Here is a 288,358-nt window from a genome sequence, read left to right on the forward strand (position 1 = left end):
AAAAGCCATATATGACAAACCCACAGCCAACATCATACTCAATGGATAAAAACTAACACCATTTCCCCTAAGAACAGGAACAAGACAGGGATGCCCATTCTCACCACTCCTGTTCGACATAGTACTAAAGGTATTAGCCATTGCAATTAGACAAGAAGAAGAAATAAAAGGCATCAAAATTGGAAAAGAAGTAGTAAAACTGTCCTTATTTGTACATGACATGATATTATATATAAAAAACCTTAAAGACTCCATCAAAAAAACTATTAGACTTAAGAAATGAATTTGGCAATGTAGCAGGATACAAAATTAATGCCAAGAAATCTATGGCATTTCTATACACCAATAGTGAACTTACAGAAAGAGAGACTAAAAAAACAATCCCATTTACCATCGCACCAAAAAAATTAAGCTACCTAGGAATAAACTTAACTAAAGAGGTAAAAGACCTCTTCTCAGAAAACTACAGGACGTTGAAAAACGAGATAGCGGAAGACATAAACAGATGGAAGAACATACCATGTTCTTGGATTGGTAGAATCAACATCATTAAAATGTCCATACTACCCAAAGCAATCTATAAATTCAACACACTTCCCATTAAAATACCAACGGCATATTTCACAGACCTAGAACAAACTCTCCAAAAATTCATTTGGAATAAAAAAAGAGCCCGAATAGCTGCAGCGATCCTGAGAAAGAACAAAGTAGGTGGGATCTCAATACCAGATATCAAGCTGTATTACAAAGCCACTGTTCTCAAAATTGCCTGGAACTGGCACAAGAACAGACATATAGATCAATGGAATAGAATAGAGAGCCCAGAAATCGGCCTGAACCAATATGCTCAATTAATATTTGACAAAGGAGACAAGAACTTACAATGGAGTCAAGATAGTCTCTTTAATAAATGGTGTTGGGAAAATTGGACAGATACATGCAAGAAAATGAAACTAGACCACCAACTTACACCATACACAAAAATAAAGTCAAAATGGATAAAGGACTTAAATGTACGAAGGGAAATCATAAAAATACTAGAAGAATCCAAAGGCAACAAAATCTCAGACATATGCCGAAGCAATTTCTTCACCAATACAGCTCCTAGGGCATTGGAAACTAAAGAGAAAATAAACAAATGGGACTACATCAAAACAAAAAGCTTCTGCACAGCAAAAGAAACCATCAACAAAACAACAAGAAAGCCCACTGCATGGGAGAACATATTTGCCAATGTTATCACCGATAAGGATTTAATCTCCAACATTTATAGGGAACTCATACAACTTAACAAAAGGAAGATAAACAATCCAATCAAAAACTGGGCAAAGGACCTAAATAGACATTTTTCAAAAGAGGACATTCAGAAAGCCAAGAGACATATGAAAACATGCTCAAAGTCACTAATCATCCGAGAAATGCAAATCAAAACAATAATGAGGTACCATCTCACACCTGTCAGACTGGCTATCATCAACAAATCAACAAACAAGTGCTGGAGAGGATGTGGAGAAAAAGGAACACTCGTGCACTGCTGGTGGGAATGCAGACTGGTGCAGCCACTATGGAAGACAGTATGGAGTTTCCTCAAAAAACTAAAAATGGAACTCCCATTTGACCCCGTGATCCCACTTCTAGGAATATATCCCAAGAAACCAGAAACACCGATCAGAAAGGATATATGCACCTCTATGTTCATAGCAGCACAATTCACCATAGCTAAGATCTGGAAACAGCCTAAGTGCCCATCAGTAGATGAATGGATTAGAAAACTGTGGTACATCCACACGATGGAATACTATGCTGCTGTAAAAAAGAAGGAATTCTTACCATTTGCAACAGCATGGATGGAACTGGAGAGCATTATGCGAAGTGAAATAAGCCAGTCAATGAAGGAAAAATACCACATGATCTCACTCATTTATGGATAATAAAGACCATTATAAACTTATGAACAAAAATAGATACAGAGGCAGAGCAGCCTCGAACAGACTGTCAAACTACAGCGGGAAGGCCAGGGAGGGTTGGGGGGCAGGAGGGGAGGGTAAGAGATCAACCAAAGGACTTGTATGCATGCATATAAGCATAACCAATGGCATAAGACACTGGGGGGTAAGGGAGGCCAGGGGACTGTCAAGGGCAGGGGGAAAAAGGAGACATATGTAATACTCTTTGTAATACTTTAAGCAATAAAACAATAAATAATAATAATAATAATAATAATAATAATAATAATAATAATAAAATAAAACCGAGGTCACCCTGCTTCAAGGTCTACACTCCAGCCCACCTCCAGGTAAACACTATGCCAATTTCTATCTACTGGTAATTTTAAGAGTTGTCCAGATGACTCTAAAGGGCGGACCCCGGTGTGTATCAGAATCACCCATCCGGAGGCCTTGTGAAAATAGCTGAGCCTCACCCCTAGGCTTTCTAATTCAGTAGATCTGGGGTGGAGCCCCAAAATTTGCATTTCTAACAAGTTTCCCAGGTGCTGCTGGTGCTGCTTGTCCGTCTTCTTCACTCTGTATCTTAAATAATGCCTTTGTATCTTAAATAATGTTTTTAAAAATATATTTTTATTGATTTCAGAGAGGAAGGGAGAGGGAGAGAGATAGAAACATCAATAATGAGAAAGAATCATTGATCGGCTGCCTCCTGCACGCCCCACACTGGGGATCGAGCTCGCAAACCCAGGCATGTGCCCTGACCGGGAAATCAACCCGTGATCTCCTGGTTCAAAGGTTGATGCTCAACCACTGAGCCATGCTGGCCAGGCTTAAATAATGTTGTTGTTTTTTAAAATATATTTTATGGATTTTTTTACAGAGAGGAAGGGAGAGGGAGAGTTAGAAACATCGATGAGAGAGAAACATTGATCAGCTGCCTCCTGCATACCCCCCACTGGGGATGTGCCCACAACCAAGGTACATACCCTTTACTGGAATCGAACCTGGGACCCTTGAGTCCGCAGGCCGACGCTCTATCCACTGAGCCAAACCGGTTAGGGCTTAAATAATGTTTTTTAAGGACAGAACTAACTCAGTAGGCAATCAGTATCTGTGTGATTTCTTGTGCAGCTAGCCCAGGGGTGGGCAAACTTTTTGACTCGAGGGCCACAATGGGTTCTTAAACTGGGCCAGAGGGCCGGAACAAAAGCATGGATGGAGTGTTTGTGTGAACTAATATAAATTCAAAGTAAACATCATTACATAAAAGGGTACAGTCTTTTTTTTTTTTAGTTTTATTCATTTCAAACAGGCCGGATCCGGCCCGCGGGCCGTAGTTTGCCCACGGCTGAGCTAGCCGTAGTCATAGAAAAAAGACAGGTGCCTGATAGAACTGGAATTTTCTTAACTGCTTTTGGACACCATCCAAACCCAGCCTGGCACCCTTGGACACACAGGAAAATGTTATTTTTTATCATTTCCTGTCAAATGTCCAGCTTGCTCCACTGGTAAATGATGAAGGTCAGGGTGAATCCTGGTTCCTGGCCCTCTCTGCCTGGTTAACTTTCCAGCTCAATTTCCCTCCCAGCAGAGAGAGAGTCTGGGAATTGGAGCCCCTATGAGCTATAGACAAGGAAAATTCCTCCTAGTTGGAAAGCACTGTAACCTAATCTTAGAGTGATATTCCATCACTTTTGCCATATTCTTTTTTTTTTACTTTTGCCATATTCTATTCATTAGAATCAAGTCACACTCAAGGGGAGGGGATTAGCCCTAGCTAGGTAGCTCAGTTAAGTACAGCATTGTCCTGATACACCAATGTTACAGGTTCAATCTCCCGTTAGGGCACATACCAGAAGCAACCAACGACTGCATAAATAAGTGGAACAAATCTCTCTCTCTCAAATCAATAAATACACTTAAAAAAAAAAAAAAAAAAAAAGGAGGGATCCAGCCACTGTGGCTCAGTGGTTGAGCATCGACCTATGAACCAGGAGGTCCCGGTTCAATTCCCAGTCAGAGCACATGTCCGGGTTGTGGGCTCAATCCCCAGTGTGGGGCATGCAGGGGGGGGGGGGGCAGATGGTCAGTGACTCTCTCTCTTCGATGGACTCTCCCTCTTCGATGTTTCTCTCCCTCCCTCTCTGAAATCAATAAAAATACATTTTTTTAAAAAAAGAGAGAGGAGGGGATTAGAAAAGAATGTGACTACCAAGAGGCAAGGAACATTGGGAATTAATGTAGAAGCTGCCTAGCATGCCACATTTTGCACACAGAGCTAAGAACTGCAAAATCCATCCTATATAATAAAAGCCTAATATGTTAAGTGTCAGGTCATCCATTCAACCAATCAAAGCATAATATGCTAATGATATGCTAAGGTCACTCAACTGCTCACTATGATGTGCACTGACCACCAGGGAGCAGTCAACCAGTCGCTATGACATGCACTGACCACTAGAAGGCAGACACTCCAACTGGTAGGTTAACTTGCTGCTGGGGTCTGGCCAATCAGGACTGAGCGAGAAGGGCCAGACATGCCCTGGAGCCCTCCTGCTGTCCCTCCCCAGCTGGCCAACCTCCCGCATCCCTTCCTGGCCCCAATAGTGCACCGGTGGGGTCCCTCGGCCTGGCCTGCACCCTCTCGCAATCCAGGATACCTTGGGGGATGTCAGAGAGCCAGTTTTGGCCCCATCCCGCAGGCATAAAAGGCTAATATGCAAATCGACCGAACAGTGAAATGACCAGTCGCTATGATGCGCACTGACCACCAGGGGGCTGATGCTCAACGCAGGAGCTGCCTCCTGGTGGTCAGTACACTCCCACAGGGGGAGCACTGCTCAGCCAGAAGCTGGGCTCACAGCTGACAAGCGCAGCAGCAGTGGCAGGAGCCTCTCCTGCCTCCGTGGCAGTGCTAAGGATGTCCGACTGCTGGCATAGGCCCGCTGGACTAAGCCATCAGTTGGACATCCCCTGAGGGCTCCCAGACTGCAAGCGGGTGCAGGCCGGGCTGAGGGGCCCCCCACTGAGTGCACAAATTTTGTGCATCAGGCCTCTAGTTTTATAATAAAAGCAACTACTGTTATTAAGTCTTTAAGTGCCAGAGGTTTACATATATTGTTGCATACAGTTCTTACAACAACCCTATGAATTAAGTACAATTAGCATTATCCCATTTTTCTATTAGAAAATAGGCACAAAGAAGTTATGTAACTTTTCCAAGTCACCCTGCTAGTAAATGCCAGAGCCAGGAACACTGACTAATATTTGCACAGGACTTGAGAATTACAAACCAGTTTCTTTTATCCTCCCAAACTGTGCGTTAGAGATCCTAAGTTACCTTTCTACCCATAAGAAAACTAAACCTTGGAAATAAAAATGATAGATTATTTTGTGAGTATTTGCCACATTCTAGCCATCTTTTTAGTGATTTACATTCATTGCCTGACTTTACACTACTGCTAAACTACCAGGCGCTACTATTTAGAGATTTAGGATAAAAAATTATTTAAACAATCCAGTGCTCCTGTAGGGATGGTTTCTTTAGCATCTTCTTTATGTTAGGCGCATCTCACCCAAACTCTTTTGCATCAAGAGTTATTAAGAGCTTGGGATTTGGCATCAGATAATGTATTGCTTGGCCAAATAATATTAGGCTGAGGCCTTTTCTCTGACCTCAGCTGAGTTCAATCACTGGCCAGCTTTTCCAATAATAATCAGCAAATTAGAAGATTTTCACTTGGGAGAACTTCTCAACCTAGGTTTTCATTTGCTTAATTAGGGACTCAGCATATGGAAGATTTAAAAGGGGGAAGGGAGGCAGGAGAAAAAAAACACGCAATTATTTTAAATGGATCTAAAAAGAAAGAGAACTCAATTTTTTCACTTTTTCTAGATTTTAAAAAAAGCCCTAGTGGCAGCACCCTATGGTTAAATTTAATAAGCTTGACATTAAATTGCCAACTCCAGCCCTAACCGGTTTGGCTGTGGACAGAGCGTCGGCCTGCGGACTGGAGGGTCCCGGGTTCGATTCCGGTCAGGGGCATGTGCCTGGGTTGCGGGCACATCCCCAGTGGGGGGCGTGCAGGAAGCAGCTGACTGATGCTTCTCTCTCATCGATGTTTCTAGCTCTCTATCCTTCTTTCTTCCTCTCTGTAAAAAAATCAATAAAATAGCCGAAACTGGTTTGGCTCAGTGGCTAGAGCATCGGCCTGCGGACTGAAAGGTCCCAGGTTTGATTCCGGTCAAGGGCATGTACCTGGGTTGCAGGCACATCCCCAGTAGGAGATGTGCAGGAGGCAGCTGATCGATGTTTCTCTCTCATCGATGTTTCTAACTATCTCTCTCCCTTCCTCTCTGTAAAAAATCAATAAAATATATTTTTAAAAAATCAATAAAATATATATTTTTTAAAAAATTGCCAACTCCAATAATCATTCTATTTTGCTAATATCATTGGTGGCCATTAAGTGATTGTCCATTTGGTAGTTTTTTTCTGAGCATCTTTATTGAGATTTCATGCCATATGTATGCATGTATATATATATATATATATATTTGTTAAAACATATTTCTTTATTGATTACGGAGGGAGAAATAAACATCGATGAGAGAGTATTATTGATTGGCTGCCTCCTGCACGCCCCCTACTGGAGATTGAGCCTACAACTCAGGCATGTGCCCTTGGCTGGAATCGAACCTGGGACCCTTCAGTCAGCAGGCTAATGCTCTATCCACTGAGCCAAGTTGGCTAGGGCCATGTCAGATATTTTTCGTACTGAATTTTTGCAGCCATCCAGTGAGATTTTTTATGAGTTCCATTTTACAGGTAAGAAAACTGAGGCAAGGAAAAATTACATGATTTTCCAAGGTCACACAGTTGGGAAGTGATTGTTCCTCAGGATGGGATGCCAAATATACCTTAGGCCATAAACAGGTGAGGCACACACTTTTCTTCCTGAAGAGTCATGTTAGTAGACTCATGAGTAAAAACCAGAGGGGGTCAGCTCTAAGAGGAGTTACTTGAGTGAAATTCTTGTGAGTCACACAAAGTTACTTTTTATGTTAACACTATAGATAGTGCTCATTCCATATTATTAGTTTATTGTTGCCCTTGAACATTTTTTAAAAAAATTGTGATAAAAATACACACAATCGCCCTGACCGGTTTGGCTCAGTGGACAGAGCGTCGGCCTGCGGACTGAAAAGGTCCCAGGTTAGATTCCAGTCAAGGGCATGTACCTCGGTTGCAGGCACATCCCCAGTATAGGGTGTACAGGAAGCAGCTGATCAGTGATTCTCTCATCGATGTTTCTAACTCTATCCCTCTCCCTCTGTAAAAAAAAAAAAAAAAAAAAAATCACTTTTTTTCTTAAAAAAAAGTTACTATTTTAACCTGTAGTCCAGTGAGTTGTTATGCAACCAATTTCCTGAACTTTCTGGTAAAACTGAAACTCTACCCATTGAAGTCTCCATTTTCTCATTCCATCCCCACTCCTGGGGCAACCACCTATTTTTAACTTCGTTTCTAGGAGTTTGACTACTCTAGGTATCTCATAAGTGGAATCATACTTTCTTTTGTGACTGGCTGACTTTAAGGATATCTTTAAAACTATCCAAGTCTTAGCACGGAATCATACTTTGGAATATATATATAAAATGTGACAATAACCCCCCCACACACAAAAAAAACCTCATGCTATTACTTTCCAGTGGTTCTCAAACTTCCTAATGCCGCGACTCTTTAATAGTTCATGTTGTGGTGACCCCCAATTTCATTGTTACAACGCGAACATAATTAAAGCATAGTGATTAATCACAAAAACAATATTTTCCAATTGTCTTAGGCGACCCACAGGCTGAGAACAACTGCTTTACACACACACACACCCTATAGTTCTGGCTATCTCCAATGTTCCCCACCATTGTATAAGTTTTGCCTTTTCCAGAATGTCACAGTAATGAGTATGCAAGCATTTGAGACTGGCTTCCTCCCTCAGGATAATGTGTTTGCAATGTATCAAGTTGTCCCATGTAGCCAGTTCATTCCTATATACAGATGAAGACAGCCATTACTAATTGAACGCTTAACCCAGGGGTGGGCAAACTTTTTGACTCGAGGGCCACAATGGGTTCTTAAACTGGACCGGAGGGCCGGAACAAAAGCATGGATAGAGTGTTTGTGTGAACTAATCTGAGATCTCATTTGATCCTCACAGTATAAGAGTAAGGGAATCTCATACCCACTTTATACTAAAAACTTAAATGCCTGCATAAATAAATGTACAGGTGTGGGATTTGCCTCCTAACACTGTGTTTAAAGTCTGTAGAGATTTGGTCACTACCCTTGTTCAGTGTTTCTTAATCCCCAGTGACCAAATCCAAGAGCATTTTGATTTAAAAAACTTTTTATTTTCCTTCTCCAGATAGGAAGCCTACAAAATTTATTATGTTTTATCAGGAAAATACAGGGTCAGTCTTCCCCAAGAGGCCTTGTATTTCAAACTCCATGGGCCAGAAACTAGAAAAAAAGAGAGATTACAAACAGTAGTTAATTCTGAAGTGCTACTTATGTGGGATTTAGGAGTATCTGATTAAAACTCTAGGAATCAGATGGAACAGACATACAATTACCGACGATTCCTATCTCTTGAGATGACCTGTCTCTTCTGCACCTCAATGAAGTCTATATTGTAACTATGTCAAAATGTTCAACCTCAGAGACATGCAATACATGGCAAAAACTGCAGACAGCAAACATTTTATATTTAATGAGTGATCATTGATAAAGGGGGTGTCACTGTTTGAAAATGGGGACAGGAGGCAGACATTTTTGTCTTAAAAGACCTAGTAGTACCAATAGGTCAATAGTCTTCTGAGGACTTTATGCTCCACTCTTGTTTTATATGCCCAACTTGAAACTGGGTCCCCAGGTTAGTCCCAAGTGAGCAAACTTAACACTCCTCTACACTGAGCACATTTAATAGTCATTTCATTAGGGGGCTGATACCATTTGCAGAAACCTTACCTGCTACTGGACAGACTGAACCAAGCCAAGGAGAAGATCCAACTATAATCAATCTTTCTGACCAATGGCACACAGGGTTCCTGACCTGCATGAAGTTAAAAGATGAAGCAAATATAAATGACCTGGATATGCAGCGGGAAAAACAAAAAACACTCCATAGAACCTAATCCCCACTTAAAAAAACCACACCCACATATAGAAAGTAGTCTGGAAAACTGGGCTGTAAGTTCTCGGGCCAATGCATCAGACAAAAACTGGCAAATAGTTTAGTTAGATCAACAGGGTCGATCTGATGGGGAAAAAAGTTATGTCATCAGCTGCAATGGCCATAGTTGAGCCACAGAAAAGAGCAAAGGGGATAGCGGTAGCCATTCAAAAGGAAAGCAGTTACTACCTCCTCCATTCTGCGAATTCTATGTCTATTCAGCCATGTGAGCAGGGGCATTTAGGAGAAATGTCACGTCACTTCAATCATTTCCCCACGCCTGGATTTATCTTGATCCACTCAAAGTCTGCTTTCTGCCAACAGTAAACCTGGGGAAAAACATGGACCATGAGGGCCACCAACCAACTAAATGCCCAAGGAAGCGGGGGATTAAAGAGCTGCTCAAACTGGCATATCAGATAAAACTGGCTTAGAGAAGCTGTATCACCACGGTCGATCTGCCGGGGAAAAAAGTTCAGTCATCATATATGCCAGTAGCAAGCTCTGGGACTCCACAGAAAGCCCCGAACCAGGAATAAGATTTTGTTGGTTTACTTCTGCACTTAAGAAATTCATGCAATATTTGAGCACGTGCCCCATTTGTTGGAAATAAGAAAACAGCAGCTAAGATAAACATACCTTCTGAACTTATTATTTGGTACAGGCCTGTGTGGCTGGAAAGAGCTGGCTTTTGTGCACAGGGTTTTGACCAAGTGTCATGTCAGGATGTTACATTTTAATGCAAGGTGCTATCACTAAAAACCTGGGAACATCAAGGTTTAAGAAAAACATGTTCCGAAGAAGTCCTGCCCTTAGGGGCGTCAATCCTGGACTCAAGAGTTAAGCACATGGGAATTGGTGGCCGGTTGATTCCTGGTCAGGGAACATGCTCAGGTTGCAGACTCAATCCTCACTAGGGGGCGTGCAGGAGGCAGCCAACTTCCCCCTCTCAAAAATCAATAAACATTTAAAAAAATAATCCCTCACGGTTAGCTTGTTACCCAAATACCATCATTATGGGCTGTTCTTGTGTTTCTGCATTTAGCCTTTGTTCAATCCTAGAGATTTGTCATCTCATTTAACTCAAACTCAACGATTTTCAACCGGTATGCCCAAGGAATTTCTAAGATAGGTTCCATTCCGTCAAGGTCACATGCCCGGGTTGCAGGCTTGACCCCCAGTAGGGGGCGTGCAGGAAGCAACCGATCAATGAGTCTCTCATCACTGATGTTTCTATCTCTCTATCCTGCTCCCTTCCTCTGATATCGGTTAAAAAAAAAAAAAAAAAGACAAGAGCAAAAAACAATAGCTGTCCTGTGTGACTGAATCAAAATTACATCTATTTTGTTAAAATAACAAAAAATATTTTTTGATGTGCCGCAAAATTTTAAGAACTAGTTTATGTGTGCCACCAAGATAAAAAAAAGCTTGAAAATCGCTGCACTAATGTATAAAGCTGAAAAACTGCCAATCTCAATCCACCGAGATTTTGCTTCCCTGGCATACCTTTGGCTCAAACGCAAATGCTCTAGAGCAGTGGTTCTCATCCTTCCTAATGCAGTTCCTCATGTTGTGGTGACCCCCAACCATAAAATTATTTTCGTTGCTACTTCCTAACTGTAATTTTGCTACTGTTACGAATTGTAATGTAAGTATCTGATATGCAGGATGTATTTTCATTGTTACAAATTGAACATAATTAAAGCATAGTGATTAATTACAAAGACAATATGTAATTATGTGTTTTCCGATGGTCTTAGGCGACCCCTGTGAAAGGGTCTTTCGACCCCCAAAGGAGGGACCGCGACCCACAGGTTGAGAACCGCTGCTCTAGAGTTTTGTTACCGCAACTTAAATCTGTTTCTTCAGCAACACAGGTCTTATAATTAGATTTTTAGGATTATAAAAAAGCATTCAGAGCCCTTTAAAGAATACCTAATACACGCTGAGTACAAATTAGCTTTGGTTAATTCATTTCCCAGTTCCGCTAGCAAAGGAAGCAGCTCCCGAGAGCACGTGGTTCCTCCAGCAGGCCAGGGGACAAATGCTTACCCCAGGGGTCAGGAGGCCAAAGGTTCTCGATGTCTACACGGGGTTCCTTTGGAGACTGCGCAACGACCCTTTCCTTCAAGATCCATTCTGTACCTCTGGATCACGCTAACCTGCGAGACAACAGAGAAAGGGCATCAGTCGCCATCTTCCCACAGAGAAAAAGAACATGGCCGGGCCTCTTGAGGCCGGTGTATCAGAACCAACTGGCAAATATTCAAAGACATCAACATGGTCGATTAGATGGGGAAAAAAGTAAAGTCATCATTTTCACCAGCCAAGGAATCCTCAGTTCCGTGCGTGGGTCTTTCCAGCTCTAAGTGATCTCACCCACGGCCATAGGCCTATTAGGATCAGGGCAAGAAGGAGCCACGAGCAGGGGAGATGGAAAGGGGAAGGGAGGAACGGAGATATCGAAGGGAAAAGAGTAGATCTCAACTCACCACACACAGTAATAACCCCGAATTCCCGAGGCGGGATGACATCGGATGAGGATGACGCATGAGACCAAAGCTGCTGGATAGAAGGCGAGGTGGATGCAAAAGAACGTACCAGTCTGGGAATCTCTCTTATATAACCAGAGGGGGCTTTTTTGCGCCTGCGCACTGGCGCCGATGTGCTTCCGGTTCCCGGCGCAGCATGGGAAATGTAGTCTCCGACTATACCTAATGGTAGTCCAGGCCGCTCTAGCTCCGCCCTCTTCCCCATACACATTGGACCGCCCGGGCTCTTACGCCTCGCCGCCATGTCGCGCCTCAAGCGCATTGAGAAGCCGCTGGGTTCCCCCCTTTTTCGCGGCCGGCTGAGGCTTTCAAAGGCCTGGTGCACTGTTAACCCGCCCCCCGCCGTGTCCTCCCCTCAGCCGCGCCCGGCCCAGGCGCGGCGGGGAGCTGAGGCGACGCCTGCCCGCCCCTGCTGTGCCTGAGGGCGGGGGAGCGGGCAGTGCCAGAGCCGCTCCTCCTCCTTCTCCTGGTCCTCGCGTCAGCCCGCCCGGCCTCCCCCTTCCTCCACCCCGTGTTTGTGAGGAAAGGAAACCGAAAGCGCAGCGCCGGGCGGAGTCGCAGACCTGCCAGGGTCAGCACCAGACCGCGGCGGCGGCGGCGGCGGCGAGAGGACGCGCTGTAGCGGGTGAGTGACCCCTGACCCGCGACCCGCGGCGCCCGCCTGGGCCACCCCGCCGCCGCCTCAGACCCTGGCGCCCCCGTTTCCCTTCTCAGCACCTGTCACTTCCCTGATCCCCCTTCCTCGCCGCCCCTGTCACTTCCATCACCCTCCTCAGCGCCCCCATCTTCCACCTCAGAGTCCCTGTCCCTTCTCCTCAGCTTCCCCGTCACCTCCATCCCCCGCCTCAGCCCCACGTTGGCCCCCCAGTCACCTCCTCTGCCCCCAGCGCCTCCATTAACCACCCAGTGCCCTCCGTCACCGCCTCCCACCCCCATCTCTGCCTACCACCCCCTTCATCTTCCTCAGGCATCACCATGTCTGCCCCCCATCCTCCACCAAGCACCCTCCACATCTGTACACCCCACCCCTGTTTCCAGGTCCCCCAGCACTTCAGCAGGCACCCCCAACTGAGCTCAGCCCCCTTCTTCCTGAGGCCCCATACTCGCCCACCTCGCCTGCCACTCCCTGCTTCAGCCCTGCCATGGCACCTTCCTCAGCCACCACACAGCCCCGGCTCTCCCTGACCCCATAGTCCCACCAGGACGAGGTGGGCCCCGGTGGCCCTGGAGACACCAGCACCCCCACCAGCACCCCCAGCACCCCCAAGCCCCGCTCTGGCCCCTTGTTTCAGCCTCTTTCACCCGCCCTGGCGTTGACCCTTCTATCAGTTGGTCCCTGTACCAGCTTGGCCATCACTGAGTCCCTTCTTCCTGCCCTTGAGGCCTGGACTCCCAAAGAAACCCACTGTGGTCTGCCTTTCTCCTAGCATTTCCTATTTCTGCCTGCTCCTCTCTCTCCCTGCCTTTCTTTTTTTCTCTTTTCTTTCATTTCTTTTATCCCAGAAAATTTCTGAGTTTCCATTTTAGTTTTTCTTTTTCCAACAAGAGGAAGAAAGCATTGTCCCCTCAGACAACTTTTTTAAAATGGAAAGTAAACTCTAAATATTGAACCTGCGTCACGAGAGCCAGGTTTGATGTGATGAAGCAGGAGATCACCAAAACTATTGCCAGCAGTTAGGAAAGGGACTCCTGTTGTTGCTGAGGATAAAAGCGACTCCTCGTAGAATAATGCCAAACCTGTCCACAGTTTTCAACCATGAATGTTTAAAAACTCAGGAAGAAAAAGACCGGCTCCAAAATCCCCTTGCTGAGGACCCTGAGCCACCAACTTTTTCCCTGGCCCCACCCCGCAGGATGTGCGTGATTGTGCTGAGAAGTTGCCTTAAACGGGCTTCCTCTTCCTCGTATAGGACCGCTCTTAAAAATTATCGCGGTAGTAGAGGAGGAGAAAAGTCCTGCAGATTTTTCTAGCTGGTGGAGGAAACATTCCACAGATGGAAACTTATCTTTTTCTTTCTTTTGATCCAGTTTGGCTGCATTCCAAAGAGTAGGGTAAGGGTTTACTGCTCTGTACTTACTTACAAACTGTAGAGAACTGTAAGCTATAGAATGCTGCTATGTAACATAAATGCTGAATAGTGTGAGACATACGTGGTTTTTGGCTTAACAAAAATACACTTCTGTCTGTCCTGGCAACAAGTATTTATCTGCTTTATAGAAGAGGAAATTGAAACCTAGCAACTGATTAAGTAATTGGGCCAAAGGCATAAACCAAACAGTAGTTTTGAATGGGAATTAACGACACTTCCTCTCCCTTAGAAAAGTACAGGGATAAAGAGAAGGGGTGGGGGTAATTTGAGCCTTTGAAATCATCTAAATTGTGAATTTAATGTTTTCATATCATAACTGGGTGTTTACAGAGTTGAACACTGTGTCCATGATTAAACTCTGTGTTTAGCCCGAGCTGGTTTGGCTCAGTGTATAGAGCGTCGCCCCAAGGACTGAAAGGTCCCAGGTTCAGTTCCCATCTGGAAGGCAACCTATAGATGTGTTTCTCTCTTTGTCTCTCCCCCTCCCTTCCACTCTCTCTAAAAACCAATGGAAAAATATCCTCAGGAGAGGATTAACAACAACAAACATAATGTGTTTAACTCTTAATTAACAAATCATTACAATGTAGAGACAGAAGGATTGGTTTAATGCTGTTCTGGGTTTTTCTGCTAGATGCTGTGTTTCAAGGGCACTAATTTCTCTTAACCTGTACAGATTTCCAGGTAACTTAAAGGAACGTGAATGCGGAGGAATTCAAGTGATTCAGTCATGGAGGACAGAAGACCTTGTCCGGATGTCAGGCCCAGGAATCCCCATACCAACCACAGAGGTGAGCAACGTTTTCTAATTAATGGGAAGGAAACTTGAGTTCTCTATGAATGAGCAGCAGGCCCACCTAAGATTGATTGTATCTCTCAAGTAAAGAATGGCTTATTTCTTAGCTACAGTATGATTGACTCTGAAAAACAAAATAGCCTTCCCCTTTCCGTAAGAGAGCTAATGAATGGGTGCACTTCAAAGATAGTGGTGAGTGTCAGAAGCGGGAATAACACTGGTTTAGAGCAGCACTGTCCAGTAGAAACATAATAGAAGCCAAAAATGTAATTTAAAAATTTTCAATCTCTCCCTCTCCCCTCCTCTCTGAAATCAATAAAAATATATTTTAAAAGAAAAACAGGAAATCCATTTTTAAAATTTAATACTAATTTAATAAAATTTAGTGATTTAGTACTTGTCTTATTTAAGCCAATATATTCAAATATCATTTTAGTATAATTGAATATATTTTTATTATCATGGTACTTTAATAATTTTAATGTTTTTATTTACCTCCCATATATTCAAGTATTATCATTTTAAGGTTTTATCAATATAAAAAATTTTAATGACATATTTAACTCTTTTTGGTATTAAGTCTTCAAAATCCCATTTATTATTTTACACATCTTAATTCAGACTAGCCACATTTAAGATGCATAATAGCCATACATAGCTAGTGATTATGAATTTGATAGCATGTGTCTGGAGCCTTAGCCACCAAAGCGAAGTTAGTTCCAAAAGCATTACTCTACCTCAATGGTGGTTCTATTTGCTCAGAACTTTCTAAAACAAAACAACCAAATGAATTTTGCTTTTCGCTAAACTTGTAATATGTCATCTGAGCTTAGCTGTGGAACAAATGAGGAAGAACTATAGAATTTTATTTTATGAGTGGTATGAATATTGAAATAATGAAAAACGGTACAATTTTCTGTTCTAGTTTTCTAATCAGATCAAAATATTAAAAGTGGGACTTTCTTCTGATATCCTGGAAGTTTGAAATCATAATTATAAAAATTTAGAGTTTAGTGGTATACAGTATTTATATTTTACCAAATATTCTTTTGTTTCACATTAAAATTTTCTCTATAAAGTGCAAAATAAGAAAAAGTACATAAATGGATTTTGCATCTGATGTCATTAAGTGGAACTATCATTTTGAATATAATGTGCATTTGAAATTTTTATAGTATTTTTTATCATCAAATTATTGTATACAGTCTAATTTTTTGTTTGTTTTTAAAATCTCCAAGTCATTCTGCTAAGTTGGATCAACTCCAGAATCAGTTTTAGAGAAAAGGAAAGTGAAAAAAACTGGACATGGGTATGTGGGCCAAGGTCACTTATGAGATGTGTGGCAGATCAAGGGAGACAAGTTAAGCTTCATCCACTGGGTGATGTTAGCTTTCCCACGTATACTGGGTGTGTCACCTCCCTCCCCACTCTCTCTTTTCTGAGAGTTGGTAATAGGTAAATACTTTGTAAATGAACTTGTGCTGGAGAAAGGAGGAAAACTTGAGTTTCATTTTTTAGTTTCCTTTACTGTCTATTAGTTAGCTCAAAAACATCTTAGTAAGGAAAGTCCCATCTTCCTCTTTTCTATCTGATGCTGGGCAAAGTTTAAGAAACATTTCCTTTTATAACTTCATCTCCTTTGATGCCTGTGTTGCCTATAGTATAATTATTTCATGGCAGAACCAGTGGCTCTAAAAACCAATAGAGTAGGCCAACTGAAAATTATTACTAGTGTTACTAGTTATAATTAACATTAATAAGAGCTTTTTATATAACAGGTACTACACTATACTAAGCATCTTGAACATTTAATCTTTACAACAACCCAGATACTGAAGCTTAGAGAAATTATGCAACTTGATAATATAGTGAGGAAGTACCCAGGTAAAGATTTGAACCAGGTCCATTTGGCTCTGAAACTCATGTGCTGACTATTGTTTGGTACTGGCAAGAAACTAGAAACAATGAGCTGATCTTTTTGATGCTCTGAAATAATCCCAATTTGTAAAGATTAAATTATATACTGCATACATTTATTTTTTAGCATGTATTAGGCAGTCAACAAATGTTTATTCCTTTTCCCTTTTGCACCCTGTGGAAAAAAACAATATTTTTATAATATATACAGCAACATAATAACTGTTTTTACATTCAGCACATGACTTATTTCTCTCCAAATAAAACCAAAGCTCCTTGGATGTTTGGGAAAATAAGAACATGTGCATTGTTGTCCTACAACAATTTCCTCGCACCTTTATTTTTATGCTTAACTACTATTCCCATTGTGTTTAGGGCCTATGGATGGTGAATTACCACCAAGAGCTAGAAATCAGGCCAATAATCCACCAGCCAATGCTCTCAGAGGAGGAGCCAACCAACTGGGAAGGCATCCTAGGGCCAACAACCAACTTGGTCCTTATTGGCAAAGAGAAGAGCTTAGGTTTGCGGCCATGGGAAGGAACCCACATCCAGAAAGGAGGAACCGTAGGGGACGTGCCAATGATGAACCTAGAGGCCAAAGACATGGTCAGGAGAATGACGCCAGACAGAGAAATGGCAGTCAGGAGGAAAGGAACCGCAGACCACCATGGTCTGATGAAAACTTCCAGCAGTGGCGAGTCCCTCACCAGAAGCCTACAGAACAGCCACAGCAGGTGAAGAAACTGGGCTATAAGTTCCTAGAAAGTCTTCTGCAGAAAGACCCTTCTGAGGTGGTCATCACACTTGCCACAAGTTTAGGACTGAAGGAGCTTCTGTCTCATTCTTTTATGAAACCCAACTTCCTTGAGCTCATTTGTCAGGTTCTTCGGAAGGCTTGCAGTTCCAGAATGGATCGCCAGAGTATTCTCCATGTCCTGGGCATATTGAAGAATTCAAAATTCCTCAAAGTCTGCCTGCCAGCTTATGTGGTAGGGATGATCACTGAACCCATCCCTGACATTCGAAACCAGTATCCAGAACACATTAGCAACATTATCTCCCTCATCCAGGACCTCATAAGTGTCTTCCCTGCCAGTTCTGTGCAGGAAACTTCCATGCTCATTTCCCTCCTGCCAGCTTCTCTTAATGCTCTGAGAGCCTCTGGTGTTGACATAGAAGAAGAGACTGAGAAGAACCTGGAAAAGGTACAGGCCATCATCCAACATTTGCAGGAAAAGAGGCGAGAGGACACTTTAAGAGAAGATACCTACACTTTAGTACAGCCCAAGGCAGAAGACAATGTTGATAGCTACCGGACCATGCCCATTTACCCTACATACAATGAGGTGCACTTGGATGAGAAACCATTCCTTCGCCCCAACATCATTTCTGGAAAATATGAGAGCACTGCTGTCTATCTGGATACTCACTTCCGACTACTTCGAGAAGATTTTGTCAGGCCCCTACGAGAAGGCATTTTGGAACTTCTCCAAAGCTTTGAAGACCAAGGCCTGAGGAAGAGAAAGTTTGATGACATTCGAATCTACTTTGATACCAGGATTATCAGCCCTGTATGTGCATCATCAGGCATTGTCTATAAGGTACAGTTTGACACAAAACCACTAAAGTTTGTTCGCTGGCAGAATTCCAAGCGATTGCTCTATGGGTCCTTGGTGTGCATGTCCAAGGACAATTTTGAGACATTTCTTTTTGCCACAGTGTCTAACCGGGAGCAGGAGGATCTCTACCAAGGATTTGTCCAGCTCTCCTTCAATGAGCAGAGCCAACAGCTGCTAGCAGAGGTCCAGCCCTCTGACTCTTTCCTAATGGTGGAGACAACCGCATATTTTGAGGCCTATAGGCATGTCCTGGAAGGACTCCAGGAGATCCAACAGGAAGATGTCCCCTTCCAGAGAAACATTGTGGAATGTGACTCTCATGTGAAGGAGCCAAGGTACTTGCTAATGGGAGGCAGATACGATTTCACTCCCTTAATAAAGACTCCCTCAGACACCGGGGAAGCCCTGAGGAATGCTGAGGGCTTGAGATATCTCAGAGTTAATGTCTTAGACCCTAGACAATGGCCCTCCAAAGAAGCCCTGAAGCTGGATGACTCCCAGATGGAAGCTTTGCAGTTTGCTCTCACAAGGGAACTGGCTATTATTCAAGGACCTCCTGGAACAGGTAAGAGAATTTTTCAGAGCACATGTCATCTACCTTAGGAGATAGGGAAGGAAGGCTTGACTTTAGGTTTCTAGAATGTCTTGGTTAGAAACGTTCCCATGAGTGGATGAAGGGGATAAATGGTGATAGAAGGAGATTTGATTTGGGATGGTGAATGCAAAATACAGTATACTTATAATGAATTATAAAATTGTACACCGGGAACCTACATAATTTTATTAACCAATGTCACATCAATAACTTCAATTAAAGAAAAAAAAGAAATGTTCTCATGAAATGGACATCAAATTTGTTTATAAAATTACTGCTTGTTATGGTGATTTTCCAGTGGGGACCCATTGGCATTCATAGTAATAAACCCAAATTGCAAGATTAGAAAAGACTGTTAGGGGTCAAACTTCAGAAGATACATTACCTCTGCTTCATCAAAGGCTATATTAATTTGTTTGATTTCTAATTAAATATCAAGTACAGCAGGTCTTCGTATAATGTTATTTCATTCAACATCATTTTGTTGTTTATTTATTTTAAATATATTTTATTGATTTTTTTACAGAGATGAAGGGAAAGAGATAGAGAGTTAGAAACATCGATGAGAGAGAAACATCGATCAGCTGCCTCCTGCACACCTCCTACTGGGGATGTGCCCACAACCAAGGTACATGCCCTTGACCGGAATCGAACCTGGGACCCTTGAGTCTGACGCTCTATCCACTGAGCCAAACCAGTTACGGCTATTTATTTATTTTAAAAAATATATTTTTCAGAGAGGAAGGGAAAGTGAGAGAAATATCAGTGATGAGGTCAACACTCAGCTACTATATATCCTAGTGACCCGGTGCATGGATTCATGCACATTGAAAAGAAATTAATTAGAAGATGGCTGGTGGGACTGGGTGAGACGGGCCAGACATGCCCTGGAGCCAACCTCCCACACTCCCTTCACAGCATCTGTGGAGTGAGCGGGGTCCCTCCGGCAGGTGGGGTCCCTCGGCCTGGCCTGCAGGGATCAGGCCAAAACTGGCTCTCTGACATTTCCCAAGGGGTCCCAGAGTGCAAGAGGGCACTCTGCAAAGTTGCTGTCCTATAGGGTGTGGAATGCAAACGCAAGTATGCAGTAAACCAGATTCGGGCCAACAGTACCCCAGCAACAACATAACCATGGCCAAAGGTGGAATCACATGGCCCTGCAGGAATCAGGCTCCCTCCTCTCTGGTTACAGGGTGTCTCACCCGAGAACCACCACTGCCAAGTCACTGCAGCTTGACAGTTCCTGCATCAAGCATCTGCCCCCTGGTGGTCAGTGTGAGTCATAGCAACCAGCCAGATGGTCAGACACTTAGCGTATTAGCCTTTATATATACAGATGTCAGCCAAGCTGTTATAACATTGATGAGGGAAAAAATTGATTCCCAGCCAGGGCCACTGTGGAGTTTGCATAGTCTCCCCATGTCTGTGGGTTTTCTTCAGGGACTCCATATTTCTCCCACATCCCAGAGATGTACACTTGAGATGAAGTGGCATGTCTGCATTGTCCCAGTCCGAGTGAGTGTGTGTGAGTGTGCCCTATAATGGAAGGGCTTCCTGTCCAAGGTGAGTTCCATCTTGCACCCTGAGCTGCCAGGATTGGCTCCAGCTACCCCTGGCCCTGAACTGGAATCAATGGGTTGGAGAATAATTCTCTTACTAATTTTTTAAAAACCTTTATTTTTTATTTTAATATGTTTTATTGATTTTTTTTACAGAGAGGAAGGGAGAAGGAGAGTTAGAAACATCGATGAGAGAGAATGAGAAAGAGAAACATCGATCAGCTGCCTCCTGCACACCCCCTACTGGGGATGTGCCTGCAACCAAAGTACATGCCCTTGACCAGAATTGAACCTGGAACCCTTCAGTCTGCAAGCTGACGCTCTATCCACGAGCCAAACTGGTTAGGGCTCTTACTAATTTTTATTAATCTTTCTTAAATATATGTGTAGCTCACATTTCAATGTTTAATAATAGGAGTATTTTGGGTCTTTATTTAGAAGTTGGTGTTGTTTTTCTGATCAAAATTAATGCCATAGAAACTTATTCTTGTTTTTATCAGTTAGCCTATGGGAAAATTGGTTTTGTTATATGTTATTTCACTTAAAGACTCAGTTTCTAAGAACCTATCAACAAGTGAAGACTTAACTGTACATAATAATGGCCTATGTGCCAAGTACTGTTTCACATCCATTATATATGTTAACTCATTCAACATCATTTTGTTATTATTTTTATTTACTTTTATTTATTTTTTTTTATTTTTTTTGCTTTCAGAGAGGAAGGGAGAGGGAAAGAGATAAGAAACATCAATGATGAGAGAGAATCGTTGATCAGCTGCCTCCTCACAATAACTCAGTGAGGCAGAAACCATTCCATTTTACAGATGAAAAGCTAAGGCAAAGAAAGCTTGAATAATTTGTTGAAGCTCACACAGATAGTGACAGACCTAGAATTTGATGTCAGGCATTTTGGTTCTAGAGTCATGGTTCTCATGAAAATATACCTCCCTATACCCTTTTCCCCTACTAATCCTACTCTGGCTTGATAACTACTATTAGTAGTTTAATGTGTATCTTTCCATTATTGGTCTATAATCTATACCAGTGATAGTGAACCTATGACACATGAACTCATTTTTTTGGTTGATTTTTCTTTGTTAAATGGCATTTAAATATATAAATCTTTGTTTTACTATGGTTGCAAATATAAAAAAATTTCTATATGTGACACGGCACCAGAGTTAAGTTAGGGTTTTTCAAAATGCTGACATGCCAAGCTCAAAAGGTTCGCCATCACTGATTACATCAGTGCTGCGATAAGTATCCATGTGTCTATATCTGTGTGTTCGTCTTTTGGTACTCTGTTTATTATTTCTGTAATTTTTTCCCCTAAAGTGGGAATTCACATTAAAAGTTATACTAGGTATTGCTAAATTACCCTCCCAAAAGGATATACAAAAACAACACACACAAAAAAAAACAGTGATAAATTAAAATTTATCACTTTAAAAAACAGTGATAAATTAATAGAAACTCATGATAAAAAAGTAATGTAAAAGAAGGAAAGGTCTTTCTAATAAGAAACACTATATAATGAAAAATATGCATAATTAAAGTGTTGTTTTGAGGATTTAAAAAAACAAGTATCAGTTTGTACTCTCACCAAGATTGAATTAATGTTCCATTTCCTTACATCCTTTTTTGCTGATCAGCAGTTTTTGCTCATCTGTGAGGTTAAAAATTTGGCACATTATTAATTGTAATCTTATGTTTTAATTAAAAAATGATTCAAACGTTTTAAAAAATCCCTGTCCTCCTACCACCTTGCCCATTCCCTTCTATAAAGTAAACAATGTTATCTTCCTGTGTATCCTTCCAAAGATATTCTTATGAATATTCAAGCAAACGCATACTTATATTTATTTCCCTCCACTTTTTTTGTTGTTGTTAATCCTCACTCAAGGATATTTGTTCCATTGATTTTTTTAGAGCGAGTTGCGGGGGGGGGGGGGGGGGGGGCAGGGAGACAGAGAAACGTGGACAAGAGAGAGAGACATTGATTGGTTGCCTCCTGCACGCACCCCTACTGGAGCTGGGGAACCTGCAACCCATGGCCTTTACCGGAAATTGAACCCTCAGACCACTGAGCAACCGGCCAGGTCTATATGTTTTCTTGATACCATGTTTTTCTCATTTCCCACATTTATGATTTTACATTTGTTTGTATGAGGTCTCAAGGGTCTGAGAAAATAATAGCCATGGCTGTTGTACTCTATTTTATTTTTTTCTCCAATTCAATGCCTGCCACTGTTAGGCATTCAGTACATATTATTAGAATGGGGTGGGGTTTCAGAGAGGAAGAAAAAATTGTTACTTATCATGCTATACTGAAACCTTTGATTTTCTTGTATCTCTTCCTCCTCTGAGTTTTTTGAGGACAATGGCTGCTTCCTCTACTTGACACTATGTAAAAATTTAGCTGTTTGTAGACTTAATTAACTATTGGACATTTGCTGATAAACCCACAACTGTAACTCCATTGTTGATTTCTGGTTTTCCCTCCTATTACAAAGGGAAGTCCACTGTGGTATATTAAAAGCATTTCTAAATAATTTGCCACATGAGATTGGAAACAAATTATATGTCCATCAATAGGGAACTGGCTAAAAATTATCTTGCAGCTGTGAGAAACAAAAAGAGGGAGGATTCTTGTTATGTGTTGATAGAGAACTACCTCCAAGATTAAATGAAAGACGTAGAACAGTGATAATAGTCTGCTACTATTTGTATTAAAAAAAAAGAAAGGGGGAAGGCTGGAAAATAACTCTATTCATATTTGTTTATATATGCATCGAATGACAAGAAACTGGTAACATTGGTTGCTTTTAGGAGGAAGTGGGTAGCTGGGGGATGGAAGAACAAGAGGGCTTTTTATAATATGCTCATTTGTGCTTCTTGGATTTTAAGCCATCTCAGTTTATTACCTTAAATAAAATAATAATAATAACGATTTTTTAAAATTAACTACTCCTTTTAGTAAGTCTCCAAGTTTTCTAATTTTCCTTTTTTCTTATTTTCTAGGCAAAACCTATGTGGGTTTAAAAATTGTTCAAGCCCTTCTTACCAATGAGAATGTTTGGCAAATTAGCCTCCAGAAGTTCCCCATCTTGGTTGTGTGTTATACTAATCATGCTTTGGATCAGTTTTTGGAAGGTAATGTCTCTGCAAAATTGGTCTCTATCAAAACATTTATCGTTGAACCATTAGCAACTTTAGTAGCTTTCTATTGCTCTTTGAATAAAGTCCACAGTACTAACCATGTGTGTCATCTGCTCCAGCCTGACTCTGAATCTCATCTCCTACCTCTTCCCATTGTTTTCAATGCCTTGAATCCCTCAGCTTCTTCCTCGGTCCGTTTTGTTCCCCTTGCTTAGAATGCATTTTTTCTCTTTACCTCTCTCTCCGTCTTAATCCCATCCAGCCTGGCTGGCTCAATATTCATTCTTCAGTTTCACCTTAAATCTCTCTTCAGGTGCACTTTAATATTGCCCCAAGCCAAGGTTAAGTTTCCTTTTGTATTTTTTCTTCAGAGATTTAGCACATACCTAACCATTTATTTATTTATTTATTTTTAATATATTTTATTGATTTTTTTTTACAGAGAGGAAGAGAGAGGGATAGAGAGAAACATCGATGAGAGAGAGACATCGATCAGCTGCCTCCTGCACACCTCCTACTGGGGATGTGCCTGCAACCAAGGTACATGCCCTTGACCAGAATTGAACCTGGGACCTTTCAGTCTTCAGACCGATGCCCCATCCACTGAGCCAAACCAGCCAGGGCCCTAACCATTTATTTTTATGTGGCTCTACCCTAGACTGTAAACATCGTGAGGGCTGGTCCTATTTCTTGCTATATTCACAGATCCTGGCACAATCTAGGCACTGAAAAAAATACTAACTGCATTAATGAATGAATAAGTATGTTTTTCCTTTTGTTTAGAATATTATTTTCTGAATTCTCCTGTATCTTCCTTTCACCTAAATTAAATCTTCCTTATTCTTTCTTTTTATTTTTATGTTTTTATTTCAGAGAGGAAGGGAGAGGGAGAGAGAGATAGAATCATCAATGATGAGAGAGAGTCATTGATCGGCTGCCTCCTGCATGCCCCACACTGAGGATTGAGCCCGCAACCTGGGCATGTGCCCTGACCAGGAATCCAACTGTGACCTCCTGGTTCATAGGTCAGTGCTCAACCACTGGGTCACACCAGCCAGGCAAATCTTCCTTATTCTTGGATTCTCAGTTTAAATATTAGATCCTCAAGAATTAGATCCCTACCTCATCCAAACTAGGTAAGGTCCCCTGTTACGTATGTACACATCATATATTTATAGTAACTACCGTATTTTCACTATAGTGATAAGTGGTTTAATGTGTATATTGTCTCTCAGACTGTGAGACATGATAACAAATTAGAAATGGAGTCTGTGTTTTCACTGCTATATATATCTTCAGAACCTAGCATATGTCTGATGCATAGTAAGCAAGCAGTAAATATATGTAGGGTGAATTATAGAGAACATTTACTAAGAGCTTACTTTATGCCAGTCCCTGTATAGGAGCTATAAAGATATTCTTTAGTTTGTACAGATTAGCCTTATAAAGGAAGTATTACTGTTTTCAAATCACAGATGAAGAAACTGAGGCTCAAGTTAAGTAACTTGCCCCAGGTTACATAGTAATAAATTGTGGAGCCAATAAGTTGAGTTCTCAATTGTCTGATTCTAAAGCCTGTGCTTGCTTCTTTTTTTTTTTTAATAGATCTTTTATTGATTTTTTACAGAGAGGAAGGGAGAGGGATAGAGAGTTAGAAACATCGATCAGCTGCCTCCTGCACACCTCCTATTAAGGATGTGCTGGCAACCAAGGTATATGCCCTTGACCAGAATCGAACCCAGGACCCCTCAGTCCGCAGGCCAACACTCTATCCACCGAGCCAAACAGGTTAGGGCTAAAGCCTGTGCTCTTAAGCACCACACTTTACTGCTGTGCAGATCATATAATCTCTGGGGCCATCTTGCTCATTAATGGGGTAGATTTCCTGTAAGCACCAGTTTGTTCCCTAATAGACCAGCTGACACAACACCCCAAACACTTACCTTTCTCATTGGAGAGAATCCAGCATAACTTCTCTCAACTCTACTGTGCTTCACCATTCTCCACAGGTATCTATAAGTGTCAGAAGCCCAGTATCGTGCGGGTAGGTGGAAGGAGCAGCAGTGACATCTTGAAGCAGTTTACGCTGAGGGAGCTGAGGAACAAGCGGGAATTCCGCCGAAATCTCCCCATGCATCTCCGGAGGGCCTACATGAGTGTAAGTCCCAGCTGTGGATATTGGAGGTAGCTCAAAGGGGAACTAAACAAGATAGCATTGGCTTTCTGGGTAGACAGTCCAAAGCAGATAGAGGCTCCACAAAGCTGTGAAGGACCCAAGTTTATTCCAGCATTACCTTCTGCTAATTCTGTGGTGTGACCTTAACCCTTATAATCCGAGGTGGAGACAAGGCAATAAAGGGAATGCTGCCCCCTCCCAACTCCTGCAGGGCTTCATGCTGATTCCCCCAAACTACCCACAGCACTTCTACTTACAGCCTATTAACCATCTTCTAGCTGGTCAGCCACGCGCCCAGCTAAAACTCTGAGTTTTTACTGAGGGGGGAAAAAAGAAGTCTCTCACAGTATCCTTGGCCTATATTTCTAATGTATTTGTTTCCTTACTGATTGGTAGGAGTCTTTTAGACCAGCGGTTGCCAACCTTTGGTCCGCGGACCACTGGTTGGCGACCGCTGTTTTAGACAATTTAGATACTAAACCTTTTGTTTTAAGACCACAGAATAGTTATTCTCTCTTCTTGCTGTTCCTGTGTTAGCTTTGTTTTCCCTCAAGGCAGGGACTGAGTTTGGGGGATGATACTTCCTCTTCATTTCTTTACCACTGTTCTTGGCAGATCATGACACAAATGAAGGAGTCAGAACAAGAGCTGCATATAGGGGCCCGGACTCTGGAGTGCACCATGCGTGGCGTATTACGGGAACAGTACCTGGAGAAGTACATTTCCTCTGAGCACTGGAAAAGCCTGATGAGTGGACCCACACAGGTAGAGGTCATCTTGGGGAGTACAAGCATCTGTCTTGACTCAGTACTTGGAAGGAGCCTTCAGCAGAAGCAGCAGTCCAAAGCATTAGCTGTTTGATAATCTGATGCTGCCATGTTAGAAGTTCCGTTTCATGAGGAAAGACAGCTGAGTATACTAGTCAAGAACAAGACTGTGGAGCTAGCATTCTGGGTTGGAATCCTGGTTTTGCTCTGAGCAAGGTTCTTGATTTTTTTCTGTGCCTGTTTGCTCAGTTATAAAGTGGGGATAATAATATCAAATTGAACCATATGAAATTGCCATTTTGTAAATTTGGCTTGCAAAAGTGGAGTTTCTTACAGGATTTTTATTTAGATAAACAAGTTAATACTTGTAAACCTCTTAATGAGTGTGCTATAAATGCTTGTTAAATGAAATATCATAACAAGACAACCTAGCCCATGTAGAGAGCCTGGGGTCAGCAGACTTCAGTCACACAGACTGATTATGTGGCTTGGTCTCAGATAAGGATAGTAATGTCTGCCTTCAAAAATGTTATGTGAAGTAGCTAACACAGTCTGTGTACAGTGGCTGGCCAGGAATCTAGGGAGATGGTGCTTCTACTAGTATTATTAATGGGTTGGTGGATTTCAGGGTTACAAACCCAAAAGCCTAAAGGGGTCCATTAGGTACTAAAAAATGACTGAAGCAGGTTAGATGTGAGGCATTGGGAAGTAGAGAGGATTGTGGCAAACTGGAAAAGGGGTGGCAGCAACCCATTTCCAGCCCATTTGTTGCCATTTAGGAATACAGCCTTGTTGCTGCCATAGCTCCTGATTTTGTCAAGAGAGGCAGGATTTTTTTTTTAATCACATATATGAGGGTTTATTCCAGTATTGCTGGCAGTATGGGAAAGTAGCAGGTCATCCACAAAAATCTGCTCTGCAGCCCCCCACAAGCCAGCTGCTTATATAGGGTAGGTCAAGGATTACATGGGGAAATAGGGATTATAGGAATGGGGAAGTAGGCAATGTGGGGTGGGACTCCATTGTTTGAGCAAGAAGATTCTTAATCACCGAAACTGGTTTGGCTCAGTGGATAGAGCGTCGGCCTGCGGACTGAAGGGTCCCGGGTTCGATTCCGGTCAAGGGCATGTACCTGGGTTGCAGGCACTTCCCCAGTGGGGGATGTGCAGGAGGCAGCTGATCGATGTTTCTCTCTCATCGATGTTTCTGACTCTCTGTCTCTCTCCCTTCCTCTCTGTAAAAAATCAATAAAATATATATATTAAAAAAAAAGAAGATTCTTAATCTTTCCATGATAATAGGCAGTTCTGGAATGAGAATGGACCAAATTCCAAAGTTGACTTCCAGGTCCTAGGGACGTACAACTCCCTGCCAGGTCAGAATATCCTTTCTTTTGCAACAGCATGGATGGACCTGGAGAGTATTATGCTAATAATAATAATAAGTGAAATAAGCCAGTCTAGAGGCAGGAAATTTTTATTTTTAAAATTCTATGCAAGTCATAGTAAATGATCCAGTTGCCAATTTGCAGCCTCTGAATTTTAAGGAAATTACTTTCTATCCATCAAGGAGAACTTTACTTCACACTGGTTGTCATCGAATTCTCATGACTGGTCGTTCTTCCTTCCTCAGGATAGTGAATGGGTTTGCTTCCAAGGCTGGAAGCATTCCATGATGCTGGAGTGGCTGGGTCTGGGTGTCGTTTCTTTCACCCAAAGTGTTGCTCCAGCGGGACCTGAAAATACAGGTAAGTGTGTGTCTACCTAGAATCACATCGTAAGGTGGAATTTGGTAAAGAACAGAAGAGCAGAACTTGGAAGTAATACCTAGGATATGTAAAGAGCTTTAATTAATCAGAAAAGAGAAAGAATAGCTTAGTAGGAAAATAGATAAAACACTTTGAACAGGCACATCACAAAATAGGAGGAAATCCTAATAGTAAACATATGAGAGTTGCTCATTAGAAACTAGAGAAATTAAAACCACAATGAAGTACTATTATGCCACCAGATTGGAAAAAATTTTAAAGCTGTATATAACCACGCAGATAAGAATGTGAAGCAGTGGGAGCTCTGATATACTGCTAGTGGGGATAGTAGTCGGTATACCACTTTATGATACTGGAAAAACAAAGAACTCAAGTGTCTATCCACATTTGTACAGTGGATGCTGCTGATCAATTATAGTCTGTTCAGATAGTGAAATACTGTACAATACTGAAAAGGAATTAGAGAATATAAGGCAACATATGAATCTCAAAAACATGCTGAATGAAAAAGGCAAGGGAAAAGATACAATATGATTTCCGATAGTGCTCAAAAAAGTCAAGACTAGACAATGTTATAGAGGTGTATATATACATTATATGGGGTGGGGCAAAAGTATATTTATAGTTGTGAGTACACAAAACAGTTTATTTCTGTATTTATGAATTATTGTATTACTTTCTGTATGAACAACTGTAAACCCACTTTTGCCCCTCCCTGTATGTGGCAAAGATTTTTCTTGTTAACACTCACCTGAGGATATGTTTTCCGTTGCTTGTCAGAGAGAGTAGAAGGGATGTAGGGAAGGGGACAGAGAGAAACATTGATATGGTTGCCTCCTGCACGTGCCTCACAACGGGTGGGGAGGAAACCCACAATCCAGGTATGTGCCCTTGACTAGGAATCAAACCTGTGACCCTTTAGTGTGCAAGTTGATGCTCTAACCACTGAGCAAACCAGCCAGGGCTAAAGATATCATTTAAAGGGGAAAATGAGTATTATAAAATTGTAACAGCCCTGGCTGGTTTGGCTCAGTGGATAGTGTTGGCCTGCGGACTGAAGGGTCCCGGTTCAATTCCAGTCAAGGGCACATACCTGGGTGGCGGGCTCACTCCCCAATAGTGGGCGTGCAGGAGGCAGCCAATCAATGATTCTCTCTCATCCTTGGTTTCTTATCTCTCTCTCTCTCTCCCTCTCCCTTCCTCTCTGAAATCAATAAAAATATATTTTTAAAAAATTGTAACAAAAAAGTATGTAAAGAAACCTAAGTCTTCATCTCCTCTCATTCCTCCCAGTGTCCCTCCCTAGAGGTAACCACTTAAATCCCTTTGAGAATGTCTTCATCCATTTAAACTCTTGTTGGTGCCCTCTTTCATCCTTTGGCTCCAAGAGGTCTTCATCCTTGTCCTGCCTGTTTTTCTCTCTTAGCCCAGGCAGAAGGGGATGAGGAGGAGGAGGAAGGAGAAGAGGAGGGTTCTCTGATTGAGATTGCAGAGGAGGCTGACCTGATTCAAGCAGACCGGGTGATTGAGGAGGAAGAGGTGGCGAGACCCCGGCGGCGGAAGAAGGAAGAGAATGGGGCGGTCCAGGAATTGGCTAAATTGCTTCTGGCCACGAGGATAGAAAACAGTGGCCCTGGGACAGCAGCTGGGCAGGAGCAAGCTGCAGGAGAGTGGGAGGTAAACTCACTTCCCTTAAAGTCCTCACCATGGGAAATGGGAGTTCAGTTATTACTGCCTGGCAGGTGGGGGTTAGACTCTCCTGAAATCGGCCTGAGAACATCTGTTCTGATCAGAAAGGCAGCCCCTTTTTTCCACCCACTTTTATTGCAGTGTATTCACCTCATCCTCACAATTAGCTGAATTTACCCCTTTTACAACCATACCCTAGTACAGGATACGTCTAATTCCCACGAATATAAAGAGTATGGCCCTTCAGAGGGGCCCTGGCAAGAAATACCAATTTAAACAGTCAAGTGCTTTCCTTGAACTTCCAGAAAAAATGCAGCACATGTGGGTCAGATCAAATACTTTTATGGTCTTAGTATTTGATGCTTCCATGGGTGTTATCTTCTACAAACTAGAAACTACAAACAAGTCTGAACATGCATTAAGATTTTAGCGGACTTAAGTAAGATGGAATGAAACAAGCCATACAGGGATGGAATACTTCACCCTGGAACCTGATATTTCTCTTACAGCCAGAATAGTGTGAACACCCAGAAACCCACACACGGACTCTCCCTCTGCTCTTTCCTGTGGTCGAACCCGGGTCCTCAACATTTAGCATGCGTTACTGTGACAGTGGAGGACTGGGTATTCAAAATAACATTTTCTGAAACCCACTGTTGGTTTAAAGGATTTTCGGGGGTAACTTTGGATGCAATTTTCACTGGTCTGATGGCTTTGAACCTGATCGCTTAGTTCAGTTCAACATCACTGTATATGATGGGTGGAGTCATCATCCCAGTACTTTGAAATGTGGATTGGGCATCTCTCTGCCATGTGGCCTCAGGAGTTTGTTTGGTTTTGAAGTGGGACAAGGTCCATAATATTGTGACATTTGTCTCGCATGCCAGAGTCACATCCATGGGAGAGCACTTTCTCCTAAATGGTGCCTTTAACCCACTGCTTACAGGCACTATCATGATAAGTACAGGAGGCTCTGTATAGTTTTTAACAAGAAAAACTCATCTCCACTACTATAATGACACAACTTTTAGGAATGAGAAACAAACTGGTCAAAAGATGTTCAGTGAAACTAGTGCCAGCACTATTCTAAGTGCTTTCCATGTGTTACTCCTTTAGTCAATCCAACAACCCTGCGACCCTATTTTATAGAAGCGATGCTGAGGCTCATAGAGGTTCAGTAACTTACTCTAAGTCCAGCAACTAATAAGAGGTAGATGGGGCTTTGAATCCAGGCACCCTGGTCCCAGAGTCCTCATCTAGCCACTCAGCAATGGAATATCTGTTGAGAGAGTGTGAGACACTTAAAGAAGTTAATTAGAGGAGGCAGCCCCTTTTTTTATGTGCTGTGACCCACACCTATGGCTTAGAACAGGGCCCACCTCTGCTGAGATGGTGACTCTGGCTGGTATTGATGTCTATAGACCCAGCGTAGCCAGAAAAAGAAAATGAAGAAGAAAATGAAGTATGAGCTTCGCAAACTGAACACCATGACTGAGGCTGAGGCCAATGAAATCCAGGATGTTTGGCAGCTGGACCTGAATTCTCGCTGGCAGCTTTATAGGTACTGTGCCCAACTCTCACCTCCCCCAGCCACCCATGTATTTCCCCAGGAGGTTCCTTTTCTTTCCTAGAATATAACGCCCCCCAGATCTTCAACAATGTTAATTAATGATAGATTGAGCCGCCCCACTGAGCTGAATGCTGGAGATGCAGCCATGAGATAAAAGACACTTGACTCTACCTCCTCATGGAGTTTAGAGTCTATCCAAGGATACAAATTAGTTAATTCCACAAAAAGTTCAAATGGGCATAAACACTTAAAGAAAAGAGCCAGGGGTGCTAATAATATTATGTGGGATCTGGGCTGGTCTTAGGTTTTCAAGAAAGTGACATTGGAGGCAAGATCTGAAAGAGGAGTAGGTATTTATAAGGCCAATGGGGAAGTGGGAGCAGATGAGATTTTGGGGACCTCATGGGTAAAGGTCTTGAGACGGGAGGGAACATCTGTTTGAGAAATTGAAAAAGACAGCCAGTATGGCTGTGGCTTGCAGAAAGAAATGGAAAGTCAAGTCAAAGAGGTGGACGGAGGCCTGACAATGCATGCCTCATAGGGCTAAGGTGAGGAGCAAGGCTTTTATCTATTGGAAGATTTTTTTCTTTTTTAGTTAACCCTCACTTGATACTTTGCTTTTTTTTTTTTTTTTTTTTGGAGAGAGAGTGGAAAGGAGGGGAGAGACAAGGAGAGAGAAACATCAGTGTGAAAGAGACACATCAATTGGTTGCCTCCCGCTTATGCCCCAACCAGGGCCAGGGATCAGCCTGCAACCGAGGCACATGCCCTTGACAGGGACCGGACCCAGGACCCTTCCCGCTATATCCTCTGAGCCAAACTGGCTAGGGCCCCATTGGAAGATTTTACAGCAGAGTAGTGACATGATCTGTTTTACTTGTAAAAGAAGACTGGAGAATTGGGGAGGGGAGAAGACTCAGCTAAGGATGGGGTAGGAAGAATTTGGAGAAATAATTCTTGAAACTTTTGAAGTCCCTTACTCTATTCCCAATATTTAACCTCTGTTCTTTAACTCCTGACTAAATACATGTCTCTACACATCTTTCTGTTGGGCATTTTAGACGCTTGGGCCCATGCACATCTGGGTCTCTCCTTTCTTTCTCTCTATGGCCTGCCTGTAAGCTCCTCAGTGGTCTAGGTTCCACTTCTAACACAGGGCACACTAAAGGGAGTTACTCCACCTTCTCAAAGAGTATGCAGCTCCCTCTACCTGTTTCTTCATATTCTTCAGGCTGTGGCTACAGAAGTACCAGGCTGACACCCGCCGAAAGATCCTCAACTATGAGCACCACTACCGCACATCAGCAGAGAGAATGGCTGAGCTGAGACTCCAGGAAGACCTGCACATTCTGAAAGATGCCCAGGTCATAGGAATGACAACCACAGGTAAGAGAACTTGAGGAAATTTACCTGCTCCAGCCATTCCCTCCTGGTGCCAAGCTTCTGTCAGATAATCTACGGCAGGTAAAGGAAGCTTCTCTAGTAGGTTAGAAGAAAATACCATGAAAAGCTATTGAAAGCAAGCACACTGTATTTAAGGAACTGAGTGTGAAATTCACCTACTTGCTCCTGTTGCGTTTAGAATCCCAGCAATGACCAACGTGGGTATAATGCGCTGGTGACCATCCAGCAGCACTTGTTCTCTCATACAGTAGCCACCACAGCCCTGGATGAATGTGAGGGCTCAGTTGTCACAGACCCAGAAACCCAGTGGCCTGGTGGGTCCAGTACATCATCTCAGAGGAGCCTCTTTTTTCTCTTGAACAGGTGCTGCCAAATATCGCCAGATTCTGCAGAAGGTAGAGCCTCGGATTGTCATTGTGGAAGAGGCTGCTGAAGTCCTTGAGGCCCACACCATTGCCACGTTGAGCAAAGCTTGCCAGCACCTCATTCTGATTGGGGACCACCAGCAGGTAGGGCAGTGGAATCAATCAGGAAGACACGCTGGCCTCTGCTTCACCGGTTCTCAAGCCTCTTAATGGCTTTCTGCGATTCTTCTTCTCCTTACCTCTCATGTTCAATCTAGAGTAGGTACTGTTAGATTTGTGGTATAGTCTAGAGCAGCGGTTCTGAACCTGTGGGTCGCGACCCCTTTGGGGGTCGAACAACCCTTTCACAGGGGTCGCCTAAGACCACTGGCAAACACATATATAATTACATATTGTTTTTGTGATTAATCACTGTGCTTTAATTATGTTCAATTTGTAACAATGAAAATATATCCTGCATATCAGATAATTTCATTATGATTCATAACAGTAGCAAAATTACAGTTATGAAGTAGCAACGAAAATAATTTCATGGTTGGGGGTCACCACAACATGAGGAACTGTATTAAAGGGTCGCGGCATTAGGAAGATTGAGAACCACTGTTCTAGAGGTTCCATTTCATCTGTTCCCTCTGCTATTTATCCATCATGGCCTTTTTTTTTTTTTTTTTTTTTTTCAGCGGGGAAGGGAGAGAGAGAGATAGAAGCATCAATGATGAGAGAGAATCATTGATCGGCTGCCTCCTGCATGCCCTACACTGGGGATCGAGCCCGCAACCCAGGCATGTGCCCTTGACCAGAATCGAACCTGGGACCCTCAGTCCGCAGGCCGACGCTCTATCCACTGAGCCAAACCAGCTAGGGCAATCATCATGGCCTTTTAAGTGGACTATTGTAATACCATATTTCCTGTCCCCCTGCTTCCATTTTTGCCACCCTCTAACCCATTCTTAATAAAGCTGCTGTGAATTTTTTTTTTAAAGTAAATCAGATCATGTCACTCCCAGCTCAAAACTCTCCTGTGGTTTCTCATTACATTTAATATAAAAATCAAGCTTCTTAAAGTGGCCTACAGTATTCTCAGGGTTCAGCCTGCTTCTCCGACTTCACCTTATATCACCATCTCATTGTGTACCCACCCCCTATCTGCTCCCTCTCATGGCTTGCTTTTCGAATGAGTGGCAACCTCTTCCATTCTGACATCAACTCAAATGTCACTGTACAGAGAGGCCTAGCTAAAGAGCCTGTAACCCTCGGCACTTTGTCCTTCGTGGCCCTGGTCACTCTTTATCCTTAGCCTGCCAGCACCTAGAGCAGTGCCTGGCACATAGAAGGCATTTAAAAAACATTTGATGGGTGGGTGGGTGGATGGATAGATGGATGAAATAAGTTTTCAGTAGAGAATTCTCAGCTATGTTTCTTTTTTCAGCTGCGCCCCAGTGCCAATGTGTATGATCTGGCCAAGAATTTCAACCTTGAAGTGTCCCTCTTTGAACGGCTGGTGAAAGTAAACATTCCCTTTGTCCGTCTGAATTACCAGGTGAGAAGCCGGGCCTCTGTTATTATGAATTGTCTAGGAGAAGGCTCCTGGAAGCCTTCCAACAGCCAGTAAGAAAGTTCTCATAAAAATAAAACTGCTTTAGTGATGAAATGACTCTCAAACTTACTTTGTTTTCTGTTTTAAGTATCGCAATCGCAAAATCAACCCATGTTGAGTGTGTGTTGGATGAAGGAGCTGTTTACATTCTGCTCTTTTCTCCCTATTATTATTTTCAAATGTTGCTTCCCCTGATTTTCCACCAGTAACCTAGTCTTTAGAAAACTGCATTTATTCTCTGCCCATGTCCTAATGATATACATGTCTTGTTTCAGCACCGCATGCGCCCTGAAATTGCCCGACTTTTGACACCCCACATTTACCAGGATCTAGAGAATCATCCCTCTGTTCTCAAATATGAGAAGATTAAGGTGAGTCTATCCTACCTAATCTGCTGCTGTCAGCGACCTAGGAGGCTATATTTTCCTCAGATTGAATAAGGACTTTTAGAAGGGAATAGAGCCAGCTTTATAAAAAGCTGGTTTTTAAAAGGAGGAATATTATAGAATTGGAGAATACAGACCTGGGTTTTGAATCATAGCTCTGCCAGTTCGTAGTTGTGTAACATTTTAGCAAGTTATATACCAATTCTGAATATTAGGGTATTCTGTACAAGGAGAATGACTGCTGCCTTATTACATTTTTGGATTGAAGGAGAGAAGATATATAAAGCAATCAGCATACTAGAGTGCTCATAAATAATCTGTCTCATCTTCTTCATCATAGCTGCTGCTTATTCCCTAAACTATAATGGTTGGATTGTGTGTGGCCATTATAAATATTAATATCAAATAAGTATCTTGAAAACTAAAATTAGGCATAAATTCTTTATCCATTTCACTGTCAATACCCCCAAAACAGAGCACATGGTGACTACAGGATTAAAGATTGTGGTACCGCCCTAACCGGTTTGGCTCAGTGGATGGAGCGTCGGCCTGGGGACTGAAGGGTCCCAGGTTCGATTCCGGTCAAGGGCATGTACCTTGGCTGCGGGCACATCCCCAGTGGGGGGTATGCAGGAGGCAGCTGATTGATGTTTCTCGCTCATCGATGTTTCTAACTCTCTATCCCTCTTCCTTACTCTCTGTAAAAAATCAATAAAATATATATTTTTTTAAAAAAGATAGTGGTACCGAGTATACAAAAGGCTCTCAAGGTCTCTCGAACAGGGTCAATAGCCAACGAATGTGAAAATAGAAAGAGAAAACTGCTATGTGAGAACTTTCTAACATGTCACTTTTTCTCCTTTCCAGGGGGTCGCTTCTAACCTTTTCTTTATAGAACACAACTTTCCTGAACAGGAAATCCAAGAAGGCAAAAGCCACCAAAACCAGCACGAGGCTCACTTTGTGGTGGAGCTGTGCAAGTACTTCCTGTGCCAGGAATACCTGCCCTCCCAGATTACCATCCTCACCACTTACACTGGGCAGCTGTTCTGTCTGCGCAAACTCATGCCAGCTAAGACATTTGCTGGTGTCAAGGTCCACGTGGTGGACAAATACCAAGGGGAAGAGAACGACATCATCATCCTCTCACTAGTGCGGAGCAACCAGGAGGGCAAGGTAGGTTTTCTCCAGATACCCAACCGCATCTGTGTGGCCCTGTCCCGCGCCAAGAAGGGGATGTACTGTATTGGAAACATGCAGATGATGGCCAAAGTACCTTTGTGGAGCAAGATCATCCATACCCTTCGAGAGAACAATGAAATAGGCCAAGCACTCCAGCTGTGCTGCCAGAACCACCCCGATACCCACACTTTAGTATCCAAAGCTTCTGACTTCCAAAAAGTTCCAGAAGGAGGCTGTAGTCTCCCCTGTGAGTTCCGACTGGGCTGTGGACATGTCTGCACCCGTGCCTGCCACCCCTATGACTCCTTGCACAAGGAGTTCCAGTGTATGAAGCCATGCCAGAAGGTCATCTGCCAAGACGGGCATCGATGCCCCCTTGTTTGCTTCCAAGAATGTCAGCCTTGTCAAGTGAAGGTGCCCAAAATCATTCTTCGGTGTGGCCATGAACAAATGGTCCCTTGTTCCATGCCTGAGTCAGAATTCTGCTGCCAAGAGCCTTGCCCCAAAGTTCTGAAATGTGGGCACAGATGCAGCCACCCATGTGGTGAACTTTGTGTGCAGTTGTGTTCAGAAATGGTCACCGTGAAACTCAAGTGTGGGCACAATCAACAGGTGAAGTGTGGTAATGTAGAAGACCTCAAGTATGGCCTACCAGTCAAGTGCACCACCAAGTGTGGCACCATCTTGGATTGTGGGCATCCTTGCCCTGGCTCTTGCCACAACTGCTTTGAAGGCCGCTTTCATGAGCGCTGTCAGAAGGCCTGCAAGCGACTGCTCATCTGTTCACACAAGTGCCAGGAGCCATGCATTGGCGAGTGCCCACCCTGCCAGCGGACCTGTCAGAACCGCTGTGTCCACAGCCAGTGCAAGAAGAAATGTGGGGAACTGTGTAGCCCCTGCGTGGAACCCTGTGTTTGGCGCTGCCAGCATTACAAGTGCACCAAGCTCTGCTCTGAGCCCTGCAACCGACCCCCATGCTACGTGCCTTGCACTAAGCTGCTGGCTTGTGGCCACCCCTGCATTGGTTTGTGTGGAGAGCCGTGTCCTACAAAGTGCCGTGTCTGCCACCAGGAGGAAGTCACCCAAATTTTCTTTGGCTCTGAGGATGAGCCTGATGCCCGCTTTGTGCAACTGGAAGACTGCAGCCACATATTTGAGGTTCAAGCCCTGGATCGCTACATGGATGAGCATAAGGATGATGAAGTTGCCATCAGATTGAAGGTCTGCCCTATGTGCCAGGTACCCATTCGCAAAAACCTGAGGTATGGAACCAGCATCAAACAGCGGCTGGAAGAGATTGAAATAGTCAAAGAAAAGATCCAGGGCTCAGCAGGGGAAATTGCAATCAGCCGGGAACGACTTCAGGCCCTGCTAGAGAGGAAGAGCCTCCTTCAGCATCTGCTTCCCGAAGACTTCCTGATGTTGATGGAGAAGCTAGCCCAGAAAAATCTGTCAGTGAAGGACTTGGGCCTTGTTGAGAATTACATCAGCTTCTATGACCACTTGGCTGGACTGTTGGATTCCCTGAAAAAGGTGCATTCCTCAGAACAAAGAAAAGTGAGGACTCGACTAGACCAGGTCCATGAGTGGCTAGCCAAGAAGCGTTTGAGCTTCACAAGCCAGGAATTGGATGACCTCCAAAGTGAAATCCAGAGGCTCACATACCTGGTGAACCTCCTGACCCGCTGCAAGATGGCAGAGGGGAGAGTGAGCAGTACTGTAGCAGAAGAGATCTGGAGTGTCCGCAAGATCCTTGAGGGAACATGTAAGTTCACCCAGGATGATGAACAGCTTGTGCAGAAAAAAATGGAAGCTCTCAAAGCCACCCTTCCCTGCTCTGGCCTAGGCATCTCAGAGAAAGAGCGTGTACAGATCGTCAAAGCCATCGGTTTACCTCGTGGCCACTGGTTCAAGTGTCCCAATGGCCACATCTATGCGATTGGCGATTGTGGGGGAGCCATGCAGAGGGGCATGTGTCCTGAATGTAAGGAAGTGATTGGGGGCATAAATCATACTCTGGAAAGGAGTAACCAGCTTGCTTCTGAGATGGATGGAGCCGAGCATGCTGCTTGGTCTGACACGGCCAACAACCTGATGAACTTTGAGGAGATCCAGAGGATGATGTAGGAAGATGGCCTTTTGCCCTGGCCACTCTGAGGCTAGGATTAGCTATGAAGAAACTGAAGTTTGTATTTTATTTTCCTTTTCTTTTAGCACCTACTTAAGGATCCACTTTTAGGGCTTGCCCCCATTTTTATCTACATTAATCCCTGCGCTAGAGCAAGCACTTTACCTCCAGAACTGAGAGCAAATTTAACACTTGTCTCTTTCTCTCCTGCAAGTTAGTGGACTCCCTGGAGCATATTTGGGGCTTCCACTAGGGCTACATAGTGGCCTCTCTGGCTCCCGACTTGGTCAGATGTTTTTCCTGCAGTGTTCCAGGGGCACAGAGTGTACGCTCAGTGAAGCAGACTCATTCTAAGTGCCAGGCCTTAACTTGCAGACTAACTCTCATTCTAATAAACAGAGGCCCAGAGGAGTTCTTTATGAACTTCTTATTCTTTCAAGGAGCACAAGAATCCCTCCTGCCCTTCTCAGGCCCCCTCACTGCAGGAGTTGGAGGCATGCGATAAGACAAAGACTTTACTGGCTAATGCTGACCCAGTTACATATTCACTGAGTTGGAAAAGTGTGACTACCCACAGCTGGAGGCTTATTCAAGCAGCCCAGGCTAACTAAGGAGTGATCCCTTTCCTATGACTTGCACTTTGGGATGGTGGAGGTTTCTTTGCCCGAACCAGGAAAGTTTCAGTAGCAGTGCTGGTTCCCCAGGGTCCACAGTGTAACTAAGTTCACATTTGGTACCAGCACCTATCCAAAGTGTGGCCCTTCATCCCAACATCTATTGCAGCTTTTGCCTGAGCAGGGTTAGCATGCCAGCAGCTTCTGCAGGCCCCAGACCCATGTCAGAAACCAGCCCCCCAGGCTTGCCCTGTGCATACATAGTCCCTCAGTCTAGTGTTCCTTAGAACTGACACTTAGGCATCTCAGGTCTTTCTACATCTCTTTCCTATGTATGCATTTCCTTTTTTGTCTTTACTATGCACTTTAGCCTATAATTCTAATTAATAAAAACAATTGCAAGAGATCAGTGGTCTGTTTGTCCTCAACTGTTAGAAGCAGCTCAGGTGGCTTGAGACAGAGAAGATGGGAATAGAGGCACTTTTGTTTATGTGGTTTTGGGTTTTGATGTAGCTAGGATTCATTTCTTTTTTTTTTTCTTTTTTTTTTATTGATTTTTTACAGAGAGGAAGGGAGAGAGATAGAGAGTCAGAAACATAGATGAGAGAGAAACATCGATCAGCTGCCTCCTGCACGTCTCCCACTAGGGATGTGCCCGCAACCCAGGTACATGCCCTTGACCGGAATCGAACCTGGGACCCTTCAGTCCGCAAGCCGACGCTCTATCCACTGAGCCAAACCGGTTTTGGCCATTTTTTTTTTTTTTTTTAACTTGTGGCAAAAAAGTTTTTCAACCTCTACAAGTGTGTGTGTGTGTGTGTGTGTGTGTGGAGTTTCCCTTTCCAGAGTTAAGTTTCATAAGTCCTCCCAGAGATAATCTATGTATATGCAATATGTAGCCCTTAAGAAAAGTGCAGTTCTGCACTTCAGACTTTTTTTGCCTAATGATCTAACTTGGGGATCTTTCTATAAACACATACAGTGAGTCTGAACCACATTTTATCATGAAGGTGTGCCATTAATTGAAATAGAACCCTCTGTTGGCAACGGTTAGGTGCAGCCCAAATGAGTAGCTCTTAGCACATTCTTCAGTGGTGAGGGTATATACTACTTAGGTAATATAATTATTTAGCTGGCGGGAGGTGGGGGGGAGATCTCTATGTACTCCTTGAAATTGTATGATATAAACTATAAATAATTTTCTCAAGATATACCCCCTAGCTTTCATCTAATTCTCAAAGGGACCTGTGATTCAGAAAAGGATGAGAACCACCATTCTATGGGTAAAAACTTTTTTTGCAACAAGGAGCAAATTTATCTAGAGACTCCTGTCCTCTTGGAGCTTCCATCTCCAGTAGCACCTCCACACTATAGCAAGTAAGAATTTAGGTAGAGCCTGGTTTCAAAAACCTGAATTCCCAACTGTGCAGTGGAAAGTGACTCAGTCTCTCCAAGCCTGTTTCTTATCTGCAAAATGGGGATAATAGTACCTGCCTCAGAGGGGTGTAGTAAATTAAATTGCTCAGTCCACAGAATGTCTGGTATAGTTTGTGGTAAATGACAGCTTTTAGTTCTAGGACATAATTGAAGAGAACTAATAAGAATTTCCTCCACATCTAACTTCTCTACAGGCACAAAGATGCATTCCAATGTATGTGGCAGTGCCAAGCTAGCGCACTGGGAGCAGTGTGCTATTGAGGGAAGAAACAGGAATAAAATTTACAATTAGATCAGTTTCTTTCCCCTGCCCACCAAATACTTTTCCATTCGGGGTGTGTGTGTGTGTGTGTGTGTGTGTGTGTATATACATTTTTATTTATTGTCTAAAGTTTTACATATGTCTTTTTCCCCAATTGACCACCCCAACCCCCTCAGCCATTCCCACCCCAGGCAAGCCCCCACCACCCCAGTGTCTCGGTATATTCTTTATGTTCAAACTAATCAGCAAGAGGAAGCCTTGGCTGACTGACTCTTTCTTTCTTAGTGTACAAATGACACAGACTTTTTAAAGTTTTAAGAATTTTTTTTACAAATGGAGAAAAGATCAAACCAGGATGACTTCCCATAAGGAAGGGATCGAAGGGCCATCCCATGAACTTCTTCAGGCCACCAAGGCTACTTCCTCCTCTTGTACCTATTAAGAAAACCAGAAGGGATCATGGAAAGAGACTAGACTTTGGATGGTGAGCAAAAATACAATATACAGAAAATGTATCATAGAATGGTATCCTAAAACATCATTAACCAATGCTACCTCTAATACATTTAAATTTTAAAAAATCAGAGTAAAGGACCAACCCCTCGAAGGCCAGAAAGAGGAAGGAGGAGCTCCTTTCCCATGAAAGGTTTCTTCTCTAATCCCAAATAGTTGTAACCTTTGGTCCTCCAAAACTGCAAACATTACCTGGATTTAGATTTAAAGTTTCCTCCTCGTCTCTGGTGTGACAAGCCTAACTGTTTCCTTTCTTCAAAAGAGGGGCTGTAGGTGAGAGAGAAGACATGATGCTGAAATGGCAAACTGTTGGAAAAGCGGGTGGTCTCACCCCCACTGCACCCAGCTCCCACACATAGCAGCAGGATCAACACATGCATCATTTTCAGGTCCTGAGGTTCTCAGCCTGTGTGTGTTTCTACCTGATAATATGGGTTTGTGCAAGTCAGAGTCCAGCTTTAAAATAAAACTGGAAGAGGCTCTACCCTTCCTTCTCATCCTATATAATAAAGAGGTAATATGCAAATTGACTGTCACATCCTTGCACAAGATGGACACCCACATGGGGTCACAAGATGGCCAGCAGGAGAGGGCAGTTGGGGGAGACCGGGCCTGCAGGGGAGGGCAGTTAGGGGCGACCAGGCTAGCAGGGGAGGGAAGTTGGGGGCAATTGGGCCAGCAGGTGAGGATAGTTGGGGGCGATCGGGCTGGCAGGGGAGTAGTTAGGCATCAATCAGGCTGGCAGGGGAGTGGTTACGGGGTGACCAGACTGGCAGGCAGAAGCGGTTAGGGCCAATCAGGCAGGCAGGCAGGCGAGCAGTTGGGAGCTAGCAGTCCCAGATTGTGAGGGATGTACCAGATTGGAGAGGGTGCAGACTGGGCTGAGGGAGAAAGGTGTATATAATAAAACTACTTGGGAAGCGTAAATCTAACCCCATCCCAACCCAGGCCTGGGGAATTCGGAAGAGGAGGGATGAACAACACATTCCCAAGAGCAAACCAAGGATCCTTTGGGGTTCTATTTATCACTCTCCTGAGAAGCTCTATTTCTGAACCAAAAATGTGCCACTTTATCGCCAAGGCAAAAGAGCTTCCACACCTCTTTCTTCATGTTCTCACCCTGGGAAGTCAGACAGAAGCCCCTGAAATCTACACTAATAAAAGAGAAAAATGGTAATTGGCGTACGACGCTACCCTTTTCATTGGCTAATCAGGGCTATATGCAAATTAACTGCCAACTAAGATTGGCAGTTAACTGCCAACAAGATGGCGGTTAATTTGCATATGTAGGCACAATGCAGGGAGGCGAAAGGGAAAGCAGGAAGAAGCCCCCTGCCACTGACAGTGATCGGAAACCCAGGGGGGAGCTAAGAGCTGGGGGGAAGGACAAAGGCGGCCCTGGGGCCGCCTTTGCCCTGCCCCCCAGCCATGATCGGAGAATCAGGTGCCTTTGCCGCCCTGGCCAGTGATAGCAGGAAGTAGGGGTGGAGCCAGCGATGGGAGCTGGGCACGGTCGAAGCTGGCAGTCCCGGGAGCTAGGGGGTCCCTTGCCTGGGCCTAAAGCGAAGCCCACAATCGCAGGGCCGCTGCAGCTGTGGGTCCCCGCTGCCCGGGCCGGACGCCTAGGCCAGAGGCATTAGGCCTGGGCAGGGGTGGAGCCTGCAACTGTGGGGAGCTGGGGGTCCCCTGCCCAGGCCTGACACCTCTGCTGGAGGCCTCAGGCCTGGTCAAGGGGCCGATCCGGTGATTGGTGATTGGAGGGTGATGAGGGTCAACTCCTCTGGCCGAGGCATCAGGGCTGGGTGGGGGGCGGAGCCGGGGATTGGGGGGATATGATGGTCCCCTTGCCCAGGCCTGAAGCCTGGGTCAGAGGCGTCAGGCTTGGGCGGGGGGTGGAGCAAGCGATCAGAGGGAGATGGGGGTCCCCTGCCCAGGCATGATTCCTGGGCCAGAGGCCTCAGGCCTGGGCGGGGGCCAGAGCCAGTGATTGGGGGGAGATGGGGATCCCCTGTCCAAGCCTGACACCTCTGGCGGAGGCGTCAGGCCTGGGCAAGGGGCCGATCAGGTGATCGGAGGGTGATGGGGGCCTACGCCTCTGGCCGAGGCATCAGGCCTGGGCAAGGGGCAGAGCCAGCCATTGGAGGGGTCTGGGGGGGTCCCCTGCCCAGGCCTGATGCCTGGGCCAGAGGCATCAGGCCTGGGCTGGGGGCAGAACCAGTGATAGGGGAAAATGAGGGTCCCCTGCCCAGGCCTGATGCCTCTGTCAGAGGCGTCAGGCCTGGGCAAGGGGCGATCCTGCGATTGGAGGGTGATGGGGGTCAACGCCTGAGGGCTCCCAGTATGTGAGAGGGAGCAGGCTGGGCTGAGGGACACTCCCCCCCCCCGCCCCCACACACACACACCCAGTGCACGAATTTCGTGCACCGGGCCCCTAGTATATATTATAAAGCTATAGGTATATGAGAAGTGGGAGTGGGGAAGGAGAGAGAGCTTTCATCAAAATACCAAGAGCTCCATGATGACTTAAAACCCTACCCAGCTCGATACTGTTTCAGGGCCTTCTTGCTCGTGTTGGTGAGTTCTTCATCAAATACAGATTTCTTCACCTGCTTTTGCTTCTTGGCTGTGCAGAGAGAGAATGGGTTAGATATGTCCTCTTAAACCCAGGCTCCTAAATTCCCTTAAGCTCAGGGTAATGGTCCCAAGTTCAGTGGATGCTCTGGACTAATGATTTATTGACATGAAGGTGAAACATCAGATCCTGGCAGAAAAGGGATAAGGAATCAGAAGTACCAGGTGTGAAGGAAGCACTCCAAAGAATATTTATGTAGTCCAAAGTGAAATGGGCCAAAGACCACCTTCACTTCATTTGACCCTGACCTGCTCCTCCATGTGGTAACTGGTAAGGACTTAGGCTCCAGATTCCTAAAGGCCTGGTTTCAAATCCTAGGTATTCCCACTAACCACAGGTCACTGCACCACTTGGAGCCAATAAAGGTATAGCTGTATACACTAGTATATATTCATTACTCAAGAAATGTGGGCTCTTATCACCATCCCTCTAATATTCTCCCTGACTATAAGCACAGGTTACAGGGAGAACCTTCTTTCCAGCCCCGGTAGGCTCCCCATATGCCTACCAGGGCCTCTTGCTGGCTCCTCCTCAGGCATTGCTCGCGCTCGCTTGGCTCTGCGATTCCTTTTGGCCAGCCGCTCAGCAAACATCTGTGCCTTGAGGATTTCGAATTGGGACCTCTCCTCTGCCTAGAGAGACGGTGACATGTGAGTATGGAACAGTTTTATTTTAAAGCTGGATTCAAGAGGATGACATGTGAGTCAGGCAGCCCTGACTCATTGCACTGTGCAGGGACCCAACTCCAAAGGGGAGGCCACTCACTGTCATCTCCCCTTTATTCTTGGCGTCCTTCATAAACTTCTTCCTCTTCTTCTTTCCTCTTAAGGCCAAGTCAAACTCCTGTAGAGCCTTAGCAACTGGGATGAGAAGAGAGCATGAGATTTCAAGTAGTTTTATAACTTCCTTTAAACTTACAGCCAGGCTGGTATGGCTCGGTGGTTGAGTGTCAATCTATGAACTAGAAGGTCATGGTTGTGGGCTCCATCCCCAGGAGGGGGCGTGCAGGAGGTAGGCGATCAATGATTCTTTCTCATCATTGATGTTTCTATCCCTCTCCCCGTACCTTCCTCTCACTGAAATCAAAACATTTAAAAAAAAAAAAACTTATATTAACAAGTACACAGATTTTAAATTGGTACACAAGGGCTTAAAATGAGAATCATCAATCACTCACTTTCTTGGTGATGACCCCATCTCACTAAATAGCATGCTTGTTCCACTATTTCTCAATTCATCCATTTGAGACTTCCATTATCTACCTACCTCAGGGGTCCTCAAACTTTTTAAACAGGGGGCCAGTTCACTGTCCCTCAGACTGTTGGAGGGCCGGACTATAGTTTAAAAAAAAATATGAACAAATTCCTATGCACACTGCACATATCTTATTTTGAAGAAAAAAAACAAAACGGGAACAAATACAATATTTGTATTTGCATGTAGCCCGCGGGCCGTAGTTTGAGGACCCCTGATCTACCTCTTGATGTGAAAGATAAGAATTTAGTTCACTTATGTCCCTGAATAATTATAACTCTACTAGAGGCCCGGTGCATGGATTCGTGCACTGGCGGGGTCCCTCGGCCTGGCCTGCGGCGATCAGTGGACCTCTGCACTGCCACAGCCTGGCCTTACCCACCAGCTTGTCGGGCTCCAGTCCACTGTCCACGTCAATCCTGCACAGCACGAAGTAGTGTGCAAAGCGGCAGGCGGCTGGGGAGGAGCCTGAGCCCAGGCGGGGCACCGCTCCTGCTCATCCTGCCCCCGCTGTGCCTGCCGCCACCGCAGCTCAGGTGCACAGGGAGAGTGTCCGCAGGGGAGGCTTGTGCTGCCACAGCTGGGCTCGCCAGTAGCACTTCCACTGTGGGAGTGCACTGACCACCGGGGGCAGCTCCTGTGTTGAGATCTGCCCCCTGGTGGTCAGTGCACATTGTAGCTACTGGCCGGTAGGCCGATCATCCGGTCGCTTAGGCTTTTATATATATAGATTTAAAAATATATATATATTTTATTGATTTTAGAGAGGAAGGGAGAAGGAGAAATAGAAACATCAATGATGAGAGAGAATCACTGATTGGCTGCCTCCTGCATACCCTCTACTGGGGATCGAGCCCGCAACCCAGGCATGTGCCCTTGGCCAGAATCAAACCTGGGACCCTTCAGTCCGCAGGCCAACACTATATCCATTGAGCCAAACCAACTAGGGCAATATATAGATTTTTAACAAAATTTAACATAGATACACCCTAATTTTCTGTCCCATCATATATAGGCAGTCTTTCTTAAATTGCTGATATAATCTTTTTGGAAGGTAATTTTGCAATCCCTAAAAAAATAATAAATACATATAACCTCTGACCTACAATTCTACTTTAAGGACTTTATCCACAAATCAAATATATTTGCTTAATTGTGCAAAGGAATCTGGACAAAGTTATTCACTACATGAATTGTTAATAATAGCAAATGATTAGAAACAACCCCAATGTCCCTCAACAGGGACTAATTAAATAAATTATAATCAACCCATTTGATGGAAGATCACACAGCCATATTTAAAAAGAAAAGGTAGCTATCCATATGCTTATATAAAATCATCTCCAAGCTATAAAATTGAAAAAAGCAAGGTGTAGAACAATGTAAATTCATTTGTGATTGTTAAAAATAGAGAAAGGCAGGGAATATCTAAAAATATTTTCCTGCCTCTTGTGACAAAATATGTAACATAAAATTTGCCATTTTGTCCTGGCTGGTTTGCTCAGAGGTTAGAGCATCAGCCCATGCACCAAAGCATTGCAGATTTGATACCTGGTCAAGGGCACATACCTCAGTTACAGGTTAAATCCCAGGTCCCAGTTGTGATGCATGAGGGAGGCAACCAGTCGATGTGTCTCTCTCATATCCATGTCTCTCTCTCTCTCTCTCTCTCTCTCTCTCTCTCTCTCTCTCTCTCTCTCTCTTCTCTCTTCCCCTCCTCCCTCCCTTCCACTCTCTCTAAGGATCAATGGAAAAAATATCCTCGGGTAAGGATTTTAAAAAAATGTACCATTTTCATTCTTAAGTGTACAATTTAGTAGCACCAATTATATTCACAATATTGTACAACAATCACCATTTTCTGTTTCTACAACTTTTTCATCATCCCAAACAGAAGCTCTGTAACCATTAATAACTCCCTCACACACTAGCCAGTTTGGTTCAGTGGACAGAGTGTCTGCCTATGGACCAAAGGGTCCCAGGTTCGATTCCAGTCAAGGGCAAGTACCTGGGTTGCAGGCTCCTCCCTGCAGGGCCTGGGCTTGTGCAGGAGGCAACCAGTCGATGTGTTTCTCTCACATCAATTTCTCTCCTTCCCTTTCTCTAAAATTCAATGGAAAAATATCCTCGGGTGAGGATTAAAAATTAAAATAAATAAGTAAATAACTGCCCTAGCCGGTTTTGCTCAGTGGATAGAGCATCAGCCTGTGGACTGAAGGGTCTCAAGTTCGATTCCAGTCAAGGGCACATGCCCGAGTTGCGAGCTGGATCCCCAGTGTGGGGCGTGCAGGAGGCAGCTGATCAATGATTCTCTCCCATCATTAATGTTTCCATCTTTCTTGCCCTCTCCTTTCCTCTCTGAAATCAATAAAAATATATTATATAAAAAACAAAAAAGACTGCTTAAGAAAAACTCCCTCCCCTACCCCCTAGTAATCTCTATTCTACTTTCTGTGTCTATGACTTTGCATGATTAGGTACTTCATATAAGCAGAATCATAAATATTTGTCCTTTTGTGTCTGGATTAGTTCACTCAACAGGTTTTCAATATTCATCCTTAACAATATGCACCAGAACTTAATTATTGATGAAGACTATTCCATGGTATGTATACACACTTTGTGTCTCCATTCATCTGTTGATGGACATGGGTTGCTTCCACCCTTTGACTACAGTGAGTACTGCTTCAATGAACTCTGGCATGTAAGTATCCATTTGAGTCCCTATTTTCAGTTCTTTGGGGTTAGATCAAGGAGTGGAATTGCTGGGTCCTATGAATTCTATGTTTAGCTTCTGAGGAACCTCCCGACATACTTTTTTCCTTCTTCCTCTCTTCTTTGGTCTGGAACCAGCTCCTCTCAGGCTCGTGGTTCTGTGCCTCCTTCCCCTTTTCCAGGAGCCGCTTTGCTGTGTTGATCTGGGGGGGACAGCAAAAGAGTACCTGCCATGGAACCTACATCTGACAATATATAATGTAGCAGTCGCAGGAAGCCATTGCCGAAAATGCTTGGGACTCTGATGATCTGTTTGCAGACAAAGGATTTCAGAGGGTCTAATGCGGTGTGCTTACCGAGTGACCCTGGGAACCAGAGCCCTCCTCACCTGGGCTTCCGACTGTTGCATCTCTTTCTCCTCAGCCTCCAGCTGCAGAACTGCATATATATCTTTCTCCATTTTCTCAATTTTGTCCCGAAATTTCAAGATGACATCTTGAGGGAACAGAACAAAAATTTTTTTTAAATAAGAGTGAAGCCTATGTAGCTGATGAAAGGAAAGTAGGTATGTATGTAGTGACTTAGAAAATTGTGGTTTTTTGTGTGTGACTTCTCTGCTTAACAGCCCTCCAACCCTGCCTGAAGGTTTCCTGTTGCTTTTAAAATAAGCTCTAAGCTTCTAAGCATGGCCCCTGCCGACCTCTCTGGCCTTCTACTCCACCTTGCTCACCGTGCCTCGGACCCTCTGGCCTTTCTTCCCTTTTACTCGCACTCCCAAGTTTGCTCCCGCCTCAGAGGCCTTGCCCTGGTGTTCTCTGCTTGGCACACTCTGTCCCCGGACCACTTAGGGCCACCTCATTCTTGTCGTCCAGGACTCGTCTCAAATGCCACCTGCTCAGAGGCTTTCCTAAAGTAGGCACCTCTCCTCCTGCAGTTCTAAATCACATCTTCTATTAGCTTTTTTATGTCTTTCCCCACCATAGGATCAGCTGTTTTGTTTCCTGCTGTATCCCCAAAACCTAGAATAGAATAAATAGCACCAGGCATATACAGTAGTACTCAATAATTATTTGCTGGCTGAATGAATTAAATGGAAAAAAATAGACATATATGAAAGGAAAAAAGGATATGTATCTAAATACTAGCAGTGGTGAGTTCCTTAACATACAATTACATTTTAGCTCTTATTTTATTTACTAAGTCCCAACACTGAATACTTATTATTTTTATAACTGAAAAAAAAAATGTTTAAAAAGGATGTGCTTTAAAAGACTCCTTTGAATGAGAACATAAAGAATGAAAGATATCCAAAAGAATGAATGCTGATCTCCTCACCTTTTGCCCCTCAAGGACTAGGGGACAGGAGGGAATCAATGGGGATTTTGCCCTAAGAGAGAACTTTCTTCCCAAAGGATGTAAAATACCTATGAATAAGGCACTTGAGGCATAAGTCTATCATGAGTCTCCTTTACACACAAAGACTGAAGCCCAGAGAGGAGAGGTAAGACCTGCCCAGAGTTACTCAGCAAGATTCAAACTTGGCTCCTGACTGCAAAGCTCCTGCTCTCACCCATTATCTTCTGCCCCTGCCTCACCTATCCAAACTGCCCTGAGCTGCTGCAGTGGTGTCTGCTCACCTTGGGGAAGTATCCGGGCCTTCACAGGAGCTTTGGCAGCCTTCACAATCTCCTTCAACATCTTCCGCTCTTCTTCTCCCACCAGGGAGACCGAACGCCCAGCCTTGCCAGCACGTGCTGTTCTTCCCACCCGGTGGACGTAATGCTTGATGGTATTGGGCATCGTGAAGTTGATTACCTGGAAGGTCAAAGCTGACCATCATTCATATGTGGGAGTTGGGAAACAGTTGGAACACAAGGAGGCAAAAGGACTCCCACCCAAAGTTCAAGGAAGATGGAGCCTGTTCACCGTTATTTTTGTTTTGTTTTGTGTTTGTGTGTGTGTGTGTGTGTTTGAATTTTTTAATCCTCACTCAAAAATATATTGCCATTGACTTTTCAGAGAGAGTGGAAGTGAGGGGGAGAGACACAGAGAGAAACATTGATGTGAGAGAGACACATCGACTGGTTGCCTCCTGCACTTGCCCCAACCAGGCTGGGGATTGAGCCTGCAACCAAGGTACATGCCCTTGACCAGAATTGAACCTACAGCCCTTCAGTCTGCAGGTTGACACTCTACCCACTAAGCCAAACCAGCCAGGGCCTGCTCACCGTTTTAACCCCCTCGATGTCAAGTCCACGGGCTGCCACATCTGTGGCCACAAGAATGTCAATCTGTTCATCCTTAAAGCGCCTGGAAATAGCCACAAAGAGATGTTTATTCAGATTCCCATCCTCAATACTGCTATGCAGGATCCTGAGCCAGCAGAAAGAACACAATTCCATTTGGAGTCAAGCAGCAGAGTACAGACTATCACAGTGGGGACAGAGCCTAAGTGTCAGCCCATCCACATTTACACTCCCCCTTAAACAATCCATAAAGTGGAGCAAATGTCATTTTGTGTATATCCCCTTACACAGTAATTCCTATACATATGGAAGTTTGGGAACCACAGAGCTATCCTATATAGGAAGTAGCATATGCAAATGTCTCAGCATTCAAAATAGCTTTTCTTTAGAAAGCCACTCTCAGCCATCTATGATGAATAGGGATAGGTGGGAGAGCTCTAAAGGGTTCCTCCTTGCCCCCCAAGCGGACTCCATTCTGTGAGAATTAAATGAATCACACGGAAAAGCACACAGCACAGGCCTGGCAAAGTAAATGGTCAAGAAATGGAGACAAACTTTGATTCCAAATTTCCTTCCATGAGACTCGGGTTTGTCCACTGCTCTGGAGCAGCTGTAGACAAAAACGTATGCCAAAGTATGCTGAACCGTCCCGAGTCAGAATCTCTTTCCATGGCCCACTCAGCAGCTCCCATACACAAGCCCTGGGGCATGAGTTACCTCTTCTGTGAGACTATGGAGTTAGTTCTGAGTGTATCTAAGACATGACCTTCCAGGGAAACTGTGCTACCTGCGTCCCTGCTAGTATTCCAACACAGCTTCTGGGTGGTATTTTCCCTCGTATGAGTTAGAGAGCCTCTCTGACCTGCCCAAGAATGGTGGATAGGAGCCAACCCTAACCCCAAGTTTACCGGAGGGATTCCAGCCGCTGCGTCTGTGACAGGTTGCCGTGGAGCTCGCCCACCTGCAGTCCCATGAGACCCAAGAGGATGTGCATGCGGTGGGCCTGCTTCTTGGTCTGGGTGAACAGCATCACATGGTCGGTGAAGGTCCTTGTCAACAGAGCTGGCAGGGAGAGAAGAGTGAACCAGCAGCCATCTCCGAAACATGCTCCCTCCTCGCCTGCGAAGTAGTGCTCTGCCTGGCATCAGGGAGACAGACAGGCGAGGTTCCTACCCGTGCGAAGCTCAAATTCCAGGGCTGAGACAGAAAAGCGAGTCCTGCCCTTGAGAAAGTGAAGGGAGGATGGGGAGGTAGCTTCAGCACTGGTTCCTCTCAAGCTGAATGACAAGGCAGGATCATCCATGAGAAGATTAGGAGGAAGACTCCAGGCAGAGGAGAGAGCAAACGTAAAGGCCCCAAGGAGGACAAGCTTGTGGGTTTGAGAAAGCTAAAGCAGGTGAGTGTGGCCGAGTGCCAGGCAACAAGGCCGGAGCAAAGGCAACAAAGCAGGCAGGGGCCAGACCCAGAGGGCTTGCAGAACTCGCTAGGGAGCGTGGATTTTAGTCTAAGAGCAATGGAAGACACCAGCGGGCTTTAAATAAGGAAGTAATAGGCAAGTGCTCATTTGTAAACATCATTTTACATGATCTGTAGGTGGAGAGTGGATTACCAAGGGATAAGGGAGGAAAAACATATCGAAAGTGATGGAGTGAAGGAATGGCAGCACCACACACTGGATTAGGGGAGGCTGGATGGAGGAGGCTCCAGTATGGCACTCCTGAGGTCATGGGAGTCGAGCACCCCACCTGCCCAGTCCCACCCTGGGCTTGCACCTGCCACAATGGCTTCCCGGTCCCCTTCCCGATTTGGCCGGATCCGGATGAACTCCTGTCGCAGGAAGGGGGCCACATCCGTGTTGCTGTTCACAAATATCCGGACAGGGTTCTTCAGAGAGACAGAAGCCAGATCTTTGACCTGCCAGGCACAAAGATAGGGATGCTCACCAGCCTACCACGGGGCAGAAAGGGGGGGTACCCACCCCCAGCCCAGACCAGGGTTCTCTGAACTGTCTTCTCCACACACCCCACCGAGGAGATCCCCCACAGCCCACCTCATCCGTCATTGTGGCCGAGAAGAGCATAGTCTGGCGGTGATGGGAACACATTCGGATGATCTCCTTCATCTGCTCCTCAAAGTACTCGTCCAGCATCCTGGTGAGCAGGGAAGGGGAGGAATCAAGAGAAATGGACTAAGCTCGCTTCCGTCGAGAGACAGAAAACATCAGACGCCATATTTTGATGTTGTCATTGGTTTTGCTTCAGGTGCCTTTATTTACTTATTTTATTAGTATTAACAAGATTCACTAAGAATTATCATTTGGCCACATTTGCTTAATCTATTTTTTTTTTTCCTGGCTGAACTATTTGCAAGTAAGTTGTAGATATCAGGACACTTTATGCCTAAAATTTCAGCACACATTTCTTAAGAACAATGACCTTCTATGTAATCACAATGTCATTATTATACCCATGAAAGTATAGTCCATATCCAAATTTTCCTAGCTGTTCCCAAATATCATTTTGTAGCTGTCTTGTTATTTAGTCTAGAAACCAAAGTTCCTATGTTGCATTTGGTTGGCAAGTCTCTTTAGTCTCCCTTAATCTAGAAGAATCCTCTCAGCCTATTCCACACTCTGTATTTGTCTATTTCCCAGGGACTGTATTCAGTAAATCATTGCAGAAAGAATGTGTAGGGGTGCGGATGTGCACCTCACTCCCAGTCCATCAAGAGATAAAGATCATCAGTTTTAACACTTGGTTAAGGAGATGTCTGCCAGGTTTTGCCACTGATAAAGGAAACTTTTTCTCTTTGTAGGTAATAGTAATCTGTGAGATTACCTTGACTTCAGGTTTTTTTCAACTGATGCAGTTCTTTACAGTACTTCTCCCTCCAGGTCAGGCTCAGTTGAGAATCAGATATTACATTTATTTGTCATGTCTCCTTAGACACTTCAATCTAAAACTTCCATATCCTTTCCCAGTCTTTTAAGATGCTGACGTGTTTGAAGAATACAATTTCCTTCCCCTTTAAAACCTGAATCAGATCATGTTCCCTTGCCTGAGAACAATCTCCTTTACTTCCTTCAGGCCTCAAGAATGGTTCATTTGCTCTATCAGTCAGTCAATTATTCAACACTCACTGAGCATCTACTGGATTCCAGATGTAGCACTGGGATGCGGCAGCAAGCAACACCAAGCCGGCCCTTTATGAAATGATGTGCTAGAGGAGAGGTGGGACACAACCACCACACCAGCATTCAGGTAACCATAAGGGAGGTAGGTCAGAGAGGCTAGCGAGACCTCAGAGATTGGAGATCGTAAGGCAGGAAGGGGAGGATGAGGTGGGGGCAGGACCTTTTCTCAGATAAGTGACAACTGGAGCAGAAACCCGAGGAAAAAGAAAGTCATTCCAAGCTGATGAAACAGCAAATGCAGAAACCCCAAAGTGGGCAAGTGCTGACAGGATTTATGGATGTTTTGTGCGGTGTGAAAATGAGGAGACACAAATGACGTTAAGAATTTTGGCCAGTCCCTGACCGGTTTGGCTCAGTGGATAGAGCGTCGGCCTGCAGACTGAGGGGTCCCGGGTTCGATTCCGGTCAAGGGCATGTACTTTGGTTGCGGGCATATACCCAGTGGGGGGGTGTGCCTGAGGCAGCTGATCGATGTTGTTTCTCTCTCATCGATGTTTCTAGCTCTCTATCCCTCTCCCTTTCTCTCTGTAAAAAATCAATAAAAATTTTTTTTTAAAAAAATAATTTTGGCCAGAACAACAAATAGGACTACATTGCTGATCATGAGATGGGAAGAGAGACGAGGGGCATACAGATCAGAGCTTGGTTAAAGACCTGTTCAGTTGGAGATGCTGCAATTTGAGAGTAAACTTGAACAGGCTTTAGGGTTTTCTGTTGCCTCCTTCCCCTACCCCACCTCCTTCATTAGTCTAGGATCATTAAGACTTTATTCTGTTCAGTTATGGAGGAAAGAGGTGAGCAGATGGGACACATATGAGAGGAAGGAAGGAGGGAAAGAGGGAGAAGGAGGGATGGAGTGAGCCCCACATCACACTAAGAGAGGCTGTTTGTGGAGTCCTCACTATGCACTGGCACTTATCCCAACTTACTCCTTGAATCCTCAACACCACAAGATTGGTGCTGTTCTTATCTCCCACTTACAAACAGGGAAAGGTTTTGCTTTGATAATCTAAAAGACGTCCCCAAATCTCAGGAAGTGGCAGAGCCAGGATTTGATCTACCGTCCCTTTCAACCAGCACTTTACAGAAGGAGAAAGAGAGCAGAATAATCTGGGCTAAGGATGGACACAGGCACAAACGTGAGCAGCTGAACTGGTGAGAGCCATCCTATATAATAAAAGCCTAATATGCAAATCGACCAAACAATGGAACAACCAGTCACTAGGATGCTCACTGACCACCAGGGGGCAGACACTCAACACAGGAGCTGCCCCCAGGCCACAGGCCCCAGGTCAGCCAACACAGGTACCAGCGGGGGCCCGCCAATCGCCACACTGGTCAGCCCGCAAATTGAGGCAACTGGTGACAGCAGCAGGGGGCGGGGACAACGAGCAGGCCAAGCCAGGCCAGCCAAGGTGGGTGCCAGCAGAGCGTCCCCGACTGCCCCACAGATCGGCCCTGATCGCTGACCAGGCCTAGGGACCCTATCCGTGCATGAATTTCATGCACCAGCCTCTACTGTAGAATAATCCAGGGTGGCAAGTTCCTATCCAGGGCTGTGGCCCATGGGATCCCAGGTGAGTACCTGTCGGCCTCATCCAGGATGAGCACCTCAATGCTACTCAGGTGGAAGGAAGGGCAGTTGTGGAGGTGATCGATGAGCCGGCCTGGGGTGGCAATGAGGATGTCAGGCGCTGCCCGAAGAGCAGCTTCCTGAGACTTCACGTCCAGACCACCTGCGAAGAAAAAAGCCCCACCAGGCAGCCAGTTCAGTCATTCACCACTACTGACTGAGCCCTGCCACCTGCCAGGTCTCATGCCAGATGCAGAAGAAACAGCAGAGAATACAACTGACAAATGCCCCACATGTGTGGCTTTTACAATCTGTTTGGAGAGACAGATTTTTTAACTACAACTCTGTTAAATGCAAAAAATCAAAAAAGATGATGACACAAAGGAACTTCAGATCCAGGCATCTAAGGATTAAGAGAAGCAGCATGGCATACGGGGGGTAAAATGAAGGTTAGAAAACAGTATCATATAACATCATCAGAAAAATTCTGGGGGAGAACCAAGATGGCGGCATAGGTTAACGCTGGAGTTTGCTGCTTTGAACAACTACTTCAAAAGTGAAACCAAAAAACGGAAGGGACATCACCCAGAACCACAGGAACGCTGGCTGAGTGGAAGTCCTACAACTAGGAGGAAAGAGAAACGCACACGGACACTCAGAGGAGGCGCAGTGCTGAAGTCAAATTCTGAGGTGCGGAGTGCGCGGAGCGGGCTGGCGGCGGAGGGCACATTTGGCGTTTTCAATAGGGAGGGAATCGCAGACTCTGAGCTCCAGATCCGGGCGAGTCTTTAGGGACCCAGACTCAAACGGGAGAAGCGGGACTGTCTGGCTTCGGTCAGAGCGAGTGCAGCTTTCTCTCCCAGCTTTGCAGCGGGTGCTGGGACTCAGAGAGGCAGAGCCCCTGGGGACAGGACTGAGAGCCGCCATAACTGCTCTCTCTGGCCCACCCTGTTGATCCTGTGCGACCCGCCCCGCCCAAGCCCTGCATAGAGGCATTTGCTGGATAGCCTCAGGCAAAGGCTAGATAGCACCTCCCTAGAGTACAGAAGTTCTCTCACTGCTGACACAGCTGATTCTCAGCCACTTGGCCTGGAGGTCAAACCCTCCCTGGAATTAGCCACAACAATCAAGATTTAACTATAAGACTGCGAACAAAGACCACTAGGGGGTGCACCAAGGAAACATAACAAAATGCGGAGACAAAGAAACAGGACAAAATTGTCAATGGAAGAAATAGAGTTCAGAACCACACTTTTAAGGTCTCTCAAGAACTGTTTAGAAGCTGCCGATAAACTTAATGAGATCTACACGAAAACTAATAAGACCCTCGATCTTATATTGGGGAACCAACTAGAAATTAAGCATACACGGACTGAAATAACGAATATTATACAGACTCCCGACAGCAGACCAGAGGAGCGCAAGAATCAAGTCAATGATTTGAAATGCGAGGAAGCAAAAAACATCAAACCGGAAAAGCAAAATGAAAAAAGAATCCAAAAATGCGAGGATAGTGTAAGGAGCCTGTGGGACAGCTTCAAGCGTACCAACATCAGAATTATAGGGGTGCCAGAAGATGAGAGAGAGCAAGATATTGAAAACCTATTTGAAGAAATAATGACAGAAAACTTCCCCCACCTGGTAAAAGAAATGGACTTACAGGTCCAAGAAGTGCGGAGAACCCCAAACGAAAGGAATCCAAAGAGGACCACACCAAGACACATCATAATTAAAATGCCAAGAGCAAAAGATAAAGAGAGAATCTTAAAAACAGCAAGAGAAAGAAACTCAGTTACCTACAAGGGAATACCCATACGACTGTCAGCTGATTTCTCAACAGAAACTTTGCAGGCCAGAAGGGAGTGGCAAGAAATATTCAAAGTGATGAATACCAAGAACCTACAACCAAGATTACTTTATCCAGCAAAGCTATCATTCAGAATTGAAGGTCAGATAAAGAGCTTCACAGATAAGGAAAATCTAAAGGAGTTCATCACCACCAAACCAGGATTATATGAAATGCTGAAAGGTTTCCTTTAAGAAGAGGAAGAGGAAGAAAAAGGTAAAGATACAAATTATGAACAACAAATATGCATCTATCAACAAGTGAATCTAAGAATCAAGTGAATAAATAATCTGATGAACAGAATGAACTGTTGATTATAATAGAATCAGGGACATAGAAAGGGAATGGACTGACTATTCTTGGGGGGGAAAGGGGTGTGGGAGATGTGGGAAGAGACTGGACAAAAATCGTGCACCTATGGATGAGGACAGTGGGTGGGGAGTGAGGGCGGAGGGTGGGGCGGGAACTGGGAGGAGGGGAGTTATGGGGGGGAAAAAAAGAGGAACAAATGTAATAATCTGAACAATAAAGATTTAATTAAAAAAAAAAAAAAAAAAAAAAAGAAAAATTCTGCCCCAAACAATATTTGATTCGTTATTCATGGAAAGCAGAAATTGTATCGTAAACTTATTTAGTACCAAGAAAAAATTTTCCCCATAATTTTAAAATTTCATTCTGCAAGACTGGTTAAGTCTCGAACAAACCCTCTCCCCACCTCCCACTACCTACTATAAAAACACATTGTCCACTATTTAAGTGGATTCAATCACATAAAGGCTTTCTTGGCATCCGTCAACCTCAGAGGGTGGGGCGAATCCATCCTCCACTATGTCACGGTCTCTCGGGGCTGGCAGCCTTCGGCCAGATACTCACCCACAGCTAGGCAGGTGGTAATGTTGCAGAACTGGGCCAGCTGCTTGGTGACCGAGTGTACCTGGATGCCCAGTTCTCGGGTGGGAACCAGCACGAGCACGCGGGTTACTGGAGCCTGGCGGGGTTTGTAGATTAGACGCTCCAAGACGGGCAGTGCGAAGGCAGCAGTTTTACCTGGAGACAAGGGCAGGAAGAAAGCAAAGAGAAGAGGTTCAGTCCCTTCAAGGTTTACGTTTTCGCCTGAGCACAGAAATATGTGCGATAGTTATGGGTCACAGGTTGCAGGGGGTCTAGTGAAGGTCCTCCTCGTTTAATTCAATCAGGGTATCGCCCTGACTATGACCGCCTGTCTCTTCCACGACAGGCCTCTTCATAGGAGGAAAGTTTTTGTAAAACGGATGCTCAATGCAATATTGTATATTAGTGCAGTTAATTATATAGTAAAAAACAGTCATGTAATAAGATACTATGCAACCATTTTGAAAAAGCAAAGAGTTTTTAAAGAAATAGGAAAATATACAATAAGTTATTTGTGTTATATTTTTTTTATTGATTTTTAGAGAGAGGAAAAGAAAGAAAGAGAGAGAAACATTGATATGAGAGTGAAACATTGATCTGCTGCCTCTTGCACACCCCCTACTGGGGATCTAGCCCACAACCCAGGCATGTGCCCTTGACCAGGAATCAAACTGGAAACCCCTTTGACGATGCCCAGCCAGGGCTATAGTAAGTTTTTTTTCCTAAGGGAGCTACTAAACAAAATATGTAATGTTATTGCATTAAAAATTATATTTGTGGCACTGACCAGTGTCCTCTGTAGTTAGAATGTCAGCCTGCACACTAATGGGGCATATGTGGGAGGCAACCAATCAATGTGTTGCTCTCACTTTGGTGTTTCTCTCTCTCTCTCTGTCTCTTTCTCTTTCCCTCAGGTGAGGGTTAACAAAAATCAAATTTATATCTATGTATTTACCAAAGTGGCCTTTTGGTCAGTCAACTTAGAGCCTGTTCTAGGTTGAACCTCCTCCTTCTGCCTCCCCCCTCCCCAAGTCCCTATCCTTTTTACCTGTCCCAGTGGCTGCACAGGCACAGATGTCCTTCCCCAGCAGTCCCACAGGTATGCACGCCTTCTGGATCGGGGTGGGCTGCTTAAAGTTCATGGCTGTAATGGCCTGAAGGAAAAAGAGAGTTAGACAGAGGGGTAGGGAGAGTCTCAGCATGAAACAAACAAGGCATGTTTCCAAACAAGTGGTATCTTAGTCCATTCCAGTCATTCAATCCACAGCATTTATTGTACCTCTTGTGTGTGAGGCACTGTTCTAGGCACTTGAGAATATAACAGTAAACAAAAGAAACAAAAACTTTGCCCTCAGGAATCTTATAATCTGACTAGTGGCCTGGTGCATGAAATTCGTGCACATTAAAAGGCAATCAGAGGAAATATTTTAATATTGCTATTTGCCCTTTCTCTATAATAGAAGTGTCAGAGATAAAAGAAAATTAGTAAAATGTATATGAAAATCTCCTTCCTGTCAGAGTCTGGGGCGCGCCGCAGGACCCAGAGTCAAGTCCCCGCCCACCCGCGCACGCCTCGAAATCTCTCAAGACCCAGACCCGGCCGGCCCCACCCCCGACAAGCCCCACTGGGTGGGGGGGCGCAGCCTCAGGTCCCCAGCCCAGTGCCAGGGCAGGGGGGTGCAGCCTCAGGTCCCTTGGCCCTGGAGCAAGGACACGAGGGCATGATGACCATTTGCATATTAGCTCTTTATTATATAGGATAGAAAAAACAGAACAAAACAAACACATGTCATATGGAGATAAATGCTATGGAGAAAGGTGGCTGGGGAAGGCAGGGGGGAGGGAATGAGTGCAATTTACAGAGTATTGTCAGGGAAGGTCTCATTGAGCAGTGGTTACTGAGTGGAACCCTGAAAGAGGCAAGGAGCAATGAAAACAGATTTGTGAAAGAATCTTCCTGGCAGGATGAAGAGCCAGTGCAAAGGCCCCGAGGACGAAGATGCATGACCTGTTTGAAGACCAGCGAGGAAGACAGTATGGCCAGAGCAGAAAGAGTGCCAAGAGACAGCATCATAGGGGCCCAGAAGGGGCTGGGCCTTATAGGCCAAGATGAACTTTCCCTTGAAGAGGGTTGCCTGGCAGCCGTGTGGATAAGAGAGTTTAGGGAAGCAAAGAGCCCAGCTTAGGAAGCCGAGTCACAGGATGACTACACAGTTGTAAAAAGAAGCCACTACCTTCAGAAGAGGGCGGGAAAGGTTCATGTCCTGGAATGAGAGGTTTTCATCATACTGAGATGCATCTTCAAAAAATCCTCCTGCTTCCTACACCAGAAAACCAAGAACAGAATGAGAATTCAGCAAAAAAAAAAAAAGGCAAAGAAAACAAACTGACCTTAAAATCCTTTTAGGATGCAAAAACAAGCTGCATACTGTTTTCCAAGCCCACACTCACTTGTCCTTTCTTCTTTTTCTTCTTCCGCTCCTTTACTTTGAGTGTGTCTATGGAGAAAAATATAGCTGATAATCAGGGCTTTTCCCTACTGAGCATTTACAATCTGCTAGATACTGTCCTAAGTGCTTTCTGTGGACAGCTTGCTTCAGAGTGTGGCTGTCATTAGCCTTATTTCAAAGATGAGGTCATTGTGAGGCAGTGTAGACAGGAAACAAACTCACCAAGTTCCAGAGACCAGGTTCTCAACCTCTATGCTATACTATGATGCTTTAGCTCTCATTTCTGCAAGAAATATTTATGGAGTAGCCATTACGTGGTTGGACCCATCTGATGAGTGATGTGGGGGCCACAGCACCCCAACAAGTTCGAGTCAGAGGAGCTGGCAGCTGTGTGAGGCTGGAGATGAGGAAAAGAGTAAATTCTGCCTACTAGGTGCAACCCTAACAAAATCCCAAGAAAAAAGGGAAGCTTACAGAAAGGAGTTCAACATGGAGATGTTAAATTTAACTGCATGAAAGAGCACAGCAAATCCTACAAGTAAAGGCGGACACTTTCCAATGTCCTGTTCCTGTTTCTGACAGCAACAGGGTGTCGCCTACCTGCTTTGGTGAGGATATTCTCATCGGCTGAGGAGTAGTCGGTCTCTGAGTCTCCATCTCCTGAGCCTTCCTCGTCTTGCCCTTCAGGGTCTTCCTGCTCCTCCGGTTCAGAGCCCTCCTTTGCCTCTTTCTCCTTCTCTGTCTTCCCAGACTTGGCTTCTTTGTCCTGGGAGGAAAAACAATTATAATGAAGTCAGGCAACTACAAACTTCAGGAAGTCCAGAACCTACGCACAGCACCATTCTGCTACGAGGATTTTTAATGAATATTAACAGTGGACACACGGAGAAGCCTGCCTGCACCAGCGCACTTCCACGGAGGCTTGGAGAGAAACAGTGGGGAGGTGTCGAGGCTACAGCTGTGGGCTTAACTGCGAAGAGAAGTAACTGCTTTGCTTTCTCACCTCTGTTTTCCTTTTCTTTCGAACTTTCTCAATCTTCTCATCTAATGTAGTGGCTGCCCTCTGCAGATAAAAATACAGAGATGAAAAGAATATACATATGGGAAAGAGACGAAGCAAGGTTTCTCTCAGGGTCCGATCTCAGATATTAATATACAAAAAGGCTGTCTGTCCTTAGATACATTAATCAATCCATAGATTGTTCATAGCCCAAAACATTAAATAAGTGGTCTACTCATGAAAAACTTTAAATTACCTGGAACCAGTAAGAACATTCACATTTTAGAAGGTGTTTACTATTCAGAATAATACAATTACTAAGAGATGTCACATTATATCTGAATATTACTCAGAAAAACTTACCAATCAGACATAAATTAGCCTATTAATTAAAATGTTGAACTCTGGCCGAAAACGGTTTGGCTCAGCGGATGGAGCGTCGGCCTGCAGACTGAAGGGTCCCAGGTTCGATTCTGGTCAAGGGCATGTACCTGGGTTGCGGGCACATCCCCAGTAGGAGATGTGCAGGAGGCAGCTGATCGATGTTTCTCTCTCATCGATGTTTCTAACTATCTCTCTCCCTTTCTCTCTGTAAAAAATCAATAAAATATATATTTTTTTAAAAATGTTGAACTCTGAGCTAATTCAGGTAATGCTGGATAGTAATAAAACTTTAGAAAGGGTAAGTAATGGCAGGCCCTCTTTATGCTCAAAGCTCCCTAAACTGCTATGGCACTACAGTTAACTGTGTAATTATTTGTCTAGTTATTTTCTACACTGATAGACTGTAAGCTTTATAAGGCGCAGTCTTTAATTTCATTGGATCCATATGAATAGAAAAAACAAAACAAAAACCAAACACCTCAAGAGGACCTTGAAAAGGCAATGCTGTTTTATTTCAATCAGAACGAGGACAGCAGAGCCCGATTAAACTGCTCTGATGCCCTAACCGGTTTGGCTCAGTGGACAGAGCCTCGGCCTGCGGACTCAAGGGTCCCAGGTTCGATTCCGGTCAAGGGCATGTACCTTGGTTGCGGGCACATCCCCAGTAGGGAGTGTGCAGGAGGCGGCTGATCTATGTTTCTGACTCTCTCTATCCCTCTCCCTTCCTGTCTGTAAAAAAATCAATAAAAAACAAACAAACAAACAAAAAAAACTGCTCTGAGCAGGCAATATTTCTCTTTGAAGTGCATGAAATATAAAATAATTTTCATGCATCTTCTAGCTTGTTAACCAAACTCAAAGAGAAGCATGAGATCTTGGCAAATAAGCAGATGACAAGGACATTTGTGGGACCTTTAGCTATGCTGTGTGGGGACCAGGGACCCTAAACATGAGGCCACATGAGATTACCTGGCAAGTGAGAGAGAATGACAGTATCTATGGAACAGAGTCTAGCTATTAAAATATCGCTACCAAGGGCACCTGCTAGATTGTTCTTTGTTATAAAGGTTTCTTTCTAATATTCAAAACAAGGAGTGAACACCTAAAAACGAGACCATTTTTAACACAGCTCTGTCCATTTTTTTTAAAGGCAAGTAATTTATGGTATATGTAATGCTTGGTATTTCTAGACTATTAAATGGTATTATCATGTTTCCTCGAAGACTTTTCCACCCCACATTTTAATGTCTATAAAGTCAAGAAAGAAGGGTCTATCTTATTATATATACTGAAGTTAGTTTGAGAACACCAACCCCTCCTCCAGGAAAAGCTGTTATGGACATTTTAAGGAAGGCAATAAAATACTATTGATACTTTAAAATATTGTCTGGCGATCAATGAATGTGTTTGTAACGAAAGTCTGCAAAAAATTCATTTGCAACATTTGGCACTTGCTTGGTTTTAATTAAGAATGTGGGTAATTTATCATCACTTCCTATCCCACCAAAATTACACCACAGACCTAGCTGGTTTGGCTCAGTGGATAGAGCATCCGCCTGGAGACTGAAGGGTCCCAGGTTCAATTCCAGTCAAGGCACATGTCTGGGCTCAGTCCCAGTAGGGGGCGTGCAGGAGGCAGCCAAGAAATGATTCCCTCTCATCATTGATGTTTTTATCTCCCTCTCCCTCTCCCTTCCTCCCTGAAATCAATAAAAACAACAACAACAAAACAACAACTATACCACATAGTTCCAAAAAAGTTCCAATATCTGCTGCATGTAAGCAGATGGCAGTGAGCTCAGGGTAGAACTCTTAACAGCCGGACTGCCTATCAGTACCTTCTTCTTGAGCTGGCTCATAACATCGGCCATGGCCCAGCTGCCATCGTACATTCCCTCCTTCTCAGTGAAAATGAAGTCAGGGTTGAAATCAGCGCTGCGGTTCTTCTGCAAGGCTTTCTGCTTTCTGCCCAGCACAATGGGCCCCTGAGAAGAGGAAGAAAAAGTGTGACTATGGGACTGCGATGAGAGAACACTAGAAAAGGAAGAAGAAAATGGGAGTACCCAACAAGAGAGAAATCTACAAAGCTTTGGAGCAGTTGAATTTTGTGGCGGCCATAGGACGCCCCAATGGAGGTGTCAGCAGACAGATAGATGAGGTCGCAGGGGGGAAACACCCCGGCTGGAACTCTGAAGGGCGAGCACTCTTTCATGACACTGATCCCTTTCTAACTGTTCATGGCTATGTCCCACATGCTCAACAGTACGTGTAACAAATGTAAGTATTGACTGAATACTGTCATCGCGAACGAATGCATGACCGCAGCTCCTTGAGCAGAAACCAGGGCTTGTTTCGCCTCTGGATCCCTATTACACGGCCTGGATGAAGTATCCGTCCGGCGAGTGGGTACCGAGCTCGCCAAGGCGACACGGAATGGCACGGCACCGTGCGGCGGCGAGGAAACGCTAGTGACGAGCAAACTGAGGAAGAGCTGGGGGTCCCGGTGAGACCCTTCGCTGAAGGACACATGCCGGGTTGGCTGGGGAATGCTGAGGATTTGGGAACAGAACCGAGGAATCAGAGGGAAGGGAACCGAGTCAAGGAAACCTGACCGTCCGCCGCTGCGCCCCGACCCCCGATCGGCTCATACCTACCTCCTCCTCCTCGTCTCCGGAGTCAGACTCGGGCTCCACAGGCACCTCGTCATCCTCGCCGATGGTCCCGATGAAACCCAGCTCGTCCAGCATGCTGCCGCCGCGGTCACTGTCGGAAACCAGCCCACGGCACGCGACAGCCCGAACTTTTCCGCGACCGTCCCCTCGTCACTGTTACGTCACTTCCGTTCTGAAGAAGCCCTCGACTAACCACGGCGCCCGTAGACTGCGCATGCGCTAGTGTGGGGCGTGGCTTCTAGTGACACAATCAAGGGGCGGGCTTTGCCTCCGTCAAATTCCATTGTCTCGGAGCTCAAAAAGCAGACAGAGTGCGAGGGGCGAGAAAGTCTAACGAGGTGCGTGGATAAGCTCTGTATGTGTATATTTATGTACATAAAACTGGAAGATAATACAATAAACGGTTAGCAGCGATTTTCTCTGGGCGGTAGAATTACAAGTGATTTTTATTTTCTTAGACTTTCCACAATAAACGTTTTCATAAAAAAGAAATAAAAATAGCTAACACTTATAGAATGTTTACTATGTGCCAAATACTGCTAAGTTCTTTTACATGTATTAATTAGTTTAATCCTCACAGTAACCCTCACAGAAGTAAAATGACTATCACCTTTTTACAGATGGGAACACTGAGGCACAGAGGGGTCGGAAGGTCACAGAGACAGTTAATAACAGAGCCAAGACAATAATCTAGGCAGGGGCGCCAGGGTCATTAAGAAAGTGGGGCGCAGGCTTTCTAGAAACTTCTCTCATTTCTGCTTGTGGAAATATTACTCTTAAATGCAGCTTGTGATTACTTCCTCTAGACAACTTTCCCTAAACATCACCTCCTATATGAAGCCCTCTTGCATTGCCCATCCTCCTTCATAGACGTTTGCTCCTTCCATATCAACACTTTCTACTTGCAACAGAGTTGTAGTTGTACAACAAAGTATGTTCAATTGTCTTTTTTTACCCATTTAATGAAATTAACAGTGTTGTGTAATCATCACTAAAGCTTTTTATGGGCTCAAACAGAAACTCTGCACCCATTAAGCAATAACTTCCCATTCTCTCTCCCTAGTCGGCAACTTCTGCTCTACTTACTGTCTCTATGAATTTGCCTATTCTAAATATTTCGTATATGTTGCAATATACAACATTAGTCCTTTTGTATTTGGCTTATTTCACTTAGCATACTGCTTTCAAGGATCATCCATATGGAAGCATGTATCAGGACTTCATTATAGCTGAATAATGTTTTGTTGTAGGTCTATACCATATTTTGTTTATTCATTTTTCTGTTGATGAACATTTGGGTTGTTTCCACCTTTTGGCTATTGTGAATACTGCTGCAATGAACATCGACACACAAGGATATATTTGATTCCTTCTTTTCAATTCCTTTGGTATATGCCTAAGAGTGAAATTGCTGGGAAAGATGAAAATTCTACGTTTACCTTTTTGAAGAATCATCAAACTGTTTTCCACAATGGCTGCACCATTTTACATTCCCATTAGTAAGGTATTAAGGTTCCAATTTCTTCACATCCTTGCCAACACTTGTTACTTTCCTTTTTTAAAAAAAAAATTATAGCCTCAGATCTCTTTTAATGGTGGTTATGATGGTGGCAAGTTTCATACCCTGGTTTTAGATGCAGTCTTGTGAATAAGGAACATCTACTGCCACTTTATTGAGTGTTATTTCCTAGATCAGTGATTTTCAACTTTTTTCATCTCATGGCACACATAAACTAATTACTAAAATTCTGTGGCACACCAAAAAATGTATTTTGGCCAATCTGACAAAAAAAAGGTATAATTTTGACTTATTTACAAAAAATAGGAGTAGTTACCTACCCTTTTTGCTCCAAAGTGACTTTTTTAAAAAAGTTAGGTGCCTATACTTGTATATAATGATTTCTGGTACCAAGAATTAACCAATCAGATACAACCTTATAATGGGATGTGACCAATAAGAAGCAACTCTATTATATGACTTATATATTTATGGTTCAAGACATGGCATTCAAAAAAAAAGAAAAAGACATGGCATTCACATCAGACAGCTATTGTTGTGTTGGCTGTTGTCATTTTTTATTTTTATTTATTTATTTATTTTGGCTGTTGCCATTTTTTAAAAATATTTTTTTATTAAAAAATATATGTAGCCCGGCCGGCATGGTTCAGTGATTGAGTGTAGACCTATGAACCAGGAGGTCACAGGTCCGTTCATGTCAGGAAATCGCCAGGTTTCGGGCTCAATCTCCAGTGTAGGGTGTGCAGGAAGCAGCCGATCAATGATTCTCTCTCATCATTGATGTTTCTATTTCTCTCTCCCTCTCCCTTCCTCTCTGAAATCAATAAAAATATATTTAAATATATATATTTTTGTTATTGCCCTGACCAGTGTTCTCAGTGGTTAGAGCATCAGCCTGTACATGGAAGGGTTTCGGGTTAATTCCTGGTCAAGAGCATGTACCTGGGTTGCAGATTCGATCCCCAGCCCCAGTTGGGGTGCTTGCGGGAGGCAACCAATCTATGTCTCTCATATAGATGTATGTCTCTCTCTCTCTCTCTCTCTTGCTCTCGCTCTCTCTCTCGCTCTGTCTCTCCCTCCCCCAGCCCCACCCCCTCACCCCCGCCCCATCTTCCCTTCCATGCTCTCTAAAAATCAATGGAAAAAATATCCTCCCGTGAGGATTAACAAAATATTTTTTAATTGATTTTTTTAGTGAGAGAGGAAGGGAGAAAGAGAAAGTAACATAAACTTGAGAGTGAAACATCTATTGGCTGCTTCCTGCATGCCCCTTACCAGGGATCGAGCCTGCAATCTGGCCATGTGCCCTGACCGGCATTTGAACTAGCAACCTTTTTAAAAGATATATATATATATATATATATATATATATATATATATATATATATATATATATATATATATATGTATATATATATATTTAAATATTAATAGGAAGCTTTTAAAATATATATACATATATATATAGATATATGTAGATATATATATATAGATATTATTGATTTTACAGAGAGGATGGGAGAGGAATAGAGACTTAGAAACATCGATCAGCTGCCTCCTGCACACCCCCTACTGGGGATTGAGTCTGGAACCAAGGTACATGCCCTTGATCAGAATCGAACCCGGGACCCTTCAATCCACAGGCCGACACTCTAACCACTGAGCCAAACCAGTTAGAACCACACTGGTACTTTTGTTAAAATACAATAAAATGTGGCAATATCGTTTTGCTAGAAAACTTTCTGAGAACTTATTTTCAATTTCTGTACTTATATTGTGCTGAGCAGGTAATAAACAGTTTACAAAGGGGCACTAGTTACAGTCCAAAAATAGTTAAAAGGGACTTCTCCATCATGGTCATAAGGAATTAGGGATTCTTTCCATCTTTTATGGTTTCCTTCTTTCCATTTAAGTTCTCGGTCCATTATGACTCTTTTCCTGGTATAAGATAGGAGGTATGTATTTAACTTTGTGTTGTTGTTTTTTTATGCCAGAGGCTACATAATTGTCTCAAACCATTTATTGAATAAAATCCACCTTATTTTCACCAATTTGAAATGCCACCTTTATTGAATACTAAATGCCTACATGTGTTTTGTTCTATTTGGGAATTTTTCTTGTCTTCCACTGGTTTGTGGAATTAGGCACTAGCACCTAACAGTTTTAATTAGTAAGGTTTTATAGTATGTTGCCTACTTGGTCAGGCATTTTCAGAAATATTTTCTGGTTAATTTTTCCATAAAAATTTTAGACATGGTTCATCTAACTCCAAAATAAAATTCTGTTTGTGTTTTTATTGGGATCTTATCAAACATCTATCTTAATGATGCAGAGTCTTGCTAGGCAAGAACATAGTTTATGTTTCTATTTTTTCAAGTCTTTTTTCTGTGTTCTTCTGTAGAATTAAAATTTTTTCTTCACATAGATTGTGCATCGTTACAATAAAGTTTATTCCTAGGAAATTTTCATTGCCTTATAAATGAGGTCTTCCATTATATCTTTTTTTATTCATTATACCTTCTAATTGTTGTCACCCTAAGATTCTGAAATAGTTTTAAGGGAACAGTCTACCACAAATAATCTTGAGGATTACTCATCTAGACTAGCAAATAGTTCTCAACCTTGTTTTCCCTTGTAACACATAGTATAAGTGACCTTGACATACACTAATCCCGTGGTCGGCAAACTGCGGCTCCAGAGCCACATGCGGCTCTTTGGCCCCTTGATTGTGGCTCTTCCTGAGCCTTGGGAGTACCCTAATTAAGTTAATAACAATTTACCTACCTATATAGTTTAAGTTTAAAAAATTTGGCTCTCAAAAGAAATTTCAATCGTTGTACTGTTGATATTTGGCTCTGTTGACTAATGAGTTTGCCAACCACTGCTAATCAATCTGACAGGTGTTTCTTGTTTTTTAGGGACTCCAACAAAGATAACAGAGGCTGTGATTCATCAACAGTTAATGGAAATTTGTGTGTATCAGGCACTGTATTAGGGGCCAGAGACATGATGGTGACTAAGATAGTCTGAGTGTATGCCCTCCTGGAAGTTGATCATATAGTCCTAGCCAAACAGAGCAAATTCAGCAAATAATTGAATAATTATAAGGTTGCAAAGTTGTGCTAAGGGGCTATGAGAGTGGAACAGAAGTAATTTGTCAGGTGTTAACATCCACTAACAGCAATACCCAAGGCTTCAATTACCTCCCAAATGATACTCACATGTTGTGTATCCAGCCCTGCCTTTCCTCTGAGTTCCAGACCTGCCATTTCCTCTCCCCCATCAGAAGGTAGAGTCTAATTCCCCTACCATCGGATCTGGACAGGCTTGTGTCTTGCTTGTAGCCCATAAACCACAGCTGACATGGCTCTATGTGACGTCCAAGACTGAGTCACATAAGGCAATGCAATGAGGCTCTGCCTTGCTCTTTGTTTTTTTATTTTATTTTTTTATTTTTTTTATTGCTTAAAGTATTACAAAGGGTATTACATATGTGTCTATTTGCCTTGCTCTTTGGCATACTCACTCTTGAAGCCTTCTGCTGCCATTCCACTGCAGCTTAAGTATTGGTGAACTATCCTAATTAACAATTAGAGGGCCCTGAGGCTGCCATGCTGTGAGGAAGCTCAAAGTAGCCCTTGCAGAGACCACATGGATAGGCCCAAAGGCACCCAGTCAGTGCCCAGGGGCTCTATTCCCTCCGCCTCCCCCCCCCCCCCCCCCCCCCCGTGGTCCAGCTCCATATTAGAGATGCCAAGTTAGAAGAACCCAGCCAAACTCTTTCTGAATTCCTAACCCACATCTATGAGAGATAATTAAATGATGGCTGTTCTTTTAAGCCGCTAAATTTGGGAGTGATTCATTTTGTAGCAATAGTAACTGGAACCTGGGCCACATGCTGTCCTGCCACAGGGTTTTGTACATGCTTTCCACCCTACTTGGACTGGTTAGAACACTTCCCATATCACTTTTGCCTGGTTACCTCCTGCATTTCCTTTAAATCTTTGCTACATCTACCATGCTTCAGGATGCTAATAAAGGCCCCCATAATACTATGTACCTTTCCTTCCTGTGTTTATCACATTTACATTTGGAGATTCTTTGTCTTCCTGGTGAGTCTTCAGCTCCATAAACCATCCTTAGTCCATGCAGTTACACAGTAGGCCAGGCATTGCAAACTTAAATGTCAACACAAAGAGGAGTGTAACTAAATGAGAGACGTGGGCAGGTTAGGGTCTGTGGTGACATGAAAAGAATATGTCTATCTTCAGGGAGCAGCTGCCACTCACAGGCTCTGTGCAGCCAAATCTGCCTCATTTTCAAAGAGATGATATAAACCCAGATGATTATGTAAGTGTTAGAGTGATAGCAACTAATTAAAACTAAAAACACAGAAGAAAAAGAAAAAAAAATCTAAAGATTTAATAGTCCTTGTTTTTGAAAATGACTCTGAATTTTCATTTTGTATAACCAAAGAATAGTAATTAGAGGCATAGGTTAGCCATAGGGCTGGCTGGGGTTCAGAAGTGGGTCACTTAGATTTGTTTTTCTCTGTTTGTACCTAGAGACTGTCAGCCATATTCTCTTCCAAGGGCATGAAGACTTTTTGATTCTTGCCAAATAATAAAAAGAAGTATTTATTTTTCTTTAGGAAGAAGACAGAAGTAAAAAACTGTGACAATGAAGTTACACTAAATTCTGCGTGTTCCTTCCGAGAAGATAAATCATATGTGTTTGTAACAAGGAATGGGAACATGCAAAGCTCATAAAAGCCCTGCGAGAAGTTGATTTTTATCTAAAAATTATAGTTATTTACTGTATCTATTAAAAATAGGGGGAAAAAAGTGAGCTATCAAAAATAAAAAAGTGGGCTATCAGCCATGAAAAGACATGGAGGAAACTTAAATGCATATTACTAAGTGAAAGAAGCCAATCTTAAAGAACTATACTAGCCTGTTCCAACTATGTATATAACATTTTGGAAAAGGCAAAACTATGGAGACAGTAAGATCAGTGGTTGGGGGGAGGGAGGAGAGCAGAGTGCTGTAAGGGATGCCTGACCCGTGGAATGACAGGTGATTAGTCACTAATAGGATTGGATAGTAGCCTGGGTTGCTCAGAGCATCACACTTAGGACATCACAACACTAAGGAGAGATATTTCACTCTTCAGATGGGGAAGACGAGACAGGGTATCAAGCTCTACAAATTCTTAAGGTCTCTGGGTAAGATAGGAAATGGTTGTTTCTAATCATTTAACGAGGAAACAGAGGTCCAACTGTACTGAGGTCCAAGTTATAAAAATAAAATCCAAAGCCTGTATTTGAAAGAAAAAAAAATAGAGCGACCACCCCCTCAATGTATAGAATAAGGGAAGAAATTTAAGATCGGAAGTCAAAAGCCCATCACCTGAACCCTCATGGATGATAGTAAAATGGGCCAGAACACCACCTTCTACCTTTACACCTTTGAAGAGATTGTATGATTGTACAGGGACCCCAGCTTTGGGTTTAGGGAAACACCTCCATGTCTGCTCCTTTACTTACGTGAGCTATGGAATCAGACTGCTTGGAAGTTAGAAAGAGAAATAATTCGCCTTCAGCAGAGGGCTGGACAATATTTGATTGTTGTTTAGTACTGTCATGGATGGGCACTCAGGGACAGTTAAAGTCCTTGGACTGTTATTGGTGTCCTGAGATTCAGTTTCATTGAATTTACAAAGTCCTGGTCCAGGACAGGAGTCCTCGGTAGCTCGGGAAAAGTCCCAAAGCATTGTTTGGAGGGACCCCTTCCGCCACAGGGCCTCATATTATGAATTTATACAAATTAAACTATATTGCTTTGGAAAGATTGAACAACAGTTGGATGAAGAGAGAAGCAGAGACCAGCATGGCTCAGTGGTCGAGCGTTGACCTATGACTCGGGAGGTCACGTTTTGGCTCCTGGTCAGGGCACTTGCCTGGGTTGCTGGCTGGATTCCGGAAAGTGGAATTCCATCAGTGATCCTCTCTCATCGTTGATGTTTCTCTCTCTCCCTCTCCCTTCCTCTCTGGGGAAAAAAAAAAAAAATCAAAGAGAGAAAATAAACTTTTTAAAGAGTAAGGAAGCAGGAGGAGGCCTGGGCATCTGCAGTCCTTCAGTTTCCTGGACCCCTCGCAATGCTGCGTTATTCTTTATTGTGTGATTCTAGAGGTCCAAGATTCCCCACCCCAAACCCCAACCTGCCATATAAGATGGCTGCTAAAATACATTTAGTTTATCTAGAATTGGGTGAGAGAAATAGGACCTGGCACTTCTTGCCTTTTAATTCACTATAAAAGTTATTGATTTTATTTTTGTGTTTTACCCCCTACTAGAACTTAAGCTCCATGAGGGCAGGAATTGTTGTCTTTCTCTTTACCACCATACTGTACTGTCAGCTCTTTGCATACAGCAGGCATTTAATAAACATTTACGGAAGGAGGAATTGAGGGATGGAGGAAAAGAAGGAACCGAGTGGGGAGAAGGACTGAGAGGAAAACCGGAAGAAAGAACACGGTGAGGAAAAAGAAAGGCTCCGCCCTGCTTCTCGAGAGCAGCCCAGACCCAGCTCCCAGCCGAACTACAACTCCCAGGAGGTCCCGAGCGCCTAGGGCGGGACTAGGCGGCTCAAGCAAGACCAGGCCCCAGCCCGCTAGGCTGCCGGCGTGCCTTGCGAGCGCAGGCACTGCCGCAGAGCCCGCTGGGATTTGTGGTCCGGACCTCTGACGGGGGTGGGGCCGAGAGGGAGGCGGGCTGGAGCTGGGGGGCGGGCATAGGCCCCTCCCCCGTCACTTCCTGCCGGGCTGCGGGCGCCGGAGCGGCTCCTCAGCGTTTGCGCCGGCGGTGGCCGCGTCAGATTCGGCTCCCCCTTCCTCTCACCACCCCCCGGCCCGGCGGCGCCCGCCTCCTCCGCGGCCACTCCGCCTCTTCCCTCCCGCCGTCCCTTCCTTCTCTCCCTCCTTCCTTCCTTCTTCCCCTCCTCGCCGCCGCCGCCCAGGACCGCCGGTCGGGGGACAAGCTCCAGGCAGCAGCCAGGTGAGGCGGCCGGGGCCTGACGGGGCCCGCGCCGGGGCTGCGCCGCCGGGAGGTGGGCGGCGAGTGGGGGCCTAGGCCTCGGCGGGACCGCGCGCCCCGCCTCCTTCCCGGGGCCTCTCCCAGCCTGCGGGACCTTCCCGGAGAGGAGGATCCTCCCGCGCCCCCCGCGTCGGGGTGCCCGGCGGCCTGGACCCGGGTCGCTGCCAGTTCCTCCGCCCCTTGTTGGGGCCAGAAACAGGTGCCACGCCGCCTCCCCTCCTTCCTCGCGCGCGGAGTGCGGAGGCTCTTCCCGGGCCAGGGGCGCAGGGTCCCCGCGTCAAGCCCCTGAGGGCCGAGCACCCGAGAGAACCCAGCCGGGTGGGTAGCAGCACCGCTACCGACCCGTGGTCAGGAGCACCGCTCAGGTGTCGGACGCTGGTGTGAGTCCCACCTGTGCCTTTTTAGGCAAATCACTGAAACTCCCGGTGTCTTAGTTGGAAAAGGGGCTATGAGGTCCCTGCCGCTTCAGGTGGTTAAGGTTCGGTGAACTGGGGCGTATAAAGCGCTTATCGAAGTGCCAGACCCACAGCGTGTCCCAATAAAGCATCTGCATAATTTATTAGCGTGACATGCAGCCATAACTTCGTGGGCAGCGTGGACAGAAGTTGGCCCACCTCCCCGCGTGGGTCTCCTTGGAGGCAGAGATGTTCAGCGTGCCCGCTTGCAGCGCCGATTTATTTATTTGGGGCGTTAATACCTGGAAGGAGTGTACGTTTAATTGGGACACCCTGTCAGCAGGCAGTCTGTAAAAGGTGCTGTTATTTCCACCTCCGCAGCCGAGCCAACTGCAAGATTTTCCCCGGCTCCCAGTTTTCCTGCCGTCATCAGGCTGCTTGTTGTCATTCCGTTCCTGGGAAAGTTGCTGGCAGAAGCTTTCCTTGAGTTCGGCAAACGTTTTTGGAGCTCTGGCTGTGTTGCAGGCTCTGGAGGGGGTGGGGTGGGGGGGGATGTACGAAGCTGGAAAATGCCCTTTCTTGCGCTATTATCTCTAACTTCTAACTTTTTTTTTTTTTTTTTCGCTGCAGCTGTGCTTTTTATTCCCTCGTCCCTGTTGGCCGACTTTCCTTTTAAGCCCTTGCCCCACCTCCGTGTCGCAGTATTGCTTATGTGGAAGTTTTCTTCTGTTCCGGGGAAGATGTGTGCTTCAGTCTGTTCTGCCCCTGTTCTTTGGCTGTGGGGACATTTTTAAGGTCGCTCTTGCGTTCTGCCTGTAGCTGTAATTGTTTAGACGGTGATGGGAAGAGAGTTAAACCAGACTTTTTGGTTGATTTTTGGGGCTCTCAAGAATCGGTGTGCTCGCCCAATGTAAATTACATTGCTGCTTGTTGAAGTAAAAACTAAAAATACGGCTGGATTTCACAGGGAGCAGTTTCAGTCATCCTGGTGACAGGTGGGATTTATAAAACGGCAACTCTAAGAAATACCGAGTTTCTCAATTCTGTGCTTAGTTGTTTAGGTGTACCTTTCATTAAGGAAATGCAACTCCTGGAGGTTCACATTTACAAAAGACTAAGACGTGTGTGTGTTCTAGTCAGTGATCCTCCTGTACATTGGATTATTTTAGGTAGATTTCCCTACTGAACTTAAAACTTTTAATTGACACCCATCTCTCAGTAACACACGATGCAAAGTGGCCTCTCTGTTTTTGACTTTTTCTTAGAATTTTCTGACATACTCTTACCATCATCTCTAGTTTAAAATCTTTGTTTGGATAACTCTTTAAAAGCACCCAGATAACTATACAAGCAAAAGAAGACATAACAATGTCTTCTGCCATATCACAAATTGTAATGCTTGGGAAATGTTTTAATATTGCAGTAGGTAACCTAATTTAAAAAAAAAACAACCTTTTTATTATGGAAAACATAACAAAACTCAAGTAGTATAGTGAATCTCCATATATTGGTCACCTAGCTTTGACAGTTGTTAAATTATAGCCCGTCCAATCTTGTATCGTATAGTACACCCTCCCCCAAACTAGGTTATTTTGAAATAAATCCTAAACATAATTTTACCAGATTGCCCCAGACTCTTAATCTGTCACAAAATTTACTTTTAGTAGAATCACAGTTCTTATTTTGTTTGTTGGGCTTCTCTTCTTTATACGTGATTACTATACAGCAGGAAAAAAAAAATTAGCAACCAAATTAGCTCTTGATTCAGTGCTTACCTCCTCCTTTCAAAGTTATATCCAAAATACTTCTTTGCTTCTTTGTGTACAAAAGCAACAATTCTTGAGCTATTATTAATGATTGTAATTGAAAAGTAATCAGAAATACAGATATCCCTAATCCTGTTTTGGTGGAGAGACTTACCTGTTAAATCACTTTTAATGGAGAATAGCTTTGTGTCAAAGTTAAACAGTTAATAATTCATAATAACTTTAAAAAATTTTTTACAGTTTTTATGTAAATACGCTGCTATTACCTTAGGTTAAGAATTAAGCAAAGGATATTTGATTTCAAAACTGTTGTAGAATTATTTTCCAAAGACCCCACCTTCCCATCTGCTGTATTTATAAACCAATTTAGTAAGTATGGGCGAAACCGGTTTAGCTCAGTGGATAGAGCGTCGGCCTGCGGACTGAAAGGTCCCAGGTTCGATACCGGTCAGGGGCATGTACCTGGGTTGCGGGCACATCCCCGGTAGGAGATGTGCAGGAGGCAGCTGATCGATGTTTCTCTCTCATTGATGTTTCTAGTTCTCTATCTCTCTCCCTTCCTCTCTGTAAAAAATCAATAAAATAAAATTAAAAAAATTTAGTAAGTATGAATTCATAGCATAGATATTCATGTTTTTCTTTCTTGCTTAAAGGAAGGCTCTCCTAGAATGAAAGTTGACAGGAATATTGTTTGTCATTATTACTTAGTTTTCACATTTCTGGTCATGAACAGTTTCCAGCTTTTAGACCTATAGCATTGTTATTTCAGTTATGTAGGTTTATTTTTGAACTTGATCAGGTATGGCAAAAATGTATGTTGTGTTTCAGATATTACAACCTGAGAGATGGGGAGGGACATACATACCTCTTAAAATTAACTTAGGGGGAAAATCTAATTTGGTGTCTAAGAAAGGACACAAATGTACTTTATTTTAAAAATGCTTAGGCCCTAGCCAGTTTGGCTCAGTAGATAGGGCGTTGACCTGCAGCCTGAAGGGTCCTGTGTTCGATTCCAGTCAAAGGCACATGCCCGGGTTGCGGGCTCCATTCCCATAGGGACTGCAGAGGCAGCCGATGGATGACTCTCATCATTGATATTTCTATCTTTCTCTCCCTCTCCCTTCCTCTCTGAAATCAATAAACATATATTTAAAAAATTTTAAAAAATGCTTAGTACTTCCTAGTTGGCTTAAAGTAAAACTTTTATGTTTTTGGGAATTGTTATCATAAATACTGTGCAGTTTATTCAGTCTCTCATTGTTCTCCTTTAAAATTAAGCCAGAAAGCTCATTTATATGCAGATTATCTTAAGTTTAAAAATGAGCATGACTCAGAATTCCCTCCCCTCCTCCAATTCTGAAGTCCAACCATTAACATTATTCTGGGTGTAATCATTAAACCTGGGAATATCCTGTGCTGCTTCATCCAGAGTCTTTCCCCCATAAAACAGTGAAGAAGTATTTAACCTAGAGGTACAGAGTGGGTCTCAGCTTACAGGGCAACTTTCTCTGATGCCCTTTTACTGGATGGAGTGAGAGTGAAACTTACTGGTATAAATAAAGATGAAACTTTCATGAAAAAGGTATCTTTTTGTGAGATGTCATAGGGCCTTGTTTTTATTAGCCTCCAAACTGGATCATATTTCACATGCAGCTTAGCGACACAGAATTGCTCAATTTGGGGAAATGTAAACTCCTCCCCTCAAATGAGAGCTTTTGGCCTTGCTCTCCTTTTGGATTTTGGAGCCTTCAGAAGTTTTTAGAGAATTTTATGACAGATTTTGTTCTCCACTAGACCTATGACAGGTTATTTTAAATTAACTTGTGGTGGTGGAGACCTTTGTGGTTAATATGCTTCTGGTACAGTTTTCTACTTGAACTTTTCCTTACGTAAAACTTTATCAAAATTAAGACTATATAGCATTTATGCTATCCTAAAAAATATAATTTACAAGTTAGAGATTGAACTATGAGAAGACATCGTTGCTATGTTTATTTTTACTGAATATTTCATTATGAAAAATTACAAATATATAACAAAGTTTAAAGAATTTTAATGTCACCTCTTATATCTATCACTTACTCTGTGCCATTAACATTTTACTACCCTTGCTTTATCACCTCTCCTACTTGTCCTCTTTTATTTTATTTTTTTATTATTATTATTTTTTAATATATTTTATTGATTTTTTACAGAGAGGAAGGGAGAGAGATAGAGAGTCAGAAACATCGATGAGAGAGAAACATCGATCAGCCGCCTCCTGCACATCCCCCACTGGGGATGTGCCCGCAACCCAGGTACATGCCCATGACCGGAATCGAACCTGGGACCTTTCAGTCCGCAGGCCGACGCTCTATCCACTGAGCCAAACCGGTTTCGGCTGGCCTTCTCTTTTAAATGTTTTTTTTTTTAAATTGATTTCAGAGAGAGGAAGGGAGCAGGAGAGAGAGAGAGAGAAATATCAGTGATGAGAGAGAATCATTGATCTGCCTACTGCATACCCTCCCATGGGGATCCAGCCCACAACCCAGAATCAAACTGTGACCTCTTGGTTCCTGGGTCAATGCTCAACCATTGAGCTTAATGGCTGGGTCAGGACTCTGCCTTTTTTCTTTTTTAAAAACTATATATTTTTATTTATTTCAGAGAGGAAGGGGTGGAGAGAGAGAGAAACATCAATGATGAGAGAGAATCACTGATTGGCTGCCTCCTGTACATCCCCTACTGGGGACCTAGCCTGCAACCCAGGCATGTGCCCTTGACCAGAATTGAACCCATGACCCTTCAGTCAACTCGCTATCTGCTGAGTTAAACCAGCTAGGGCCAGAACTCTTTGCTTTTTATTTTTATTTTTATTTTTTATTTTTTTAAATATATTTCATTGATTTTTTTACAGAGAGGAAGGAAGAGGGACAGAGAGTGAGAAACATCGATCAGCCGCCTCCACACACTCCCCACCGGGGATGTGCCTGCAACCAAGGCACCAGCCCCTGACCGGAATCGAACCCGGGACCCTTGAGTCCGCAGGCCAACGCTCCATCCACTAAGCCAAACCGGCCAGGGCTCTTTGCTTTTTTAGAGGAAATTGTCTAATGAACCAAGATGTGCTTATCGATAAATTAAGTATTAAAAGCTTGAATAATGTTGACGAAATCCTATGTTTTTACCTATTATGGATAGGATTATAATATATAGCTGTGTTTATTTTATTCATTTATTTTTTAGCTGTGTTGATTTTAAATACCACCAGGTGCACAGTTTGCATATCTGTTTTGCTCACAACTTAATGTTCTGAACTACCTTACCAAAGAACATAATTATTTTTAAAAAAACAAAATTGTGAAATTATTATAAATAGCTTAATTTATTTTAAAAATATCTACGTTCCCATCGTAGTGAATAAGTTTGATGTAAAAGTGATTTATGTCGCCCTAACCGGTTTGGCTCAGTGAATTGAGTGTCGGCCTGCGGACTGAAAGATCCCAGGTTCTATTCCGGTCAAGGGCATGTACCTTGGTTGTGGGCACATCCCCAGTATGAGGTGTGCAGGAGGCAGCTGATCGAAGTTTCTCTCTCATCGATGTTTCTAATTCTCTATCCCTTTCCCTTTCTCTCTGTAAAAAATCAATAAAATATATATTTTTTTTAAAAAAGTGATTTATGTCACCAGGAAAGTGGAGGTAGAAGCAAATTATATGCAGACTTAATTGTTTCCCAGAATTACACACATTCATTTATTTGTTAAAAAAGTATATTCAGTGTGCTCCTTCAAAATATATTTAGTGAAAGCAAGAGTAGGGAAATATATCCAAGAAAGTATTTGCTTTCAATTAAAAATTAGTTTTTTAAATATTACATCTGTGGCTCACCTGCTTCTGTTTAATATGGAATCTGATTTGGGAGCGAAGTGTGATGATGGCTTTGTGAGTTTATAACAGTAATGGAAGCAAAACAGGCCATTTTATTATGATACAGAGGTCATAATTGTCCTAGATGTTTGTTTTTGTTATGTCTACGAGAGGAAAAACTAAGAAAATCTATTTAAGTGCCCTAGGGTCTTTTCTCCAAATCAAATTGTCCCTCTCTTTGTTGTAGCTTTTAGAACTGGTTGCCCAGTGAGTAGGTTGATTTTAGTCAACATGTTTTCTCTTTCCATTTATTGTGTAATTTTATAAGTGATATGTACCTATAAGTTTATATTTATAGATGTTTATGTGACTGAGCACAGGATTAGTGAATTTGCTGGCTAATATTTGTTGTTCTTTCTTACCATGCACCAGGTTAAAATTATCAGGTGAAGGTTATTTGATGCAGGAAAGGAATCTGAAAGGTCAGATTGAATTTATCTAATAATATAAAAGCTGCTGTTTATCCAGCTCTTACTTTGTGCCAAGAGTTGAAGTTGTATGTTGTGTGAGAGACACATCGATTGGTTGCCTCCCTCATGTACCCCAAAGTGGGTTGGGTAGGGAACCAGCTACTGAGTTATGTGCCCTTGACTGGGAATCAGGGAATCGAACCTGAGACTCTTCAGTGTGCAGGCTGATGCTAGACATTGCGCAGCACTGGCCAGGGCTACAGTTTATTTTTGTTTGTTGTGATAGATTGCTGCAGTCAAATTAAACTAAAATTTTTAAGCTGATTCAAAGGTTTGGGGAGTACTTAGTAAATGGGGTGGAGGATGTTGCGGTAACCTTTTGTGTTGAAGGAGGCTTTACTCTAAATTATTGCTATAATCCTTCATGAAGTTTGTTAAAAAATGATTTATTAACTATATACACCAGGTTGTTGCTAAGAACATTAGTGGGGTTTTTTTGTTGTTGTTTTTTTTGAACATTAGTGTTTTTTAAAATACATATTTTTTTTTATTTCAGAGAGGAAGGGAGAGGGAGAGAGAAAAATATCAGTGATGAGAGAGAGTCATCTATTACTTGCCTCCTGCACACCCCACATTGGGGATTGAGCCTGCAACCTGGGCATGTGCCCTTGACTGGAACCGAACCTGGGACCCTTCAGTCTGCAGGCTGATACTTTATCCACAGAGCCAAACCAGCTAGGGCAGAAAATTAATTTCTTTAGAATTATAGAATTCTGCTTAATTGGAAGTGAGTTAAATAAGCTTCTAGTTAACTTTACAGGGTTAGGTGGTTGCTCTTTTTGCTTCCCAGCCATTTCTGACATCCATTTCCTGGCTGATGGTATTAGGAATACTTACTGTAATGTTCTGTTTGGTGTGGAACTGCATCCTGAACAATTTCTTTGAATCAGTGATCTTCTGACTAAGAAGCCTCTTTGGTTGTCCACCCAGGTAGTAGTCATCTCTTATGGCTAGCCTTAAAAGGCTAGATCAATGAAATTAAATCTGCTTTTGGATTGGGGTTTTAGTGAGAGATGGTATATGAGTTTCCATTCTGTGTTTAACCTTAACTCAGGCAACTCTGTCATTATATGTCTATAATGACATATGAATGTCTCCAGTTAATCATGAAAAGGTGTTGGAAATATGTTTATTTTGGGGATGAATTGAGCAGATAACTTAAATTGTTACTGTAATGGCTCCCCTCATGCATGAGCTTTATGATCTAACTAGAGGCCTGGTGCAGGAAATTTGTGCATGGGGGGGCGTGTGTCCTTCAGCCCAGCCTGCACCCTCTCCAATCTGGGGCCCCTCGAGGGATGTCTGACTGCCCGTTTAGGCCCAATCCACTGGGATCGGGCCTAAACGGGCAGTCGGACATCCCTCTCACAATACAGGACTGCTGGCTCCCAACCACTCACCTGTCTGCCTGATTGCCTCTAATCACTTCTGCCTGCCAGCCAGCCTGATCAACACCTAACTGCTCCCCTGCCAGTCTGATTGATGCCTAACTGCCTTCCCCTGCTGGCCTGGTTGCCCCTAACTGCCCTCCCCTGCCGGCCTGGTCACCTCCAACTGCCCTCCTCTGCCAGCCCGGTCACCCCTAACTGCCCTCCCTTGCAGGCCTGATCGACTCCAACTGCCCTCCCTTGCAGGCCTGGTCCCTCCCACCTGCCCTCCCCTGCTGGCCATCTTGTGGCAGCCATCTTGTGTGTTGGAGTGATGGTCAACTTGCATATTACCTCTTCATTAGATAGGATTAGATTTTGTCTGATTCTCATGTTTTTGCTTTTTTGTTTTTTATTAATCCTCAGCCGAGGATATTTTTTCATTGATTTTTAGAGAGAGTGGAAGGAAGAGGGAGAGACAGAGAGAAACATCGATGTGAGAGAGATACATCGATTGGTTGTCTCCTGCATACACCCCGACCGGGGCTGGAGAACCTGTAACCAAGGTATGTGCCCTTGACCGGAATCAAACATGGGACCCTTCAGTCCGCAGGCTGACGCTCTGTCCACTGAGCCAAACACATTTTTGCTTCTTTGAAGTTCATGCTTTAGATAGATTAAAATTAACTGAGGCATGAATTTTCTACCTTTGTAGATTCCTCCCTGATAGAAATAGGGCCATTGTCTGCTGGTGCCATTGTGATTTTGTACAAAATGCTAGGCAATCCTTTCCTCTGTCAGAAAGAAGATAATTTACATGTAATAATAAGTCTGATTATGCTTGGATGCTTATGATCTTTGTTGCACAATTTAACCAACCTGCGCATTAAGGCTCCATGACCCTTTACCTAGATGACAGTCAAATATACTTAAGTCAATAAGTTTTATTCTGGTTTGTGAAAGAGTGAACCTTTACAGTCTGGAACATTTAGACTAGCTACTAATTTCCCTTTTAACTGAGAATTTATCAATATAAGCACCAAACATGAAAAAAAGAATAAAGTAAAAAATATTTTTTTTGGAAGGATGAGGTTCTTTTAAGTTTGCTACATTTTTTTTCTTAGTGTGCTTTGAATGTGATTATCATTTTATGTATTATTTACTGTATACCCTAAAAAGTGATGTTTAACAGCTAACTTTGGTATGACATGTCAGTTTATAACATTTACATTACGAGTCATTCACTCAAGATTCATATGATTATTGTTTTATTAATCATGAAATTGGTGGAGTTAATATCATTTAAATCATTAAAAGGTTGAGGCCTACAAGAGTAACTTGGTCAGGATTTATTCATCTGAGTGCCAGAGTTTGGGACCCAAAACCTCAGACCCCCAATCAAGAGCTTTATCCACCATACCCAGGCAACCATGTGCTAGCTGGTTGGCCCTTATCCTAAATCAGCATTTTGTAGCCAAGAGATTTTTTACATTCTCTTGTGTCTTCTTTAGTTATGAGGTGATGTGTATTATAAATGATTTGTTACTGCTAATTAAAATGCCACTGTGAATTATTTACTTAAATTTGTGTTGGGTTCAAGGTTATTCCTATACAAATGTGAAGTTTACAAAGACAGAGACTATATCTTATTTGTGTGCTCCTCTTTCGTCAATGTCTAGAATAGTGCCTACAAATAGTAGGTGTTCAATAATTATTTATGGAATGAAAAAAGCAATGAAATTTTTAAATTAAATACATTTTAATTCATTTCAGAGAGGAAGGGAGATGGAGAAAGAAATAGAAACATCAATGATGAAAGAGAATCATTGATTGGCTGCCTCCTGCACGTCCCCTACTGGGGACGAGCCTGCAACCTAGGCATGTGCCCTTCCTTGACCGGAATCAAACCCAGGACCCTTCAGTCCAAAGGCTGACACTATCCACTGAGCAAACCGGCTAGGGCTAAAGCAATTAATTTAATTCATGCGCTTGGATTCTAGTATATTTCTTGAGTGGGAAAGAAAGGGAATTGTGTTTAACCCACAGTCTTTCTTCTCTGCTGCTGTTTGGAGTAAGTGCTGTATGCATATATTGGTAATAAGCATGATGGTTTTGGATTATCATTTGAAAATAGTTGGAGGATTTTAAAAAATGTTTTCTTATGGAAGTGTGAATGTGTATATGAATGTCAGCCATCACTTGTGTTGTGTAACGATGTTTGGAATCCAAATGGTTGCAGACTGTTATATTTCTCCTCTCTCCTTTTTACTTTGCTTTGAGTGGTTGGCGGTTGTTTCTTACTATTTTCCTTATGTCTGACTTTAGCAGCTCCATTTTTCCCAGTCTAATTATTTAACTTCTGTTTTGGGCTAGAAACCTAGATAATCAAATCTACCATAATTGTTCATTATAGATGGGTTTGAATGGAGGAAAGCCCCATTGGTAAAAGGCATGGACTCAATTAGGTGAGTCTTAGACATCTGTTTGTGCTGCTCAGAGGCCTTTTCCACTTTTTTAAAAAAATATATTTTAATTGATTTTTACAGAGAGGAAGGGAGAGGGATAGAGAGTTAGAAACATCGATGAGAGAGAAACATCGATCAGCTGCCTCCTGCACACTCCCCACTGGGGATGTGCCTGCAACCAAGGTACATGCCCTTGACCGGAATCGAACCTGGGACCCTTGAGTCCTTAGGCCGACGCTCTATCCACTGAGCCAAACTGGTTAGGGCCCTTTTCCACTTTTCATTCATGTTAGTTTTTGATTGGGTGAGATTATGGAACAAATGGTTCTAGATTAGAAAGTTGTTAGTATACTACAAAAAGAAGAGCTTGAGCTATTAAAATATTGTAGAGCTAATCAAGAGCACTTGATTTTATTTCTAAAATCATTTGGTCAGTAAACAGCTATTTTTTGTTTATTAAGTCACAGTAGCAGTGAGAAATTGAAATGAGCAAAATTATGTTCTAAAAATGCAAAAAGCACGATACAACAAGAGGATATAACCCTGATAAACATATATGCACCCAATGTAGGAGCACCCAAATACATAAACTCCTGGAAGATAGCAAGGGAGAGATCGACAACAATACAATTATAGTAGGGGACTTTAATACACCACTGACATCACTGGATAAATCCTCTAGACAAAAAATCAGCAAAGAAACAGCAATCAGAAATGACTCACTAGATCAGATGGACTTAATAGACATCTTCAGAACATTTCACCCCAAAGCCGCAGAATATACATTCTTCTCAAGTGCACATGGGACATTTTTTTTTTAATATTTTTTATTGATTTTTTTACAGAGAGGAAGGGAGAGGGATAGAGAGTTAGAAACATCTATGAGAGAGAAACATCGACCAGCTGCCTCCTACACACCCCCTACTGGGGATGTGCCCGCAACCAAGGTACATGCCCTTGACCGGAATCGAACCTGGGACCCTTCAGTCCGCAGGCCGACACTCTATCCACTGAGCCAAACCAGTTTTGGCGTCACATGGGACATTTTCAAAAATAGACCACATATTGGGTCACAAATAAAGTCTCCCCAAATTCAAGAAGATTGAAATCATACCAAGTATCTTCTCAGACCACAATGCAGTAATCTACACTAATAAAAGAGAAAAATGGTAATTGGCGTACGACGATACCCTTTTCATTGGCTAATCAGGGCTATATGCAAATTAACTGCCAACAAGATGGCGGTTAATTTGCATATGTAGGCACAATGCAGGGAGGCGAAAGGGAAAGCAGGAAGAAGCCCCCTGCCACTGACAGTGATCGGAAACCCAGGGGGGAGCTAAGAGCTGGGGGGCTGGGGCCACCTTTGCCCTGCCCCCCAGCCATGATCGGAGAATCAGGCGCCTTTGCCGCCCTGGCCAGTGATAGCAGGAAGTAGGGGTGGAGCCAGCGATGGGAGCTGGACACGGTCGAAGCTGGCAGTCCCAGGAGCTAGGGGTCCCTTGCCTGGGCCTAAAGCGGAGCCCACAATCGCGGGGCCACTGCAGCTGTGGGTCCCCGCTGCCCGGGCCGGACGCCTCAGCTAGAGGCATCCTGCAGTGGCAGGGGCAGAGCCCGCGCGATCGCGGCGCCCCTGCTGCCACTGCAGGTCCCCGCTGCCCGGGCCGGACGCCTAGGCCAGAGGCGTTAGGCCTGGGCAGGGGCGGAGCCTGCAACCGCGGGGAGCTGGGGGTCCCCTGCCCAGGCTGGACACCTCTGCCGGAGGCCTCAGGCCTGGTCAAGGGGCCGATCCGGTGATTGGTGATCGGAGGGTGATGAGGGTCAACTCCTGTGGCCGAGGCATCAGGCCTGGGCGAGGGCTGATCCGGGGATTGGGGGGATATGATGGTCCCCTTGCCCAGGCCTGAAGCCTGGGTCAGAGGCATCAGGCTTGGGCGGGGGGTGGAGCAAGCGATCAGAGGGAGATGGGGGTCCCCTGCCCAGGCATGATTCCTGGGCCAGAGGCCTCAGGCCTGGGCGGGGGCCAGAGCCAGTGATCGGGGGGAGATGGGGGTCCCCTGTCCAAGCCTGACACATCTGGCGGAGGCGTCAGGCCTGGGCAAGGGGCCGATCAGGTGATCAGAGGGTGATGGGGGTCTACACCTCTGGCTGAGGCATCAGGCCTGGGCAAGGGGCAGAGCCAGCAATCGGAGGGGTCTGGGGGTCCCTTGCCCAGGCCTGATGCCTGGGCCAGAGGCATCAGGCCTGGGCTGGGGGCAGAACCAGTGATGGGGGGAAATGAGGCCTGGGCAAGGGGCCGATCCTGCGATTGGAGGGTGATGGGGGTCAACGCCTGAGGGCTCCCAGTATGTGAGAGGGGGCAGCCTGGGCTGAGGGACGCTCCCCCCCACACACACCCAGTGCACGAATTTCGTGCACCGGGCCCCTAGTATTAGAAATAAACTACAATAAAAACAATCCAAAACACTCAAACACTTGAAAGCTGAATAGCATGTTATTAAATATTGATTGGGTTACCAATGAGATCAAAGAAGAAATTAAAAACATCCTGGAAACTAATGACAATGAAAACACAACAATCCAAAACCTATGGGACACAATGAAAGCAGTCCTGAGAGGGAAGTTTATAGCTCTACAGGCCTACCTCAAAAAACAAGAAAAAATGGTAGTAAATCATCTAACTCTACATCTCAAAGAACTAGAAAGAGAGCAACAAGAAAAACCCAGAGTGAGCAGAAGGAAGGAGATTATAAAGATCAGAGCAGAAATAAATGGCATAAAAATGCAAAAAGCATCTCAAAGTGAGAAATTCTTTTTTTTAAAAAAAATATATATTTTATTGATTTTTTACAGAGAGGAAGGGAGAGGGATAGAGAGTTAGAAACATCAATGAGAGAGAAACATCCATCAGCTGCCTCCTGCACGCCCCCTACTGGGGATGTGCCCGCAACCAAGGTACATGCCCTTGACCGGAATCAAACCTGGGACCATTCAGTCCGCAGGCCGACGCTCTATCCACTGAGCCAAACCAGTTAGGGCAAAGTGAGAAATTCTATTTGCTACCAACTCCTGCCATTTAAAAGGTGGGAAAACTCTAGATAAAGCAGACCTGAGAGTTTGAGAATTAAACTCTTATGTCACTTAAAATCCTAAAGAAGGATTATGATTTGGATTTACTAGATATAATGTGCTTTTTTGTATTTTGCAATTTAAACTAAGAGTATTTATGTGTAAGATACCATTTTGTAAAATTTCCTATCTAAATTGTATTTGCACACCAAGCACATGGACTTAATAGACATTTAAGGACATTTATAAATAAAATACTAGTAGTTAAGCAGTTTAAAAATCAGGCTTGTGTGATTAGGCAATATATGATGTCCAGTTCCTTCTTTAAAAAAGTAAATCTTAGTTATTCAAAGCTCTCTTATCAGAAAGTAATTGAGACCAAAAAGGATATTTCTACTGTATCCTATGTTCATGTTTATGCAGTCGTGCCTTTTGTAGACCCGAGTGTGCCAATCCAGGACATCATGTTTTTGGAAACTTCCCTACTTGGAAGTTTTAGATTTCCCCCAAACTTTAGCCATTTATATATATTCATTTTCAGAAAAAGATATCCTCTGTAAATTATTATTTCTTATTTTCCAGGGGTTTTCTAACCACATAACCTCTCAGACCTGAACCACAACAACATTGTTCCTGGAGCACCTCTTTTTAAGGTACACATAATTTGGCTCTATAATTTCAGGCCTGTTCATAATTCATAATATTTTTAAAATTTTCAGTGACTAATGTGGAAAATGACATTTACTTCTGGCTATAATATTAGAGAAACAGAAGAGATTTTATACAGTTTGAATTTCTTTTTATTCTTGAGATTTTAATTAGAAGGCAATTAAATGCAGGGGAAATTGTTGGCAAGATGTAAAACCCGCTAGCTGGCATTGCCATATACTTTAAATGTAGAGATGTAAAAATTGACTACTGAAGTCATTAACATTATTCGTCAAATAAGTGTCTTGTTTATAGAAACTTTTGTAGTTTGCCTTTGATGTCTCAGATTGTTTATGTTAAACTTGTTTTTCAAACCTGTGGAACTAATTCAGCTTTGTTTTCTATCATGAGATAGGGTTAGGATTCAAATTCTGTTTACCACTGGCTGTGATCATTTAGACCAAAAAAGTTTTGTAAGAGTGCTCCTAGGATTTTACAATCTTTTATCTGCAAAATACACTACTTTGTGTTTTTTTAGCACTTTCTAAGAATTGAAAGCACATCATCATATATCTCTGAGGTGGCGGTAGTGGACAAATTAATCCAACATCCTTTGGAATGAGGAAATTGAAGCATCAGGAAATTAGAGAACTTGTACAAAGCTCAGTGAATGGATTTACACTCATCATACTGACTTTGTATAATGCCCCCCCCACCCCCCCAAGAACTGAATAACACCACACCTTCAGGGTTTTAGCTCTCAGATTGCTAGGACTGAGGCTTTGTCAAATACTCGATTACAAAGTGATTTGGGGAAACTGAGGCTTTGGGCAGCGGCTTGCCAAAAGTTGGATGCGTAATTGCTATCTGAATTGGGAGTAAAACTGAAAGCCACAACTCAGTCTGATTTAATTTAAAATTGTTGGTTGCTACTTAGCAGCAAGGCTGGTTTCTTAGAAACTGGGTCTTGGCACTGGTCTGTTTTGCATGAAGATGATGGTAAATGCAGTCATGTTTGTTTCTAGGTAGATGGCACATGGTTACAGACTACAATTTCCCTTTTCTAAAAGGAAAAGCCAGTTAACTATTATGTTGAACCAAGCTCCTTATTTGAGAATATGTCGCAAGGTACTTCTTAAAAATCTCTAGCATATTATAGATATTCATTTTGGTTGGTTTAAAACATTTTTCTATGTTTCTATACGTTTAGATTTTAAAAACACCCCCAGTTTATAAAAATAATGTGTTTGAGTTTAGTTATTTTTAAGAATTTATCTAGGGAAGAGAGGGGAGCTTGATAAGGTTTTAGAGCTAAAAAAGAAAGTAAGATTTGCAGCTTGTTAGGTTGCAGAGGCAATTTGTTTTTCTTTAGTACACAGTATGGTGTGATGGTTGTTCTAGGATGAACATTTAATAATGAATTCTCTTTTAGGAAGTGTTTCTTTAAATGGACCACCCAATGGTTACATTTGTGTGGAAAGAAAATCCTCCCTTGCCCAGTTGGCATTGGGCCAACTGTAAGACAGGGGCCACATTCAGTCACTTGTATTGGATGCAAAGGTCTTGAACAGCCTGGATTATTTCCAGGCATTATTTTTGGCTGATTTTATTGTCTTCTAGGTGATTGTGTCTCATCAGGGTTACTTTTCCTGTGTCTTCCTCTTGAGTACCAAGTACATAATGGTCTTTTTTTCCCTCTCTCTTTCTTTTAAGTAGTTTGGTCTTATTTCTTTTAAAGAACCTTTTAGTATTGTGATTTGACATATGGGCCTGCTATTGGACATTATTTGCTTGACGTTGTCTCTTTGGAAATGATTTTTTATGATGGTAGTGATTGTCATGTTTCTATACTTGTGGGTGCCCTGTCTGTAGATGTTTGGATAATTATTGGAGTCAATGAATTGCTGTTTTCCAGGGGCAGGGAATGGTAGGTGCTGGGGGCGTGGGGGTGGGGCGTAAAGTTGGGAGTAAGTTTACTTGCAGAAAACATACAAGCACATTACAACTAGAAAGATGTATCAGAAAAATATCTTGGAAATAAAGGTATTTTAGGCGTATTTCAAGGTTATTGTAGGAAAAGTGGTTTCTTCCTTAACTTTTCCATGTTGTTTACAAAGTTTCTCTGAGAATGGAGCTTCTCAAAAATTAAAAGAGAACAGATGAATAGATTTACAGTTGGCTGCTTAAACATCTCTTCTGCAATGATTCTCTCTCATCATTGATGTTTCTATCTCTTTCTCCCTCTCCCTTCCTCTCTGAAATCAGTAAAAACATATTTAAAAAAAAAAAATCTCTTCTGTATCTTTGAGGAAAACTAACAAATTGATTCTATCACTGGAGAAGGTACAATCTGACATATAAGGGTTCACATGTAGCAGATGCTTAATAAATTTCTGTTGAATATTGAATGAGTATATCCTAAACTTGCTATTGATACTCCAAGTGCTTTATCATGGCAAGGAACTGGAGTACTTCTTTGTATCTGTGTTTTCCATACCACACAAGATTTAATAAAGGAGTTCAGTGGGGAGATATGTAGTGAAATGTTTGTGGCTATCTTAAAATCTTGTCTAGAATAAGGATGACTTCTTTCTTTTTTCTTTTTTAAACACATCTTGTTTGGAGACATCACTTATTATAATGGCCAATGATGTGTTGATTACACAAAAGTACAGATACTTCATTATAAATTATAAGTTAATCCAGTTAAAAATTAGATATTAAAAACGATGTTGTTCTATATTTGTTAAAGCAGTTATGTCACACTACAATGATTTAACAATGTTAGTTGAGAGTGAATAAGACTAAACCATTATTGTAGATAGTTCTGTAAACTGTTTCTAGAAGGGTCTGCCTTGTGTATTAAATCATTCACATTGTACTCAGTATAGCCTAGTCTTGGTAGATTCACTGCTTAGTGAAGAATATGCATTTTGTGTCTGATCACTTTTTAGCACATCATGGATTATTTTAAAAATGCTATTGTAATGTTTAATGTGCTCCTGTTCCTCTTCCCACAACGCATTAAAAAGTACTTGGCACTTGTAAAATGGAAGCTGCCAGCCAAGGTGAGACTCTGTTTTTATGAAAAGATTTTTGTATCACCAAGCCAAAGTTAGGACCCAGGAGGGGTTGAGCAGGGGACAGGGCCAAGGAGGACAGGCTTGGAATTAGGAGTCTTTTCAAAAGACGTACCCATAATTCTGTTATATCACCCCTCTTTGTGGTATAGTGCTGATATATGCTTCATAAATTCTGGATTTAAGAATAAAATAAACGTGTTTTCCTGAGTTGGTGTCTAAAACTCTTCATATAGGAAAAGACCAAATTGTTGAATATTGAATGGAGGCAGGAGGCAGGGAAATAGTTTAACAGTCAAAAGGTATTTTCAGTGCTGGGAAAAACTGAGGAGTCTTTGTGTTTCAACCTTTTCAACCTAATTTTACTGTGTGTAAAATACTGATGTTCTACAAGAAAACTCCAACGAAGTATTTTAATCTCTCGAGTCCCTAATCTATATGGTGGAAAACAATTCTTAAAGATAGATTAAAAAGAAAAAACAAGTTTTCAGTTAAGGATTTAATCTTCAGGACAGAGTACTGTTGAGCACCAAGTTCTAAATTTATACAGTCGTAATATATCCAAATTCCATGTTTCCCCTGAAGGCTGCTATGAGCTATATAAACAGCAATAGTCAAAAGCTTTATTTGTTCTTTGAATTATGTGGGTAAACAATATATTTTTCCTCATTTATAACTATGATAGCTGCCAGGCTTCTCTTTAGGAGAGGAGCATTTGTTTGGGTAAAATATTAGCATCAGTTTTTTAGAGCCTTTGAGGTGAAAAGGGGATTTTCTTTTTCTGTATTAGAAAATATATAAGCAACAGATTGTCAAACTGCAGCGGGAAGGCCGGGGAGGGTTGGGGGGCAGGAGGTAGGGGGCTAAGAGATCAACTAAAGGACTTGTATGCATGCATATAAGCATAACCAATGGACATAAGACACTGGGGGATAGGGGAGGCTAGGGGACTGTCTAGGGCGGGGGGGAAAAATGGACACATATGTAATACCCTTTGTAATACTTTAAGCAATAAAAAAAAAGAAAAAGAAAATATATAAGCTACTTGTTATATTAGTGTAAGATTTTATTTTGTGGATTAGTATATGTATACTTGAAACAACATCCTTGATCCCTCTACCCACTAGATACCAGTAGGTCCCCACGTTCCCCAGTTGTTACATCCAAATAATGTCTCCAGATACTGTCACATGTACCCCTCTTTAGAACCACTGCTTTAGATTCTCTTTTCAGGCCTGAAGACACATAGAAGTGTTAAATTAGCAAATGACTAAAAATTCATTAGCGAATGAGTACTGTTTTTTGGATTTTTGTGTTGGAAGTTAAAAATTTGTAAAGTACACAGCCTTATTAGGAGAGTAAAATTTTTTTTATTATGTTTTGAACTACTTGTTTTCAACCAGTTGTTATAAAGACATAATTTCAGGTGAACTTGAGCTTAACATTTTTGGGACATTTTACTTAAAAGTTTGTTCCCTTTCTCAACTTCTAGAAAATCTATGTATTTTTGTCTGTGATGGAAATGCTGGCAGTGGGCCTGCTGTAGATAGCATTCGCCAAAATAGATCCTTTTGGGCCCCTCCCTTTCTAAATTTAAGTCATTCATTCAAGTCTCAGACTTTCAGGAGTTACCCAGAGCAGAGTTGGAGAGCAGAGTTGGATTGCTCCTTCTGGGGTATGGGTAGACTCTGAAGCAAACACTTGCTTTTGGCTACTTTTTAAAAAATATATATTTTTATTGATTTCAGAGAGGAAGGGAGAGGGAGAGAGAAGTAGAAACATCTATATATATAAAACCCTAAGCACTGAGGTGCACTGACCACCAGGGGGCAGACGTTCAATGCAGGAGCTGCCCCCTGGTGGTGAGCGCTCCCACAGCTGGCGCGCTGCAGAAGCCAGGCTCACGACTGGCGAGCGCAGCTGCAGTGGTGTGAGCCTCTCCTGCCTCGCCCCTCTGGACAGTGTGCGGCAGTCACAGTGGGGCCAGGATGAGCGGGAGTGGTGCCCTGCCTGGGCTCGGGCTCCTCCCAGGCCGCCTGCCACTTTGTGCACTACTACATCCCTCGAGGGATGTAGACTGCCGGTTTCAGTCCGATCCCCGCAGGAGATCTGGCCGAAACCAGCAGTCCAACATCCTCCGAGGGGTCCCCTATTGCGAGAGGTCGCAGGCCAGGCTGAGGGACCCCACCGGTATATGAATCCATGCATCGGGCCTCTAGTCAGTGATAAGAGAGTCTTGGTTGGCTGCTTCCTGCATGTACCCTACTGGGCATGTGCCCTTGACTGGAATCGAACCCAGGACCCTTCAGTCTGCAGGCTGACACTCTATCCACTGAGCCAAACCAGCTATGGCATTTTGGCTATTTTTTGGCCTGTGACCTGTAGGTAGTGTCCTGATGTGTTGTGAGTATACTATAAATGACCTTTCTTTTTCTAGAAAAATGCCCTCAAGACAGTTTAGAAAGAGAGGGAGAGGAAGGAGGTGAATAAGAGAGGGAGGAGGAAGATTGAGAGAGAAATATATTTTGGCAACTGAAGGAAATAAAAACAATGAAACAATGGTTCTGGACTTGTTTCTTGACACTGGCAGCTTGTCTGCTAAGATCATTATCTAGATCCTCAGTGGAACTGCTATTTGGTTCTGATTCCAAAAGTAAACAAGAAATAACTGCAATATTGGGCAATATTGTTGAATAGGGTACTGTTTATGCCTCTGTGATCCAAAGTCATATTGTAGCTGAGGTTTTGGATTTGGTTTGGTTTGGTTTGGTTGAGGTTTGCAGTTCTTTTTGCTCTCAGCAAGAGAGAATATGCCAGGAATCCTCAAGTAACTTAATTGTTCTGGTCATTCATCTCTTTCTAGAGGTCTAGCTTTCATTAAAAATCATTTTTGAGACTTTGGAAAAAAAAAGAGATGAACAATTACTCTTTAATAAAACTTCTCATTTGTTTGCTGGTTCGTGTTTTCTGTTCTATGTTGCTACTGGTTATTTTTTTGAGTACTTTTGCCTTCAGTATTTTCAGCTTTTTGAATGGTGGTCATGAAAATGAGCGGAACTGTCCTTATTTTGGACTTGTGGAGAAATCAGTGTATTTAGAAAGAATGCCTTTGAAGTTTAGACGATACAGTCAGCAATCTCCTCTGCTTCCCTAGGAGGCTTTACCAGCCCCAGCAATAAAATTGCCAGTCTGAAATCTGTTCCTTTCTTCTTCTTCATCTCTATTTTTGCTTTTAGTTGTACAAATCCATAGAATGTTCTCTGCTATTCAGATTTCTCAGGATCAAGCATTGATGTGAGTGCAACTGTTTTCTTTGGGGTCTATAACAGACCATCTCAAAACAAAACTCTTAGGAAAACAAATTGATCTTTTATCATCATAAAAAGAAACAGCAGAAGTGAGAATTCTTCTCTTTCTTCAGTCAATCTAAAGGAAAACTCTAAAGGTGCCAATCTGAGCACGTTGCCTTTAAATGGAAGCAGTATTTACATTCACCTATTAATGGTGTTACAACCAGTTTGCTTTCAGCTTCCTAGAATTTTGAGGCCAGAACTTTTACTATATTCCATATAGTATGGAAAAACCTCTCCATATTTTAACATTTTTATATATATATATATATTTAATATATTTTATTGATTTTTTACAGAGAGGAAGGGAGAGAGATAGAGAGTTAGAAACATCGATGAGAGAGAAACATCGATCAGCTGCCTCCTGCACACCTCCCACTGGGGATATGCCCGCAACCCAGGTACATGCCCCTGACCGGAATCGAACCTGGGACCTTTCAGTCCGCAGGCTGACGCTCTATCCACTGAGCCAAACCGGTTTCGGCAACATTTTTATATTTTTAATATAAGTTGTAATTTATAATTCTTAATAGTCACCAATAAATATTATGATACCCTATTGATTTTCTTCATAAAATGAACATGCAGAGCATAAGGGTATTGTAAGTAATTTAAAAACACTGAGAAAGTCACAAAACCAGGAACCTTCTTGTATACCAAGGAGAAACAGTTCTAATACATGGACATAGCTACATGCTAAATTGGGCTATTTTCATACTTGAGAAGGTGACACCAGTTGTGACTGAACATTGGCAATTACATTTCTCCTCTATAATTTACCTTTTTATTTTCTTTCCCTTACAACTTTTAGGTAGAACTTTAGACTTCATAGCACTGAATTAACCTGCACTGAAAGCTGTTTACCTGCAGTTGTTCACTTTTGTTGAAAGTGACCATGTCTCAAGTTCAAGTGCAAGTTCAGAACCCATCTGCTGCTCTCTCAGGGAGCCAAATACTGAACAAGAACCAGTCTCTTCTCTCACAGCCTTTGATGAGTATTCCTTCTTCTACTAGCTCTCTGCCCTCTGAAAATGCAGGTAGACCTATTCAAAACTCTGCTTTACCCTCTGCATCTATTACACCCACCATTGCAGCTGCAGGTAAGCAAGCGTATGAATCCAAGTGTCTTCCGTTTCAAATGTGTTCTCAGCCTGTTTTTTGATCTGAGTAGATTGCAGAGCTAGGGAGCTCTCATATTTACCTTTAAGAAGAAGAAAATATTACTGCCCAAGCTTTTTTATCTAAGATATAAAACACTTGGTTGTGCATTGGGTTGAATGGAGGCCTTGGTTGACAGACTATTTCAAAGTGTAAAAAAAGAGAATTGAAAACTAAACTATAATGTCTAGTCTGTTGTAAAGTGGTGGCTGGCAGAGAGAATTGAACAGTAAATTCCACTTTGGATAGTCATTGTTGTATGGGAAAATTCTGCTTTTAAAATTATTTCCCAGAACTGACAAAGAACTCTTGTAAGCCCCTTTTTGTATGTCTCTAAGAATTTATCCCAAGCAAGGGGGCAGTCATCTTTACTGGCAAGCAGAAGAGTGCATTGGCATTTGTTAATTTTTATTTTTAATAAGTTTAAGTTGAGATTCCAGAGGTAGTTTAGAAATCCTAGTGAGGACCAATTAGAGATTAAGCGAAGAAGCAGAGATTTATAAAAAGAAAATAAGTTTAGAGGCACTGAAATTTGATTATTAGGAAACTAAAAATGTGCTCATTGATTAGAAAAGAAACACCTGAATAAAAAAACCAAAAAACTAAAAACAATATTCTCTCTCTCACTCCCTAAAGTGGCAAAACCAAGTAAGTGGAGTGTGAGCATGGTGTCTCCATGCCAGAGTCACCTTGTAACAAGTGCCTTTCTACCCCTTACACCTGATAATTTCCTTTGCATTTCATTATTTTATTTCCTTTACTTTGTAAATCTATTCTTAGAGTGTTAGCTTGTGCTACTCTGAGCTGCATGGCTCTAGACTTCGTTGGACTGGCTCACCAGATAGCATTCTTGACTTGTCCTAGAGATTCATTTTTACCCACATTTGCCATTTGAGTCCGGCTTAAAAGGCAATGGCATCAACTATTTCAGTTCGCTGTGATTTATTGCTTTTTCTTCTAATGTGTCTTATATCTGCATTCTATTGACTTTGTAAAGCTCCTGCCCACTGAGGCCATTTTATTTAACTTAATATAATTTTCAAAATTAGCTAAGATCTGAGGATGACAGCCTCTGGAGATCAGATTAGGGGACACCCTGGAATGAGAAGTTAAGTGTGTGGAAAATGACAGTTATTGTTTGAGAAATGGTGTTGGCATGTTGCGTGTTGTGAAATAACGACTAGAATACAGCTGACAGCTGTTGCCGTAACCAGTGTATGTCTGCTCAAAAGACCTCCTTGTTACTCTCTTGGTTAGTTATAATAGCTGTGCTTCATCTGATTTCAGATCTTGCTTGCCTGCCATGGTTTAGTTATTCCCCTGACTTCTTATTCTCTTTCTTTTGAAGACACCCTCTCCCAGGTGAGCTGGCCTCAACTGGTTCAGAAAAGTTTCCAGCTGTCTTCAGACATGTGCCCCCATTGTGGTTTGCAGTTTTGCATTACTGCCACTCTAAATCCTTAGACCTTCAGTTTGTTTTCCCTCTTTTTCATATCCATAGGAGAGCAGCAGTCTATATACTTGACTTCAATGCTCTTACGTTATTTTTCAGTTCCTTCTAGCATGGCACACCCCAAAGAGAAAACCCCAATGTGTCTTGTGAATGAGTTAGCCCGTTTCAACAAGATTCAGCCTGAGTATAAGCTTTTGCGTGAGCAAGGTCCAGCTCACTGTAAGGTAAATATTGTTCATGCTGCTTGTGCATTTATAACCCATCAGGAATGTTTTCTCTCTTTTTTTATACTGTTGCGAGTGGTGCTGTGATTCAAAATACGTATTTTCAAACTGCTGTGGTTGTCTTAAAGAGATTGAAAAGATACAGATTTTGGCAAGTTGCTTCTTTTTTCATCCTTGTAGAATGGGTCAAATAAAAGATATATTTCTGTTTAGGACATTTTGCTTTTAAAGCTCCAATTAGTATATTCTCAACCACCTGCAAATGATTTCCTGTGAGTTTTCCAGGCTCTCGCCCTCCTGGCTACAGCCTACCTCTGGCTTCTTTCCTGCTCGTTTACAAGCATACCTTAGACTGGGCAGGGAGAGGGGTGAGCTGAAAATCAGTTTCGCCACTTATTAGCCATCAAGTAAAAAGTTTGAAGATGAGAGGTAGGAATCGGTCTCAAAGTATTTTCGAATTGTCTCTGGTGTCAGTTATCCTTGTCATTCCCCTTATCTTAGAGAATGAATAATGACTATAATGTAAATGTTTACTATTTGTTCAGGAATTCAGTTTTTTAAGCTTGTTTAATATTCTTGCTAATGCAGATCTTGGAACTTAAATGTTTGCATATCTAGCTTTATCTGTTGCCAGTGTAGTATGAGAGGATATAGTATGAGAAGTTACAGTATGAGAGATAAGGAATTTAGCCTTCTGTTTCTGATACTAGTTTTAATGAATTGCCTCTATATGTCTCATTTTTGTTGACATGCAAACCTGAAGCCTTAAATAATAACAAGTTTCTCTTTTCATTTGACTAAAAGTAACACCAACCACTATCATAATTAGGAACCATAGCATAGGTTAGGTAAATGGCCTTTGGCGTTAGATAGAATTGGGTTTGAATCCTAGCTTCTTATTAGTTTTGTGACATTAAGCAAGATACTGCTTTTTTTGAACCTCCGTTTCCTCATCTGTAAAATGGGAATAATAACACCTACCAAATAGGTCTATTGTAAAAACTAAATGAGAGAATACGATAAAGTATGAAGCACAATGCCTGGCACTTAGTAAATGCTTGAGAAATGGTAGCTATTATTATTAAATAATTATGTATTTAAGAAAAACAGATTTTCCACTCACATGAAGCTAGTTTTAACATTATTCTAACGCATATTTTGAAAAGTTACTTTACTTTCAGCAGGCAATTAGTCATTTTCTATAACTGTTCTGTTTCTTATACAGGATTATTTTTCCAGACCTTAACTTTGGGATTCCCTTTATTAACTATTTTGATATTTTTAAAATATGTACTTTCTTACTTGAACTTTAATACTCTAAGTAATTTGGTTGTGTGGTCAATCTATAACTGCATTTTTTAAAAAATATATTTTATTGATTTTTCACAGAGAGAGGAAGGGAGAGGGATAGAGAGTTAGAAACATCGATCAGCTGCCTCCTGCACACCCCCCACTGGGGATGTGCCCGCAACCAAGGTACATGCCCTTGACCGGAATTGAACCTGGGACCTTTCAGTCCGTAGGCTGACGCTCTATCCACTGAGCCAAACTGGTTAGGGCTATAACTGCATTTTTTAAAAACTTACAACTCGTTCAAAGAGGAAAAGTTATTCCCTCCTAGTTGACTGTTAGACTATTTAGAAAGTCAGAGGTCTGGTGTATACTTAATTTCATAAAAGCTAAGATTCTGACTTGCTACCACCCCTCCACACAGAAGGCAACAGAGTGACAACAGCACTGGATGAGTAAGGTTCTGGAGAAAGGCAAGACTGTTAATGGAATTAACTCTTAATTTTGTTTTTTAGCATTTCCCCTTCAGTGTCTTTCCATGAAAGAATCACAATCATGACCCAGGGCTTGCGCAGCATTGCAGGCTTCTGCTCAGACTTCACAGGCCAGCCAGGGGTTTGTGTTCATGCTGTTGGTGCTTAAATAACTAACCTTTTGAACTGCAGCATAAATACAGGAAGCCCCATGTTTCAAGGGGGATGAAGGAGTCTTTCATTTTTCCCCTTCAGTGGAAGCTGTGCACGGAGGGAATCCTAAAGTTAAGGCCTATAAGAAAAATCGGCTATGAAGGCAAGTCGTCCCCTTCCTTTATATACCAAACGGAAATGACTTAGACATACTAAAGTCAAAATTTCTCATATAAATTATTTTAAATAAAATAAAGTTATATTCAGTGATAAAATCAGGAGAATAAAGCTCCAAAGTAGTGAGTCTCACTTTGGAGTGCATCAAAATCACTTTGGAACTTATTAAAATTAGACATGTTCAGTTGTCCCTCATGTTATTAATTGGAAATCTCTCAGGGTGTGTATTTTACCAAGCTTCTTAGGTTATTCTTCAGTTGGACACCAAAATTAATGAATCACAATGCTCTGATGGGTTATCATTTCTGACAGTATTAACTCAATACTGAGAGCATTAACCTAACCTAATTTTAAGAGTGGAGTGGAGTTACCTTTATACTTAAAAAAGAGGCCATTTGTTGAGAACGAAATTAGCTGTTTTGGATGCCTCCTTAAAATTGAATTCTGAAACATTTTTTAGCTCTGCTTGCTGTGAATCTGATTTTTCTTCTGAAAGTGGAGGCAGCGTCTGAATAGTGCAATCTTAGGAAAGTGAAAGGCAGCATTTTAGAACCTGGCTGACATTTCCACATTTATTCAAGTTTTGTCCTACTGGGGTTGTGCTTTCAGGCAAGAGTCCACAAACACAATACAACATCAAAACAAATACCTTAATTTATATGAGTTGCTGTTATGTATCTAAATCAAGTTTGCTAAATTTCTTCCATGAGAAGTAATTGGAAGACAGTATCTATTTGGAATACTTCCAAATAATGTGTCTAATATATAAGAAAACATTTTACAATGTCTATATGTACCCCCATCTTTTAAAGCATAGTTTTTTCATGGAGTGCTATTTTATATATATAAATAGAGAAATTTTGAGTGTGTATATATATATGTATATATATACACACAGACACACACACACACACACATATATATATGTATATATATATATATACACACACACACATATATGTATCTTTTTGTGTTTATAAAAACCAAAAAAGGTGGTGATAAGATAAATTACCAATATAATGACCAGGCCTTTTAAACCATGACATAAAATATGTTCAAGGTCCAAATGACATTATAACTAACAGCAGGTTTCATGAATTGAGAGCTCACAATTTTCATTTGTAGGTGTTTACAGTACAGCTAACACTTGGAGATCAGCGCTGGGAAGCTGAAGGAACTAGTATTAAAAAAGCCCAACACACAGCTGCTGCCAAAGCTTTGGAAGGAACAAAATTTCCTAAACCCATAGTCCGCCCTTTTCGTAGCGAAGGAAGGAATCCAGGTATTATGCATGGGCCAAGACAGGTTCCTTTCAAAAGTATGTCTAGAGGTACCCATTTAGTATGTATATGAATTATTTCTTAACTAACTTGTTGATTTTTGAAAGCACAGATTCTGCACTACCAGTGGCAAATGCTTATCCCAAAGCTATAGCAGTGGTTCCCAGTCTGTGGTCCCTCCATTCCTGATGGTCTGGAGAAGCATTCATGGGAGGTGGGGGTGTCACCAAACAATGACTAAAATTTCAGAAAAGCTAAGTGAAAATACATTACCCCCCCCCCATAAGTGTACAGATTGCCACGAATGTAGGTTTTAGTTAGAATCACTTCAATTCAGTGTGCTGATAGTGATTATAACATGTTGATCAGAAACCCTGATTGTCAGTTATATGTCTCCTGATCTTTAAAAAGAATGAGAAAATAAGTACAAATCAGTAGATAATATCTCTTTGGGAGGAATGGCTATTTTAGCAGTTACCCTTGAAGTACATGAAGTTATCCCAGGCCTTTTGTATGCAGGAATGATCCTGGAAGACTTTAGTCCACCTTTCTCATTGCTTTTGATTTCTTTGTGGTATTGTGTCTTTAAATTCATTCTCTTCTGCAGATAAATGTGATGGGTCAGAGTTGATCTTAAAATGATTCAAGTTATATTTAATATGCAACTATATGAATTAAATAAATATAATTCTGATGTTAGGTAGAAATGGGTTGGTTATTCATGTGACCCTCTGATTTTGCAAATCCAGAAATATTCTTACAAATTTGATTCATGCACTAAATTTAGTCAGACCAGTTACAGTATTGAATCAAGACATTTTTGTTTTCCTCAATATAATACCCAAAAGAAGCATTTTAAAGTGGCTTTTTGTGTGCATTTATATCGAACTTTGCCATTGCTAGTGTTGTTCTGTGTTTGATATGAAAGTGTTTTTAAATGTGATTGTGCACTGACACTAATGTTTCCAAGTTGTGTTGTTGTTGTTTTTGAAGAGTTATGAATTGGATGAACTTAGAAAAAAATTGGAAAATGAATAGTGTGTATTTTCTAAAGTTGATAATCCTGAGGTAACCCAAGATATATTTGCTCCTGTTGTATGTGAAAACAACTCATTTTCCTAACTAGTATTACCACATGATTGATTCCCCCAATCCCATTATAGTGAGAATGGAAATATCTGAATATTTTGTGGTTCTCATCTAACTTCACCAGATAGAATTTACTTGTCTTCTCAGTGTTTCTGTACCTGCCTTTATTACACATTGTGTTGTAGTTCTTTGAGTGTATTTTGTTTTCTTTGAGTTCCTCTGGGACAAGAATGTGTCCTTCAAGCTTATTAGCACAGTCCTTTGATCCAGTTAGTACTTAATAAATGCATTGTTCTATAAAATAGTGTGTACAAACATACTTCTAAGTGTAAGCCAATAATCCAGTAAATCAGTACAACCAAAGTTATATCATGCCTGGCCGGCCTGACTTAGTGGTTGAGCATCTACTTACGAACCAGGAGGTCTCCGTTCAATTACCTGTTAGGGCACATCCCCAGGTTGTGGGCTTGATCTCTAGTGTGGGGCATGCAGGAGGCAGCCGATCAATGATTCTCTTTCACCATTGATATTTCTATCTCTCTCTCCCTCTCCCTTCCTCTCTGAAATTAATAAAAATATATTTAAAAAAATAAAAGTTATATTGGTTAAGTGTTCCCAAACAATAACAATGATTTGGGCAGTCACCTAAGATTTTTTTCCCCTCACCTGAGGATATGTTTTGTTTTTGTTAATCTTCACCAGAGGATATTTTTTCCATTGCTTTTCAGAGAGAGTGGAAGGGAGGAAGTTGGGGGCGGGGGGTGAGGGGAGCCAAGAGAGAGAGAAATTGATGATAGAGATTTGACTGGTTGCCTCCCACAGGCTCCCCAACCACCTGTGGCATGGAGCAAACCTGCAACCCAGGTATGTACCTTTTTTTTAAAAAATATATTTTATTGATTTTTTACAGAGAGGAAGGGAGAGAAATAGAGAGTTAGAAACATCGATGAGAGAGAAACATCGATCAGCTGCCTCCTGCACATTTTTTTACAGAGAGGAAGGGAGAGAAATAGAGAGTTAGAAACATCGATGAGAGAGAAACATGGATCAGCTGCCTCCTGCACATCTCCCACTGGGGATGTGTACGCCACCCAGGTACATGCCCTTGACCGGAATCGAACCCGGGACCTTTCAGTCTGCAGGCCGACGCTCTATCCACTGAGCCAAACCGGTTTCGGCCCAGGTATGTACCTTTGACCAGGAATTGAACCAAGACCCTTCAGTGCGCGGACCTATGCTCTAACCACTGAGAACACTGGCCAGGGCTTAGGGATATATTTTTATTGATTTTATTTATTATTTTTTAAATATGGTTTTTAAATTGATTTCAGAGAGGAAGGGAGAGGGAAAGCGAGAAACATCAATGGTGAGAGAGAATCATAATTGGCTGCCTCCGGCAAGCCCCCCACTGGGGATTGAGCCTGCAACCCCTGGGAATTGAACTGTGACCTACTGACCTACTGGTTCATAGGTTGACGCTCAACCACTGAGCCATGCCAGTCAGGCTTTATTGAAAGAGAGAGAGAGAGAGAGAGAGAGAGAGAGAGAGAGAGAGAGAGAAACATAAACATTAATGTGAGGGAGAAACATCAATTGGTTGCCTCCTGTATGTGCCCCAACTGGGAATTGAACCCGTAACCTTTAATGGTGTACAGAATGATGCTTCAAGCAACTGAGCCACCCGGCTAGGGCTTACCTGGGATTTTCTAAAATACATTTTTATTGATTTCAGAGAGAGGAAGGGAGAGAGGGATAGAAACATCAGTGATGAGAGAGAATCATTAATCGGCTTCCTCCTACACGCCCCCTACTGGGGATCAATCCCGCAACCCAGGCATGTTCCCTGACTGGGAATCGAACCATGCTTCCTGGTTCATGTGTCGATGCTCAACCGCTGATCCATACCGGCTGGACTCATCTGAGATTTTTTAATCATGGAAGTTATATTTGTGACAACTGGAATATGTGGCTTTCACTGATAACATGTTGTGTTAAATTGTTGCTCCCTCTAATAGCTCTTAGAGTAGCACTCACCAACTGGTGGTCCATGGACAATTGGTGGCTGTGGACCACTGGTGGTCCGCGAGGTATGAAAGGTTGGTGACCACTGCCTTAAAGTACATTTTGTGCCTTTAACTGTGTATTAATATCTAGAGATCACAGCAGATTATTGGATTTCCTGACCTGATGCCTACCAGTGAAGTACTTAGACTCTCTCATGAACTGTATCATGAATTCAATTAATAGAAAGCATGCTATTCTTTTTTATTTTAGTGACTATCATTCTCATGTCAGAAAAAAGAAAAAGTTCCTGTGTTAATTCTGTGTTGCAGACAGCATAACCCCTACTGTAGAGCTAAATGCACTGTGCATGAAACTTGGAAAAAAACCAATGTATAAGCCTGTTGACCCTTATTCTCGGATGCAGTCCACCTATAACTACAACATGAGAGGAGGTGCTTATCCCCCAAGGTATGTGTGTGTTTTAAATATAGGTGAAAATTTATCTGATCTTTCACACAGAATGAAATCTATACATTATGGGGCACATGATAGTTTGGTCATCTTTGGCCTGCTGGATGTTGAAGTTGGTCTTCATTGTGTTGGTATCTTTGGAATGCATCTTGATGCTCTTTTGTCTTCTGTCATTGGAAAGGGCCTGAGCATGTTCCTCACTGTGTGCCCCAAGCAGTTTGGTTAAAGATCACCCTTGTAACTGCTTTGTGTAACTGAGTCACATTTTATCATGATTCCCTCAATACTGGGAATCTCAGCATTCAGTGATTACCTGAATATTATTTAGTGGGTACTTTTTGACATTTGAACTTCTGTGCTTTTTAAATAGCCTTGGCATGCAGGTATAGTACAATACTCATTCAAACTGAAAATGCCATGTGCTAAAAAGCTTCTGCTCTCAGTCATAAGACATTGGTGGATAGAGAGATGATTAAAATTGCAAGTCTTCATTTCCCTGCCCTGCTTGGCAGGGCGGGGGGTGGGGGTAGGGGTGTCCAAAACCATTTTAAAAATACAAACTCTGTAATCCAGCCTCTCCCAGGCTACAGGCTTTTGGGATTTCCAGAAATGAGGGTCCTTTTGAAAAGACTTCTGTTTAAAAATTCCCAGCCTTTTGTGGAGACATGCAAGTATGACTCTCAGATATGAGAAAGTGGAGCAAGTTAAATTTTCTGATTCAGCAAAGCTTAATTCACTATAGAGTTTGTAAATACTGTGTGACAGTTTTAATCCTGAATAAATTTGCCCTGCATATATGATGAGGAGTCCTCATTGGCAAGCAAACACTAATGCAATTAAGACCCATAATGAAGGAAGTACCTGCAATTTTCCAGAGAATGTATGGGGGACTTATCAATCTGAGACTGATTTTGCTCACCCCCTTTTATTTTTAGGTACTTTTACCCATTTCCAGTACCACCCTTACTTTATCAAGTTGAACTCTCTGTGGGAGGACAGCAATTTAATGGGAAAGGAAAGACAAGACAAGCTGCAAAACACGATGCTGCTGCAAAAGCTTTGAGGATCCTGCAGAATGAGCCCCCGCCTGAGAGGCTGGAGGTAAGGAGAGAGCAGAGTTGAAGCTCCTTGATGCTTTGGGCTGAGCAAGAGGGTGGTATGAAAAAATCACCTCAAGTTGCTTTTTCTAAGAAGATGCATTGAGAGCTGTCCATATTTTTTGTTGCTTGATAGTTTAAGAGATTTTGTGCCCTGGTAGCTTTCTTGCCTTTTCTCTCTCTTTAAAGAGATTTCTTAGCAAGGAAGTCAAATGCATAGTTTTGAGTGAACATGTTAGAAAGAATGTGAGTCACTTAAGTTGTGAAGAACATGCATGAATGAATTCTTTGGTGATAAAGATTATGCTTGTCAGAATCTACTGTGATTTACGGTACCAGGTTAGAGAATTTTCTGGAGCCATTTTTGACTAGCCACTCCTTATTATATTCAAGAATCAGTTCTCTATTGCTGCATAACAAACTATCTTAAAACTTAGTGGCTTAAACACCTACGGGAATTTATTTTGCTCATGAATCTGCAGGTTAGGTGGAGTTTGGCAGGGAGAGTTTGTTCCACATAACTTTGGCTGAGGCAGATCTGTAGGGGCTGGAGAATCCCTCACATGGCTAGTATGTTATTGCTAGCTGCTGTCTAGGAGCTAAGTGAGGGCTCGGGTTCGGATACTTCAGGTCCTCTCTTAATTAACTGCTTACACATCCTCACGGTACGGTGTCTGAGTTCCAGGAGTGAATATCGTAGAAGACAGAATAGAAACAATTCTCAGTTTCTTTAGCATTTCTGCCCTATTCTACAGGTCAAGCAGGCACAGAGTCTAGATTCCAGAGGAGGAGATGGAGAATCGTACTTAAAACTTTTTTTTTAATTTTTAAAAAATATATTTTTATTGATTTCAGAGAGGAAGGGAGAGGGAGAGAGAGCTAGAAACATCAATGAAGAAAGAAAATTATTTATCTGGCTTCCACCTGCATGTCCCCCATGGGGGATCGAGCCCGCAACCTGGGCATGTGTTATGAATCATGACTTCCTGGTTCATAGGTTTACGCTCACACTGGCGAGGCGAGAATTGTACTTTTTAAAAAATTCAGGTAAAGTTCACATAGTATAAATTCACAATTTAAATAATTTCAAGCCTACAGTTCAGTGGCTTTTAGTACATTTCACAGTGTTGAGAACCCTACTTTTGGATGAGAGTAGTATCAAAGAATTTGGGCCCTTTTTTAAAACTAACAGAATGGGAAAAGTATTTTAACTCTGTGACTAAATAGGAATATGGGACTTAGGAAATCAGCAACTCCATGCCACTCTCAGGGGTCAGAATCTTAGTAAATATCTCTGGTAAGGCATAGTCTTACTTCCTAGGTCCAGAAGAAACTCACTGGGTAGAAAACATGGAGATTTCATGATTTTTTTGAATCACAGCCCGAAATACCACCTGAAAATATCCTTGGGAAGCATTAGATTTTTCCTGTTCAAGAAACAGGTTCACAGAGAAAAGGATCTTGTGTAGAACATTGGTCTAAATGTGATGATAGGTATGACCTTGCTGTGCTTCATTGTGTTCAGTTGCCCCCCAGGATGCCCCAGCTCAGGATGGTGCTCTGTGGCTTCAGGGCTGGCCACACAGGGGTAGGAGGAGTTCTTTTTGTTTTGTTACAGCTTATTTTCATCTTCCAATGTAATCACACATTTTAACAGAGATGATCTGTTTCCAGGGTCCAATGTGACCATATAAAAGAGAATGGACTGTAACTTAGAAGAGGGGGATTTGGTGAAGTTAAAAGGATGAGCTTCCCAGTGATGAGATTTGGTAAAACACCAAAGCTAGTGTAACTTGAGTCATGTTGGAGACCTTTCGTTTTTGACTTGACTTTGATACTAATCTAATTGGAGTCAGATGGAACAGGTATTTCTTGGTTCCTTCTAGCCAGCAGTTGTTAAAAGATCACTGAATACTGGTATGTGGGTTGTCTGCTTCAGAATCATTTTGAGTTTTTGTTTTGTTTTGTTTTTTATAAATCCCTTGGCCCAACCTACATGATTCTAATACAGTAGGTCTAGGGTGAGACCCAGAAGTCTGTCTTATGCTTTTTTTTTTAATGTGCTCTTGGAGTCATTGTAAAGTATGGTCAGGGTTCAGGAACCGCAAGTCCTAAGTATTAGTGTTTTCCAGGCCATTTCCCCCCCTTGGAAGTACTCAGTTTATTGTCAGAAAGGGAAAGTGCCTACCCATCAGTTACTAGAGCAGTGGTGCTTGGCTCAGGCCTGTGGGCAGAGTTGTAGTAGACATGCTCTTTTGGGCTCATCTCATGTCTATGAGGAGCTTTGCCAACAGTAAGGTTCAAATCTACTTGTGCCCTTGGTTTCCTCCTCTTTTCCCCTTCTCTAGTTCTGTATAGCTGAGGTAGAGACAGTGACCTTCAGAAATGGCTCAGAGACTGGCTTTAACCAGTGCTTCGGAAATGAGAATTAAAAAGGATAAAACTTTTTCTTTGAAGTGGTAAATAAAACACTTGGCCTACCACCTAAACAAGCTGACCCTGATTTACCAGGCCTCTTGGTAGATGTGTAGAAGGGGGTAAAGAGAGATATTTTCAAAAGAAAACTTGATTTTTATTTTTTTTTACAAGTAATGCATGTGAACTATACAAATTCTTTAATTCAAAAAAAGAAAAATGATTTATAAATTTACCACTTGTAGAAAATCATAAACATATTGGTGATGTCAGTGCATATACAAGTAAATACATGCACCTATCAATTTTACAAAAAATGGGATGATGTGCTGGCCAATGTTGCACAGAGATTGAGCCCATGAGCCAGGAGGTCACAGTTCAATTCCCAGTCAGGGCACATGCCCAGGTTGTGGGAGGGGGCGTGCAAGAGGCAGCTGATCGATGATTCTCTCTCTCATTGATGTTTCTATCTCTCCCTCTCTCTGAAATCAATAAAGCATATTTAAATTTAATAAAGGAATGATATTGTACAGTAACCACCTTTTTCCCTGATGTGTTTATCATGAATATCATGCCATTTAATTCCATGGAGGACTCAGATTCAACGTGTATCCAAGCACCTTTTAAAAAAAATCCTCTTTATTTTTAAGTCCTCACTTGAGGACATTTTTTCCATTGCTTTTCAGATGGGGAGGGAGAGAACAGAGAGAGAGAGAGAGAGACACACACACACACACACACACACACACACACACATCAACTGGTTGCCTCTTGCACTTGCCCCAACCAGGAGTGGGGAAGCAAAACTGCAATCCAGGTATGTGCCTTTAACTGTGTCCTAGACCAGGAATCAAACCTGCAACCCTTTGGTACGTGGGCCAGTGTTCTAACCACTGAACAAAACCAGTGAAGTCTCTAAGCACCTTTTAATAGTTCCATTGTGTGCACATACCTGTTTTTTTTTTCAACGGAGGCGTGGTTATTTAGGTTGTTTGCAGTTTTTCCTGTTACAAAATACATTGTCTAGATTAGAACATTGTTGTAGTTAAATCTTTGTGTATGTCTGTGGCTATTTTTGTGAGCCACAGTCCTAGAAGTGGAATTTCAAGGTCATGTATGTGGCTAGGATCCCCACCAGAAACATGGTACCATTTTAGTCCTCTCCCAACAGGGCGTGAGCAGCCTGTTTGCCCACAACCTACCAGCATTGGAAGTTGTCATTTTAAACAAATTGTCCTTTGTGCTGTTGAAAGTTTTGGAAAATGTGATTGTGTGGTGAATCAGTTCATCTTCTCTAGAACATAGCCACTATCTCTACAAGGCAGGGATAGTCTGGTCCCTTGGTAACAGGCTTTGTGCTGGGACCCTCCCCCTGTGGAACTTAGTTGAATGGAGTTGACAGACCTTAACATTAGTATCAAAAGTGCAGTGAGTGCTAGAATGGAAAAGCATCATGCATTGAAAGCATAAAATGCCTTGGTTAGAGTGGAGTAATGGTGGAGTATTCAGAGACGTTCTCTCTGAGGAAGTCATTAAAGCTGAGACTAAGGATGAGCTAAAGAGCAGGGCAGGACGTACCTTCCCAGCCAAGGGAGTAGTAGCCCATCATGCAAAAATTGGGAAAGCACTTTTACTTTATTTTAAATCTAAGGCTTGTGCTAATAAAGGATGACTTAAGTGTCTGAGCTGTTAGGAGTAAAATGGTCATAGCTACAGTATCAGTAATAGGGAAAAACGGGAGCTAGCCATTTCCATTAGTAAGGAAATGGCTATATGTATACATTTATCAAAGGGAGAACCAGAGTGTGGTAAATCTGTATACATAGGTATGAAAGGCGGCTCATAATTTATTGAATGGAGGGACTCAAGATCCAGAACTGCTGTTACCAGAACTGCTGTTATGCATTTAGTGTGATACTGATTGTGTTTAGGTAAACAAAAAAGCCATGTGTGTGTGAGCGCAGTTTCTATCCTGACTGTTATATCAAACTTTAAAGTTTTTTCTTGGTAGTGGTAGACGACAAACTTTTAAGAAATTGTGCTGAAGTTTCTTCCTGGTCTTGAGTCCTTCTCTTCACTTGGACCAGGGATATATTTAGGTAGAACTAAAACTAAAACTGGAGACTTTAATCCTCATTATATGATCAGGGTCCACTGAACTCAGTTTTTATTTTTGAGCTTTATTTCCAAGCTCTGTAAGGATTTACACTGCATGACCTTTATTTCTTTTTTAGATGTCTTACAAAGAAAAGAGAAAATATACTTATTTTTAAAATAGAATAAAATTTATTCTATCTTACAGTGATTATGTAGGTCCATGGACCTTTTTATGAATCTATACAGTATGAAATTTTAATTCTTCTAGTTTTTAAACATTTTTGCTGTTTGTCATCCTACATATCATTTCAGTACTATTCATCATATATTCCCAAATATGATAAGCAAGACTAAAATAATAAGAAAATGGACGAATAATGAAACCTCTAGGTAGATGATACAGTAGTAAAGTAATTGTCATTATTACATCATCCTTTAATGTTCTTATTGCATTGCCTAATGTATTGCATTGTCTTTTAAGAAGATACAAAAGAAGACTAGAGATGCCATCTTTTTACTCTACTTTTAGCATTCATTGAACCCAGGTGAGAATTCAGAATTTTTCTTTTTCCATCCTTACTGGCAAAGAGAAGAAAATTGACAGAGGAAGACAAATTATCATTAGACAAATCAGAAAATAAATGCAAAGAGACAGCAGCATTCTAGACTCTAATTGCGATGGTGAGATTGTTTAAGTAAAATCTCGAATTGTGACTCTTCAGAAGATACCTTAGATAAGTTTTCCCGTACTCAAGAATCGGCGAGTGAATAATACATTCCTATGGTGTATGAAAAGGAAATGTGTATTCTCTTTTAGTCATTCAGCAAGAAGAACTTCAATATTTTCTGACATAAACCTGGACCATCCAGCTTTGATTTTTTTTTTAAGTATGTATGACAACATCCTTTGATCCTTTATGATATTTGGGCACCAGAATTTCTTAACACTTATTGTCCACAAAATAAGTGAACAGATATAAGAGGAGAGTACATACAAAGATGATTGGAAGGAAATAGATGATGATAATAATGAAAAAAAAAAACCCCAACCATTAGATTGATCCTTCTTTGGGGTTTATAAATCTAAAAATGAAACCATTTTTTTTAAGTTATGGAACAAAGAAGATGGCTGTTCTCCCATCAACGAAGTTATGAGTTGGTTTCAAGAGTGTGTTTTGACAGTACCAGTACAAGAAGAATCAGAGTTGTGATAAGCTAGAACCTATTGGAGATGGATTTAAAATCTGGCATCATTACAAGTGGGCTTTGCTCTAGATTCAGGTTTGCCAGCCGATGAGCAGTTGGTTGTATAAAAGGACCTTGCTCATTTCAAGTACATATGCCTTCCAAACTACAAACCTGGGATAAAAACTTGGGTTTGCTATTTTGAATTATTTTTGAAATGATTTTTGTTATCCTTTATTCTGTATTATTTGTAAAATGACTTGAAATATAGAAAAATAAAAAGGGTCTTTTGGAGCCAGATGGTAAATGGTGATAACTATTTTTTCCTGGCATAATGAGGGTTAAGCATGGTTCAGAGTGTTTTTTTCTTTTCTTAATGTTGCCTAGATTTTATTGCTGAACCATACACTATGGGATTGATGTTAACAGTAATTCCCACTTCATGAAGGTAAGACTAAGGGCCTACTACACTTTCCCCATCTTACTGGGAATCGTATTTGTGGATTTGTTTTGAGTCATTTGCTGCTTCCCCATTGCAACATTTTGTGCAATTTAGATACAATCAAAATTATTTATGTAAAAGAGCAACATAATCTCACTTCCAAATAAATGTATATCTTTGTTTCCTCTTTTGCATTTTTATTTTACTGGCTGCTTTGTCCTTATTGAAATTCCCTTGGAAGCAATGGCTTAGAGCAGTGAATCTCAACTCTGGTTGCTAATAAAGTCATCTGGGGACTTTAAAAACAAACAAACAAATACTGTAAATAAAATGGATATTCAAGCCCTACCTACAAAAATTTGAATTGATTTGTTTGGAGGGGGCTCCGACAGCTGTCTTTGTAAAGCTCCAAAGTGATTCTAATAATTACTGTGGTTGAGAACCACTGGCTTAGAGTTTAGATTAAGCAGTAGACTACTGTTTTCTATTAGACCTATGTGGAACTTCAATATATAAAAAAGAAAAGTAACATTTCATTAGTGGAAACTTAGAAGTTTGAATTTTATATTTATTAAGACAATCAGTTAAAACAATTTATGTGATTTTTTACACCACAGAATTTTATATATATTGTTTTCATCCATTTTAAAAAGCACACATGGCTGGGAAAGATAGTCTTAATTTTAGAATAGTGGTTAACTCTGCCTTGGAAAGGAGGATGAGAGGGGCTTCATTATGTTCCTTATAAAAAAAAGTTAATGTCAATAGTACTTAATGTTGACATTTGTTAAATCTAGCACAGTTGCCTGTTACATTGTTTGTACTTTGCTGTATGTTTGAAATAGATCATAATTAAAAATAAAAGTTAAAACTAATTGGACTGGTAATAATGAACAAAAACATTGAAAACTGGGCACAAGCATGGCAGTTGATGTCTATATCAGCCTTACCACCTAGTTTATTTCCAACTTTTGTTCTGGTTGCACATAAGGAGAACATACTCATTGATACAGTTACTTAGCATGAGAGTTTATCATTTTTTTAAAAAGTTAATTTATTTAAATTTTTTTCTGGATACTCTTCAAATAAATAGCTGTCAAAAATTCTTTTGTGCACAAAAGTGGGTTAACCTGTTAGCACAAGTTAATGTGCTGACAGACTTCTGTGTGTTAATATTTGGTGTAAAACATACTTTTTTGCTGCTTTAAAAACATTAAGATAAAATATACATTAACATAAAGGTTGCCATTTTGACCATTTTTTAAGTGTACTATTCTTTGGCATTAAATATATTCTCAATGTTGTGCAACTATCATCACTAATCATTTACAGAACTTTTTCATCATTCCACATAGAAACTTTGTACGTGTTAAACAGTGACTCCCCCGTCTTGTCCCCATTCCCTGATAACCTTTATTATTATTCTGTCTCTATGCACTTGCCTATTCTAGATACATCATCTAAATAGATAAATTTGTCTTTTGTGTTTGGCTTATTTCATTTATCATAATGTTTTCAAGGTATCATAATGTTTTCATCCATGGTGTAGCATGTTTCAAGATTTAACTCCTTTTTAAGGCTGAATAATATTGCATTGTATGACTATGCCACATTTTGCTTATCCATTCATCTATTGATGGACGTTTGGGTTTTCACCTTGTAGTGATTGTGAATAATGTTGCTAATAGGTATCTGTTTGAGTCCCTACTTAAATTCTTTTGAGTATAGATCTAGAAGTGGAATTGCTGGATCATATTGTAAATCTGTGTTTTAACTTTTTGAGAAACCACCAAACTTATCTACAGAGGCTGCACCATTTTACATTCTCACCAGCAACATACAAGGGTTCCAATTTCTCCACATCCGTATCAACACTTGGTATTTTCTGTGGCCATTCTTATGGGAGTAAAGTGGTAGCTCATTTTGGTTTTGATTTGCATTTCCCTAGTGATGTTGAGCATTATTTCACATGCTCTTTGGCCATCATACCTTCTTTAGAGACATGTCTATTCAAAGCCTTTCCTATTTTTGAGTTGGGTTGTTTGTTGTTGTTGTTGTTGAGTTTTGTCGGAGTTCTTTTCTGGATATCAGTTTTTTATCAGATATATTTTCTCCCGTTCTGTAGGTTGTCTTTATTCTGTTGATAGTGTCCTTTAATGCACGAAAGTTTTTAATTTTGATGAAATTCAATTTATTTGTTACCCATGCTTTTGGTGTTACATCCAAGAAGTCATGCCAAACCCAGTGTCATGAAACTTTCCCCAATGTTTTCTTCTAAGAATTTTATTATAATTTTTGCTCTTATGTTTAGGTCTTTGATCCATCTTGAGTTAATTTTTGTATATGGTGTAAGGTAAGGGTCCAACTTCATTTTTTTGCGTGTGAATAGTTTTTCCAGCACCATTTGTTGAACATACCTAACTTTAAAATACAGGATTATTTTTCTTTTTAATTTAAAACCAATTTAACAAATAAATGTCAACCCAAGCGTCTGTGAAACCTATGCCTTTTAAGGTACCTTGCTTGAAGATTTCCGGCTTTAAGGATTCACTCATAAAAAGGCAGGCCTTCTTTCTCCTGAGGGTTTAAATTACAGGAATAAAAGTGTGTTTAGCTTAATAAACTTAATACTATGCAAATAGTTTGATCAGGCAGAGAGCGACATGAAACTAGATTGGAAGAACATTAGAAGGTAGAGAAGGAAGTATAAATAGTATCTGGGGTAAACTTATTTGTACAGGATTATATTCTTGATTGCATTTTTTTAAAACTTTCAGTTTTATTTCTTTTAATTACACCTTAAAATAATGATTCAGTATAGGTGTAGGATGTACTTGATAAAATGTAAGAAAATCCTGGATGGCCCCATACACCTTGCCCACTCAACAATTTCAGCCACAGGTTCCTGTCAGATAGTTCAGATCTTGGAAATGGGGTTTTACAATTGTATGACTACAGAGTCCCAATAATATAAGGAAAAACACAGCTTGCTTGCCATGGTTTGGGGGCACTTTGTTGTTACCAAGCTTATCTAATTTTTTCTATTAATCATGGCAGTGCAATATAGAATCATGTTATCAGCGTGCGCAGAATTGATCTCTGTCACTCTTTAGGCTCAAGCCCTGGCTGGAGGACTGTAAATGAACCTGGTTTCAGATATAGAGTTTCAGCCTTTGTTCAGGAGACTTTATTAGTTTTTTATTTTTACCAGCAGCAGCAAGTATGAGATGCTTGGCAGTTTCATAATAGTTCCACTGCATCCTTTTGGGAAAAAGTGGTTTCCAAGGACTTCATGTCCAGATAAGAAACATTAGGTGGAGAGACTTATATTTGAACTTGCCAAGTCCCACACAAGTCTGCCTGTGTTTTGACTTTTTCCAAAATGTGACTTGACAGTCCTTGAGGAGGGCTTTAAAGTCACTCTGCCTGAGCAGCCAGGGCATCTCACTATGCCATGATTAGGCTGATTTCATACCCAAAAGTCCATTATATGTACATTGTTTATGGTGGATTTATGAGGTGCAGTCTGACCCAAGTTTGATAGAACACTTTTTTTTAACCTTTTAAATTCACTGACACATGGTAGCGTGTGGCCTTGTTCTCACTGGTTTGATGCTCAGTCCATAAAGCCAAGGTTCAGTGTTTTTAAGGTTTATCACAGCTGGGATGTTGATGGTTTTAATAAGAGTTAACTACTAAACAATTATTATTCTTTTAGGTGAATGGAAGAGAATCAGAGGAAGAAAATCTCAATAAATCTGAAATAAGTCAAGTGTTTGAGATTGCACTTAAACGGAACTTGCCTGTGAATTTTGAGGTAAGTTTATTTTACATGTAGGATTTTGTATTATAAGTTCTGTTGGCATTCATAGTTGGAATTATATTTTTCCTAAATAACATTGGAATAATCACATATATGTGAACTTCAAATTTACGATTCAGACTGTATGTTTAGCCAAGTGCAGTATTCTCTCTTTCTAGGAGTTGTTAGGGGCAGCAGGTCCATGGATGGCCTCAGTAGGTCTATAAACCTAAAATGGGCTGAGGAACATTGCATTTACGCTCACATGTATATTCTAGAGAGGGTCAATTATTTTTATAAGACTCAAAAGCATCTGTTATCCCAAATGTTAAGAACCTTAAGTGTTCCCTAACAATCTTGGCAGAGTAATTTTTTATTGTTGTTTGTATTAATCCTCACCCAAGAATACTTTTCCATTGATTTTTAGAGAGTGGAAGGGGAGGGGAGAGACAGAGAGAGAAACATCAATATGAGAAAGACACATCATCGATTGGTTGCCTCCCGCACGTGCTCCAACTGGAGCCAGGAATCGAGCCTGCAACTGAGGTACATGCCCGTGACGGAATCGAACCTGGGACTCTTCAGTCCTTGGGTCGATGCCCTATCCACTGTGCCAAACCAACTAGGGCCTAGTTACTAGGCCTTGTTAGAGTAAATTTTAAAAAGACATAGGCTTTGTCATTATTCAGCATCTGCTCCCCTACCCCCAGTTCACCCATTTAATAACTTAATTGTTGGAGACTTTATAGTCTATAATTCAGATGTTGTTACTTTTCATGTTGTCCCAGAGCTCCCATAAGCTACCTTCCTGCTTTTTATTTATTTATTTATTTTATTTTTTTATTGCTTAAAGTATTACAAAGAGTATTACATATGTTTCTCCCCCCCCCCCCCGCCCTTGACAATCCCCTGGCCTCCCCTACCCCCCAGTGTCATATGTCCATTGGTTATGCTTATATGCATGCATATAAGTCCTTCGGTTGATCTCTTACCCCTCCTACCTTCCTGCTTTTTAATTATTTTTTCAATTTGCTGTTCTAATTGGGTATTTATTTTTCTACCTTGTCTTCCAAATCACTGATTAGATCCTCTGCTTCACCCAGTCTACTTTTCATATCTTCTAGTGTGTTCTTGATGTAAGATATATAATTCTTCATTTCTGTCTGGTTCTTGTTCATGGCCTCTATTTTCCTTTTCATGCTGTTGCAATTTGCACTAAGTTCCTTAAGCATCTTTATAACCATTGCTTTGTGAACCATGTCCAGCACGGCCAGGGGTGAACTTGAGGAGGGGTGGTGAAGCATTAAAGAAGACAGACAAGAGAATACAGTTGGGGCCAGGTAGGATCACTGTGCCTGGATGAGGAACAGTGACACAGCCTGTAAGCCAAAGGTTTATTTTATAGTCAGATCACACAAAGCAAAACAAGGGCAAGATGTTTACAATGTTCTTGTGAATTTCAAATCTGCTTCTTTCCTGTTGTTGCTGTTCTCTGAACTCTATCAAGTTTCATTTAGGCAGCACTTGCTGCACCATCACCCCCCTCTGCCCTCCTCCCCCGCAGCCCGCATGCCTCAGCTATCTAGGACTGCAGGGTCAGACTATAAGGTCAAGCTTACAACCGTAGTCTTTTGGCTATAATTGTGCTGGGAGGGCTTTGCCCTCCAAGCTGGAACTTGTATGTGGCTTTTTAAAAATTTTATTTTATTAATTAAATATTTATTGTTCAGATTATTACATTTGTTCCTCTTTTTTCCCCCCATAACTCCCCTCCACCCAGTTCCCATCCCATCCTCCCTCACTCCCCATCCATTGTCCTCATCCATAGGTGCACGATTTTTGTCCAGTCTCTTCCCGCATCTCTCTCACCCCTTTCCCCCCCAGGAATAGCCAGTCCACTCTCCTTCTATGTCCCTGATTCTATTATAATCACCAGTTCATTCTGCTCATCAGATTATTCACTTGATTTTCAGATTCACTTGTTGATAGATGTGTATTTGTTGTTCATAATTTGTATCTTTACCTTTTTCTTCTTCTTCCTCTTCTTAAAGGATACCTTTCAGCATTTCATATAATACTGGTTTGGTGGTGATGAACTCCTTTAGCTTTTTCTTATCTGTGAAGCTCTTTATCTGACCTTCAATTCTGATTGATAGCTTTGCTGAATAAAGTAATCTTGGTTGTAGGTTCTTGGCATTCATCACTTTGAATATTTCTTGCCACTCCCTTCTGGCCTGCAAAGTTTCTGTTGAGAAATCAGCTGACAGTCATATGGGTATTCCCTTGTAGGTAACTGAGTTTCTTTCTCTTGCTGCTTTTAAGATTCTCTGTCTTTTGCTCTTGGCATTTTAATGATGATGTGTCTTGGTGTGGTCCTCTTTGGATTCCTTTTGTTTGGGGTTCTCTGCGCTTCCTGGACTTGTAAGTCGATTTTCTTTCACCAGGTAGGCAAAGTTTTCTGTCATTATTTCTTCAAATAGGTTTTCAATATCTTGCTCTCTCTCTTCTTCTGGCACCCCTATAATTCGGATGTTCGTGCACTTGAAGCTGTCCCAGAGGCTCCTTACACTATCTTCGTATTTTTGGATTCTTTTTTCATTTTGCTTTTCCGGTTGGGTGTTTTTTGCTTCTTCACATTTCAATTCTTTGACTTGATTCTTGTGCTCCTCTGGTCTGCTGTTGGGTGTCTGTATAATATTCTTTATTTCAGTCAGTGTATGGTTAATTTCTAGTTGGTCCTTTATCACAACCTCGAGGGTCTCATTAGATTTCTTGTAGATCTCATTAAGTTTATCGGCAGTTTCTAGAAAATTATTGAAAAACCTTAAAAGTGTGGTTTTGAACTCTATATCCAGTAGTTTGCTTTCCTCCATTTCTGTCATTTGTGTCCTTTTTCTTTGTCTCTGCATTTTTTATGCTTCCCTGTGTTGATAAAGTGGTTTTCTGTGCTGAGTGTCCTCTAGGGCCAAGTGGTTCAGCCTCCCCAATTACCTGAGGAGGACACTCTTGGTGCACCCCCTTGTGGTCTTTGTGCACAGTCTTATTGTATTTAAGCCTTGATTGTTGTAGTTATCACTGGAAGGAATTGACCTCCAGGCTAGTTGGCTGTGAGAATCAGCTGTGTCTGCAGTGGGAGAACTTCTGTGCTGGAGACACCCTTCTGGGGCAAGACTTGCTACAATGGGGCTTTGGTGCTGGATGAGTCTGCCCCCTGAGTGTGTCCTTTATGGTTCCACAGAGCTGCAAACTGGATGGTCCCACTCTGACCTCTGGGTTTCCTGGCTCCTGGATCTCTAGGGAGGTGATAATCTAGCCTTTCCCTGAGGCTACCCAGCAAAAGCCTCCCTGCAGGGCTTGGGCAGGGCAGGTCCCATGGAATCAACAGGGCGGGGCTAGCAGTTATGGCTGCTCTCAGTCCTACCCTCAGAGGCTCTGCTTCTCACTGTCCCGGTAATCGCTGCAAGCCCCTCGGAGAGAAAGCTTCCCTCGAGTTCCGACCGATGCCAGACAGTCCCGCTTCTCCCGTATGAGTCTGGGTCCCTAGAGACTCGCCCGGAACTGGATCTCAGAGCCTGAGACTCCCTCCCGATTGAAAATGACAACTGCGCCCTCAGCCACCAGCCTGCTCCGCATGCACCTCCACACCTTAGTATTTTACTTCCGTACTGCGCCTCCTCTGAGTCTCGGTATGCTTTTCTTTCCTTCTAGTTGTAGAATCTCCACTCAGCCAGTCTTCCTGTGGTTCTGGATGATGTCTGTCCGTCTTTTAGTTGTATTTTTGAAGTGGTCGTTCAAGGCAGCAAACTCTGGTGTTTACCTATGTCACCATCTTGGTTTCTCTCTCTGTATGTGACTTTGCCACAAGTCAGTCCGAGGCTTGAACCTGTCTGAATGCTGTATCCACTCTCCACAGCTTTGAACTCTGTCTGATAGGTTGCTTGCCTCCATTTCACTTAGTTCTTTTTCTGGAGATTTCTTCTTTTTTCCCCCCCATTTGGAAGTTGCTTCTTTATCTCCTCATTTTAGCTGTCTCTTTGTATTTGCTTTTATATAGTAGATATAACTGGTATGCCTCCCAGTGTTTGTGAGATTGCCTAATGTAGAAAGTGTCTTGAGGGTCCAATGGTGCAGTCTCTTTGTTCACCTGAGTTGTATGCTCTGGGAATGCCTTTTGTGTGTGTTATTTGGGGTCGCCTGTTGTAATTGGGACTTGATTGTTGATGTCCCATTTGTAGGAACAATCTCCCTTCTGACTTGCTGCCAATGAGGTTCAACCCCAGTGTCATTGTGCCAGCTGTTCTGTAGGTGTTGATGGAACAGAATAAAACACAACAGGGCCAAACCAAAGACACCATGAAAATCAATCTACTCAATTCAGCAACAACAGGATAGACTAAGAAGGAAAAAGAAGAGAAAGCAAAGGGAAGGAAAAAATAAAAAGTATTCTAAAAGACACACAACCAAAAACTTAGAGGGGATATAAAGAAAAAGGGAGGCCCTAACTGGTTTGGTTCAGTGGATAGAGCGTCGGCCTGTGGACTCGAGTCCCAGGTTTGATTCTGGTCAAGGGCATGTACCTGGGTTGCGGGCACATACCCAGTGGGAGTGTGCAGAAGGCAGCTGATCGATGTTTCTCTCTCATCGATGTTTCTCACTCTCTATCCTTCTCCCTTCTTCTCTGTAAAAAATCAATAAAATATATTTTTTTAAAAAAGAAAAAGGAAGAAAGAATAAGATGAAAAAATGGCTATATGGAAGCAAGAAGGAAGCTAAAAGATCTAGTATAAGGAAGAAAGAAGAGGAAACAATAAATGAAATAATAATTTAAAATGTAGTAATAATGGGTATATTCAGATATAGATAGTAAAACAAAAGAAATGAGAAAAAAACAAAACAAGACAAATTAATAAAATAGGCTAAAGTAGAATAGAATCAAAGGAAAGAGAGAAATTTGAGATATGCAAGAAGAAAGAATAAAAAGGAGAAACAACAATAAAAATACACACCCCAAATAAAACAGAAACACACACACACACTCACAGACTCACACTCACACACTCAAATATCTTTGGGTCCACTATTTGTGGGCCTGTCTAGATTTTGCTCTGATGTTGTTGAACCTGGTCCCTTGGTGGACCTGGGCTTCCTGCGAATTGTCCAGTATAGGTGAATATGAGTGACTGTCCCTTCTGGCCCTGTGCAACCTGATTGAGGTCCCAGAGGTTGAAACCCCTAGTAATCTAGTGGTTGGTGACTCCTTAGCCTAGAGGCTGGGTCTTCCCTGAGTCTCACACCTTGGTTGTCCCTGTTCTGAGCTCTACTTTCCCCCACAGAACTGGTCCTGCAAGTGTCAGTTGCAGACACTCAGGGTCCCTCTGGCTTTTGCCACAGCATGTCTGGGTTGGAGCCTGTGGTGGGAGCCGGTGCAATGTCCCGCTGGTGTTCAACTCACTTTGAGGTCCAGAGTGGTATCTAAGCCTAGTCTGGGTGGTGGCGCGGCTGGGCTCCTAGCTTCTGCTGCTCCCCCTTTCAAGATGGTGTGGCTTCTGAACTAGAGCCCCACCTGCCTAGAGAGTGCCTGTGGCCATAGCAGGGGCTCTTTGTCCAGGAAAGCCCGAATTGCCTGCCCCCAAGACTCCTGTGAGATCTGTTTTACTTACACACACACACACACACACACACACGCACACACACACACACTCACATCCACACACACCCCTCTCATTCCCTTACACACACTTCCTCACTCCAGTTCTACCGGCCGCCATGTTGGAGTTCCCAGTACTTGGAGCTTTATGGTCTAAAAACAATAACCGCTGTTAGTTGAAAATGGATACCTACCACATCCATGAGCAACATACTCACGGGGCAGACTCAATGAGCACCAAAGTTCCACTGAAGCAAGTCCTACTCCATAGGGGCATCTCCTACACAGCAGCTCTTCCACTGTGGTCGCAGCTGGTTCTCACAGCCATTGGCCTGGAACGTCAATCCCTCCCAGTGGCACCAACAGCAGGACAGTGCACACAGCTTAAACAGGGAAGCACCTAGAGCAGGGATCCTCAAACTTTTTAAACAGGGGGCCAGTTCACTGTCCCTCAGACTGTTGGAGGGCCAGACTATAGTTTTAAAAAAAACTATGAACAAATTCCTATGCACACAGCGGCAGCAAAAACACCCAGCGGGCCGGATAAATGTTTTTGGCGGGCCACATGTGGCCTGTGGACCGTAGTTTGAGGACACCTGAGAGTGTCCAGCTCAGATGACTTGGGAGGTTGAGTCAGTGGGCCCTACAAGACACCTACTACACAAGGCCACTCTACCAATTCCAGGAGACATAGGGGCTCTAACAAATACAGGGAAGCAGCCAAAATGTGGAGACAAACATGTCACAAATGAAAGAACAGAAGAAATCTCCAGGAAAAGAACTAAATGAAATGGAAGCAAACAAACTACTAGATACAGCGTTCAAAACAATGGTTATAAGGGTACTCAAGGAACTTACTGAGAACTTCAAGAAACATAGTGAGAAATTCAAGGAACTTTGTTATCATCGACATAAAAAAACATCAGAAATGAAGGATGCACTAACTCAGTGGTTCTTAACCTTCCTAGTGCCGCAACCCTTTAATACAGTTCCTCATGTTGTGGTGACCCCCAGTTTCAATGTTACAAATTGAACATAATTAAAGTATAGTGATTATTCACAAAAACAATATGTAATTATATATGTGTTTTCCGATGGTCTTAGGCAACCCCTGTGAAAGGGTCGTTCGACCCCCAGGTTGAGAACCGCTGCACTAACTGAAATGAATAATTTATAGGGAATCAATAGTAAAGTAGAGGACGCTGAGAACCAAACCAGCTAGTTGGAATATGAGGAAGCAAAAAAACAAAACACAAAACAAAAATCCCAATCCAAAGAGCAAAAAGAAAAAATCCAAAAATACAAAGATAGTGTAAGGAGCCTCTGGGATAACTTCAAGCATACCAATATTTGAATTATGGGGGTTCCAGAAGGAGACGAGAGGGAGCAAGAAATTGAAAACCTATTTGAAAAAATAATGACAGAAAACTTACCTACCTGGTGAAAGAAATAGACATACAAGTTCAGGAAGGGCAGAGAGTCCCAAAAAAGAGGAACCCAAAGAGGTTTGCACCAAGACATATCATAATTAAAATGCCAAAGATTAAAGACAGAGTCTTAAAAGCAGCAAGAGAAAAGGGAGGGCCCATACCACTGTCATCTGATTTCTCAGCAGAAACTTTGCAGCCAGAAGGGAGTGGCAAGAAATACTAGTATTCAAAATGATGAAGCTCAAAAGACCTACAACCAATTACTCTATCCAGCAAAGCTATCATTTCTAATTGAAGGTCAGATAAAGAGCTTCCCAGACAAAAAAAAGCTAAAGGAGATCATCCACCAAACCAGTATTACATGAAATTTTGAAAGGTATTTTTTTAGAAGAAGGGGGGTGGGGATAAAAAATATGAACAATAAAATTGCAGTAAATGTCTATCAACAATTGAATCTAAAAGTCAAAATAAATGAACAAAGAATCAAACAAAATAAACTGATTAATAGAACCAGAGGCATGGAAACATGGAGCAGACTGATAAATCTCAGAGGGAAAAGGGGTGAGGGGGTGGGAAGAGATTAATAAACACATAACTTACATCCATATATACCCATGGACACAGACAATAGGTGGTGAAGGCCTGGGGTGGGGTGGGATCCATGTGGAGGGGAGCAATGGAGAGAAAAAGAGAGGGGGATATTTGTAATACTTTCAACAATAAAGATTTAAGAAATAAAATGTCTAAAAGAGAAGCAAATGGACAATAATATTTAATGCGTTTTTCGTTCAAAGATAAAGTGAGTCCAAATAGATTAGTCAGGTAAAGGAGAATTTCTTAAGACATTTTCCTTAGAGTGTGCCATACATCTATTTTCTTTTGATTTCCATGCTTGGTTATGCAGGGTTATGTTGTTGTTGTTTTAATTCTTTATTGTTGAAAGTATTACATATGTCTCCTTTTCCCCCCATTGACCTCTCCCTGTCACTTCCACCCCCCAAGATTATGTTTTAATATACAATGCAGATTTCTTTATCAATCCTTTGGTCTTTCAACATTGTAAATAGAATAGGTTTAGTTTTCCAAAGAGCTTTAAACTCACACATTATTATTTTAGGCAAATGTAATTTGCAGTGGGACATCTGCTTAAAATAATTTAAAGTGATTCATAAACTTCTTTTGTAGTGTTTTGCAGTTACAGCTGATCCCCATATTTTATGCCTGACTTTTCATATACCTTCTGCCCGACCGGTGTCTCAATGATTGAACATTGACCTATAACCAGGAGGTCACGGTTTGATTCCCAGTCAAGGCACATGCCCAGGTTGCAGGCTTCATCTCCAGTGTGGGGCATGCAGGAGGCAGCCAACCAATGATTCTCTCTCATCATTGATGTTTCTATCTCTCTCTCCCTCTTCCTTCCTCTCTGAAATCAATAAAAAAGTATATATATTATACACACACACACACACACACACACACACACACACACATATATCCTATATAATAAAGATGTAATATGCAAATGGTCGTTATGCCGTGAACTGTAATGACCTACCGATCACAGATCAGCAGGAGGGTTGGGCAGCAAGCTACAAGCGGGAGGCGGAGAGCTACAAGAGGGGGCAGGGCAGCAAGCTATGGAGGGTGGGCAGGGGGGAGCTACAGGAGGGCGGCAGCGAGCTATTGGCAAGCTACTGGCGCACAGATTCGTGCGCAGGGCTACTCTGTGTGTGTGTGTGTGTGTGTGTGTGTGTGTGTGTGTGTGTGTGTAGCTTATATTATGTGCTAGCATCCTAATCAGTCTAATCCAGGGGTGGGGAACCTTTTTTCTGCTAAGGGCCATTTAGATATTTATAACATCATTCACGGGCCATACAAAATTATGGACCTAAAAATTAGCCTGCTCTAGTTGGTCAAACATTTAATTAACTCACCCCTATTTGCCTGGGCAGGGCCAGACCAAATGATTTCATGGGCCTTAAATGGCCCTCGGGCGAGATGTTCCCTATCCCTGCCATCAGCTGATTGATGATGATTTCTTTCCTACAGCTTAGCAGTGTTAACCTGCCTGCCATGGGGCGCAGGTGGTGGTGGAGAGGTGCACTTGAAAAACAGGGCCACCCTACACTCCTCCACAACTACCCCTTCCCTGTTCTCATTCAAGACCAGGTTTATATTGTTCCCCTTCCAGAGTGCAGAGCACCAGGTGGTTCTAGGGCTGGTATCTTACTACCTGGCCCTTCATTCCTTCCAGCTTTTTTCCCTCTGTTGGGAGTGGGAGATAGGGATTGGGGAGGCAGTGAGACAGGGGACATACAGAATGACAGGACTAGTTGTTAGGTGGGAGCTTTACCCCAAGAAGCCACAAGGTATCCTTGGGAAGGGAAGACATGTTCCTTTTCTCCACCTCCTGAGGGACTAGAGTGGCACGAAAATGGATTTGCAAATATTGGAGGAAGTGGTACCAAGATTGTGAGAGTCAGAGATATCTGGCTTCCTGGGTCACTTCAGGGTTACAGAGATGACTGCTGGGGCCAGGGCCTTGAATCCCTGTGAAGCTTATCACTTGCTCACACTAGTTGCAACCCTGCCTGAGAGTCACGGAGCTTTCTGGAACCTTAGTGAGGGATTGCCATTTTAGGTGTGGCTCTGTGGGGTTTGGGGACCAGGTGTCTTTCATTGCACTTCCACTTTTGCTTAGCTTTCAGATTTGGCTTTCAGATGGGTGTGCAGGAACATGTAACTGTAGCGGGGAGTTTTCAGGTAGTCACAAAAGAAATTGTGGGAGTGCCCTCTAGTGGTGAATATCTTTTAAAGTATTTATTTATTTATTTTAAAGTAATAATTTAAAACATTACAGTTTGTGGCATTGAGAACCAAACCAGTTGATGTGAATACTTAAATAACTCATATGTCAAAGGTTCATATTAACTTCCATTATTAGGTTGAACAAAGGCTTCCATTTTTCCTAACAGTTCTATCTCTTGTGCCTGGCAGATTACCTGGCATATATCGGATGCTCCACAAATATTTATTGACTAAATGAACAGAATATTCTTTCTTAACTAAGCTTTTGATAGTGAATTCTGTCACATAGGAAAGCTGGGTTAGATGTTTGATAGAAGACAGGAGCTATGCTTACAGTACTTCAAAAAAAGTATACAACTTGATATTTTTTTTTACAACTTGATTTTTTGATAAAATAAATAGTTTTAGTTAGAAAATCACTGGGAGGCATTTGTGATTTGACCACAGGTCAAACTCCAAGTGTAGATTGGTGGGATCATGATGTGAATAGACAGTGAAAATGGTTGCTGAGGGGTCAGGCTGGGCTGTGAATTTGACATGAACCATCAGGGTGGCTGCTCTGAAGACATGGAGAGCACTGTTGAGGGAGGGAGAATTTCGGAATCTAGGCTGTCAGTATGGGAGGTGTGGTGGAGGAGGTAACCTGGGGGAGCTCCCTAAAATCAGTCGCAGGGACTGTGCAAGCTGGGCTCTTGCCAGCACACCTCTTTCGGTATAGGGCAGTCAAGGCCTCTGTTGAGATGCCTCTTGTTCTCATCTTGGGAACACAACACTGCTGGTGAACACTCTTTTAAATACTTCTTGGCCATGTAGAGCTCTTTGATTGTTTGTTTGTTAATACTCACCAGAGGATATTTTTTCATTGACTTTTTTTTTTTTTTTTTTGATAGAGTGGAAGGCAGGGGGAGAGAGAGAGAGAGAGAGAGAGAGAGAGAGAGAGAGAGAGAGACAGACAGACAGACAGACAGACATTGATTGGTTGCCTCCCACATGCACCCTGACCAGGGCCAGGGATCACCCTGCTACTGAGATATCAGACCAGAATTGAACCCGGGACTCTGTAGTCCTCGGGCCATGCTCTATCAACTGAGCCAAACCGGTTAGGGCTAGAGCTCTTATTTTGTAAAATACCTGTTCAAGTTTTTCTTTGAGTAGTTTATCTTTTTATTATTGACTTGTAAGAGTTCTTTAAATATTCTGGATATCAGTCTTTTGTTTCAGATGCAAATATTTGCTGTCATTTTATAGGTCCCCTTTTTCACTTTTTAAATGTTTTTTAATGAGCAGTTTTAATTTTGAGAAAGTTTGTGTGTGTGTGTGTGTGTGTGTGTTTGTGTTTAAATCACTATATAAGCACATGTCTATTTATACGTACATGTGTATATGTATACATATATGTAAAACTCTGTTTTAACACAAGTTAGGGGATCATATATACTCTTCTGCAGTTTGCTTTTTTTACTTACTGAGCCAGTAGTTTTTAATCACTCTCAGTGTTAGAGGTTTCTCATTCTTCTTTACAGCTGCATAGCAGCCAGTATTTAATAAAGTTCAATATTGAACTCGAACTCTTTGTGCTGCAGTTATTTCTGGGCTTTGCTGGGACAGCTTCCTTTATGCTGTTCGCGGTGGACGTTCTGTGACCTGTGGAGATGTGAGCCATGTTTTTAGGAAGGTGGTAATAGAAAACGTTCCCCTGGTTTGGATACTTCAGACCCCAGAACATTAAAAAGTTTGAAAAAATAAGAAAAAGTATTCAGCATGATCACTATTTCATTTTGCCGACATTTAGGCTCCCTTCACTTATTGCAGGGGTCGCCTAAGACCATCCTGCGTATCAGATATTTACATGACGATTCATAACAGTGGCAACATTACAGTTATGAAGTAGCAACGAAAATAATTTTATGGTTGGGTCACAACATGAGGAACTGTATTTAAAGGGCCAGAAGGTTGAGAACCACTGACTTAATGGATTTTGTCCTTAGTTCCCCTTTACCTGTGTCTCATGTGAAGTAGTGTACTAACCAGTGTTCCCTGCAGCTTGTAATAAGTGTCTGTCATGCTTTCACTCAGTCTTTCCCTCTAAAACAGGTCGCCCGGGAGACTGGCCCACCCCACATGAAGAGCTTTGTGACCAAGGTGTCCGTTGGGGAGTTTGTGGGGGAAGGTGAAGGGAAGAGCAAGAAGATTTCAAAGAAAAACGCTGCTATAGCTATTCTTGAGGAGCTGAAGAAGTTACCACCCCTGCCTGTAGTTGAGCGGGTGAAGCCCCGAATCAAAAAGAAAACAAAACCCATAGTCAGGGTAAGCACCTATCTGAATGAAGAGGGTGTTTTCACTGCCCGCAGACGATTGGGGAGCTGAGGAGGCTGGCTGCTGCCTCTAGTGGAAGGGGAGGGAGCTAATGTGCACACGCCAGGCCCCAGACACCCTTTACATGGCCACCTTGTATAGTTCTCTTGGGAGTCCCAGGTCAGTCAGGTAAGGACACTGAGCCGGGTTCAGTGGAGTTACCCCCATGCTTGCACATGTCTAACGGACGTGGGTGTGCTCGCAGCCCTGTGATCACAAGGGCAGTCAGTGCCCACCCGTGGGAATAGGAGTGAACCGCGCTTCCTCTATCTCGTGGACTGCTGTACTGTTCCATTGTGAAGGAGATTCATGGGAGGAAGGCTGGCTAGGGGCAGATACAGGAGCGAGACATCTCACTATAAACCCTGTTTTGGAGTTTTGAGTCATACCAATGGATCTATCAAAAATTATATTGCTTCTCCACTTCAACCCCAAAGAAGGGACAGAGTCCATGTGGGGACATTTATGAATGTCAGTATTGTCAATACGGTTTCATGCTGTATGAACATCCAAATTTTTCTTACACATAAGTTAGCATCTATACATAGAAAAGTTAGCATACTTTTGAAGTTTTCTTTATTTTCTTAATAGCATACTTCAGCAATTTTCTTTTTCTACTGGAAGTCACTCCTCGTCAGAATAGGTGAGGACTCCTTGAAGCTGAAGGTGCCCACTGTGGGGTTCTTTCTATGTAGCATCAGCTTGAAAAAAAATTTTTTTTTAGTATGTTTTTAATCGTTTCTGGATTTTGAGTCATTGTTAAGAAAGCTGGGAACCCATCTTATAATACAGAGTTACGGGAAATTTTAGGAGTAGTGTTCTTATTTTTCTACCTTTTCATTGTAATTTGTTGAAATTGTTAAAAAGCAGAGATTACAATGATGCTTCCCTACTCATAGTGAAATGTTGATGTTGGTTTGCCAGGAAGACCTTAAAATCACTTTAGAACAATCAGAAAATCATTAAACATCTTTCAATTAAAAATAGGTTTTAAAAAAGAGCAGCTTAATTTGGAGCTATTAGATCAATATAAAAGTAACTCTTGTCATGTCCTGATCTCTGAATTGGCAAGGTTGTTTCTGTGACTAACATGGCACATGGTTTCTGTAATAATTGTTTCTCAGGTACAGAGCGGCCCAGAACATGGCCAGGTGATGAACCCTATTAGCAGACTGGCCCAGATCCAGCAGGCGAAAAAGGAGAAGGAACCGGAGTACATGCTTCTCACAGAGCGAGGCCTCCCGCGCCGCAGGGAGTTTGTGATGCAGGTGAGTTAGTGCAGCTTGTGGAGGGCCCTTCTCTGACTTCGTCCCATCTCAGAGCCTGACGAGACCCCAGGTCCAGTGTGTTGGGCCAGTGGTCCGCTCCCTGGCATCAACATTGTCCATGTTAAGTCCACGTTGCTTGCAGTAACTTGGTGCCTTAAAGCCTTACTTCTCTGTACAGGGCTGCTATTTTTGTTTACATTAACAAGTGAGATGACAGTAAAACATCAAAGACATGTTGGAACTTCTCTTATTTATAAACAATATAAGTGACTTCTCTGCTCAATCATAATAATTTTTGAAGACTAGAATTTTCAGTTTTTTCTAGTTATAATGTCATAGCTGAGACTTGACATACTTTTAAACTTAATCTGCATTATTAACCCTTTCTCCATCACTTAAGTCTAGAATAGACACTCAACAAAACAACTTAATTCTTGCTCTATAGAGTTTGCAGATTTCGGTGGTATAAAACCCCAATCATGGCTGTTTCCACACCTGGTTATGGAGTCGGGAAGAGATGAGCAGCAGCACACAATTATACAATATTTCCACCATACAAATACAACAGATGTGCCCTGGCCAGTGTTGCTCAGTTGGTTGGGCATTGTCCCATGCACCAAAAAGTTGTCAGTTCGATTCCCAGCTGGGCACATGCCTGGATTGCGGGCTTGATCCCCAGTAGGGGGTGTGCAGGAGGCAGCAAATCGATGTGCTCTCACATCAATGTTTCTGTCTTTCTCTCTCTTTCTCTTCTCTCTCTCAAAATCAGTAAAAATATTTAAATATAACATGTAAAGAACTTCAGAAGCATAGATAACTGCCAAATGTAGTCAAATTAGAAAGTGATGTGTCTTAAGTATTCATTACCTGTTAAAATAATTTAATTATAAGCTTATATAATACACAGTTAAATAATGGCTGCCTGTAACAATGAGCTCTCCCAATTCCTGCATATTTACCAGTCTGCTCTCGCAAGCTGGTGCAGGCAGCTCCCGGGTGCGACTGGTAAGCTGTCTGGCTTCGACTGTTGCTGGATTCTTTGGCCAGCACATCAGTTCCTGACTGGTCTTTATGCTGAAGGTTTAAGCACTGATGAGTCCTGCCTTCTTTCTGCAGGTGAAGGTTGGAAACCATACCGCGGAGGGAACAGGCACCAATAAGAAGGTGGCCAAACGCAACGCAGCTGAGAACATGCTGGAGATTCTTGGTTTCAAAGTCCCGCAGGCTCAGCCCACCAAACCAGCCCTCAAATCAGAAGAGAAGGTGACTGCGTGGGTCTCTGTGTCCTTGCTCTCTAATTGCAAGATGATCTTCTCCCCTTAACCTGGGGGACTCTGGTACCTCTGAGCCATAAAGCAGCCCTGCTGTGCAGCGTCTTCTCCATTTGGACTATTATAATGTAGTCAGAAAGAGAGTTGCATGCCCATGGCCACAAAAATTACTCTGGGTCGTGTTATTGTTCCAGTATCTTTGTGGTCTAGGATGCTTTGCTGGAGGGCAGCTTGCTCCTTTCCGTTAGTGTAGCGGTAATCAACCTGTGGGTCGCTACCCCTTTGGCGGTCGAACGACCCTTTCACAGGCGTCGCCTAAGACCATCCTGCATATCAGATATTTACATTACGATTCATAACAGTAGCAACATTACAGTGATGAAGTAGCAACGAAAATAATTTTATGGTTGGGTCACAACATGAGGAACTGTATTTAAAGGGCCAGAAGGTTGAGAACCACTGTGTTAGTGGGTTGCTGGATAATGGGATTTGAAATTAATGAATGTGTGATTCTGTCATTTGCACTCTTAGAATGAGGTCCATATAAAAGATGCATCAACTTGGGCTCTCATGAGTTGTGGAGCAGGCTTTGATTTTTCTGGGACATTGCGATAGTGTGATTTTAGAGTTATGGCCAAAGCCATAGTTTAAGACCTGAGTTTTCTTATCTATAGACTAGAGGCCCTGTGCATGATTGGGGCCGCAGAGGGACTGTGGGAGGGCTCCAGAGCATGTCTGGCCCATCTTGCCCAGTCCTGATCAGCTGGACACCAGCAGCAAGCTAACCTACCAGTCGGAGCATCTGCATCCTGGTGGTCAGTGCACATCATAGCAAGTGGTCGAAGGGTCAGACACTTAGCATATTAGGCTTTTATTATATAGAACGATATAAAAGGCTAAGTGACCGACCATATGTCTGTCCAACCAACTGACTGGCCAGTACATATGCGCACTGGCAATTTAAAAATAAACATTGACCCGCATATGCGAGATACATATAATGCTCTCACTGGCACCAATTGCACGCATGTGTTTCGATCTGTCATTGTCGATTGTTTTTTTGTCCTAAAAATCAGCACGTTCATAAATTAAATGAAGAAATTTTGGATATACTCCATAGAGATTTTCACAACTATTTGAGTGATGATTCCATCGATTCATCAGATGATGCCAAAAAGGAAAATTTTCCCACTGAATTTCTTAATAGTATTACTCCTTCGGGAATGCTGTGTCATAAATTAAAATTGAAAGTAGGTGCAATCATCATGCTACTGAAAAATCTTAATAGTAAATGGGGTATTTGTAATGGTACCAGATTTATTATCAAAAGATTGCCACCTAACATAATTGAAGCTGAAGTATTAACAGGATCTGCAGAAGAAGTTCTGATTCCAAGAACTGATTTGTCCCCCTTTGACACTGACCTCCCATTTAAATTATTTCGAAGACAGTTTCTTGTGATGCCAGCATTTGCGATGACTATTAATAAATTGCAAGGACAAACTCTAGACACAGTAGGAATATTCCTACCTGAACCTGTTTTTGGACATGGTCAGTTATATGTTGCTTTCTCTCGAGTTTGAAGAGCTTGTGACATTAAAGTTGTAAATACTTCATCACAAGGGAAATTAGTCAAGCACTCTGAAATTTTTTTTACTTTTAATGTGGTGTACAGGAAGATTATAGAATAAGTTTAATCAATTTATCAGTCATTGCTTTTATCAGTGTTTTTTTATCATGTTTTTGTTGTCTTTATATCATGTCTTTGTTATGTTGTTTATTTACTAATTTATATATTTTTATATACATTCTACTAATTTTCATATCTGACACTTCTATTATAGAGAAAGGGCAAATAGCGATATTAAAATATTTCTTCTAATTAATTTCCTTTCAGTGTGCACGAATCCATGCACCGGGCCACTAGTTTCTTTATAAATTTAAAACTATATAAAACTAATCTTATATTGAAAATTTTACTTCTGCTAAGACTGTTAAGCACTACCCTTAACCTTGAGTGACCTTGTCTCTAGTTACTGAAAGCTCCTATTGGAATAAACATGAAAAACCCAGGACTGATTCATTCACCTTTGCCGGTTAGTTGTATCAGTGGTGAGAAGTGGCACCCACTGTGGCCACATAGTTAATAAGTGGGACCCCAAATACTCATCAGAGAATCTGCGTAGATCCTAGACTTGGCTTTCAGGTACCTTACCTTCTCAGAAAGGAGACCTTGTGTTTGACAAAATTTTTATCTAGTAACATTTCCCCGTAAGTTTGTCAATGTACAGAAATGTCACCTTATCTCTTAATTGGATTTTAGCTCCAAGAAATATTGTGTAGCTTGTTTAAAGTGCCTTCTCCACCTTGGGCTCTGCCAATCTAGTATCTTCTTTTTCTGGTTTAATGTTCCCCTCTCTTCCTGTGAGCGCAGACAGAGGCTCAGCGTTTAGCCCGGTGCAGTTAGATGCTCTCATGGGCCAGCTGGCACGGGCGGGTCTGTACACTGCGGGGGAGCACTGGCTTTGCCTTAAGGCTTGCTGGGCGGCAAAAGCAAACTGGTGCTCACGCTTTGGGAGGAGGTTCTTGCTGATTGCCTCCTCAGATTCCTAAAGTGTGAAAATCAAAGATTATGCTGGTTGGAATTCATAATATTTTTAGAGAGAGGAAGTAATTTTTCAACAGTTTTGTTTATACTCATAGCCTTTTGTTTGTTTGTTTGTTTTAAAGACACCGATAAAGAAACCAGGGGATGGAAGAAAAGTAACCTTTTTTGAACCTGTCTCTGGGGATGAAAATGGGACTAGTAAGTGTGATGTTAATATTGTTTCAATCTCAATGTGATTCTGGGATTTGCATGGTTCCTGGTAATAGCAGGTGCCCAGTGAATGATTTACAATTTGTTTCAGTTCTGCATCATTGTGTGCCCATGTGTGCAGAGAGTAGACCGGGTGAGGTCTTTCCAGGCAGGCAGTGTGTGTGCACTTGGATTGATTCGTCTGTGTCCCTTTCTAGGCAATAAAGAGGACGAGTTTAGGATGCCTTATCTTAGTCATCAGCAGCTGCCTGCTGGAATTCTTCCTATGGTGCCCGAGGTTGCCCAGGCCGTAGGAGTCAGTCAAGGACATCACACCAAAGATTTTACCCGGGCAGCTCCGAATCCTGCCAAGGCCACAGTAACTGCCATGATAGCCCGTGAATTGTTATATGGGGGCACCTCGCCCACAGCTGAGACCATTTTAAAGAATAACATCTCTTCAGGCCACGTACCCCATGGACCTCTCACAAGACCCTCTGAGCAGTTGGATTATCTTTCCAGAGTCCAGGGATTCCAGGTAACTGCTAAGCCTGAGCCGTGTAGTCTGTATCTCAGTGCAGTAATCTTTGGGTTTCTCTCAGAAAACAAACTTTGCATCTTGTTCCTGTTTTTTTTTTTTTTGTTTTTTTTAAGATTTGCTTACAAATATATTTTTATTGATTTCAGAGAGGAAAGGAGAGGGAGAGATAGATAGAAGCATCAATGATAAGAGAATCATTGATTGGTTGCCTCCTGCACACCCCCACTGGGGATTATGCCTACAACCTTGTCATATGCCCTGAAAGGTCGATGCTGAACCGCTGAGCCATGCCAGGCTTTTTTTTTTTTTTTTTTTTTTTTTTAAGATTTTTATTGACTTTTAAGGGGGAGAGAGAGAAACATTGATTGGAGAGCCAAACAAAAGTCAGCTGCCTCTGAGCCTGCAACCCAGAATGTGCCCTGACCGGGAATCGAACTGGCCACCTTTAGGTAGACTGGATAACGCCCAACCAACAGAACTACGCCAGCCAGAGCTGTTCCTTTTTCTTTAAATCAAGTTGCCCAGGGGGATGGGTAAGGCAAGCATGGTAAAAGGGTCATCCTGAGGAAGGGTAGAAAGGTATGGAAAGTATTACAAGCCTGTATGGTAAAAGAAAATCCGTGACTTTTGGTAATAAGATTTTAACTATCCAAGCCAACCATAATAATAACAACGCCTCTGACCTAGTGGTCGGTAAGAATTTAGATTTCAGTGAGAACACATTCATTGTGCTGCCCCTTTCTGCCTGGTAGGAAAGGGCATGGCTTCTTTCAGACGGGTTTTTGAGTAGACATCTAGGTTCCTGGGAACTGGCCATGCCCTGCCTGCATCCCCAGGCCCTCCTCAGTAGCAGGCCCCTGGCCGTCTTTTGTGCTGACCTAGCATGTCAGGTGCTGAGACCAGGGAGTGAGAAGTGTTATTTCCCTCTTTGATGGGCCCAGAGCCACGGTCCAATTCATGTGTATACTTCCCTACCCTTGCCTCAGTTTTCTTTTCCTCCTTAGGTTGAATACAAAGACTTCCCCAAAAACAACAAGAATGAGTTTGTATCTCTTATCAATTGCTCCTCTCAGCCACCTCTGATCAGCCACGGTATTGGGAAGGATTTGGAGTCCTGCCATGACATGGTATGTTCTCCCTCACTGGGGGTCTGGTTCCACCCTGTTACTGGTCTCAGAAAGATAGGTAAAGGGGTCTCCAACAGACTCTACACAGTTGATTATTTTATAGATTTCATGTTTCTGAAGATTTTTTCCTTAGTTTCCTGGATTGATTTCACATTATGTTTATGAGAACTCATCAGCTTTAGCCAACCCTTCCCTTGTGGACCTTGGATCCTGGACCTCTTCCAGATACCATATTTAGTCCACCTCTTACCTGGAGCAGGTATTGCAGGCCCAAGTTCTGGCAGCTGTAGAAAGCCCCTTACTTTGCTATTCTGTTCAGATGAAACTTTTGTTATAAGAAATACTAAAATAGAAAAGAAATTGATCTATCTGCATAAACTTTGGCATATTGACCTAATGGAATATAATGTATCCATCAAATTAATGTCTCCAAAGATAATGTATTCTAACAAGGAAATATGATATAACAGTCCTGTTACATGGTTAAAAATACTAGAAGGAAATATGTAATAAAATTAACAGGTGATTTAATGTAAATATTAAATTAAAAGTTCAAACATTAAAGAAAAAGTTTATTTAGTGGGACCACCTCTTTGTTGGGCATTAGGAAAATCTCTCCCCTCCCTAATCAGTGTCTTATGCTGTGGTCTCGAGCAGTGGCTAAGGTCAGACTTTTCTTTTTATTCCGTTAGGCTGCACTGAATATTTTAAAGTTGCTGTCTGAGTTGGACCAACAAAGTACAGAGATGCCAAGAACAGGAAATGGACCAATGTCTGTGTGAGTGAGCTGATTTACATGGAAAGGCAGTTCTGTCCTTGCTGCATTAAGTAAAAACTGTCTGCTCAACTCAGTAGTTAAACATTTGCCTCAGTCCCTTCCTGTACTGTTCTCTGGAAAGCTTTCCAAGTCTGGGGCAAAGAACTCCACTTTTTAAAAAATACATTATCATTGATTTCAGAGAGAGGAAGACAGAAGGAGAGCAACATCAATGATGAGAGAAAATCCTTGTTTGGCTGCCTCCTGCACACCCTCTACTGGGGATCGAGCCCATAACCCGGGCAAGTGCCCTGACTAGGAATAGAACCATGACCTCCTGGTTCATGGGTCAGTGCTCAACCACTGAGTCACACTGGCCCAGCTCCACTTTTTTTTTTTTAATTTAATTTTGAATAGTTAATACATTCACGTTTCCAAAATCAAAATAATTTTAAAAGGTATGCTGTGATAACTCTTGCCCTCATGCTGTCCCCATCCATCTCATTATCCCCACCCCCTACCCAGAAGTCACATTTCTTATGTATAGATACTTCATTCTTTATGCAAATTATATATTTTTTTAATTAAATTTTTATTGTTCAGATTATTACAGTTGTTCCTCTTTTTCCCCCCCATAGATCTCCTCCACCCAGTTCCCATCCCACCCTCTGCCCTTACCCCTTCCACTGTCCTCATCCATAGGTGTACGATTTTTGTCCAGTCTCTTCCTGCACCCCCACACCGCTTTCCCCCCAAGAATTGTCAGTCCACTCCCTTTCCATGCCCCTGGTTTTATTATATTCACCAGATTACTCTGTTCATCAGATTTTTTAATCACTTGATTTTTAGTTTCACTTGTTGATAGATATGTATTTGCTGTTCATAATTTTTATCTTTACCTTTTTCTTCTTCCTCTTCTTAAAGAATACCTTTCAGCATTTCATATAATGCTGGTTTGGTGGTGATGAACTCCTTTAGCTTTTTCTTATCTGTGAAGCTCTTTATCTGACCTTCAATTCTGAATGATAGCTTTGCTGGATAAAGTAATCTTGTTTGTAGGTTCTTGGCATTCATCACTTTAAATATTACTTGCCACTCTCTTCTGGCCTGCGAAATTTCTGTTGAGAAATCAGCTGACATTTGTATGGGTACTCCCTTGTAGGTAACTGACTTTCTTTCTCTTGCTGTTTTTAAGATTCTCTCTTTGTCTTTTGCTCTTGGCATTTTAATTATGATGTGTCTTGGTGTGGTCCTCTTTGGATTCCTTTTGTTTGGGGTTCTCTGCGTTTCCTGGACTTCTAAGGCTATTTCTTTCACCAGGTAGGCGAAGTTTTCTGTCATTATTTCTTCAAATAGGTTTTCAATATCTTGCTCACTCTCATCTTCTGGCACCCCGATAATTCGGATGTTGGTGCGCTTGAAGCTGTCCCAGAGGCTCCTTACACTATCTTCCTATTTTTGGATTCTTTTTTCATTTTGCTTTTCCGGTTGGGTGTTTTTTGCTTCTTCGTATTTCAAATCGTTGACTTGATTCTTGCGATCCTCTAGTCTGCTGTTGGGTGTCTGTATAATATTCTTTATTTCAGTCAGTGTATGGTTAATTTCTAGTTGGTCCTTTATCACAACCTCGAGGGTCTCATTAGATTTCTTGTAGATCTCATTAAGTTTATCGGCAGTTTCTAGAAAATTATTGAAAAACCTTAAAATGTGGTTTTGAACTCTATATCCAGTCATTTGCTTTCCTCCATTTCTGTCATTTGTGTCCTTTTTCTTTGTCTCCGCATTTTTTATGCTTCCCTGCGTTGATACAGTGGTATTCTGTGCTAAGTGTCCTCTAGGGCCAAGTGGTTCAGCCTCCCCAATTACCTGAGGAGGACACTCTTGGTGCACCCCCTTGTGGTCTTTGTGCACAGTCTTGTTGTATTTAAGCCTTGATTGTTGTAGGTATCACTGGGATGAATTGACCTCCAGGCCAATTGTCTGTGAGAATCAGCTGTGTCTGCAGTGGGAGAACTTCTGTGCTGAAGACACCCTTCTGGGGCAAGACTTGCTTCAGTGGGGCCTTGGTGCTCACTGAGTCTGCCCCCTGAGTGTGTCCCTTATGGATCTGAGGAGTTGTATTGCCGGGGTCAAACCCCAGCAGGTCCAGGGGTCCCCAAAGGTGTGGACGGAGTCGGCGAAGAAGGAAGGACACGGAGACAGTGTTCAGTTGATCAGCAGCCTAGCCAGGATCTCCAGCCAAGTTCTGGTCTGGATCTCCAGAGAGGTTCTGCTTCAGATCTCCAGCCAGGTTCTGTAGCCATGTTCCCTCGCTAGGTTCTTCAGCCAGGTTCTGTCCAGGTTCTCCAGCCAGGTTCAGTCACCAGGTTCTAGTCAGGTCCTCTTGCCATATTTCTGTAGTCAGGTTCAGTCCAGGATCTTTTGCCATGCTCTCTCCAGCGAAGTTCTTCTGTCTCTAGGCTCCGTGTAGGTTCTGTCTTCTGAATTCTGACTCCTAAGTTGTGTGTGCTGCTGTCTTGTTACATCTGTATTTATACCAGTTGATTCAATCCTATCAATCTCTATTACAAAGGTTAGGGTGTTTCTTATCTCCATTCCAGGGAGTAAAGATTATGTAGCTTAAGCATGATTGTTCATAGTTAAAGTGATTAATTACCCACCTGGCACTTAGTTGAGGGGTTTTATTCCCTCCCTAACTTCAGGGGAAAATCCCTACCTGGGGATTCAACCTTTCTCGGAGAGGTGACCTTGGTTAAAACACAGCGCCAAGAAGGTGAGCAAACATATTAAGAACCGTATGCCATATATGCCAGGTCCCTTGAAACAGCAAGGATGTACCGGCTCCCGGCATTGTATTCTGGATGGTCCCACTCTAACCTCTGGGTACACTGGCTCTTGGATCTAAGGAGGTGCTAATTTAGCCTCTGCCTGAGGCTACCCAGCAGGAGCTACGAAGAGATCTGCAGATTCCCTTTCCTTTTTTGGGAGTTTGGAGGTGCCAAGATGAGGCCCAGCTGTGAAGCAATGCAAGCTGCTGTGGGGCCTTGGGCCTTCTCTTGGAAGTTCTGGGTCTGTCTGGCCCAGCTGCAATTTGTTAGGTAATTTTCAGATTGCAAAGGGCCAGGCCTTTCATATGCAAAAGCCTCTGCTGAAGCCTGGGTGGGGCGGGGTCTCGGAATCAACAGGCGGAGCAAGCAGCTATGGCTGATCCTCAGCCCTGCCCTAAGGGGCCCCGCGTCTCAGTGTCCTGGTAATCGCTGCAAGCACCTCTGAGGGAAAGCCGCCCTCGAGTTCCGAGTTCTCCCCGCTGCCAGACAGTCCAGTTTCTCGCCGTATGAGCCCTGGGTCCCCAGAGACTTCCTGGAACTGGAGTTCAGAGCAGTCGGGAGCTTGTGACTCCCTCCCGATTCAAAAAGACAGCCGAGTCCTCAGGTGCCAGCCCCTTTCCGCGTGCGCCTCCGTACCTCTGCACTTTACTTTGACAGCTCCCCTGAGTCTCAGTGTGCTTTTCTCTTTCCTTCTAGTTGTAGAATTTCCACTCAGTCAGCCTTCCTGTGGTTCTGGATGATGTCCGTTTTGTCTTTTCGTTGTATTTTTGAAGTTGTTGTGGGAGGCAGCAATTCCTGGTGTTTACCTATGCCACCATCTTGGTTTTCCTCCACAAATTATATATTTCTTATTTTCCTCTTTTCCCCCCCGAGATAACATACATACCATACACACATTCTCCTCCTTGCTTTTTTCATTTGACAGTATATCCTGTGAAAACTTTACTGTAATCCAATTATCATAAAATCGGGCCTGTGCTTTTGGGCTTCATTATCTGTGTTTGTTTTTTTATCATGGGTATAATTCTCTTAAATTTCAAAACTAGTGTCATTTTCATTTTTCTTCCTTAAAGGTGTGGGAGGTGCTGAATCCCTTCTGGCCATGAACCATTGTAAAATCCCCAACATATACTGAAAATACTGAAACTGCTTTGAAAATTTGGAATTTCTGATACCTCCAGTGGGCCGAGAGACATGATGGGTAAAGAACTGGAGACAGCAGTGGTGACGAAGGCGGGAATGCAAGGATGTGGCCATGGCTGTGCTCACGTGTGCTATGGTTTGTCCTCACACAGCAGCAGCTGCTGTAGGGGAAGAGAAGATGGGGCCTGCCAAGCAGCCCTGGCTCAATTGGAAACCAGCAGGTCTATGTCCTAGGCACCTCATTGCTTGGTTTTGAGGTGCATTTTTGTTTGTATTTTTTTGCTGTGTGAAAGAAGAAAAAGAAAGCAGAAAGCACGACCCCTTCTCAAACTGGCTCACTCAAACACTTTGGGACAAATCCTGGACACCCACGCCAGAGAGAGGCCTTGGACCAGCCGGCCCAGAGCCAAAAGCACCAGAGAAAAATCAAATGCTTCCTACTCAGCGCAAACTAATCTTTCTAGCGTGCTGGCCATCACCTTCTGTGGTACCTACACCATCACCATCACCACTGCTTTCTTTTCCAAAAGAGAGATATATTCTGTGTTTCATTATTTTCTTTCCATTGAAATGACACTATATAAATTTTCATTTGAGTTTCTCAATTGTATCTAGTTACATAGCACAGTTTAGAAACTTTTCTGAGACTGACTTTATCAATAATCTAACTGGCAAAGATTAAATCCATGTGTATATGGTTATACATTTTTATTTTATTGGACTAACCCAGGACCATTTCAGTGATGCAAATTGTCTGCCCTCTGGTTTAGCTGAAACAGTCCTGGATTTCTCAGAAATCTTGATGAAGTCTCCCACAGTTGTATAAATTGGACAATTTAGGAATTTTAAACTTTAAACAATCATTTGGCTCCTTTGCTATTTCATTTTTAATGCAACAGGACTTAAATGAACTTTGATCTTTGTTTTAAAGGTTATTAAAATTGTGTGTATATACATATGGCTCTTGAGGACACACAGCTTTCACTACACTACAGGATATGATCTCCATGTAGTACATATAAAATTGCAGATTCGTTTTCCTGAGTGCTTTATACTGTTGATTACATCTCCATGTAGGGCTGAAAAGAATGACCTACCTATGTTTATCTCTAAAACTGTTGCTTTTGATGTTGTTACTGTGCACATAAATGTGTGCAGTAAGGTCCTGCCCATGGTCCAGATGGAAAGCACGGTAGCTCGCAAGTTAAGTACTGCTTTGATTCATTGTTTACGCTGGAATTTTTCTCCCCATGGAATGTAAGTAAAACTTAGTGTTTGTCACCAATAAATGATAAGACTAAATTTTCTTTTTGTTAATTTATTCTCAAATGTCACTACTGCTAGTACTCCCAACCTGCCCCCTATCCTTTTTTTTAAGGGAAAAAGAAAACTTTGTAATGCTTGTGATTCCATTTGGGCAAATTCTGAAGATCTGAAATAACTTTATATCAAACCGTTGATCAATAAACAGCTACTAATAAATTCTTTGGTCCTATTGAGCAGTAACTTAAGGGAAGATGTGAGCGAGGGCAAAGAAGTGGGGGGAGGGCAGGGAGGCGTTTGCATTGCTTCTAAAAGAGATACGCATTCTTTGTTTCACTATTTTCTTTTGATTGAAATGACATCTCCCGGGTGAAGGGAGACGCCTCTCATCTTGAGCCTGACATTGTTACTCAAAGATGACCTGGAGGAGACTTTCTGACACCACAAGTCTCCACTTTCTCAGGTGCTCTCACAGAGGAGTCAAGGTGAGCCATTGCTTTCTAGCCGAGCTGAGGAGGGGGCTGGTGGTTTGCTCTCTTACTTTTAGATGTTCAAAAGGTTGTTCACTATAAAACCAGCCTTTGGATTGGACTGCCAGAATAACCAAAAGTGGTAAAAAGGTTATAGTAAAACGCTGAGTAGAGGGAATCCAACACTACCAAGAGAAAGGCAGTAAAAGGAAATGACACTTTCCCTTCCCCAATCCTAGATGTAGCCTTTTCTCCAAGGAGCCCTGGTCCCTTTCAATGACAGCATTTAGAAACCAAGATCTGGGTGCTTGGAGCACTCATTGCTACTGGGGTGTTGTTTTTAGGCCCTCTGAGCCAGACAGCTAGGAAATATGTAGTGTGTGTGTGTGTGTGTATACACATACCTACTTATTTGTATATTTAAAAGCCATGCATTTATTTAAAAAAATACTGTTGAAAGTATTACACATGTCCTTTCCCCCATTGATCCCTTCCAGCCCACCTCTGGCCCCTGTCCCAGGCCTTCTCCACCCATCTGCATCCATGGGTTATGCATATATGCATATGAGGTAAAAGCCACACATTTATACTGATACCTCCAGCAACTCCAGGTTCTTCACAACCTTCCCCGTCTATTCTTAGTATTTTCTTCAGCATGGAGATTATAGCCAATCTCCCAGCCTTGCCAACCACCTCCTCCACCTGCAACCTACCAAGCATGCCATGTTCTTAGGTGTCTGTTGAGGGTGCAGTGCCTGTGCCTCACAGTATGCACACAGGTGACAAGACAGAATAGTCTTAGAATTCAGAACTTCTAGTGGCTGTTTCCAATTGACCTTCAATGACAGCACTCCAAAAGGGAAACATTTCCACTTAACATCAGGGATGTGGTCAGGAAGGATTTCTGGGTTCCTTTGGCTGCTTTGGAAAGATGTTCAGATGGGACATCCTTGAATGTTCTGTGTAAACTTTCAAAACAAGCTTGCCTCTGAACAGGCATCTGCTGAGGGCTCATTCATTCTGTAGTACCTGTCTCCATGAGCTTTGAGAGAGGGCCTGGGAATTTGCACTGTTTTACCCCAACATGATCTCTCTTTAAGAGTGGCAAGAACATTTAAGCTCAAACTAGGTATTTCTACTCTTGGAATAATATATATGCAGTCCTGGTATTCAGAATGGAGGAAGAAAAGCAGACAGGAAGGGACCAGAGAGGCAGATCTAAAATTATCAAAGGTGCTGTGAGTCAGCCACAGTAAGACTTAGGATTTGTAGAGCAACTAATCCTCAAAGGTCCTTAGGATAGACAAGCTTGGAACCCATCACCCCAGAGTGGTGTGCCAACTTTGTCAGGTTCCTCTGATCACAAGATGTTAACAAGTGAAGATGATTTCCCTGTAGATGGGGGTTTGGTTTTGTTTTTTCAGGTCTTAGAAAAGTGTTACTTCTGAATTGTCTTTCCATAGGGCACTGAGCTAATATGTGTGTTGCTTTGCAGGGTAAATACCCAGTGACAGCCTCCTTGACTTGGATTCCATGGTCTGCTGAGGTAGGTGGGATGGGTGTGATCAACAGGAAATCAGCCATTCCCAAGAAGCAATATGCTTATGTTTGCTGTGTAAGAGCTAACATGAGCTAGAATATGACCATCCAGGGAATAAACCTGAGAATGGAGATGTGTAGTTTTTTGTTTGATTGCATGTAACTTACCTTTAGAAACTTCCCTAACTACCATCTTTGGTTTTAGTGCCTAAATACCTTTTTGCCCTTAAAAACGACCAAAAACTTACTTGAAATTTCCAAATCCATAAATGATTTGTCAAGCACTTCTGCATTGAGGAGTGGTATAGGTTTCAATTCCTGAAAAGACCATTTATTTTCTTGGAATTCCTTTGTCACTGTGTATACATTTGAAACTATCATTTTTAAAACACATTTTAATCAGACTATACTTTAAATGGCATCCCAATTTTATTAGCAAAAATTATGTATAACTTAGATTATGTAGAACGTAGAAAATTTGTTCTGCTTTGCTTAATGTGCTTCATAACTCGTTTAATATTTTGAAAATACTTCCTTTGTACATTCTTTCACAAATATTAAAACCTGAGACGGAAATACCCACTAGTCCTGCAGTGACAACAGTTAAGCAGTATTTGTATAGTGGCATTTTAAAAAATGGTTTTTAAATTTAAAAGTAAATTGTGAAAAATTAGCAAGTGTGCAGTGCACTTGCAATGGTGTATCCATTCTAAAGCTGGACTGTGAGGTATGCCCTAAGCACCTGGAGCTTGGCAGGGTGTAGGCAGGATTGGGTCTGCTGGCCCCTCCCTGCCTGCTCCAGCCCTGCTGGTCCCAGCCTTCCACCATCATCAATGTCCCCACTTCCTTAGGCTGTCAAACAGTGGGAATCTCTCTTTCTCTAACCTTTGATATTGCTGTGATGGGTTGATTAGTGGGCAGTTGGTTCCCCTTTGGAGCAAGAATCAGAATCCTCTATCACTTGTCTCTTCTTCAGAAGCAACCGCCTTTATAATTGTGTATTTGCGGTTGATCTTGTCCCAGAGGTCCCTTAAACTATCTTTTTTTTTCTGTTCTGATTGGGTATTTTCTATTTGTCTTCCTGCTTCATGCAATCTGCTGTTGATTCTCTCTGACATACTCTTCATTTCTGATTCTATTTAGGACGTCTCTGTTATTCTCACCTAGTTCACCTGTTCTTCTCCTAAACTCATTGAAAATCTTGTAGCCATTTTGACTTTACTGGGGACATGCTTCTTCATCTTCTCATTTTGGCTGACTGCCTGTTTCTGTGTGATCGGCAGATCTGCTACCGTTCCCAGTCTTGATGTAGCAGGCATTTTGTGAGGCCCAAAGGCTGTCTCCCTGGCCACCTGAGTCTGGTGCTCTTTTGTAGATTGTGTGCACCCTCTTGTTGCAGTTGAGCCTTGATTGCCATTGGCGTGTCAGTGGGTGGAAGTAATCTTCCAGCTGACTAACTGTGACGTGAGGGTTGATCCCATTGAGTGTAAGTTGCTTTAGTGGAGTTCTGGTGCCAACCACGTCCAACCTTCAGGTGTGTCGTTTGTGGAGCTGGCTAGGAGGCGTGCTGATGTGTTCTGCAGCTAACCACCAGCTGCATTAGTTCTAGTGCCTTAGGAGGGACTCCAGCATAGGTCAGTCTGCTGCTGTTTGTGCCTGACATGGGGGCTGCCAGGTGGGAGCTGTAAAGTGATCTAAGGTTGGTCCTGGGATTGGGAGGCTCTGGAGTGAGGCTATGCTGCAAAGCAGGGCTGGTTGCCACGAGTGTCGGACTCAGGGCCACCTGATGGAAGTTACTGTGCAAGTTGAGACTCATTGCCTCTTATGCCAGGCTTGGGGCTGCTTAGCCAGAGGTTCAGGGTACTCTGAGGCTAATAGCTTGTTTGGGGGCCTTTGAGAGATTTTAAGTAATGTCCATAGCACCATGAAGAAAGGACACTTGTGTGGAAAAGCTCTAGAAGTGACTTGGGAATCCAAGTTGGAGCATAGATCAGTGTTAGGTTAATGGAGAGCTGATTGGCACAAGCCTGAGCCTGTTAACAAAGGATCGGTGGTGCCTGCCTTTGCTTCTATCCTCGGAAGCTGCCCTGAAGCTAGTCAATTCACTTCCTCCCCATTGGCCCTTGGAGCTTTTCAAGCTAGAATCTGGTAGCCCTGGCTGGTATCGCTCAGCGGAGCATCGGCCTGTGGACTGAAGGGTCCCGGGTTCAATTCTGGTCAGGGGTGTGCAGGAGGCATCTGATTAATGATTCTCTTTCATCACTGATGTTTCTCTCTCTCCCTTCCTCTGAAGTCAATAAAAAAATATTTTTAAAAAAAAAATTAAAAGAAAAAAGAAAACTGGAGTCTGGTGTGGGTACCCCTCCACAGATGAGATACTCCTCCCGATTCTCGTCACATGTGGGGCCTTCCCAGTCACGTCTCTGCCCCTCCTACTAGTCTCATCCTTGTTTCTTCTTCGTATCTTGAGGGGACTTTTATTCATCTAGTCTTCAGGTGGTGGTTCTATAATTTAGTTGTAATTTGGATGTGGTTGTGGGAGAAGGTGGGCACAGTGTTTACCTTCTTCATCCTTCTGACTGCAGGTCCTCCTTGGAAAGGTTTTGGAGCCTCACTGGCCAGGGTGCTCAGCAGGCACCATCTCAGGGACTTCTTCCATCGTTCCATCCTGAAATCTGTAGTCTCAACAAAGGATGCTCTCTGTGTAAGGTTGGTTCCAGCTTAACTCTGGACTTGAGGTATGGGGCTCCTAGGACTCTAAGGTTGCTCTGCCTACGAGTGCCAGGACCTGGACTCCCTTCTTCCCCTAAAAACCCACTTGGAGACAGGTCAGGATGTCTTCTCAGCTGATGTTTACTGCATAACCCAGGCTCCTCAGTACAGCAATCGCCCTCCTCTCCAGATGCACAGGGCTGACTCTTAGCTGCGAGAAGATGGACATGTTCTCCCGGTCCAAGGTAAGTAAGCCTCCTCTCGTGTTCCCCTCCCCAATAGGTCTCCTGGGGTCAAAGAAACTTTGGCCTTGACCTGGCTATTGGGGCTTTTTTCACATGACAGTGCCTCCCCATTACCAAGTTTCTCTCTCACATCATCCAGTTTATAAGGGAGGAAAGCCAGAAACAGGTAAATGATTTCATGTAGTTCATCGCTGCTTTCCCCCACCACACATATCATACAGCAACGCCAAAGAAGAGTATTAATGTTCCTTTGTAAAAAGACAAGTATTCTGAGTGAATTACTTAGAAATAAGGATTTTTATGGAGTCCGAGAGGAAAAAAGAAGAATTTAAAGAAATTCATTATAAAAGTATCAGAGAGCACCAAAAACCTTTCCTTAGATACATTAAGTTTAGGGCTTTTTAAAATTGCTGATTACAGGTTTAAAACTATAAAATGTGCACTTTTTGGCAAGTCACCCAAGTGATTACTTACATTGCCAAATAAAAGCTGAAGGAAACAAACAAAAATACAAAGGACAAGAAAAACACCAATTGGCATCAACCTCAAAACGAAAGGATTTAGTAAGAGAAAAGGAAGTTTCCACAGTCAGTGTCTGTCAAAATTCTAAAGTTATCCTAACAGTGCAAATGCTCAAATCAGTGTCTTATACTGAACTATTAACGCTTGGCCCTTGAAGCTGCAAACGGGACAGACAAGCCATCCACTTAGATTATTTATTATAACACAAACCACCTAATATGCTCAGGGTTGAGTAAAACAACATTTAATATTTTTTACAAGATGGAATTTGTGACAAGGAAAACTTGCTTTGCTTTTATGCAGTTGTGCTCAGAAGTCTCCCAGCTTTCCCCATAAATTATCCTGGGCTTTATTAGCCAAAATCATAGTTCAAAGCAGGGTCACACTGGCTGCCTGAAGGTACCCTTGGAGATACTGGAGGGCTTCTGCATTGAGGCTGGTGCTCACCATTGATGGAACCTACAAGAACCAAGAAACACACAAACCAGCTATTAGAGATCCTACCAACACAAACCCATCTCTACAAGAGAGCTGCCACAGCTCTGGGAAGAGCAGTCCGCATGACTATTGAGGGAATTCATTCCCAAGTAACAATTACTTTTATGCCTTAAAATATGAAATGGGTCTAAAAAGGGGAATTACTACTATTGTTCACTGTGGTATAGGCAATGTAATGATGTTTTAAAAAGAAAGTCTTACGAATTAGTGACGCATAATGAAATACATATGGGTGAAATGACATGCTGCCGGATGAAAAAATATAAACATATCTTAAGACTGTAAAAGGCGCCTTAGCTGGTTTGGCTCAGTGGATAGAGCGTCAGCCTGTGGACTGAAGCGTCACAGGTTTGATTCCAGCCAAGGGCACATGCCCAGGTTGCGGGCTCGATCCGCAGTAGAGGGTGTGCAGGAGGCAGCCAATCAATGGTTCTCTCTTATCATTGATGTATCTATCTCTCTCTCCCTCTCCCTTCCTCTCTGAAATCAATAAAGAAAAAAGACTGTAAAAGGCAATGGCTAATGTAACAGTATAGGCTTGCTCTATATTCCATTATTTAATTTCTGAGTATGCATATAAAATCAATTACTCAATCTGGGAAATAAATATTCTTATTTTAGAAACACTGATTAGTTCCCTCCTGGTACACACCCCAACCTTTGATCAAATAAATGCGCAACGTGGGGATGTGCCCTGAAACCCTAGCCCTTTTGGTGCACTCCAACCGAGTCACAGCAGAGTGGAAATAAATTTCTAGTCAAAGGGCTTTATCCCTGAGATTTGCCCCGACAATGATTTGCTTAAAATATTTTTGTAGCCCATAATTTTTAAAATAAGTCTTGACTATAGATAAATGAGATGTTTGCTTATGCTGGCCAATGATAACAGGCACCAGAACAACTATTATCCTCTTACCTTCCCATAAAGGTGTCCTATTGATCACAGCATCCTTTGATAACAAAGATACTTACCCTTCCTGGACAGGCAGTAGACAATTTGTGAAGTGACTGTGCCAGGTGAATCTTGGGGTTGGTCACCATTTGACCTACGGGATCATGCTCTTTTTTCCCAGCAAATGCCAACTGTGAGAAGGCAGTCTGGTATCCTGGTGTATCTTCTATGTCAATAAAATGTTCTTCATCAGGAATGGAATCATCCTCAGGTAACTCAAAAAGGCCAATCAGAGACTGCAATAAAGGAGTCCTGGATTGAAGAAAACAAGACAAAAGATTAATACACAGCAATTCCTTAGAAACACAAATTACAGACTCAGTCTCAAGAATAGCAAGGGACCAATGAAATAAAGATGGACATCAGTGCTTTGGCCTATCCAGAAACCATTTTTCAATTCTTTAGTCAGAGCACCCCAATTTCTCCTCTGAAAACTATTCCATCCCCAGAGATCTCAAGCGAGCTGTGTGACCCAGGCCTCGTTAGTGAGAAGGCTGTGTGACTCAAGCCAAATGAAGGAGATTCAATGCTAGAAGGTGGAAGGATTAAGCCTCATGTTGTCACGTATGAAACGACTAGCTGGCTAAGTGAAACCATAAAAGAAGAGGCAAGAGGTCAAGTAAAGTTAGGTCTGTTGGACATTGAGCACACACATGTAAGACCTTCCCTAAACCTATTCAGTTTCTCTTAAGACTGAGGCCAGTTTACTTGGGCACCTATCAAAATAGTGTTAGAGATTATTGAGAACAGGAACTTTTACCAGACTCTCAAGAGGTCTATGAATTTTTCCCCTCACCCAACAAAATGTTAAGAATCAGGAAATAAGATCTTCTTAGGCCCAGAAGGATCCACACAAGTCATGTCTTGGACCTGATGGTTGCTAGTGGAGAAACTAAAATCAGAACCAAATTCTCTTGGCCCTCAAGAAAGTACGCTTGGCTGATTTTGCAGTCATAGGAAAGGAAGCTATAATTTCCAAGAACTTTAGAATGAAGTACTTGCCACAGTTTGGTATACTCAGTGTCCATCATTGGGGGACATTCTGTTAGTAATTTGGTTATGCCAACCGCACAAATTTTTTTCTCTACATTTCCAGATACTTTCTGAATTTCAGGAATAATAATTTTTTCCAAAACCATTCCAAACATTCTGTTAAAACAAAATAAGCCCAGTCAATATTAAGTTAGATGACTATAATTATCAGTTAAACAGGTGTTATTAAACTCAGTGACTCCTTATATTAAAAATTTCAAAATAACAAGATTGCATTGAATGGTAGAGCCTTAGAGATGACAAAACACCAAACCTGCCCTGTGGCCAGCTGCCACCATCTTTTGTGAAGACAAAAGCCTATTCTCAATCTTCACAGTCATTGTTGGTTTTATATGTTTTTATTTTTAAAGTACTCAAGAAATCTTATAAAACTAGAAATTATAAAAAAGAATCGCCCATCCATCACCCAGCAATAACTAGTTTTAACATTTTAGGTTTATAAACTTCCCAATTTTCTATGCCTACATATCTACAACTATGTAGATGTTAATGGCTGTACTAAAAAATTATTTTGGCCATCATTCCATGTTGTTACAAACATCTTAGAACTTTCCCATGATGCAAATGTCTCAGATTATACATTAATGAATCCTTTGAAATGGAAATAGTGGGTATCAAAGAGTATAGACATTTTAATGCTCTACAGAAAGGGTGCATGTTTGCTTTCTAGAAAGATCATGCCAATTTAAGCACCCACTAGCAGTGCATGAACTGCTGACTTCCTCACAAGCCTTTATTACCAGAACGTGTATTTTCTGGTCCTACTCTTTAGGTTAATTCATTTTTTACATTTTATTCAATTTTGAATTATTTTGATACCCTCACAGATACAGCGATCTAAAGTGAGTTTTTTTCCCCTATCCTCTATCAATTTCTTTACATCCTTCTTTCCCTACTAAATGGGGAATGTTACCCAACATTCTTTGCATATACATGAAAGCAGTCTTACTGATCCAAACTTTTCTTTTGAAAAATCATGCTGTTAAAGGCTCCTAAAGACAAACACTGGCTTTGGAGAATGCTAGAGTAGGGAATAACTTTGAGAATTAGGGAAATGTTTACAGGATGTTCTTCTTTATGACCTAACATACCCCAGGAATATTTGAAAACCACACAGATAGAATCACTGCACCAAGAACTATGAAATTATCTATAAAACAGATATTGGCTTATTCTTTTAAAAATAAAATACAGCCCTGGCCAGTTGGTTAGAGAATGGTCCTGAGATGCCAAGGTTGTAGCTTTAATCCTCAGGCAGGGCACATACAAGAATCGACCAATGAATACATGAATAAGTGGAACAAACTGATGTTTCTCTCACTAAAATATAATAATAAAAACAAACTTACTTTGGTTGTATTCCATCAAATATTTCTTGTAGTGCCAGCGCCCCATATTTTATGCAATACAAATTAATGAAGACTAAGAAACCTGTTGAAAGGAGATGCAAATTTATCAATACATAGGACTCACTGCCCTAAATAAGTGATTTAGTAGTTTACCAGATATAGTTATCATCATTTTAAAAAAAAACCAATGACTAACTTTAGCATCAATACTTCCCTTTTAATACAATTTAACATATAGATTTTCTGCCTTTATAGTGCAAGCAAAAAAAATCTACATGTAGTTTATGATTTATATTTTTTATCATTTCTATTTAAAATATTTTGATATTTAAGTTTATAAACTAACCTTTGGAATGCAATATATTTTAAAATGATTTAGTGTTTGAGAAATGCAAACATCTTAAAGTATTTTACATGTAACATTTATAACTGATAAAAACGTTTGTATGTAACCATAACATCTAAGAGTTTTAAGCTACTTTCCTTCATTATTTCTGCAGGAACACTGAAATTATTTTACTTACTCTTGATAAACTTTGTTGTTTTGGAATTTTGAAGTCTCTGGAATAATAGAATGAAGATTTGCTTCCTGTATTGGTCAACTGACTCACTAAAGAAATGAGTAAAAGCAACAATGTAAAATCAGCATTTTTCGGAGTTCCTAACAGAACCCCTGTCTAATGTACGAGATTGTATTTCATACTCACGGAGGCATGTGCTCTATGATACTATTTAGAAGATAAAAACCTTGGTGGTCATTGGCTTTGGATGCAATGAGCTTCTGGAAAACACCTAACAACCCAGGCTACAACAAAACAGATCAAATAACAGTTAAAGTGGCAAGGCTTAATTATTCTAAAAGTTAAGCAGGTGATATATCTTGGAAAAGAGAGCACACTGTAATAATCTAATCTGCATTTTCACTTTAGTTCTTATGTCTGAGGTGTAGAAAAATAATCCCACTTCAACAAGCCCTTAGTTTTACATTCTTAAATTAACCTTAACCTATATGACTGTTATCTTTTTATTTTCCACCATGGCAATAACTAAAGGATACCTAATGCTAATAAAATATACATTAATATTTCCTAATTACTTCCCTTTTTACTAAATTTAAGAATTTTTAAAAATCTGCCATCTCTAGTTTCTCTCAGCTACCTTAGAAAATTACATTTACATCAAAATAAATCTGACTCACTATTTTGTCAGCTGCAGCACTTGCTATTGTATTTGAACCGCGTTCTAGGAATGCTTGGAGAAGCCTCACTAGAGCAGGGATATTTCCTGTTCTTTCCCAAAGCACTGGCTGAAGGAGATGAGGAAATAAGGCCATATAGGAAGACGGAATATCATTTTTGTGTGTTTCCAGAAGCAAAGACATCACTTGAAAGACATATGGAATAAACTCTGTTGAGGAAAATAACAGCTGTCAGCTTTATAATCAATGGCTCTGTCACAAAAGGTTCATATTGTTAGGAACACTGTGTTTATAACCCCTTGAATAATTGTATTCAGTTAAGAAGAAAACAACTCCCTTTAACTTACCTTGTACATCATTCTGTAAAATTTCAGTAAACACCAGAAACAAAGCCTCTTCAAAATTTACAACAGCAGCAGGGTTGGCTTTGCACGTTATTCTTATGGATAAACATATTGCTTCAAACATATAGTGATTAAAGTGAGGTTTGCTTGGGTTCTGAAATTTTTAAAAAAGGCTTATTATTCTAATAATCCAAGTGTCTATATTAAATGTCATTTAGAAGAAAACACACCTAATTGTCTAAAACACATTACAAGAGATGCAATCTTTTTAAAAGTCAGTACAGTATTAAGAGAAAGTACCAAATACACTAAAAAGCCTGCATATATGTTAAAATTTTACTCACTATAAAATTCAGAAAACAAAACAATACTTGCTAATATGTTTGTATTATTTTTTTTAAATACTATTACTAAAAAGTACTTCAGAGTCACAGGGAGGTAACAACACAAGCCTCAGTTGCCTGTGCTGTAAGGAACTTATCTGCAACTCATGCTTTTCCATCGCCCTAAGTAGTGGCAGAAGAAATGAGCAGGGACATGTAAGTCCTGGCTCTGCCAATAGCTTTGTGTGGGACCTTAGACAAACTTTAACCTCCACAGGCTTTGATGTCTGTATCTACAGTGATAATCCTTCATATCAGCAGTTTTCTTGGAAGGCTACTACATAAAGCTGGTGACCTCAGAAGATGTGTGAGGAGGGGAGCAGGGGGATGCAAAGGATGTGACTCTGCTTCTCTTCTCGAAATTCCCCAAGGCCCAAAGTAGTCCAAAACCCTTACCCAGACCTCAGTGAAAAAATTATCACTGTTCTCCAAAATCCCTCTAATACTTCCCATAAATTTATCTCCTTCCCATATACTTACTAGGAAAAAGAATGAATCAAATATCTGTAAAATTTCTGATCAGAGGAGGAGTTAATAGACTCTTGTGTGTCTACCTGGTACAAAGCTTTCCTAAGATTTCAGATTATCAATACTTTCTCAATTTTCTTTAACATGTTACTTTTTAAATGAGAATAAAAACGTTCTAGCCCTGACCAGTTTGGCTCAGTGGACAGAGCGTCGGCCTGCGGACTAAAAGGTCCCAGGTTCGATTCCGGTGAAGGGCATGTCTTGGTTGCGGGCCCATCCCCAGTGGGAATGTGCAGGAGGCAGCTGACAGATGTTTCTCTCTCATCGATGTTTCCAACTCTCTATCCCTCTCCCTTCCTCTCTGTGAAAAATCAATAAAATATATTAAAAAAAACAACAACAAAAAGTTCTAAAGTTTTTGAGACTATGTAAAGGGGAGTGCAATCTAATGTCACCCCACACTTTTAGAAATGCACATTAACTGTTGGGTCAAGAAGAATTCAAAGACCTTTTCCTTAAGTGTGACCTATTGCCAGGGAATCCTGATGCTTAAACAGTTTATAGCATGAGTTTTTAAAAACAGGCTGTACTTTCAGAAGTGTTTCTGTTACCTTACTAACAGCTAATAGCTTCTGGGTAAGCTGAGTGATGAGAGTAGGGATATAAGGGATTATGGCTTCTTGTAGGAGGGAAAAACTTCTCATGATAGCTGTAAAATATAAAAACAGCAAAAACAAATAGTTAAACTTCAGAACAAAATAGTGGTTGGGGAATTCATCATCTGACATTTTAAGACCCTTAGACAACCTCCAGATAGCTCTATATTTAAAATCTAAATTTCCTTTTTAAAATTAGGCCAGGGACTGACAACAATAGTTAGCTGGGAAATATTGAGTATTTCCAGAGGGCATAAGGCTTAAAGAATTTTAAAAGGGACAATAAAAAAATAATGAAGTGACTAAAGATACAAAGAGGAGGATGAAGTAGTATTAGTATTCCAAGTTTCTTTCATTTAGAAATTAGTGGCAGAAAGCATTCAGTCCTGGCCTATTGGAAACATGATTGCACCTGTTCATCCCCCCTAAAAGAGAGATTAGGAGCATAAGAAAAATCTGAATATACATATGAAGCTATGGAGGGTCCATATTGCAAATATATTGCTCATTAAGATGCCTAAAAACAATTGTCATGGGAGATAAACACATTAAGCTAAAAAATGTATGATAGCCAATTTTGCACAAACAGAATAGATATTCCCTAAGTAGAGCACCTACTATATGCCAGACACATAGGATAGAAAGTTATACTCCCTTTGCCTCCTAAACTTTGCAATGCTATTTCCTCTACCCGAGCCAAAGCCTCACTCTCCGACTAGCTAACTGCTACCGATCCCTCACCTCAGCTTAGACCCACTTCCTAGAGAAAGCCTGTCCCTGAGTTAGGTTACTAGGGTTAGAGGAAGGATCAGTGTCGCTCCTCTGGGCTGACAAACCTCTCATTCACTCAGAACACAGTACTTCCTGGGTGCTCTTGCATATGCGAAGAACACAGCAACAAAGGCCAGCAGTCATTACCTATCACTGTTGGGGGAAGTCCAGTGCTGAAAACACATACATATAAATACATGTACAAATGTGTACACACCCCAGGGGTCCTGACCCAGGACAAGCATCAGTTTCTTTGAAAAGCATTTCCTACGAATCTGACTCTGCTAGTCTCTTGGAATTCGGCACTAAATAAGACAATGCCTGCCCCTGAAGTCAGAGCTGTCAGCAAGACACTCTCCTAATGGACAACCTGGCAGGTGGTTACAGCTGCCTGTATCCTTGGCAGTATGTCTATGAGGGCATTACTGTGTGGGGTCCACTAAATGCAGCCAGGTGTCACACCAAGACCCAGCATACACAGCGTGCCATCACTGAATGTTGTTTGATCTAACCTTTGCCCTCAAGAAATTCAATCTAGCCCTGGCCCGTTTGGCTGAGGATAGATTGTCGGCCTGTGGACTGACGGGTCCCAGGTTTGATTCCAACCAAGGGCACACGCCCAGGTTGCGGGCTCAGTCCCCACTAGGGGGCATGCAGGAGGCTGCCAATCAATGATTCTCATCATTGATGTTTCTATCTCTCCCTTTCCCTCTCTGAAATCAATATATATATATATAAAAGCAATCTAGGGAAGGAACAATAGGAGTTTGCTACTTTTTCTTGAATAAGAATTCTCTATCAAATTAAGGTATAACTTTTTCCTGAAATCACTGTTAACAGTAAACAAAACAATATTCTTTATTTCCAAATACCTAAACCTAGCTAATTCTTGGCTAACAGTATACAACTCACTATTTACCCTTATAATCAAATTAGATACTTATAGTCTATACACCAGGGAAACGGCCTACCTTTCATAATATATTCATTTTCTGAAGAGCCAGGAAGTGTGAGAGCTTTGAAAAGGTTTGTTAGCAGAATCTCAACAAACGGTGCGATTTCTGCAGCTGTAAAGCTATAGATGAAAAAACAGCTTTCAGTCACTACCAACTCTTGATCTTGTCGCTATGGATTACCCTTGGCAACTATTAAATCACACTTCTTGGCATAAAAGTGTGCCATCTCCCACCATCGACAATCGGCAGACAGCTTAGGAAAATAATTTTTTGTATGTGCTCATGTTAAATTCCTAAGGCACATCTGATACCAATCAGTTAAACAAGCCAAAACCCGAGCAAACCCAACATCATCATCTGAAGCTGTTAAGGTCATCCCTGGTTCATATCACCATCAAGGACAGGACTCAGACCCTCAGGGAACTGTCACTTATTCTTCTTGGAGGTGGAGCAGATTCAGAACTGTTTTCTGCATAAATTCCAGTCCTGAAGAGATACTGGCTTGACTCAACAAAATAATCTCCTTTCAACCCTTGGTTTCTAAGAATAGCTGCATTTCAAGTTCTTGATGAAGAAAACCTAAAATTGTTTTCCATCTCTTACCCAAAGCTCAGTTTAAGAAATAACACTGTTAAAGAATGGCCTGAAAGACATGCTGTTGTACATTTTATCCTTGGATCGGGCCAGAAAAGCTACCATCTTGGACCATAGAAAATTCTTTTCACTCAGCTGTGTCATATTTCAGCACTGCATAAAAACAGCCAGCTGAAAATAACTATACTGCATGATGCTGCTCAGAACACAATTACTACACATACTCCCTCCATGAAGGCCCACTTCTGAGATGCCTTCTGAGTAACTGTTTAATCTCATGGACATTGTGGAAATTTTAACTCATCAAGTTCCCCCTCTTTCACTTGGTTGCTAGGAGACCACACATAAAATTCAAGAGTTTCTTTAACTACTGTATAGGATCCTGACACACATTTCTGTTCATTAAATGCACCCCAGTTACTTTCCTTTGCTGCAACTTCCTCTACTCAACTTGATTATCATAATTTATCTATTCTGGCATTCTGCCTCAGATCCTTCCGGATTGACAGTATAAATGAGTAAACAGTACACATTTAGTTTTCTGATTCTTAGTGAAATTTTGAATTCATTGAGATATCTCTGACCCACCCCACCCCAAGCTGAAGAAATGTAAATTGCTTAGAACTCAGTACTTACAGAGTGGCGTGGTTAGGCCCCTTCATAGTGAACAGCCTCTCGAGAGCATGTGCTGCGTAAGTATGAACAACAATACTTTCAGCTTGAAGATAATTAATCAAGAGAGGAACAGAGACCAAAAGCTGTTCTTTTGGTACCTGAAAAATAAAATAATATGCATGCTCTAACTCAACAAACTTTAAGTAAAAAACAACTGGAAGAAAAGGACTTGCTGAATCTAGAAATGTTCTTTCAACTGTTACAATGGGAAATATGATGGAGAAACCAAAACGTCTATCACAACACAATGGTTCAATTCACATTCTCTTTTCCAATTCTCTTTCTCTGAGCATAAAAACTATGATAAGGGTAAAATCTTGCATACCATAAAATAGTATCATGGAGAAACAGACTAAGATTTCATTAATCTTAAGAAATATACTTTTCCCCTTGTAGCCATTTCTTGGAAAAGTCATTCAAGCTTTGTGCCTTATTTTCTCTTCAAGAAAGGGGGTAGGGCAACAAAAATAAGAATACTAATCTTCATTAAAAGCATCTAAAATTTACATTATTCATTCACTAGCCTCTAAAACAGAAGAGCTTCATAAGGTTGCGTGTAACCTTGGTGAATACTTGCCAAAGACACAAAAAAATTACGAATGAGGAAATTAAAGAATCATTCACAGGAAATAAACTATGGCATATTCTTACAATGGAATACTACAGAGCTATTAAAAATAAACTCTAACACCTCTAATAAATGAATAACTCTCTAAAAAAATTTTAAGCACACAAAAACAAGATGTGTGGGCCAATACCGATATTAGTTATAATTAAAAATTTCAAACCTATAGGGACCTATAGAATTTTTATGGAAACAAATATGTAGTATACAACCATAAACAAACACTTATAATAATGGGCATAAAACACATTGAATTCGTTATAGCAATTATCTCGGGGAGAAGGAGAATACAAATCAGATGTATATCTACATTAAGTAATTATGGCAGGGAGTTAAGATTTGTGGTGGTTATGCATCATTATATAGGCTGAGGCAAAAGCAGGTTTACAATTGTGAGTACACAAAACAAGAGTTTACTATTGTATTATTATTTATTAATTTAAAATAGAACAGCTTCACAAGGTTGCATGTAACCTTATTTTCCATACGAATAACTATAAACCTACCTTTACCTCACCCTGTTGTTTTCTATTCTTGCTTGCGTATTTAAAATTTGCAAGATGGCCGCACTATAATTTAGCAGAGGTGTAGGAGAATAAGATAACTTTTCATGCTTTATTTTTATCTCACTAAAATTAAAGTGACGTAAAGTACTAAGAATCAGAAGGATCATATAACTCAACAGCAAAAAACCCCCCCACAAAACAATCCAATTAGGAAATGCGCAGCCCTGCCCAGTGTAGTTCAGTTTGTTGGAGGGTCGATCCATGCACCAAAAAGTTGGTTCAATTCCTGGTCAGGGCACATGCCCAGTTTTCAGGTTTGGCTCTGGTTGAGGTGCCTATGGGAGGCAACCAACCAATGTTTCTTTCTCTCTCCCTCTAAAATCAATAGAAACATATCATCAGGTGAGGATTAAAATAAAAACCCACACACAAAAAAACACCCCACAGTGAGCTATCCGTCACCTGACACCTGCTAGAAGAGCTATTATCAAAGCCAAAGAATAACAAGTGTTGTTCAAGGGTCAACTGTTCATACAAACATGGAATCAATATGCTATACTAGTATACCTAAAACTTATGTTTATAAGATATATTTTTATCAATTATATTTCAATTAAAAAAGAGAGGGGTGAGGAACTGAGAACCACTGAGGGGACAGTGGGTTATTGGAGTCTTCCCCTCCTGGGGTTGTCAGCTCACTGACAGGCATGACTGGTGGAATTTCTTTTATTGTTTCCTTCCTCTGATGCAAAATGCTACTGATGGGCTAGAGCAGGGGTGGGCAAACTTTTTGACTAGGGGGCCACAATGGGTTCTTAAACTGGACCGGAGGGCCGGAACAAAAGCATGGATGGAGTGTTTGTGTGAACTAATATAAATTCAAAGTAAACATCATTACATAAAAGGGTACGGTCTTTTTTTTTTTTTTTAGTTTGATTCATTTCAAACGGGCCGGAGGGCCGTAGTTTGCCCACAGCTGGGCTAGAGCCTGGGCATGACAGCAAAATGGAGAATGATAAAATTTTATAAAGGGGATTTATGGTTATAAAATTAAATACTTCAGTATCCACAAACTCTTATTCAGAGTCCAAACTATATGGAAAATATATAAATCAAACAATGAAAAATGTTAAGAGTGTTTTTTTGTTGTTGACTTTGAACATGTACAAGGAGCTATTGTGGTGAAATTTAACAAGGGTTGTGACCAAAAGACTGAGTCAATGACTTGAGGGGGTGGGCCAGAGTCTCTGTGTTCTCGTTGGACTTTTAACGTTTATTGGTCCAGTAGAATAAAGAAAAATGATCATATCTAAGAATATATAAAATTAGATCAATGTTTTGTCAGTTATGATAAAAGCACCCTGCACTTCAGAGTTGCTTGAAATAATTTTTGTTAAAAAAAATAAGAAGAAAACTACATGTTTTCTAAAAATTAAGAACAACAATCAGAAATATGGGCAAAGTACGACTGAATAATTCACAAAAAATACATTACAATGGCCCATTAAATGAAAAGGTATGCAATCAAATTCAAACTGAGAAATGCATTATTAAAACTGCAATAAGATACCATTTCATATCTATGACACTGGCAAAATTCCAACATACTCTACTGGGAAAATCAGCACTCATTCATTTTATAAAGAAATGCAACATGATACCTCAAACCCTATAGAGGCAAATTTGGCAAGATCTAACAAAATTACATGTGTGTTTACCCTCTAATCTAGCAATCCTACTTCCAGGAATCTATCACAAAGTTACAAAGGCAAAAGCACTAAGTGACATATACACAAGACTATTAAAAGTATTATTTTTGCCGAAACCGGTTTGGCTCAGTGGATAGAGCGTCGGCCTGTGGACTGAAAGGTCCCAGGTTCGATTCCGGTCAAGGGCATGTACCTGGGTTGCGGGCATATCCCCAGTAGGAGATGTGCAGGAGGCAGCTGATCGATGTTTCTCTCTCATCGATGTTTCTAACTCTCTATCTCTCTCCCTTCCTCTCTGTAAAAAATCAATAAAATATATTAAAGTATTATTTAAAACCTATCCTCCTCAGACTACTACAAAAAATTCAAGAGGAAGGAACACTTCCAAGCTCATTCTATGAAGCCAGCATCACGTAATACCAAAACCAGGTAAAGACAACACATTGAAAGATAATCACAGGACAATATCCCTCATGAACACAGATGCCAAAATCCTCAACAAAATCTTGGCAAATCGGATCCAGCAGTACATTAGAAAGATCATACACCACGACCAAATAGGATTTATCCCAGGGAAGCAAGGATGGTACAATATCCGGAAATCAATAAACGTGATACATCACATAAACAAATTGAAAGAAAAAAACCACATAGTCATGCCATATATGACAAACACACAGCCAACATCATACTCAATGGACAAAAACTAACACCATTTCCCCTAAGAACAGGAACAAGACAGGGATGCCCCCTCTCACCACTCCTGTGCAACATAGTACTGGAAGTGTTAGCCATTGCAATTAGATAAGAAGAAGAAATAAAAGGCATCAAAATTGGAAAAGAAGAAGTAAAACTGTCCTTATTTGCAGGCGACATGATATTATACATACAAAACCCTAGAGACTCCATCAAAAAGCTACTAGACTTAATACATGAATTTGGCAATGTAGCAGGATACAAAATTAACCCCAAGAAATCTAAGGCATTTCTATACACCAATAGTGAACTTGCAGAGAGAGAGACAAAAAAAACAATCCCATTTACCATCACACCAAAAAAATTAAGCTACCTAGGAATAAACTTAACAAAAGAGGTAAAAGACCTGTACTCAGAAAACTACAGGACGTTGAAAAAAGAGATAGAGGAAGACATAAACAGATGGAAGAACATACCGTGTTCATGGATTGGTAGAATCAACATCATTAAAATGTCCATACTACCCAAAGCAATCTATAAATTCAACGCACTTCCCATTAAAATACCAACGGCATATTTCACAGATCTAGAACGAACTCTCCAAAAATTCATCTGGAATAAAAAAAGACCCCGAATAGCTGCAGCAATCCTGAGAAAGAACAAAGTAGGTGGGATCTCAATACCAGATATCAAGCTGTATTACAAAGCCACTGTTCTCAAAACTGCCTGGTACTGGCACAAGAACACACATATAGATCAATGGAATAGAATAGAGAGCCCAGAAATCAGCCCCAACCAATAAGCTCAATTAATATTTGACAAAGGAGGCAAGAACATACAATGGAGCCAAGATAATCTCTTCAACAAATGGTGTTGGGAAAATTGGACAGATATATGCAAGAAAATGAAACTAGACCACCAACTTACACCATACACAAAAATAAACTCAAAATGGATAAAGGACTCAAATGTACGACAGGAAACCACAAAAATACTAGAAGAATCCAAAGGCAACAAAATCTCAGACATATGCTGAAGCAATTTCTTCACTGATACAATTCCTAGGGCACCTGAAACTAAAGAGAAAATGAACAAATGGGACTACATCAAAATAAAAAGCTTCTGCACAGCAAAAGAATCCATCAACAAAACAACAAAAAAGCCCACTGCGTGGGAAAACATATTTGCCAATGTTATCACCGATAAGGGTTTAATCTCCAACATTTATAGGGAACTCATACAACTTAACAAAAGGAAGATAAACAATCCAATCAAAAAATGGGCAAAGGACCTAAATAGACACCTTTCAAAAGAGGACATTCAGAAAGCCAAGAGACATATGAAAACATGCTCAAAGTCACTAATCATCCGAGAGATGCAAATCAAAACAACAATGAGGTACCATCTCACACCTGTCAGACTGGCTATCATCAACAAATCAACAAATGACAAGTGCTGGAGAGGATGTGGAGAAAAAGGAACACCCGTGCACTGCTGGTGGGAATGCAGACTGGTGCAGCCACTATGGAAGACAGTATGGAGTTTCCTCAAAAAACTAAAAATGGAACTCCCATTTGACCCTGTGATCCCACTTCTAGGAATAGATCCCAAGAAACCAGAAACACCAATCAGAAAGGATATACGCACCCATATGTTCATAGCAGCACAATTTACCATAGCTAAGATCTGGAAACAGCCTAAGTGCCCATCAGTAGATGAATGGATTAGAAAACTGTGGTACATCTACACGATGGAATACTATGCTGCTGTAAAAAAGAAGGAACTCTTACCATTTGCAACGGCATGGATGGAACTGGAGAGCATTATGCGAAGTGAAATAAGCCAGTCAATGAAGGAAAAATACCACATGATCTCACTCATTCATGGATAATAAAGACCATTATAAATTTATGAACAAAAATAGATACAGAGGCAGAGCTGCCTCGAACAGACTGTCAAACTACAGCGGGAAGGCCGGGGAAGGTGGGCGGGCAGGAGGGGAGGGTAAGAGATCAACCGAAGGACTTGTATGCATGCATATAAGCATAACCAATGGACATAAGACACTGGGGGGGAGGGGAGGCAAGGGGATTGTCAAGGGCGGGGGGGAAAAAAGGAGACATATGTAATACCCTTTGTAATACTTTAAGCTATAAAACAATTAAAAAAAATAAAATGTTGCCAAGACCGGTTTGGCTCAGTGGATAGAGCGTCAGCCTGCGGACTGAAGGGTCCCGGGTTCAATTCCGGTCAAGGGCGTGTACCTTGGTTGCGGGCACATCCCCAGTGGGAGGTGTGCAAGAGGCAGCTGGTCGATGTTTCTCTCTCATCGAAGTTTCTGACTATCTCTCTCCCTTCCTCTCTGTAAAAAATCAATAAAAATATTTTTTTAAAAAAGTGGATTAAAATAAATAAATAAATAAAATAGCAAAAGGTAGGGAAAAAAAACAGAGTATTTATCCATTGGGCAACTGGATGAGTAAACCATGGGCAGACCACCCAATAGAAAACTACGGGTATTTAAAAAAAGAGATAGAGAGAGAAATCTATAGATACTATTATAGAATGACACCCAGGATTTTGTAACTGAAAAATGCAAGGTGGAAAAGGTTTACTCAGTATGCTCTTTTCTGATAAAGAAGAAATGTAAATATACATAGGATAAGTATTAGGTTATATTTTTTACAAATAAATAATGAGCCCTAGCAGGTTCTGCTCAGTGGTCAGAGCGCCAGCCCACAGACTGAAGGGTCGCCGATTTGATTCAGGTCAAGGACACGTACTTCTGTTGCAGGCTCAATCCCCAGCCCCGGTTGGTGTGCATGCAGGAGGCAATCAATTGGTGTGCCTTGCACATCTCTCTCTCTCTCTCCCCCCCTCCCTCCCTCCCTTCCACTCGCTTTAAAAATCAATGAGGTCAAAAAAAGCAAGATGGGTAAACACTGGAGATTGCTGCCTTGCACAACCACTTCAAAAATACAACTAAAAGATGGAACGGACATCATCCAGAACCACAGGAAGGCTGGCTGAGTGGAAATTCTACAACTAGAAGGAAAGAGAAAAGCACACTGAGACTCAGAGGAGGTACAGTGCGGAAAAATACAGAGGTAGAGAGGCGCATGACGAGACGGCTGGTGGCTGAGGACACGGTTGTCTTTTTCAATTGGGAGGGAGTCTCAAGCTCTGAGCTCCACTTCCGGGCAAGTCTCTGGGGACCCAGACTCATACGGGAGAAACTGGACTGCATGGCATCAGTTGGAACTCGAGGGCAGCTTTCTCTCCGAGGTGCTTGCGGCGATTGCCGGGACACTGAGAAGCAGGGACTGTAAGGGCAGGACTGAGAGCAGCCATAACTGCTTGCTCCGCCCTGTTGATCTTACCTAACAAACTGCAGCTGGCCCAAGGCCCCAGGGCAACTTGCATTGCGTCACAGCTGGCTCCTGCTGGGTAGCCTCAGGCAAAGGCTAAATTAGCACGTCCTTAGAGATCCAGGAGCCAGTGTGCCCGGTGGTCAGAGTGGGACTATCCAGACTGCAGCTCTTCAGATCCATAAAGGACACACTCGGGGGCAGACTCAGTGACCACCAAAGCCCCAGTGAAACAAGTCTTGCCCCGGAGGGGTGTCTCCAGCACAGAAGGTCTCCCACTGCAGACACAGCTGATTCTCACAGCCAATTGGCCTGGAGGTCAATCCCTCCCAGTATTACCTACAACAATCAAGGCTTAACTACAACAAGACTGTGCACAAAGCCCACAAGGGGGTGCATCAAGAGTGTCTACCTAAGGTACTTGGGGAGGCTGAGCGACTGGGCCCTATAGGACACCTAGTACAGAAAGCCACTCTATCGACACAGGGAAGCATAAAAAAAATGCGGAGACAAAGAAAAAGGACACAAATGACAGAAATGGAGGAAAGCAAACTACTGGATATAGAGTTCAAAACCACATTTTAAGGGTTTTCAATAATTTTCTAGAAACCGCTGATAAACTTAATAAGTCCCTCAAGAAATCTAAATGAGACCCTCGAGGTTGTGATAAAGGACCAACTAGAAATTAAGCATACACGGACTGAAATAAATAATTTTATACAGACTCCCAACAGCAGACCAGAGGAGCGCAAGAATCAAGTCAACGATTTGAAATGCGAAGAAGCAAAAAAACACCCAACCGGAAAAGCAAAATGAAAAAAGAATACGAAAATACGAAGATAGTGTAAGGAGCCTCTGGGACAGCTTCAAGCGTACCAACATCCGAATTATTGGGGTGTCAGAAGATGAGAGTGAGCAAGATATTGAAAACCTATTTGAAGAAATAATGACAGAAAACTTACCCTACCTGGTGAAAGAAAATCGACTTACAAGTCCAGGAAGCGCAGAGAACCCCAAACAAAAGGAATCCAAAGAGGACCACACCAAGACACATCATAATTAAAATGCCAAGAGCAAAAGACAAAGAGAGAATCTTAAAAGCAGCAAGAGAAAGAAACTCAGTTACCTATAAGGGAATACCCATACGACTGTCAGCTGATTTCTCAACAGAAACTTTGCAGGCCAGAAAGGAGCGGCAAGAAATATTCAAAGTGATGAATGCCAAGAACCTACAACCAAGATTACTTTATCCAGCAAAGCTATCATTCAGAATTGAAGGTCAGATAAAGAGCTTCACAGATAAGAAAAAGCTAAAGGAGTTCATCACCACCAAACCAGCATTATATGAAATGCTGAAAGGTATTCTTTAAGAAGAGGAAGAAGAAAAAGATACAAACTATGAACAACAAATACACATCTATCAACAAGTGAATCTAAAAATCAAGTGAATAAATAATCTGATGCACAGAATGAACTGGTGATTATAATGGAATCAGGGACATAGAAAGGGAATGGACTATTTGGGGGGAAAAGGGGTATGAGGGATGCGGGAGGGGACTGAACAAAAATTGTGCACCTATGGATGAGGACGGGGGGGGGGGGGGGGTTGAGGGCGGAGGGTTGGGTGGGAAACGGGTGGAGGGGAGCTATGGGGGGAAAAAGAGGAACAACTGTAATAATCTGAACAATAAAGATTTAATTTAATAAAAAAAAAATCAAGAGGAGTGCTCGCTTCAGTAGCACATATACTAAAATTGGAACAATAAAGAGAAGATTATCATGGCTCCTGCACAGGGATGACAAGCAAATCTGTGAAGTGTTCCATATTAAAAAAAAAAAAAAAATCAATGGGGAGCCTGGCCGGCATGGCTCAGTGGTTGAGTGTTGACCTATGAACCAGGAAATCACAGATTCCTGGTCAGGGCATATACCCGGGTTGCTGGCTCGATCCCCAGTGTGGGCGTGCAGGAGCAGTCAATCAACGATTGTCTCATCATTGATGTTTCTCTCTCCCTCTCCCTTTCTCTCTGAAATCAATAAAAATGTATTTTTTTAAAAATCAACGGAGGGAAAAAATATCCTCAGGTGAGGATTAACAATAAACAAACAAGCATAAACAAATAAATAAATCAAACCAAAACTCGATAGGAAAAAAACCTAGTTAACCACTAGGAAGAGAGAGTGAACAGGGATGAAAGCTACACCTTTCTGAATGTATCTTACTGTATACAGTCCTACTTCAGAGGCATGACCACCCAAAACAAAAACACACAATGAAATGAACCTAATTGTTTATCGAGTTTATGGCAAAAAATGCACAAAGAATAATTTCAGGTTGCTTTAAAGACAGTATTTTTTTAAATACATATAAAAACCACAAAGAAATCAAACTGCATTCAGCAGTATTAGTTTAGTAATAATATTGCTACTATTATTTATTGCCTTACGCTCTCCTGTGAAAAAAGCCTAGAACTAATGGCAATTCATTAGTTGTATCTCTAGCACTTAGATTACGGTCTTTCAAATAACATTTCCCATCATCTTCAAGAGGCACCTAACTGAGATTTGTAGCAGGAAATGTACCAAATGAGCCTGGAATATTTTGTCATGTATGAAAGAGGCCATTGCAAGCTACTAAGTATATGTCAAGAGGGCACAGGAATCTATAATTCACAATTTGTCACCTTTGGAGGTTGGTAAAGCACTCTCGTTACTCTAAAAATAGATAAAAAGGGAAAACCAACAAACACTTATCCTACTTTTCCCAAATTGGTAATTAACTATCTAAGAGAACATGGTGGTGGTTGAACAGAAGAATGAATATACTAAAAACCATTTAAGTGTACATTTTTAAATGGTGACTTTTAAGGAAAGTGTATCTCAAAACATAAGTCAATGGTGGAAAATTTCTCTTTACTTGAATCCGCTGATCACTCTTTAACCATTACTAAAAGTAGACACCCAGACATGGTGTATGTCCTAATGAAATGAAACAAAGCGTAATTACGACAAATTCCTGCCCCCCTCCCAAAGGATTAAGTGGTACATAATAGAAGTGAAAAGCAACTTACTTGATTCCTAAAAATCATAATGTATTTGATACCATCAGCTTTAAGGACAGGAAATTCATTCACTATTTAAAAAAAAAAAAAATCATAGTTACTAGAAAGCTGAGGACTATTTTTCCCAAATTGGTGAAAACATTATCGGATTTTTAAAACTTGGTTTTGGTAACCAAACTGTCAAGTAATTCAAGCTTAGTTAACTCTAAACTAATCTACTATGTAGCTATTCTGGTAAGATAATAAATAATTTTCCCCTTTACCTTAAAGTTCATTACAAATTAACATGTATTACTTATGTAACTGAATAAACATGATTGGGACCATGACTACTGACCATATATCATCTTCTTCCCAGAATTGAAGCTACTGTGAATCAAGAGCATGTTTCTTTACCTGAGATTTACTTCAAATTGCTCTGGTGGTGGGAAAATTAGTAAAAGGGAGAGAATACTAGTCAATTATTAAAAATTCTTACAACTAGATGATATGACCATGGAAGTTCATTACAAGACTCTCCCTATCTTTTATTTAAAATTTCCATACAAAAAGTTTGCAAAAAAAAGAATATCTATGCCAGGAGCCAGTCCATCCTTGCTGTTTCAAGGGACCTGGCATATATGGCATACTGTTCTTAATATGTTTGCTCACCTTCTTGGCACTATGTGTTTTAACCAAGGTCACCTCTCCGAGAAAGGTTGAATCCCCAGGTAGGGATTTTCCCCTGAAGTTAGGGAGGGAATAAAACCCCTCAACTAAGTGCCAGGCGGGTAATTAATCACTTTAACTATGAACAATCATGCTTAAGCTACATAATCTTTACTCCCTGGAATGGAGATAAGAAACGCCCTAACCTTTGTAATAGAGATTGATAGGATTGAATCAACCGGTATAAATACAGATGTAACAAGACAGCACTTAGAAGTCAGAACCTACACGGAGCCTGGAGACAGAAGAACTTCGCTGGAGAGAACATGGCAATAGATCCTGGACTGAACCTGACTATAGAACATGGCAAGAGAACCTGACTAGAACCTGGTGACTGAACCTGGCTGGAGATCTGAAGCAGAACCTCTCTGGAGATCCTAACCAGAACCTCGCTGGAGATCCTGGACAGAACCTGGCTGGACATTGTGGCTACAGAACCTGGCTAGGCTGCTGATCAACTGAACGCTGTCTCCGTGTCATTCCTTCTTCGCCGACTCCGTCCACACCTTTGGGGACCCCTGGACCCGCTGGGGTTGGACCCCGGCATATCTATGTACCTTGATAAATATAATATCATCAGTGTAAGAAATTATCTGTAATATTTATTAGTTTCATGTACTTTAAATTTACTTTGATTTTTACGAGTTTTATTTTTCAAACAAGAAGAAAAACTAAAGTGTAATTCCTAGACTATATACCAGGATAACAAAAAGCTAAGATACAATCTTACTTAATCCTATTTTCCTTCTACATAAGCCAATATGTTAATTTCACCTGAGCAAATTCTGGAAGATCATTTGAGATTTTATCCAATAAAACAAACACCTGCAACAAGCACAAGAGCCAATGTTTTGAGTCCTATAGTGATATAGAGCCCCTATTATGACTTTTGCCATAATGTTACTTATTTTGGTAGCTCAGTTGATTAGAGCGTCATCCCAATATGCCAAGGTTGTAGGTACAATATCCAGTAAGGCACATATAAAAAGCAACCAATGAATGCATAAATAAGTGGAACAACAAGTTGGTGTTTTTTTCTCTCTCAAAACAATTTTTTGCAGAAACCGGTTTGGCTCAGTGGATAGAGCATCGGCCTGCGGACTGAAAGGTCCCAGGTTCGATTCCGGTCAAGGGCATGTACCTGGGTTGCGGGCATATCCCCAGTAGGAGATGTGCAGGAGGCAGCTGACCGATATTTCTCTCTCATCGATGTTTCCAACTCTCTATCTCTCTCCCTTCCTCTCTGTAAAAAATCAATAAAATATATTTTTAAAAAACAACAAAAAAAACCCACAATTTTTAAAAATTGCAAATAAATATTGCAGGTATGGTGTTCTAAGCTGTATAAATAATTTACAAAACTCACCATTAGCTGATTTTAAATCAGGGAGAATGTGATTCACAAAGAACTCAGTCAAGTTTACAAGTTCATTTGCTTGTGTAATTCCATGCTGAAAAACAAATTTGTAACAGGGTAAAATAACATGAAATACCTGTATATATCTACCACATTGGACATTTTGACAACTTTAGAAAACCAGGTTAAAAATGGAAATGAGCCCTGGCCAACGTGGCTCAGTGGATAGAGTGTCGCCCACGGACAGAAGGGTCCAGGGCTCAATTCAGGTCAAGAGCACATATCTCGACTGCAGGCATGATTCCAGCCCCGGTCGGGGCACAGACAGACATACAGGAGGCAACCAACTGATGTGTCTCTGTTACATCGATGTTTCTCCCTGTCTGTCTCTCCCAGTCCCTTTCACCCTCTAAAAGAAAAAAAAAAAAATCAATGGAAAGATATCCTAAGGTGAGGATGAAAAAAAAAAAAGAGCCCTGATCGGTTTGGCTCAGTGGATTGAGCGTCAGCCTGGGGACTGAAGGGTCCCAGGGTCGATTCCAGTCAAGGGCATGTACCTTGGTTGCGGGCACATCCCCAGTAGGAGACGTGCAGGAGGCAGCTGATCGATGTTTCTCTCTCATCGATGTTTCTAACTCTCTATCCCTCTCCCTTCCTCTCTGTAAAAAAATCAATAAAATATATTTTTAAAAAACTTCAAAACACAAACTGCTTAAAAACAAAACAAGACTAGCTCAGCCAATGTAAGTCAGTGGTTGAGCGTTGACCTGTGAACCAGGAAGTCATGGTTTGACTCCTGGTCAGGTCACATGCCCAGGTTGTGGGCTCGATCCCCAGTGTGGGGTGTGCAGGAGGCAGCTAATCAATGATTCTCTCTCATCATTAATGTTTCTCTCTCTCCCTTCCTTCCTCTCTGCAATCAATAAAAATAAATTTTTTAAAAATGATTTTAATAGATAATAAAAGCAATTTCCTTAACCCCTAGAGTGCTGAGGAGCCCAATCGCGCTCCTCCTGCAGTGTCCAGTTCTAAGTCTGCTTTTATTAGTGATGATGATATTACTAAATATGTCAATTCTTGCTGTGAAGATGACAATTTTGTGGAATATATTGAACATGTAACTTCATTTACTTGTGATTCATAATTTTTTTCCTAAACTGCTGTAAAATCAGCAAAAATGCCTTGGCAATTTTAGCATAGTTCCTAGGATATTGGTTGGCACTCAAAGGGTTAAATTAACAAACACTGAGTCTCAGCTAAGGGAACAAGTGTGGCATCTGTGAACATTTTGGTCTATAAGAAACTTAAGTGCTTAACACATCAACATAAAGTCCTCTTTGGAAACCACATGAATTCTAATCAGAACTAATAGGTTATCTAGCAGAGTAGAAATATGCATCATCAGAAATATATTCTTCCTTTTTACTTCTGTGGTCACCAACATGTCTGATTTAGAAAGAAAACTATATTGAAAAGATTCACCTTCTGTGTTTGGGCTTTTGATGCCAAAGATGTCACTAGGTAAATGGCTGCATCTTTGTGTTTCCAGTTGACAGATGGATTTTTTGCATATTCCTGCAGCATGGAATTAACATAACCAGAGAAGATTCCTGTCACGGGTCCCTCAAAAAACTTGCATAATCCTCGTACTAAATCACAAGCAGCCCTTCGTCTAGTATCAATATCTATAAAATCAAAGAGAATTACATCATGAGAAAGAAACAATCACCAACCACCTGATCAAATGTATTAAGAAAGCTGCTGACAGCTATCAGCAACATAAACAATGAACAGTTTTCACACACACAAACACACATACACACACAAAATAACACAAAATGAGGTTGAAAAATAAAAAGGTCATAGTGGTATGATAAACACTACTAAGTACATAAAAAAGAGAAGACAAATGATTTAACTGACATAGCTCACATAAGAGATGCTTTTTAAGGTATAGGAGTTAAAGAAAGAAAATAGTTTTCCAACAAAAGCTAGTTAAAATGACACTCTAGTCTTAACTCCCTCTTCCATACTCACAAGAAAAAAAGAGCCACTTTAAAACTAGCTAGCCAAGGCTGTTAAAAACCAAACTACAGCACTAGGTGGTTTTGCTCAGTGGATAGAGTGTCAGCCTGCGGACCAAAGGGTCCCAAGATCGATTCCAGTCAAGGGCACATGCCCAGGGTTGCAGGCTCGATCCCCAGTAGGGGGTGTGCAGGAGGCAGCCAATCAGTGACTCTCTCTCATCATTGATGTTTCTATCTCTCTCCCTCTCCCTTCCACTCTGAAATCAATAAAAATATATTTAAAAACAAACAAACAAAAAACCCAAAATACATACCAGATCCTTCCAAATCTCTTCTTATGTACTCCTCAGAATTATCTTCAAAGGCTTCTTCATCAGCAGCTACAAAGATAGATGACATTTCTGTACTCAAAAGACAACCTCTCAAAAGATATGGCAATCACTATACTCTTACAGCTGAGTATGCTGAAAAGTGTGTAGAATTGACATTTTACAGCAAATTGTTCTTTCCCAACACATAACTACTTCATATATTACTTTTCATTACTTAGAGCAGCAAATGCTATCACGAAAGGTTAAGTAATAGATCATTCACACGGACGTGATACCAGCTCACTTGTTCTAATGTGCAGTGTCCCCATAACTGGACTTTAGCACCAACTTTCAAAAGTGAGTGTTGGAAACCAATCCAGGGGGTGCCAATTTTTTATTTTGACAGATAAGGACATTTTAAAAACAAGCTTAACAACTACAATCACCATTATTTCACAAAAATAATTTCAACACCAAAAATATAGGACAGGCAACATCAGAATAAAGCTCTGTTCTTTAAATAAATATATCGTTTTAGAAAAACACAAAAGAAAAGACATTATATTGTCCTTTATTTCCTCATTTTGCTCCAGATAATTGAGAATCACTGATCTAATGACTGCTTTGATATAAAACACAATTCCTACATTTACTACTTGCTCTTCCCAACTAGAAAAAGGAAAGACATTCTGTATACAATCAGTCTCTTAGGACTATCTGAACCTTAAGCACAAACTAAGTGGGCTTTCACTCTAAAAGTTATCAATCACTTCTAATCTCAAGTCAACTGTTGGAAAACAGTTATTTGCCTTGGTGAAATACTAAAATCAAACAAAACCAAATTATTTCCATAAGTTGAGATCCTGGACATTTACTTTCTTCTCAATTTACCAGGATTGTATAAGTCTTATTCAATATTTCCATGAAAAAACCTCCACAGCATACAACAAAGTTCATCACAGCAACATTCATTTCACAAATGCCTTTTATACCAACCACACTTTGTCTTGGTTTACAAAATGGACAATAAATGATCTACAAAAAGTTTTATTTAGCAATAAAAAAATTAGAATGTTACAATAATCAACAGGGAAAAGACTTACTAAACTTACACTAACACACTCTTTAAAAAATCGAGTTTTTGATCCCCGAAAAGGCTTTACGCTCGCTGTAATTACCTCTAAATTCCATGTTAGGCACAATAACCTTTTCACAGATACTTGTCAGCGTGTTCTGGTCCTCAAACAGATTCTTATAGTGAGGTCTCTCACAAACTGAAGCCAGAAACTGAATTGCATTACTTACCAACTGGAATAAAACACAAAAATAAGCATATTTTAAAAAGCAAAAGGGAACCATTTATTTCTTGGGGAAGTTGGAAGGGGGGTTTCTTAATTATTTTTCTCCAACATCATCTTACCAAGTCATATTTGACCTCTTGACCTGTTGTAACTAGTAAATTCCAGATGGCTGTGACAAAACGAGGCAGGTACCGTTGAAATTCTTCATCATACTTTTGTGCATACAGTGCAGCATTATCACAAATCTGGGATTTTAGGAGCTCCAATAAGCCTGCTTCCTCTTCATCCTCACATAAGAGAAACCAGAAAACTCAAACATACAACTCTAATGCTACCATAAATACAGAGTAGCTGTAATGTCTGAACTCTTTAAAAATTTAAATCCAAAGCCACTGTCAATTTACTCACCTAGTCTTTCAAATAAATGCAAGATGAAATACTCATTTATTAATTACTGAGAACAGATCCCAAACGTTTTCAAGTTTTATTTTCTTCTGGTTGCTAAGTTATAAAATATTTACATACGAAACTGAAAATAACATATTCCTACAGAAACCTGAATGATAAAGATTACATCACACTTTCCTTTGTAACATGGTTATTGTACTGTCTTACTGTCTCCCAAAAGGTTCTCATTTCAAATGTTAAGATGTGTCCAACCCCCCAATAAGGTAATACTGTAGGATTCTCAAATAATATTTTGGTTATAAAATATAAAACAACAATCTAAATCAAGGGTCAGCAAATTCAAGCAGAGCCTGCAGGTCTGCTGCCTATTTTCATAAGTAAAGTTTTATTGAAACCGTCATGCTCATTCCTTTTCCTCATTTATACAATTTCTAGTATTGCCTTTGGCTGTATTCAACTACAACTGCAGAGGTGAGGTGTTGGAACAGAGACCGTATAGCCTACAAAGATAAAAATATTTACGATCTGGTCCTTTACAGGAAAAGTCTGCCAACCCCAATCTAAACAATAACAGTGATTTATATAATACTCTCAACTATAACAGCAATTCACAAAAACCCTTTGAGCTATACTATGTGCCAAACAGCTCATTTCTTAAGGCATAAAAACAGGGGCTGCTACAAGGATGACAAGGTAGTACATGGCACACAGCTCTCTGTAAGAATCTATGTGAAAGGGTCTTTTCCTAGTGGAACCAAATCCTTTTTTGTTGCTTTTTATTTAATAAATCTTAGACATTTGCTGTAAACTCAAGTAATGACTCTCCCTCTGCAGCCCACTCTCAAAAACTGACTTGAATTACTAATTCAAATTTTTCTTTCACTTGGTGTTGAAGTACTTTAAAATTTTGCTTTTTTATGCTTTTGTTGTTGTTTCTTGGGAAAGGGGGCGATCATAAATACATTAATAAAGAAGCAAATGAGTAATAGAATAAATGCTATGCACGGAGAAGCACATATTACAGAGCCCAATTCAGAAACGTATACATTACACAATTTCTTCATGTCCCCTATTTCCTACGCTGTTTGACTTTTTTAAAAGAGACTATTATTACAGAGGTCCAAGTTTTATGTTTTCTTAATATTTTCAGTGACAGATAATTTTCTATTTCATAAATGTTCACACTGTGAATACTCTAAGGCCTTATTTTCAATGTAATAAAATAGCCTAACCTATACATGGTGACCTAAGCCAGGCCCACAATAAGAGTAATTGATTCTGTACACTACACATAACCAAATATGAAACATCCCACATAATTAAATTATTTGCATTCTTGGAATTCTAGCAATTAACAATGCAAGAGTAAATAATTTTTAAGGAACTAGAATGCCAAATGTTCTCAAATAACTTTATTTCATTTTCTGAAGTCTAAATATCCTCCAAGGTTCTCAGAGGGTACTCAAATGTTTTAAATTAAAACAAAGTGAGATATAAATGATTATATTTCAAATAATTCTTAATTTTAACAAAAGGCTACTTGGGAAATATTTTAAACAATACTTACATCAGTTTGTAGAAGTTTATTATCTAATGTCAAGAGGGTATGAAAATTGTTCATCCAAGTTTCCATATTATCTTCAAAAAATTCAGGAAGATCCTAAAGAATAAATGCAGACTTGAGACTTTTAATTAAAATAAGTAGGATATTGCCTGGCCAGTGTGGCTCAGTGGATTAAGCGTTACTCCATGCACTAAGAGGTCACTGGTTCAATTCCCAGTCTAGGCATATGTAAGGATGGCAGCCGATCAATGCTTCTCTCTCCCTCCCTCTCTCTCTAAAAAAATCAATAAAAACATATTTTAAAAATAATAAGTATGCTATGTACATGAGTTCCCCCTGCACACACACCAAATGTTTTCCACATGCCTACAGACTCCAAGTCCACACTTCTTAGCCTGAACCAACCATTATCTATTTTGACAAGAATTCTCTGTTCTAATTAGATCTGGCAGCTGAATAAACCATTCTGACTTCTGTCTCTGTTTATACACTTTTGACCACAAATAATGCTGTCTTGATTTCCTGCCCCAATTTAATTTAAATCAACTTATTCCTTCCAGGTCCAGCTAAGACTGTATGAATGAAACCTTTCCTTATAAAACTCAGTGTTTACCAATATATCCCTTTTCCTTTCTGAACTATCACATTTAGTGTAAGATGACCACCAATTCAGACTTGCTGTCTTATACAGTAATGGTTTCCTATGTAACAGTACTGCCATCTTAATGAGGTTGATAAATTTCCCAAGGGTAACATTATGCCTTTGGTGTCCCTGACTCTGCCTAACAAGTTATTAAGAAACTTATTCTACCTGACTTCCAGGAAGCAGAATTCAAAAAAAGATATAAGCGGGTTAGGTGCGAGCAAAAAAAACAAACAAAACACAAAACACACAAACACACAAAATGTATAAGCAAAACGAGGGTATGGCATTTTGGGCTGTTCAACTCCTACTCTATCCAATCCTTTTCTGCCAAGGGCCTTTAATATTCCTAACATCATTCGCGGGCCAAACAGAATGGTGGAATGCTTTCCCTGCCACTGTGAGTCATGCTGTAAGGTTTAAGTCCCTGTCCTTGGCCTTGGCTAGGAGCAATGAAAAGGCCAGATCCTTCCTCTAGCCTTTCTCAGTAGAGTAATCTGTACCATTAAGATCCCCTTTTGGTTCCTGGAGCCCTGAATCTTAATGAAATGAGTCAAGAACAGAAAGAATGACTGGAGGCCACTATTTCAGTAGCAAAAGGGTGATTGGGCGTTTTCCACTATAAAATTGTGGCTGTGTTTCCCCTGAAATAACATTGCTTCTTAAACCTTCTAAATGCTGGTTTTCGTCTTGTTTCCCCCAGATGTTTCCAATAAGAGCCTTTTTGAATAAGCTAACCATACATCTCTAAACAAAACACGGCTCCCCCAGTGCTAAGACCCACTTAAATGAACAAGGGGAAAGCCTGAGAATGTGATCTCATGGTCTTCAATAAAAGAGTAGAGCAGGGGCGGGGAACCTTTTTTCTGCAAGGGCCTTCTGAACATTCCTAACATCATTGGCGGGCCATACAAAATTACCAACTTAAACTACGCTGCTATATTTGGTCAAACATTTAAGTAGCCTCTAGTGCCTTGGCAGAGCCAGACCAAATGATTCCTAGGGCTTATATGGCATGTGGGCTGGACATTCCTCACCATTAAAGTTCCCCATAACACTATTTGTAGACAAAGAATGGAGGGAGTAAAAAAACAAAAAACAAAAAAAACTAATTACTTTCAGAAAAATCAATGCTGGCAAAGAGGTCTTCATCAAATGGAAAGTTGCATATTTTTTCAACAAAGAATAAGAATCAAAAACAAGAAATAAAATAAAGCTTACCTGAAAATTTAAACTGTAGAACAGTTTTGAGATCAATATCAGGGAAGAAAAAAGAATTCTCAGAGCAGAGGCATCATTTGCATGGGTACTACAGAGTTCAATGGTGGCCTTGGAAAGGAATTTAGGAACACAGTGTTAGTGTATTGTAACACTTCGTGAAATAAGCTTTGCACTAGGCTGAGATTACCTATATCTCTTCTACAAAATTTAGCTTTTAGAGATTTTGAAAAATATTTTAAAGTACATATTTTGAAGTTGCTATCATGGTACTATTAAAAGCTCCAATGTTAGTATTTTGGACTAGATCTTTCCACTCTTCTCTGTGCACACATAAATATACTAGAGGCCCAGTGGTGGTGGTGGTGGTGGTCCCTCAGCCCCACCTGTGCCCTCTCACGGTCCAGGAGCACTTGGAGGATGTCTGGCTGCTGGCTTAGGCCAGCTCCCTACTGCCACAGAGGTGGAGAGGTTCCCGTGAGCTGTGAGCCCGGCTTCTGGCTGAGCAGCACTCCCCCTGTGGGAGCGCACTGACCACCAGGGGGCAGTTCCTGCATTAAGCATCTGCCCCCTGGTGATCAGTGCACGCATCACAGTGACCAATCGTTCCACCATTCAGTCGATTTGCATATTAGCCTTTTATTATATAGGATTATACAAAACTCTCTTTACATGATCTCATTAAATAATTCCCCTACCACTTAGCATTTAGGTTGTTTCCAATTGTGTATTATTCTAACTGTAATAAATAGGCCTATCTAGAAAACTTTGTGCACACCTCTAATTTTCATAAGTTGAGATTCTATAAGTGTATTACCAAAGCATCAGAGTAGGCTATGAGCATAGATTTTGGAAGCCAGATAGACCTAAATATAACCCAAACTCTGTTACTCACAATAAGCATTACTTTGAGCCAAATTAAGTTATTTTACTGAGATCCAATCTCAACTGTAATATGAGAACAATGCCTGCCTCATAGAGAAAATATGCAAATTAAATGAGAAAATCTACATAAAAGGTCCTAGTGCTTTGTGTACAACTACTATGCAAAAGACACTCAACAAATGTTACTTCCTATATCCTGCAGCTAGAAAAAAAATACTGACTGGCCAGTGTTGCTCAGTGGTCGACCGTCCACCTATGTACCAGGCCATCAAGGCACATGACCCAGTTGTAGGCTCCATCCCCAGTAGGGGGGATGCAGGAGATAGCTGATCTATAATTCTCTCATCAATGATGTTTCTATCTCTCTCTCCCTCTCACTTCCTCTCTAAAATCAGTAAGAATATACATATATTTAAAAAGTGAATATTAAGGTGTTCTTAATGAAATGTCAAACTCTAAAAAGCTAGTATAATTTTTAATCCAATGAACAGGACACCAAAATGTTTGTTTCACTGCACTCCAGCTAAGACTTTTAACATTATTAAAAAGAAGTAGAAATCTTTGCCAATTAAATAGATGGAAAAAATTGATCACATTTTGTCCAGTGTTGTTTTTTAAAATAAAAATGTACCATCAGTAAGCTGTTCTAACCATGAAAAAACTTGTGTACACTCTACATTTTAGAAAGTTGTAACTATCACACAACTTTCCCTTTCTTTTCTTCTTTTTTTTTTTTAATGGGGTTATTTTATTTTATTTCATTTTTTTTAACTCTTTATTAGTTAAGGTATTATAAATGTGTCCTCATCCCCCCCCCCCCATTAAATCCCCACCCTCCCCCCACAACTTTCCCTTTCAAAACTAGAAAATGAGCACCTTCTCTAGAGTCAGCAAAAGTAGGTTTGAGGCCTGTGGGATACTGAACCCTCTTTCCTTATCTGGACAAAAAGGTTAACAATATATCTTTTGATATTACAGGATTCTCTAAAAGGTAAAGAACATGTTTAAGGAAGTAGCTTGTTTGCTACGAGATGTTAATTAAACCACATAAACAGACAAATCAAAATGTGGATCTATTCATTTAAAGACACATACTCAAATACTTGAGTGAAATAATTGATGCCTGGGATTTGCTTTTCAATATTCCTACAAAATGAGGGGAAAGCATAAATTTTTTAAAAACCAAAATGTTAGCAACTGTTTACCTTGGATAATAGATACATGGTAGTTCATGATATACCATCTGCTCTATTTCTGTGTAGGTTTGAAATTTTTCAAAAGAAATGGTGCTCTAAATATTACCTACAAAATAAGCTTTCAAAGATTTCTCTTAAACAAAATTTATTTAAATATTTAAGCAATAAGCATTAAGTAATTATATTATTCCATACCTTAAATAGATTAGTCAAAGGCAAAGCAAAGGCATCCAGAACAAGTTTAATTTCAGTCCATAACTCATTTGACTTAAATTCATGGCGGTATCTGGAAAATTAAGATAAAATAGGCAACTTACAAGTTTTTGCTTACTAGCTTTGGTTCCTTAAGAATAGAGAAAAATCTAATTTTCTGAAATTCTTGGCTTTCTTTTTAAAGGAATCAAGCTCAGTTTAAGGAGACTAGGTATGTTACAGATGATAAGGCAATATGAAATAAACATCCTGCCTAAGAAGAAACATACTAATGAATTGAGAGGCTTATGCTCTTATTCCAGGATTATTATATTCAAAGGAATGACATTAATCACAGAAATATGAACTGCTTACACAAGCAAAAACATGAAAAAAAGTATTTTAAAAGTATGAGTTTATATATCAATACCTTTTAAATAAAGAATGTGCTGTGCGAAGGACTCCATTAATAACATGAAAATCGCCACTCTGAAAGCGATTCACCATTTCTGTCAACAAGTCAGGCCATTTCTGAGGGAAATCTTCTCTACCAATTATGCTAATCGCATCGCTTAACTGAGAAGAGGAGGAATCAGATTAATTAGACGAAAACTCTGCAAACAAGCCTACCTAGAAAACAGGGCCTTACATTACCTGCTTCTGAATTTGTTCCGGGCTGCTAAGCATCAAGTGAACTATGTTGGCTTTAATGGCTACTCGATCAGCCTCACAAATTTTATTTGGTTCATCTTCAACCTAAAAACAAAGTATCCATGAGCAAGTAACATAAAATCCATGTCCATGACCAGATAGATGGATTTGTAGATAAAGTAGAACCATTTATTTCCTGGTTTTCTAAGAAAAGCATAGAGAAAGGTAGGCCCTGAGTCACAGATTCCTTTACGCTCATGAAAGCATGAATCCTTGGATTAGAAAATGTATATTCCATCCCAATGCAAATATTTTACATACAAATTAATGAGCTTCTGACTCCCTGATGCCAATTAAGACTCCAGTTTTATAAACTAATCAAAACATGTGATTAAAATCTTTATATATGCAACTTAGTCCATATTTATCTTCAAAAGCTTCAATTTTGACTCTCACCTTAAGTCAAATGTCTTTTTCAATGAAAACCTCTTGACCATTATGAGTTTGAATGCATCCAGGACTACATCACTCAAAAAGGTCTACAAGTCTCAGTAGTTTACAAATCAAGATAGAGGTAGAGGGAGGGATTTTTAAACATTTTAAGAATTTTTCTCACATGTGCTTATTAAAGATACCAAGCTTAAACTAGTATTTACTACTTTTAAATTATTTTATGGAAGAAAAAGGATTCTAAATAAATATTTAAGAAGATTTAAAGTTGACTTTTTAGAAAAGCTAACTATTTTTGCGAATGGTAATAATTTCTAAATAATTATCATTATTGCTATCACCATAAAACAATTCTCTCTCTTTTTTTTCTTTATCCTAAGCCAAGTTTCCTCAACCTTGGAATCACTAACTATCTTGGGTCAGATAAATCTTTGTTGTAGGAATCTTTCTTGTGCCAATACACCCACTCTCCCCACCCCAAGCTGTGACAACCATCATTTTACCAAATATTGTCTGGTGGGCAAAATCACCCCCAATATCTGTTTCTTAATTTATAACAAATTTATACTAGTCAGTAAACTGCAGCACAATAAGAGTCACCTTAAAATTTGTATATATTTCCATATCACACAAGACATAGGGCACAATCCCTTATCGAAAACTTCAAAATAAATTTTTTTTGCGTTTTACAAATTTTCACATATATAATTTTCAGCTTTATATAATTTTTCCCAGTCCACAATACAAACTGCTTCAGTTATTCACTTAGACCGTTTTCCCATATGTCTCTTCAGTAGACAACGAGCTAGAATTAAATGGAGGTTAAAACCTAGTTTCACAACCCTCTGGCAACCTGGGTTAATGTTAAAGTAATCTATATGAATTCAAATGAAACAGGAACTTTGGAAAAGTGTCCTTCTTTCAGATTTTCTACATAGGCGATCATGCCATCTGTGAACAAAGACAGTTTTATGTCCTTCTTTGCTCTTTTTATTTCCTTTTCTTACTGCATTAGCAAAGACTTCCAATATAATGTTTTAAAAAAGCTACCTGGCCAGAGCTGATTCTTCTTCTTCTTTTTTTGTCTACTGATGTGATGGATTACATTAATCAATTTTTAACTTTTTAATTAAATTTATTAGGGTGACATTGGTTAGTAAAATAATATAGGTTTCAGGTATACAATTCTATAATACATCATTTATATATTGTATTGTGTGTTCACCACCCCAAGTCAAGACATTAATTAATTTTTGAATGTTGAACAAGCCTTGCTACCTGGGATAAATCCCACTTGATCATGGTGTATATTTTTATACTCTTTGCATTTGATTTGTTAATACTTTGCTGTGGAGGGTCCTGTTCAATTTTATCTTTAATCTGTGTCCAAATCTTTCAGGAGCACTGCATATATAAATCTTATAAACATACAAGGTATTGAACTATGTATTCACAAAATACTTACAATTCTCCAGTTTCTTTTAATATAGTTCTTGAATGTTACGGAGGCACACACTTTGATAACATTGTCCTGGGACTTCTCCAGTAATGTTAAAAGCAACAGTGGGTAATTCTGATTTCCTTCTACAGATTCAAGAAACTTCTCAGCTATAAAAGAATTTCCATGTTATATTCGTTATTATAACCAAATCTTTCTACTTTATGTATATGTGGAACTATACATATACATAAACATATCTGATTGAAGCATCATAAAATGGAAAAGATCTTTTCCCTTCGAAAACCTATCAAGGGTCTACTGAGCCTCACTTTCCTTATCTATTAAAAGGACTACATATGATGTTATATTAAACTTACATAATACCTCAGTTTTCAAGTCATTTGACTCACCTGATTCACACAAACCTATAATGTGGTCTCATCAGAAGACCATCCCATCTGAAGGAGAACCTGCTTCTTAGAGAGTTTAAGTGACTTTAGGTCAAAAGTTACATACCCTATCTTGTTCCAGAAGGGCTAATATTAGTACTACTAGAGGCCTGGTGCACAAAAATTTGTGCACTCGGGGGGGTCCCTCAGCCCGGCTTGTGCCCTCTTGCAGTCTGGGACCCCTCGGGGGATGTCCACCTGCTGGCTTAGGCCCACTCCCGGGGATATCGGGCCTAAGCTGGCAGTCAGACATCCCTCTGGCACCCAAGGAGCCCTTGGGGGATGTCCACTTGCCAGTGGGGAGCAGGCCTAAGCTGTAGTCGGACATCCTTAGCGCTGCTGAGGAGGCTGGAGAGGCTCCTGCCACCACCGCTGTGCTGGCAGCCATCAGTCTGGCTTGGGCTGAGTAGAGCTCCCCCTGTGGGAGCGCACTGACCACCAGGGGACAGCTCCTGCATTGAGCATCTGCCCCATGGTGGTCAGTGTGTGTCATAGTAACCAGTCATTCCCAGTCATTCTGCTGTTAGGGTCAATTTGCATATTAACATTTTATTATATAGAATAGAGGCCTGGTGCATGAGTGAGGGCCGTCTGGTTTGCCCTCAAGGGTTTCCTGGATCAGGGTGGGGGTCCCGCTTGGGTGCCTGGCCAGCCTGGGTGAGGGTCTGAGGGCCATTTTCAGGCTGGCACACCCCCTTCAGGGTGGGGGTCCCCAACTGGGGTGCCTGGCCAGCCTGAGTGAGGGGATGATGGCTGTTTGCAGGCTGGCCAAGCCCCCCAGTGGAGACCCTCACCCCATGGGGGTATGGCCAGCCTGGGTGAGGGGCTGATGGCTGTTTACAGGCTGGCCAAGCCCCCAGCAGGGACCCTCACCCATGGGGGTGTGGCCAGCTTGGGTGAGGGGCTGAGGGCCGTTTTCAGGCTGCCCACAGCCCCTTCAGGGTGGGGGGCTCCCGCTGGGGTACCTGGCCAGCCTGGGTGAGGGGCTGATGGCCCTTTTCAGGCTGGCCACGGACCGCGGGCTGGAAGCAGGTATCTGGGATTTATTTATCTTCCATAATTGAAACTTTGTAGCCTTGAGCGGAGCTCAGGGCCCGCAGGGCAGGCGGGAAGCTTGGCTTCCTCCATTGCTGGGGACAACCCAAACCTCCTGCTCACTCCAGCTCCATGGCCGCCACCATCTTAGTTGGGTTAATTTGCATATCTGCTCCTGATTGGCTAGTGGGCGTGGCTTGTGGATATAGTGGAGGTATGGTCAATTTGAATGTTTCTCTTTTATTAGATTAGTAATGGTAGTTATTATTTCTTTTACAGTATTACTGTGATCAAGATTAAATGAGTTAATTATGGCTAATATGTTATTATTAACTATATATGTTTGGAGCTTTACTCACGTATTTATTTCATTAAGTTGTCACTAATACTATTGGTAATACTATCCCAATTTTAAAGACAAGGCCAATGAGGTTAAGTAACTTGTCAAAGATCACAGAGCTAGAATATTTCATCACTGAAAAAGTTTTAGTCTTGTCCTTATTCGACCACACTAGACTTCAGTTTTCCTCTAGATATACACATTTCTAATACCAGCAATAAAGTTATACTAAGATTTTAACACATATTCACATTGATATTATACTGAGAAATATTAAATATCCTAAGTTTACTGATTACACAGTGAAGGTGTATAGCACTTCTAATTTTTCCTATCTTAAGCCTCACCCATTCCAAGGATCTAATACCTACTAAAAAAGCTGCTGGATCTAGCCTGGCCAGTGTTGCTCAGTGGTTGAGTCTTGACCTGGACCAGTAGGTCACAGTTTGATTCCCAATCAGGTCACATGGCCAGGTTATGGGCTCGATCCCCAATGGGGTGGTGTAAGCAGCCGATCAATGATCCTGACAACTCTGACTAAAGATGCCTCTATCTTATCTATCTATCTATCTATCTATCTATCTATCAATCTATCAAAACTATATCTATCTATCTATCTATCCATCAAAAATATATTTTTATTGATTTCAGAGAGGAAGGGAGAGGGAGAGAGAGATGGAAACGTCAATGTTGAGAGAAAATCATTGATCGACTGCCTCAATCCTCTCTGGGGATTGAGCCCATAACCTGGGCATGTGCCCTGACCAGGATTCAAACTATGACCTCCTATTCCATAGGTCGACTCTCAACCACTGAGCAACATGGGCCGGGCTAATCATATTATGGTAGAAAATAATAGGTGCTAACAGCAGGTCTTTTCTTTTCTCTCTCTTTTTTTTTTTTTTAGGTCTTTTCAATAGGTATTGGATCATTGGAATGAGTGAGGCTTAAGATAGGAAAAATCAGAAGTGCTACACACCTTCATTGTGTAATGAGTAAACCTAGGAGATTTAATATTCCTCTCTGAAATCAATAAAAGATATATTTTTAAAAATAATATGATTTAACACTTTTTTTTCTCTCTGAATTGAGTCTCAAGAGTTTAGTTTCCATCCTCAAACCTTTCCTGCTTTGTGTCACCATGTCTTTCTTGAAAGATGAGAAATGAACTGGAACATGTTTTTATGTAGCAGACACAGTTTTGTACCAGTCTATTAGGCTTTCACTGTTTCCTTAGTGTCAGCATTTGGTACAGGGCAACACACTATATCTATGATTTGGGGGAAAGCCCATACATACTGCCAGGTCTCTTTCTTAAATTATAATTAATATCTTGGAAGCAATTTTCTCGTGAGTTTAAGTCTATTCCTTTCTGTGTTCATTTTCCTCAATTTGTGCTCAGAATATTCACACTGACATTTTCCACACACTCAATGAGCTTCAAAATGTCTTCCAGTTTATCTATACCACTGTCACATCTCAATAACCCATGAGAAGAGTGGTATCTGTAAGCTGGAATCCACTATACATTGCCACCTCCATATCATTTTATAAAGATATTGAGTCAGTCTACTACCAATCCCTGAGAAATATGTCCACAACTTTCCCCAGAAACACCAGTTTATTCCTACACTCTGTCCTGGATTCATAAAAAAATGCCACCTTCACCTTAAAAGACACAATTATTAAAAATAATTTTAATAGATAATGTTGGCAGAGGAGTTCTGGGAAAGTCTAAGAAGATTATTTCCCTTTATCCAAGAACACATTACTTCTTTAAGCACTAATGGGAAGTTCACAAATTTTTCCTCTCAGAAATCACAAAGGCTAGGATGACTGCATTAACATGTTTACAATTCTATGTTTTATATATAACATCAGTAACACACACACACACACACACACACACACACACACACACATTTATCTGTGTCTTCATGGGGCCCTTCCAAAATCCTCTTCATGAGCATGCACACTAGTAAATTCTAAAGAAGCAGATTAAGAGCATTTCTGGATAATATGGCTTACATCAAGGATCCTCAACAGACTACTCACAGGACACATATGGTCCTCAAAATTAAATTTGTATAAATTTCAAAATTGTTCGAAGTTATTAGTTGCTATCATTTAAAAGTAAGGACATTTCATATAAACACCCTTATTTTTCAAGTAAAGCTGGAAATGATTTTGCAAAACTAGTTTGAATCCCCCTAAGATAGCTGGTTCCAAATAATAACTGCCCCTTAACCAAAGCATATAGTCACAGGAGATTACCAGTCCCCACTTGGCCTGCTCCCTCATTTACCTTCACATCTGATTCCTGTGGGCACCTGAGATTGCAAGTCTAAGTTTATACTAAGTTTCTCATGGAAACTGATTATATTTGGGAGAAAGGGGGGAGAAAAAGAACCCTAGGTCTTAAAATGTAATAATTAAATCAATCCCAGCATGAAGGTAAGCATGGAGTGTCTGATTGCCTGGTTTCATTCACTTAATCACTTTTTAAGCAGTTAACACTCATCTCTATGCCCCAATTATTATCTTTCTAAAACTGGCAGGTGTAGGAAATTTCAGAAAAGTGAAGGGACAAAGCATTCTAAACATATTAGTACTTTATATACCAGAGGAGGAAAAATAAAATCTATTTTACTCAAAAAACAAAACCAAAAAAACCCCCACACCATCCTATGTTATAACAGTTGAAGACAGCCAACCACACACTTTGTGGCTACAGAATGAAAAATAAACTGAGAATCCAAGTGTAAATCTTTTTTTAAAAAAATCTATATTTACAAACAGCAGTTTGCATAAAGTTTTCCCTCACCTGTCCTTTAAGAATACATCAACCACAAACAATATTTATTCTCTTTACCTGGACGTCTGATGGCAGGGTCAGGATCAAGAGTTTTCTTTAAATATTCTGTTAGCGTTTGCAAATTTGCATCACTGAGCTCCATTGCAATGAAATCTAAAACAAGAAATGAGTCTTGGGTAACTGGTCACAGGCGAACACAGTAATTTGCATAAAAAATCATTTCATGTTATTAGTCTTCTCTCTGAAAGTCATTCTTGCTATATTTCAGCATAGACTATAAACCTGACTCTGACCTAAGATAAGAAGGGCTTTTCTGAAACAATGGTGAGATGATTTTGATATAAAGGAGAAGAAATAACATGTCATAATTTTAAAAAGGCACAGAAAAGCAAAATTAAAGGCTTGATCAAAGTCACCATAAAGTTGATCTAATTTATGAAACAAAAGGGTAAAAAGACTCACAAAAAATGTTTTTAAAGTCCTGTTGTAAAAAATTAAAAATTAAAGCAGTAAACATATATGCATCCAATATCATATAAGAGCACCTAAATATATAAAAAACTTCTGCCCTAGCTGGTTTGGCACAGTGGATAGAGCATAGGCTTGCAGAATGAAAAGTCCCAGGTTTGATTCTGGTCAAGGGCACATAACTTGGTTGCAGGCTCCTCCCCAGTCCAGGCCCTGGTTGGAGCTCATGCAGTAGGCAACCAATCAATGTGTTTCTCTGACAATAATATTTCCTCTCTGTCTTTTCCTCTCACTTTCACTGTCTAAAAAGCAATGGAAAAATATCCTCTGGTGAGGATTAAATATGCATATAGTGTGTGTGTGTGTACACATCCTATCTAATAATAGACAAACATGATAATTAACCGTACCTCCAGCACACTTCCCATTGGCTAATCAGGGAGATATGCAAATTAACTGCCAACCAAGATGGCAGCTGGCAGCCAGGCAGCTGAAGCGAACAGGAGGCTTGCTTGCTCCAGTGATGGAGGAAGCCAAGGTTCCCCGCCTGCCGCTGCTAGCATCTGAGCTGCACTCTAAGAAACAATGTTGCAATTATAGAAGCTAAACAAAACCCAGAAGCCTGCTTTCAGCCAGTCGGGCCTCAGAGCTGGAGCTGCAACAGTGTTTCAATTATAGAAGCCAAACAAACACAGATACCTGCTTTCAGCAGCCGAGGTCTCAGAGCTGGAGCCAAGCCTCAGAGCTAAAGCTGGCTCTCAGTTCCAGTGACAGCCATACAAGGTAAATAAATCCCAGAATAAAAAGAAAAAGAAAAAAAGGAGAGGTTGGGAGCTTCAGTCACCCGCCAGCCTGAAAATGGCCCTCAGCCCCTCACCCAGACTGGCCAGGCACCCCAGTGGGGACCCCCATCCTGAAGGGGGTGTGACCAGCTGCAAACAGCCATCATCCCATCATTCAGGCTGGCTAGGCACCCAAGCGGGACCCCCACCCTGATCCGGGACACCCTTCAGAACAAACGAGCCGGCCCCCACCCATGCACCAGGCCTCTATCCTATATAGTAAAAGAGTAATATGCAAACTGATCCTAACAGCAGAAGGACTGGAATGACTGGTCACTATGACACACACTGACCACCAGGGGGCAGACGCTCAATGCAGGAGCTGCCCTCTGGTGGTCAGGGCGCTCTCACATGGGAGGAGCTCTGCTCAGCCACAAGCCAGGCTGATGGCTGCCAGTGCAGCAGTGGTGGTGGGAGTCTCTCCTGCCTCCTCAGCAGCGCTAAGGATGTCCGACTGCAGTTTAGGCCTGCGACCCGCTGGCAAGAGACATTCCCCAAGGGCTGCCGGGCGGCCAGAGCGATGTCTGATTGCCATCTTAGGCGCAATCCCCCCAGGGCGCGGGCCTAAGCCAGCAGGTGGTCATCCCCTGAGGGGTCCCAGACTGAGAGAGGGCACAGGCTGGGCTGAGGGACCCCCCCCCCCGAGTGCGCAAATTTTTGTGCACTGGGTCTCTAGCGTATATATATAAAAGCCTAAGTGACCATTACGACTGAACAACTGGTCAACTGGTCACTATGACATGCATTGACCACCAGGAGGTAGACACTCAACACAGGAGCTGTCCCCTGGTGGTCAGTGCACTCCCACAGCCAGCCAACCTCTCCCAGTCCCCCCCCTACCCGGCAAACCCCCTGCAGCCCCTCCCCACATCTGACAGGCCCTGTCCAGCAGCCGGCCTGGCCCCAATAGGCCCTGATCACCGGCCAGGCCCTGATCACCTGGCCCCAATAGGCCCTGATCACCCACCCATGCACAAATTTCATGAACTGGGTCTCTAGCATACATATGAAAACTTGTGAAGGATTCTAAAGGAGAGATAGACAGCAATACAGTCATACTAGGGGACTTTACCATCCCGCTGACTTCACCGGATAGATCTTCCAAACAAAAAGTTAACAAGGAAACAGTAACTCCAAATGACACACTGGATCAGATGGAATTAATTGGCATTTATAGAACATTTCACACCAAAGCTGCAGAATTAACATTCTTCTCAAGTGCACATGGGTCATTCACAAAGGTAAGACCACATGTTAGCACACAAAACAAGTCTCTACAAGTTCAAGAAGACTGAAATCATACCAAGCATCTTCTTAAATCACAATGGAATGAAATTAGAAATCAAGTACAGTAAAAACAGTCAAAAACATTCAAACACATGGAGGCTAAATAGCATGTTATTAAATAATGAATGGGTTACCAATGAGATCAAGAAAGAAATAGCTTTCTGGAAAAAAATGTACACATAACAACCCAAAATCTCTGGGACACAGCAAAAGCAGTCCTAAGAGGGAAGGTTCATAGCATTTCAGGCCTACCTCAAACAATAAAATCTATACTAATAAAAGCCTAAGCGGTCCCCGCACCCTCACGTGACATTGTCACAAAATGGCCGCACACACAGTGGAGGCAGGTCCCGGCAGCTGCTCCGTGTGGTGAGGCTGGGGGTCCCATGGCTCCGCGCGGCATAGAGGAGGCTGGTCCCGGCGTCTCTGCCGTATCGTGCAGAGGAGGCGGATCCCAGCGGAGGAAGCAGGTCGCGGCAGAAGAGGGCAGTTGTGGGCAATCAGGCCGGCAGGGGAGGGCAGTTGGGGGTGATCAGGCCCGCAGGGGAGCAGTTAGGCGTCAATCAGGCAGGCAGAGGAGCAGTTAGGGGGTGATCAGGCTGGCAGGCAGAAGTGGTAAGGGACAATCAGGCAGGCAGGCGAGCGGTTAGGAGCCAGCGGTCCCGGATTGTGAGAGAGATGTCCGACTGCCAGTTTAGGCCCGATCCTGCGCCTAAACCAGCAGTTAGACATCCCCTGAAGGGTCCCAGACTGGAGTGTGCAGGTTGGGGTGAGGGACAAACACCCCCTGCATGAATTTCATGTACCGGGCCTCTAGTACATTAATAATAAGCTATTTAATCCTACAGCTTAAAAAATTAGAAAAAGAACGAGAAAAGCCCAGTGTAAGTAGAAGGAAGGAATTAATAAAGATCAGAGCAGAAATAAATGACAGAGACTAAAAAAAAAAATACAAAAAATTGATGAAACCAAGACCTGGTTCTTTAAAAAAAATAAACAAGATTGATGAATCTTTAGCTAGTCTCATCAAGAAACAAAGAAAAGGGGGACAGTAGGGGTAAGAGATCAACCGAAGGACTTGTATGCATGCATATAAGCATAACAAATGGACATAAGACACTGGGGGGTAGGGGAGGCCAGGGGATTGTCAAGGGCGGGGGAAAAAGGAGACATATGTAATACTCTTTGTAATATTTTAAGCAATAAAACAATTTAAAGTCTCAAAAAAAATGAAACAAAGAAAGAGGACCCAAATAATTAAAATCAGAAATGAAAGTGGTGAAATAACTGACACCACAGAAATACAAAGGATTGTAAGAAAGTACTATGAGCAACTATATGCCAAAAAGATGGACAATGTGGTTGAAATGGACAAATTCCTAGAAAAATACAATCTTCTAAAACTCAATCAGGAAGAATAAAAAAACCTGAATAGGCCAATAAGACTTGATGAAATAGAAGCAGTAATCAAAAAACTAGCAGCAAACAAATGGCCCTGTCCAGACGGCTTCACAGGAAGTTTTACCAAACATTCAAAGAATTAACACCTATTCTCTTCAAACTATTCCAAAAAATCCAAAAGGAACACTTCCAAGCTCTTTTTATGAGGCCAGCATTATCCTAAATCCAAAACCAGATAAAGACACTACAAAGAAAGAGAATTACAGGCCAATATCCCTGATGAACATAGATTCTAAAATCCTCAACAAAATATTAGTAAATCAGATGCAGCAATATATTAAAAAGCTCATACACCATGAACAAGTGGAATTTATTTCAGGTATGCAAGGCTGGCACAATATTTGCACATCAACAAATGTGATACATCATATAAACAAACTGAAAGACAAAAATCACATGATCATATCAATAGATGCAGAAAAAGCATTCAACAAAATCCAACACCCATTTTTGATCAAAACTTTCAATAAAGTGGGAATAGAGGGATTACACCTCAACATGATAAAAGCCAAATATGACAAGCTACAGCGAACATTATATTCAATGGGCAAAACGAAAACCATTTCCACTCAGAAAAGGAACAAGAGAGGGATGTCTGCTTTCACCATTCTTATTCAACATAGTACTGGGTCCTAGCCACAGCGATCAGACAAAAAGAAGAAATAAAAGACATCCAAATTGGAAAGGAGGAAGTAAAGTTCTTGTTATTTGCAGATGACATGATATTGTACATAGAAAAACCTAGACTCCACTAAAAAACTACTAGGTTTAATAAATGAATTTGGCAATGTAGCAGGATACAAAATTAACAACCAGAAATCAATGGCATTTTTATACACCAATAATGAATTCTCTGAAAAGAGAAACTAAATAAACAATCCCGCCCTAGCCAGTTTTGCTCAGTGGATAGAGCGTTGGCCTGTGGACTAAAGGGTCCCGGGTTCAACTCCCGTCAAGGGCACATGCCTGGGTTGTGGGCTTGATCCCTAGTGTGGGGCATGCAGGAGGCAGCCAATCAATGATTCTCTCTCATCACTGATGTTTCTCTCTCACTCTCCATGAAATCAATAAAAATAATACAATAAATAAATAAACAATCCCATTTACCATTACAACATAAAATTTAAGATATCTAGGAATAAACTTAACCAAGAAGGTAAAAAAAAAGGACCTGTACTCGGAAAACTATAGGACACTGAAAAAAAGGGAAGAAGAAATAAACAAGTGGAAGATTATACAGTGTTCATGGACTGGTAGAATTAACATCATTAAAATGTCCATATTACCCAAAGCAATCTATAAATTCAATGCAATCCCTATTAAATTAACAATGACATATTTCACAGATCTAGAACGAACTCTCCAAAAATTTATATGGAATCAAAAAAGATCCCAAATAGCTGCAGCAATCTTGAGAAAGAATGACAAAGTTGGAGGGATAAAATACCAGATATCAAGTTATACTACAAAGCCACTGTCGTCAAAATAGCCTGGTTCTGGCACAAGAATAGATAGATCAATGGAATAAAACAGAGTCCCCAGAAATCGACCCAAGCCATTACACTCAATTAATATTTAACAAAGGAGGCAAGAACATACAATGGAGTTATCAAGAGAGTCTCTTCAATAAATGGTATTGGGGAAATTGGACAAATAGATGCAAAAAAAAGAAACTAGACCACCAACTTACACCATACATGAGAATAAACTCAAAATGGATAAAAGACTTAGATTTAAATGTAAGACATGAAACCATAAAAATACTAGAATAAATCACAGGCAGCAAAATCACAGACATCTCTCTTAGCAATATATTTACAGATATATCTCCTAGGATAGTGATGGCGAACTTATGACACTCAGAGGTGACACGCAAACTCACTCTTTTGGTTGACTTTTCTTTGTTAAATGGCATTTAAATATATAAAATAAATATCAAAAATATAAGTCTTTGTTTTACTATGGTTGCAAATATCAAAAAATTTCTATATGCGACACGGCACCAGAGTTAAGTTAGGGTTTTTCAAAATGCTGACACGCCGAGCTCAAAAGGTTCGCCATCACTGTCCTAGGACAAAGGAAACTAAAGAGAAAATAAACAAATAGGGACTACAGCAAAAGAAAAAGCCTCTGAATAGCAAAAGAAACCATCAACAAAACGAAAATGGAGCCCACTGTATTGGAGAACATATTTGGCAATTATACATCTGATAAAGGGTTAATATCCAAAATATATAAAGAACTCATACAACTTAACATAAGGAAGACAAATAATCCAATTAAAAATGGGCAAAGGACCTAAAAAGACACTTCTCCAAAGTGGACATACAGATGGCCAAGAGACAAATGAAAAAATGCTCAACATCACAGTTCATCAGAGAGATGCAAATTAAAATGACTACAAGTATTACCTCACACCTGCCAGAATGGCTACCCTTAATAAATCAACAAATGACAAGAGTTGGCCATGATGTGGAGAAAAGGGACCCTTAGTACACTGCTGGTGAGAATGCAGACTGGTGCATATATATGTATGTATCCTAACTAATAAAAGAGAAACACGGTAATTAGCCATACGTCCGCTACCCTTTCCATTGGCTAATCAGGGCGATATGCAAATTAACTGCCAGCCAAGATGGCGGCCGGCAGCCAGGCAGCTTAAAGTGAACATGAGGCTTGCTTGCTCCAGTGACGGAGGACTCCAATGTTCCCCGCCTGCCTTGCTGGCCTCTCAACTGCAACTCTAAGCAACTATGTTGCAAATATAGAAGCTAAACAAAACCCCAGAAACCTGCTTTAGTCAGCCGGGCTTCAGCCAGCAGTACCGCAACATTGTTTCAAATTCAGAAGGTAAACAAAGGCCAGAAATTTGCTTTCAGCAGCCAAGCCTCAGAGCTAAAGCTGGCCCAGAATTAAAAACAAGAAAAAAAGGACAGGTTGGGAACTTTAGTCACCCGCCAGCCTGAAAATGGCCCTCAGCCTCTCACCCAGACTGACCAGGCACCCCAGTGGGGACCCCCACCCTGAACCAGGACACCCTACAGGGCAAACCAGCCAGCCCCCACCCATGCACCAGGCCTCTATCCTATATAGTAAAAGGGTAATATGCCTCCCAGCACCGGGATCAGCGGAGCAGCGAGGCCTCCCGGCATGACAGGGGGCAGCGACCAAACCCCCTGATCGCCCTGCGGCTGTGTGTGTGACAGGGTGCGGCGTCCCAACCGCCCGCCCCCCCACGGGCCCTGCTCTGTGTGTGACGGGGTAGAGCCATAACCTCCCCATCAGCCCTGCCCTGAGTGTGACAGTGGCGGCGCCCCAACCCCCTGATCGGCCCTGCTCTGTGTGTGACAGGGGGCAGTGCCCCAACTCCCCTATTGGACCTACTCTGTGTGTGACAGGGGGGAGCTCCTCAACTCCCTGATGGGCCCTGCTCTGTGCGTGACAGGGGGGAGCTCCTCAACCCCCTGATCGGCCCTGCTCTGTGCATGATAGGGGACAGCGCCCCAACCCCCTGATCGGCCCTGCTCTGTGCGTGACAGGGGGTGGCGCCGCAACCTCCCTAATAACCCTGCCTTGAGTGTGACAGGGGGCGGTGCCCCAACCCCCCAATTGGCCCTACCCTGAGCGTGACTAGGGGTGGCATCACAACCTCCCGATCCGCCCTGCTCTGTGCATGACAGGGGGCAGTGCCCCAACTCCCCAATCGGCCCTGCTCTGAGCCCGACCAGGGGCTGCACCTAGGGATTGGGCCTGCCCTCTGCCACCTGGGAGCAGGCCTAAGCCAGCAGGTCATTATCTCCTGAGGGGTCCCAGACTGCAAGAGGGCACAGGCCCGGCTGAGGGATCCGCCCCCCCCCCCAGTGCACAAATTTTTGTGCACCGGGCCTCTAGTATATATATAATTGGAACTGCCATTTGACCCAGGGATCCCACTTCTAGGATAATATCCTAAGAAACCTGAAACACCAATCAGAAAAAAATGCATGCACCCCTATGTTCATAGCAGCTCAATCCTATATAATAAAGAGCTAATATGCTAATTAGACCACATAGCCAAACGACCTTCCGGACAAAGCCAGGGCTGCGAGGGCTGGCCGAGGCAGCCGGGACTGCAAGGGCCAGGGCCCCTTGCACAAATTTCGTGCATCAGGCCTCTAGTTTAAAATAGCTAAGAACTAGAAACAGCCCAAGTGCCCATCAGTAGACTAGTGGATAAAAAAGTTGTGGCACATTTACACCATGGAATACCATGCAGGAATAAAAAAGAAGGATCTCTTACCCTTTGAGACAGCATGGAGGGACCTGGAGAGTATTATGCTAAGTGAAATAAAGCAGTCAGAGGAAGACAAGTATCACATGATCTCACTCATACATGGACTCTAATGAGCAAAATAAATTGATAACAAAATAGATCCAGAGACATAGAGCATAGAACAGACTGCAGAATCTCAGAGGGAAGGTGGGTGGGTGGGAAGAGATCAACCAAAGAATTTGTATGCATATATGCAAAACCCACACACACAGACAATAGGGTGGTGGAGGCCTGGGGAGAAGAGCCAGGCTAGAAGGGGTCAATGGGAGGAAAAGGGGACATATGTAATACTTTCAACAATAATGATTAAAAAATAAATTAAGATGGACAGAGGATCTGAATTAACATTTTTGCCAAGACATACAGATGGCCAACAAGTACATGCAAAGGTACTCAACATCACTGATCATCAGGGAAATGCAAATATTAACCATGAGCTATCCCCTAACACCTGTTAGAATGGCTACTGTCAAAAAGACAAGAAATGTCAAATGTTGGTGAGGATGTGTAGAAAGGGAACCCTGTTTACTGTTGGCAGGAATGTAAATTGGGGCAGACACAAGTAGTTCCTAGGGACCTGGGGAAATGTAGCCTTTTCAGGGCAGCCATGCACCAAATTAATCTGGGGCCTCTATGACAAAGAAAAAATTAAGTTCATAATAGTTTTTGTAAAATGTATTAAAGCTAAGTGGAAAAGAGGGCAAGTATACATTATTCAAACTGTGCTAAATTTTACATATAGCCAAATGTATAGAAAAACTAAAAATACACTCCAAATGTAAAGGGTGTTAATATCTACATGATAGATATGGGGAATTTTTATTCTCTTCATATTCTTCTAGATTGTTCTAATATACAACTAACTGTATGTATTATATTTACTATCAAAATTATCAATCAAATTCAGGTGCTCAAAGAAGCTTAGAGACTAGCTGGAAGACAAGACAACTGAAATACCTACTACAGACCTATAATCCTTTTTCTCAGTATGTAAATTTATTTCACTAAAGAAGTAATGTGACCAGGCTGAGGTGGCTCAGTGTTGAGGTTTGATCTATGAACCAGGAAGTCATAGTTTGATTCCCATGGGGGCATGCAAAAGGCAGCCAATCAATGATTCTCTCCCTCTCCCTTCCTCTATGAAATCTATGAAAATATATTAACAAAAGAAAAAGGAAAAAATATAATATGTTTGATTGTAGGATACTACCCCAAACCCCACTGGGATGTTGTATAATCCACAGTAAAAATTCTGAATTCAGAAACATATTTGTCCCCTGTAGTAGAAGTACCAAATGAATCACATATATAGCAACTTAACTGCTAGGAGGTTAAGAGAGTCGCTGGGTATTCAGTGGTCCAAGTTTTCCCAGAGGCTCTGAGTCTTGCTTGAACTGAACTTGAAGGATATGGAAAGGCAAAGTACAAGGACCCAACTCATGAAGGAAATTTCAGTGAGCAAAGTAATAGACACAGGAAGAGTACATCGCCCCTTTGGGGAATGTGGACTTGGAGGCTGAGATCAGTTAATGTGGGTTCCTCAATACTTAAGAGTTTCATGCCGAAACCGGTTTGGCTCAGTGGATAGAGCGTCGACCTGCGGACTGAAAAGGTCCCGGGTTCGATTCCGGTCAAGGGCATGTACCTGGGTTGCGGGCACATCCCCAGTAGGAGATGTGCAGGAGGCAGCTGATCAATGTTTCTCTCTCATCAATGTTTCTAGCTCTCTATCTCTCTTCCTTCCGCTCTGTAAAAAATCAATAAAATATATTTTTAAAAAAAAAAGAGTTTCATGATGTAATGTACAATAGGGATGTTTTTTAGAAATGGGTAAAAATTTAATGCACGTAGAATATAGGACCTCTGGGCTGGTAATGGTTTAAAAAGAACAGCCAGATTGGAATTAGGGAGAGAAAGAAGCCTATGACTCTGAGATTTTGAATAAGACTTAAAGGCATGGCTCAGTGATTGAGCCTCAACCTATATACCAGGATGTCAGGGTTCTATTCCCAGTCAGGGCACATGCCTGGGTTGCAGGCTCATTCCCCAGTGTGGAGCATGCAAGAGGCAGCTGATCAATGATTCTCTCTAATCACTGATGTTTCTATCTCTCTCTGCCTCTTCTTTCCTCTCTGAAATCAATGTGTGTGTGTGTGTGTGTGTGTGTGTGTGTGTGTGTGTAAATAAAGGGGTGAGGGGCGTTAGACATGGGCAATAAGCCAATGCTATGCTTGTGCAGAGTACTATTCCACAACCAGAAACTACGCCTTCGGAGGACAACCCGTTTGAAACTATCTATAGTCTCCTTACTACTATTGTCCTTTCCCTTAATTAGAAAACATTTTTATCAAAAGGGAAGCCAATATTTTGACTGAGTTAATAGATACCACCACCTGTCTATTCACTTCCTTTAACCCAGAACAAACCACACTATGGAAATGAATTATCAAATCCCATTCAACCGCACACACAACTTATTAGGAGGCCACCCTTTCTGGTTTTTATGTCAAAAGTTTGGAAGGTGCAACACATATTCCTCCCTTTTTGGAGATTCACTTTAAAGATTTCAGGAACTCCAACAGAACATTCTCAGCTTAACACTGTTTAATCCAGAGTTCCTGCATTACTTGGCCACTTTATTATGGAACACATTTTGAAAAGCAATGATTTAATCAACTCATTTTCCATTCTTTTTTCCTGTGTTGAAATGCTGACACTGAAATCTTGAAAGTTTACTGTTGCAAAGCAAAATCATTTACATCAATGTACAGTAGATCCTCGGGTTATGTCGAAGATCCGTTCCTACGTTGCGATGTATTGCGATTTTGCCGTAAGGCGGAACCCACCTACATAAGCACCTACATCACTCACATGGAGCACATACACAGCAGCAATGAAGTGAAACAGTAAAAAAATTTAAAAGAAAGATAACAATTCCTGACCTTTTACTTGTGGTAAGTAAATACTAAAAAACAAAAAGCACATATGTACATACGTTGAAATGATGGAACTTTTTTTTTTTTTTATGAATGAATGAATGGGAGATGGCCACATAACCACAAAACAACATATGTCGAGTCCAACGTAACCCGAGGACTGTCTGTATATGAACTAAAAACAAAAACAAACCACCAGGTCTTTCTTTGCCACGTGTAAATTTATTCTATCTTTTGAGATTTATGCTAGAAACTGTGTGTGTGTGTGTGTGTGTGTGTGTGTGTGTGTGTGTGTCTCGGGAGGATTACAGAGGTTAACTAGATCTATTTTACTGAGTTTTAAAATACTAAATTCAAATCTGCATTTCACTTTCTTTTGTGTGTATGTGTGGGGAGGATTACAGAGGTTAGCTAGATCTATTTTACTGAGTTTTTAAATAAACTCAAATCTGCATTTCACTTTCTTCATTTTGTACCTGTAGCACTACACACATCTCAATCAAAATCTCTCAGGCCCCTCATAATTATACATATTAAAAATCCACAGGAGGAACCAAGATGGCGACATAGGTAAACACCGGAGATTGCTGCCTCACGTAACCATTTCAAAAATACAACTAAAAGATGGAATGGACATCACCCAGAACCACAGGAAGGCTGGCTGAGGGGAAATTCTTCAACTAGAAGGAAAGAGAACAGAATACCGAGACTCAGAGGAGGCGCAGTGCGGAAAATACAAAGGTTCGGAGCAGCACGGAGCGGGCTGGCGGCTGAGGGCGCGGTTGTCTGTTTCAATAGGGAGGGAGTCTCAGGCTCTGAGCTCCAGTTCTGGGCGAGTCTCTAGAGACCCAGACTCAAACGGGAGAAGCGGGACTGTCTGGCATCGGTCGGAACTTGAGGGCAGCTTTCTCTCCGAGGTTTGCAGTGGTTGCTGGGACTCTGAGAGGCAGAGCCTCTGGGAACAGGACTGAGAGCAGCCATAACTGCTCGCTCTGCCTGCCCTGTTGATCCTGTGCGACCCGCCCTGCCGAAGCCCTGCACAGAGCCATTTGCCGGAGAGCCTCAGGCAAAGGCTAGATTAGCACCTCCCTAGAGGACAGAAGTTCTCTCACTGCTGACACAGCTGATTCTCATAGCCACTTGGCCTGGAGGTCAAACCCTCCCTGGAATTAGCTACAACAATCAAGATTTAACTATAAGACTGCGAACAAAGACCACTAGGGGGTGCACCAAGGAAGCATAACAAAATGCGGAGACAAAGAAACAGGACAAAAACTGTCAATGGAGGATATTGAGTTCAGAACCACACTTTTAACGTCTCTTAAGAACTGTCAAAAAAAAAAAAAAAAAGAACTGTCTAGAAGCCGCCGATAAATGTAGTGAGATCCTCAAGAAATCTAATGAGACCCTCGATGTTGTGATAAAGAACCAACTAGAAATTAAGCATACACTGACTGAAATAAAGAATATTATACAGACTCCCAACAGCAGACCAGAGGAGCGCAAGAATCAAGTCAAAGATTCGAAATGCGAAGAAGCAAAAAACACCCAACCGGAAAAGCAAAATGAAAAAAGAATCTGAAAATACGAAGATAGTGTAAGGAGCCTCTGGGACAGCTTCAAGCGCACCAACATCAGAATTATAGGGGTGCCAGAAGATGAGAGAGAGCAAGATATTGAAAACCTATTTGAAGAAATCATGACAGAAAACTTCCCCCACCTGGTGAAAGAAATAGACCTACAGGTCCAGGAAGCGCAGAGAACCCCAAACAAAAGGAATCCAAAGAGGACCACACCAAGACACATCATAATTAAAATGCCAAGAGTAAAAGACAAAGAGAGAATCTTAAAAGCAGCAAGAGAAAGAAACACAGTTACCTACAAGGGAATACCCATACGACTGTCAGCTGACTTCTCAACAGAAACTTTGCAGGCCAGAAGGGAATGGCAAGAAATATTCAAAGTGATGAATACCAAGAACCTACAACCAAGATTACTTTATCCAGCAAAGCTATCATTCAGAACGAAAGGTCAGATAAAGAGCTTCACAGATAAGGAAAAGCTAAAGGAGTTCATCACCACCAAACCAGCATTATATGAAATGCTGAAAGGTATCCTTTAAGAAGAGGAAGAAGAAAAAGGTAAAGATACAAATTATGAACAACAAATATGCATCTATCAACAAGTGAATCTAAGAATCAAGTGAATAAATAATCTGGTGATCATAATAGAATCAGGGACATAGAAAGGGAATGGACTGACTATTCTTGGGGGGGAAAGGGGTGTGGGAGATGCGAAAAGAGACTGGACAATAATCGTGCACCTATGGATGAGGACAGTGGGTGGAGAGTGAGGGCGGAGGGTGGGGTGGGAGCTGGAAGGATGGGGGGGGGGAAAAAGAGGAACAAATGTAATAATCTGAACAATAAAGATTCAATTAAAAAATATATATTTTTTTTATTGATTTTTTACAGAGAGGAAGGGAGAGCGATATAGAGTTAGAAACATCGATGAGAGAGAAACATCCATCAGCTGCCTCCTGCACACTCCCTACTGGGTATGTGCCCACAATCAAGGTACATGCCCTTGACCAGAATCGAACCTGGGACCCCTGAGTCCGCAGGCTGACGCTCTATCCACTGAGCCAAACCGGTTAGGGCAATAAAAATATATTTTAAAAAATTAAAATAAATGGAAAAAATATCCTTGGGTAAGAATTAAAAAAAAAAAAAAAAGTGAATTTGAAATCTGTCCTGTATTACTGTTCATATATGGCAGTGCCTATATTTTTGCCTCAGGGCTTTGCACTTACTGTCCCATTTGCCTGACAGCTCTGTCCCTGGAGAGCTGCATGGCTCACTGCCCACTTCATGCAGGTCTCTTTTCAAATGTCATCTCTTTTCAGAGATGCCTTCATGGGCTGTCCTCTCTCAGAGAGCACTCACCCAATCTCCATTCCCTTACTCTATTTTTCTAAATAAATTTATCAGGGGAGAACCAAGATGGCGGCGTAAGGTACAGACGTGTGCGTGCTGTCTCCTACAACATCATCGAGACTACCAACTATAAAAGAAACAGTTGTCATTCAGAACGATGGGAAAGCTGGCCCAGTGGACGCTCTACAACTGGAAGAAAAGAAAGAAGAGCATTGAGACTGAGTAGGTTGTGCAGATGCTCCAAGAACGGAGGTACAGAATCGCGTGCCAGGGTAGCTGCAACTGGATGCGCGGTATTTTTAAATCAGAAGGGGATGTGGACTCTCAAATCCACTGAGCGTGTTTGGAGTGGGATTCTGAGGACTCAGACCCCTACGGGGAGAAGTGGGACGGCCTTGCAATGGACCGGAGAGCAAGAGTGGCTGTCTCGCGGAACTGCTCCCCGGCATTCGGGGACAGCACTCGGGACGTGAGTCGCAGAGAGGCGAATAGACGTGGAGACACCACTGCCCTTGGCCTCACCCTGGTGATTCCCGGGAACCCGGCCCTACTCAAATTATATCCCCAACCAAGCTGTGCTAGTGACACAAAGAGAACCACCGACGCTTTTGCAGCCCAGCCAAGCAGAATGCAGATTTCAACTCCTCACATACATAAGGAACACAATAAAGAAGCAGAATCAGGTTTGGAGGAAGCCGGAGCCGGACACGGCTGGGCCGGCAACGTGGAACCGCTGTACCAGCAAACGCACAGGCAGGCCCACCAGATCCAGTCTCACATGGGACGCTGGGTGACGGCAGACAGGCAGTCTGTGCACTTGGTAGAAAATGAAATCCAAGCAAGCATAACAGATATTCAGCCACCAGGAACGCCTGGAGATTTTGTCCAGCACGGAGCCGCCCAACAAAAGACAGAATGCCAAACATCGTGTTGCTGAGACGGCCCCTGGTGAGGCTGGGACGGCCCCACCAAGGGTGGGACAGCCCCGGTGGGGTTGAGACGCCCCGGTGAGGTTGAAAACAGCCCGGTGAGGCTGAAACGGTCCCAGTGAGGTGAAACGGTCCCGGTGAGGTTGAGACGGCCCTGGTGGGGTGAGACAGCCCAGTGAGGTTGAAATGGCCCCGGTGAAGTTGAATCGGCCCCAGTGAGGTCGAGACGGCACCAGTGAGGTTGCAACGGCCCCGGTGAGATTGAAACGGCCCCTGTGAGGTTGAGACGGCCTCGGTGAGGCCGAGTTGGCACCGGTGAGGCTGAGACGGCACCGGTGAGGTTGAAACGGCCCCGGTGAGGCTGAATCAGCCCCGGTGAGGTTGGGACGGCCCCAGTGAGGTTGAGACGGCCCCGGTGAGCCTGCAACGGCCACGGTGAGGTTGAAACGGCCCCTGTGAGGTGGGGACGGCCCCTGGGAAGCTGAGAAAAATACCACATGAACTCACTCATTTATGGATAATAAGAAACATTACAGACTGATGAACAAAAATGGATACAGAGGCAGAGCAGCATTGAGCAGAATGTCAAACTACAGTGGGAACCCTGGGGAGGGTTGTGGGGAGTAGGAGATCAACCGAAGGACTTATATGCATGCATATGAGAATAACCAATGGACATAAGACACTGGGGGGTAGGGGAAGCCGGGGGAATGTCAAGGGGGAGAAAAAAGGAGACATGTGTAATACTCTTTGTAATACTTTAAGAAATAAAAAAAAATAAAATAAAATAAAATGTAGCTGCTAGGAAAAAAATAAAATAAATAAATTTATCAGGCACATTAATTTGCTTTCTTGTTTACTGTGCCTCTCCTTCCATGAGTAGGAACTTTGTGTTTTCTTCACTGCAATCTCTCTAGTGCTTTACAACAATGATGAGCACCTACTACATACTATCATCGATCTGTTCTACTATTTTCAAAAGCTACATGCCCTTGATTGATTTTTCCATCAAAAGCATTATGTTTTTTCACATTTATTCTGGTCAACTGTGACAAACAGGAAGAAGTGAAGACAACTGATTCTAAGGCCACGTGATAGAATAACCCTAAAATGACAAAGTTGAGGTGCTAGGATAAAACTATTTTTAAGTTTTTTAAAAAAGCATGTTGGGGGAAAAAGTGTGTGTGTATGGGGAGGATGATGTTTCATAAATATGCATGCTACAATCTCTGAAAGTTAAAATACTACATAGATCCTAGAATTTTAATGTTAGATAAGGGACTAAATATTTGTCAACAAACCCTTTTTATATCTCCTTAGTGATAATGTCTACAAAACCAAATTGTAAGCTTAGCCCCGATTTGGGAAAGCATGACAAACCAGCTAATTTTAGAGAATACTCCACAGGTATTCACAATATATCGGCAAGATCCAGGTCTAATTAAGTTCTTATTTGACCACAGATGAAGGTACTTTGACACTTTAAAATATTAAATATACGATCTGAAGAGAAACCACAATGATATATATATATTATACATTAAATATATAAATGTAAAGTGTTATTGATTTTAAAATAAAGACTCAAACTAGAAATGGAAAATTCATTATTTTGTCTTTAAATGAGGGATGATACTGAACTTTCTCCACAAAGCTATCTTTGGAAATCCTTATCAATACACACACACACAGAAAAATAAAAAACATGTACCACAACAAATCAATTATGACAGATTTATCTAAATTCCAAGCTTTTCCTGTTGAATGGCTGTAGCTAAGTCTTGCCTCTTCCCACAGGCCCTCAGGTATAAATGAAGACTTTTGGAATAAAAGCTTTGCTTTCCAATGCCATCTCACAGACATCTATGACATAAGCTAATCCAACATGGGTACCTTTTCTTTAGATACTTCCTCCACATTAGAGAACCATTCCTGATGCCTTACATCTGGAGAAAGGAAAAGAGATCCAATGTATGAAAACTATCTGGCACACATATATTAAGAACATAACCCAATCCTAGACGGTTTGGCTCAGTGGATAGAGTGTCACCCTGCAGACTGAAGAGTCTCGGGTTTGATTCTGGTCAAGGGCACCTGCCTGGGTTGCAGCTCAATCCCTCATAGGGAGTGTGCAGGACGCAGCCAATCAGTGATTCTCTCTAATCACTGATGTTTCTACCTCTCTCTCCCTTTCCCTTCCTCTCTGAAATCAATAAAAATGCATTAAAAAGAAAAAGAAAAAAAAAGAACATAACCCAACATCTCTCCACCCTCTGCTTTCTGCTCACAGGACCACACACCTTAGCATCAAATCTAAACTCTTTAAATTGCCTACAAAGCCCTATGTGACCTGGTCCCTGGATACCTCTCTCTTCTTCACTCTAGCAAGCTCCATTTTCCTAATATCCCATTATTCCAAGGCTGTTCCTGTCCTTGAGCTCCTGTACTTTCTATTCCCTCTGCCTGGGAATGTCTGTCGCCTCACCTTTCCATGGCTGGTCTCAGCTCAAATGTCACCTCCTCTGAGAAGCCTTCTTCATCATCACATCACCTGTTACTTGTCCCTATCTGAAACTATCTAATTCATTTATCTGTATTGTTGTCCCACCAGCCCTGAACATAAGCTACCCAAGGGACGGAACCTTGTCCATTTTTGCTTCTTCACTATTATCTCAGAGATTAACAGGCAAATAATGTTCATAAATATGCATGCTACAATCGCTGAAAGTTAAAATACTACATAGATCCTAGAATTTTATAAGTTTAAAGCTCAATGAAGTTTAAAAGGAACAAATTAATTCCAAAACTAGAGCAGTGCTCTCCAACCGATCTAATCCTGTATAGAAAATGGTTTCCCTCTGTTCCAGCCCCCAACTAGCAGAAATCAAAGTAATCATAAAGGGAGAGAATTCCCTTGCACTGATGGAAAGAAGTGAATTATGCAAAAAAAAAAAAAAAAAAAGGAAACACAAAAAAGGGGCCAAACAGTGTACAGATGATGCGTTGGAGAACTGTGCACCTGAAACCTGTATAATTTTGTTAGCCAGTGTCACTTCAATAAATTCAATAAAAAGGGTAAAAAAGAAAAAAAGGCCAAAAATTCCAGTTTGGGGGTCCACAGAAAGGAGAAAATGAGCACTGGTGAGATCCACGAGTACAAAATCCCCTTCTGTGCCTCCAAGGAATAGTAATAATGGTGCACCTGGCAGGTGGCAAGCCCTGGCCACTTGGGCACAGCAGTGAACAAGATAGGCAAAAGAAAATGCAAGGTCCTTGCTCTCCAAGTTTACATTTTAGCAGTCAAGACAGACAATAAACAAGTCAACTATTAAGTGATTATAGATGACGATCGATGCATGAAATATATTAAAACTAGTGCGAAGTGATGAAGAGTTGAGGAGAGGTTGGTCAAAGGTCTAACTAAGGTGAGTAAAATTTGAAGGATAGTGCAAAGGTCTGATGTTGGCCATTTCCACGCAAATGAAAGGCCCGTCCAAATGCTCTATAATGGGCATGAGCTTGGAACATTTAAGAAAAAAGAAAGGCAGGTCAGTATGTCTACCGCGACTAAAGAGGAAAGATGGGCGGGGGAAGTAGACAATGGTCACCTGCGATGGGACTATAAAGCGCGGTAGTAACTCAGTGGATCCTCACAGCCACTTTACCAGGCAGACTGTTTTCAACCCCATTTTGCAGATAAGGAAATGGAGGCTCAGCCCTAGGCTAAGCTCCTAGGGAGAGGCTAAATCTTAGAACGAACCCGGGCGTTCTAATTCCAAAGCCCATGCTCCGAATTACCAAACCATATCGCGTTTCCCCCAAGAGGGGTATCCCATATTACAGGGCAGGTACATGGACTAGAATTTAATCCTGACAAACAACTCAGCAGAGTGAGATCACCGTGCCCATTTTACAGTCGGAGAGAATGAAGCACACTCCTCCTTAGGAAGGTGAGTCCAGGGAAGGGGCGGTCGGGGGGCGGCCGGCATCCCCAGCCGTGCAGCCAGACAGGCCTTGCCGCGCCACTCCACCCACGTTGCGGGTGACCGGGCCCCGAGAACGGACGCGCGGCCATGACCAATGAGAGGCGGTCTTCACGAGCGACACGCGGCGGCGCAGCCAATCAGAACGGCGCGAAAGGGGAAGGGGCGGGCGCTCGGGCGCGTTAGGCCGCGCCGCGGCTGCCCTCGACCCGCTACAGGCCCGGCGACCCTCAGACCTGAGACTGCGCGAGACGAGACGAGGCGAGGCCGGTGAGCGAAGGCAAAGACCTTGTTCCAGGGCTCTGCCCGACACACAGGCCCACATTCCGCTCTCCCCCAGAGGCGCGGTCCTTGCTCCCCAGCGCTCGGGAATGCAGGGAGTGCCTCAGCCCTTCCCCAGCGGGATTCCCAGAGGCCACCCTGCCAGGCCGTGCACGCCCGGCCTTACCTGGTGGAAATACGGGATCAGAGAAGAAAATCTCGGCCGCGGACTGCAGCCGTACTACCCACTCCTGCCACCGTTCCACCTCACATTCAAACCCGGCAAAATGGCGCGGCGGCGAGGCTGTGGTCTGGGCGCATGCGTAAACAGGGTAGAGGCACGGGGCGGGGCCAGGTGCGGAGCCCCGCCCACCCAAATTCGAAGGACCAATCTCTGATTTGCATGCCCCGGCTCTGTGTTTGCGCTGACGTCACAAGCGACAATGCCCTTCGGTTCAGGCGGTTCTAACGGGCTTCACAATCCCCATTTTCCTGAAATAAACACAGATTAAGTGAGTGGCTGCTGGAGTGTGACCTATTTTGGTGTCAGGACTTGATGTCATGCACGTAGTAAGTCTTGAACGAACTGCCCAAAGTCATGTCCATAGCAACTCAGACATGTAGCTTGAAAAAGAATAAACAAAATAATTTCATATCGTTATAAGTGCTATGAGGATAAAATTAAAACCGGGATGATATGACAGGCAGTGACTTGGAAGGTCAATGGGAGGGTCCTAGAAGGGCTCTGAACAGGTGAAAATTGGCTCGAGTTTCAACAAGGAGACAGGTGAGTGTAAATCAGCCTGGAGAGCATGTCAGGAGGAGGGGATGTCAGTAGCAAAGGCTCTAAGTCAGGAGTAAGACTGGGGCTTAATGAAGTGGAGCCTGTTACAAGATGAAATTAGGCCAGCCTGGGCCAGACGATGTAGGCCTCATAAGCCAGTGTTTGAACTATGTCTTAAGTGCATGACCACCACATTTATATTTTAAAAGGCCCACCAGTTGCTGCTTGGAGAATGGACTGTATGGGGGGCGGGGGTGAAGAACATGAAGCAGGGAGACCAGTGAGAAGGCTGCTGGAGACATCCAGGAAGATGTTATGGCCTGAACTGGGGTGTGTAGCATGAATATGGAGAGAAGTGGACAGCTTCAGGATATATCTTGGAAGTAGAGCCCTTAGGATCTTATGATACCTTAAGTGTAGGAAAGAGAGGACCCAATGGAGACTTATGGAAATCCAAGCCTTCAGTTTTGGCCTCCTCCCTCAACAGGCCCAGCTGTCTCCACTCAGAGCCCATCTCTTAGAATTGCTAGTTTGCTACTCCTAGGACTGAAGGGCACACTATTTGGTCATCATTCGAGGAAACAAATATAAGAACACAAAATTATACAGACACTGAGAAATGCTCTTCTTCTGGATCTCTGAATGACTGGCTTCCTCTGTGCATTCGGTTCTCAGCATGATGAATGACTGTCCAAACCTCTGCCCTAAAAGAGGATCAAACTCTAACATGGCTTCTAGTAGCATAAGGCCATTTCCCTAACAGTGGTCGGCAAACTGCGGCCCCTTGAGTGTGGCTCTTCCACAAAATACCACGTGCGGGTGCGCATGTACAGTGCAATTCAAACTTCGTGGCCACACTGAAGGGGCCAAAGAGCCGCATGTGGCTCACGAGCCGCGGTTTGCCAACCACGGCCCTAGGACAAGTGAAGCACAGGTTGTTCAATGCTGCCAGAATTTACTGTTTTTCTAGCCAACACCTGAGGATAGGCCCCAACTACCCTTTCTTAGAGCATTTGATAAAAAGGGCTTACAACTGTAAACTTTTCCTCTGTCCCTTTGAGAATATGTATGTGTCTTCCACGATTCAGGAGTGTCCTTCTTAAGGGCCTGAAAGCCAATCCTTTGAAATCTAATCATCAGGAAGGTAGCTCCCATGGAAGCCTAACTTAGGAAAATGCTAGCTAGCAGACACAGCTGGCCTAGTCACTTTTTTTTTTTAAGGGAGCAGGCTCTTCATTTTTATTTTATTTTATTTCTAATATATTTTATTGATTTTTTTTTACAGAGAGGAAGGGAGAGGGATAAAGAGTTAGAAACATCGATGAGAGAGAAACATCCACCAGCTGCCTTCTGAACACTCCGTACTGGGTATGTGCCCGCAACCAAGGTACATGCCCTTGATGGGAATCAAACCGGGAACCCTTGAGTCCGCAGGCTGATGCTCTATCCACTGACCCAAACCGGTTAGGGCGCTCTTCATTTTTAGATTATCCTCACCAGAGGCTTTCCCCACTGATTTTTAGAGGAAGTAGAAGGGAGGGGGAGAAACATGATTGTGAGAGAGACATACCTATTGGTTGCCTGCTGCTCATGCCCCGACCAGGGACAGGGGATCAAGCCTGCAACTGAGCTATGTGCCCTTGACCAGAATCAAACCTGGGACCCTTCAGTCCACAGCACAAAGCTCTATCCACTGAGCCAAACTGGCTAAGGCTGGTCTAATCACTTATATATTGATCAGCCCTTTGTAACTTTTCACTTGAGCCCCTGCTCATTCCCTTACTCCCTCATTCTCCCTCTAAAATGTCCAGTCAGCTCTGCACAAGTCAGAATGGAGCTCAGCTTTCTCCCCTACTGTCAGTAGTTACTGAAGAAAATCTGTTTGCACAGCCTTATCAATCTTTGGCTGTGCTTATCTTTGACAGCACTCTGCCACATGTAAAAGCAATTCCTATGGATAAAATGTAAAAAGTTGATGTTCTTGAATGAAAAGGTTATGGACATAAGTTTTGGTAAAAGTACTCATCATAGCCACAAACCCTACAAGATTTGACCCCTGCCAACCTGCCTGACCTCATCACCTTCCTCCTTCCTCCCCTTCACCCTCTCACAGCTCAGCTACTCTTCCTTTCTTTCTGTTCTTCCAAGCTCCAAGCTTATTTCCACTGTAGAGCATTCATACTTGCTCTTCCCTCTGCCTAAAATGCTCTTTTTCTAGATCCCTGAATGACTGTACATTCAGATTCCAGTTCAAACGTCACCTCCTCAAAGAGGCCTTCCACCTGTCTTGACATTATCCACTCTCCACCACCCAATAACATGACATTTAGGGTTGCCAGACTTAGAAAATGAAATACAGGACACCCAGTTCAATGTGAATTTCAGAAAAGCAATGCATAATTCTTAGTATAAATGTTGTATGGAACATATTTATACTAAAATAACCATCCATGGTTTACCTAAAATTCACATTGAATGAGGTGTCTTGCATTGTATCTGGCACCCTTAGCTTCATTTTATCATCTGTTTTCTTTTTTTTTTATTTGAGAGAAATAGAAAACAAACAAACAAACATTGATTTGTTGTTCCACTTATTTATACATTCATTGGTTGGCTCTTGTATGGGCCCTGATGAAGGTCAAACCCACAACCTTGATGTATCAGGACAATACTTTAACCAACTAAGCTATCTGCCAGGGCTCATTCCGTTTTCTTCATAACATTTGATTGTCTCTTTGTTAATTCTTTTTCCTCCAGCTGACGACTCTATTAGGACCAAGGATTTTATCTTATTTACAGCTGTACCCCAGCACCTAGCACATAGTAGCTGCTCAATAACTATTTGTTGAATGAAATGCCCTATATAAATAGGCAAAGTCTATTGAAAAATGTATATTATTAGAACATTGGTGGAAAAGATGTATTTTTACCATTGCAGTAATAGTACAAGTAATCACCTTCATTAGACTAATCTGCTCTCCTGGACATTTTCCTCTGGTTCTGGTGAGAATGAACCTAATGACATAACAGTTCCATCTTTGAGAGCAAATCAGAAGGAGGCTGGCTGGCACCCTGCATCAGTGTAGCATCTCTGCCAGTTTCTGCAGGAAGCCCTTGAGCTGTGCCAAGATTATAATGTCTATAGACATAGCTCTAGGGGTGCTCGCTCTCCTCACCCTTTGCAACCACAAGAAGAGTGAGTCGTGATCTTATTGCTGGTGAAGGGTCTTGCTTTCAATTTGTAAAAAATGCAACATCCTCTCACAGCCAGTTGGCCTGGAGGTCAAATCCCCGCCAGTATTACCTACAACAATCTAGGCTTAACTACAACAAGACTGCGCATAAAGACCACTAGGGGTTGCACCAAGAAAGCATAAAAAATGCGGAGACAAAGAAACAGGACACAGATGTCAGAAATGGAAGATATAGAGCTCAAAACCACACTTTTAAGGTCTTTCAATAATTTTCTAAAAACTGTCGATAAATGTAGTGAGATCCTCAAGAAATCTAATGAGACCCTCGATGTTGTGTAAAACCTGTAGTGACATGTTAAAACCCTCTTAAATTGAATCGTTACCAAGTGAGATTTTGGCAAACTCTTTTTAGTACAAACTATAATTACAAGTATATAATGATATTCCAACCTGCTTTCTCAGTATAAAGCAGTATATTATAATATTTCACAGAAGATACCAGCACTTCTCCACTAAGATCACCTGTATATTTATTTAAATACTAGAGGCCTGGTGCAAAAATTAATGCACCTGTGGGGTCCCATGGCCTGGCCTGCAGGATGGGGCCGAAACTGGCTCTCTGACATCCCCCAAGGGGTCCCGGATTGCAAGAGGGACCCCACCGGTGCACAATTGGGGCTGGGGAGGGCTGTAGGAGGTTGGCCAGCTGGGGAGGGACCGTGGGAGGGCTCCAAGGCGTATCCAGCCTGTCTTGCTCAGTCCCAATCAGCCAGACCCCAGCAGCAAGCTAACCTACCAGTTGGAGCTCTGCCCCCTGGTGGTCAATGCACATCATAGAGAGCAGTTGATCGGCCTTAGCATATCATTAGCATATTATGCTTTGATTGGTTGAACAGCCGACCGGTTGACCGGACACTTAGCATATTAAGCTTTTATTATATAGGATTATATAGGATGAAAACATCCTAAACTGGTAATGCATGCATTAGTTTTTAGCATACTATAAAATCAATATGTTTGTAAATGCTACTAGCAAACTCTTTGTAGAAGTCTACTTGTAGTGTTGTAATTAGCTGCACATTGTGTAAAACCTGTAGTGAACCATCTGAATTCTCTTAGAATTAATTTGAACCTAGCAGGATTTTTGAAAACTGTAATTAGCACAGATTAATATCACCAAATGAAGGTCTTACTAACTATGTAATGAATGTTCCTACATGCTGCCCCAGTAAATAACATTATGTTATAATATTTTACAAAAATTACCACTTTTCCACATTCAGGTTGACCTTTGTATTTGTTGAAAGAGTGAAATGTATTTTCAGTAGGTTATGCATGTTGTAGTTTGTGGCACAACATATAATCAGTACAGCAAACTAAAATGAGGTGTCACCTCACCCCTGCCAGAATGGCTATAATCAATAAATCAGCAAATAACAAATGCTGGCCAGGATGTGGGGAAAAAGGAACCCTAGTGCACTGTTGGTGGGAATGCAGACTGATGCAATCACTGTGGAAAACAACATGGAGTTTTTTCAAAAAATTAAAAATGGAACTGCCATTAAGAATCCTGAAACACATTGACCCTAACTGGTTTGGCTCAGTGGATAGAGGGTCAGCCTGCGGACTCAAGGGTTCCAGGGTCGATTCCGGTCAAGGGCATGTACCTTGGTTGCGGACACATCCCCAGTAGGGAGTGTGCAGTACGCAGCTGATTAATGTTTCTCTCATCGATGTTTCTAACTCTCTATCCCTCTCCCTTCCTCTCTGTAAAAAATTAATAAAATATATTTAAAAAAATAAAAATAAAAATATGACATTGATACACACACACAAAAAGAATCCTGAAACACCAATCAGAAAGGATATATGTACCCCTGTGTTCATAGCTGCATTATTTATGAGAGCTAAGGTCTGGAAACAGCCCATGTGCCCATCAGTAGATGAGTAGATAAAAAAGCTGTGGTACATCTACACCATGGAATATTATGGAACTGTAAAAAAGAATGATGTACTAGCCTTCAATGTACCAGCATGGAAGGACCTGGAGATGATTATCCTAAGTGAAATAAGCCAGCCAGAGAAAGATATAAAAAGAAAGGCAAATATCACATGACCTCACTTATGTAAGGAATCTAATGGGCAAAATAAACTGATAAACAAAATAGTTTCTTAGATAAGGATGCATGGAACCGACTGACAGATCTCAGAGGAAGGGAGGTAGGAGGGCAGGAAGAAATTAACCATAGAACTTCTATGCATACTAGTGGCCGGGTGCATGGATTCATGCACATTGAAATTAATTAGAAGAAATATTTTAATATTGCTATTCACCCTTTTTCTATAATAGAAGTGTCAACCAAATTCATGATCAACAATGACATATGGAAACACGCATGTGCGATTGACACCAGCGAGAGCTTTATATATATAGATAAACTTGCTTAATTAGACCTGCTTTCTGATTTAGCTAAACTTTTCCCAGCCCAGTGAAGCACCCCAACTTCTCTTTCAGGTAATTGTCAGCAAAACAGCAGTAAATATCAACACAAAGCAGATTATTATTGTAGATCATGCAGGGAGAACAAAGGGTAAAGTATTTACCTGCAGCAGTGTTTGACTATATTCTACGTAGTGAGAAAGCCTGAAGTTATTTTCAAGGTACACCATTTCTTCTTTTTAGTCGGGTCAAGTTTTTAAACTTTCTAAATCTCTGTTTTCTGGATAATGAAAAGAAAACAGTATTCCACCAAGTTTCCTATCCACCTACTCCAGGACTTCTGTGAGGATCAAATGAGATGAGGCACGGGAAAATGCTTCACAGACATTTGGTTAAAGTGTGAAATGTTTCCACCTGGCTATAAAGCAAGTTGTGTTCCTGGACTGAAGAAACTGCAAGTACGCTAGTCACTCGGGAGGGGAAGCCAGGCGTTGCTATGTGACATCATTACCCAGCGCCCTCAGCAACTGTTTCTGGGCTGGGCTGTGGGCCACATTTTGTGCCATTGGGTCTCAGCAGCGTCAACTGTGATTTGGTGGGGTGTCACTCTGGGGTGGTGGCAGGACCTGTGTCCCATTTTGGGGAAGCTGAGTGTTGCTTTGTGGGCGCCAGGTCCACGGTGCTGTTTCCCTGTAAATGGCTGGTGCGCATCATGGCAGCTCCTGCGTTGAGCGTCTGCCCCCTGGTGGTCAGTGTGCATCATAGCGACCAGTTGTATGGTCAGACACTTAGCATATTAGCCTTTTATATTTATAGACTAGAGGCCCGGTGCACAAAAATTTGTGCACTCGGGGGGAGGGGGGGGTCCCTCAGCCCGGCCTGTGCCCTCTCATAGTCTGGGACCCTTCGGGAGATAACGACCCGCTGGTTTAGGCCTGCTCCCAGGTGGCAGAGGGCAGGCCCAATCCCTAGGTGCAGCCCCTGGTCGGGCTCAGAGCAGGGCCGATTGGGGAGTTGGGGCGCCACACCCTGTCATGCACAGAGCAGGGAGATTGGGAGGTTGTGATGCCACCCTCAGTCATGATCAGGGTAGGGCCGATTGGGGGGTTGGGGCACCGTCCCCTGTCACACTCAAGGCAGGGTCGATGGAGAGGTTGCGGCGCCACCCCCTGTCACGCACAGAGCAGGGCCGATCAGGGGGTTGGGGCACTGCCCCCTGTCACTCACAGAGCAGGGCCCATCAGGGGGGTTGGGGCTCTGTACCCTGTCACGCACAGAGCAGGGCCAATCAGGGGGTTGGGGCGCTGCCCCCGTCACACACAGAGCAGGGCCCATCAGGGGGGTTGGGGCTCTGTACCCTGTCACGCACAGAGCAGGGCCAATCAGGGGGTTGGGGCGCTGCCCCCTGTCACTCACAGAGCAGGGCCCAGCAGGGGGGTTGGGGCTCTGTACCCTGTCACGCACAGAGCAGGGCCAATCAGGGGGTGGGGCACCGCCCTCTATCACCCACAGAGCAGGGCCGATCAGGGGGTTAGGGCACCGCCACTCTCACACTCAGGGCAGGGCCGATGGGGAGGTTATGGCTCTACCCCGTCACACACAGAGCAGGGCCCGTGGGGAGGTGGGGTTGGGGAGCTCTCCCCTATCAGGCACAGAGCAGGGCTGTTCATGGGGTTGGGGCGCCTTCCCCTGTCACGAACAGAGCAGGGTGGATAGGGAGGTTGTGGCCCCTTCCCGTCACACATAGAGCCACAGGGCGATCAGGGGGTTTGGGCGCTGCCCCCTGTCACGCTGATCCCGGTGCCGGGAGGCATATTACCCTTTTACTATATAGGGTAGAGGCCTGGTGCATGGGTGGGGGCCGGCTGGTTTGCCCTGAAGGGTGTCCTGGATCAGGGTGGGGGTCCCCACTGGGGTGCCTGGCCAGCCTGGGTGAGGGGATGATGGCTGTTTGCAGCTGGTCACACACCCTTCAGGGTAGGGGTCCCCACTGGGGTGCCTGTTTTCAGGCTGGGGGTGACTGAAGCTCCCAACTGCTCCTTTTTTTCCTTTTTTTTCTTTTTTATTCTGGGCCAGCTTTAGCTTTGAGGCTTGGCTCCAGCTCTTAGGCCTCCGCGGCTGAAAGTAGGTTTCTGGCCTTTGCTTACAATGTTGCCATCCTGCTGGCTGAAGCCCGGTGGTATTTGTTACAGAGTTTCTTAAACTGCAGGCTCAGAGGCCTGCAGCCGCAGGCGGGGAACGTTGGTTTCCTCCGTCACTGAGGCAAGGAAGCCTCATGTTAGTTTCAAGCTGCCTGGCTGCCGGCCACCATCTTGGCTGACAGTTAATTTGCATATCTCACTGATTAGCCAATGAAAAGGGTAGCGGTCATACGCCAATTACCATGTTTCTCTTTTATTAGTGTAGATATGCATAGCCCATTGACACAGGCAATAGTGAGGTGAAGGCCTGGGGTGGGACAGGAGCTGGGTGGTTGGAGGCAAAGTGGGAAAATGGGGGACATCTGTCATACTCCCAACAATTAAATAAATTAAAAAAAATTAAAACAATTTACCAAAAAAAGGCATTCAAAAAGAGGCAAAAAATATTTAAAGTGGAACTGCTTTATTATCCGAAGATTCTTCTTCTGTGAATATATCCAAAGAAACCCAAAACACTGATTCCAGAGAATATATGCACTTCTGTTCACTGCAGCATTATTTAGGAGACCCAATATATGGAAATAACTCAAGTGCCCATTAATAAATGAGTGGACAAAAAACAGTGGTATACTACTCAGCCATGCACAAGAATAAAATCCTATTTTTTTGCGACAGCTTGGATGGACCTGGAGAGTATTACGCTAAGCAAAATAAGCCAGTCAGACAAAGACAAGTACCATATGATTTCATTTACGTGTGGAATCTAATGAACATAAAAAAAAAAACCCAGCCAAAACCAGTTTGGCTCAGTGGATAGAGCGTAGGCCTGCAGACTGAAAGGTCCCAGGTTCGATTCCGGTCAAGGGCATGTACCTGGGTTGCGGGCACATCCCGGGTGGGGAGTGTGCAGGAGGCGGCTGATCGATGTTTCTCTCTCATCGATGTTTCTGACTATCTCTCTCCCTTCCTCTCTGTAAAAAATCAATAAAATATATTTAAAAAACAAAACAAAAACAAAACCATGGGGTAGGGGAGGCCGGGGGATTGTCGGGGGGGGGGGGTAGAAAGGAGACATATGTAATACTCTTTGTAATACTTTAAGCAATAAAAAAATAAATAAACCATTTAAAAAAAAAAAAAGGAAGTGGAGCAGCTGCCCTCTGGGCAGGCGCGTAGGCCGAGTCCTGCTGTCCGCACCCTCCGCGCCCCTGACAGGACCGCGCCATGGTGGGGGGGGGGCACTCCGCCGGGAGGAGGTGACGGGCGCGGACACTCCCGCCGGGGCCGCCTCCCATGGACCCGGATTATTACCGCGGCGACCAGTCGGATGATGGTGGCGCTACCCCAGCGCAGGATGAGCGGGACTCAGGGTCAGAGGTAGAGGAGGATGTACATGAGCAGCACCCTGGATCAGACACGGGAAGTGTAGACCGTCACTCGGGTATGGCGACACGACGTCTGGGGAGCTTTTCCCTCGCATTCTGTGAGACCTGTCTTATGCTGGAGTTGTAGAGACCCTGTCACCAGGTTTAGGCTTCAAACCCTGGGCACAGAATTGTAAGTTTATAGAGAACTGCTTTAACAATAAGTAGGGATAGTCTGTTATTTACAAAATCACAGGGAATGAACTTCTGATTGGGTCCCATTTCAGATATTAGGCCGTTCTTGGCAGTTTTTGGTTGAGAAAATAGGCCAGGCTTTTGACATTTGACTATGCTTCCCCATTCCCAAAATGATGTCTTACTGGAGCAATGACCATTTGCAAACTGAAGATATTCCTATTGAAATCGAAAGTTTGAGGGCTATCACCTTCCAAAAATTACATCAGAATTTGGCTTTGAGCTGTTCCAATGTATGAAATAACAAAGCACATGTCATTTAAAAAGCTGCTGTTGCTTAGTAATACAGAGTTGTACTGGATTTTGTGTATAGCATTTCAACATATTTGGCCTATTACATATTTTTTCTATTTAGTTAGTGCTAATTTAATTTCTTTGAACAGTATTCTGTAGTATTGAGAGTAAAAGTTTTTTGTTAAACTCATTCCTAACTTTTATTATTTTTTTACTTATTGATTGATTTGAAGAGAGACATCTCATTGTTGTTCCACTTGTTTATGCATTCATTGGTTGATTCTTGTATGTGCCCTGACTGGGGCTTGAACCCATAACCTTGGCATATTGGGATGACGTTCTAAGCAACTGATCTACCGGGCCCGGGCCAGACATATTTTTTAAACTGTTTCATTTGCTTCCCTGGTTGTATCATCTGTATTGCACAATGTTAACAAAATAAAGCTGGGATACTTTTCAATAAGTCAGCCATGAGTTTTGGTAAACACAAACTGAAACAAACACATAGGAATGATAAAGATGGCCAAATTTTCTTTTAAGAACTGATATTCTATATATTTTGCTTGATTATGCATGTGCAGAAAATTGTCCAGTTTTTTTAAGTGGTAGGTCTAATTGTTAGAGATCGTATTATTGACTCTGTTCTTTGACATGTCATTAGAATATTCATATATTCAATAAATATTTATTCAGCAAAAAAACACACACAAAAAAACAAACAAACAACAACAACAACAAAAAACCAGAGAATAGACTGACAGCTATCAGAGGGGAGGGATTTCGAGGTGCTGGGTAAAATAAAGGTGACAGGGTTAAGAAAAACACGCGCTCACAGACACAGACAACGGTGTGGTGATTACGGAGGGAAAGGAGAGGATGGCACACAGAAGAAGGTAGGCAGGGATAAATGGTGGGCGTGCGGAGACTGGACTTGCGGCACACAGATGATGTGTTGTGGAGTTGTGCACGTGAAACCTCTGTGATTTTATTGATGGGTGTCACTCCAATAAATTCAATACACATTTTTTAAATTCCCAGGTGTTCTGGAGCAGAAGATTGCTGACAGCTGCCACGGTGTTAGGTGTCCAGAGAAGCTTAGCTAACCAGGCCTCCCCTCCGAACACCTGCACAAAAAGGGGGTCAGAATTCAAAAAGGACCGGGATTCCTCCCTGCTGATCAAATCTTGTATAAGTAAACCATTCATTCACTCGTGCAATCACCCAGCACAAACTAATTCAGGACCTGAATGTGCAGACACTGGACTAGTCAACCATGGCTTTGACCACAAAGAGGGTGGATAAGGCTCCATCTCTCAGGGATGGAGAGAAGCATCCTGGTGGAGAGAAGCATATGATAAACACACAAATGAATGATATCAACTCCATTCACTGAAGAGGGCTAGGAGTTGCAGAATGCTTTAGAAGATTGAAAAACCGCCCTGGCTGGTTTGGCTCAATGGATAGAGCGTCGGCCTGCGGACTGAAGGGTCCCAGGTTCAATTCCGGTCAAGGGCATGTACCTTGGTTGCGGGCACATCCCCAGTGGGGAGTGTGCAGGAGGCAGCTGATCGATGTTTCTCTCTCATCGATGTTTCTAACTCTCTATCCCTCTCCCCTCCTCTCTGTAAAAAATCAATAAAATATATTTTAAAAAAAAAGATTAAAAAACCACACTCGGTTGCAAACAAGGAATATTCCTGTGAGTTTTGTGTATAAATGGAGTGTTTAAGCACTCCACAGCCCTTTGCCCTTGACTTTCCTTGCCCTGTAACTTCTAGTGTTGTCTCCCTGCTTTAAAAACAAACATTGGTTGTAGAACTTTCAGGTTTCCCCCGTTCTGGGTGGGGTAGCATCTGGCCCTGCTCAAGCTCCAGTGTGGCCTCAGTTGGCAGCACAGATGCTCTGCACCTCAGTTTCCCCCTCCAGCCCTAAACCATTCTAAATGCCTTTAGGCTGGAAGCCCAGGACCCTCTTCTTGAGTTTGGCATTTTTGGCTGACACTGGCCATCACCATGGGAGATAGCCAGAAGGACCCCTTCTTCTGCTCAGCAGGCCCCCACTCTGGGTTCCACTCCTGGGCCTCTCTGACAAGAGCTCTGTTTATAGAAACTAAATCACCTGCTTAATAAACTCAGTTTATTAAAACTACCTAAATCATCCTCCCGAATAGAATTCTTGACTTGCCCATGGTTGCTGCCCAAACCACATCTCTGAGGCAAATAGGACAAGGTTTATTGCTCCCATTGTCCAGATAAGGAAAACTGAGATTTAATGGACCAACCAACAGAGCCACTCATTTCCAGGGCCTCCTCCTCCTAGAAGCTCTCCTCACCACCTGGGTCCAGAAGTAGGGTCTCCTTGGTCCTCCCCCAGACCCTGCACTAAGGCTCTTTGGGGCACTGGTGATACAGTGGGATGCACTATGGGACCCCTTCTGCACACTCAAGTTGACCTAGGCTTCTGTGCCCAGGGCACTAGGACCCCAGGCCCCCCTGCCTCTGGAGATAGGCCCTCCAGGGCTGCCTGCAGGGGATAAGCCAGGCTATTTTTATCACTTCCTTCCTCCCTCTCAAGCAGTGACCACCATCAGCTATTTACATAGAACTGCCACCTCAGCCTCAACCAGGACAGTTCAGGTCACAGAAAGGGGAACTGGACTGCAGGCCTGGAAGGTAAGAAGCCCCCCTTATTACCCAGCACTGCCTCCCACACCAGGGATTCCTCCCAGGTGGTGAGGAGGTGGGCTGTCAATTCTTACTTCTATGCCCACTTTTGCTCTCCCTTTTAGAAGATGGCGTTGGGTGCGGGCATTCACTCTGAGACACCTGCTCCTTGGCTAAGTCAAGATTCACTGGTTTATTCAACGAATAGTCATTGGGAGTCTGCCATGTGCCAGGCCCTGGGGGTTGGAAAGAGCTTGCCTTCGAAAGGGGGGCAAACAGTGTGGAGGCAAGGCAGTGAATCAGGCAGAAAACTGGGGCTCATGAGGCCTGAGTTTGAATCTGGTTTCTGACACAGGCTATGGAGTGACCCTGCACAAATCTCTCTTGTCTCTGGGCCTCAGTTTCCCCAAGCCCGGCTGAGGGGCTTGCAGAGGGAGCTCCTTCTGGGTTCCCTTCCCGCCCCCACCTCAGCATCCTTGTGCTGGTACCACATAAGGGTTCACTTCATCACGGCCAGCTGTTTGGAATTGGTGGGGTGAGGTGTGGTCTGTGAAGGCCACACCTTTGGCCTAACCCCAGGCATAGGCAGGGAGGCTGGGAGCAGCCTTTCCCAGCCCTACGGGTGGAGGACCAGGACTGTAAACCACGGAGCAGGGACCTGCTCCCCCAACCTCCTGAAGTCCTGTCCTCTTCCGAAGTCACCCCCACTCCCTCCCCTACTGTCTTGCCTTCCGAGTGTTCAGTGAGGGTCAGCCAGGCCTAAGTTGTGCACAGTTCGGTTCCTTCCGTCTTCACAGCTGCAATTTCACAGGTCAGATACCATTGTTCCTATGGTACCCGCTGGTTCTTGGGATGGGGTGCAGGCTACCCAACCCTCCTTCACCTCACAGCCACTCTCCCCACAGCCAGCTTGAACAATGCCTGCCTGGGGAGCCCTGTTCCTGCTCTGGGCTGCCGCAGAAGCCACAAAGGACTGCCCTGCACCATGCACCTGCCAGGCCCTGGAAACCATGGGGCTGTGGGTGGACTGCAGGGGTCGAGGGCTCACATCCATGCCTGCCCTGCCAGCCCACACCCGCCACCTCCTGCTGGCCAACAACAGCCTTCGTTCTGTGCCTCCCGGCGCCTTCGACCACATGGTCCAGCTGCAGACACTCGACGTGACACAGAACCCCTGGCACTGTGACTGCAGCCTCACCTACCTGCACCTCTGGCTGGAGGACCACACACCAGAGGCCCTGCTGGACGTCCGCTGTGCCAGCCCCAGCTATGCCACCCTCCACCCACTGGGCCAGCTCACAGGCTATGAGCTGGGCAACTGCGGCTGGCAGCTACAGAAACCTTGGGCCTATCCACGGGTCTGGTGGGATGTGGCACTGGTTGTTGTGGTCATAATGGGCCTGGCTCTCTTGGCAGGTCTACTGTGCACTGCCAGAGAGCCCCTGTTCCTAGGGTCGTTCTTCAGGCCAAGCGGCCAGGCCTGAGCCCCTGTCCAGACTCCACCAGCCCTGATCAGCCAGTTCCACCAGTAACTTGAAATAAACTGGCTGCTCAGCCATTTTGTCCAAACTCAGATATTTTATTTTTCCCTCTCAGTACCTTATGGAAACCTGGGTTCATTTTTTTTTATTACCAGATATCAACTGGTGCTTTTCTGTCCCCCAAGTTCCTAGTAGAATGGGCTGTCCCACTTCCTTCCAACCAGCCACCTGCAATTCCACAATTTGGACATCCAGAGCCTTTCCCCAGTGCCTGCAGGTCCCGGGACACCAGTTCTCACACCCTCCCTTCTCTAGTAGTACCAGCTTCCCACATGGACCATCCTAGGCAGCCCAGGCCAATTGCACATCAAATTCCAAAAATAAACCCAAAACCAAAAACAGCTTTATCTCACAACACAGCAGTGAACAGACAGGAAGTACTGACGAGGGCCTGGTCATCTCTGCAACAGACATACACTGAAAGGCACTTCACCATTCCCAAATGGCCTTGGCGCTCTGGCCCTGAGGCCATCTGGGCTCACCTGGCCCCATCTCCCGCACTAGTTTCTCTCTCCTTTATTTCCCCTCTCCCCTCTTCTTCAGAAACAAAACATCAGAGTACTCCATTTCTCATGGAAAAAACTCCCCTCCAAAGTGCTGACATCAGACACCTGCAAACTCTGGGGTCTCACTTCTACCCCATTCAACAGATTCTTCAAACAAGACGCTTCTCTCCCTCAGAGGAATTCTGGTGCCGAGGAGTGAAATCAAACTTTTCTCCGCTGTGCAAGCTAACGTTTAGGTCTGTTACAGGCCAACCCAAATCAAATATAATTACACCAAGGTCCCTCCCTCTAGGAGTTCCATGGGGTGGTCCCATGGCTCAGAAGGTGCCACCAGGAAAGCCAAGTGAGCATAGTGTGCCACTGAAAGGCACCGGTAACAGAGGTGAGGCTGGAACAGGACCCCCAAACTGAGGACGAGGGTTGGACAGTAGGGAGTTGTGGACACTGTGGCAAATCAGAGAGCCCATGTTCCATCCGAAGAGGTCCAGCCAAATGCTGCCGTGTGGAGATGTGGACCTAGCTGCCCTGTATTCCATTCTTCTCGAGAGACTGGAAATCTAGATTTTTATGTGAAATCTCTGAATTTGTCAACTTTTTTTTTTTTAATATATTTTATTGATTTTTTACAGAGAAGAAGGGAGAGAGATAGAGAGTTAGAAACATCTATGAGAGAGATCAATCAGCTGCCTCCTGCACGCCCCCCAGTGGGGATGTACATGCCCTTGACCGGAATCGAACCTGGGACCCTAGAGTCCACAGGCCGACGCTCTATCCACTGAGCCAAACCGGTTCGGCGAATTTGTCAACTTTTGGCAACTAAATGAAAATTTTAATTGTTCTATCAATAGGGCAAATATAACACATATTATCAACTCGACAGAGTCCACAGCTGAGAGTCTGTAATTCGTCTGCATTAGGCATCGGCTGAACCACTGCTGCCTAATGACAACAATGGTAAAAGATGGCATCTGCCTAACTGGTTTGGCTCAGTGGATAGAGCGTCAGCCTGCGGACTGAAGGGTCCCAGGTTCGATTCCGGTCAAGGGCATGTACCTTGGCTGCAGGCACATCCCCAGTAGGGGTTGTGCAGGAGGCAGCTGATCGATGTTTCTCGCTCATTGATGTTTCTAACTCTCTATCCTTCTCCCTTCCTCTCTGTAAAAAATCAATAAAATATATTAAAATAAATAAATAAAAGATGGCATCTCCTGATTGGGCACATTGTAGGTGAAGGCCCTTACAATGCACCCTGTAAACACCCCGAGGGGAAGATACTGTTCTCTCTGCAATGTACAGAGGAGAACACAGCTCCAGGGGCACCAGCAGTCACTTCATAGGCATGATCCCAGACAGGTCCCCTTCCACATCTGAAAAGTGCTCCCTTAGGAACTTCCTGCGCTCCCTGGAACTAAGCCTCTTCCGCATCCAAGTCCCCACAGGGATGTCCATACATTCTGCCACTTCTCCTTCCTGGGGCCAACGTGTGCAGCCACAGGTCTGGTGCAATGACTAGTATAGGCCTTGATCCTGTTGACTGAGTGGCTTGGTCCAGTGAGAACCTGTTAGGAGCCTGGGAAGCCCTGCGTCACCAATGCAGGTGATGATTCCCCTGAGGGTGGAAGGCGTGAAGGGAACCTCAGTGGCCAAGCAGGAATTTCCCAGGTAAATAGAGAATGGACACAAGAGCCCTAGGAAAACCGCCCTCTGGGGACGCGTATTTACCATTTCCATCATCCCCACGTTCTCTATTTCAGGCCAGCAAGGCTTCCACCACAGAACCACCCACCCCACAGCCACCACCCCCATCATCAATGTCTCCCCCCACCGCTGTCCCCTTTAGGACACAGTCAGCCACAGAGCCAGCTCTCCATGACCACTCACACGGTCTCCCCTCCCTGAGAGCCAACCCCGTACGGAGTCACCCTTGGGATGTCGCATTAACACCGCCCTTAGTACCCATCGTGGCTCGCACGCACACCAGCATCACATCTGCCTCCTCTCCGTTCTCTCCATCACAGCCACAGACATTAGCCCAGCCGTGGGCAAACTGCGGGCCGGATCTGGCCCGTTCGGCTGTTCTATCCGGCCAGCGGAGCTGAAAGAGCAGAGGGTTCTCTTGCTCTCCCCTCTGCTCCTTCACCAGCAGCAGTGTTAACATGGCAACGTCGGGAAACACGGCCGCAGCTCCTTCTTCTGAGTGGGCGGATTTATATCCACCCATTCAGTAGAAGGAACAACCTCTCAGTCTTCCAGAGGCTCCTTGTAATGCCCGCGGACGCGTCTCCCGACATCACCCTGGGAATGCGTAGACACGTTATCGTGGTGATGTAGGGAGACACGCCCCTGGAGAGCACAGTATCAGAGCCTTTCTGAGGTAAGATTAAGAGCTCTACTCAAACACAATTTTTTCCTGTTCCCACATTCTGTACATCACAATGACTTGTTAATAAAACAACAAAGACTTTCAGCTGTAAAAATGCGTGCCACAGGGCATTTGTGTTAACATGCACCACTGCACATTAGCATCAACGCAAACATGATGGAAACCTGTGTACCCTGCATTAACCCTAGCTGCGCTACATTGCAGTACTGCACCACACTGCAACGGCAGCACGGCTAGTGTGAACGAACCCTAATTCAGTGGGTCAAACAAAAAGATTGTATAGAAATGTGATGAACTAAAGATTTTATTACAAAACCGCTTAATTTCAGGGTTTCAGAAGTAATTGGACAAATGAAAAACTGAAAATCAAATGTTCATATCTAATACTTGGATGAAACCCTTTCCTGGTAATGACAGCCTGAAGTCTTGTACTTACGGACATCACCAGATGCTGGGTTTTCTCCTTTGTAATGCTCTGCCAGGCTGTCACAGTAGGGGTATATATATAAATATCCTGCCATTTCCAGCTTTTAATAAGAAAAACTGCTGCAATGGGCATTTAAAAGTGGCACTTGGTTGTTTTTATAGAGTCCAGTGGATGCAATCTGACATTGATAATGGGCTCTTTCACACTATGTGCACTGCGGCTGTTTTTTGCCAGTAATGGAAGTGCTAGTGGTAACTACTGGTTACCCATGTTTTGCACTGCCCTAGCACCTCCCATACAAGTGTGTCTGGAAGACACAGCAATGTGCAGCTATGTGTGTTACCATAAACAAAGGGCCTGTGTGAAAGATACACAGGTTTCCTATGGAGGAAAGGGGTTGTTCTCTATGGTCAGAGTGTGCCTCTGTCCCATGTCTGAACTTTTCCAGATGATTTTGTTATATATATATTTTTTAGAAGACCAAAATGTAATAGTAGAGCAAATTTAATCACTTGTTTTTATACTTTACTGTCTTATTTTAGTAAAGAATTTAATAAAAGAATGGTACTGTTGGTTTTAGCCCAATATTAAACATGAGTGGACCAAAGAAAAGTAAAGTGGACAGTGAATGCCGAGTGTTTAAGAGGGAGTGGACAACAAAATATTTTTTCACCGAAGTCCGATCAATGGCGGTATGTCTGATATGCCAGGAAACACTTGCAGTCTTCAAAGAGTACAATCTCAGCCGTCACTTTGCCACAAAGCATGGCAACTATGCTAGCAAGCAGTCACCTCAAGAACAGGAGGCTACTGCACAGAGGTTGATGGCTCAATTACAGGCTCAGCAAAATGTCTTTCACAGACAAATTGCAATTCAAGAGACACCTACCAAAGCAAGTTTTATGCTATCATTCAAATTAGCAAAAGCTAGCAAACCTCTCTCTGAAGGCAAGTTTTTGAAAGAATGTATGATAGAGACAGCTGGTCTCTTGTGTCCAGAGAGCAAAGGCAAGTTTGAAAAACTCAGCTTATCGCGCAGGACAGTGACTCGTCAAGTGGAACTGATTGATGAAGACTTGGCCAGCAAGTTAAATAGTAAGGCAGAGTTCTTTAAGTTTTATTCACTAGCATTGGATGAAAGTAATGACGTAAAGGACACTGCTCAGCTCTTAATTTTTATCCGAGGGATTAGTGACAGTTTTGAAATTACGGAGGAGTTTTTAGCCATGGAGCCACTGAAAGGAAAATCACGGGGAGAGGACTTGTATGACCGGGTGTCTACTGTCACCAAGAAAATGAGATGATGGCGGTAAATAGGGGGGGGGGGGGATGTCGAGGGAGGGGCGGAGGTGGTAGGGAGGCGGCAAAGGGGGTAGCTCCGGGGGGTGGGGGAGACGGGGACCAGGGCGGCCAGGGAGCCCATTCCAAGACTCGGAGGCGGGGACAGGAGTCTCCGGCTCACTGGCCCTCCCCTTTAAAGAAGCAAAATCCTCACACCCGGTGAGGGGCGACAAAGGCGGCGCGCGCCTCGCGGGCGGGAGGAGCGGCGGCAGGGGGCGGGACCGCGGCGCTGCCGGGCCGGAGGCGCCCGGGGCGGGGCCGGCGGGAGGCGAGAGACCGCGGTCCAGGCGCGCCGGCGCTGGGTTTTGGCGGGGTGGGCGACGACTGGGTTTGGGCAAAAGCCTTGCGGAGGAGGAGAGGAAGGAAGGCTTGCGGGGCGGTTGCGGGAACGGGTCTAAGAATGACATGAGGATTAAGGGGAGAAAGGGTGCGAAGGCAGGAGACAAGCCAGCCTAGGAGGCAGAAAGGAGGCAGGAACCAGGGAGGGTGTTAAGGAAGCCGGGCAAGGAACGAGGTTAGGAAGACCCGGGTTTGGAAGAGGCATCCTGGGCTTAGGTGTAAGAGCAAGGGCTTGAAGGGGAAAGCTTTGCAGGGGATGGTGGTGGGGTGATGGGTGCTGAGGTTAGAGTTGGAAGTGGGCGGCGAGGAGAGGCAGGGCTGGGGTAGTAGTTGGGAGCAGAGGAGAGAGAGTGATTAAGAGCCAGACGTGACGAGGGTGTGAACTAGTGCAGAGCGAGATGAGCTGAAGGATCAGGACTGGCGGTGGGTGGGAACTGCGAGGTTCTGAGAAAGGTAACCGGTTAGTGGTGGGCAATGGGTGTAAATTCTCGGAAGTGCAAGAGGGTGAATGAAACACTGGACTAGTACCAGGTGGAGTTAGGAATAAGAGCGTAGTGGAAGGGTGCAAGGACACAGAGATGAGAGCTAGGGCGTTTATAGGACAACTCGGGGACCAGAAAGGCTGAAAGAAAAGAGAGGACGGGAGTAAGAAGTGATGGCGGTGTGGGACAGGGTAACTGCGGGATGGTGCTAATTGTTGAGGTTCAGCAAGATCCGAGGTGAAAATAGTGAAGAGATGGGGCTGAGAGCGGAGGGTGAGAGGAGCAAGGCAGAGACGGGCCCCGGGATGTAAATGATGAGAAGGGGAGTAAGGGAAGAGAACAGGGTTCAGGAAGGCCAGAGGCATCCTGATGGATGCAGACCTGGGGTATGGTGCCGAGGCGGGGAGTCAGGTGTGCATGTTGCAGGGAGAGACTCCAGAAGGGCTGCCTGGGTCAGGGCACAGAGGCCACAGGGAAGGATCGAGTGTAGGGAGCCTTTGGTGCAGAAGAGGAGGAACCATGGTGAGTGAAAAGAGACCCAGAGGTAGGGGTAAAAACTAAATCGAGTGGGGAAGAGTTCTTTGTTGAGAAGAGAACTGTGTTGAAACTGTCTCGAGTCCTTTTGTCCATAAAAGTAGGAAATTTCAGGAAAAAAAAGAAAGAAAGAAAATGAAGCCGAAACCGGTTTGGCTCAGTGGATAGAGCATCGGCCTGCGGACTGAGGGGTTCCGGGTTCGATTCCGGTCAGGGGCATGTACCTGGGTTGCGGGCATGTCCCCAGTGGGAGATGTGCAGGAGGCAGCTGATCGATGTTTCTAGCTCTCTATCTCTCTCCCTTCCTCTCTGTAAAAAATCAGTAAAATATATTTTAAAAAAAAAGAAAAAAGAAAAGAAAATGAAGCTACCATGGAGTAAACTTGCTAATGTCACGACAGATGGATCTCCAAATTTAACTGGAAAAAATGTTGGACTGCTAAAAAGAATTTAGGATAAAGTGAAAGAGGAGAACCCTAACCAAGATGTTATTTTTCTTCACTGTATTATTCACCAGGAATCATTGTGCAAGTCTATATTACAACTTAATCATGTTGTTAATCCAGTCGTAAAGCTTGTTATTTTCATTCGAGCAAAGGGACTTCAGCACCGTCAGTTTATTAAGTTTCTGGAGGAAACTGATTCGGATCACCACAACTTACTTTACCACTCTCATGTCCGCTGGTTGAGTTTGGGCAAAGTTTTCCAACAAGTGTGGGAGCTCAAAGAAGAGATTGGTGCATTTTTTAAATTAAAGGGGAAGTCTGACGAATTTTCTGAGCTGAGTGACAAGAATTGGCTGTGTGACTTTGCATTTGCTGTAGATATATTTTCACATTTGAATGAGCTAAATGTGAAGCTACAGGGAAAAGATCAGTATGTACATGACATGTACACTAATGTGAAAGCCTTTAAATCGAAGCTGATTTTCTTTTCCAGACAAATTTCAGACAAAGTCTTCACTCATTTTGCCACACTAGCCACACAGAAAGAGACCATCCAAAACGTGAAGAAATACAGCAAATCACTGGATGACCTGCATGCAGAATTCTGTTGTCGGTTTTCTGATGTTGATGAAATTGACCAGTCACTTCAACTGGTGGCCTGTCCTTTGTCACAAAACCCTGAAACAGCACCAGAAGAGGTGCAACTGGAACTCATCGATCTTCAGTCTGACTTTGTCCTAAAGGAGAAATTCAGCTCTCTTGAACTAAGAGACTTTTATGCTTCACTTAATGAAGCCACTTTTCCAAACACCCGGAGGATGGCACAGAAGATACTGGTCCTGTTTGGGTCAACCTATGTTTGTGAGCAGACACTTAGCGTCATGAACATCAACAAAGCCCCTCACAGATCCAGCTTAACTGACGAACACCTCAGATCTATCCTGAGAATAGCCACAACAAAACTAACTCCAGACTTTGATGCATTAGCTAAAAAAGGAGACCAACAACACTGTTCCCACTGAAGTTGATGTTTTAAAGACCAAAAACCTTTCAACCCAGTCTACATTGCCATCTACATCTATGTCCCAGGCATAATTTGGAAGTTGCACTAAAGAAAATGTTTAATTTACTGTTTACACATTTTGTTCTTTTCTATTTGTTTTAGTTTTAAATTATTTTATTATATTTAAGTTTAATTTGAAAGGCTTTTGTACCTTTCCTTTGTTAGGCAATTTTATTTTGCCTTTGCCATCTTCAATATAAGGTATGTTATTGTGCTATGATTCCTCCATTTTTTGAAGTTTCAAATTATAATAATTAGTGTTTACATTCTTCTTGTTAAAATGTTTGAAATGAATAAAACTATTGAAATAAATTTAAAAAAAAAGACCGTACCCTTTTATGTAATGATGTTTACTTTGAATTTATATTAGTTCACACAAACACTCCATCCATGCTTTTGTTCCGGCCCTCCGGTCCAGTTTAAGAACCCATTGTGGCCCTCGAGTCAAAAAGTTTGCCCACCCCTGGGCTAGGGTAAAGGCTAGGGATAGGGTTAAGGATAAGTTTAGGGCTAGGTTTAGGGTTAGTATTAGTGTGGGTTTAGAATTAAGGTTAGAGTTAGGGCAAGTGCTAGGGCTAGTATTAGGGTTAGACCTAAGGTTTGGGTTAGCATTAAAATTAGTGTTAGGACTATAGTTAGGCTTGGATTATGATTAGGTCTATGGGGCTAGGGTTAGTGATAGGGATAAGTTTAGAGGTAGGGTAGCATTAGAGTTAAATTAAAAGCATGGTCTAAGGCTAGATTTAGGGTTAGGGTTAATATTAGCACTAGGGTTAGGTTTAGAGTTAGATTTGTTTAGGTCAGTGGTCGGCAAACTGCGGCTCGCGAGCCACATGCAGCTCTTTGGCCCCTTGAGTGTGGCCACGAAGTTTCAATCGCACTGTACGTGCGTACCTGCACGTGGTATTTTGTGGAAGAGCCACACTCAAGGAGCCGCAATTTGCCGACCACTGGTTTAGGTCTAAGTTTAGAGTTGGGGTTAATATTAAGTTTAGGGTGTTAAGGGTAGGTCTAGTTTAGGGTTAGGTTTACAATTAGGTTTAGATTTAGGACTAGGGTTATATTTAGGTTTAGGGTTAGGGCTAGGGTTAGGTTTAAGGTTAGGGATAGGGTTAGACCTAGGAGAGAGCCTGGGTTAGGACTAGGGTTAGGTTTAGAACTAGGGTTAGGACTGGGATTAGGTATACTGTAAGGTTTAGGTCTAAATTTTGGGTTAGGATTAAGGCTAGGGCTAGGGTATGATTTAGTTTGGTTTAGAATTAGGGATAGGGATTAGGCTGGGCTTCTATTTAGGGCTGTTTGTTACAAGGTACTAGAGGTCTGGTGCATGAATTTATAAATGGGTGGGGTCCAGCTGGCCCACCCTGATGGGGGCCGATTGGGGCCAGACTGGTGGGGGAGAGAGGACGTGGGAGGTTGGCTGGCTGGGCCCACCCCCGATCAAGCCGGTTGGTCAGCTGCAGTGGGTGTCATAGTAACCGGTCATTCCAGTGTTCTGGTCACTGGCTTTTTATATATATACTAGAGGCCCGGTGCACAAAAATTTGTGCACTGGGGGGGGGGCCGTCCCTCAGCCCGGCCTGTGCCCTCTCGCAGTCTGGGACCCCTCAGGAGATAACGACCTGCTGGCTTAGGCCTGCTCCCGGGTGGCAGAGGGCAGGCCCAATCCCTAGGTGCAGCCCCTGGTCGGGCTCAGAGCAGGGCTGATTGGGGAGTTGGGGTGCCACCCCGTCATGCACAGAGCAGGGCAGATTGGGAGGTTGCGATGCCACCCTCAGTCACACTCAGGGTAGGGCCGATTGGGGGGTTGGGGCACCGCCCCCTGTCACACTCAAGGCAGGGTCAATGGGGAGGTTATGGCTCTACCGTAACACACAGAGCAGGGCCCGTGGGGGGGGGGGGGTTTGGGGCGCTGCACCTTGTCACACACAGAGCAGGGCCGATCCGGGGGTTGGGGCGCCACACCCTGTCACACACAGAGCCACAGGGCGATCAGGGGGTTGGGGAGATCCCCCCTATCAGGCACAGAGCAGGGCTGTCAGGGGGTTGGGGCACCTTCCCCTGTCACGAACAGAGCAGGGCGGATAGGGAGGTTGTGGCCCTGCCCCCTCTCACACACAGAGTCGCAGGGCGATCAGGGGGTTTGGGCGCTGCACTCTCTCACGCTGATCCCGGTGCCGGGAGGCCTCGCGGCTCCGCTGATCCCGGTACTGGGAGGCATATTACCCTTTTACTATATAGGATAGAGGCCTGGTGCATGGGTGGGGCTGGCTGGTTTGCCCTGAAGGGTGTCCTGGATCAGGGTGGGGGTCCCCACTGGGGTGCCTGGCCAGCCTGGGTGAGGGGACGATGGCTGTTTGCAGCTGGTCACACCCCCTTCAGGGTGGGGATCCCCACTGGGGTGCCTGGCCAGTCTGGGTGAGGGGCTGAGGGCTGTTTTCAGGCTGGGACTGAAGCTCCCAACCGCTCCTTTTTTTCTTTTTCTTTTTTTATTCTGGGCCAGCTTTAGTTCTGGCTCCAGCTCTGAGGCCTCCGCTGCTGAAAGAAGGTATCTGGTTTGTTTGCGTTCTATAATTGAAACTCTGTATCAACTCCAGCTCTGAGATCCCGGGCTCGCTGAAAGCAGGTTTCTGGGGTTTTGTTTAGCTTCTATATTCGTTACAATGTTTCTTAAACTGCAAGCTCAGAGGCCAGCAAGGCAGGCAGGGAACGGGGAACGTTGGACTCCTCCGTCACTGAAGCAAGCAAGCCTCATGTTAGTTTCAAGCTGCCTGGCTGCCGGCCGCCATCTTGGCTGGCAGTTAATTTGCATATCTTGCTGATTAGCCAATGGGAAGAGTAGCGGTCGTATTCCAATTACCATGTTTCTCTTTTATTAGATAGGACTAGAGGCCCAGTGCACAAAAATTTGTGCACTGGGGGGGGGTCCCTCAGCCCCACCTGTGCCCTCTCACAGTCTGGGACCCCTTGGGGGATGACCATCTGCTGGCTGAGGCCTGCTCCCCAGGGGATTGGGCCTAAGCTGGCAATCAGACATTCCTCGGGCAGCCCGGCAGCCCTCGGGGGATGTCCACTTGCCAGCGGGGAGCAGGCCTAAGCTGCAGTCGGACATCCTAAGCGCTACTGAGGAGGCAGGAGAGGCTCGCACCACCACTGCTGTACTGGCAGCCATCAGCCTGGCTTGTGGCTTAGTAGAGCTCCTCCATGTGGGAGCACACTGACCACCAGGGGGCAGCTCCTGCATTGAGCGTCTGCCCCCTGGTGGTCAGTGTGTGTCATAGTGACCAGTCATTCCCAGTCTTTCTGCTGTTAGGGTCAGTTTGCATATTACCTTTTTACTATATAGGATAGAGGCCTGGTACATGGGTGGGGGCTGGCTGGTTTGCCCTAAAGAGTGTCCCTGATCACGGAGGGGGTCCCGCTTGGGTGCGTGGCCAGCCTGGGTGAGGGGATGAGGGCTGTTTTCAGGTTACCGGCACCCCCTTCAGGGTGGGGATCCCCACTGGGGTGCCTGGCCAGCCTGGATGAGGGGCTGAGGGCTGTTTTCAGGCGGGCCAAGCCTGCAACTGAAGCTCCCAGTCTCTCCTTTTTTCTTTTTATTCTGGGATTTATTTACCTTCAGTAATTGAAACTTTGTTGCAGCTCCAGCTCCTACCAGGCTGTCTGAAAGCAGGTCTCTGGGTTTGTTTCGCTTCTATAATTGAAACATAGTTGCATTTCGGAGTTGTTGCTTTCAGGCTCAGAGCCGGGTGCAGCAGGCGGGGAACCTTGGCTTCCTCCATCGCTGGGGCAACCAAGCCTCATGTTCACTTCAGCTGCATGGCTGCCGGCCGCCATCTTGGTTGGTAGTTAATTTGCATATCACCCTGATTAGCCAATGGGAAGTATAGCGGAGGTATGCTTAATTACCATGTTTGTCTATTATTAGATAGGATAGAGAGGCCTGGTGCATGAAATTCGTGCATGGGGGTGGGGGGCCTTCAGCCAGGCCTGCACCCTCTCGCAATCCAGGACCCCTCAGGGGATGTTCAACTGCCAGTTTAGGCCCGATTCCACAGGGATCCCTGCGGGATAGGGCCTAAACTGGCAGTCGGGGATAGGGCCTAAACTGGCAGTCGGACATCCCTCTTGCAATCCAGGACTGCTGGCTCCTAACCACTCACCTGCCTGCCTGATTGCCCCTAACCACTCGCCTGCCTGCCTGATTGCCCCTAACCTCCTCTACCTGTCTGATCACCCCTAACCACCTCTGCCTGCCTGCCTGATCACCCCTAACCACTCGCCTGCCTGCCTGTTCTCCCCTACCCCCCCCCCCCCCCACCACCTTGGCCCCTTCCATGGTGGCTGTCGGCTGTGTGGTTTAATTTCTGGTATCGTTTTAAGGCTAGGTCTACAGTTAGGGTTGTGGGTACAAATAGGTTTAGTTATAAAGATAAAGCTAGGAGTTGCTGCTGAGCCGCTGAACCCTTGTAGGTGGGAAGAAGCATTAGGTGACAAGCTGGTGAGGGAGAGTAGGGGGGCTCTCTTATGCCCTTTTCTTCTATTTTTTAAACAACATTATAAATAAGCCTTGTTGAAACAAGGCCACCAAAAATTTTGGTTGCCTCCCAAAAAAAAAATTGGGAGAGAGAGAGATACCTGTGAACCTTGTAACACACTCCTCAGGGAAAAGCAACTCCCGTTACACTGATGGTGGCTAGTTTCACTCTTTGAATAAAAATTTCCAACTCATTCTCTAAATAGCAGTCTCATTTTCAGAACATATAAGTGGAAGAAAATTTTAAGTTACTCCTTTTTCAGCTTGAATTTACTCGAATATCATTTTTTATCTAGTTCATTTACATATATGCAAATTTTACGGTGGAGGTTTACTAGTTCTAAAATAAGTGGTGATAAACTTCCAGGGTATATTATAAAGGTAAACAATGGCTGTAAATTAAGTGAATAGTCTATAGGAAACCCAAGATGAGTCACTTGATTCTTTCAAGCTCCTGTCAAACCCCATTTTTTCCTTTTCTCTTTTTGCATTTCTACATCACCATAGTACTTTTGTGTTGTTGTTAACCCTCACGCAAAGGTATTTTTCCATTGATTTTTAGAGAGAGAAGAAGGGAGGGGGAGAGACAGAGAGAGAGAGAAACATCTATGTGACAGAGACACATTGATGTGAGAGACACACATTGGCAGGTTGCCTCCTGCACTCGCCCTGACCCTGGCCGGGGATCGAACTTGCCACTGAGGTACTGCCCTTGACTGGAATCAGGCTGACAGTCCATGGGCAGACGCTCTTTCCACTGAGCCAACCTGGCTGGGGCCACTTAGTACTTTTATTTATTTAATTTATTTAAAAAAATATATTTTATTGATTTTTTACAGAGAGGAAGGAAGAGGGATAGCGAGTGAGAAACCGATGAGAGAGAAACATCGATTCAGCTGCCTCCTGCACACTCCCTACTGGGGACGTGCCTGCAACCAAGGTGCGTGCCCTTGACCGGAATCGAACCTGGGACACTTCAGTCTGCAGACCGCTGCTCTATCCACTGAGCCAAGCCGGTTAGGCCTATCCCCTTATGATCTTGACGACTCCCTTTCCCTCAGCAGGAAGTAACTATGGAAGAAATGGCCTCCATCCCTATTCCATAAAACGAAAAGGCTGGAATATTAGATTTGATCAAATAATAGAAACGATACCCTCTCCCCTAGGAAACTGACCTTTAGATCATTTTGCAACTGATATTCCTTTCCACTTAGACCACATTCCATTTGCTAAGACCCCTATCTTTCCACTCCACACTTGCCCAGGATCCGGACCCACTCAGAGAACTCCCCACGGACAAAGCCTGCTTAGGATCCTTTAAAATCTCTGACTCCCCGTCCCTGGGTGCTGGTGCCATTGTGGGGCTCAGCCCATCTGGTATCCAGATGACCGAATAAATGTATAATCCCTTCCCACTTTTGGCCTTGGGCATTCCTCCTTGGGGACCCTAACAGTGCCCACCAATGTAAGAGTAGTATGTGTCTCTCCAGTTTGTTTTTTACCCAAATCCCAGAGTTTTCCCCGCTTTGCTGCCTCTTATCCCCTTGCTCTACCACTAATGGATTTCATGTAACCATCCTTGCCTCTCCCCCTTTTATTCTAATGTATAAAGTAAGCTGTAAAACTGCCATTCTCCAGAACATTTTCTTGAGCCATGGAGATTTTGCTCGCCCACAATGATCAATTTGGCTCAAATAAACTCAGTTCTCTCTAGGTTTGGACATTTTTTCAAAAAAATGTATTTTTATTTACTGCAGAGAGGAAGGGAGAGGGAAAGAGAAACATCAAGGGCGAGAACCATAGATCGGCTGCCTCCTGCCCGCCCCCTACTGGGGATCGAGCCCGCACCCGGACACGAGCCCTTGACCGGACTCCAAGGGGCCCTTAGTGGGCGGGCGGACGCTCTATCCGAGCGAGGGCAGGTTTGGACATTCCTTATGCTCCGTTACTCACGGTGACCCACCACGGCCATCGTCGCAGACTTAGTGTGGTAGACACACAGGTACCCTAACCTAAGGCAAAGGCCCAGTGACGTTTCAGAGCCCCCGCAGCTCCGCGTACTATACACCGGCCCCCCTGCCGCCTGCACGCCTATCCCGAAAAGCCAGCTTCTCCGTCTCCTTCCTGAGCGCCAGACGTCACGATCCCACCACCACCAAGCCCTCCCCAGCCCCGCCCCGGGACGGCAAGAGGAAAAAGAGATTAGGTACCAGCGGATCAGGTAACCACGCCCGTGGTGACGCAGTTACCCGCCCCGGCGCAGCCCGGCGACCTGGGTCCCCAAGCGCCACCGGATCTCGCGCTCCTCCGCCTCTCGCTGGCGTTGGGAAGGGGGCGGGGCAGGGAGGGTCATGTGACCCATAAAGCTCCGCCCAGGCGTTCGTCGCCCGGTGACCTGCCTTGCGCATGCGCGGCCGAAGCCAGAGTTGGAGCATCGTGTACTCCAGCAGCTGTTGGGATGGGGCTGAGCGTGCGCGCCGTTTTCTTTGACCTGGACAACACGCTCATTGACACGGCGGGGGCCAGTAGGAAAGGCATGTTGGAGGTAATGCCCCGTTACCCGCTCCCCCGGTTCACTTCCCTTCGCGTCCTCCCTCCTCCGCTTACCCGGCGCCCGGAGTGCGGGATCCCGCAGGGGACCCGGAACTCTGGCCTCTGCTACTTTGAGACTCCGGTGCGGGAGCCGCGGGAAAGGGTGGGTGGGCCGGGAGGCTGCCTGCTCTCAAGCCTGGCGGCCTGGGTTACCTGCCTGTTTACTCGCAGGCTCCGGCAAGCTGGGTTCTTTTTTTTTTTTTTTTTTTTTTTGGTGCCCGTGACCGGAATCGAACCTGGGACCCTTGAGTCCACAGGCCAACGCTCTATCCACTGAGCCAAACCAGTCAGGGCAAGCTGGGTTCTTGGAATTCGTTCCTGCGCTTTGGGACTCAGAAAGATGTCATTAAAGCTGCCACGATGGCAAAGTTGAACTAAAACGTAGGAAGACTTGTCACCGGGCTTTCTTATTTAATATACTTTTATTGTGATTTCAGAGGAAGGGAGAGATAGAAACATCAATGATGAGACTCATTGATCGCTGCCTCCTGCACGCCCCACACTTGGGATCGAGCTGGCAACACAGGCCCGGGTCCTGACCCGGAATCCAGCCGTGACCTCCTGGTTCATAGGTCGATGCTCAACCCTGAGCTAAGCCAGCCCGGTTTCAGAGGATCTTTGAGGAGATCTAGGAAGTTACACAACTATCAGTTGTGAGCCTGGACTTAATCGATTCTAGAGAATTTTCACTGCCGAAAGTTTTCTCCTGTGATCCCAGGGAGTGGTGGAGTAAGGGAAGTGAAGGAATTGAATACAGTTTACATAAATGTGCAGGTTCCTGTTGCGAATAATTGGGGAATTCTTGAGATAGTATGCAGAACAGACTTTATGTTCCTCCCAAGGAGCAAGAAGACTATGATATTGATGCACCAATTTCTTTTTTTTTTTTAATTAAATCTTTATTGTTCAGATTATTACATTTGTTCCTCTTTTTTCCCCCCATAACTCCCCTCCTCCCAGTTGCCGCCCCACCCTCCGCCCTCACTCCCCACCCACTGTCCTCATCCATAGGTGCACGATTTTTGTCCAGTCTCTTCCCGCATCTCCCACACACCTTTCCCCCCCAAGAATAGTCAGTCCATTCCCTTTCTATGTCCCTGATTCTATTATGATCACCAGATTATTTATTCACTTGATACTTAGATTCACTTGTTGATAGATGCATGTTTGTCGTTCATAATTTGTATCTTTACCTTTTTCTTCCTCTTCCTCTTCTTAAAGGATACCTTTCAGCATTTCATATAATACTGGTTTGGTGTTGATGAACTCCTTTAGCTTTTCCTTATCTGTGAAGCTCTTTATTTGACCTTCAGTTCTGAATGATAGCTTTGCTGGATAAAGTAATCTTGGTTGTAGGTTCTTGGTATTCATCACTTTGAATATTTCTTGCCACTCCCTTCTGGCCTGCAAAGTTTCTGTTGAGAAATCAGCTGACAGTCGTATGGGTATTCCCTTGTATGTAGGTAACTGTGTTTCTTTCTCTTGCTGCTTTTAAGATTCTCTCTTTGTCTTTTGCTCTTGGCATTTTAATTATGATGTGTCTTGGTGTGGTCCTCTTTGGATTCCTTTTGTTTGGGGTTCTCTGCACTTCCTGGACCCGTAAGTCTATTTCTCTCACCAGGTGGGGGAAGTTTTCTGTCATTATTTCTTCAAATAGGTTTTCAATATCTTGCTCTCTCTCATCTTCTGGCACCCCTATAATTCTGATGTTGGTAAGCTTGAAGCTGTCCCAGAGGCTCCTTACACTATCTTCGTATTTTCGGATTCTTTTTTCATTTTGCTTTTCTGGTTGGGTGTTTTTTGCTTCTTCGCATTTCAAATCTTTGCCTTGATTCTTGCGCTCCTCTGGTCTGCTGTTGGGAGTCTGTATAGTATTCGTTATTTCAGTCCGTGTATGCTTAATTTCTAGTTGGTTCTTTATCACAACCTCGAGGGTCTCATTAGATTTCTTGAGGATCTCACTACATTTATCGGCGGCTTCTAGACAGTTCTTAAGAGACCTTAAAAGTGTGGTTCTGAACTCAATATCCTCCATTGACAGTTTTGTCCTGTTTCTTTGTCTCCGCATTTTTTATGCTTTCTTGGTGCACCCCCTAGTGGTCTTTGTGCGCAGTCTTGTTGTAGTTAAGCCTTGATTGTTGTCGGCAATACCGGGGTGATTTGACCTCCAGGCTAACTGGCTATGAGAGTCAGCTGTGTCTGTAGTGGGAGAGCTTCTGTGCTGGATCTCTAGGGCGGTGCTAATCTAGCGTTTGCCTGAGGCTATCCAGCAAATGGCTCTGCACAGTGCTTGGGCGGGGCGGGTCCCCGGGGATCTACAGGGCGGGCCGGAGCGAGCAGTTATGGCTGCTCTCAGTTCCATCCCTAGGGGCTCTGCCTCACAGAGTCCCAGCAACCACTGCAAACCTCGGAGAGAAAGCTGCCTTCGAGTTCCTACAGAAGCCAGACAGTCCCGCTTCTCCCGTTTGAGTCTGGGTCCCTAGAGATTCGCCCGGATCTGGAGCTCAGAGTCTGAAACTCCCTCCCGATTGAAGACAACCACACCCTCCGCCACCAGCCCGCTCCGCGTGCACTCCGCACCTTAGTATTTCACTTCAGCAGTGGGCCTCCTCTGAGTCTGGGTATGATGTTCTCTTTCCTCCTAGTTATAGAATTTCCCCTCAGCCAGCCTTCCTGTGGTTCTGGATGATGTCCGTTCCGTCTTTTAGTTGTTTTTTTGAAGTGGTTGCTCGAGGCAGCAATCTCCGGCTATGCCGCCATCTTGGTTTCTCCAATGCACCAATTTCTGTCCCTCATTGGTTGAGGCCTGCTCCCAGGCAACACTTTGGCCTCAGCCTATGTGTATGGGTGCCCCTGAGGCCAAATAAAGCCCTAGGGCCTAGGCAGAGAACCCCAAGTACTTACAGTGTGAAGCCATTGATATAGTATAGGGAATAGTGTGTGCCAAGGTGATTTGGGTAGCATCTCGTATAGCCTGGGACTCATGGCCCTTTACAGACTGATTCCAAGCAGCCTCTAGTCCAGGGGTGGGCAAACTTTTTGACTCGAGGGCCACAATGGGTTCTTAAACTGGACCGGAGGGCCGGAACAAAAGCTTGGATGGAGTGTTTGTGTGAACTAATATAAATTCAAAGTAAACATCATTACATAAAAGGGTACGGTCTTTTTTTTTAGTTTTATTCATTTCAAAAGGGCCAGATGTAGTTTGCCCGCGGGCCGTAGTTTGCCCACGGCTGCTCTAGTCTCATCTCTTAGCATCCTCTCTCACATGACTTTCATTTTGGCTGAACTAAGCTTCTTGCCTTTCCCAGTTTACAAAATTCCAAGCTCTGTGTCTTTGTTCCTTCTCTTTAGAATGATTTTTATTGTCTTCCCATTCCCACTTTAGGGGCTTGGTAACTGCTTTAACTATTACTTCCTCTGATAAGCCTTATCCAGCAATCCTGTGGAATGACTTGCTCCTTTTTATTTCCACAGTCGACGTTCATAAGATTGTCATAGCACCCAATCCAGTATTTGTGGAGGTTGCATACCTAATTTCCCCCAGATAATGTCATGAAGACAAGAGACCCGGTCTCCAAGTGCCTAATTCAATAGTGTAAAGGCAAGCATGTGGACTTTGGAAGCTCATGCAAGTTACATAACAATCCTGAACTTCTATCTCCTCATCTCAGCAAAGGAACTCTGAGAGTTAGAAAGGTAGAGATAATGTATGTAAGCACTGGGCATAATGCTTGCCACATTAGGGTCTTAGTAAATGTTAGAATACAGGCCAAATGAATAAGAACCTAATGTAATAAAAGCCAAGATAAAGAGCTGTGGAGACATGAGGAGGTGTGCTTAATTCTGAAGAGGGAATCAGAACCAGGGTAGCAAAGAGAGTGACTCAAAACTACTTGGAGTTTTTAAAATCTAGAAACCCACGTTTGGCAGAAGCACTGGATTATTAAACTGCCGAAATCACAGAACATGCTTGATTCCATTAGAGCTACATACACATTTTTAAAAGTACAGAATTAACCCGGCAGGTGTGGCTTAGTGGTTGAGCATCAACCTATGAACCAGAAGATCAAGGTTTGATTCCCAGTCAGGGCACTTGCCAGGGTTGCAGGAGGCAGCCAACCAATGGTTCTCTCATCATTGATGTTTTTTTCCTTTCTCCCTCTCCCTTCCTCTCTGTAATTGATAAATTTTTTTTTTTTTTAAAGAAAAGGTGAGATGAACTAGTGTTATTTCTGGAGTCTAAATAATAGTTAGAAATTTAAAATATTTTACTAAGTATAAGCACAAGTTCATGTGTTTATGACCATAATGAAATGTGGAGGACTTAAACTGCTAAAAGAAGGATTTTTATTAGTTGTATATAAAGAATGTTTATAGAATAGAAATTGGTTTAAAAAAATTATATATAAATGAGCTGTCTAGAGAGGTTGGGAGATCTTTACTCTGGCGTTCTTTAAAAATAAGACCGATTCCCAATGGAAATGGTGTGATAACAGATCTACCAGACAACAGCTCTATTGGAGTGGAACCCTGGCCAGGTGGCTCAGTAGGCTAGAGTGTCATCCCTTCACCATGGTGGGGTTGTGGGTTTGGGTCCCAGCTGGGGCACATGCCTGGGTTGTGGGTTTGATCCCCAGTCAGGATGCATGCAGGGGGTGGCCGATGAATGTTTCTCTCACATTGATGATTCTCCCTCCTTCTCTTCCTTCCTCTCTCTAAAAATCAATGAAGAGCATATCCTCTAAAAATAATAATATCCTATAAAACAATAATAAATATTATTGGGTGGAAAAGAGGAGTGGAGCTAGAATCTTTTTGCTCTGGGTTTATAGGATCACATCTTCTCCTGGCATAACTATTAAAGACATAAAGTGTGTTAATGGAGCTGTTTTCCTTTACTTAGGTAATAAAGCTCTTACAATCAAAATACCATTACAAAGAAGAAGCTGAAATAATTTGTGACAAAGTTCAAGTTAAACTCAGCAAGGAATGTTTTCGTTCTTCCAACATATGCATTACAGATCAAAGGACTTCACACTGGGAGGAAGCAATTCAGGAAACGAAGGGTGGTGCAGCCAATAGGGAGTTGGCTGAAGAATGTTATTTTCTGTGGAAATCCACACGTTTACAGCATATGACACTAGCAGAAGATGTCAAAGCCATGCTCACTGAACTTCGAAAGGATGTCTGCCTCCTTTTATTAACAAATGGAGATAGACAGACCCAGAGGGAGAAGATTGAGGCTTGTGCCTGTCAGTCCTATTTTGACGCCATCGTCGTAGGTGGAGAACAGAAAGAAGAGAAACCGGCACCTTCCATATTTTATTACTGCTGTGATCTCCTTGGAGTACAGCCTGGGGACTGTGTAATGGTTGGTGACACACTGGAAACCGATATACAAGGAGGCCTCAATGCAGGGCTGAGAGCAACAGTCTGGATAAATAAAAATGGAATAATGCCGCTGAAGTCATCGCCCATGCCACATTATATACTTTCTTCTGTGCTAGAGTTACCTGCTCTCTTACAAAATATAGACTGCAATGTCAGTATGTCAGTTTAAAGGAAATAAAAAGGCATGGTCTATCTGGAAACCTAGAATAAATTAGTACATGTTAATTTTAGTAGTGTGATTGAGAAAACCTGAATAAATATATTATTTGTTAATCTGTGACTTGAGGTTTTTAAAAATTTGTTTTATTAATCGTTTAGCATCTGGGATCCAAGGAGATACCAAGCAGGATAACTTATATATGGGTATACAAATACAGGTTTTATGTACTGACTTAAAAATAAATATTTTTTAAAAATAGACATTCTAGCCCTAGCCAGTTTGGCTCAGTGGATAGAGCGTCGGCCTGCAGACTAAAGGATCCTGGGTTTGATTCTGGTCAAGGGCACATGCCTGGGTTGTGGGCTCAATCCCCAGTAGGGGGCATGCGGGAGGCAGCCAATCAATGATTCTCTCTGATCATTGAGATTCATATCTTTCTCTCTCCCTTCCTTTCTGAAATCAATGTATATATAAAGAAACTTTAGAACTTTAAAAAAAATAGATATTCTAAAACATATGTAATAGAACAACTAGATCTGGTTAATATGAAATAAGTACTAGGTCACATGCAGACCAAGGCATTTCATTTGAGAGTATTTGTATATTTTTGAAAATATATATGCCATTTTTTTTGCCTACTTAAATGTATACTTTCTTTTATTAATCTAATTTTTCTGCATTACCTTTTCTGAGGGGCCTCCAATTTTCCTTTGCTATAAATATGACAAATAGATTCCTCCAATAGAAAAAGCTGTTCAGCCCGACTGGCGTGGCTCAGTGGTTTAGCATGAATCAGGAAGTCACAGTTTGATTCCTGGTCAGGGCACACATGGGTTGCTGGCTTAATCCCCAGTGGGAGGCATGTAAGAGGCAGCTGATCAACGGTGCTCATCATTGATATTTCTCTCTCTCCCTCTGCCTTCCTCTCTGAAATCAATAAAAATAGCTGTAAAAGTTCAGCATGTGGTACTCCTTTTCTATTATCACATCTTTCCAGAGTGAGCTTGTAGTTTCCTATTAGTCTTTACTGCTTATGGAAGTATTTTTACTATCTTTTCCCAAACACACAATGGAGCCGAAACCGGTTTGGCTCAGTGGATAGAGCGTCGGCTTGAGGACTGAAAGGTCCCAGGTTCGATTCTGGTCAAGGGCATGTACCTGGGTTGCGGGCACATCCCCAGTGGGGAGTGTGCAGGAGGCAGCTGATCGATGTTTCTCTCTCATCGATGTTTCTAGCTCTCTATCCCTCTCCCTTCCTCTCTGTAAAAAATCAATAAAATATATATTAAAAAAAAACAAAAACACACAATGGAGTTGAGGGAACTAGACTGAAGATAAGTGCAATTCATAAAAGTCATTTTCCTTTTGTGGATATATCAGAAGGGAACTGTCTTGACACAGCCTCACCCGGCACCCTCACCCCACCTCCGTCTGTCCTCTACTATAAATAGTTTCAAGCATTTGACAAAAACTAATAGAAAATTAGGTTTTTCTAGGAATCATTTCAGGGTGCAACTTTAATATTTGACTCGCTCTTCTTGGTGTTACCATCCTCTAAAGTCTCCTGTTTTTCAAATTTTAGAAGATATGATTCACAAATTTCTGTATCCAATTCAGGGTTCATTTTGAGCTTACTAATTAATGACTCCATTGCAAAGCATCTTGCAACTAGAAAAATTTCTCTAGATAGTCTCATTATTTCACCAACTTAGAGTAAAATGATTAAGGAAATAAGAAATAATGACGTGGGTTGTTTTTTGGTAGTTTTTTTTTTAACTTGTATAAAAAAACTACTAATGTAAGATATTAGACTCTGTTAGGATTACTTAGATTCTAAAATATGCCTGTCCGTGAACTTGTGACCAATTATTTCCTGTCTACTGTCAAGAACAGGATTGTCTGCCAATGTGCAAAAGCCCTGTTGGGTTTACCCCTCTTGATTTTTTTAAAACTATGTTTTTATTGATTGCAGAGAGGGGGAGAAAGATAGAAACATCAGTGATGAGAGTCATTGATCAGCTACTTCCTGCATGCCTCACAGTGGGGACAGCCTGCAACCCGGGCATATGCCCTGACTGGGAATCTAACCATGCCCTTCTGGTTAGATCGACGCTCAACCACGACCCATGCCAGCTGGGCTACTTCTCTTGATTTTTAAAAATGGGCTGTGCCATTGACTATCCCAGGATGCTGCTGCTATAAAGCTGAACATTAGTTCCCCTGGACAGTGTGGCTTGGTTGCTTGGAGCATCATCCCTTACGAAAAGTCATGGATTTAATTACTGGTCAGGACTCATACCCAGGTTGTGGGTTCCATCCTTAGTCTGGGTACATACAGGAGGCAACCCGTCACTTCTCTCTCTCTCTCTCTCTCTCTCTCTCTCTCTCTCTCTCTCTCTCTCTCTCTCTCTCTCTCTCCTTCTTTCCTATCTCCCTCTCCCTCTCCTCTTCCTTCTCTCTCTAAAATCAATAAAAACATCCTCAGGTGAAGTAGAAATAAAAAGTCTTTTAAATAAATAAAACTGAACATTTGTGAACAGAGTATGTTTATGTATAGTTCCAGGTATGGTGCCCATGTGACTGACCGAAATTATATTTTAGCTATTTCAAAACTTAACAGTGCCTGATTGGTGTTCTTATATCAATTAGGGGCAGAGCTATTTTGTGCCTGAAACACATAAAATGATAATTGCTAGGTCTTGGAAGGGAAAAGATCAGAAACACTGGTCTCATAGTAAGTAGATTATTAGTATTAACTGAGGCTTAGGAGGGAGTGTAGTTTTAAAGTTTGTGGAGATGTGATTACTCTAGTAACTTCTAGATAACAGTTAGTACGTAGTTCTAGCACAACTCCATTAGGAGTGAACATGTCACCTAACAGTTTTTGTGGCAGTTGTGCAATAGGACATGGATATATGTCATTCTGCACATACTAATAAAACTGGTCTAACCGGTTTGGCTCAGTGGATAGAGCATCAGCCTGCGGACTCAAGGGTCCCAGGTTCGATTCCGGTCAAGGGCATGTACCTTGGTTGTGGGCACATCCCCAGTCGGGGGTGTGCAGGAGGCAGCTGATCGATGTTTCTGCTGAAACCGGTTTGGCTCAGTGGATAGAGCGTTGGCCTGCGGACTGAAAGGTCCCAGGTTCGATCCCGGTCAAGGGCATGTACCTGGGTTGTGGGCACATCCCCAGTGGGAGATGTGCAGGAGGCAGCTGATCGATGTTTCTCTCCCATCGATGTTTCTAACTATCTATCTCTCTCCCTTCCTCTCTGTAAAAAATCAATAAAATATATTTTTAAAAAAAACACAATAAAACTGGGTGCTATGAGAATAATAAGTGGGTCACTATTGGCTTTCAGAAAATTGGGTGGGGGTCTAGTATGGTAATACTGGAACTATTTCAGAGGGCAGTTACTGTGAATCGTGTATTCTCAGGAGCCAGAATATATTCAAATCCTGAGTTTCTGCCCTTTAACTGCCAGTGTGGTCTTAGATGCATTTAATCTGCCGGTTTCTTGCCTGAAAAGTGAGTTTTAATGATAGTGCATATAAGTTGTTGGAAAAAAATAAAACATGAGAAGCACTTAAAATGGGGCCTGGCACAGTTGTAGCTAATAATATATATGAGCATTATCTTTTTCAGGGTTCAGAAAAAACAAAACAGTGGGGGATCTTGACAGAAAAATAATTATGTGCACAATTTCTCTAATAGATACTTAGGGTTTGTCCTTTTAGCTATCCCACAGATGAAGGCAGTGTCATAGCCATAACACTAATTGGAAAAAAGGTTCATCACTCATAGATCACAGTGGCAGATCTCAACAAGATAGCTTCTAGAATGTTAAGTGAGCAGTTCTTCAACAAAAGTGATCTGGGGATAGAAATGGAAATAATTGAGTTTCCTTGTCTTCATAGTTTGTATTCTATACAGTGAAGGAATGTAATATTATTTTCCAATTATGCCCATCCTTAGAGAAGGACTTTGTGGCTTTCTGCCTTCTGAGTGGAATATTACAGAAGATATTAAGAAATCTTGAGCCTGGCCAGCGTGGCTCAGTGGTTGAGTGTCCACCTATGAACCAGGAGGTCATGATTCAATTTCTGGTCAGAAACATAATCAATAAAAATACATTTTATTTCTTTTTTATGGTGCCAATTTTAATTAGTTTTAAGGCATCGCATTTTCCACTTAACAATTCAGTGTTGTAAAGTGCATTATTTACTTTCCCTGTGCACATAGTCCATATTAAGTATCAAGAATGCCCAGTTATTTACTATGCAGCAGCTCAACTTTTAAAATTGCCATGGAATTTGCTACAAATTTGCATCCTTCACTATTTTGTGTGGGAAAATGCTAAACCTATGCTCCAAGTTGGCTTAATCAACCTCTTCAATGGTGGGCCCAGAGGAGACACCACCAGATGGAGGTGCTCTTCCACCAGGAAAGCCCCTAGGCATTCCTCCTGGCATGCCTCCTGCACCCTGGTACAACTCGATAATGATGAGGTTGCAGATTTTTTTCCAACTCCTTCTGCTGATGTTCAAATTCTTCCTTTTCTGCAGTCTGGTTCTTAACAAGCCAATGATGATTTCATTGCACTTGTCAAGAATCTTGTTTGTCCTGATTGATCTTGCCTTGAAGTTTTTCATCTTTTTTTTAAAGCTTTTTTAAAAAAATATTTTTATTGATTTCAGAGAGGAAGGGAGAGAGATAGAGAAATAGAAACATCAGTGATGAGAGAGAATCATTGATTGGCTGCCTCCTGCATGCCCTCTACTGGGGGGGGGGGGGGGGGCGGAATCTAGCCTGCAACTTGGGCATGTGCTCTTGTCCGGAATCAAACCTGGGACCCTTTAGTCCACACACCGACTCTCTATCCACTGAGCCAAACCGGCGAGGGCAGTGTTTCAACTTTAACAGTTGCTTTCATGTTGAATGCATAGGATTCAAGTGACTTCTTGGAAGACACCTGGTCCCACTGCTTCTCATCTTTAGCTTTGAACTTCTCAGCTTCCTGGACCATGGGCTCAATGCCTTTCTTGCTCAGACAACCCTTGTCGTTAGTGATGGTAATCTTGTTCTCTTTTTCTGTACTCTTATCCACAACAGAGACATTGAGGATGCCATTGGCATCAATATCCAAAGGGACTTCAATCTGAGGAACACCATGAGGTGCAGGAGGTATCCCTGTGAGTTCAAACTTGCCAAGCAGGTTGTTATCCTGGGTCATGGCACACTCACCTTCATAAACCTGAATGAGCACACAAGGCTGATTGTTGGAGTAGGTGGTGAAGGTCTGTGTCTGCTTGGCAGGAATGGTAGTATTGCACTTGATGAGGACGGTCATGACTCCACCAGCCATCTCAATGCCAAGGGAAAGAGGAGTGACATCCAACAGCAGCAAATTTTGGGCATTTTTGGACTTGTCTCCAGAGGGAATGGCTAACTGGACAGCTGCACCATAAGCAACAGCCTCATCAGGGTTGATGCTCTTATTCAACTCCTTTCCACTGAAGAAGTCCTGTCGGAGTTTCTGAATCTTGGGGATATGGATAGAACCACCCTCCAGGATGATATCATGGATCTGGGACTTGTCAAGTTTGGCATCTCAAAGGGCTTTCTCTACAGGGTCCAGGATTCCAGGAAAAGGTCAGCATTTAATTCTTCAAATGAAGCATGGGTGATAGAGGTATAGAAGTTGATTCCTTCATAGAATCAATCTCAATACTGGCCTGGGTGCTGGAAGAGAGAGTACACTTCGCACGTTCACAAGCAGTACGAAGGCAATGGACAGCCCTCTTGTTCTCACTGATACCCTTCTTATGCTTGCATTTGAACTCTGCAATGAAATGAACTCTGCAGAAGTTCATTTGGTTGTCAAAGTCTTCTCCACCTAAGTGGGTGTCCCCAGTTATAGATTTTACCTCAGAGATTCCATCTTCAATTACGATAATTCACACATCAAAAGTGCCACCTCCCAAGTCAAAGATCAGCATGTTTCTTTCAGCTCCAATCTTTTTGTTTAAGCTGTAAGCATTAGCAGTGGCAGTTGGCTCACTGATGGTTCTAAGTACATTGAGACCAGCAATAGTTCCAGCATCTTTGGTAGCCAGACGCTGAGAATCACTGAAGTAAGCAGGTACTGTGACAACAGCATTGCTAACAGTCTTCCCAAGGTAGGCTTCTGCGATTTCCTTCATCTTTGTCAAAACCATAGATGACACCTCTTCTGGATAGAAACTTTTTGTCTCTCCCTTGTATTCTACTTGGACATTGGGCCTGCCAGCATCATCATTCACCACCATGAAAGGCCAATGCTTCATATCAGATTGAACAATAGCACTTAGCATCAAAAGCTGTGTTGGTAGGATTCATTGCTACTTGATTCTTTGCAACATCACTGATCAATTGTTTGGTATCAGTATAGACAACATAACTTGGGGGTGATTTGGTTTCCATGGTTGTTGGTAATTTCCACTTTTCTATACTTGAAGACACCCACACAAGAGTAGGTAGTGCCAAGATCAATGCCAACTGCAAGTCCTTTAGACATGGTTGCTTGTATCTACACATGGCTTTACAGACCAATCGGAACAACTGCCCCCACATTCAATGAGGAATAAAAATATATTTAAAAATAATAAACAAAACAAAGTCTAAAAAAATTCAAAAGATCAATGAAATAAAATGTTGGTTTTTTTGAAATGATAAAATTGATACACCTTTACTCATACTCATAAAATAAATAATAATAACAACAACAGAAATACACTTACTCAATCAGGAAACTCCCAGGGCCTCCATGTGACCGCTGAATCACCGCTGCTGTGGAACCAACACCAGTACAACAGTTTGTAGGACATGTTCAGCATTAAGCCTCATAGTCAGCTGCCTGAGGGTTGAGCCGCCCACAAATGCGACAACAGCAATTAAAACCCAATTACAAGAGGAAGGCTTACATAACCCACACAAGGAACATTCCTAGAGCACACAAGGAGAGGAGATTCCTAGAGGAGATCAAGGAGACAGCACCACAGGGTCCCACACGACACCTACTACAGAAGACCAGCCCACCAAGACTGGGAGTCATAGCAGATATACCTAATAAATAGAAACAAGCACAAAGAGACAGCCAAGATGGGGAGACAAAGAAACATGCTCTAAATGAAAGAACAAGAGAATTCTCCAGAAGATGAGCTAAATGTAATGGAGATAAGCAATTAGTCAGATACAGAGTTCAGAGTAATGATTATAAGGTTGCTCAACAGCATAAAAAAGACGTCAAAACCATGAAAAACAACCAGTCAGAAATGAAGAATGACATAGCTGAAAGAAGGAATGCACAGCAAGGAATAGACAGTAGATCAGAGGAAGCAGATAATTGAATCAGTGAAAGAGATCAGCAGCAACATGGGCATAGTAGAGGACTTTAACACTCCACTGACATCACTGGATAGATTTTCCAGACAAAAAATCAGGGTACAAGAAATCAGGGTAGAAGACAGGGTAGAAAAAAAATCACTCAATATGAGCACCAAAAAACAAAAAAATAATTAAAAAGCAGGAGAACAGTTTAAGGGAACTTTGGGACAACATGAAACATAACATCTGCATTGTAGGAATACCAGAAGGATGATAAAGTGAGCAAGGATAGAGAACATGTTTAAAGAAATAATGACAGAAAACTTCCCTAACCTGGTACATGAAAAAGTAACACAAGTTCTGGAAGCACACAGAGTCCCCTAAGATGAACCTAAAGAGGCCCACATCAAGACACATCATAATTAAAATGCTAAAAATTAAAGACAAAGAGAGAAGGCAGCAAGAGAGAGATAGTTACCTACAAGGGTATTCCCATAAGGGTGTCAGCTGATTTATTTTATTATTATTTATTTAAAATATTCTTTTTAAAATTATTTTTATTGATTTCAGAGAGGAAGGGAGAGGGAGAGATAGAAACATCAATGATGAGAGAGAATCATTGATTGGCTGCCTTCTGCACACCCGCTGCTGGAGATAGAGTTTGCCACCTAGGCATGTGCCCTTGACTGGAATCGAATCCGGGACCCTTTAGTCTGCAAGCAGACACTCTATCCACTGAGCCAAACCAGCTAGGGCTCAGCTGATTTTTTAACAGAAAGACTACAAGCCAGAAGGGAATGGCATGAAATATTCAGAGTAATGAAGAAAATCAAGGATCTGAAACCAAGACTACTGTATCCAGCAAGACTATCAGGCTGTCATTTAAAATTGAAGGTGAAGTAAAGAGCTTCTCAGATTTAACACACACACACACACACACACACACAAACACAATAGTGTGGTGAAGGCCTGGAGTGTGTGGTGGGTGCAGGCTAGTAAGGGCCAATGGGGAAAAGAAAGGGGACCTATGTAATGCTTTTAACAAGAAAGATAAAAAAGAATAATAAAAATAAATACATAGTTTTTTAAAAAGAATAAAAATGGCAATAAATAAGTACCTAACAGCCGAAACCGGTTTGGCTCAGTGGATAGAGCGTCAATCTGCGGACTGAAAGGTTCCAGGTTTGATTCCGGTCAAGGGCATGTACCTGGGTTGGGGGCACATCCCCAGTAGGAGATGTGCAGGAGGCAGCTGATCGATGTTTCTCTCTCATCGATGTTTCTGACTATCTCTCTCCCTTCCTCTCTGTAAAAAATCAATAAAATATATTAAAAAAATAAGTACCTAACAATAATCTTAAATGTAAATGAATTAAATGTTCCAACCAAAAGACATAGGGTAGCTGAAATGATAAGAAGCCATGACCCACATATATGCTATCTACAAGAGACTCATCTCAGAACAAAAGACTCACACAGATTAAAAGTGAAGAGATGGAGCCCTATCTGGTTTGTCTCAGTGGATAGAGAGTCGGCCATGCGGACTGAAGGGTCCCAGGTTCGATTCTGGTCAAGGGCATGTACCTTGGTAGCGGGCACATACCCAGTAGGGGGCATTCAGGAGGCAGCTGATCGATGTTTCTCTCTCATCTATGTTTCTAACTCTCTATTCCTCTCCCTTCCTCTCTGTAAAAAATCAATAAAATGTACTTTTAAAAAAAAGTGAAGAGATGGAAAAAATATTCCATGCAAATGGAAATGAAAATAAGCTGGAGTAGCAATACTTATATCTGACAAAACAGACCTCAAAACAAAGACCATAAAAGACAAGAAGGTCACTAAATAATACTAAAGGAATAGATCCAACAAGAGGATACAAACCTGCTAAACATATATGCACCCAATATTGGAGAACCTAAATATATATATTTAAAACCTATTGGAGGACTTTTAAAGAGAGATCAGCAGCAACATGGGCATAGTAGAGGACTTTAACACTCCACTGACATCACTGGATAGATTTTCCAGACAAAAAATCAACACGGAATCAGCAACCTTAAATGACACACTAGATCAGATGGATTTAATTTATATTTACAGAACATTTCATCCCAAAGCTGCAGAATATACATTTTTCTCAAGTGCACATAAAACATTCTCAAAGATAGACCACATCTTGGAATACACAATAAATCTTAAGAAATTCTAAAAGATTGAAATCATCTCAAGCATCTTCTTGGACCACAATGACATGAAACCAAAAATCAATTACAATAAAAACACTAAAAAACATTCAAACACATGGAGGCTAAATAGTATGTTATGAAACCATGAATGGGTTACCAAAGAGATTAAGGAAGAAATAAAAAAACTTCCTGGAAACAAGTGAAAATGAACACACAAGAAATCCAAATCTATAAGACACAGTGAAAGCAGTCCTGAGAAGGAAGTTCATAGCATTACATGCATACCTCAAGAAACAAGAAACATCTCAAATAAACAATCTAACCCTACAACTAAAATAATTAGAAAAAATACAAGAAAAGCACAAAGTAGAAAGAAGGAAATAAAAAAGATCAGAGCAGAAATAAATGACATAGAGACTAAACAAATAACAATACAAAAGATCAATGAAAGCAAGAGCTGGTTCTTTGAAAAGATGAACAAGATTGATGAACTTTTAGCCAGACTCACCAAGAGAGAGGACAGAGATTAATATAATTAGAAATGAAAGAGTTGAAGTAACCACTGACATCACAGAAATAGAAAGAAATGTAGGAAAATACTATGCCAACAAATTGGACAACTTGGGTGAAATGGACAAATTCCTAGAAACATACAATTTTCCAAACTGAACCAGGAAAAATCAGAAAACCTGAACAGATCAACAACAACAATAAGTGAAATTAAAACAGTAATCAAAATACTCCTAGCAAACAAACTCCTCGACCAGATGGCTTAAAAAATTTTACCAAACATTCAAAGAAAAACTAAAACCTATCCTCCTCAAAATATGCCACAAAATTCAAGAGGAAGGAAGACTTCCAAACACTTTTAATGAGTCAGCATTATCCTAATTAAAAAACCAGCCCGCCGAAACCGGTTTGGCTCAGTGGATAGAGCGTCGGCCTGCGGACTGAAAGGTCCCAGGTTCGATTCCGGTCAAGGGCATGTACCTGGGTTGCGGGCACATCCCCCAGTAGGGGGTGTGCAGGAGGCGGCTGATCGATGTTTCTCTCTCATCGATGTTTCTAGCTCTCTATCTCTCTCCCTTCCTCTCTGTAAAAAATCAATAAAATATATTTAAAAAAAAAAAAAAAAAAAAAAAAAAAAACCAGCCCTAACCGGTTTGGCTCGGTGGATAGAGCATCGGCTTGCGGACTGAAAGGTCCCAGGTTCGATTCCGGTCAAGGGCATGTACCTGGGTTGCGGGCACATCCCTAGTAGGAGATGTGCAGGAGGCAGCTGATCGATGTTCCTCTCTCATCAATGTTTCTAACTCTCTATCTCTCTCCCTTCCTCTCTGTAAAAAATCAATAAAATATATTAAAAAAAAAAACACAGATAAAGACAAAACAAAGAAAGAAACTTATAGGCCAATATCAATAAAATATTAACAAATCGGATTAATACATTACAAAGATCATACACCAGGACAAGGTTGGATTTATTGTGGGGATGCAAAGTTGGTTCAATATTCACAAGTCAATAAATGTGATACATCACATAAACAAATGACGGCTAAAAAATCACACGATCCTATCAATAGATGCAGAAAAAGCATTCAACAAAATCCAGCACCCATCTCTCTATATAAAAAGCTATTATGCAAAGTGTCCCCTTGAGAATTCAACTGGGAGACCAGGAGTTTAATCACTCACTATGATGTGTGCTGACCACCAGGGGGCAGCGCTGAATGAAGGAAGGCTCTGGTTGGCAGCTGGAAGGCTCCGATAGGCCCTGATTGCCTGCCAAGGCCTAGGGACCCTACCCTGCATGAATTTAGTGCACTGGGCCTCTAGTCTATGATAAAAACTCTCAACAAAGTGGGAAAAGAGGAAAATTCCAAAGTGGAAACAAGGCTTTCATCATATTCGACATGATGAAAGCCATATAGGAAATACCTACAGCTAACATCGTACTCAGTATGCAAAATCTAAAATGTTTTCCTTAAGATCAGGAAGAAAACGGGGATGTCTGCTTTCACCACTCTTATTCAACATAGTGCTGGAAGTCATAGCCACAGTGATCAGACAAGAAGAAATAAAAGATATCCAAATTGAAAAAGAGGAAGTAAAATTCTCATTATTCACATGACATGATATTGTATATAGAAAAACCTAAAGAAAGAACCCACCAAAAAATGACTAGATTTAATAAATGAATTTGGTAAAGTAGCAGGATACAAAATTAATATCCAGAAATAGGTGGCATTTTTATATACTAATAATGAACTCTCAGAAAGAGAAACCAAAAAAAACCACAATCCTGTTTACTATTGCAACATAATAAATAAGGTACCTAGGAATAAACTTAATCAAGGAGATAAGCTACCTATGCTCAGAAAACTATGGGTCACTGAAAAAAAAATAGTGGAAGACACAGACAAGTAGAAGTATATACCATGTACATGGATTGAAAGAATTAACATCATTAAAATTTCCATACTACAAAGCAATGTATAAATTCCATGCAATCCCTACGGAATTTATACTAATGGCATATTTTTATGGATACAGGACAAATATTTCAAAAATTTATATGGAACCAAAAAGATCCCAAATAGCTATAATAATCTTCAGAAAGAAGAACAAAGTTGAAGGAATCACAATACTGGATATCAAACTATACTGCAAAGCCATTGTAATCAAAACAGCCTGGTACTGGCACAAGAACAGGCATATAGATCAATGGAACAGAACAGAAAACCCAGCTATCAACCCACACCACTATGGTCAATTAATATTTGACAAAGGAGGCAAGAGCATACAATGGAGTCAAGATAATATCTATACTAATAAAACGGTAATATGGTAATTAGACCGGATGTCATCCGGACAAAGCCACAGCGGCTTCGAGTTCCAGCATCACGAGAGAGGCCATGCCGCGAAGAGAGCCCCTCCCCCGATTGCCCCACCAGTCGCCCCACAGATCGACCCTGATCGCTGGCCAGGCCTAGGGACCCTACCCATGCACAAATTTCGTGCATTGGGCCTTAAGTGCTGATATAAAAAAGAAAGAACTCTTACCATTTGCAACAGCATGGATGGACTGGAGAGCATTATGCTAAGTGAAATAAGCCATTTGGAGAAAGATAAATATCACATGATCTCACTCATTTGTGGAATATAATGGACAACATAAACTGTTGAATAAAATATATGCAGATACGTAGAAGTATCAAATAGACTGTCCAACCTCAGAGGGAAGGGAGGAGAGGCTGAGAGGGGGTGGGTAAGAGATCAACCAAAGGACTTGTATGCATGCATATAAGCATAACCAAAGGACACAGACAGTAGGGAGGCGAGGGCATGTGCTGGGGGTGGGGAGCGGCTGGGGTGAGGTCAACCGGGGAGGCGGGGGTGCTGAAGGAAACATATGTAATACTTTCAACAATAAAGAAGTTTAAAAAAAAAAGAACCTTGGGCTTGAGCAGGCAGGGGAGATGGGCTTTGAGACAGAAGTCCAGCATTCTCCCAGGTCCCGTGACACCTGAATAAAACCTCTTTCTGTGTGCATCAGAACCTGCCCAAGGAGTTTGACTTTCATTGTGGCAGGCAGCAGAACCTGTGTGTGTGTGTGTGTGTGTGTGTGTGTGTGTGTGTGTGTTTGTTACAGCTTTTGTCAGTTCTTCTGGGACAGCGTGGATCTTGGTAAGTCCAGAGAGCCTGGACTGGGGTCCCAGCATCCTGTGGCGGGACCCTGGAGGGATATTGTGGGGATTTCCCAGCAGCTGTGGAGAGCATTTATCAAAGAACTTCCCTACACTCCTTCTCAAGGTGTCAGCTGCCTGACACACCGGCTGGTGAAAGGAAATAGGTTTCTGAAGAGCAGACGGACTTCAAGGCTGGGTAAGTTGAACCGGCATGCCCACAGGGGGCCCTCTATCCCTGCCACTTGAGCTTCATGCCACTTGGGTTTTGTAAGACATGGGTCCAGTTAGGATTATTTGTGGTACTGGTTGGTAGGCTATTCCTGCAGCTTGGGCTCTGTGCCACTTGGATCCAGATAGGACCACTTGTGGTATCTGTTGGCAGGAGGTAAGATGCTAAGACTTGCTTGTGAACACTTGTTTAAAATAATGGAGTATGGATTCACATTTTGTTTATGTTTCCACTTTGTCTGGGGTTTCTTGCTATGGGTATGGCTTGTGGTTTGTACTTTTGTGCCATCAGGGTTTGTTCTGTTTGTGCTGCTGAAGGGAACCCACTGGGCTGAATTTTATTTTATTTTATTTATTTTTTAAAAATATATATTTTATTGATTTTTTACAGAGAGGAAGGGAGAGAGATAGAGAGTTAGAAACATCGATGAGAGAGAAACATCGATCAGCTGCCTCCTGCACACTCCCCACTGGAGATGTGCCCGCAACCAAGGTACATGCCCTTGACCGGAATCGAACCCCGGGACCTTTCAGTCTGCAGGCCGTCACTCCATCCACTGAGCCAAACCGGTTACAGCTGGGCTGAATTTTAGCAGAGTGGTCCATGGACAGCTGTGATCCAATGACTGAGAAGGAATTGGTTTTCTACTGTAACACTGCTTGGTCTATGTAGACTATGGGGGGAAATGGCCCTTTAATGGTTCCCTAAGCTATTACACCAGAGGTTCTCAAACCTTTTAAACAGGGGGCCAGTTCACTGTCCCTCAGACATTCCACACATGCGCACTGCAGGCCTGGGACGAGTCGGCTGCTAAGCAGGATGGTGTAATAATTACACCACCACACAATTGGAATTATTTTGCCAATGGTCAGGGAAATGGGACAAAATCCCTTATGTCCAGGTGTTTATGTCTTTACACAATAAGGATTCGGCAAAGAAAGGGAACAACCTAATGATGCAGAGAAGGAAACTGGCTTCAAAACCCCTCCCTGATAGTAAGACACAGGAAGAAAAGGAAAATGAGGAAACGAGTCTCTTTAATGCCCTGAACCCAGGGGACCCAGGATTAGCAGCAGGAAGACTTCCCCTGCCAACACCCCTGTTGGTAGGTACCCCTGAAATAGGGCCCAGAGGGGTGACAGCCCCACTCCTGTATGATGAAGAAATGGCCTCCCCCTTGAAGACCCAGCAAGGCACCCAATTTGAAGCATCCCTATCTGGAGCAAGACAATTCCATTTGAGACGATATCCTATAGGTTGAATAAACCAGGAAGGCCAGCCCACTGGCTACTATTGGGCTCATACTCCATTTTCCACTTCAGATGTACTGAATTGGAAGAATTCCAACCCTCATAAAGGGAGAGTCCTCAGAAAATGGCAGATCTCATTGCCTCCACTTTTTGCCGCTCACCATCCAAACATTCTGCTGATGCCAGATGAAAGATGGCTAGTTATAAATAAGACTAATGAAGAACCTCATTACCTCCATCAAAAGAATCCAAATGGGACCCCCAACCCAGGTGGGGCAATTCCCTTGATAGAGCCCACCTGGACCCAAATAGCGGGAACTTAGCCTTCCTACAACATTATAAGAGGTTTACACTGGAAGGGCTTAAGAAAGGGGTGCCTAAACAAAGGTACCTGAATATGATACAGGCCATTCAACAGAAACCAAACAAAGATGTTTCTCATTTTTAGAAAGGATCTATCAGGCCTATCGAAAGCCCACTGATGCTGACCGATAGGCACAGGAAATGTCCAGATGGTAAAGGTGACTTTTATTGGGCAAAGTGACCGGAATATCAGAAGGAAACTCTAACGTTTAGATGGGGCATTGGGAATGAATCCCTCCCAGCTGGTGGACATAGCCTTTAACAAGGAAACCATGCCCAGGAAATAAGAAAATTAAAGCAGGCACTGTTTTCTTAGAAATAGTGCAGGGAAACCAGAAGGAAGGGCGGGGCATGAAAGGAAAAGGGGAAGACTCAGTAGGCACCTGTTGCAAAGAGAAAGACCATTGGAGAAAGGACTGCTGGAACAATAAAAATAAAAAGGATAGGAACCCTGCTGAGAAATGTTACACAGGAATAATGAATCTGGAGGCCCAGGGACTTCCCTAGACACCTCCCAACCTATTACTAGTTCCCCACAGGAGTCTCAGGTACAATTGGCAGTGGGGAACAAGCTAATTGTCTTCCTCACAGACACAAGAGCTACATACTCAGTGCTAAATACAAAGCTAACCAAGAAAATAAATCAGCTGTGGTGTCTGTTATTGGAGTGATCCGGAAATTATGAAAACAGGCATTCCTTCTACCTCTAGAATGCCAGCTTTGGGATCAGAAATGTACGCACAGTTTTCTGTACATGCCATACTGCCCCATTCCATTGTTGGGCTGAGATTTACTTTGTAAGTTGCATGCACAAATAACTTTCCCCCTTAGAACCAGCAATTATTGCCAGTGACCAATTCCAGCATGTCATAATTTCAAGAGTTTCATCAAAAGGTTGATGAGACTTGGGGACTCAACAGAGTTGAGTCACACATGTAGTCACCTGCATCTGGGAATGGCTAAAGGCATTTCCCCAAACCTGAATAGAATACATTAAACTGATTGCTGCTGCCAGACAGTTAAAGGGCATCTTAGCCCTAACCGGTTTGGCTCAGTGGATAGAGCATCGGCCTGCGGACTCAAGGGCCCCAGGTTCGATTCCGGCCAAGGGCATGTAACTTGGTTGCGGGCACACACCCAGTAGGGAGTGTGCAGGAGGCAGCTGATCGATGTTTCTAACTCTCTATCCCTCTCCCTTCCTCTCTGTGAAAAATCAATAAAATATATATTTTTTTAAAAAATAAAGGGCATCTTAATCTACATGTTATTGCCTCCTACTGGCCAAACACCTGTACAGCCGTAAGCTAATTCCCCCATTCTGACAACGTTTCTGTATACCGTCTGAAGTGTATATCTCTGCCTCGCCTCAGGACAAGTTGTGTTAATAAAAAGCATGGGGTCCTGGGGTCGGAGAGAACCTAAGACCTTAGACCAGGGGTGGGCAAACTGTTTGACTCGAGGGCCACAATGGGTTCTTAAACTGGACTGGAGGGCTGGAACAAAAGCATGGATGGAGTGTTTGTGTGAACTAATATAAATTCAAAGTAAACATCATTACATAAAAGGGTACGGTCTTTTTTTTTTTTTTAGTTTTATTCATTTCAAACGGGCCGGATCCGGCCTGCGGGCCGTAGTTTGCCCACGGCTGCCTTAGACTTAAGATCTTGGATCTTAGCTCCTTTAGCTAAGCTCCTCTGATTCCCAATGCCTTTCAAAATTATATCTCATCTCTGGACTTTTTATTAGTCTCTGGATTCCTATGTCATCTACGCACAGCCCCTTCTCCAGATTCCTGAAGCCTTCTTGATGCTGGGACAAGAACCCCAGCAAATTATGTTTAGAAGTCCTGCTGGAACTTGCTCTCCAGCCCCAGGTGCTCCTGTCTTGCCTAGAAAGGCCCGGAAAGAAACTCTTCCCATCCAAGATCTATGATCAGGTTGATGGAGCCGTTTGAGCGGACGGAACCCCAGGTAGGAAGGTTAACATTCAACCCATAAATATTAACCTAAAAGAAGGGGCACAGGTCCCATAAAAGAAAAAATACCCCCTTAAAAATGAAACTTTAAGGGAATTCAACCTGTATCACAGAAATTCTTAGAATCAGGCACTTCAGAAATCTGCCAGAAATCTGCCAGTTTCCATGACAGACTCATTGGAAACTACATGCATCGTGGAGACCTCAATCTATGGGAAAAACTGGGAACATAAACTACACCATAAGGAAGACCCTGGCAAAAATATGCCAGGAAACACATAGGAAAGGGGACTGGGCACTCCCTGTTGCCTTGCTCTGGAATAAGGTATCACTCCAAAGCAGCCTTAAATTAAGCCCTTTGAAGTAGTTTATAATCTTCCAAGTTTCTGTTTTAGGGACTCCCTCTAGATTTAGAACATGAATCAGAAGTCAAACAATCAGTTGATTGTCTCTTTTGCTGTACGGAAGCTTTTTATTTTGATGTAGTCCCATTTGTTTATTTTCTCCTGTGTTTCCCTTGACCTAGGAGATGTATCGGCAAACATGTTGCTACGAGAGATGGCTGAGATTTTGCTGTCTATGGTTTCTTCTAAAATTTTTATGGTTTCCTAACTTACATTTAAGTCCTTTATCCCTTTTGAGTTTATTCTTGTGTATAGTGTAAGTTGGTGGTCTAGTTTCATTTTTTTTGCATGTATCTGTTCAATTTTCCCAACACCATTTATTAAAGAGACTATCTGTATTTCACTGTATGCTCTTGCCTCCTTTGTTAAATATTAATTGAGTGTAATGGCTTGGGTCAATTTCTGGGTTCTCTGTTCTGTTCCATTGATCTATATGTCTATTCTTGGGCCAGTACCAGGCTATTTTGATTTAATGCAAAGAAAGCCCACTGTATAGGAGAACATATTTGCCAATGATACATCTGATAAGGGGTTAATTTCCAAAATATATAAGGAACTCCTACAACTCAAACTATCCAAGTAAAAAATGGGCAGATCCTCTGTCCATTTTTAAAAATATATATATTTTATTGATTTTTTTTACAGAGAGGAAGGGAGAGGGATAGAGAGTTAGAAACATCAATGAGAGAGAAACATTGACCAGCTGCCTCCTACACACCTCCCACTGGGGATGTGCTCGCAACCAAGGCACATGCCCTTGACCGGAATCGAACCTGGGACCTTTCTATCCACTGAGCCAAACCGATTAGGGCCATTTTTTTTAAAACTTACTTTTTGTTGTTGAGTTGTGAGTTCTTTCCTTTTTTTAATTTATTTTATTGCTTAAAGTATTACAAAGGGTATTACATATGTGTCCTTTTCTTTTCCCCCGCCCTTGACAATCCCCTGGCCTCCCCTACCCCCCAGTGTCTTAAGTCCATTGGTTATGCTTATATGCATGCATACAAGTCCTTCGGTTGATCTCTTACCCCCCCTCCTGCCCCCCAACCCTCCCCGGCCTTCTCGCTGCAGTTTGACAATCTGTTTGAGGCAGCTCTGCCTCTGTATCTATTATTGTTCAAAAGTTTATAATGGTCTTTATTATCCATGAATGAGTGAGATCATGTGGTATTTTTCCTTCATTGACTGGCTTATTTCACTTAGCATATGCTCTCCAGTTCCATCCATGCCGTTGCAAATGGTAAGAGTTCCTTCTTTTTTACAGCAGCATAGTATTCCATCGTGTCGATGTACCACAGTTTTCTAATCCATTCATCTACTGATGGGCACTTAGGCTGTTTCCAGATCTTAGCTATGGTGAATTGTGCTGCTATGAACATAGGGGTGCATATATCCTTTCTGATTGGTGTTTCTGGTTTCTTGGGATATATTCCTAGAAGAGGGATCACCGGGTCAAATGGGAGTTCCATTTTTAGTTTTTTGAGGAAACTCCATACTGTCTTCCATAGTGGCTGCACCAGTCTGCATTCCCACCAGCAGTGCACGAGTGTTCCTTTTTCTCCACATCCTCTCCAGCACTTGTTGTTTGTTGATTTGTTGATGATAGCCAGTCTGACAGGTGTGAGATGGTACCTCATTGTTGTTTTGATTTGCATCTCTCGGATGATTAGTGACTTTGAGCATGTTTTCATATGTCTCCTGGCTTTCTAAATGTCCTCTTTTGAAAGGTGTCTATTTAGATCCTTTGCCCAGTTTTTGATTGGATTGTTTATCTTCCTTTTGTTAAAGTTGTATGAGTTCCCTATAAATTTTGGAGATTAGGCCCTTATCAGATATGACATTGGCAAATATGTTTTCGCACGCAGTGGGTTTTCTTGTTTTGTTGATGGTTTCTTTTGCTGTGCAGAAGCTTTTTATTTTGATGTAGTCCCATTTGTTCATTTTTTCTTTAGTTTCAAGTGCCCTAGGAGCTGTATCAGTGAAGAAATTGCTTCGGCATATGTCTGAGATTTTATTGCCTTTGGATTCTTCTAGAATTTTTATGGTTTCCCGTTGTACATTTAAAATCTTTATCCATTTTGAGTTTATTTTTGTGTATGGTGTAAGTTGGTGGTCTAGTTTCATTTTCTTGCATATATCTGTCCAGTTTTCCCAACACCATTTATTGAAGAGACTATCTTGACTCCATTGTATGTTCTTGCCTCCTTTGTCAAATATTAATTGAGCATATTGGTTCGGGCCGGAGTTGTGAGTTCTTTATATATTTTGGATATTATTGGAAGTATCATTGGCAAATATATTCTCCCATTCAGGTGGTTGCCTTTTTGTTTTCTTGATGGTTTCCTTTGCTGTGCAGAAGGTTTTTAGTTTCATGTAGCTCCATTTGTTTATTTTTGTTTTTCTCTCATTTTGAGTTAAATTCACAAGAACACCACTGAGACCAAAGTCTAGAAGCTTAGTGCTTATGTTTTCATCTATGAATTTTATTTTTTTGGAGCTTACATTCAAGTCTTTAATTCATTTTGAGTTAATTTTTTGAATATGGTATAAGATAGTGGTCTAGTTTTATTCTTTTGTATGTAACATTCTTCAAAAATTTTTTTTTATTGATATCAGAGAGGAAGGGAGAGGGAAAGAGAGATAGAAACATCAATTGATTGGCTGCCTCCTGCAAGCCCCCGGGGATCGAGCCCGCAACCCTGGGCATGTGTCCTTGACCGGAATTGAACCAGGGACCCTGTAGTCAACAGGCCGACACTCTGTCCACTAAGCCAAACCAGCTAGGGCTGTATGTAGCATTCTAGTTTTCCCAACACAATTTATTGAAGAGAATTTTCTTTCTCCATTGTATGTTCTGGGCTCCTTTGTCATAAATTAGTTGTCCATATGTCTATCAGTTTAGTTCTGGGTTCTCAATTCTCTTCCATTGGTCTTTGTGTCTATTTCTTTGCCAATACTATATTGTTTTGATTACTTTGGAATAAAGTTTGAAATTGGGGAGAGTGATGCCTCTGGCTTTGTGTTTTTTGTCTCAGAATTTTTTGCCTATGTGGGGTCCTTTGTGTTACCTTACAAATTTTAGGAATTTTTGTTCTACTTCTGTGAAAAATGTTATTGTCCTTTAGGCATGCCAGTCTTTTTAAAAATATATATATTTTATTGATTTTTTACAGAGAGGAAGGGAGAGAGATAGAGAGTTAGAAACATCGATGAGAGAGAAACATCGATCAGCTGCCCCCTGCACACTCCCCACTGGGGATGTGCCCGCAACCAAGGTACATGCCCTTGACCGGAATCGAACCTGGGACCCTTCAGTCCGCAGGCCGATGCTCTATCCACTGAGCCAAACCGGCCAGGGCAAGCATGCTATTCTTAATGGTCTCCTTCTGCCTCTGTCTTCTTTCTCCTACTGTCAACAGATGGTCATTGGTGCCAACTCAATGCCAACAGGAATCACCAATTTGGAGAGTGGTGAAGAAAATTTTTTTCAGTGCAAGCAGCTCAGTTGTGATACAGCACAGCTATGAGAACAGCATGGCTGTGGAACAGCTCAATAGCGTTTCAGCTTAATTATGAAGCGGCATGACTGTAGAACAGCACTGTTGTATGGCAGCCTTGGTGCAAGTGGCTCTGAGGCAAGGCTCCACTCCCTCCCACCCCCCATTGTCCTGGCCCGCATCAGCCCCCATTGGGGCAGGGCAGCTGGACCCCACTCTTGCTTGAATTCATGTACCAGGCCTTTAGTACAGAGATAAGACCCCACCCTTGGTCTGATTGTTCTATCCTCATGCAAATGAGGACTCTTAAATCCTCTTGGCTCCATTGGTCCAGAAAACACTGTCCTGATTGGTTAGAATGGAGCAGCTCTGATTGTTTGAATGGAGTAGCATCTGGAGATGCACACCTCTGACTAGACAGGGAAAGTCTCAGTCCTGTTGGCTGAAATACAGTTCCAGGAGTACTTTGTAAGGGTTGGCTTTGATGGCAGGAACACAGTGCGGTCAGGCCAGTTCGGTGCCGGAGGCAAGCAGCTAGGTGTAGGAGGCAGGCAGCCTAGTGCAGGCTTCTCGCTGAAGCTTGGCTTATGAGAGACCCCCGTTCAGAAATAGCTGTTAGGCTCTGTTTTTAATTTGAGCCAAGTTAGCCACCAGGGGTCCTTCTTAGTAGATATCTTCTTTCTCAGGCTGGACAATACTCATGTTCACACAGAAGCCATGTGTTTTTGTCATATCAGACCATAAGTTCCCTTTGCTAAATACCCTCGAGTAGAAACCATGCCTTTACAAGGGGCAACGGGGCCCTACATACCTTTCAGTCCATCTCTAACTTCTCTGTGACCTCACATACCATACTTCCCACGTGTACTCTTCCCATCACATTGAAACATCCTGGGCATCCTCTAGCCTCAGGGCCTCAGCAATCTGCTCCCACACATGTCTGCCTGTCTCTTTCCCTGACTTCCTTTTGGCCTTCACTTAAAATGTCACCTCCCCACTGACCTTCCCTGGCCAACCTCCTGTACGCTCTGTCCCTGTCGCTCACATTGCTCCACTTTAGCATTTGTAACTACCTAACATTTATAATATTTAAGTTTTTAAATTGTTTTCCAGCTGTGAATTCCAAAGGGGCAGGGATTTTGTTGTTGCCCCTGTCCTCCCGATCCCCAGTTGTGACTGCTGTATTCTCGGCCCCTAGGACAATTTCTGGCAATGAGTGGATATTTAATAAAAATTTCTTGACTGGCCCTAACCGGTTTGGCTCAGGGGCTAGACTCGAGCGTCAGTCTGCAGACTCAAGGGTCCCAGGTTCGATTCCGGTCAAGGGCATGTACCTTGGTTGCGGGCACATCCCCAGTAGGAGACGTGCAGGAGGCAGCTGATCGATGTTTCTCTCTCATCGATGTTTCTAATTCTCTATCCCTCTCCCTTCCTCTCTGTAAAAAAATCAACTATGATCTGAGTTATTGCTATTGCCTTGTCGGCCTCCAGTTGTTTCCAGAAGAGGATGCTGGACCAAGAAACAAATCCCACGGGGATCAGCGAGGTCGGCGAGCGGCTCACACCTGAGGCTGCACTTTGCAGAAATACCCCAGAGGCAGTGGAGACGCCTTGGTCCACACTGGCAGCAACACACACCGCCGCACACGCCATACCCGGTCCCCGGGGACTAATCGGCCCGCCCCGCCCCGCGCACTTCCGGTCCCGCCCCGCCTGGCCCGCTCCCCGCTCCCCGCTCCGCCCGGCTCCTGGTTTGGCCTGCGGTCCCGGCGCCGAGGACCAGGGGGCGGCGCCCGGCGGCCCGGAGAAGCGCAGCGTCGGGACCTTCTGACACAAAGAGCGGCGGGCGGACGCGGGTGGGAGCCGCGCGCCTGCCCAGTGCCCTTGGGCCGCGTCCCTGGGACCCGCGCGCGGGCGGAGACGGTGCGTCCCCCGCTGCCCAGGTGAGCGGGGTCGGGGCGGCCTGCGGAGCGCACGTGCGGGCCGGGACCGGGGTGCCGGCAGGGACCGGGCGCTCCTCTGTGGGGGCCGCGGAGCCTGGAAGTCAGCAGGTGGGACGCAAGTGTAGGCGCCCGCGACCCTGGACGGAGCGGAGACGGGTGAAAACCTGCGGTTCTCCTGCCCCGCGTCCCTCGCCGCGGCGCTCGGGGGCTGCGGCTGCGTGCGGTCCGCGTCTTCCCCTCGCTGCGGGTTTGGGGGCTGCAGGCTCGGTCAGGGTGACCTGGCGCCCCGCGTTTCCCGTCGCCGCCGAGGGCCGGGGTGGTCCTGCGGGAGGCGGCTGCTTGGCCAGCCTTTCTGAGCCGGGTCCTACCCTTCGGCCTTTCCCAAGTGTCGGTGCCCCTTTGAGCAGCGTTTGCAGCGTCCCGGCTGCTTTGCTGAAGCGGGCGTTCAACTCCCGGCGTGCGATCCGGGATGGGGATGGGGCGGAGCCGGTGTTTTCACGGGGAGCGTGGAGGGCGGCCGACTGGGGAGAGACGCGGGAGAGCCGTGGCCTAGGAGGGTGACTGCAGCCTCTTTGCCCCCCAGATGCGCCGCCGCCGGTGACCAGGTCCTCCTTTGCCCATCCTGCCCCTGCCAACTCCAATCCTTCAGGCTCCCCGGGTCACCTCCAATCCTCAGACAAGTCGAATTATTCGATAGAATCATCTCCTGTAAATAAGATTGCGTTCCACCATAGAACAACTTTTTAGGATGTACCTGTTTCCTTTTCTTGTGTTAGGAGTTTGCACTTGGAAAACGATTTGAACTAAGAAGCCACTGTCAGGGGGCGGAAGAGTCCGTTTTATCTGTGTTCCTATCGTTGTTTGGCAGAATCGCCCCTTTCCTCACCACAGAGGCTGCAGGAGTCTTCTCAATCTCTTTAGATGTTTCACGCGCATAAATATGCCCCGGGGCGTTGTTAGGCGCTCCCTGTAGGTCTGTGTGTTTGCACAGGATGGAAGTGCAGAAGGGTCATTTGGTTCCTGTCTGCTCTAGGAGACTTAGGCCAAGCTATGGAACAGGGAGGCAGGGGCGGGGGTCCGCGGGAGAACTGTGATGGCCTGGAGAAGCTCAGAGGCCCCACCACCAGCACCGTTAATCGGAGGGAAGGGTATGAGTTGATGGTAGTTGGTGGTGACTTTCTTCTTAGGGGCCTTTGCTGTGGATTCCAGGTTTTTCACATTGGACTTTGAATACTTTTAAAAGAAGAAGATTAAAAAAAATGAATGATAGTTAAAACTGGGCTATTAAAAACAGCACTATCAGCAGCCTCACAGTTTTAATAGCTTTGTGCAAGAGTATATATATATATATATATATATATATATATATATATATATTATATATATTTAAGAGTATGTGTATATTAAAAGAGAAATGCTAAGGCAGTTAGAGAAGCAGACTACCACCGTGGTGCCCCTGTTGTTTGATGTACAAATCATCTAGTGGTTTAAAATATTATAAATCTAACTGGTCTATATTGGCAAACCAAAGCTGCTTTGCCACAAAGGTGTATGTGTTTAATTATAGTTTGTATTCAATAAAAATTAGAGGATAATCATTTTGTAGAATGAGAAAATAACCTTTTCCAAAGACCTTGAACTTCAGATAACATTTAATACCATCAGATTAGAAAGAGAACACTTTATAGAGAAAAGTTAGGCTTTAAATTTTTTTTAATGAAGAGTTTATATAAACTTTGATGGAATACTGTTTTCCCTAAATCATTTCCCTGGGATGTGGTGAACTGACTGACAGTCATTTGCTAACAGCATTTGTAAACCCCTACCCTAGTGTTAGTGCATCCTTTGTTCTGAGTCCTTAAGAATACTTGGTGGTGGACAATAGAGTAACAAAAGAATTGTAAAGTATATTAACCATAAGTATTCAAGGTATTTAGATCTTGCCCTTTTATGGTGGTTGACTTTGTATACTAGTTTTTTATTTTATTTTTTCTTTGAAGATGAAACGTGTGACATTTGAGACTTGGGGCATCTGAGAGGTCCCTCTGATCACATTCTTTCTACTTTGGACACTTAGGTTTGGTTTTGCCATAAACAGGTGGTTGCTTGATATCTTTTCTTCCCTGGCTCAAGAAAGGTCTAGAAAAAGGACCCAAAACACAGTGTCCTGGCCTCCCTCCTGACTAGAGGGAATGGCGCCCTCCAGCCTGGAAAGGCATTTCCAGAGCCATGGCCCCTTCCTTGTTCTCCAATTCCATGGTCATTCCGTAATGAATGGCAGTGGCCATAACTGCACTCTAGATTTGGGTTTAGCTTAGTCCTTGGTTTCAAGTACAAATTAGGAATTCAGGCTCAAGGCCAGAGATTTTGTTATTCACAAGCAAGAGGCCAAACCTTTGGGTCAGACTACCTGGAGCTATGTGGAGGGTGGGGTTAGCAGAAGGTTTTTGCTTCCCCATCTTTGGGATAAAGGTGAGCCTCCTGGTGAGAGTTCCCCGCCAAAGGATTCTGACTGTTGTCTGAACCATGGGCAGAGATATCTTATGGAGCATGTTCTCTATGTTTATCTTCTTTTCACAAAAGTTGGAGCATGCCTCTGGTGCTGCCTATTTTTTGTCTCTCTCAATCCTGGATTGTCCTCTAGGCTTTAGGGATAAAATGACTTCTAGCTTCTCAGTCTGATAAACCAAAGTCCTCCAGGTAACTGATGCACTCAAACTTGAGAGGCTTTGGCATATGCCAGTTTTTGTGCGTTGACTGTTATTTTGTATTTCATTAGGCAAAACTGACAAATCTTTTTGTGTTATGAGAAACACTTTTAATTCAGTTGCCGTATTGGGGATCTGCTTTGTTTACTAAGTTAAGATTTTGGTGTGTTGGAGTTTCTCAGAATGGTCATCATTTATTGTTGTTGTTAAAGATCTGAAAGGAAATCATTCTCCACAGTTTCTAGATTTTCAAGGTTCCAGTAAGGAATTTTATATCTGTGGGTCTCCATCAGTTAATATGTTTTTAGCTGCCGGTGATGGAATACCTAGTCTCAGATTAAACAAATAGAGAGGTCCTGGAAGGAAAACCCAGGGCTTCAGGATGGGTGGTTTCCCTGGCTGACATCAGTTGGGGGGCCCGAAATCACTCCGCTTCTGCATAGTGTCAGATTGGTGGCAGCTGTCTCACTCACCGGGGGAATGAGAGGGAGGTTTGGCTTTTGTAGCTCTACCTTAAAAAAAAAACATTTTTCAAGTATAGTTGACATACAGTATTATATTAGTTTCAGGTGTACAGCATAGTGATTACATATTTACATGACTATTGGGGAAGTGATCTCCCCAATAAGTCTCGTACCCATCTGACACTATTGCAATATGATTGACTATGTTCTTATGCTGTACTTCACATCCCGTTACTATTTTTATAAGTGGCAATTTGCACCTCTTGATCCCTTTCACCTTTTCACCCATTCCCTCCTCAACTTCTCATCCATCTGGTGACCATCAGTTTGTTCTCTGTACCTATGAGTTTATTTGTTTTGATTGTTCTTTTTTTTTTTTCCCCCAGATTCCTTATATAGGTGAAATGATAGGGTATTTGTCTTTTTCTATCTTATTTTACTTAGCATAATACCTTCTGGTTTTATCCATGTTGTTGCAAATGGTAAAATTTCATTCCTTTTATGGCTGAGGAATATTCCATTGTATGTGTGTCCCATATCATCTTTATCAGTTTATCTATCGATGGACATCTAGGTTACTTCTATATCTTGGCTATCTATATATATAAACGGCTAACATACAAAGTGTCCCCTCGGGAATTCTACTGGGAGAACGGGAGATCGATTGCTATGATGTCTGCTGACCACCAGGGGGCGGTGCGGAACATGGTGGGTGACCAGCTGTGGTAGTTGTTGTGGTGGGGGGGCACTGGGGGAGCGAGGTAAGGAGGAGGTGGGGAGGCGGGGAGGCGGGGAGGCGTGGAACCTGATGGGCCCTGATCGCCGGCCTAGGGACCCTACCTGTGCCTGGATTTCATGCACCAGGCCTCTAGTTATAAATAAGGATACAAGAACATAAGGGTGCATATATCTTTTTGAGTTAATGTTTTGGATTTCTTCAGGTTAATACCCAGAAGTGGAATTTCTGGGTCATATGGTAGTTCTATTTTTAATTTTTTGAGGAACCCCCATACTGTTTTCCATAGTGGATACACCAGTCTGCATTCCCACCAACAGTGCATGAGGTTACTATTTTCTATATATCCTCACCAGCACTTTTTGTGTATTGATTTATTGATGATAGCCATTCTGACAGGTGTGAGGTGATAATCTCATTGCAGTTTTAATTTGCATTTCTCTGATGATTAGTGACATTGAGCATCTTTTCATATGTGTTGGCCATCTGTATGTCCTCTTTGGAGAAGTGTTTATTCAGGTCCTCTGCCCATTTTGTAATTGGATTTTTTTTTTTTTTTGGATAGATTTTTTTTTTTTTTTTTTGGTGTTAAGATGTATGAGTTCTTTATAAATTTTGGATATTAACCCCTTAGCGAATATATTCTCCCATTCAGTAGGTTTTCTATTTATTTATTTATTTTTGTTTTCTTTTTATTTTGATGATAGTTTCCTTTGCTGTGCAAAAATATTTTAGTTTGATGTACTCCCATTTTTTTATTTTTTGTTGTTTCCCTTGCCCAAGGATACATATCCAAAAAATATTACAAAGAGTAATGTCAAAAAGTTTGCTGCCTATGTTTTCTTCTAGAAGTTTTATAGTTTTAGGTCTTCCATTTAACTTTTTTATTCATTATGAGGTTTTTTTTTTGTATATGGAGTGGTCTAGTATCATTTTGCATATGTCTGTCCAGTTTTCCTAACATCTTTTATTGAAGCATCTGTCTTCATCCCATTGTATAGTCTTGCCTCCTCTGTCATAGATTAATTGTGTATATAGGCTTGGGTTTATTTCTAGGCTCTCTGTTTCATTCCATTGATCTAGATGTCTGTTTTTATGCCAGCACCATACTGTTTTGATTATCATAGTCTTGCGGTATAATTTGATATAAGATAATATAATAAATTAACTTTGTTCTTTTTTCCCAATATTGCTTTTGCTATTTGGGGTCTTTTGTGGATCTATATGAATTTTAAGATTATTTTTTCTAGTCCTGTGAAATATACCATTGGTATTTTGGTTGATTTTGCATTGAAGATGTAGATTGCTTTGGGTAGTATAGACACTCTGATGATGTTAATTCTCCCTTTGCATGAGTATGGAATATCTTTCCATTTATTTGTATCTTCAGTTTCTTTCTTCAGTGTTTTATAGTTTTTTGAATACAGGTCTTTTACCTCCTTGGTTAGATTTATTCTTTTTCATGCATTTGTAAATGGGATTGTTTTCTTAATTTCTCTTCCTGATAGTTCATTATTGGTGTATAAAAATGAAACCAGCTTCTGAATATTAATTTTGTGTCATGCAACTTTACTGAATTCATTAATGGTGTGTGTGTTTTTGTGGAATATTTAGGGTTTCTATATATGGTATCATGTTATCTGCAAATAATAAGTTTTACTTCTTTCAAATTTGGATGCCTTTGCTTTTTTTATTTTTATTTATTTATTTATTTTTTTTTAAATTAAATCTTTATTGTTCAGATTATTACATTTGTTCCTCTTTTTTCCCCCCCATAACTCCCCTCCTCCCAGTTCCCACCCCACCCTCCGCCCTCACTCCCCACCCACTGTCCTCATCCATAGGTGCACGATTTTTGTCCAGTCTCTTCCCACATCTCCCACACCCCTTTCCCCCCCAAGAATAGTCAGTCCATTCCCTTTCTATGTCCCTGATTCTATTATAATCACCAGTTCATTCTGTTCATCAGATTATTTATTCACTTGATTCTTAGATTCACTTGTTGATAGATGCATATTTGTTGTTCATAATTTGTATCTTTACCTTTTTCTTCCTCTTCCTCTTCTTAAAGGATACCTTTCAGCATTTCATATAATCCTGGTTTGGTGGTGATGAACTCCTTTAGCTTTTCCTTATCTGTGAAGCTCTTTATCTGACCTTCAGTTCTGAATGATAGCTTTGCTGGATAAAGTAATCTTGGTTGTAGGTTCTTGGTATTCATCACTTTGAATATTTCTTGCCACTCCCTTCTGGCCTGCAAAGTTTCTGTTGAGAAATCAGCTGACAGTCGTATGGGTATTCCCTTGTAGGTAACTGAGTTTCTTTCTCTTGCTGTTTTTAAGATTCTCTCTTTATCTTTTGCTCTTGGCATTTTAATTATGATGTGTCTTGGTGTGGTCCTCTTTGGATTCCTTTTGTTTGGGGTTCTCCGCGCTTCTTGGACCTGTAAGTCCATTTCTTTCACCAGGTGGGGGAAGTTTTCTGTCATTATTTCTTCAAATAGGTTTTCAATATCTTGCTCTCTCTCATCTTCTGGCACCCCTATAATTCTGATGTTGGTACGCTTGAAGCTGTCCCAGAGGCTCCTTACACTATCCTCGCATTTTTGGATTCTTTTTTCATTTTGCTTTTCCGGTTGGATGTTTTTTGCTTCCTCGCATTTCAAATCATTGACTTGATTCTTGCGCTCCTCTGGTCTGCTGTCGGGCGTCTGTATAATATTCGTTATTTCAGTCCGTGTATGCTTAATTTCTAGTTGGTTCCCCAATATAAGATCGAGGGTCTTATTAGTTTTCGTGTAGAGCTCATTAAGTTTATCGGCAGCTTCTAAACAGTTCTTGAGAGACCTTAAAAGTGTGGTTCTGAACTCTATTTCTTCCATTGACAATTTTGTCCTGTTTCTTTGTCTCCGCATTTTGTTATGCTTCCTTGGTGCACCCCCTAGTGGTCTTTGTTCGCAGTTTATAGTTAAATCTTGATTGTTGTGGCTAATTCCAGGGAGGGTTTGACCTCCAGGCCAAGTGGCTATGAGAATCAGCTGTGTCAGCAGTGAGAGAACTTCTGTCCTCTAGGGAGGTGCTAATCTAGCCTTTGCCTGAGGCTATCCGGCAAATGCCTCTGTGCAGGGCTTGGGCGGGGCAGGGCAGGTCGCACAGGATTAACAGAGTGGGGCGGAGAGAGCAGTTATGGCGGCTCTCAGTCCTGTCCCCAGGGGCTCTGCCTCTCTGAGTCCCAGCACCCGCTGCAAAGCTGGGAGAGAAAGCTGCACTCGCTCTGACCGAAGCCAGACAGTTCCGTTTCTCCCGTTTGAATATGGGTCCCCAAAGACTCGCCTGTATCTGGAGCTCAGAGTCTGCGACTCCCTCCCGATTGAAAACAACAACCGCGCCCTCCGCCGCCAGCCCGCTCCGCGCACTCCGCACCTCAGAATTTGACTTCAGCACTGCGCCTCCTCTGAGTGTCCGTGTGCGTTTCTCTTTCCTCCTAGTTGTAGGACTTCCACTCAGCCAGCGCCCCTGTGGTTCTGGGTGATGTCCCTTCCGTTTTTTGGTTTCACTTTTGAAGTAGTTGTTCAAAGCAGCAAACTCCGGTGTTAACCTATGCCGCCATCTTGGTTCCTCGCCTTTGCTTTTTTTAAAAAAATCTGATTGCAGTGGCTACGACTTCCAATACTATGTTGAATAAAATTGGCAAAAGTGGAATTCTGGTCTTGTTTCTTCTTTTATCTTGGCAAGTCCCAAGACTGCTGACCTCTTTGTTCCGTGTATAAGATAAATTGTCCCTCTACTTCTCCCTTCCCCCTCCTCCTGCCCTAGCAGCTCTCTTTCCTGCCTAACATTCCCCACTCAAGTGATACCATCCAAATGCTTTTGGGGTTTTTGTTATTTGTCCCCCAGACGTCATCTGTCCTTGGGTTCAGCTGGCACAAATGGCATTAATTGGGTCTTTGTTCTCTATTTTCCCAGGCTAAGGTGATTCAAGCTATGTATTCTCTGGTTAAGGAGGAGAGATATAAACCATTTGTTCTCAAGTGTCCTTGGTTGGGGAAGATAACGTCTTGCAATTCACAAGCTGGCTGCAAGCTGCCCAAACTGTTTGGTCTTGTTTAACTTTCTTGTCTCAGTTTCCCCATTCCACGTGCCCAGGAATTTCCCTAGTTTCTTACTATCCTGCCACAGATTAGAGAGTAGTATTGCATCAGTGCCATATTTTGATCATTGCACTGTGACTGTGTCCTTGAATTTAGTAAATACATACTGAAGTATTTAGGGATAAGAGGGCACAAAGTCTGAAACAGTCTGAAACTGAGGGAACGAAGGGGAGAGAAAGAGGAGAGAAAAATGATAAAATAGACATGATAAGTGGGTCAAAATGAAAACAGTTAATTGGAGAAACTAGCTGGGTAAAGGGTATTCAAGAATTCTTCATACTGTTCTTACAACTTTTCTATAAATTTGAATTGCCGTGGCTATTCTCTTACTTTCTTTATGAAATGAGACCCATTTTAAAATTAGTGCTGTTTTGGCATTGTGTCAGATTTTGACAGCAGTTTTTCTTTTTCAGTCATTTGTTTTAGAATCAGTGGCATCTTGGGTTTATGAAATGTGGTATTTTCTTTGGCTTTGTTGTCCGAAGAGGTGGTGGTGGTGGTGGGGCAGACAGATCTTTGAGCAGCTTCATCTATAAAAATGTTCTGTCCCTCATGCTCACATCTACGCTACAGACCAGATATCCAGCTCCCTGTGCTCATCCCCACCGCCAAGCCTCATAGATATCTCAAACTCAACATATTCTAGACTGAATTTCTATTTTTACCTCCATCAGCACCAAAATGCTCTTCCTCTATGTTTCCTGTCTCAGGTGAAACATGATTTTTAGCGAGTGATGGTTCCAGAATGTCCTTGTCGAAGGAGTATAGGAAACTGTGCCGGTGTTCATAAGGGGGATGGGGTGGTGTTACCAGACTAATGAGATCTATCAAAGTCCAATAAGACATGAACAGGAGTTTGCAGCAAAGAAAGTAAGGGTTATTTTTAGGAAGTGATTCTTGCTTGGAGACACAGGGAGGCTAATGCTAAAGGCCTGGGTCCTGGATGGCTTCCAGGTGATGGGTTATATAGGGGAAAAAACAGCATCGCTTCATCTGGTTGCTTCACTTTTGATATTTGCAGGGACCACCAGGAACAGGCACGTTTTAAAAAACTTGTGGTGGCCTGATTCTCCTGGGCTCACCAGCCACTGCAGTGTCTGAAACTTCTGTCGTAGTTTATCAAGTCTCATTAGATCTTGAACAGCACTCTGTCAGATTGGAAATGGTTCTTTCCTAAGTATTTTTAGTACTTTTTAGTCCCATTTGACTCAGAGGAAACTTTGCATCAGCCCAGGATTGTAATATATTATTATAGTTTATTTTGTTTGGCATGGACTTCAACTAACTGTAATAGCAAAACACAGCGATTTCCCCATGGCCTAGTTTCTTGGATTGCCTTATTTTATCTACATTTAAGATGATTAATTATAGGCAATTCTGAATGTGCTTTTTAGTACCATTGAGTTCTTGGTGTTGACACTGATCTTCACATGGGCTCATCCTTTAGAAGTAGAAAACCCAAATATTCAGTACCTTTTTGGAATCTGTGGACTTTTAAATATACTATAGTGAGAGTTAAGAAGACTAACAGTGTGTGATGTGCCTTTCGGCTCCTATTTGCATGTCTGGAATTCAGAGGAAATTTGGGATAATAATGAGAAAGGAGTGAATTGTTCTTATAGTTTTCTAAATATATGTTATAGGCTGTGCCACTTTATTCTTTCTTTCTTTTTAAGTATATTTTTATTGATTACAGAGAGGAAGGGAGAGGGAGAGACAGAAACATCAATGATGAGAGAGAATCATCGATCAGCTGCCACCTTCCCTTTCCCCGCTTGGGGATTGAGCTCGCAACCTGGTCATGTTCCTTGATCAGGAATTGAACTGCAGCCTCCTGGTTCATGGGTCGATGCTCAACCACTGAGCCAAGCTGGCTGGGCTTCTCTTACTTTCTTTATAGCCAACATGAAACAAAGCTTAAACCATGGTTCTGGCGAACAGTGTCTTGGTATTTTCCAAATAAATGGGTAGAAGTGGGTTGAGATAATGGAATATTTGGTTGAAGTTTTGATTTTTAACTTTGGGTACTACTCAAGTTAATTGCTTTTTTCCTAATATAAAATTCTTATGTAACATTAGGCCTTTCTGGTGTACTGTAGTTTAGAGCTACAAGAGACATTTTCTCATATTCTGCTGTGCGGAGCGTAAGTGGCTCCATATTAAAGTGAATTCAGCATCTGACATCTGGGAAAACCCGGACCTTTGACCCTGACCCTCTTCCCCTGGTGAGCTCTGGGGTCCTATCAGCCCAAGACTAATCTCAAGATTCCCATTAGTTCTCTCGCTGGGGCAAGTCACCCTCCATGTTAACACACTCTGGCACCAGAGCCTTATTGTTCCTGACCCCTTTGATCATTCACACCTTTTTACAGCTTAAGAGATGCAAGCACAGAGCTTGAGGGAAGAAAGGCATGGAGGATATCCGCGTCCTACGGTGCCGCCCAGAACAAGCCTTGTATGTACCTTGCTTTAATAAACTCTTACTGTCCTGAAGTTGTTTGCCTCTCTCCAGTCTCTCAGCCCCTGGACATTTTATGTAACATTTGGATTTAGTTATTCATGGGAAACAAAAAAACCCTGAAACTATTTGTAACAAATAATCCTACATTTTATATGAAACCATAACAATGAATAGCCACGGCAATTTTCTAAAAAATATATATACATATTTTAAAATATATTTTATTGATCTTTCACAGAGAGGAAGGGAGAGAGACAGAGAGCTAGAAACATCGATGAGAGAGAAACATCGATCAGTTGACTCCTGCACACCTCCCACTGGAGATGTGCCCGCAACCAAGGCACATGCCCTTGACCGGAATCGAACCCGGGGCCCCTCAGTCCGCAGGCCGACGCTCCATCCACTGAGCCAAACCGGTTATGGCTAAAAAATATTTTTAATTAAAAATTATTTTTATTGATTTCAGAAAGGAAGGGAGAGGGAGAGAGAGAAACCTCAATGATGAGAGAGAATCATTGATCAGCTGCCTCCTGCATGCCCCACACTAGTGATTGAGCTTGCAACCTGGGCATGTGCCCTTACCGGGAATTGAACTGTGACCTCCTGGTCCATAGGTTGATGCTCAACCACTGAGGCATGCTGGCTGGGCTCTTTTTGTTTTGTTTTAAATCCTTACTTGAGGGTATGTCTACTGATTTTAAAGAGAAGAAGGGAGAAAGAGAGAAATATCAATCCGTTGTCTCCCATACATGGCCCGACTGGGGATCGAACCCACAACCTAGGTATCTACACTGACTGGGAATTGAACCCAGGACCTTTTGGTGTACAGGATGATGCTTCAGCCAACTGAGCCACATAGGCCAGGGCACCACAGCAGTTTTGAGAAAGAAGAACCAATTTAGAGGTATCATGCTACCTGTTATCAATCGATACTACAAGGCTATAGTAATCAAAGCAGGATGGTAATGGCATAAGCAGACACATAGATCAATGGAATAGAATAGGGAGCTCAGAAATAAATCCATACCTACGTTGTCAATTAATCTATGACAAAGAAGGCAAGAATATACAGTGGGGTAAAGATAGTCTGTTCAATAAATGGTATTGGAAAAACTGGGGAGATACATGCAAAAAAAATGAAACTACATCACTTTTTTACACCATATGTAAGAATAAGCTCAAAATAAACACTTAAATGTAAGACTTGATACCATAAAAATCCTAGGAGAAAACATAGCAAGTAAAATCTCGGACATCTCTCTTAGCAATATTTTTTCCTGATTTATCTCCTTAGGCAAGGGAAACAAAATAAAAAGTTAATGGGATTATATCAAAGTAAAAAGTTTTAGCTCAGCCGAAACCGGTTTGGCTCAGTGGATAGAGCGTTGGCCTGCCGACTGAAAGGTCCCGGGTTCGATTCCGGTCAAGGGCATGTACCTGGGTTGCGGGCACATCCCCGGTGGGGGATGTGCAGGAGGTGGCTGGTTGATGTTTCTCTCTCATCGATGTTTCTGACTCTCTATCTCTCTCCCTTCCTCTCTGTAAGAAATCAATAAAATATATTTAAAAAAAAAGAAGCTGTCTTTGATTCTTGTGTCTATAATTTTCCAGCTCACATTAAAAAAAAAAAAAAAGTTTTAGCTCAGCAAAGGAAACCATCAATAAAAAGAAAAGACAACCTACTGAATGGAGGAAGATATTTGCCAATGATACATCAGATAACAGGCTAATTTCCAAAATTTATAAAGAACTCATACGCACACGCACACGTACACACACACACACACACACACAAATAATCCAATTATAAAATGGGCAGAGGACCCAAATAGATACTTCTCCAAAGAAGACATATAGATGGCCAGCAGACCCATGAAAAGATGCTCAATGTTGCTAATCATCAGAGAAGAGCAAATTAAAACTCCAATGAAATATCACCTCACATCTGTCAGAATGGCTGCAATCAATAAATCTACAAACAAGTATTGGCGATGATATGGAGAAAAGGGAACCCTCATGTACTGTTGGTGGGTTTGTAAATTGGTGCAGCCATTATGGATAACATTATGGACATTCCTAAAAAAGTTAAAAAATTGAACACCAAATGACACTGCGGTTCCACTTCTGGGTATTTATCTGAAGAAATCCAAAACACTAAAAAAAATATATGCAGCCTATGTTCATTGCAACATTATTTATAATAGCCAAGCTAAGGAAGCAACCGAAGTGCCCACCAGTAGACAAGTGGGTAAAAAAGCTGGTGAATGGATATACAATGGAATATTACTCGGCCATAAAAAAGACATTTGTGACAACATGGATGGAGCTAGAGGGTATTATGCTGAGTGACGTAAGTCAGATGGAGAAAGACAAATACCATATGATTTCACATATTTAGAATCTAAAGAATAAAATAACTGTATGGTGCCAGGTGGGTACTTGAAATATCGGGGGGTCACTGATAGAAAGTATGTGGGTGTTTAACCACTATGGTGTACACCTGAAATTCAATAGAAATTATATTGAAGGTAAATTGTAATTGAAAAATAAAATTTAAAATAATAAAAAGCTATAAAATAATTAAAATCCAGGGAGAATTAATTTAACGTATTAGTGTTTTTTTGTCAGAACAAAATCTCCACAGGACCCATGAACATTTCATGGCTGTTGTGGTATCAGTGCTCTGGATTTGACATATCTCTGCCACCACCTCCAAGTGCCTCCATACTGCCCGCCTCTGCCACCTTGCTTCTGTCACTCCTCTTTACCACCGCATGCCGCATGGTTGTTTGTATCTCCTACCTTGTTCTTTTTGGATTATGGCAAAACCTTTGCACCACAGGCCATGATGTCACTTGGTGTTCAAAGTGTACATTTATGACTTTAGTTTGCCTCTAGTCAGAGCACTGTGGTGTGACTTGTGGCTAGACATCTGTCTCCTCGCTGCCCCCCTCCCACATCCTGGGCTAAGAAATCATTGAGACAGATGAAAACCAGTCTCAGCCACAGTTCACAGCAATGTTGGCCCACATTGTGGTTTTGAAACTGTTTTTCCCATCCCCCCCTTCCCAAGAAAGAGCCATCCAGAGAGGAAGGACTGAGATGAGCTGCCCCCTTCCCCAGCATCAGAGACCATGAACCACCCATTCCCTGTCCTTGCCCAAAGTTAATAAAAAAACCCAAAAACCTCTACCCAGACTCCCTGGGGCAACTCACTTCATGAGTCTGTGCTCATTCCTCTTCTGAGTGCGTACTCACTGTGCTGAATCTCTCTGTCTTGCTCTCAAATCCTTTCTTGCATGGTGACAAGAACCTCTACACAGCCAGTGGTTGAGGCCTCCCTTGGCTCCCTATGAGCCCGCTGGCCTCACTTGGTGCTAGCTAATACATAACTGCTAACACTAGCACTGAATTTTCTGTTTTCAATCCTCACCCAAGGATATGTTTAATTATTTGAGAGAGAGGAAGAAGGAAGGGGGAGAGTGTGGAAGAGAGAGGGAGGGAGGGAGAGAGATGTGAGAGAGAAACATCGATTGGTTGTCTCCCATAGGCGCCCCAGCCAGGGATCGAACCCACAGTGTAGTTATGTGTCCTGACTGGGAATTGAATCTGCACCCTTTCGGTGTATGGGACGACGCTCCAGTCAACAGCCATCCAGCCAGGGCAGCACTGAATTGTTGAGGCATAGCTTGAAAGGTGATTATTGATCAAACAGTTTTCTATCTTTACATAGAAAACTGATGCCTGAGAACATGGAGACATGGGCTCGAGAAACCCTATTCCAAAGCTCCACCTCCCATCTTCGTATGGATGGTCTAAAGAGAACAAGATGTCAGCTTAGTACTGCCACAGTGGGGAATCTCCAGGGTTTGTTCAGTTTTTGTTTTTGTTTTTGTTTTGTTTTTAAAATATATTTTATTGATTTTTTTACAAAGAGGAAGGGAGAGGGATAGAGAGTTAGAAACATCGATGAGAGAGAAACATCGATCAGCTGCCTCCTGCACACTCCCAACTGGGGGTGTGCCCGCAATCAAGGTACATGCCCTTGACTGGAATCGAACCTGGGACCCCTCAGTCTGCAGACCGAAACTCTATCCATTGAGCCAAACTGGTCAGGGCCTTGCTTTTTTTTTTTTTTTTTTTTAAATAAGCTCTTTCTGAGATCCTCCTGTGGCATTTGTAGATACACCAGTCCCTTTAACGGACTGTGTTGTAACCTAATCCTGATCTTCCTTCTGTTCCCTCAGCCACCCAAGCACATTATGGCAGTGAACATGCAATGGGGCCTTTGCTCCTTAGTATGGAGTAGCACAGAGCCCCTGTGGTGGCTTCCTTCATATGAGCGAGGCTCTTTGGGTGTGCAGATCCCTCACCTGACACTGGCCCTGTGTTTTCAGGCTTTGTGGGAGTCATTACATGATAATTCCCTATGTTGAACAAGGTTGTACATATCTCTTGACAGATAGAACCTTGCAGGTAATTGCTAAAAAGTAACAGTGTTAAAAACATGTAAAACCCTGGAGAAGACCTTGGCAGAAAAACAGCCTCTTTGACAGAAACACAGATGCAAGCTTGTGTCTTGCCTCTGTGGCTTAATCTTCAAAAATGAACAAACAACTTTCTAGGTGTCTGCTGCTATGTGTATGCAATGGGAATGTGGGAGGATAATAACCACCTAGGGAAATTCCTAGGCAAGCGGAATGGGGAAACTGAGACAAGAAAATTAAACAGGCCAAACATTTGGGCAGCTTGCAGCCAGTTTAGGAATAGTAGGACCTTATCTTCCCCAACCAAGGACACTTGAGAACAAATGGTTCATACCTCTCCTCCCTAACCAGAGAATACATAGCTTAATCACGCTGGCCTGGGAAAATGGAGAACAAAGACCCAATTTGTGCCAGCCGAACCCAAGGATAGATAAAGTTGGGGAAAAATAACAAAAACCCCATGAAAGCCAGACAGAACTAAGATAAAAGTAAAACAATAAAACGGACCAAAGAAAAATCCCAAACTCCCAGTACACTAATTTTAATGCGCCAGCATATTAAAAATGTACCTGGAAAGCTGATGAATATTCTACTGAAACCTTCCCCTAAGATTCTCACCTGCAGAAAAAGAAAGGATGAAATACCCTCAGGACAAAGATTCAATGTGGGCTCTCTCTAGAGCAGGGCATGAACTTTTTATTTCCTCCTAAATTGTAAGGGTCCTCACGAGACTTGCAACCAGGGAGCAGTGGGCAGCTGAAGCCTGACCCGGGCTCAGCCCTGATCCTGTCTCCAAGGCCCCCTTTCTCTGACTTCCCAGTGAGCTAAACAGCCCTGCCTTGGCTCAGTTTTTTCCTGTAACATTTCTAGAGCCAGAGCAGAGCACCCCCTCGGCTCTTCCCTGCTGCTGCTTCTATCCTAATTCCTTCCCTGTTTCACTGTCCCCAGCTTTAGTAAATGTACCCTCAAACCATCTGGGCTCGTATTACGGAATCTTCCCTACATGATGTCAAGTACCCACACACTACAGACCAGCCGGAAGCAGACCCTCTGCAGGTCGGTCCCTGTCCATTAACAGGAACCTAGGCTAACTCCCCTTTTCACTGCATTCTGTTGGCAGTGCTCCAGAAACACTCTGCTTGAGTACTGGATCCCTCTGGCTGCATAGTTTTGGTTAGCCATAAACACACTTCTGAAGGGAACCAGGGCTTCTTCTCAATAGCCACATGGGTGCTGAGGAGTAGAGAATTTAAAAATCGAAGAGGAAAGAATAAGGTGACTGAGGACACCATGCATGGATTCATACAAACGCACACCCCCCTTCACTCTGGGGCACATGTGAACACACGTGTAGATGCTATTGGCTCTGGACCCGATGTACCCGAGGTGGCAGCTGGCTGGCTGTGCACTGCTCCGGAGGCCACAAGCTCCCCAGCACGAGGTGGCACAGGTGTGTATATGGTGAGTGCACCCTGGTCCTGCCAGTGTAGAGGAGGGAGGGCCAAGGCTTTCACCCTGAGAAGGAAGGCACCCCAATTCCACCAACAGAGCCTGGCCCGGCCTCCTCGCCTCCCAGCTTCCTGCCTGCTGGTTGTTCTGTCCATGAACACTCCTTGGATCTTGGCTGAAAACCCTGGGCAGGTTTTTCACACAACTTGGCAGGGGACTTGCTGCCACCCAACTCGGTTCCTTTGGGGCAGGGGACTTCCAGGTCTAGGGAGGGACAATGGCACGTGAGGGGCCTGGAAAAGCGGCCCGGGGAGGGCCACTGCTGTAGCGTCTAGTCGCGTGTGCTCCTGTTTTCTGTGACGAGGGGCAGAGGAGGCGGAGGTGGAGCTCAGGGTGCCTCTCTGGTGGGCGCTAAGAAATCTCTTTCCAAAAGACAAGCAAGCCAGCAAGAGCCCCACGGCCTCACGTGCTGGCCCTGTGGGCTTCCTGGACCCTGCAAGGACTGCTAGGGGACACAGCTCTGTGGCGAGTGAAAGGAGGTGGGGAGGGGAACCAGGGTTAGTTACACTAGTGGTGAGGCTGAGAGAGGAAGTTAATTCTTTTAACCTTTCCATTTGCTTTCATGAGTGTTTTCCCCAAGATAACATTTAACACTCACATATAAATTTTTGGAATATTTGTTCTAGACCTGTGAAATATGCCATTGGTATTTTAATAGGAATTGTGTTGAATCTGTAGATTGCTTTGGGTAGGATGGACATTCTAATGATGTTGTCACCCCAATACATTTAATAAAAAGTAGTAATGATGTTAATTCTTCCAATCCACCAACACACTTTTCTGGTATGTTTCCACTTGTTTTCATCTTCCTCTATTTCCTTAATATGCTCTAGTTTTTGGAGGACAGGTCTTTTACCTCCTTGGTTGTCTGTTCCTAGATAACTTAATGTTTATTGTTTCAATAGAAAATGAGATTGTTTTCTTAGTTTCTCCTTCTGATAATTCATTAAAGATGTGTAAAAATACCACTAATTTCTGGATATTAATTGTATATCCTGCTACTTTGCTAAATTCATTTCTTTTTATTCTATTTTATGTGTTTTTAACAATTTAAATACTTTATTGCTGAAAATATTTCCCCTTATTTTCCCCCATTGACTCCTTTCAGCCTACTCCTGCCCCCCACCCCAGGCCTTCACCACACTATTGTCTGAGTCCAGGAGTTATGCATATAAATGCATACAAGCTCTTTGGTTGATCTCATCCCACCCACCTACCACCTTCCCTCTGAGATTTAACAGTCTGTTCCATGCTTCTATGTCTCTGGATCTATTTTGTTCATCAGTTTATTTTGTTCATTAGGCTCCACATATGAATGAGATAATATGATACTTATCTTTGTCTGACTGGCTTATTTCACTTAGCATAATAGTCTCCAGGTCCCATGTTGTCTTAAAGGTTAAGAGATCCTTCTTTTTTTACAGATTCATGGTATTCCACTGTGTAAATATACCACAGCTTTATTATCCACTCATCTACTGATGGGCACTTAGGCTGTTTCCAGATCTTAGCTATTGTAAATAACACTGCTATGAACACAGGGATGTATATATACTTTCTGGTTGGTGTTTTAGGCTTCTTAGGATATATTCTTAAAAGTGGGATCACTGGTCAAATGGCAGTTCCATTTTTAATTTTTTGAGGAAACTCCATATTGTTTTTCGTAATGGCTGCAGCACCAGTCTGCATTCCCACCAGCAGTGTACTATTCCCTTTTCTCCACATCCTCGCCAGCACTTGTCATTCGTTGATTTGTTGATGGCTGCCATTCTGACAGGTGGAGGTGGTACTTCATTTTAGTTTTAATTTGCATCTCTCTGATGCTTCGTGACTTTGAGTGCTTTTTCATTTGTCTCTTGGCCATCTGTATGTCCACTTTGGAGAAATGTCTATTTAGTTCTTTGTCCATTTTTAAATTGGATTGTTTGTCTTCCTTTCATTAAGTTATATGAGTTAACCTCAGGAGGTATTTCTCAGAACATATCCCCATCATTAAGCGATGCATGACTGTACTGATATATGCTACCACACTGATGAACCTTGAAAACATTATTCTAAGTGAAAGAGGCCGGTTATAAGAGACCACATATAGTATGATTCCATTTATGCAAAATGTCTAGCATAGGCAAATCTATAGAAAAAAGTGAATTAGTGGTTACTTATGGTTAACGGGGGTGGGAAGGAGTTAGAAAGAATTAGGAAGTGATTGCTAATGTGGAATTCTTTTGAGGTGATGAAACTGTTCTAAAATTTTTTGTGGTAATGGTTGCCCAACTCTGTGAATATACTCAAAACCATTAGAATGCATATGTTTTATGGGTGATTTGCATGCTATGTAAATTATATGTTAGTAAAGCTGTTATTTTTAAAAAAGTAAGTGGTGGGAAACCCATACCATGCATACTATAAATCTAAGAATGCTGAAGAGGCCATATTAAAAGACTTCTAGAAGTAGAATATTACCAGAGATAGACTTTTCATAGTGATAATTAATCAGGAAGACATATCTATATCTATATCTATATCTATATCTATATCTATATCTATATCTATATATCTATATATCTATATCTATATCTATATCTATCTATATCTCTCTATCTCTATCTCTATCTCTATCTATCATCTGTCTATCTATCTATCTATCTATCTATCTATCTATCTATCTATCTATCTAAAACTCTACTATATAAGTAGACCGAGTGGCAGACAAATGAACAACTGAACAACTGGTCGCTATGACGTGCACTGATCACCAGGGGGTGCTTGCAGAACATAGTGGGCATTGGCAGCAGGCAGCAGAGCGCGGAACATGGTGGGCATCGGCCGCGGTGGGATGGTGGAGCAGGTGAGCGGGGGCGCCAGACCAAGGTGGAGTGCCAGTTGCTGTCATCAGGGCGAGCCTTGGTGGTTACTGAAAATTCTTTGCTCCCGTGCGCTGTGGTCCCACCAGGCGCTTGCACCTGCTGCCAGTTCTGGCCCCGCTTGCACCCGCTGCCAGTGCCTGGTGCTGGCCCCAATCGCTCAGCGCCATCAGAGGGTGTGAGTGGTGGCAGCCAGCCCCAATCGCCCCTTGGGGCGTCTTCACCTCCCCCTGCTCCTGAGGGGCGATCAGGGCAGCAGCCACTACTTGCACCCGCTGACAGCATTGGCCCCGCTTGCACCAGCTGCTGGCACTGGCCTCAATTGCTTCACACCATCAGCGGATGCGAGTGGGGCTGGCGTCGTCAGTGCGTAGGAGTGGTGGTGGCGGGAGTAGGGTGCCCCGACCCGTGGGACAACAACGGGGGAACGAAGAGACACCCTAGGAGAATGAGACAAACAAGGGACACGAAAGAATGAAGGCAAGACAAGTCCTGATCAAGCCTCCCACTTTATTCTCACCGAGGCAGAATATATACTGTTTTAGGGAAGGGGGGTGGGTAAAGGGGTCTATGGGCAGTAACCTATTACTAGAGATTTATTAGGCTCCTGATGGCTGTGCTTATCAGCGGAGATGTGTGCTTTAGCAGGCTCTGTATGGCTGTGTGTTTATCAGTGGGGATGTGTGATTTAGCGGGCTGTGTGAGGGTAGTTTATCTTTAACTGCTGGCCAATTTGCAAGACACAGGTGGTTTCTGGTAATTAGGAGTTTCTGGAGGAACCAGAAACTTATAGTTTTTAAGATGGCTTTGTCTAAGCCAATATTTCTAATGGCTCCCAACAGTAGGGCTGTTGGCAGGGGCATGGAGGTTGGGCTGAGACCTGCCCCTGTGCCTACTGCAACCTTGCAGCCAACAGTTCCTTTCAAGGTACACGAATTTGTGCACTGGGCCCCTAGTAAATAAATATTTATGTGCCTAACAATAGAGCCACAGAGCAAAAACTCTCAGAATGAGAGAAGTAGACAATTTATCAATCATAGTTAAAAAATTTTATTTTTTTTTAAAAATATATTTTATTGATTTTTTTACAGAGAGGAAGGGAGAGGGATAGAGAGTTAGAAACATTTATGAGAGAGAAAGATCGATCAGCTGCCTCCTGCACACTCCCCACTGGGTATGTGCCCGCAACCAAGGTACATGCCCTTGACCGGAATCGAACCCGGGACCGTTGAGTCCGCAGGCTGAGGCTCTATCCACTGAGCCAAATCAGTTAGGGCCATAGTTAAAAATTTTAATACTAGTATCTTGGCAGATGATAGAACTAGATTTTATAAAAAGAATCAGTAAAAACATAGAAAATCTAAACAATGCTATCAACTATCTTGTCTAAAAATAAATATGCTAAGGGAGGTCAATATGGTGATGGAGTAGATGGATCTGCTTGCAAAGCCTCCCAGAACCAGACAAGAAGTTACAGCTAAATTGGGGAACAATCACTCTGGATTGCTAACTGGAGACTATCTGCAGAGGAGACTTTTAACCAAGGACTGCAGAAAGCCACCACGAGACTGGTAGGAAGGGGGGAGTCTCAAAGGGGGGCCAGCCCCACTCCCACGGGTGGTAGACTAAGGTCATGGAGGGATACCTCAGCTGTGGGAGGTTCACCCTGAGAAGCATGAAGCCTAGACCCCAGAACAGGCTTCCCAGCCCAGAGCGCCAGAGACAGGAACAGGCACCCACGCACCATCTAGCTGTGAAAGGCAGCAAGGTTTCTGTCTGCCAAGGAGAGGCGGAGCTGGCTGGAGTCAAAGCCACCCATTTAAAGGGCCATCTTGTGGGGTGGAGCTCTTTACCTGTGGAATCTGAATTTGACGCTGTCTTCAAGTAGATAGTGTCAAAATTGAGTAGAATACTAAGTTATTCAAATGGTGTCAAAGCATGTGGTGTGGTAACCCCCACTTCCCATGTTGGGATTGGGTGTTAGAATCATTTTATTACTTTTGTGGAGAATGATGCAATAGGGTTTTCTGTCAGTGTCTTTTTCTTATTCTGGATGGTAGTGACATGGGTGTGTTCTCTTGGTAAGGACTCCTTGAGTCATTCCTATTTAACTTGTGCGCGTTTGTCTTTGAATATTTGTCCTTCAGTATTAGTTTTACTTAGAAAACATTTTAGAGGCTCTTTACCTACCTGAACAATTATTTATGATATGTTACTAATTTAAAATAAAAGATGCAGTAATATGTACTTTATAGTAGCCCAAAGTATAAACAAAAATACCTGTAGTACTGTATTGATGAGGGATGAAAGTCACAAACTACTGGTGGGAATTTAAATGGATACAACCTCTATGGAGGGCATTTGGTCATATCCATCAGAGGAGAACCAAGATGGCGGCATAGGTTAACGCCGGAGTTTGCTGCTTTGAACAACTACTTCAAAAGTGAAACCAAAAAACGGAAGGGACATCACCCAGAACCACAGGAACGCTGGCTGAGGGGAAGTCCTACAACTAGGAGGAAAGAGAAACGCACACGGACACTCAGAGGAGGCGCAGTGCTGAAGTCAAATTCTGAGGTGCGGAGTGCGCGGAGCAGGCTGGCGGCGGAGGGCGCGGTTGGCGTTTTCAATCGGGAGGGAGTCGCAGACTCTGAGCTCCATATACGGGCGAGTCTTTAGGGACCCAGACTCAAACGGGAGAAGCGGGACTGTCTGGCTTCGGTCAGAGCGAGTGCAGCTTTCTCTCCGAGCTTTGCAGCGGGTGCTGGGACTCAGAGAGGCAGAGCCCCTGGGGACAGGACTGAGAGCCGCCATAACTGCTCTCGCCGGCCCACCCTGTTGATCCTGTGCGACCCGCCCTGCCCAAGCCCTGCACAGAGGCATTTGCCGGATAGCCTCAGGCAAAGGCTAGATTAGCACCTCCCTAGAGGACAGAAGTTCTCTCACTGCTGACACAGCTGATTCTCATAGCCACTTGGCCTGGAGGTCAAACCCTCCCTGGAATTAGCTACAACAATCAAGATTTAACTATAAGACTGCGAACAAAGACCACTAGGGGGTGCACCAAGGAAGCATAACAAAATGCGGAGACAAAGAAACAGGACAAAATTGTCAATGGAAGATATAGAGTTCAGAACCACACTTTTAAGGTCTCTCAAGAACTGTTTAGAAGCTGCCGATAAACTTAATGAGATCTACAAGAAAACTAATGAGACCCTCGATCTTATATTGGGGAACCAACTAGAAATTAAGCATACACGGACTGAAATAACGAATATTATACAGACGCCTGACAGCAGACCAGAGGAGCGCAAGAATCAAGTCAATGATTTGAAATGCGAGGAAGCAAAAACATCCAACCGGAAAAGCAAAATGAAAAAAGAATCCAAAAATGCGAGGATAGTGTAAGGAGCCTCTGGGACAGCTTCAAGCGTACCAACATCAGAATTATAGGGGTGCCAGAAGAAGAGAGAGAGCAAGATATTGAAAACCTATTTGAAGAAATAATGACAGAAAACTTCCCCCACCTGGTGAAAGAAATGGACTTACAGGTCCAAGAAGCGCGGAGAACCGCAAACAAAAGGAATCCAAAGAGGACCACACCAAGACAAATCATAATTAAAATGCCAAGAGCAAAAGATAAAGAGAGAATCTTAAAAACAGCAAGAGAAAGAAACTCAGTTACCTACAAGGGAATACCCATACGACTGTCAGCTGATTTCTCAACAGAAACTTTGCAGGCCAGAAGGGAGTGGCAAGAAATATTCAAAGTGATGAATACCAAGAACCTACAACCAAGATTACTTTATCCAGCAAAGCTATCATTCAGAATTGAAGGTCAGATAAAGAGCTGTTCACAGATAAGGAAAAGCTAAAGGATTTCATCACCACCAAACCAGGATTATATAAAATGCTGAAAGGTATCCTTTAAGAAGAGGAAGAGGAAGAAAAAGGTCAAGATACAAATTATGAACAACAAATATGCATCTATCAACAAGTGAATCTAAGAATCAAGTGAATAAATAATCTGATGAACAGAATGAACTGTTGATTATAATAGAATCAGGGACATAGAAAGGGAATGGACTGACTATTCTTGGGGGGCAAAGGGGTGTGGGAGATGCGGGAAGAGACTGGACAAAAATCGTGCACCTATGGATGAGGACAGTGGGTGGGGAGTGAGGGCGGAGGGTGGGGCGGGAACTGGGAGGAGGGGAGTTATGGGGGGGGGGGAAAAAGAGAAACAAATGTAATAATCTGAACAATAAAGATTTAATTAAAAAAGAGAAGAAAAAAAAATTTATAATAATGAAAGCACAATATTCTAATTAGACCAGACAGCCGAACGACCTTCTGGACATCATTCCAACGTCCTTCCAGATGAAGCCCTGGCGGTGGGGGCTGAGGCAGAGGTGGTTAGGGGCGATCAGGCAGGCAGGTGAGCAGTTAGGGGCATCAGACAGGCAGGCAGAGTGGTTAGGGGCGATCAGGAAGGCATGCAGGGGCGGTTAGGGGCGATTAGGCAGACAGGGAGGCAGAGGTGGTTAGGGGCGATCAGGCAGGCAGGTGAGCAGATAGGGGCATCAGACAGGCAGGCAGAGTGGTTAGGGGAGATCAGGAAGGCAGGCAGGGGCGGTTAGGGGCGATCAGGAAGGCAGGCAGAGGAGCGGTTAGGAGCCAGCGATCCCGGATTGCGGATTAGGGATCGGGCCTTAACCAGCAGTCAGACATCCCCCAGGGGGTTCTGGATTGTGAGAGGATGCAGGCCAGGCTGAGGGCCCCTCCCCCACCCCCCCTGCATGAATTTCGTGCACCGGGCCTCTAGTGTCTAATAATAGCTCCTTTAATTCTTACAATGTCCTAATGAGGTACTCAGGAACAGAGAGTTGAAGTAACTTGTCCAAGATCCCAGATATAGAAAGTGTCCATATTTAATTAAACTGGAGTCTCTGACCCTAGAATCTGCCATCAGTATGTACCACAATGTCTTCCTTAGGAGACCCTAGAAAAGTAGGTTTTCTAGGACAGTTTTAGAATTTGATATCCTTATAGTTTTCTGTCTAAATATCTACCAATTAAATGAGGTATCAGCTTATGTTTATATTATTGAAACTGGAAAATCTCTTTGATAAAAAAAAAAAAAAAAGCTTTTCAAGCCTGATTGCTGATGTTTAGGGCCTACGTAGGCAAAGTAAATAAATAGTATACATTTTGAAAAACAAGAAGAAAACATGAAAATGTAATGCAGAAACTAATCCCAAAAGCTCAGAATGTTCAGCTTAAGTAGGAAGGTTAATTACTAACCGCAAGGCTATTTAAAGAGGCATTGAGGTCTGCTGTGCTGGAACCCAAGGACTGGCTTCAATATTTAATAGGGTTGTAACATCTTTCCAGATAAAGAATGAACCTAATTAGAATGGCTACCCTTGGTCCTATTCATTATGAGTGAGCAGGTTTTTTTGGAGGGCCTTTTTGGGAACTGTTTCTCATTACAATACTCTGGGTCTGCAAACATCAGCACACCTAGCTGCTCTGAGAGACCACAATTCTCGTCCCTATCCTCAATACTCAGTATGTTTCCAGGGGCACAGATTAAATTCCCCCATCATTGTGCATCAATTAAATGCAAACCAACACCTTGCTTCGTCAGCCTACAGAGGACTGTGTTGTGCAGAATGCTGGCAAGCAGCATCTGTCTCTGGGCCAGTATCCAATTTGTTTGGGGCAGGCAGGTTTTTCTCCTCAGGATGAAAACAGGGTTTGCTTCACCTTTTAAAAAAAATGTTTGTTTTTTATTGATTTTTTAGAAAGAGAGAGAGGGATTGGGGGAGAGAGAAAGAGAGAGAAACATCAGTGAGAGAGAAACATTGATGGACTGCCTCCTCACACCCTCTACTGGGGGTTGAGCCCATAACCCAGGCATGCGCCCTAACTGGGAATTGAACTAGCAACCTCGTGGTGCATGGGACTAGGCTCAACCAACCAGCCAGGGCTGTGCTTGCATTTTAAGTTAAGCTTTATAGCAATAGAATTATTGAGATTCTACTAATTCCAATTTCAAAAGAATAAAACTTCTCTAGCCAGTTTGTCTTAGTGGATAGTGTCAGCCCATGGACTGAAGGGTCTCGGGTTCGATTCCAGTCAAGGCACGTACCTCGGATGCAGGCTCGATCCCTGGCAACCAATCTATGTGTCCCTCTCACATTGGTGTTTCTCTCTGTCTCTCCCCCTCCTTCCACTCTCTCTAAAAAGCAATAGAAAAAATACCCTTGAGTGAAGATTAACAACAACAACTACACAAAGAATAAAAACAAGTGTTTCTCTTTATCTGTATGTTGTCCACAGTTCTGCATTCAGCCACTGAATTTGTCCTGGTTTTCGGATGGTTTTGATGTGGAAACACTTTGTGCGTGTGTGGAATCCGGAGGAGAGTTAGGTAATTCAGTTCGTAAGAAGAAACCGAAGAGGCCCTTGAGCCCCCAGGAACATTTTACCTACTTTGCTGTGAGGCCTGCACTCAACCCCAGCCCCACCTGAGAGTTTGGGGGAGGCACTCCCTGTGTTTCTTTTCTCCTTGCCGGGGGCCCGGGGAAGGATCAGAGGGGAAGGGGTGTTCTGGCCTCTGCTCTCACACATGGACGTGAGGGAGTCTAAACAACCTTCCTGTGGCTACTGCACCTTGGGTTCCCAGCAGGGGGCAGGATTAAGGCAGCTTGTTTTTCTTACCTTAGTGGCCAGTGCTTTAGGTTGATTGCCTTTCCAGAGAGGGAGGGAGGAGCAGTTTTCAGTGAGGCATTTGTAGAATTAAGATTTGAGCAGGAGGAAGACTGGGAAGCTGGGGCCCTCTGTGTGGGAAAGTAGTTCTGATGTTATTGGTACTATAATGAGCTCTAAGAATTAGTAGCAGTTTCTCTGTATCCAGCCCTGGCCTTTTCTATAACTGTTCCTTCAGCAGCCCAGGGAAGGTGTTTTTGATCCAATTGAGGCGTCATGCGGGGCTGGTGTCTGACTACCTTACAGCGAGGGTATGGGAAAGGGCACTTAGTTGTGAAGGCAGCATTGCCAGCCTCTTTGGTTACTTAGAGCCATCTTTGCAGCAGTCAGAAAGATTCTGATTCTTTAAAACATTTGCACAAAGTCCTTGGCCCATTTCCATTTACGTTGGTGGCAGGTATGTGCCACTCTCTGGACACCTTACCCTGCAGTGTTGTAGCTGACATTAACATGCAGGGGAATCAATTGCCTAGAGGCTCATAAGTTCAGATTTGGGGGCTTCAGCATTGCTTTATGGGAATGGACTGCAACCCAGTCCATTTCCGTGTCCATTTTAGTAACTTATGTTAAGTGCCCACCTGACATCAAAAGGCAAAGCTCACATGATTTGATCAAATACTGAAATTCAGTACGACGGACTATGCAGCAGCAGGCAGCTGTGTCCTCATAGCTTCTACCTAGTGAGTGTCTTCTGTCACCACCCTCTGTGTCTGAGCCTGCAGCCCACTGCTTGTCCCTCTTCCCTGCCCAGCTCTGTGACCACCCAGTCAGCCACCACAGGCGGAGAGGCCAAGGGAACATGACTGTCCTGCAGGAGACACCTTGTGCTCTGTTTACCACCGGCACCAGGTCCAGGCCCAGAGGAAGCTTGGACGAACTGAGAGAACTAGGAAAACAGATTTTCAGTCATCTCATCTTGTGGGGAATACAACTTTTCCTTGTAGTATTTTTACAGGAGGAAGGTCAGTGGATCAGGAAATCAGACAGCAGGAAATCAGATGCTCAAACCTGGGATTACAGACCTGCTTCCTGTTGGACATCGCCAGCTCCGGAGCCAGGCCTGTTCAGAATGTCATAGGCAAGAACAAAGTGTGTGCATGTCCACATGCGCTCCTTAAGGTTTAGCTTCTCTTTGAGCAGACGTGGGGAACCTTTCTTCTGCCAACGGCCATTGGGATATTTGTAACATCCTTCTCAGGCCATACAAAATGATCAACTTAAAAAATTAGCCTGCTATATTTAACTCACCCCTCATGCCTTGGCAGAGCCAGACCAAATGATTTTATGGGCCTCATACCGCCTGCGGGCCAGACATTCCCCACCCCTGCCTCAGGGAAGAAAAGTAAATGAAAACACAGTGAT

The 288,358-nt window shown here is 42.7% G+C and overlaps 7 protein-coding genes, 3 long non-coding RNA genes, 4 other non-coding genes and 1 pseudogene across 28 annotated transcripts in view; 8 read left to right on the top strand and 7 right to left on the bottom strand.

Moving 5' to 3' along the window:
- Nucleotides 1-8,338: 8,338 nt before the first annotated feature.
- LOC132239267 (uncharacterized) lies at nt 8,339-11,960 on the bottom strand. 3 transcript variants are annotated; one of them, XR_009454013.1, is made up of 6 exons: nt 11,674-11,960; nt 11,234-11,343; nt 9,371-9,510; nt 9,166-9,265; nt 8,977-9,056; nt 8,339-8,469 (listed from the first exon to the last, which is right to left on the bottom strand). It is a non-coding gene; the product is annotated as an uncharacterized LOC132239267 (long non-coding RNA). The 3 variants fall into 3 exon arrangements; XR_009454014.1 differs by lacking the exon at nt 9,166-9,265 and having other exon boundaries at nt 11,674-11,910; XR_009454012.1 differs by lacking the exon at nt 9,166-9,265 and having other exon boundaries at nt 8,977-9,061; nt 11,674-11,830.
- On the bottom strand, nt 9,211-9,303 carry LOC132240397 (small nucleolar SNORD12/SNORD106). The gene has a single exon (XR_009454307.1). It is a non-coding gene; the product is annotated as a small nucleolar SNORD12/SNORD106 (small nucleolar RNA).
- Nucleotides 9,588-9,677, bottom strand: LOC132240399 (small nucleolar SNORD12/SNORD106). The gene has a single exon (XR_009454309.1). It is a non-coding gene; the product is annotated as a small nucleolar SNORD12/SNORD106 (small nucleolar RNA).
- Nucleotides 11,418-11,508, bottom strand: LOC132240398 (small nucleolar SNORD12/SNORD106). Its single transcript, XR_009454308.1, has one exon. It is a non-coding gene; the product is annotated as a small nucleolar SNORD12/SNORD106 (small nucleolar RNA).
- Nucleotides 11,961-12,220: 260 nt separating the features above from the next.
- ZNFX1 (zinc finger NFX1-type containing 1) lies at nt 12,221-39,521 on the top strand. 3 transcript variants are annotated; one of them, XM_059705346.1, is made up of 15 exons: nt 12,236-12,358; nt 13,644-13,785; nt 14,500-14,614; nt 16,912-18,723; nt 23,334-23,465; nt 25,481-25,629; nt 26,263-26,412; nt 28,047-28,169; nt 29,614-29,859; nt 31,293-31,432; nt 32,673-32,827; nt 33,209-33,354; nt 34,640-34,750; nt 35,083-35,178; nt 36,061-39,521. In XM_059705346.1, exons 3-15 carry the CDS (start codon nt 14,527-14,529, stop codon nt 38,500-38,502), a joined length of 5,790 nt encoding a protein of 1,929 aa, XP_059561329.1. In that variant the 5' UTR covers nt 12,236-12,358; nt 13,644-13,785; nt 14,500-14,526; the 3' UTR covers nt 38,503-39,521. The 3 variants fall into 3 exon arrangements, with proteins under 3 accessions (XP_059561330.1, XP_059561329.1, XP_059561331.1); XM_059705348.1 differs by having other exon boundaries at nt 28,047-28,161; nt 29,609-29,859; XM_059705347.1 differs by lacking the exon at nt 13,644-13,785 and having other exon boundaries at nt 12,221-12,358.
- A 1,598-nt stretch (nt 39,522-41,119) lies between these two features.
- On the bottom strand, nt 41,120-64,344 carry DDX27 (DEAD-box helicase 27). 2 transcript variants are annotated; one of them, XM_059705349.1, is made up of 21 exons: nt 64,168-64,344; nt 63,352-63,498; nt 61,133-61,192; nt 60,730-60,895; nt 60,131-60,177; nt 59,914-60,000; nt 58,728-58,833; nt 57,662-57,835; nt 54,955-55,105; nt 52,227-52,326; nt 51,949-52,090; nt 51,085-51,238; nt 50,159-50,240; nt 49,568-49,745; nt 48,319-48,425; nt 48,031-48,133; nt 44,727-44,821; nt 44,470-44,593; nt 43,865-43,952; nt 41,522-41,596; nt 41,120-41,251 (listed from the first exon to the last, which is right to left on the bottom strand). In XM_059705349.1, exons 1-21 carry the CDS (start codon nt 64,258-64,260, stop codon nt 41,233-41,235), a joined length of 2,298 nt encoding a protein of 765 aa, XP_059561332.1. In that variant the 5' UTR covers nt 64,261-64,344; the 3' UTR covers nt 41,120-41,232. The 2 variants fall into 2 exon arrangements, with proteins under 2 accessions (XP_059561332.1, XP_059561333.1); XM_059705350.1 differs by having other exon boundaries at nt 59,914-59,993; nt 60,127-60,177.
- LOC132239271 (uncharacterized) lies at nt 64,344-70,538 on the top strand. The gene is made up of 2 exons (XR_009454015.1): nt 64,344-64,523; nt 70,356-70,538. It is a non-coding gene; the product is annotated as an uncharacterized LOC132239271 (long non-coding RNA).
- Nucleotides 70,539-72,516: 1,978 nt separating this feature from the next.
- STAU1 (staufen double-stranded RNA binding protein 1) lies at nt 72,517-139,585 on the top strand. Of its 10 annotated transcripts, XM_059705352.1 has the most exons (16): nt 72,519-72,759; nt 86,821-86,891; nt 94,128-94,416; nt 96,027-96,151; nt 99,370-99,526; nt 102,947-103,085; nt 104,024-104,189; nt 114,043-114,141; nt 126,091-126,321; nt 127,494-127,637; nt 128,754-128,900; nt 131,639-131,714; nt 131,924-132,243; nt 133,251-133,373; nt 134,066-134,151; nt 138,032-139,585. In XM_059705352.1, the coding sequence occupies exons 3-16, from the start codon at nt 94,212-94,214 to the stop codon at nt 138,045-138,047; spliced, it is 2,034 nt and encodes a 677-aa protein (XP_059561335.1). In that variant the 5' UTR covers nt 72,519-72,759; nt 86,821-86,891; nt 94,128-94,211; the 3' UTR covers nt 138,048-139,585. The 10 variants fall into 10 exon arrangements, with proteins under 10 accessions (XP_059561339.1, XP_059561338.1, XP_059561340.1 ...); XM_059705356.1 differs by lacking the exon at nt 127,494-127,637 and having other exon boundaries at nt 72,517-72,759; XM_059705355.1 differs by lacking the exon at nt 134,066-134,151 and having other exon boundaries at nt 72,518-72,759.
- Nucleotides 104,196-114,036, top strand: LOC132239274 (uncharacterized). Its single transcript, XR_009454016.1, has 3 exons — nt 104,196-109,242; nt 110,270-110,330; nt 112,636-114,036. It is a non-coding gene; the product is annotated as an uncharacterized LOC132239274 (long non-coding RNA).
- Nucleotides 139,586-145,080: 5,495 nt separating the features above from the next.
- CSE1L (chromosome segregation 1 like) lies at nt 145,081-203,448 on the bottom strand. The gene is made up of 25 exons (XM_059705351.1): nt 203,309-203,448; nt 183,764-183,859; nt 179,092-179,234; nt 177,180-177,281; nt 176,956-177,101; nt 176,529-176,619; nt 174,256-174,363; nt 172,395-172,487; nt 170,539-170,706; nt 170,297-170,426; nt 169,122-169,187; nt 168,263-168,465; nt 166,790-166,874; nt 164,725-164,786; nt 154,711-154,847; nt 153,496-153,599; nt 151,709-151,806; nt 150,250-150,400; nt 149,903-150,111; nt 149,412-149,509; nt 149,229-149,314; nt 148,705-148,786; nt 147,305-147,451; nt 146,323-146,554; nt 145,081-145,311 (listed from the first exon to the last, which is right to left on the bottom strand). The coding sequence occupies exons 2-25, from the start codon at nt 183,846-183,848 to the stop codon at nt 145,222-145,224; spliced, it is 2,916 nt and encodes a 971-aa protein (XP_059561334.1). The 5' UTR covers nt 183,849-183,859; nt 203,309-203,448; the 3' UTR covers nt 145,081-145,221.
- LOC132240322 (U6 spliceosomal RNA) lies at nt 163,378-163,484 on the top strand. The gene has a single exon (XR_009454252.1). It is a non-coding gene; the product is annotated as a U6 spliceosomal RNA (small nuclear RNA).
- A 12,671-nt stretch (nt 203,449-216,119) lies between the features above and the next one.
- On the top strand, nt 216,120-217,766 carry GP9 (glycoprotein IX platelet). The gene is made up of 2 exons (XM_059707531.1): nt 216,120-216,205; nt 217,102-217,766. The coding sequence occupies exon 2, from the start codon at nt 217,114-217,116 to the stop codon at nt 217,678-217,680; it is 567 nt and encodes a 188-aa protein (XP_059563514.1). The 5' UTR covers nt 216,120-216,205; nt 217,102-217,113; the 3' UTR covers nt 217,681-217,766.
- Nucleotides 217,767-232,184: 14,418 nt separating this feature from the next.
- NANP (N-acetylneuraminic acid phosphatase) lies at nt 232,185-238,061 on the top strand. Its single transcript, XM_059705364.1, has 2 exons — nt 232,185-232,340; nt 237,294-238,061. The coding sequence occupies exons 1-2, from the start codon at nt 232,254-232,256 to the stop codon at nt 237,948-237,950; spliced, it is 744 nt and encodes a 247-aa protein (XP_059561347.1). The 5' UTR covers nt 232,185-232,253; the 3' UTR covers nt 237,951-238,061.
- Nucleotides 238,062-242,198: 4,137 nt separating this feature from the next.
- LOC132239276 (heat shock cognate 71 kDa protein-like) lies at nt 242,199-244,504 on the bottom strand (annotated as a pseudogene).
- A 16,119-nt stretch (nt 244,505-260,623) lies between these two features.
- Nucleotides 260,624-288,358, top strand: part of NINL (ninein like) — a 105,971-nt gene continuing 78,236 nt past the window's right edge. Inside the window, exon 1 of the mRNA XM_059705365.1 lies at nt 260,624-260,843. The gene's annotated coding sequence lies outside the window, so the exon portion shown is untranslated. The remainder of the gene's footprint in view (nt 260,844-288,358) is intronic.

The sequence above is a fragment of the Myotis daubentonii genome, chromosome 8 (assembly GCF_963259705.1).
Source record: "Myotis daubentonii chromosome 8, mMyoDau2.1, whole genome shotgun sequence".
Taxonomy (NCBI): domain Eukaryota; kingdom Metazoa; phylum Chordata; class Mammalia; order Chiroptera; family Vespertilionidae; genus Myotis; species Myotis daubentonii.

Bases quoted from the DNA above. Each gene is read 5' to 3' on its own strand.
- STAU1 (XM_059705352.1), top strand. From the start codon at position 94,212: ATGTCTCAAGTTCAAGTGCAAGTTCAGAACCCATCTGCTGCTCTCTCA. The intron at 104,190-114,042 runs GTAAGGAGAGAG...TTATTCTTTTAG, and splicing joins CCCCGCCTGAGAGGCTGGAG to GTGAATGGAAGAGAATCAGA. The intron at 133,374-134,065 runs GTATGTTCTCCC...TTATTCCGTTAG, and splicing joins TGGAGTCCTGCCATGACATG to GCTGCACTGAATATTTTAAA.
- CSE1L (XM_059705351.1), bottom strand. From the start codon at position 183,848: ATGGAGCTCAGTGATGCAAATTTGCAAACGCTAACAGAATATTTAAAG. The intron at 153,600-154,710 runs GTAAGTACTGAG...TTTCATCTATAG, and splicing joins GGGCCTAACCACGCCACTCT to CTTTACAGCTGCAGAAATCG. The intron at 148,787-149,228 runs GTAAGTAAAATA...TCCTTTCAACAG, and splicing joins AACAACAAAGTTTATCAAGA to GTTTCTTAGTCTTCATTAAT.
- NANP (XM_059705364.1), top strand. From the start codon at position 232,254: ATGGGGCTGAGCGTGCGCGCCGTTTTCTTTGACCTGGACAACACGCTC. The intron at 232,341-237,293 runs GTAATGCCCCGT...TCCTTTACTTAG, and splicing joins GTAGGAAAGGCATGTTGGAG to GTAATAAAGCTCTTACAATC.
- ZNFX1 (XM_059705347.1), top strand. From the start codon at position 14,527: ATGCGGAGGAATTCAAGTGATTCAGTCATGGAGGACAGAAGACCTTGT. The intron at 28,170-29,613 runs GTGTCTACCTAG...CTCTTAGCCCAG, and splicing joins CTGAAAATACAGGTAAGTGT to GCAGAAGGGGATGAGGAGGA. The intron at 33,355-34,639 runs GTAGGGCAGTGG...TTCTTTTTTCAG, and splicing joins TGATTGGGGACCACCAGCAG to CTGCGCCCCAGTGCCAATGT.
- GP9 (XM_059707531.1), top strand. From the start codon at position 217,114: ATGCCTGCCTGGGGAGCCCTGTTCCTGCTCTGGGCTGCCGCAGAAGCC.
- DDX27 (XM_059705349.1), bottom strand. From the start codon at position 64,260: ATGCTGGACGAGCTGGGTTTCATCGGGACCATCGGCGAGGATGACGAG. The intron at 60,896-61,132 runs GTGAGAAAGCAA...TTTTCCTCCCAG, and splicing joins GAAAGAAAAGGAAAACAGAG to GACAAAGAAGCCAAGTCTGG. The intron at 50,241-51,084 runs GTAAACTTGGGG...GGCTATTTCCAG, and splicing joins CAGCGGCTGGAATCCCTCCG to GCGCTTTAAGGATGAACAGA.